At 47.6% G+C, this 288,358-nt stretch overlaps 1 protein-coding gene and 1 long non-coding RNA gene across 9 annotated transcripts; one reads left to right on the forward strand and one right to left on the reverse strand.

The window, feature by feature from the left end:
- Nucleotides 1–5,132: 5,132 nt before the first annotated feature.
- LOC138261513 (LITAF domain-containing protein-like) lies at nt 5,133–207,973 on the reverse strand. 7 transcript variants are annotated; one of them, XM_069210519.1, is made up of 7 exons: nt 207,833–207,960; nt 138,167–138,293; nt 137,987–138,048; nt 90,257–90,343; nt 35,171–35,327; nt 32,456–32,602; nt 5,133–5,621 (listed from the first exon to the last, which is right to left on the reverse strand). In XM_069210519.1, exons 3-6 carry the CDS (start codon nt 137,997–137,999, stop codon nt 32,494–32,496), a joined length of 366 nt encoding a protein of 121 aa, XP_069066620.1. In that variant the 5' UTR covers nt 138,000–138,048; nt 138,167–138,293; nt 207,833–207,960; the 3' UTR covers nt 5,133–5,621; nt 32,456–32,493. The 7 variants fall into 7 exon arrangements, 4 of the variants coding, with proteins under 4 accessions (XP_069066620.1, XP_069066617.1, XP_069066619.1 ...); XR_011199107.1 differs by lacking the exon at nt 137,987–138,048 and having other exon boundaries at nt 207,833–207,973; XR_011199106.1 differs by lacking the exons at nt 137,987–138,048; nt 138,167–138,293 and adding an exon at nt 150,854–150,924 and having other exon boundaries at nt 207,833–207,967.
- Nucleotides 207,974–222,565: 14,592 nt separating this feature from the next.
- On the forward strand, nt 222,566–280,044 carry LOC138260758 (uncharacterized). Of its 2 annotated transcripts, XR_011198968.1 has the most exons (3): nt 222,566–222,771; nt 231,978–232,054; nt 279,834–280,044. It is a non-coding gene; the product is annotated as an uncharacterized lncRNA (long non-coding RNA). The 2 variants fall into 2 exon arrangements; XR_011198967.1 differs by lacking the exon at nt 222,566–222,771 and having other exon boundaries at nt 231,830–232,054.
- Nucleotides 280,045–288,358: the final 8,314 nt, after the last annotated feature.

Raw genomic sequence — 288,358 nt, forward strand, 5'->3', positions numbered from 1 at the left:
GGCGGTGCATCACCATTGGCCACTGTAACCCATAGAGCCCAAAATTAACCAATGAGGAGTTGTACGGCGGTTCATGACCGCCTCCCGCCATGTGGCAACGTCAGCGGAATTACCTCACTTCCACCTGTCCCTCCACACAGGACAGTCAGACGCCATTTCATGGGTGGGGTGGCAGCCCTATGGATTCATGCTGCGTCACAGGAGAAATAGGCACATACTGGACAAATCACACAGACCCATTACAAGTTCACAGATTGCAAACTCCTGTTGTGGCTCCAATGTTCAGTTTGTGACAGCCTCCTCACTCTTGTGTCCCTTAGATACCTACCGCTGTGGATGAATAGGAGATGGAGACATAACCCGTGTACAGACCCCTAGTGGAATTGGCAACACTGGAGGATAGGCACATTATCCTCACCTATAGACTTGACAGGGCCACAATCACAGAGCTGTGTGCCCAATTGGAACCTGACCTGATATCTGCTATCCGTCACCCCACTGGGATCCCCCCTTTTGTGCAAGTGCTATCTGTACTCCATTTCCTGGCAACTGGTTCTTTCCTAGTGACAGTGGGCTTGGCAGCAGGAATGTCACAGCCAATGTTCTCAATAGTACTGACAAGCGTGTTGTCTGCACTGATAAAACACATGTGCAGCTACATTGTTTTCCACAGGTTGAGGATTTGGCACAGTGAAGGCCGAGTTTTATGCAATGGGACATATCCCCAACATTACTGGGGCTATTGAGGGTACACATATTGCATTTGTCCCCCGCCCCCCCAGAAGAAAGAACAGGTGTTCAGGAATTGTAAGAGTTTCCAACCCATGAATGTTCAGATGGTGTGCTTGGCAGACCAGTACATCTCCCATGTCAATGCTAAGTATCCTGGGTCGGTGCATGATGCCTTTGTCCTGAGGAATAGCAGCATCACAAATGTGATGGCCCAACTACAGAGGCACAAGGTGTGGCTAATAGGTGAGCCCTGTTTCCCACCCACTATATATTGATGTATGGCTATGGTGTGGGCTATATAGGATAGTGTATGACTAAATGTTGATCCTCAATATTTGGAGGTGAGTCTGGTTACCCAAACCTATCATGGCTGCTGACCCCTGTGAGGAATGCCAGAACAAGGGCAGAAGAACATTATAATGAGGCACATGGGTGATCCAGAAGGATCATTGAAAGGACCGTTGGCCTCCTGAAGGCCAGGTTCCGGTGCCTCCATCTAACAGGTGGATCCCTGTGCTACTCACCCAAGAAGGTCTGCCAGATAGTAGTGGCATGCTGCATGTTGAACAACCTGGCCCTCAGACGACATGTCCCTTTTCTGCAGGAGGAGGAGACTGGAGATGCCCGTGTGACAGTAGTAGACCCTGTGGACAGTGACGATGAGGAGGCAGAGGATGAGGACAACAGAACATCAGTTATACAATACTTCCAATGACACACAGGTAGGACAGTGTAACTTTACATTTCAATGACTTTGGTTGTAATTTGTGTAGCAATGGCATGCTGATATTTCCCCCTTTTGTTACCTCTGGCAATTAATTTTGCAGATGTTGGTGAATTGACATATACTCCTGGTGTGATCACTACAGCCAGCTACAGGTCATTAATCTATGTTTATTCTATGTACAGTTAATTTGTAATGTGTGTACCTGTTTCAAAGAATACATATTTGATAAACATGACATACTCCAAATGTTTTATTTTCCAAAGGTGTTTATTGAAGTGGTAACATATAGGGGGAAAGTGCAATGGGATGGTGTGATGATAGCGGAAAGTCCAGAGCATTGTTCCATTCTGTTTGTAGCACAGGTGCATTGTCCAAGGGGACATAGGAAGGAGAGCAATGGCAGTTCAAGGTGGACGGGGTGACTGAGTGGGACACAAGGGTGACAATCAGGAGAGACTCATTTCCTGCCAAGGGTCATGGTAAGTGTCTCTTGCTTCTGTCTGGATCGCAGGGAACGTTTGCGGGGTGGTTCACCTTCTGCAGGGGGAGGGGTGCTGGTGGCCTGTGAATCATGTGGCGGGCCTCCTGGCCATTGGTAGCCTCAGAAGTGGAAGGCTGTTCAGATGTTTGGCTAGTGACAGGGGCTCGCTGGTGTGAGACTGCCTCCCTCATAATGTTGGCCATGTCTGCCAGCACCCCTGCTATGGAGATCAGGGTGTTGTTGATGACCTGCAAGTCATCCCTGATCCCCTGGTACTGTCCCTCCTGCAGCCGCCTGTTTTCCTGCACATTGTCCAAGATCTGGCCCATCATGTCCTGGGAATGTTGATAGGCTCCCAGGAGCTCGGACAGTGCCTCCTGGAGATTCAGTTCCCTGGTACTGTCCTCCCCATGGTGCACAGCACCCCTCCCAGTTTCCCTGTTGGCCTGTGCCTCTGTCCCCTGAACGGTGTGCCCACTGCCACTGACCCCAGGTCCCGGATTGTCTTGGGGACAAGGTGTGGCCTGGGGTCCCTCTAGAGGTGGGCACACTGCTGATTGACATGTCCTGGGGACAGAGGTGTGGGTATGCTGGGTGGGTGCTGTGGTGGTGTTTCCAGATGGGGAGGCTCTGTGGTTGTGTGTGACTGGGCTTGGGTAACCGGTGGCCAGTGGTCCCTGATGGGCTAGGTAGATCGGCCAGATCCTGAAGACTAGAGTTACTGTCATCACTGTGGGCCTCTTCTGTTGGGGGACTGGATAGTGCTGGCACCTCCTCTCCGCTGACATTGGCTGGGGTACCTGTGGGGATGTAAATTATGTGTTATGGTTTATGTGTCTGACATATTGTACATCCATGGCTTCCCCTCTAAGGTTGGATTTGCCCTGCCAGCTTTCACTTGTATATGTTAGTGTAGGGCTGGGAGGGGTGTCCATGCATTGGTACAGCATGCAGGGCTTGGCATTGGGATAAGTGAGATGTGATGGTGGAGTGTGGGGGATGTGGTGGAGTGATTGGAGGGAGGGTATGTGATAGCATGCAGGTAGGGGGGTGATAATAGTGTTGACTTACCAGAGTCCACTCCTCCTACGACTCCAGCCATGCCCTCAGGATAGAGTATTATCAAGACTTGCTCCTCCCATGCTGTGAGTTGTGGGGGAGGAGGTGGGGGGGCACCGCCAGTTCTCTGGATGGCGAGCTGGTGTCTTGCTGCTATGGAACGTACCTTCCCCTGTAGGTCGTTAGACCTCTTTCTGATGTCATCCCTAGTTCTGGGGTGCTGTCTCACAGCGTTGACCCTGTCCACGATTCTCCGCCAAAGCTCCATCTTCCTAGCTATTGATATCTGCTGCACCTGTGCTCCAAATAACTGTGGCTCTACCCTGACAATTTCCTTCATCATGACCCTTAGCGCCTCCTCAGTAAAACGGGGGTGTCTTTGTGGTGCCATGGGTGTTATTTGAGGTGTGTTGGTGAGGGTGTGTTGGGTAATGTGTTAGGGTGTGTGATGTGGAGTGCTTGAGTGGTGTATAGGTGTGAGTAGTGTGTGGCTCTAGTTGTGTCAGTGGTCTTGGTGTCTTTCTGGTGGCAATGCTTTGTAGTCGTAAAGATTTGTGGGTAATGTGGGTGGGTGTTTTATAGTGGTGTGGGTGTGGTATGTGTATTGGTATCAGGTGTGTGTTGTTTGAATTGTCCAATGTGGTGTTGTTTTGTCTGTGGGTGTCCATTGTGAGCGCTGCGGTATGTATCGCCAATGGTTTATCGCCATTGAATGCCCACTGTGGTGATTCGTGGGTCATAATGTGATTGGCGTTGTTCTGTTGGCTTAACGGTGTGGGTTTTGAGACCACCAGTTTATCACTGACCTTTGGTCTGGTGGATTTGTGTATGTGGCTGTATTCTGTTGGATTGGAGTGTGTGTGTCATAATATGTTGAACGGATATCCGCCACCGCGGCAGTAAGTAGGCGGCCATCAGCGTGGCTGTAAGTTGGATTTACTGCCAATGTCATAATGAGCACCTTTGTGTTTACAGTGGGTTTTGTTTACAATCAGGAATTAACAATCTCAATTTAATCAACGGGCGGTTCTCTGCCAGTCACAATGTAGTATATAGAAATAATAGTCTCAGGGCAACATCTTCTCTACAAATGTTTCACAGTGCACCATCTGATGATGCAAAGACCATGCGAAGTGCGACACTCATACAAACCAGCTAATAACAGCACAGAACCTGATGATTTGGGTTGCAGCACCTTGCAGTGGCTCTCCCTACAGGTTTTTGTGTGAGCTGAACTTTACGAAGACACCAAAGTAACAAATAATTCTGGTCTGTGCCACTAAAGAATTATGAGTTACCACTCACTAAAGGCGATATACAGCAAATAATGCTTTTCAATGTTATCACACATGCATATGAAATCTCATACAGCAGAAATCACCCTGACTAGTGTAGCTTCTCTTCTGCGCAATACAATCTACCAACACCAAACATGATTAGTACACTCACAATAATCAGTTACAGCTCCGTTTCTCAAATGTGTTCCTCATGGTACATCATAGCCCAACACCACAAACCTTAATAGACAAGACAAACTACAATATACTTATTATCTATCCCAGAATCTTGGACTGCGATGAGTCTGATAACAACTTCAACTTCAAATTCTCAACCACAAGCGCTTACACATTTACATAAATAGTGATATAGATAAATGCACATTGGGTCTTCCATTCAGCTTCACAGCCTTATCAGACTTATAATAGAAAATACACTGTGAGACACAAAATGTCAGCACAAACAACGCAAGCTGGACATACACAGTTTGCTACGTGCAGCTCAACTTATACTCACTCCTTGAACACCACACTCTCCTTCAGAACCATTAAACCCAACAGATTCTCCAAATTGGGCTACAGACTTTAGGGACATGACCAGGACTTAGGCAAGTTAGGCAAGTTCTAAATCTTTTAGCTCCCAACACTTCAGTGACAAACCACACTTGATCTCTACCAATTTATCCAGCTGACTTTACTATATCTAAAGGTTTTAGTATGGAATCGTACAGGAGTCTAAACTGGCCTTATGAGACTTTTATTGTCAATTGGAAGAATAGGAAAGGAGCGCATTAGCAATACATTACAATTTCAATGAAACCAATCTGGCTTCACAAAAATGACAGAGACAATGGTGTATAAACCATTAAGGCTTTATTGGCAAAATTGTCAAAGGTTCAAATCAATTGATTAGTTTATCAGTTATGCATATATATCTATTCGGTGAAGCAGTCTAAATGTGTACATTATAAAGAAAAATACATAAAATATAATGAAATAAGGAGCACAGAACAAGAAATAAATTGGGTCAATAAAGGAACTTTTTTAATCCAAATAAAGCATCAAAAGTGACAAGGGTAAATTCTCAAGAGAAAGGTGTCAGCATCAGGTGCTCAAGCATAAAGCTCAACATCTGAGGGGAAAATCAGCAGAGAATGAGAAAGGGCTTCTCTCAGACATATCAGGACAGGATCTGCTAAACTACTCTGAGGAACATACAATTAATACAAGAAAGAAAATTCTGGAAGCTTCTTTCGACCAATTTTGTCTAGATTGTCCAATCAGAAGCCGAAGTTCTCTGGGAGTAGGTAGACTGCTCAGGTTGACCGCATCCTCAATAAGGCACCTGGGGAGGCAAGAAGAAGGTAAAACTCATAATGCATTTTACAAAGAAACAATTTGAGTGGCTTATTCATGGCCACAGTCAGGCCAAAGTTAAGAGAGAAAATTGCAGCCAAATGAATATGGGTTACACATTGATTATAGTTTGGCTATATGAAGGTGGTTATTACTATAGATGAAAACAGCCACCTACTAACACTTTTGATTAATATAGTGTACACAGAAAATATGGTCATCACATGGTGAATATAATAGGTATATTAATGCATGGAGCACAAAGTTATGCAGCTGCACCTGGAAGCCCAGTTTGAGCATGGCTGCCTGTGCTGTTGCAAGGGCACTGCCTTTTCTGTCCAAAAGGTGTCAGTAGAACACTCGGCTAAACTGAAGATGAACATCTCTTGAGTCTGGTGCCTTAAATCACTTGCCATCCATGACAGCAGTTGCTGTGAATATGACTGGGTCCTCAGCCTAACCTTTCTGATATTGTCAATTTTAATGTTCATATTATTGAAATGCCAAACCAGAAGGACTGGTAATTCTATAAATGCCCAGAGATATTCCAAGCCACCAACTCTAGCTTGCTCCCCAAAACTAAATTGTGGTCCTGCTCACCAGGATCCCTCAGCAATCCTGAAACCCCAATATCCAAATTGGACAATCCATTGACAACTCTAGAATAAATGGTAACCATGGCTGGGCCCTCCAAAGAGGAATCACAGTTGTCACCCAGATTGAACGTTTGTGAACATGAGAATTCTCACCTGGGGATCCTGAGGAAAGGTGGAAAAGCATAAAGATTTTCTAAAGACCAGTCCTGCAGAAATGTATCCATAGACAACAGTTCTGGATAAGGACTTATCTGTTATGTTTGATCACCTGAATTGTCAGTCTTGATGCAAAAAGATCTGTATCTAAGGGTCCCCACAATTTCAAACTTGTGCAACTGCTGGTTGCTACTGTCATACAAAATCCTCGAATGCCAGTCTGCCACTGTGTAGGATGGTCCCCAAAGATATTCCAAGAAATCCACTGCCAAATACGAACTCCCACAGCGATCTGGGCAACTCTGACAAAATCCTTGGCCTTGTCCTGCCTAGCTTGTTTAAATATCTGAACACCTCAGATTGTCCATATGTAGTAGTACTGCACATCTTACCCTGTCCTTCATTAGAATTTAATTGTAAAGTAGCCTGCAATAAGATATGAACAATTTATGTACATTCATTACTCCTTCCTGGACCATCTTCTTCCAGTCAAGAAGAGGCCACATCTTGCACCCAGACAACATACACTTGCATCTGACTCTAATACCAGATCTGGGGATATAGGAGAAATGGCTCTTTTGTTCCACAAACTTATATGGTTTAACCATGTATCTCATCCCAAAAGAACTATCCCCCCATATGGCAGACCCATCCTCAGATGTATTTTTTCTCTAAAGCATCTTATAGTAGACAGGGACTGGGACAGTCACATGAACTGAAGATGAGAGAAGCCTTACTAACCTTGTCAACTTTGCAGAGAGAAAGTGTTTGCTGGATTGGGTCATCCTGAACTCTGTCTTGTTTGACTTCAATTTCACCTCTGGGAGTACCAGAATCTGCTTCTCTGGGCTCATTGGGGAAACCACAAAACTCCAACTGTCTTGAAGAAATAATACCTAACGTCTCCTTGTTGGCTACAAACACCAAATCCTGACTCAGATCCACCGATACCCGCTTCAACAATGGAGATTAACACTAACCCAGGAAAATCATATTGTCTAGATAAATAATCATCTTCTGTCCCTGCACCTGAGAGTTGCTGCCACTGGATTTAGAAGCTTGGTGAAACATCCTGTGTCACACTAAAGATTTTTGGGGCCCCGGGCAAGACAATCTTTGGGGGCCCCTGTTCGCAAAAATGTTTTATTGTTTTTATCCATTTTCTGCTACTTCAACTAGGCATGATACAGAACATACTTTCAGAGACACACTTAAATAAAAACAATTGAACTATGTCTATCTAGTGGCTCCATAAATCCTTAACATGACACTGGCAATGAGTGAGAAAGTCAGAGAGGTGATATGTAGGCAAAGTTTATTTTTCCAGCGGGCCCCTGTTCGCAAAAATGTTTAATTGTTTTTATCCATTTTCTGCTACTTCAACTAGGCATGATACAGAACGTACTTTCAGAGACACACTTAAATAAAAACAATTGAACTATGTCTATCTAGTGGCTCCATAAATCCTTAACATGACACTGGCAAAGAGTGAGAAAGTCAGAGAGGTGATATGTAGGCAAAGTTTATTTTTCCAGCGGGCCCCTTTGAAGGTGGGGCACTGGGCATAAAACGACTTGGAAAACATAATGCTGTAGAGGACAGGCTTTAAGGAAGGTAAGGGAACATGAAAGTATGACCCTGCCACAGGAGCTGCAGCTACGTTCTGTTGTGCTATAATATTGGAACTGTCAAGTAAGCATCTATTAAATGCAGATAAACAATTCAATCTGCTGGAAGCAAAGTGTCCCTGAGAATGACCACTGTCTCCAGCTTAAAATGCTGGTAAAGAACATACAGATACTGTTTTTTAGGTATATTTCCTCTCTGAAATTTGCATTCTTTTTCTGCACCAGGAAAATATTGCTGATAAAGCTCCCTGGGTGCAGTACATAGGACTCTATTGCCTGTTTCCACAACAACTCCTGAACCTCACCTGCATCCAAATCCATGCCCTCTTGACAAAACTAGCTAGGCATTGGGTCTGTTGCCAGCACCCCTGGGCACCCCTGTAGTACAAACATGTTTCGGAAAAACTGTCTAACATACCCATGGATTGCTTTAAATCACATCCCAACAATGAACTGTACCAATTGCCCTAATACTTTTATATGGGGAGAATGCTTACGTTGAATTCCCATTCATGTGGAGAAGTGTGGCTCAATGGTTAGAGTGGCAGACCCTGAAGGAGAGATCTGGCTCAAGACCAGGGTTCAAGTCCCGCTTCGGCAGGTCTTGGGCTCAATTCCCCTTGACCAGATAATTCTCGCCTCGGTGCCTAATCTAATTCATGGGTCCCACTCTGCAACTCTGGGCAATAGCTTGCTTAATCTCCACAACGGCCCCAACAGCGCTTGGATGCCTGGCTTCACAGGGAAAAGCCAGGAGGGGTTCCATAGCGGTATGAGTACAGCGCCTTGAGACCCTAACGGGTGAGTAGTGCGCTATACAAGTGCTAATTTACTATTCCACTGCCTGACCTCAGCTGACAAAGAAGCCTCCTCCCTTTGTAGTTTGCAGGAAGAATGAGGGCCTAGAGTACTTGAACTGTTGTCTGGATGAGAAGGATCTGGATAGGGCTGCCTGCTGGCAAAACAACTACCAAATCTTCTAGTCCTGGGAGATATTTAGACCAAACTTCTAGCAAGAGAAGTATGGGCCTTGTCCAAAGATGTGAAAGTTTGAACATGCATCTAATTTCTTTTATGAGCTCTTACTCAAAGAGCTGGTTGTTGCTTAACAAATGAGAAATCATCAAATCCCCTAGATCCGCATTGAGGTTCACAGCCTCACCAGAAGTTTTTGCTAGCTCTTCTAAGTATAGCATGTTGCCAACAGAACCTAAAGCATCCAGTTCCTTGTCCTGGCATGAAGCCCATGCCTTGTCTACCCCTTTTCTGAGGTTCTTACTTCTCCCGCTTAGGTTCTAAAATTGACACTATGGCCCCCTTATCTGAAATCACCATTATGGGACATCCCAACCTCAATTTTGTCTTGCTGGTCTATCAAAAGAATCCTTAATATTGGTACTAATATATTCAGTCAAACCTGGAGGGGGATTCTCTATAATTCTATGAGGAATTTGGGTGTTGAATAAGTCCAAGCACAAACATGGGGGAGTCCCCAGTGCCAAAGCACAATTTAGAAATAGATCTTGATTGCAGAATCGTTCTTTGAGCATGAATTTGTGAATCAGGTGTAGGAAAGTACCATCTTGCCTGGCATGTAACCCCCATATTCACTGTATGCATGTTTGTTTTGCCTATGTGTCACTGGGATCCTGCCAGGCAAGACCCCAGTGCTCATAATGTATGCCCTGTATGTGTTCCCTGTGTAGTGCCTAACTGTATCACTGAGGTTCTGCTAACCAGAACCTCAGTGTTCATGCTCTCTCTGCTTTCACAATTGTCACGGCAGGCTAGTGACTATCTTCACCAATTCTCATTGGCATACTGGAACACCCTTATAATTCCCTTGTATATGGTACCTAGGTACCCAGGGTATTGGGGTTCCAGGAGATCCCTATGGGCTGCAGCATTTCTTTTGCAACCCATAGGGAGCTCAGATAATTCTTACACAGGACTGCCACTGCAGCCTGAGTGAAATAACGTCCACGTTATTTCACAGCCATTTCTCACTGCACATAAGTAACTTATGAGTCACCTATATGTCTAACCCTCACTTGGTGAAGGTTAGGTGCCAAGTTACTTAGTGTGTGGGCACCCTGGCACTAGCCAAGGTGCCCCCACATTGTTCAGGGCAAATTCCCCGAACTTTGTGAATGCTGGGACACCATTACACTTGTGCACTACATATAGGTCACTACCTATATATAGCATCACAATGGTAACTCCGAACATGGCCATGTAACAAGTCTAGGATCATGGATTGTCACCCCAATACCATTCTGGTATTGGGGGGACAATTCCATGCATCCCCAGGTCTCTAGCACAGAACCTGGGTACTGCCAAACTGCCTTTCCGGGGTCTCCACTGTAGCTGCTGCTGCTGCCAACCCCTCAGACAGGATTCTGCACCCCTGGGGCCTGGGCAGCCTGGTCCCAGAAAGGCAGAACAAAGGATTTCCTCTGAGAGAGGGTGTAACACCCTCTCCCTTTAGAAATAGGTGTGAAGGGCTGGGGAGGAGTAGCCTCCCCCAGCCTCTGGAAATGCTTTGATGGGCACAAGCCAGTCTAGACCGGTTCAGGGATCCCCCAGCCCTGCTCTGGCGCGAAACTGGACAAAGGAAAGGGGAGTGAGCACTCCCCTGACCTGCACCTCCCAGGGGAGGTTCCCAGAGCTCCTCCAGTGTGTCCCAGACCTCTGCCATCTTGAATTTAGACGTGTTGGGGCACAATGGACAGCTCTGAGTGGCCAGTGCCAGCAGGTGACGTCAGAGACCCCTCCTGATAGGTGCTTACCTCTTTCAGTAGCCAAGCCTCCTTTCTCAGTAGCCAATCCTCCTTTTCTGACTATTTAGGGTCTCTCCTCTGGGATATTCCCCAGATAACCAATGCAAGAGCTCACAAGAGTTCCTCTGCACTTCCCTCTTCAACTTCTGCCAAGGATCGACCGCTGACTGCTCCAGGACGCCTGCAAAACCGCAACAAAGTAGCAAGACGACTACCAGCAACCTTGTAGCGCCTCATCCTGCCAGCTTTTTCGACTGTTTTCTGGTGGCTGTCTGCCTTCACCCTGCACTGGAAGCCAAGAAGAAATCTCCAGTGGGTCGACGGAATCCTCCCCCTGCTAACTCAGGCACCAAATTTCTGCATCACCGGTCCACTGGGTCCCCTCTCATCCTGACGTGCGTGGTCCCTGGAACACAGGAGCTGTGTCCAAGTGTCTCCCACAGTCCAGTGGCCCTTCCGTCCAAATTTGGTGGAGGTAAGTCCTTGCCTCCCCACGCCAGACAGCAATCCTGTGTACTGCATGATCTGCAGCTGCTCTGGCTTCTGTGCACTTTTCCAAGGATTCCTTTGTGCACAGCCTAGCCTGGGTCCACAGCACTCCGTCCTGCATTGCCCAACAAACTGAGTTGGACTCCGACATCCTGGGACTCTCCTTTGTGACTCTGAGTTGACCGCTGTCCTCAGATCGTCTAAGTGCCAGTTCCAGTACTTCTGCGGGTGCTGCTGATTCTGCGTGGGCTCTCTGAGTTGCTGAGTGCCCCCTTTGTCTCCTCCTCCAAGAGGAGACATTCTGGTTCTTCCTGTCCCCAGCAGCACCCAAAAACCTTAACCGCGTCTCTTGCAGCTAGCAAGGCTTGTTTGCGGTATTTCTGAGTGAAAACACTTCTGCAACCTCCAGCACACTGTGGGACATCTTCCATCTAAATGAGAAGTTCCTGGCCCCTTTTGTTGTTGCAGAATCTTTGGCTTCTTCCACCCAGAGGCAGCCCTTTTGCACCTTCCTCTGGGGTTTAGTGGGTTCCTGCCCCCCCTGGACACTTTCGTGACTCTTGGACTTGGTCCCCTTCCTTCACAGGTCCTCACGTCCAAGGAATCTGTCTTCAGTGTTTTGCTGGTGCTTGTGGTTCTTGCAGAATCCCCCATTACAACTATTCTGTCTTTCTGGGGTGGTAGGGTAACTTTACTTCTACTTTTCAGGGTCTTGGGGTGGGGTATCTTGGACACCCTTACTGTTTTCCTCCAGTCCCAGTGACCCTCTACAACCTACCATAGGCCTGGGTTCCATTTGTGATTCGCATTCCACTTTTGGAGTATATGGTTTGTGTTGCCCCAGGCCTATTTCTACCTATTGCATTCTATTGTGATTCTACATTGTTTGCACCACTTTTCTTACTGTTACTTACCTGTTTTGGATTTGTGTAAATATAATTTGTGTATATTACTTACCTCCTAAGTGAGGGTATCCTCTGAGATACTTTTGGCATATTGTCACTAAAATAAAGTACCTTTATTTTTAGTAACTCTGAGTATTGTGTTTTCTTATGATATTGTGCTATATGATATAAGTGGTATAGTAGGAGCTTTGCATGTCTCCTAGTTCAGCCTAAGCTGCTCAGCTTTAGCTACCTCTATCGGCCTAAGCTGCTAGAAACACCTCTATTCTACAAATAAGGGATAACTGGACCTGGCACAAGGTGTAAGTACCGCAAGGTACCCACTATAAGCCAGGCTAGCCTCCTACATCAGGTGAATGGCATCTCTAGCTCATCAGTTCTAGCAATGTCTAACACGTTATCTCTAAACATGGACAGATAGACTCTTCTTCATCAAAGGAATTTTATCAGACAGTTCAGTTCACACAAAGAGAATACTAAGAATTAACTAGCAATATGTAACAGCGTATCCTGGTACAACAGGATAGACTACTGGAAAAATAGCATACTTTACACTGTGGTCCAACGCTGAGTAGTATCTTCCAGCCTGAGACTGGAACATTGTGATATCCTCCCTATGACTCTTATAGCACACAAAGTCGAGCTTTGCAAAATACCATCTGCATCTCTGCTTGTTAATTCCAAAGCACATTTATATACTGTGGTAATTTTGGCCTATATGCTCACAAGTCCCTCCTCTTGGCATCCGTCTAATGTCATTCAAATGGCAGGCCTCTTTCTCCTGTTCACACTCCCTATCTTTCTCTTCCCCGTGTCTCCTAACTCGTAGCCTTTCCTCACACTTCTTGGAGTGCCTATTGCTGCTCCTTAATTTCAAACACATCAAACATGGGTTTGGTTTAACCACTTTTCAACAGTGTCTTAGAAACTCGAAATACTCATGTCATCCTCTTCTTGTGAGACTTAGAAATGTCAAATATAAAGTCCTGCACCTTGCTTGTACTGGCTGGAATTTCAATACAGCACGGCCTACGTATTAACCATACGCAACCTTCTTTTGCAAAGATGAGCTCCAGAGTCACCTTCTCTATGAGATTGGAAAGGTACCGGCTTCTCAATTAACTGAGCCTACTTTCTTATCTTTGTATTGGTCAGAGTAACTCATATTTTCATGTTATATCTACATTGGGTCACCAGGGCCACAATAGATTTCTCAATACTTATTCTGGTAGTGTGTGTGCATTTCATATTTCTCAGCCTCCTTTATCTTGAGGATGATCTCCGGGGTGGTGGACCTCCCGTTACCTAAAGGAAAAATCACTGGAAACAGCAGAGCCTGGAACTCTCTGAGCAAGTAGGCATCAAATGCAGCTTCAATAATGACTAAGGTCGATCATTGTTCTTTGCATTTTATTCTTTCTCCTTTGCCAGGGCTGCAGTGCTGATTGTGAGTGTCTTCTCCTTAGTGAGTTTGGGTGACTCATCTGTCCCTTCTGGCCTATTGCCTGTGGAATCTTCTTTCACCCTAACTGAAGTACTTTTTTGTCAGTGGGCAGTGTTTCTCTTTTCCCTTTCTCTGGTGCTCTCACCTTTTTGGTGTGTGAAACATGCAGCCAAGCAGCCAAACCTTCATTTCTTTACAGAAGTGTCTGTAACCAGAAGAAGCATTTATGGTCATTTCCACAAATGCGGTAGCCACTTCTTTTACATATGGTTCTTCTTGAGAAGCCAGTCCCCTGGCTCCAAACAGTGACATGAGGCATTGAATGGACTGGGGCAGCTTGTTGTGCCTGGCAGGAAATCGACCTCATCACATTTGTATTTGCAGTAGTCCATAATCAGGTCATCAGATATAGCAGTAAAAATAAACCCAGTTACTCTTATTGGCAGAGCTTGAAGCAAGTCAGACACTGGAACAAGTCCGGATGGGTGCTCCTGGAAATGCCATGATCCCATTTCTGGAACCACAACTAGCCATAACTCTAAATCTGCCAAACAAGTATCCTTAGTCAGTGCAAATAATGACACAATTATCCTTTGCCAGGAAAAAGGCCCTTGAGAAAACTGTACATTTGTTGTAGATACAACGTTTCAAAGCATACATATAGCAGCCTTCAATCGTCCAGCTATGTCTCTTTAGTTCTCTATTTTTCATCTGCCATCCTTATCCACCTTTCCTCGTAAAAATGCCACTCGGTTAAGAGAGGTTACCAAAACATAACTAAGCCAGGCCTTGGCCTTTCCAGACATTAGTTGAACTACAGCAGGCAGGTCAGAAGAACTTACACTTGATACGCTAGAAGGTCGAGGCAGCTTAGAAAATTGCCTTCTAAAAAAGCCATTTGCCAGTGGTTGTTTTTTTGGGGAACAGTTAGAGAAGGTACTAAAAATGTAATTTAAAAGCCAAAAACATATTTAACCTTTCCACCACAGGCGGCAAGAAAAAAAGACTGGCTGTTACAGGAGGAAGAGAACAGACTTTCATCAGGAGAGAAAAGATAGCCAGTTTTGAGCCTAAGGTTTCCCAATGAGGCAAATCATCTTGCTAATCTTGTGGTAAAGGGGGTTTACAAATGAACTCCTGGCCAAGCTTGGACTATTTCTAATCCTGGGGGAGTTTCAGTACACTTGGAAGGAATGGATATCCAACAAGTAAGTTCTGTGAATTGTTATCCAAGGCATTGTTATACATGTTTCATCAGAGTTTCAGGATCCACACTTTACACAAATACCTTGGCCTTCAGGGACGACAAAAAGCGTTGCAAGGCAGAATTTCTTTATGTTTGGACAAAAGAGCCATAATCAAAGTCCCTTTCAGGACAGAAGTTACAGTTGCTATTCAAAAGTATTCCTCATCAAGAAGGTCTTTGGCGAGTAACGGATTGTAACAGAATTCAGGTTTTTGAACCACTGACTCACACGCATGCATTTCAAGATGAATACACTTCAACAGGTGATTCTACTAATTTCCTCTAGAGATTTTCTGACAAAGGTCTGCCTACAGGATGCATACCAACATGTTCCTGCAGCTTCTGTTTTTCAGGAATTCCTCAAGGTTGCCTTAGGAAACCACCAAGGCAGTTCCGGGTGCTCCCTTTAAAATTAAAGGCTTCTGATGGAATCTTCAGAAACATCCTAGCTTTGGTACTAGGTCTCCACCATTCTTGACGAAAAATAGTCCATCCCTATCTGGACGACCTGCTAACCTGGACTCCCTCTCAAGAAAGCCCTTAGAGGACTTAGGGGCTTACTTACAAGCCCCCGTGGCACAGGACGGCGCAGCAAGAGTCTTGCTGCGCCACCGGGAAAGGGAAGAAATGTGCTGTATCTACAAGATATGGTGCATTGCTGTCCCCTCCCTGTGCACTGGCACTAGAATCAGCTGCCTAGAGCCAACGCAGTTTGAGAAAGTAGCCTCTTTCTAGCATGGTTACCCCCATTTTTGGCCTGTTTGTGAGTGTTTGTCAGTGTGTTTTTACTGTCTCACTGGGATCCTTCTAGCCAGGACCCCAGTGCTCATAGTTTTAAACCTATTTGTCAGTGTTATTTGCCTGTCTCACTGGGATTCTGCTAGCCAGGACCCCAGTGCCCATAGTTTGTGGCCTATGTGTGTTGTCAGTATGCTTGACTGTGTCACTGAAGTTCTGCTAACCAGAACTTCAGTGCTTATGCTCTATCTACTTACCAAATGTATCACTAAAGGTTAGTGACTACATATTCCAATTCTGATTGGCACACTGGACCCCCCTTATAAGTCCCTAGTATATGGTACCTATGTATCCTGGGCATTGCGGTTCCAGGAGACCATTATGGGCTGCAGCATTTCTTTTGCCACCCATAAGGAGCTCCTACAAACCTCTCTTCAGTACTGCCACTGCAGCCTGAGTGAAATAGTGAACACACTATTTCACAGCCATTTTTCACTTCACTAAGTAACCTATAAGTCACCTACATGTCTAACCTTCATTTACTGAAAGCTAGGTGCATATTTACTGTGTGTGAGGGCACCCTTGCACTAGCAAAGGTGCCCCCACGTCATCCAGGGCCAATTCCTTGCACTTTGTGAGTGCAGGGATACCATTATATGCATGCACTACATACATGTCAAAACATAGATGTAACTTCACAAAGGTAACTCCGAATATGGCCATGTGAGGTGTCTACGATCATGGAATGGACTCCCCAATCCAAATCTGGTATTGGGGGCCAATCCCATACACCCTTGGGGCTCCACCATGGACCCCCAGTACTGCCAAACCAGCACTCTGGGGTTTCCACTGCAGCCCCAGCTGCTGCCACCTCACAGGCAGGTTTCTGCCCTCCTGGGGATTGAGCAGCTCAATCCCAGGAAGGCATAACAATGCATTTCCTTTAGGAGAGGGGAGTTATACCCTCTCCCACTGGAAATAGGTTTTACAGGCATCAGGGGGTATCCTCGCAGAGCCTCTGGAAATGCTTTAAATGGTACAAACAGTGCCCTCCTTGCATAATCCAGTCTACACTGGTTCAGGGACCCCCAGTCCCCGCTCTGACGCGAAACTGGACAAAGGAAAGTGGAGTGACCACTCCTCTGCTCATCACCACCCCAGGGGTGGTGCCCAGAGCTCCTCCAGAGTGTCTCTGGCATTAGCCATCTTGAATTCCAAGGTGTGTGGACCCTCTGGAGACGTCTGAGTGGCCAATGCCAGCAGGTGACGTCAGAGACCCCTCCTGAAAGGTGCATACCTGGGTAGGTAGCCAATCCCCCTCTCAGGGCTATTTAGGGTCTCTCCTCTGGGTGTTTCCTCAGATTTAGTTTGCATGATTCCTCCAGGACTCCTCTGCATACTCTTCTTCAGCTTCTGACAGTCAGATGAACCGCAGACTGCTCCAGGAACTGCTGTAACTGCAACAAAGTATCCAGAATGACTCCTGTGACCTGCAACTTCAGCTCTAGTCAGCATTTGCAACAGTTTCCAAGGTGCGCACGCTCTGAGGACTGCCTGTCTGCACCCTGCACCAGAAGAACCGAAGGAATCTCCCGTGGAGTAACAGAGTCACTTCCCTGCTTCAGCAGGCACTCTTCTGCAAAGACAACTGGTACTCTTGGACTCCTCTCCCGACGACCAGCATGCTCCCTAGAACACAGGTGGTGAACCAAAGTGACCCAGGCTGTCCAAAGGTCCAGCTATCCACGTTTGGTGGAGGTAAGAGCTTGCCTCCCCGTGCTGTGAGAGTATGCCTGTGCACTGCATCTTCTGCAGCTCCATGGGCTTCTGTGCACTTCTTCCAAAAGTTCTTCGTGCACAGCATAGCCCAGGTCCCCAGCAATCAATCCTGCAAGGCACAGCTCTCTGAGTTGTTCTCCAGTGGTGTGAGTCCCTCCAGTGTAGTGCTGCGATGACCGCACTTTGCATCTTCTTTGTCCCCATGTTCTGGGAGTCCCGTGGGTGCTGCCTGGTCTTCTGAGGGCTCTCTGAAGTGCTGAGAGCCCCCTCTGTCTCCTAAGTCTGGGGTGTGACTCCCAGGTCCCTCCTGGGTCCAGGCAGCTCCTCTTTGACACTAACCACGTACTTGCTTGAGTCAAGGCTTGTTGGCAGAATCCAGTGATGCAAACAACCTGCATCCAACAACTCGACGTGGGAAATCACCTGCACCAAGCAGAAACCCGCAGCCATCTTTTTTGGTGCTCTTCTGTACTTTTCTTCTCACGGAGAATCCACTTTTGCACCAACTTCTAGGATGGCAGGGGCTCCTGTTCTTCCTGGACTCTTCTTCGACTTCTGGACTTGGTCTCCTCTCTCCATAGGTCTTCAGGTCCAGGAATCCATTGTTTGTTGCTTGCAGTCTTGCTTGGTTCTCGCATAATCCTTTACCAGGACTTGTAGTGTGTCCTGAGGAAACTTGCTGTACTTTATGCCTGCATTCCTGGCCTCTGGGGTACTTTACTTACCTTTGGTGTTTTCTTACACTCCCCGCGCCCCCCTACATACTACACTTGCCTAGGGGGGAATTCGACATTCGCATTCCACTATTTTAGTATATGGTTTGTGTTGCCCCTAGGCCCATTGCAATCTATTGTATTTTCCAGTGTTTGCACTATTCTATGACTGTTTACTTACCTAATTTTGGTTGCTAGTGTATATATTGGGGCATATTTATACTCCGTTTGCGCCGGAATTGCGTCGTTTTTTTTTACGCAATTCCGACGCAAAACTAACTCCATATTTATACTTTGGCGTTAGACGCGTCTAGCGCCAAAGTCCATGGAGTTTGCGTCATTTTTTAGCGTGGACACCTACTTTGCGTTAATGATATGCAAGGTAGGCGTTCACGTCTAAAAAATTGACTCCGAGGCATGTACGCCGTATTTACACTCCCGGGCAAATTTCACGCCCGGGAGTGGGCGGGTCAAAAAAAATGACGTACGGCCGCTTTTGCGCCGTTTTTTAGCGCCTGGAAAAGGCAGGCGTTAAGGGACCTGTGGGCTCTGAAGGAGCCCAGAGGTGCCCTCCCATGCCCCCAGGGACACCCCCTGTCACCCTTGCCCACCCCAGGAGGACACCCAAGGCTGGAGGGACCCATCCCAGGGACATTAAGGTAAGTTCAGGTAAGTCATTTTTTAAAAAAAAATTTGTGGCATAGGGGGGCCTGATTTGTCCCCTGGGCATGGCCATTGGGCAAGGGGGCATGACTTCTGTCTTTGCTAAGACAGGAGTCATTTCTATGGGGGTTGGGAGTCGAAAAAAATGGCGCAAATCGGGTTGAGGCGAACAATTTGCCTCAACCTGACTTGCCCCATTTTTTGACGCCCAAGCCCCATATCCACCTACGCCGGCGCTGCCTGGTGTACGTCGTTTTTTTCCACGCACACCAGGCAGCGCCGGCGGCTAACGCCGGCTAACGTCATTGATTAAATACGGCGCCCGCATGGCGTTAGCGCAGTTTTGCGTCAAAAAGTATAAATATGGCCCATTGTGTATAATACTTACCTCAAGAAGGAGTATTCCCTCTAAGATATTTTGGCCTTGTGTTACTAAAATAAAGTACCTTTATTTTTGGTAACACTGAGTATTGTCTTTTATTGTGTATAGGTACTGTGTAACATTAGTGGTATTGCAGGAGCTGTGCATGTCTCCTAGTTTAGCCTAAGCTGCTCTGCTACAGCTACCCCTAGACATCCTAAGATGCTAGAACACTGCCTACATTTCACTAAAAAGGGATAACTGGACCTGGTATAAAGTGTAAGTACCATAGGTACTCAGTACAACCAGGCCAGCCTCCTACACGCAGGCAGCCTTGCACCACAATGCAAGGGTGCCTGTGTTGCAAGAAATGATTGTTTATGTGCAGCAAGGTGTCCCTTCCTGCACATAAACAATCATTAATGGCGTTTTGCTTTGTTAGACCTGACAGCCTTATGGTGTTCAGCCCTAACTTTTTGCCTACCTCCCTCCACTTTTTGGACACTGTTTTTGCTGGTTTTAGGACTCTGAGCACTCTACCACTGCTGACCAGTGCTAAAGTGCATATGTTCTCTCCCTTAAAAAATGTTGACATTGGTTTATACCCAATTGGCTTATTTAATCTACTTATAAGACCCCAGTAAAGTGCACTACATGTGCGCAGGGCCTGTAGATTCAATGCTACTAGTGGGCCTGCAGCACTGATTGTGCCACCCACTTAAGTAGCCCTTTATCCTTGTCTCAGGCCTGCCATTGCAAGACATATGTGTGCAGTTTCACTGCCAAATTCGACTTGGCATTTAAAAGTACTTGCCAAGCCCAAAACTCCCCTTTGTCTACACATCAGTCACCCCTAAGGTTGGCCGTAGGTAACGAATAGGGCAGGGTGCTGTGTAGACAAAAGGCAGGACATGTACCTGTGTAGTTTACATGTCCTGGTAGTGTAAAACTCCTAAGTTCATTTTACACTACTGGGAGGGCTGCTCCTTTCATAGGCTAACATTAGGGCTACCCTCACATACAGTTTGAGTGGTAGCTTCTAATCTGAAAGGAGTAACCAGGTCATTTTAGTATAGCCAGAATGGTGATATAAAATCCTGCTGACTGGTGAAGTTGGATTTAATATTACTACTTTAGAAATGCCCCTTTTAGAAAGTGGGCATTTCTCTGCACTTAAATCCTTCTGTGCCTTACAATCCACGTCTGGCTAGGTTTATTTGACAGCTCCCTTGTGCATTCACTCAGACAACCCCAAACACAGGATGCTCATTCACACTTGCATACATCTGCATATTGAATGGGTCTTCCTGGGCTGGGAGGGTGGAGGGCCTGACACTTACATGTTAAAGGACAGTATCCTGCACTCACACAAAGGACAGCCACACCCCCTACTAGGACCCTGGCAGAGAAGCGGAAACTGAAAGGGGACCTTGTGCACTTCTAAGCCACTCTTTGAAGTCTCCCCCACTTCAAAGGCACATTTGGGAATTTAAGCAGGGTCTCTGACCGTACCAACTCCAACACTTCTGGACAAGATAGCAGTGGAGAAGAATCCCTGAACCAGAACCTGCCAAGGGGAACTGCCTGGCTGCCCAAAGGACTCAACTGACTGCTTTTCTGCAAAGGACTGCTGCCCTGCTGTTCCCCTGCTGCCTTGCTGCCCTCTGGCTCTGCTGAGAAGTGCTCTCCAAGGGCTTGGACACAGCTTGCCTCCTGTTCCCTGAAGTCTCAGGTCCAAAAAGACAGCTTGCAAGAAACGACGCACATCCTGCATCGCAGTGAAAAAATCATTGCATGCCAAACCGGAATAACGCAGCCCGGCTCCCAAAAGTGGAGAACGACGCAGTGCCAGTGTTGCAACTGGAACTTAGGCGCACGGCCCACGGAATCGACGCAAAGCTGAGACAGAATGACGCAGCCCGAATTCCTGAGAGGAATTGACACAAGCGCCAGCCGTGCGGCAGAAATTTCCATGCAACGCCCACCGGATCGACGCAGCTCCTATGACTTCGTCCTGCATGCCCAGGATTTTAGCTCATCGTCCCTGGGGCGTCCAAAAAACGCACAACCCTAAGAGGATTCCAGTCTACGCGCAGGAAATTGACACAAAGCCTGCCCTCCGTGAAAACTCGACGACAAATTGTCTGTGTGCTCTGGAAAAATCGACGCATACCTCACAGTTTTCCACACATCTCCTCCTCTGCTGCCTTTTGCAGAGAATTTGAACACAAACAGGTACTTTGTGCTTGCAAGAGACACTTGTTGCTTTTTAAAAGACTAAAGAAACTTTATATCATTTTTACCGTGATATTTCAACATATAGTTATTGCATCTTGATAATTTTTTACCTTCATCTTACCAGATCAATATTATATATTTTTCTAAACACTGGGTGGTGTATTGTTGTGGTGATCTACTGTGTCATTGCATGATTTATTGCACAAGTACTTTACACATTGCCTTCTAAGTTAATCCTGACTGCTCAGTGCCAAGCTACCAGAGGGAGGGCACAGGATAATTTGTATTGTGTGTGACTTACCCTGACTAGAGTGAGGGTCCTTTCTTAGACAGGGGGTAACCTGACTGCCAACCAAAGACCCCATTTCTAACATTGGTAATCAGCGGTGAGGATAGGACTTGTATTTGTGCAGTGACATACAATACCTAAGTGTTCACTACCTACCCACAGTTGAAGGTCAACTTGATTTTTTATCTTTTTCTGCAATTTTGTTTTCTGCCTGACATTTTTAACTAAAATCCTCATTCAACATGCCTCTGGCTGGGCCTCAAGCAGGAGCTGAAGATTTTGACCTAGCAAAGCTGGAGACATACACTGTTAAGCAGCTGAAAGGGTTCTGCAAAGAGATGGGAGTACACACCAAGGGTGCCTGCAGAAAGGAGGAATACCAAAAGGCGCCGAGGGCCTGGGCAAAAGCCCATTCTGATGAGGATGTTGAGGAGGAGGGTCCAGAGGATGACCCCTCAGAAGATTTTTTGCCAGTAGTGGGGGATGTTACCCCTGGAATTGTGCCCCCTGCTAAAACAGGAAGCATTGTCTCTAGCCATGGCCTGACCACAGAGGAAAGGAGGGAGGAGAGAGAATTTCAACAGCAAGTGGCAAAGTTAAACGTGGAAGAAGAGACGAGGAAGCAGAAAGAGAAGCAAAACAAGCTGAGGCTGAAAGGGCTTTGGCTGAGAAGAAGATTCTTCTGGCTCATGAACTGAGTCTCAAAGAGATGGATATCAAGGCGAGACAGTCTGAGTCCAGCAGTGATGGTGGCAGCATACATGTTCGTATACCCAAAAGTGTAGTGCCAAGTTATGTGGTGGGAGATGACATTGAAAAGTTGTTGGCTGCTTATGAAGTTGCACTAAGGGCTCATGGGATCTCTGAGGAGCAATGGGGGGCGGCCTTGTGGTTTTATGTACCAGTAGTGAGGAGGGACACATTCCTTACACTAGATCCAAAAGATCAAATTGTATATGCACCCATGAAAGAGGCTTTACTTGCCAAGTTTGGGCTGACTCCTGAGAAATACCGTCAGAGGTTCAGGGACAGGACCAAACTCTCCACACAAACTTGGGTACACTGTTTGGATTTCTCCAATCATGCACTGAATTGATGAATACAGGGCAGCAAAGTAAATGATTACACAGGATTATATGATTTGATTCTGAGAGAGGATATGCTCAGTATTTGTTTTACAGAGTTGCGCCAGCACTTAGTAGACAGTAAGCTGACTGATCCTAGGAAGCTGCTGAGGAGGCAGACTTCTGGGTTAGCACCAGAGTGGCCAAAAAGGTAACTGGGGGGGACACCCACAAAGGTGGTCAGGGTTCCCAACAGATGAAAGGGGGGGGACTTAAACATAAGGAGTTCTCCAAAGGTCCCCAAAACAATTCCCGGGGGGTGGTGGTACCCAGCCCCAACCTGCATTTGAGAAAAAGCCAGAATACTTGACAAAAAGCAAGGGAAATGTATCCCCAAATGCTTAGAGTGCTTCAAGCATGGACACTCTAAGGGAGACTCCCAGTGTCCTGAGAGGGCACAGCCCCCCACTGGAGGGCAGACACCCAGGTTGTCTAGTGTAGCGCTTGGGGGGAAGACAGTCCCAGTTAGCTTTGGGGAGCAGATAGAGGTGTCACTAGTATCCCTGGGAGATAAGGAAATGGTGCCAAAAGCCCACATGCCTACCAATATTTCCAGGTATAGGCAGTGGGTCACCATTGATGGGCAAAGGGTGGAGGCTCTGCGTGACACACGAGCCAGTACTACTACTGTCAAGGGTCAGCTGGTGTCAGCAGAGCAAATCATTCCTAATACATTCCACCAGGTCATAGACGCTGACAATCGCGAGAGTCACCACCGGTGGCTCTGGTTCCCTTTGAGTGGGGGGGGGTCTCTGGTACTCTAAAGGTAGCTGTGAGTCCTGCCATTCCTGCAGATTGCCTGTTAGGCAATGATCTTGAGCATACTGCCTGGAAGGAGGTATAGCTCAGATCCCGCCTGGAGATGTTAGGTTTGCCTGAGTGGGTCTGCATGACCACAAGGTCCATTGCTGCCCAGGAAGGGAGTTAAGGGCGTCTGGAGCCTGGAACAATGGCCCAGACAGCTGCACAGAGGAAGGGCAAGGGGTGCAGGAAACCCACCCCAGATATTCCCGCGGTGGTTGATGGGGTCCCAGAAGAGGAGGCCCCTGAGCCAACTGGGGAAGATATTCCCGACCTGGGTAACCTACCTGAACTTGCTGGCTGGTAAGTGGAAGGCGGGCTAACCAGGGAGGAATTCTGCAAAGAGTAGAAGGCGTGCCCCACTCTTGAGGGTCTGAGGCAACAGGCCTCAGCCCAAGCAGCAAGTGAAGTCTCTGGAGATCACCATCTATACTGGGAGAATGATCTCCTCTACAGTGAGCCTAAGGCTCCGGCCATTTGGGCAGCACGTATGCTAGTGGTCCCCCAGTGTTACCGGGCCTTTCTACAGGGCCTGGCTCACGACATCCCCCTATCAGGACATTTGGGTCAAGAGAAGACCTTTGTCAGGCTTGTCACCCACTTCCATTGGCTCTGCTGAGAAGAGCTCTCCAAGGGCTTGGATAGAGCTTACCTCCTGTTCCTTGAGGACCAAAAAGACTTCATCCTGCAAAAGACCTCCTTGTGTGGCAAAGATTCAAAGCACAGCTGTGGGAGGCTGGCCTGGCTGATAGTGGGTACCTGATGGTACTTACACCTTGTGCCAGGTCCAGTTATCCCTTAGGCTGATAGAGGTAGCTATAGCAGAGCAGCTTAGGCTGAACTAGGAGACATGAAAAACTCCTACCATACCACTTATATCATATAGGTACCATATCATAAGAAAGACAATACTCAGAGTTAATAAAAATAAAGGTACTTTATTTTAGGGACAATGTGCCAAAAATATCTTAGAGGATATACTCCATTAGGAGGTAAGTAAAATACACAAAATATACACACAAACCAAAATCAGGTAAGTAACACAGTCAGAAAGTAGTGCACTACTTGTGGAATACAATAGGATGCAATAGGTCTAGGGTCAACACAAACCATATACAAAGAAAGTGGAATGCGAACCACGAATGGACCCCCATGCTAGCGTAGTGTGTAGAGGGTCGCTGGGAGTGTAGGAAAACACTAAGGGTGTCCAAGATACCCCACCCCAAGACCCTGGAATGTAGGAGTAAAATACTTCTATTTCCCCAGAAACACACTAAAGCCGTGATAGAGGATTTTGCAAAGACCACAACAGACTGCATAGCACTGAAGATGGATTCCTGGACCTGAGTACCTCCAAAGGAAGGGGACCAAGTCCAAGAGTCGTGAAAGTGTCCAGGGGGGGCAGGAGCCCATTAAACCCTGGATGAAGGTGCAAAATGGCTGCCTCCGGATGGAAGAAGCTGGAGATTCTGCAACAACGAAAGATGCTAGGAACTTCTCCTTCTTGAAGAATATGTGGAACTGAATGTTGCAGGATGCAAAGTTATTTCCTAGGCAAAATAGCACAAACAAGCTTTTCTAGCTGCAAGAGTTCTGGTTGAAGAAAAAGGGTGCTGCCTGGTCCCAGGAAGGACCAGGATGTCGCCACGTGGGAGAGGAGACAGAGGAGGCCCTCAGCAATGTATAGAGTCCACGCACAAGAAGGTAGCACCTGCAGAAGTCCTTGAACACGGGTTCAAGAAGTCTGAACACGGTGGTTGTCTCAACACTGCAAAAGAGGGTCCCACGAATATGTGACAGAACAACTAGGTCCTAAACAACTATAGCCTAAACCACTACTGCTAAACAACTAAAAAGTCTCTACAACTAAGTACTGAACAACTACTGTCTGAACAACTATTGTGTCTGAATAACAATTGCCTGAACAACTAATATATATATATATATTCTAAACAACTAATAAACCATAAAAACCAAAAGGAAAACCTTACCTTAAAATTAGTTGTTCAGGCAATTGTTATTCAGGCACAATTGTTGTTTAGACAGTAGTTGTTCAGTACTTAGTTGTAGAGACTTTTAAGTTGTTTAGCAGTAGTGGTTCAGGCAAGTAGTGGTTTAGACCTAGTTGTTCAGGATGTTTCCCGGGTCCCACGACACCGGAGATCAACTCAGGGAGCTGCGCATCGCAGGACAGAGTGCTGGGGACCAAGGCTTGGCTGTGCATGAAGGAGTTTGTGGAAATGTGCACAGAAGCCCTTGTAGCTGCAGTTCACGTGGTGCACAGGATTACTGTCTGGGGAGGGGAGGCAAGGACTTACCTCTTCCAAATTTGGACAGTTGAACCACTGGACAGTCTGGGTCACTTGGGTCCACCACCTGTGTTCCAGGGGCCATGCTCGTCAGGATGAGAGGGGTCCCAGAATACAGGTGATGCAGAAGTTTGGTGCCTGCTGGAGCAGGGGGAAGATTACGTTGATCCATGGAAGATTTCTTTGTGGCTTCCAGTGCAGGTTGAAGGCAGGCAGCCCCCAAAGCATGCACTACCAGGAAACAGTCGAGAAAGCCGTCAGGATTAGGCGCTACAATGTCGCTGGTAGTCTTCTTGCTACTTTGTTGCAGTTTTGCAGGCGTCCAGGAGCAGCCAGCGGTCGATCCTTGGCAGAAGTCGAAGAGAGAGGTGCAGAGGAACTCTGGTGAATTTTTGCAAGTCGTTATCTGAGGAAAAGCCCACAGGAGAGACCCTAAATAGCCCTCAGAGGAGGACTGGCCACCTAGTCAGGTTAGCACCTATCAGGGGGGGTCTCTGACGTCACCTGCTGGCACTGGCCACTCAGAGACCTCCAGAGAGCCCTCACACCTCTGGATACAAGATGGCAGAGGTCTGAGACACACTGGAGGAGCTCTGGGCACCACCCCTGGGGTGGTGATGAACAGGGGAGTGGTCACTCCCCTCTCCTTTGTCCAGTTTTGCACCAGAGCAGGGGCTGGGGGTTCCCTAAACCGGTGTAGACTGTTTATGCAAGGAGGGCGCCATCTGTGCCCATCAAAGCATTTCCAGAGGCTGGGAGAGGCTACCCCTCCCCAGCCTTTAACACCTATTTCCAAAGGGAGAGAGTGTAACACCCTCTCTCAGAGTAAATTCTTTGTTCTGCCTTCCTGGGACTGGGCTGCCCAGACCCCAGGAGGGAGAGGAGAGGAGGGCAGAACCCTGTCTGTGGGGTGGCAGTAGCGGTAGCTGCAGAGAAAAGCCCAGAGAGCTGGTTTGGCTGTACCCGGAGTCCATACTGGAGGCCCGGGGATGCATGGAATTGGCTCCCCAATACCAGATTTGAATTGGGGGGGACAATTCCATGATCTTAGACATGTAACATGGCCATGCTCTGAGTTACCACTGTGAAGCTACAATGGTGTCCCCGCACTCACAAAATCCGGGACAATGGCCCTGAATTATGTGGGGGCACCTTTGCTAGTGCAAGGGTGCCCTCACACTCAGTAACTTTTCACATAACCTTCAGTAAGTGAAGGTTAGGCATATAGGTGACTTGTAAGTTACTTAAGTGCAGTGAAAATGGCTGTGAAATAACGTGCGTTATTTCACTCAGGCTGCAATGGCAGTCCTGTGTAAAGGTTTGTCTGAGCCCCTATGGGTGGCAAAATAAATGCTACAGCCCGTATGGATCTCCTGGAACCCCAATACGCTGGGTAACTAGGTACCATATACAAGGGAATTATAAGGGTGTTCCAGTATGCCAATTTAAATTGGTAAAAGTGGTCACTAGCCTAGTGACAAATTTAAAGGCAGACAGAGCATAAGCACTGAGGTTCTGATCAGCAAAGCCTCAGTGACACAGTTAGGCACTACACAGGTATACACATTCAGGTCACAATCGATGAGCACTGGGGTCCTGGCTAGCAGGATCCCAGTGAGACAGGTAAAACACACTGACAAATAGGGTTTTCACTATGATCACTGGGGTCCTGGCTAGTAGGATCCCAGTGAGACAGTGAAAACACACTGGCATATAGGGTTTTCACTATGAGCACTGGGGTCCTGGCTAGCATGATCCCAGTGAGACAGTAAAAACACACTGACATGTACTCACAAACAGGTTAAAAAGTGGGGGTAACAATCCGAGAAAGAGGCTACCTTCTCACAACAGCCTGCAAGAAACGAAGCACAGCCTGCATCGCGGTGAGAAAATCACTGCACGCCAAACCAGAATAACGCAGCCCCGCTGCCTAAAGTGGAGATCACTCAGTGCCAGCGTTGTAACCGGAACTTTGACGCACGGCCCACGGAATCGATGCAAAGCTGAGCCGGAACGACGCAGCCCGACTTCCTGAGAGAAATTGACGCAAGCGCCAGCAGTGTGGCAGAAATTTCCACATATCGACGCAGCTCCTGTGACTTCGTCCTGCACACCCAGGATTTCAACGCATCGTCCCCGGGGTGTCCAAAAATCCCACAACCCTAAGGGGATCCCAGTCTACGTGCAGGGAATCGACACAAAGCCTGCCCTGCAATAAAACTCAACAACGCATCGTCAGTGTGCACCAGAAAATTGACGCACCCCTCCCTGTTTTCCACGCATCTCCTCCTCTGTGGTCCTTTGCGGAGAATTTGAATGCAAACCAGGTACTTTTTGCTTGCAAGAGACACTTGTTGCTTTTTAAAAGACTAAAGACACTTTGGCCCATATTTATACTTTTTGATGCAAAACTGCGCTAACGCAGTTTTGCGTCAAAAAAATTTGCGCCGGCTAACGCCATTCTGAAGCACCATGCGGGCACCGTATTTATTGAATGGCGTTAGCCGACCAGCGCTGCCTGGTGTGCGTGAAAAAAAACCACGTACACCAGGCAGCGCCGGCGTAGGGAAAAATGGCGTTTGGGCGTCCAAAAATGGGGCAAGTCAGGCTGAGGCAAAAAAAACGTCTTAACCCGATTTGCGCCATTTTTTTTTTTTGTGGTGCCCAGACGCCATTAACATGACTCCTGTCTTAGCAAAGACAGGAGTCATGCCCCCTTGCCCAATGGCCATGCCCAGGGGACTTATGTCCCCTGGGCATGGTCATTGGGCATAGTGGCATGTAGGGGGGCACAAATCAGGTCCCCCTATGCCACAACATTTTTTTACAAAAATACTTACCACAACTTACCTTTTCTTCCCTGGGATGGGTCCCTCCATCCTTGGGTGTCCTCCTGGGGTGGGCAAGGGTGGCAGGGGGTGTCCCTGGGGGCAGGGGAGGGCACCTCTGGGCTCATTCTGAGCCCACAGGTCCCTTAACGCCTGCCCTGACCCAGGCGCTAAAATCCGGCGCTAATGCGGGTTTTTTAGACTCGCCCACTCCCGGGCGTCATTTTTGCCCGGGAGTATAAATCCGACGCATATGCATCGGAGTCATTTTTTAAGACGGGAACGCCTACCTTGCATATCATTAACGCAAGGAAGGTGTTCACGCAAAAAAATGACGCTAACTCCATGAACTTTGGCGCTAGACGCGTCTAACACCAAAGTATAAATATGGAGTTAGTTTTGCGTCGAATTTGCGTTGAAAAAAACGACGCAAATTCGGCGCAAACGGAGTATAAATATGCCCCTTTATATCATTTTTACTGTGATATTTCAACATATACTTATTACATTTTGATCATTTTTGATCATTATCTTACCAGATAAATATTAATATTTTTCTAAACACTGTGTGGTTTATTTTTGTGGTGATCTACTGTGTTATTGCATGATTTATTGCACAAATACTTTACGCATTGCCTTCTAAGTTAAGCCTGACTGCTCAGTGCCAAGCTACCAGAGGGTGGGCACAGGATAATTTGGATTGTGTGTGACTTACCTTGACCAGAGTGAGGGTCCTTGCTTGGACAAGGGGTAACCTTTCTGCCAACCAAAGACCACATTTCTAACATCCTCTATCTATGTGTGCTGCATGGGATAAGGTTCCAATGGAAGGAGTTTATCCTTTAGGCATATTTTTAAACAAGATCTTGAAATTCTTAATGTTTGTTACAAGCACTGTTGAAACACCTGAGTTATGTCTGCTCATCATAGATTGGAATCTGATTGGAGCATGCATGGTGAAATTTCTGAAAAATCTCGAACTTGCTATGTTTTGGGGCCTTTAATAACAGCTGGTGCTGAAAAGATGTGAAAGACCTGAAATTTTGAGCCTTTTTTATGTAATAGTTAGCAAAAGATTACAGTAGTCAATTTTGGTTCCAGTAACATAGCTCTCTAACTCTAACACTATGTGATGGTAAGAGGAAAATTTGAACCCTTTTTAGAAACTGGAATACTCATTCATCTAGATACTGGAATAAAATGTTGCACCTTTTGTCTTCACTTTCTTAGCATGTAAAATAGTGAAGCTGCCAAGGGGTAATGGAGGAAAATTCCCCTTTTTTGAGTGGTCACCCCTATTTTGTGTTAGATTTGTTTGTTGTTCTTTTGACTCTGCACACAAGGGCACTGCTCACCTGTGCCCAGGGGATGTGATCTGACTCCTAAAAACATGTCAAATGGGTTACCTTTCTGACTGGCATGTTAAACATACCTAGTATATTGTACCAAACTGTACACAGAGCATGTATGATTAATACTACTAATGGACTGCAACACATATTGTGCCGCCATTAAAGTGACAATTCAAAGCATTCCTCCAGGCCTGCCTGTTCCGCTTGGATGGGCAGTTTTAAAACTGCCCATTGGACTTGGGAAAATAAACCTTTGCCAGGTCTAAAACCCTCTTTTTAAATTGAAGTAAGTCATCCCTACTTTAGGCTTTACTCGCCCTAAGGCAGAGTGCATAGTATTTAAATGTAGGTCATATGTATTTAATGTTTATAAAAGTCCTTACATTGAAAAATGCCCAAAACCCATTTTCACTGTAGAAAGGCTGGCTGTGCTATAGAAAACAATTGATTATTGTATTACACGTAATAAAGTTAACTTTAGATTGTCACTAGCTAGAATAATATTTCAAACACCAATTTTCATAGTTATAAAACATCTAACAATGCTGATGTTGAATTTTGTATCACTATTTCAGAAATCGTGACTTTAGAAAATCACGGTTTTTCTGCCTAAGACCCCTAGTAGCTTTTCTCATAGTTAATCTCCAACTGTCACTAGGGGACCTGCCGGCTGCCTACAAGGAGGTGTGAATTGCTCCTACGAAATTGAACAAAGAGGCCTTGGGTGGGAAAGGAGTGACCTCCACCTGACAGGATGGCTTTGGGGATGTGCCCACCAAATGCACAAGCTTCAAAGGGGCACCCCTGTCAAAGGAAGAAGTAACTCACACCTATGCTTGCACTTTCACTGTTCAGGTATTTAGAATGGCATCAATCCCAGAGACGAGGGGCTATTTTAGAACTGGTTTGCAAGGGGAGATTCACATTAGCCCAGACAAACATCGGGGTATGCCCAGCGCTCTGCAAAGGGGTAAAAGGTTCTGCCATGTTGTAGTTTGGCAGATTAGTGTGCATTGGAATTGTTTTGAGCCAAATCCCCAGGAAAATATGTTAATGTGGATTGGGTTGCTGCTATGAACATTTTCCCTATTTGGTAGGGAGTCTCCCCTCCAACCACAAGCTAGCATAAATGTGGTACCTCTTGACACCCTACTCAGAAAACATTTGGACATGTGGAAAACAGAGGAAGGACTGCACTTGCTGGTGAATGTGTAGATAGAAACCCTAAGGACTGGACCCATTACCACTTGTGACCAGGACCAAGAAGTGGACTCCATGACGCAGTTGGCTGAACTCCTGTTAAGCTACAGGGCCACAAAAAAATGCAAGAATCCTACTTTTTCCAACAGCCCAGCTGACCTTTTCCAACTGGATTTGCCTTGGACCCTGCTAAGGGCTTCTGGGAGAGTGATTCATTATCCTAAAGTGATGCCCACAAGGTTTGGGTTCCTTGGTTTTAAAGTGAACTCCTCTGATCCTTAAACCTGCAAAACTTGACACAGAAACTTTTTCAGAACTTTTCGTCTAGCAAATCAGTGGACATCAGGACTGACACCGAAGCCACAGTTGTCAACGTTGAATCACTTGCTGGATTTAAATCGCTGGTTTCATGCTTTGACTTCCAGAAAAGTTTCAAAGTCCGAACATAAAGGCACTTCACTGGGGCTGACGTCAAACAACATCCGACCACCAACAAGACCTTCTTGAGTACAGAGTCCAGACTTCTGCTCTGAACTTTCCCACCGATGACACAGACATGAAAAACATAGAATATAATGATAAACTGCCAAAATATTGACCTTACACAAATTGCTCACTAAAAAAATTTAAACTGTTTTATATTCCTAAATCCATCAAACTCACCTCCCCAAGATTGTAAAACAGTTCTGCTTTCCTATTTTTACGTCGGATTTAGCATATTTAAGAGCAAGTGCTTGATAATGGATTTAAGTGCAAGATGTCTATCAAAATACGATATTTCAGGAGTATATATTTGGCGTAGATGTTTAATTTAAATTAAGCTATTTTTTCTCAAACACACCCAATATATTTTTTGGGATAGCTACACTGCCCACGAGATAGCCCCATTAATAAGAACAGTGGAAAGCGAGCAAATGCAAAGGCAGCCAATAGGGTGTAAACATTTTTTTTTCTCCAAAATGGGCATCTGAAGCTGAGGAACACAGGAGAATGCAAACAGATATCTTCGCATTTTGACCGAACTCCTGTTACTGTCCTCCTCTATGTCATCCCCTTGTCCTTACATGCAATGAGGTTCTGACCTGCTGCAAGGGTCTAGTGACTCGACGATATGAGAGGGTGGGGGAACATCGCAGTTCTCCGACATTTCTCATGCTTACGTAAAGGAAACGCGGTTATTTTACCTTTCACGCCTGACGTCTGCTTGTTGATCTCTTGTTGATCAGAGCCGTTTATGTCTGCCCACCAGGTGATTACAGTTTGGACAAAAGTGGTTGACATCCTGGAGACTATCAACACAAAAAGGAATAAGACAGCAACCCAGCCAACATCTAAAACAGGAAGAAAATTAAGGTCAGGATGTACATCAGCTCGTTATATCTAATCTTAAGGCTTAGATTCACTGATAGGCTCTATGTTGGATTAACATGCGTTCAAGTTCTCATTTTTTATAAAAACGCTTCGGCCAATGTCACTTTTGGTGCATCAGAAAAATAAAAACACAATTATACAGAGAAATCATAAAACACGACTGTCACTCAACAAAGACTGTAAAGTATGAACACATAATTAAAAACGACTGGGCAGGATTGGGATATGCTCTTCTAAGTGCTCAGTTTTGAGTGAAAAGCAAGAGTGTGATTTGTCAAATTCTACACTGGGCGGGAGTAAGGCATCCTAAAAATATAGGGTAAGTGAAGGGAAAAGAAAAGGGAGTAATAATGTTTTTTTAAAACGTTTTATTAGTTGACAAGTGAACTTGTTCATCCTCCAGTTATATTATAAAGGCATACAACAGTAGATTTGCATTATCCTTGTAACAAGTCACAAACATCCCTCAAGCTCCCTGCTGCTCTAACTTCCGAATTAATTTTATTCTGAAGGCATATTCCACATGGTGAGTTGGAAGCTGTTTGAGGTCTGTTAGATTCTTGCACACCAGGGCCTTTTAACCACTAGCCTGCGGGTAGTCGAGGTGCTCCCCGCAAAATCAATTTTACTGGACGCACCCAGTCAAAGGTATGCGTTATAAGGCCCAAGTTTCCATCCACCCCAACTTCCCAAGTCCCCCTACCCTTTAGAGTCTCCAGAAAAGGTCCTACACAGTACACCCTCCCTTCTCACCCCTCATCCCCCGAGTCCTCAGGCTGAGTCTTTAAATCAGTCAGCATCTGCTCCCACGCAACCAAATCATCTGCAAGTTTCTCATCCTTCCGTATCTGTTTCATCCTCAGCTCTTCTGCCACTGCCCACTCCAACATGTCGTGGAGCCTTTCATCTATCTAGTAGCTCCGTACCCAGCCATTTAATAGGAATTTGACATTTCGCCAATAAGAGTCCCAAGAATACAAATATACGACTGAGTTTCTTCCCTCTAGGCACAGGGACTAGCACTAGCACTAGCAGGAGGGTTTGAGGTGTAGGTGTTGTTCTCCAACCTGTGGCTCTATCGAGGTTCAGTACTATCTCACTCCAGAACGGAGTTAGAAATGGCCAGTGCCATACCATGGGTGTAAAGTCTGCTGTTGGGTTGCTACAGCAGGGGCAACAGATTGACCTGGTGAGATAGATGGTATACTTATTGTGCAAAGTTATATTTGGATAAGTTTAAAACGTGCGTTAGAGCTCACTGCATTAGCCCCATCATTTATTCTCTCCCATTTTCCCACAGTCAACCTATACCCCAGTGACTCCTTCCACTTATCTACACCTTTGGTAAAAGCTTGAGGAGGTATTCTTGTACTGCCCTATATATATGAGAGATCAGTCTGCGTCCCCCGGTCATGTCCAGAAGAGTCATCAGGGTACTGGAGATCGGAGGCTCCTCTGAAAAGCAGGGCCACAGTGTTCTTAACGTTGCTGATAATTTAGCATCCTGTAAATATTGTACTGTGTCGAACCCAAAAGAATCAGTAACGTCCTTCTCAGTGGTGAACTGAGGGAGTAATGATGTATAGTATTGTAAGGGTCGTAGTGTGAGCGTCGCCCAAAAGCGTGGGTGTAATGGTTTATGGATGGTCATATGGCAAAAACATGATATATAATCACCAAAACTTAGTTTTCCTGAAGTAAGATTTTCTCCAAACATCATATAATTACAGAAATGCTGGATGAGGAAATACAGTACTAATTAAAAGAGGTTGGAAACTCTAAACATTGACAAAATGGACTTACTAACTGGAGGAGACTGGCCTGGTTTGTAGTGGGTACCTCAGGTACTTACACATTATACCAGATCCAGTTATCCCTTATTAGTGATATGTAGGCAGTGTTAAAGCAGTTTAGGGTGTCTAGAGGTATCTGAAGCAGAGCAGCTTAGGCTGAACTAGGAGGCTTGCAAAGCTCCTGCAATACCACTATAGCTACACAATACTTATACACAATAAGAGACAATACTCATTGTTACCAAAAGAAAGGGTACTTTATTTTAGTGACACAAGGCCAAAAATATCTTACAGGCAATACTTCTTCTGGAGGTAAGTATTATACACAATATATACACTAGTAACCAAAATCAGGTAAATAAACAGTCATAGAATAGTGCAAACAGTAGAAAATACAATAGATTGCAATGGGCCTAGGGGCAACACAAACCATATACTAAAATAGTGGAATGTGAATCACAAATTCCCCCCTAGGCAAGTGTAGTGTGTAGAGGGGCGCTAGGAGTGGTGTTCAAGAGCAGATCACGCCCCGAAAAATCAAAAACACTGTGGATAAAGCCCTATTTTATGGCCTACAGAGATGGTGATTCATACTTTTGAACGACAAAAACAATGAATGTGGATGGAACGATGGAGGGCAGCGAACCGCCCAACACTCACTTGTACTACATAGTCACTTGAAAGGTGAAATACGGAAGCATAAAGGAGGCTATTAACGAATAAAAAAACACATACCCGAATAAAATGAACCCTCCAAACAGTAACCATGTCAGCAGACCGGGAGTGGGGCGGGTGCTGGTGACGATTTGCTGATGGCAGGCAGGGCAGGTCGTTCTCACTGGTGTGTCTCCGCATGGGGCCGGAACAACAATGACAGGCGGCGATGCCACAACTAATACATGAGAAAAAAGAAAAGCAGCATTAAATGGAATCCTTTTTAGTGAGCTGTTATTTTATGTGACCTTTATTTTTGTAGCAAAGTAAGTGATTCCAACCCATTCTAATAAGGAGCCAGTGGGCATTGTTCCCAGAGGAAAAAAGTTTCAGAATGATGCATTTTACGGCATAATTTGAAAATAATTTGACCAAAACAGCAGATTTACCAGCGTTGACTTCTTTCTTTGGTTTATTCTTCCCTTTTTTTCACTTGATCTTTCTTTCCTAGTTTCTATTTAATTCTTTATTCCCTTTTCATTCTCCTCATTCTGTTTTGTTCTGTCCATTTTTCTTTCAAGTGTCTTATGAGCTCTCTGTCCTTATCTACATGTATGTTTAATTTTTCTTCCTACTTTCTATTTTTAGGTTTTGCCTGCATATGCACTTGTACGCTCCTGGCCAAATCTATAGTGAATAAAAAAAAAAAAAAAACTTTAAAGCGTCTTAGAACCAGCCCCTTACTTACCTGAACTTACCATTGGCTTATTCCAACGTCGCTTGAATCTCCTTGCTCCTGATTGGTCAGTACATCATCTGCTTTCACTTCCGTCTCTCTGCTACTTAGCTGTGCTCCCATTGTGTTGCCTTGAGACGAAGTACTCCTCCCGCTCACTGGCATTGAATAATGGTCAGTGTCGTTCCACAGCCCATATGTTTCCAAAGTACTTTTTTTGTTTATTTCCAGAGTGTACGGAGCTGTATGAAGTATATACTGGAGCTGCTTGGTGAAGCTACATCAATTCCTCCCTCCCACCACCAGGCCTCCCCCTGCTATAGTGTACACAGTGCATTAAATGGGCCCGTACCACCCGGTAATGAGTACCTGTACTTTTTAGGTTGAGCGTAGCGTTCGACGTGTTGTATACTTTTCAAGTATACTTATACTATGGGTTTCAGTGATTTCATTTGTTGGTTCCACTATCATTCAAAAATCCTTGCTTGCTAGTGGTTAGTTCTGCCTCTTTGTCCTACCTTTTTCTCTTTGGAAGCTCCATAAACTACTGTATAATTACGCTATCTCCTGTTTATCTCTTCTGAAAGGGACTTTTTCTTTCAGTATTGGCCTATTTGTCTTACACTGTGGGTGGATAACCAGCCCCTCCTCCCCACCAGCTCCCTCTGTAAACATAAACCAACAGCAGTGGGGGGGGGGGGCTTTTCCAGGGCCAGCTCACTCTCGCTCTCTTCCTCTTGTTATTTTCAGTCTGTGTGGCAAGAAAAGTCCAGTCAGTAATTTACAACGCTAAGAGCTCTAACTCAAGCAAACACAAGACTATTGCTTTTCCAAATGCTTGTTTTTTTATTGTGCCCTCTCCGTGTCATGCCCACGTAGTCTCCTCCTCCTCTGCATTTGCCATGTGCTGGCGGAAGGAGGGAGAGGCAGCGTTGCCATGTGTGGGCAGTGCCTCTCTCCGCACACGCCTTGCAGCAGCAGCAAACAGACAGGTGGGGCCCAGCAGCAGCGGCAGCAGCAGAAGCAGGCCGCAATCTCATTGTTTGTGTGTGTCAGGGCTTCTCCCACCCCACGTCCAGGCGGGAGCGTCCCCGCCCTCCTTCACTATCTGAAGACAGCATACAGGCAGCTGCCCGCGAGGAGACGGGGACCAGCTGAGGAAGCTGAAGATGCAGCAGCCCTGAGAAGAAGAAGAGCCTCAGAGAAAGGAGGAGGGGGAGAAGCAGCATGGCGGGCGGCTGCAGCAGGGCAGCTCCCGCCACGGCCACGCAGCCACCAACCTCCTGCTGCTGGGCGCCCTCAAGCTCCTACACGGACTCCGCCAAACTGGGACGCAGCAGAAAGGTCAGAGCGCGGGGACAGGGGGGGGACTCTTTCACTATGGGCCTGATTCTAACTTTGGAGGACGGTGTTAAACCGTCCCAAAAGTGGCGGATATACCACCTACCGTATTACGAGTCCATTATATCCTATGGAACTCGTAATACGGTAGGTGGTATATCCGCCACTTTTGGGACGGTTTAACACCGTCCTCCAAAGTTAGAATCAGGCCCTATGTGTATTAAGCAAACATAGAGACTGGCTTAACAAAGAGCTTGTTGCGATCAGAGAACGTGCAGGGGTTCCGGGGCACAAAAGTCCGGGAGGGAAGTGGGGGTTCTAAAGGAATTTGGGGCGAGAGAAATATGCAGCCTGTTTCACTCTCATGGCAGCAGGGCACACAGTGAATTGTGGGTTGTTGGAGGGAGAGGAGCGCCGCTGGTTTATATGTATGTGAGTGGGTGTGCTCTGGAGTGAAGCTAGAACAACGCAGTGAGCTAGGGCACCAACGTCCTCGTGCTCGTGTTTTCAGCCCATGTGCTACTTCTGGGCACCCAGTGTGCGCCTGCGTTCTTTGGAGAAGCCAGGAGGCAGAGACAATGGGTGCCCGCCTTTAGCCATTGTTCTACCCCTACTCAGTGTGTCTAGCAGCGCATGTTATTGTGCCCCTTTCACAAGGTGTCTGGTTCCCCCATTGTCCTTCCTCCGTGTACATGGTGTCCAACTATCTGTGGGATATGCAATGCTACTTGCAGCATTTTTTAAATCTCTGTTTGGCGTGTGCACTACTAGGTTACTTGGTATTAGCTATCTTTTCAGGGTTCAAAGCTGCCCACATGCAAGAAGTCCGGTTACACATGTTTTTAATGGCTCTTCCTGTGATGTTTTCTAGTGCATATTCTTTGTTACTATTCATGAGCAGGTTGTCCAGCTACCAGCATTGCTCCATTTTACACCCTACACGGTTTTACTGTCATTTTATACCAACTGTCATTGATGTAGCTACCTCGCATCTCATCATCCACTTTTGCAAAGCACTTAGCAGTCTCTGTCACATTGTCTTCACCTGTTTGCGTTGTGTTTCCACCTTGTGCAGGACTCGCAGTTGCTTGCTTTGCATTGCCACATGTGAAGTGCAATTTTGCTGCCTGCTTTGTTTTGACTCACTGTACTAGGTGCCTTCATTACATTCCATCTTGGTACATATTGACCAGACCCCTCAGTAGTTATTTCGTATGCAAGTGCAGATACCTCTCCACAGTACTCCCTCCTTGTGGTGGGTACCCTTTCATCTTCGTTATATTGACCAGTGTCTGTATTCCTTTTTTGTGAGGCCTAGCAGTAATCAAGAACTTCTGATTTTAATATTGATATAATGTACTTGGGCAGCTTCAGCCAGGAAGAAGTTGTGGGTTTTGTTACTACAAATAAATGTATATTCTTGCAGTCAGCCATCTTCGCCCATTGGTCTGCCCAGTAGTGCATATAGCTTGGGGCAAAAAGCAGCATTCTGCTCCTTCACAAAGAACACATCCACACCTAAAGAAACTTGTTTCAGTGCCAGGAACTACTATGGCGATATGTGCTTTTTGAGGTTTTAACTAGTTTTTAATTTATGTTGGTGATGGCCTGGCAGCTGCTGTACTAATAAAGTTTTACAAAAACAGTGAATTAACCTAAGCATTGACAAACTGAAATGGCTTGCAGCCAACGCCAGACCTATAGGCCTTGCCAGTGCTTGTCTGTTTATGTAGGGTGCTTAACCGCTAGCTCTGTGTTCGCTATACAGGGTACTTTTTTGCTTGCTTAATCAAGTTACATACGTGTACCAATACCTTCTTTTACATGCTGCTGTTTGCATGCTTTAAGGGGGCTCTAAACACAAAACGTTCATTTCACACACAGAAGAAACACCATTGTAGGAAAGTAGCCTTTTTCTAGCATGGTTACCCCCACTTTTGGCCTGTTTGTGACTGTGTGTCAGTGTGTTTTTACTGTGTCACTGGGAACCTGCTAGCCAGGACCCCAGTGCTCATAGATAAAAACCTATATGTTGGTGTGTTTTGCCTGTCTCACTGGGATCCTGCTATCCAGGACCCCAGTGCTTATAGTTTGTGGCCTAATGTGTATGCCTGTGTAGAGCCTAACTGTGTCACTGAGGCTCTCCTAATCAGAACCTCAGTGCCTATGGTCTCTCTGATTTAAAAATTGTCATTGTAGGCCAGTGACTTAATTTACCAATTTCAATTGGCATACCGGACCCCCCTTCTAAGTCCCTAGTATATGGTATCTAGGTACCCAGGGCATTGGGGTTCCAGGAGATCCATATGGGTTGCAGCATTTCTTTTGCCACCCATAGGGAGCTCAGACAAACCCTTACACAGGACTGCCATTGCAGCCTGCATGAAATTTCAAAAAGGTGAGGGTGTAACACCCTCCTCCCTAAGGAAATGCTTTGTTCTGCCTTCCTGGGACTGAGCTGCTCAGACCCCAGGACGGCAGAACCCTGTCTGTGAGGTGGCAGCAGCTGTAGATGCAGTGCAAGCCTCAGAGAGCTGGTTTGGCAGTACTGGGGGTCCATGTTGGAGCCCCCAGGATGCATGGGATTGCTCCCCAATACCAGATTTGGAATGGGGGGACACTTCCATGATCTTAGACACCTTACATGGCCATATTCGAGTTACCATTGTGAAGCTACATATAGGTATTGACCTATATGTAGTGCACACTTGTAATGGTATCCCTGGGTTTCCTGGAGATCCCTATGGGCTGCAGCATTTCTTTTGCCACCCATAGGGTTGCTCAGACAATTCTTACACAGGACTGCCATTGCAGCCTGAGTGAAATCATGTCCACGTTATTTCACAACCATTTTACACTGCACTTAAGGAACTTATAAGTCACCTATATGTCTAACCCTCACTTATTGAAGGTTAGGTGCAAAGTTACTAAGTGTGAGGGCACCCTGGCACTAGCCAAGGTGCCCCACATTGTTCAGGGCAAATTCCCTCGACTTTGTGAGTGCGGGGACACCATTACACTCGTGAAATACATATAGATCAGAGGAGCACACTGACAATCCTGAGGAGGATCCTTCCACAGATTTATCTGCTAACAAGCCCCTTAGTACAACTGGGAGTGGGAAGGGTTCACACACTAGTAGGGCTCCCTTCAGCCCTCGAGGCCAGGTCACTAGGGTGGCCCCTGTTAGAGATAGCACATTCAAATGTTATCTCTATTTCAGAGCCATCCCATACATCTAACCCTGAGGACCAGTCCCTAGATAGAGAACTTAGAAACCTGAGGTTAGAGGAGGCCAGGCTGAGGCTAATGCAGCAACAGTTGGCCTTAGACAGGGAATCCCTGACTTTGGAAAAGGCAAGACAGGGTTTGGGGTTAGTTCGCCATGGTGGCAGCAGCAGTTTCAGAAATTCAAATGTTAGGGAACCTTCATTTGACTCTCGAAATCTGCATAAAGTTGTCCCTCGTTACAAGGATGATGATGACATCTATAAGTTGTTTGCTTCACTTGAGAGGGCCTGTAAAGTTCAGAGGGTCCCTCATGTACAGTGCATTGTTATCCTGTGGCTATTCTTCTCTGGTAAGGGGAGACACACACTTCTTATTGTCAGAGAGGATGATGCAGATAATTAGCAAAATCTTAAAAGTGCACTCTTAGATGGTCTGAGATTAACCACTGAGCAACACAGGATAAAGTTCAGAGAGACCAGAAAGGAGTCATCACAGGACTGGACAGACTTTGTAGACTCTTCTGTGAAGGCCCTGCAAGGGTGGTTAAATGGCAGTAAGGTGAAAGACTATGAAAGCCTATATAACTTGATTCTGAGAGTGCATATTATAAATAATTGGTGTCTGACTTGTTGTATAAGTATCTTGTGGACTCAGATCTGACCTCTCCGCAACAATTGGGAAAGAAGGCAGACAAATGGGTCAGAACAAGGGTGAGCAGAAAAGCTCATTCAGGGGGTGACAAAGAAAAGAAGAAAGATGGTGAAAAATCTCTAGATAAGTATGGGGATAAAAACAAACATAAATATCCTTCTTTAGGTCCACAACCCTCCTCTGGGGGTGGGGATACATCATCTTCCTCTTCTCCTCACACTACACACAATAAAAAGCCCTGGTGCTATGTGTGCAGAGGTAAAGGCCATAGGCCAGGGGACAAGTCCTGCCCAGGTAAAGCCCCTGAGCCTACCACCACTAATACATCCACTTCAAACTCTAGTGCCCCTAGCAGTAGTAGTAATATTGATGGGACCACTGGCAATAGTCAAACAAAAGGTGTTGTTGAGTTCACTTTTGGGTCCATTACAGAAACTGGGGTAGTTATATAACCTCCCCGGACAGTTTCTGTCACACCTGGTGGCATTGGCCTTGTCACCCTAGCTGCTTTTTCCCTTAGTATGGATAAGTACAAGCAGCACATTCAGATAAATGGTGTTGAGGCCCACGCCTACAGGGAGACAGGTGCCAGTATCACTATAGTTACTGAAAGCTTGGTGTCACCTGCACAAGACCTACTTGGTCACTAGCACCAAGTCACTGATGTTAACAACTCCACTCAATCCCTCCCGTAAGCTGTAGTACAACTTATCTGAGGTGGAGATACTGGCCCTAAACAGGTGGTAGTTTCACCTACCTTACCTGTTGAGTGTCTCTTAGAAAATGACTGTTAGAAATGGGGTCTTTAGTTGGAAGTCAGGTTACCCCCTGTCCAAGCAAGGACCCTCACTCTAGTCAGGGTAAAAGAGAATCACTCTCAGCTAACCCCTGCTTACCCCTTGGTAGCTTGGCACAAGCAGTAGGCTTAACTTCAGAGTGCTAGGTGTAACATATGTGTACCAAAACACACAGTAACTTAAGGAAAACACCACAAAATGACACAACACATGTTTAGAAAAATAGAAAATATTTATCTAAACAAAACAAGACCAAAACGACTAAAATCCATGATACACAAGTCAAGTTATCAATTAAAAAGCAAAAAGGGTCTTCATGTAGTTTTAAACACACACTAACACTGTTAGCGTGAAAATGTACCTTGAGCTCGTCAAAAATAACCCTTCACGGGTGAGTGTGTGCCAAAAAGGGCTTGCGATGCGTCGATTTCACTCACAAGGGAGACCTTGCGGCGTTTCTCCTTTTGTCGGGTCGGGGCACGTTGTTTCTTCTCTCCGCAGAAGAGCGATGCGTCGATCCGGTCAGCACTCTCGGGTACAGGCAGGCGTTACGTTGTTTTTTCATGCGCAGTAGTGTTTACGTTGGAAATCCAGCTGCACAATGATCCGAAAACCATGCAGCGCAGGTTGCGATCTCACCAGCCTCCGTCAGTGATGCTGCGCGTCATTTCTCCAGCTCCGTGCGTTGATTCTTCGGTCGCATTGCAGGCAAGCTCTAAATCAAGCCCTTGGACATCTTCACAAGATGGAAGGCACACAATGTCCACTGTTTGCCCTCTTACTCTGGCAGAAGCAGCAACTGCAGGATAGCTCAACAAAGCACAGTCACAGGCAGGGCAGCTCTTCTTCCTCAGCTCTTCAGCTCTTCTCCAGGCAGAGGTTCCTCTTGGTTTCTAGAAGTGTTCTAAAGTCTGTGGTTTTGGGTGCCCTTCTTATACCCAATTTCTCCTTTGAAGTAGGCCTACTTAAAAGTAAAGTCTCTTTTGAACGTGAAATCCTGCCCAGGCCCCAGATACTCACCAGGGATTTGGAGACTGCATTGTGTGAGGACAGACACAGCCCTTCCATTTGTAACTGACCACTCCTCCCCTCCCTCCTAGCACAGATGGCTCATCAGGAAATGCAGACTACACCCCAGCTCCCTTTGTTTCACTGTCTAGTGTGAGGTGCAACCAGCCCAACTGTCAAACTGACCCAGGCAGGGAATCCACAAACAGGCAGAGTCACTGAAATGGTATAAGCAAGAAAATGCTCACTTTCTAAAAGTGGCATTTTCAAACACACAAGCTTAAAATCAACTTTACTAAAAGATGTATTTTTAAATTGTGAGTTCAGAGACCCCAAACTCCAAATGTCTAACCGCTCCCAAAGGATATCTACACTTTAATCATATTTAAAGGTAGCCCCCATGTTAACCTATGAGAGGGACAGGCCTTGCAACAGTGAAAAACAAATTTTGCAAAATGTCATTGTCAGGACATTTAAAACACATTATTATATGTTCTACATTAGCCATTCACTGCACCCTGCCACTGGAGATACCTAGGGCCTACCTTAGGGGTAACTTACATGTAAGAAAAGGGAAGGTTTAGCCCTGGCAAGTGGGTACACTTGCCAAGTCGAATTTACAGTTAAAAACTGTACACACAGACACTGCAGTGGCAGGTCTGAGACACGATTACAGAGCTACTTATGTGGGTGGCACAACCAGTGCTGCAGGCCCACTAGTAGCATTTGATTTACGTGCCCTGGGCACCTCTCGTACACTGTACTAGGGACTTACTAACAAATCAAATATGCCAATCATGGATAAACCAAATACATATAATTTTGTAAAGGAGCACTTGCACTTTAGCACTGGTTAGCAGTGGTAAAGTGCCCAGAGTAACAAAAACAGCAAAATCAGAGTCCAGCACACATCAACAACCTGGGGAACAGAGGCAAAAAGTTAAGGGAGACCACACCAAGGATGAAAAGTCCAACACGTGCCCCCCAGCTCAAAGTGGGGAGAAACTACCCAACCTCATGGGAATTCTCATCACTAAGGTGGAAGAATGTGGACAGACCATCAGCATTGGCATGTTCTGTACCAGGACGGTGTTCCACCATAAAGTCCATCCCCTGTAGGGAAATGGACCACCTCAACAGTTTTGGATTCTCACCCCTCATCTGCATTAACCATCTGAGGGGCCTGTGGTCGGTCTGAACTCAGAAGTGAGCCCCAAACAAGCAGGGTCTTAGCTTCTTCAGTGCCCAGACCACACCAAACGCTTCACGTTCTATGGCACTTCAACTACGTTCCCTGGGTAGTAACCTGCTAATCAAGGCTACGGGTTGATCTAGGCCCTCTTCATTAAGCTGTGAGGGAACTGCTCCAATACCATGCTCTGAGGCTTCTGTTTGCACAACAAACTCCTTGGAGTAGTCAGGTGCCTTCAGCACAGGTGCTGTGCACATGGCAGCTTTCAGGGCATCAAAAGCGTTCTGGCAAGCCTCTGTCCAGATCACTTTCCTGGGTTGCTTCTTCTAAGTCAATTCAGTTAAGGGGTAACAAGGGTACCATATCCCTTAACAAACCTCCTGTAGTATCCTGTAAGACCTAAAGAGGCTCTCACTTAAGTCTGGGTCTTTGGAGGCTCCCAAGCCAGAATTGTGTAAATCTTAGGCTGTAGGAGTGCCACCTGGCCACTCCCTACCTTGTGTCCCAAGTACACCAAAGAACCCTGCCCTATTTGGCACTTGCTCGCCTTAATAGTGAGGCCTGCCTTCTGCAGAGCCTCTCACACTCTCCAGAGGTGTTGCAGGTGTTCCTCCCATGTGGAACTGAAAATAGCAATCTCATCCAGGTAGGCGGCACTGAACTCATCCAGCCCAGCCAACACCTGGTTGACCCACCTCTGAAAGGTGGCAGGGGCATTCTTCATCCCAAATGGCATCACTTTAAATTGAAAGTGCCCGTCTGGGGTAGAAAATGCTGACCTCTCCTTGACCCCATAAGTTAAGGCAATCTGCCAGTACCCAGATGTTAAGTCAATCGTACGGAGGCACTTGGCAGCTCTTAACCGGTCAATGAGCTCATGAGCTCGGGGGATGGGGTGTGCGTCAGTCTTGCTGACCGCATTGAGTCCCCGGTAGTCCACACAGAACATGAGTTCTGGAGTGGCACCAGGTGACTGGAATCAAGCTAGCCTGGCTGAAGAAGGGTGATACCCTGAAACCGGTCCCAGGATGCTTGTTTACGGTCCAGGGAGGACCTGGCCTGGCAGTTCGGGCTGGACTGTTCCCATGAGGAACAGGGTCAAGACTGATTTGCATATGGCTGGGTTCGAACTGGGGTGGCATGGTGAGCAAAAGAACGATGGATTAAACCCAGATCTGTGACTGGGGGTGAGTGTTTGCATTGTCAGCACTCCGTCCATCATCCTTTTGTGTTACTAATGTTGCCCTAAGTGGGAAGGGTATGCCCAGACGTGGGTCCCTTGCTCACTGTGCCAGTGGAATCAAGCTAGCCTGGCTGAAGAAGGGTGCTACCCTGAAACCGGTCCCAGGATGTTTGTTTCCGGTCCAGGGAGGACCTGGCCTGGCAGTTCGGGCTGGACTGTTCCCATGAGGAACGGGGTCAAGACTGATTTGCATATGGCTGGGTTCGAACTGGGGTGGCATGGTGAGCAAAAGAACGATGGATTAAACCCAGATCTGTGACTGGGGGTGAGTGTTTGCATTGTCAGCACTCCGTCCATCATCCTTTTGTGTTACTAATGTTGCCCTAAGTGGGAAGGGTATGCCCAGACGTGGGTCCCTTGCTCACTGTGCCACTGGAATCAAGCTAGCCTGGCTGAAGAAGGGTGATACCCTGAAACCGGTCCCAGGATGCTTGTTTCCGGTCCAGGGAAGACCTGGCCTGGCAGTTCGGGCTGGACTGTTCCCATGAGGAACAGGGTCAAGACTGATTTGCATATGGCTGGGTTCGAACTGGGGTGGCATGGTGAGCAAAAGAACGATGGATTAAACCCAGATCTGTGACTGGGGGTGAGTGTTTGCATTGTCAGCACTCCGTCCATCATCCTTTTGTGTTACTAATGTTGCCCTAAGTGGGAAGGGTATGCCCAGACGTGGGTCCCTTGCTCACTGTGCCACTGGAATCAAGCTAGCCTGGCTGAAGAAGGGTGATTCCCTGAAACCGGTCCCAGGATGCTTGTTTCCGGTCCAGGGAGGACCTGGCCTGGCAGTTCGGGCTGGACTGTTCCCACGAGGAACAGGGTCAAGACTGATTTGCATATGGCTGGGTTCTAACTGGGGTGGCATGGTGAGCAAAAGAACAATGGATTAAACCCAGATCTGTGACTGGGGGTGAGTGTTTGCATTGTTAGCACTCCGTCCATCATCCTTTTGTGTTACTAATGTTGCCCTAAGTGGGAAGGGTATGCCCAGACGTGGGTCCCTTGCTCACTGTGCCACTGGAATCAAGCTAGCCTGGCTGAAGAAGGGTGATACCCTGAAACTAGTGCCAGGATGCTTGTTTCCGGTCCAGGGAGGACCTGGCCTGGCAGTTCGGGCTGGACTGTTCCCATGAGGAACAGGGTCAAGACTGATTTGCATATGGCTGGGTTCGAACTGGGGTGGCATGGTGAGCAAAAGAACGATGGATTAAACCCAGATCTTTGTGTTACTAATGTTGCCCTAGGTGGGAAGGGTATGCCCAGACGTGTGTCCCTTGCTCACTGTGCCACTGGAATCAAGCTAGCCTGGCTGAAGAAGGGTGATACCCTGAAACCGGTCCTAGGATGCTTGTTTCCGGTCCAGGGAGGACCTGGCCTGGCAGTTCGGGCTGGACTGTTCCCATGAGGAACAGGGTCAAGACTGATTTGCATATGGCTGGGTTCGAACTGGGGTGGCAGGGTGAGCAAAAGAACGATGGATTAAACCCAGATCTGTGACTGGGTGTGAGTGTTTGCATTGTCAGCACTCCGTCCATCATCCTTTTGTGTTACTAATGTTGCCCTAAATGGGAAGGGTATGCCCAGACGTGGGTCCCTTGCTCACTGTGCCACTGGAATCAAGCTAGCCTGGCTGAAGAAGGGTGATACCCTAAAACCGGTCCCAGGATGCTTGTTTCCGGTCCAGGGAGGACCTGGCCTGGCAGTTCGGGCTGGACTGTTCCCATGAGGAACAGAGTAAAGACTGATTTGCATATGGCTGGGTTCTAACTGGGGTGGCATGGTGAGCAAAAGAACAATGGATTAAACCCAGATCTGTGACTGGGGGTGAGTGTTTGCATTGTCAGCACTCCGGCCATCATCCTTTTGTGTTACTAATGTTGCCCTAAGTGGGAAGGGTATGCCCAGACGTGGGTCCCTTGCTCACTGTGCCACTGGAATCAAGCTAGCCTGGCTGAAGAAGGGTGATACCCTGAAACCGGTCCCAGGATGCTTGTTTCCGGTCCAGGGAGGACCTGGCTTGGCAGTTTGGGCTGGACTGTTCCCATGAGGAACAGGGTCAAGACTGATTTGCATATGGGTGGGTTCGAACTGGGGTGGCATGGTGAGCAAAAGAACGATGGATTAAACCCAGATCTGTGACTGGGGGTGAGTGTTTGCATTGTCAGCACTCCGTCCATCATCCTTTTGTGTTACTAATGTTGCCCTAAGTGGGAAGGGTATGCCCAGACGTGGGTCCCTTGCTCACTGTGCCACTGGAATCAAGCTAGCCTGGCTGAAGAAGGGTGATACCCTGAAACCGGGCCCAGGATGCTTGTTTCCGGTCCAGGGAGGACCTGGCCTGGCAGTTCGGGCTGGACTGTTCCCATGAGGAACAGGGTCAAGACTGATTTGCATATGGCTGGGTTCGAACTGGGGTGGCATGGTGAGCAAAAGAACAATGGATTAAACCCAGATCTGTGACTGGGGGTGAGTGTTTGCATTGTCAGCACTCCGTCCATCATCCTTTTGTGTTACTAATGTTGCCCTAAGTGGGAAGGGTATGCCCAGACGTGGGTCCCTTGCTCACTGTGCCACTGGAATCAAGCTAGCCTGGCTGAAGAAGGGTGATACCCTGAAACCGGTCCCAGGATGCTTGGTTCCGGTCCAGGGAGGACCTGGCCTGGCAGTTCGGGCTGGACTGTTCCCATGAGGAACAGGGTCAAGACTGATTTGCATATGGCTGGGTTCGAACTGGGGTGGCATGGTGAGCAAAAGAACGATGGATTAAACCCAGATCTGTGACTGGGGGTGAGTGTTTGCATTGTCAGCACTCCGTCCATCATCCTTTTGTGTTACTAATGTTGCCCTAAGTGGGAAGGGTATGCCCAGACGTGGGTCCCTTGCTCACTGTGCCACTGGAATCAAGCTAGCCTGGCTGAAGAAGGGTGATACCCTGAAACCGGTCCCAGGATGCTTGTTTCCGGTCCAGGGAGGACCTGGCCTGGCAGTTCGGGCTGGACTGTTCCCTTGAGGAACAGGGTCAAGACTGATTTGCATATGGGTGGGTTCGAACTGGGGTGGCATGGTGAGCAAAAGAACGATGGATTAAACCCAGATCTGTGACTGGGGGTGAGTGTTTGCATTGTCAGCACTACGTCCATCATCCTTTTGTGTTACTAATGTTGCCCTAAGTGGGAAGGGTATGCCCAGACGTGGGTCCCTTGCTCACTGTGCCACTGGAATCAAGCTAGCCTGGCTGAAGAAGGGTGATACCCTGAAACCGGTCCCAGGATGCTTGTTTCCGGTCCAGGGAGGACCTGGCCTGGCAGTTCGGGCTGGACTGTTCCCACGAGGAACAGGGTCAAGACTGATTTGCATATGGCTGGGTTCTAACTGGGGTGGCATGGTGAGCAAAAGAACAATGGATTAAACCCAGATCTGTGACTGGGGGTGAGTGTTTGCATTGTTAGCACTCCGTCCATCATCCTTTTGTGTTACTAATGTTGCCCTAAGTGGGAAGGGTATGCCCAGACGTGGGTCCCTTGCTCACTGTGCCACTGGAATCAAGCTAGCCTGGCTGAAGAAGGGTGATACCCTGAAACTAGTGCCAGGATGCTTGTTTCCAGTCCAGGGAGGACCTGGCCTGGCAGTTCGGGCTGGACTGTTCCCATGAGGAACAGGGTCAAGACTGATTTGCATATGGCTGGGTTCGAACTGGGGTGGCATGGTGAGCAAAAGAACGATGGATTAAACCCAGATCTGTGACTGGGGGTGAGTGTTTGCATTGTCAGAACTCCGTCCATCATCCTTTTGTGTTACTAATGTTGCCCTAGGTGGGAAGGGTATGCCCAGACGTGTGTCCCTTGCTCACTGTGCCACTGGAATCAAGCTAGCCTGGCTGAAGAAGGGTGATACCCTGAAACCGGTCCCAGGATGCTTGTTTCCGGTCCAGGGAGGACCTGGCCTGGCAGTTCGGGCTGGACTGTTCCCATGAGGAACAGGGTCAAGACTGATTTGCATATGGCTGGGTTTGAACTGGGGTGGCAGGGTGAGCAAAAGAACGATGGATTAAACCCAGATCTGTGACTGGGTGTGAGTGTTTGCATTGTCAGCACTCCGTCCATCATCCTTTTGTGTTACTAATGTTGCCCTAAGTGGGAAGGGTATGCCCAGACGTGGGTCCCTTGCTCACTGTGCCACTGGAATCAAGCTAGCCTGGCTGAAGAAGGGTGATACCCTGAAACTAGTGCCAGGATGCTTGTTTCCGGTCCAGGGAGGACCTGGCCTGGCAGTTCGGGCTGGACTGTTCCCATGAGGAACAGGGTCAAGACTGATTTGCATATGGCTGGGTTCGAACTGGGGTGGCATGGTGAGCAAAAGAACGATGGATTAAACCCAGATCTGTGACTGGGGGTGAGTGTTTGCATTGTCAGAACTCCGTCCATCATCCTTTTGTGTTACTAATGTTGCCCTAGGTGGGAAGGGTATGCCCAGACGTGTGTCCCTTGCTCACTGTGCCACTGGAATCAAGCTAGCCTGGCTGAAGAAGGGTGATACCCTGAAACCGGTCCCAGGATGCTTGTTTCCGGTCCAGGGAGGACCTGGCCTGGCAGTTCGGGCTGGACTGTTCCCATGAGGAACAGGGTCAAGACTGATTTGCATATGGCTGGGTTTGAACTGGGGTGGCAGGGTGAGCAAAAGAACGATGGATTAAACCCAGATCTGTGACTGGGTGTGAGTGTTTGCATTGTCAGCACTCCGTCCATCATCCTTTTGTGTTACTAATGTTGCCCTAAATGGGAAGGGTATGCCCAGACGTGGGTCCCTTGCTCACTGTGCCACTGGAATCAAGCTAGCCTGGCTGAAGAAGGGTGATACCCTGAAACCGGTCCCAGGATGCTTGTTTCCGGTCCAGGGAGGACCTGGCCTGGCAGTTCGGGCTGGACTGTTCCCATGAGGAACAGGGTCAAGACTGATTTGCATATGGCTGGGTTCTAACTGGGGTGGCATGGTGAGCAAAAGAACAATGGATTAAACCCAGATCTGTGACTGGGGGTGAGTGTTTGCATTGTCAGCACTCCGTCCATCATCCTTTTGTGTTACTAATGTTGCCCTAAGTGGGAAGGGTATGCCCAGACGTGGGTCCCTTGCTCACTGTGCCACTGGAATCAAGCTAGCCTGGCTGAAGAAGGGTGATACCCTGAAACCGGTCCCAGGATGCTTGTTTCCGGTCCAGGGAGGACCTGGCCTGGCAGTTCGGGCTGGACTGTTCCCATGAGGAACAGGGTCAAGACTGATTTGCATATGGCTGGGTTCGAACTGGGGTGGCATGGTGAGCAAAAGAACGATGGATTAAACCCAGATCTGTGACTGGGGGTGAGTGTTTGCATTGTCAGCACTCCGTCCATCATCCTTTTGTGTTACTAATGTTGCCCTAAGTGGGAAGGGTATGCCCAGACGTGGGTCCCTTGCTCACTGTGCCACTGGAATCAAGCTAGCCTGGCTGAAGAAGGGTGATTCCCTGAAACCGGTCCCAGGATGCTTGTTTCCGGTCCAGGGAGGACCTGGCCTGGCAGTTCGGGCTGGACTGTTCCCACGAGGAACAGGGTCAAGACTGATTTGCATATGGCTGGGTTCTAACTGGGGTGGCATGGTGAGCAAAAGAACAATGGATTAAACCCAGATCTGTGACTGGGGGTGAGTGTTTGCATTGTTAGCACTCCGTCCATCATCCTTTTGTGTTACTAATGTTGCCCTAAGTGGGAAGGGTATGCCCAGACGTGGGTCCCTTGCTCACTGTGCCACTGGAATCAAGCTAGCCTGGCTGAAGAAGGGTGATACCCTGAAACTAGTGCCAGGATGCTTGTTTCCGGTCCAGGGAGGACCTGGCCTGGCAGTTCGGGCTGGACTGTTCCCATGAGGAACAGGGTCAAGACTGATTTGCATATGGCTGGGTTCGAACTGGGGTGGCATGGTGAGCAAAAGAACGATGGATTAAACCCAGATCTTTGTGTTACTAATGTTGCCCTAGGTGGGAAGGGTATGCCCAGACGTGTGTCCCTTGCTCACTGTGCCACTGGAATCAAGCTAGCCTGGCTGAAGAAGGGTGATACCCTGAAACCGGTCCTAGGATGCTTGTTTCCGGTCCAGGGAGGACCTGGCCTGGCAGTTCGGGCTGGACTGTTCCCATGAGGAACAGGGTCAAGACTGATTTGCATATGGCTGGGTTCGAACTGGGGTGGCAGGGTGAGCAAAAGAACGATGGATTAAACCCAGATCTGTGACTGGGTGTGAGTGTTTGCATTGTCAGCACTCCGTCCATCATCCTTTTGTGTTACTAATGTTGCCCTAAATGGGAAGGGTATGCCCAGACGTGGGTCCCTTGCTCACTGTGCCACTGGAATCAAGCTAGCCTGGCTGAAGAAGGGTGATACCCTGAAACCGGTCCCAGGATGCTTGTTTCCGGTCCAGGGAGGACCTGGCCTGGCAGTTCGGGCTGGACTGTTCCCATGAGGAACAGGGTAAAGACTGATTTGCATATGGCTGGGTTCTAACTGGGGTGGCATGGTGAGCAAAAGAACAATGGATTAAACCCAGATCTGTGACTGGGGGTGAGTGTTTGCATTGTCAGCACTCCGGCCATCATCCTTTTGTGTTACTAATGTTGCCCTAAGTGGGAAGGGTATGCCCAGACGTGGGTCCCTTGCTCACTGTGCCACTGGAATCAAGCTAGCCTGGCTGAAGAAGGGTGATACCCTGAAACCGGTCCCAGGATGCTTGTTTCCGGTCCAGGGAGGACCTGGCTTGGCAGTTTGGGCTGGACTGTTCCCATGAGGAACAGGGTCAAGACTGATTTGCATATGGGTGGGTTCGAACTGGGGTGGCATGGTGAGCAAAAGAACGATGGATTAAACCCAGATCTGTGACTGGGGGTGAGTGTTTGCATTGTCAGCACTCCGTCCATCATCCTTTTGTGTTACTAATGTTGCCCTAAGTGGGAAGGGTATGCCCAGACGTGGGTCCCTTGCTCACTGTGCCACTGGAATCAAGCTAGCCTGGCTGAAGAAGGGTGATACCCTGAAACCGGGCCCAGGATGCTTGTTTCCGGTCCAGGGAGGACCTGGCCTGGCAGTTCGGGCTGGACTGTTCCCATGAGGAACAGGGTCAAGACTGATTTGCATATGGCTGGGTTCGAACTGGGGTGGCATGGTGAGCAAAAGAACAATGGATTAAACCCAGATCTGTGACTGGGGGTGAGTGTTTGCATTGTCAGCACTCCGTCCATCATCCTTTTGTGTTACTAATGTTGCCCTAAGTGGGAAGGGTATGCCCAGACGTGGGTCCCTTGCTCACTGTGCCACTGGAATCAAGCTAGCCTGGCTGAAGAAGGGTGATACCCTGAAACCGGTCCCAGGATGCTTGGTTCCGGTCCAGGGAGGACCTGGCCTGGCAGTTCGGGCTGGACTGTTCCCATGAGGAACAGGGTCAAGACTGATTTGCATATGGCTGGGTTCGAACTGGGGTGGCATGGTGAGCAAAAGAACGATGGATTAAACCCAGATCTGTGACTGGGGGTGAGTGTTTGCATTGTCAGCACTCCGTCCATCATCCTTTTGTGTTACTAATGTTGCCCTAAGTGGGAAGGGTATGCCCAGACGTGGGTCCCTTGCTCACTGTGCCACTGGAATCAAGCTAGCCTGGCTGAAGAAGGGTGATACCCTGAAACCGGTCCCAGGATGCTTGTTTCCGGTCCAGGGAGGACCTGGCCTGGCAGTTCGGGCTGGACTGTTCCCTTGAGGAACAGGGTCAAGACTGATTTGCATATGGGTGGGTTCGAACTGGGGTGGCATGGTGAGCAAAAGAACGATGGATTAAACCCAGATCTGTGACTGGGGGTGAGTGTTTGCATTGTCAGCACTACGTCCATCATCCTTTTGTGTTACTAATGTTGCCCTAAGTGGGAAGGGTATGCCCAGACGTGGGTCCCTTGCTCACTGTGCCACTGGAATCAAGCTAGCCTGGCTGAAGAAGGGTGATACCCTGAAACCGGTCCCAGGATGCTTGTTTCCGGTCCAGGGAGGACCTGGCCTGGCAGTTCGGGCTGGACTGTTCCCACGAGGAACAGGGTCAAGACTGATTTGCATATGGCTGGGTTCTAACTGGGGTGGCATGGTGAGCAAAAGAACAATGGATTAAACCCAGATCTGTGACTGGGGGTGAGTGTTTGCATTGTTAGCACTCCGTCCATCATCCTTTTGTGTTACTAATGTTGCCCTAAGTGGGAAGGGTATGCCCAGACGTGGGTCCCTTGCTCACTGTGCCACTGGAATCAAGCTAGCCTGGCTGAAGAAGGGTGATACCCTGAAACTAGTGCCAGGATGCTTGTTTCCAGTCCAGGGAGGACCTGGCCTGGCAGTTCGGGCTGGACTGTTCCCATGAGGAACAGGGTCAAGACTGATTTGCATATGGCTGGGTTCGAACTGGGGTGGCATGGTGAGCAAAAGAACGATGGATTAAACCCAGATCTGTGACTGGGGGTGAGTGTTTGCATTGTCAGAACTCCGTCCATCATCCTTTTGTGTTACTAATGTTGCCCTAGGTGGGAAGGGTATGCCCAGACGTGTGTCCCTTGCTCACTGTGCCACTGGAATCAAGCTAGCCTGGCTGAAGAAGGGTGATACCCTGAAACCGGTCCCAGGATGCTTGTTTCCGGTCCAGGGAGGACCTGGCCTGGCAGTTCGGGCTGGACTGTTCCCATGAGGAACAGGGTCAAGACTGATTTGCATATGGCTGGGTTTGAACTGGGGTGGCAGGGTGAGCAAAAGAACGATGGATTAAACCCAGATCTGTGACTGGGTGTGAGTGTTTGCATTGTCAGCACTCCGTCCATCATCCTTTTGTGTTACTAATGTTGCCCTAAGTGGGAAGGGTATGCCCAGACGTGGGTCCCTTGCTCACTGTGCCACTGGAATCAAGCTAGCCTGGCTGAAGAAGGGTGATACCCTGAAACTAGTGCCAGGATGCTTGTTTCCGGTCCAGGGAGGACCTGGCCTGGCAGTTCGGGCTGGACTGTTCCCATGAGGAACAGGGTCAAGACTGATTTGCATATGGCTGGGTTCGAACTGGGGTGGCATGGTGAGCAAAAGAACGATGGATTAAACCCAGATCTGTGACTGGGGGTGAGTGTTTGCATTGTCAGAACTCCGTCCATCATCCTTTTGTGTTACTAATGTTGCCCTAGGTGGGAAGGGTATGCCCAGACGTGTGTCCCTTGCTCACTGTGCCACTGGAATCAAGCTAGCCTGGCTGAAGAAGGGTGATACCCTGAAACCGGTCCCAGGATGCTTGTTTCCGGTCCAGGGAGGACCTGGCCTGGCAGTTCGGGCTGGACTGTTCCCATGAGGAACAGGGTCAAGACTGATTTGCATATGGCTGGGTTTGAACTGGGGTGGCAGGGTGAGCAAAAGAACGATGGATTAAACCCAGATCTGTGACTGGGTGTGAGTGTTTGCATTGTCAGCACTCCGTCCATCATCCTTTTGTGTTACTAATGTTGCCCTAAATGGGAAGGGTATGCCCAGACGTGGGTCCCTTGCTCACTGTGCCACTGGAATCAAGCTAGCCTGGCTGAAGAAGGGTGATACCCTGAAACCGGTCCCAGGATGCTTGTTTCCGGTCCAGGGAGGACCTGGCCTGGCAGTTCGGGCTGGACTGTTCCCATGAGGAACAGGGTCAAGACTGATTTGCATATGGCTGGGTTCTAACTGGGGTGGCATGGTGAGCAAAAGAACAATGGATTAAACCCAGATCTGTGACTGGGGGTGAGTGTTTGCATTGTCAGCACTCCGTCCATCATCCTTTTGTGTTACTAATGTTGCCCTAAGTGGGAAGGGTATGCCCAGACGTGGGTCCCTTGCTCACTGTGCCACTGGAATCAAGCTAGCCTGGCTGAAGAAGGGTGATACCCTGAAACCGGTCCCAGGATGCTTGTTTCCGGTCCAGGGAGGACCTGGCCTGGCAGTTCGGGCTGGACTGTTCCCATGAGGAACAGGGTCAAGACTGATTTGCATATGGCTGGGTTCGAACTGGGGTGGCATGGTGAGCAAAAGAACGATGGATTAAACCCAGATCTGTGACTGGGGGTGAGTGTTTGCATTGTCAGCACTCCGTCCATCATCCTTTTGTGTTGCTAATGTTGCCCTAAGTGGGAAGGGTATGCCCAGACGTGGGTCCCTTGCTCACTGTGCCACTGGAATCAAGCTAGCCTGGCTGAAGAAGGGTGATACCCTGAAACCGGACCCAGGATGCTTGTTTCCGGTCCAGGGAGGACCTGGCCTGGCAGTTCGGGCTGGACTGTTCCCATGAGGAACAGGGTCAAGACTGATTTGCATATGGCTGGGTTCGAACTGGGGTGGCCTGGTGAGCAAAAGAACGATGGATTAAACCCAGATCTGTGACTGGGGGTGAGTGTTTGCATTGTCAGCACTCCGTCCATCATCCTTTTGTGTTACTAGTGGCACCAGGTGCAGCAGCTTTTGAGACCAATACCACTGGGCTGGCCCAAGGACTGCTGGAGTGCTCAATAACCCCTAGGGTAAGCATCTTGGATACCTCATCCTTAATGCATGCCCTGACCCTGTCACTCACCATGTAAACTTTCTGTTTAATAGGTGTACTGTCCCCAGTGTCCACATCATGTGTGCACAAGTGTGTGACTCCTGGGATCAGGGAAAACAGTGAGGCAAACTGTCCCAACATGTGGCAACAGTCACCTTGCTGCTCCTCAGTCAGGGAGGGGGAGAGGATCACTCCCTTCACTGGCCCATCTTTTTCTCCTGCAGACAGGAGGTCAGGAAGAGGCTCACTCTCCTCCTCCACCCGTCATCTGTCGCAAGGAGCATGGACAGTTCAGTCTGTTCAAAGTGAGGTTTGAGGCGGTTGACATGCACGACCCTTAAAGGGTTCCTTGGAGACCGCAAGTCCATCAGGTAGGTGACTTCACTCTTGCGCTCCACCACCTCAAATGGCCCACTCCACTTATCCTGGCGCGCCCTAAGCTCCACATGCGCCATCACCCACACTTTCTGACCAGGTTGAAACTCGACCAGAGTGGCATTCCAGTCATATCACCGTTTCATATCCTCCTGGCTTTCTTCCAGGTTCTCCTGAGCGAGACTCCTGAAGCAAGCAGTCTGGTTTCTCAAAGCCAGCATGTAGCTAAATACATCCAAGGGGGTTTACTAGGAGCTTTCTCCAAAGCCTCCTTCACCAGACTCAAAGGTCCCCTCACAGGGTGGCCATAGATGAGCTCAAAGGGACTAAACCCAAGTCCCTTTTGAGGCAACTCCCTGTAAGCGAACAGAAGGCATGGCAATAGGTGTCCCACTTCCGCCTCAAGGGCTCTGACCGGCCCTGAATCATACCGTTCAAGGTGCGGTTGATTCTCTCAACCAGACCATTACTTTGGGGGTGGTAAGGTGTGGTGAACCTTTAGGTTACCCCACACACTTTCCACAGAGACTTCATTTACATGGATATAAAGTTAGTACCCCTATCAGATACCACTTCCTTGGGGAACCCCATGCAGGTAAAACCCCCATCAGTGCACTACCCACCACAGGGGAAGTGACTGACCTCAGAGAATTGGCTTCTGGGTACTGTGTAGCATAGTCCACCAAGACCAGGATAAAGCTGTTGCCCAAGGCTTTCTTGTGGTCCAGAGGCCCCACAATGTCAATACCTACCCTCTCAAAGGGAGTACTAACCACAGGTAAAGGTTGGAGAGGAGCCTTACATTTCCCCCCACTCTTGCCACTTGCCTGGCTAGTCTGACAAGACCTGCAACATGCATCTGAGTCCCTGCGCATTAGGGGCCAGTAAAAGTGTGTGACAAGCCTCTCAAAGGTCTTGTCCTGCCCCAAATGTCCAGCTAAAGGCACATCATGAGCCAACCCCAGTAGGAAGGCCCTGAAGCACTGGGGTACCACCAGCACATGGGCTGACCCAGGCTCAGGAACCTTAGGCTCACTATACAGGAGGTCAACCTTGTAGGATAGTAATATCTTCCTTGGCATTCTATCCCCATTTTTTACATGTATGTCAGTATGATTTTGCCTGTCTCACTGGGATCCTGCTGGTCAGGACCCCAGTGCTCATAGTTTGTGGCCTAATGTATATGCCTGTGTAGTGCCTAACTGTGTCACTGAGGCTCTGCTTACCAGAACTTCAATGCTTTTGCTCACTCTGCTTTTAAATTTGTCACTGTAGGCCAGTGACTTCATTTACTAATTTCAATTGGCAGACTAGACCCCACTTATAAGTCCCTAGTATATTGTACCTAGGTACCCAGGGCATTGGGGTTCCAGGAGATCCATGTGGGCTGCAGCATTTATTTTGTCATCCATAGGGAGCTCAGACAAACCCTTACACAGGACTGCCACTGCAGCCTGCGTGAAATAGTGCACACAATATTTCACAGCCATTTTCACTGCACTTAAGTAACTTATAAGTCACCTATATGTCTAACCTTCACTTGCTGAAGGTTATGTACAAAGTTACTAAGTGTGAGGGCACCCTTGCACTAGCAAAGGTGCCCCCACATAGTTCAGGACCATTTCCCAGGACTTTGTGAGTGCGGGGACGCCATTACATGCATGCACTACATGTAGGTCAATACATATATGTAGCTTCATAATGGTAACTCCGAATATGGCCACGTAACATGTCTAAGATTGTGGAATTGTCCTCTCATTCCAAATCTGGTATTGGGGAGCCAATTCCATGCATCCTGGGGGCTCCACCAGGGACCCCCAGTACTGCCAAACCAGCTCTCTGAGGCTTGCACTGCAGCTACAGCTGCTGCCACATCACAGACAGGGTTCTGCCCTCCTGGGGTCTGGGCAGTCCAGTCCCAGGAAGGCAGACCAAAGCATTTCATCTGAGATCAAGGTGTTACACCATCTCCCTTTGGAGATAGGTGTTACGGGCTGGGGAGGGGTAAACTCCCCCAGCTTCTGGAAATGCTTTGAAGGGCACAGAGGGAGCCCTCCTTGCATAAACCAGTCTACACCAGTTCAGGGACCCTTTCGCCCCTGCTCTGGCAGGAAACTGGACAAAGGAAAGGGGAGTGACCACTCCCCTGTCCATTACCACCCCAGAGGTGGTGCCCAGAGCTCCTCCAGTGTGTCCTAGACTTCAGCTATCCTGCTTTTCAAGGTGTGGGGCCCACTCTGGAGAGCTCTGAGTGGCCAGTGCCAGCAGGTGACGTCAGAAACCCCTCCTGATAGGACAATACCTGATAAGGTAACCAATCCCCCTCTCAGGGCTATTTAGGGCATCTCCTGTGGGTTCTCTTCAGATTTGCTTGCAAGTTTCCTTCAAGAATCCTCTGCAACAACTTCAGACTCTTCTAAACTCGGATCAACCGCAGCCTGCTCCAAGAAACACTGTAACTGCAACTAAGGGCCTCATTCTCACCCTGGCGGTAATTACCGCCAGGGCGGAGGTCGGCGGTAGCACCGCCAACAGGCTGGCGGTGCTCCGCCGGGCATTCTGACCGCGGCGGTACAGCCGCGGCCAGAAGCGGAAAGCCGGCGGGCTACCGCCGACTTTCCGCTGCCCGTCTGAATCCTCCATGGCGGCGGAGCGCGCTCCGCCGCCATGGGGATTCAGACACCCCCTACCGCCATCCTGTTCATGGCGGCTCTCCCGCCATGAACAGGATGGCGGTAGGGGGTGCCGCGGGGCCCCTGGGGGCCCCTGCCGTGCCCATGCCAATGGCATGGGCACGGCAGGGGCCCCCGTAAGAGGGCCCCAAAAAGTATTTCAGTGTCTGCTTTGCAGACACTGAAATACGCGACGGGTGCAACTGCACCCGTCGCACCTTCCCACTCCGCCGGCTCAATTCTGAGCCGGCATCCTAGTGGGAAGGTTGATTTGCCCTGGGCTGGCGGGCGGCCTTTTGGCGGCCGCCCGCCAGCCCAGGGCAAATGTCAGAATCACCGCCGCGGTCTTTCGACCGCGGTGCGGTGTTCTGACGGCGGTACCTTGGCGGACGGCCTCCGCCGTCCGCCAAGGTCAGAATGACCACCTAAGTGTCTGCAAGAGACTCTTTTCTTCAGCAACCTCAGCTCCAAGTCAGCAACTGCAACAGTTTCCACGGTATACACGCTCTGGGGACTCCCTGTCTTTATCCTGCACTAGAAGACCCGAAGAAATCTCCAGTGGAGTGACTGAATCACTACCCTGCTCCAAGCAGGCATCTTCCAAGGAGACGACTGGTACCCTGGGACTCCTCTCACAGTGACAAGCTTTCTCCTAAGGACACAGAGGGTGGACATCATCTATATAGACTGTTCTGAAGTCCTGCTGACGCAATTTGGAGGAGGTAAGACCTTGCCTTCTCCGAGAACGACGGTACCCCTGTGTATTGTATCTTTTTCACCTCCTGAGGCCTCTGTGCACTCTTTGCAAAATTTCTTCATGCACAACCTGGCCCAGGTCCCCAGCACTCCACACTGCACTGCTCCACTCACTAAATTGTTCTCCGACGGCGCGGGACCTTCTTTTGTTGTGCTGCATCAAATGCATTTTGCACCTCTTTTGAATCCGGATCCTGTGGCTTCTGGGGGTGCTGGCTGGTATCCTGAGGGCTCTCTAAAGTGCTGAGATCCCCCCTCTTCCTCCTCACATAGAGTTGAGGCCTCCAGGTCCCTCCTGGATCCATCCAGCGCCATTTTGATGAAAAAAGCACTTTTGCCGTAGCCAAGGCTTTTTGGTGCCTTCCAACACAAAATCTCATCTGCAACAATCTTCACACCGTGGGTCATCTTTTGCATCATGCAGGAACCCTCTGGCATCTTCCTAGGGTGCATTTCTGCAGTCTTTGACTAAGCATGGACTCTTCCTTTGCACCCTCTTCTGGATTGGTAGGGGCTCCTGTCCTTCCTGGAACTTCTTTCGACTTCTGGAATTGGTCCCCTGACTTTGTAGGTCTTCAGGTCCAATAATCCAGCAGTTGTTCTTTGCAGACTTGGTAGGCTGCTGCAAAATCCCAAAAACGATGTGTAGTGTGTCCTAAAGAAACTTGCAGTACTTTATTCCTGCTTTTCTGGGCTCTGGGGTGGGGTAATTTACTTGCCTTTACTGCATTCTTACTCTCCCAGCGATTCTGCACACACAACACTTGTCTAGGGGGGAATTTGTGATTCACATTCCACTTTTTTGGTATATGGTTTGTGTTGGCCCTAGGCCTATTTTCTCCCATTTCATTGTATAGGATTTCCTGCTGTTTGCATTGTTCTTTAACTATTTACTTGTCTAATTTTTGTGCCTAGTGTATATATTGTGTATAACACTTACCTCCAGAAGGAGTATTGTCTCTAAGATATTTTTGACACTGTGTCACTCAAATAAATACCTTTATTTTTGGTAACACAGAATATTGTCCTTACTTGTGTGTAAGTACTGTGTAACTATAAGTGGTATTGCATGAACTTTGCATGTCTCCTAGATCAGCCTAAGCTGCTCTGCTATAGCTACCTCTATCACCCTAAGCTGCTAGAACACTACTATAGTCACTAACAAGTGATAACTGGACCTGGTGTAAGGTGTAAGTACCCAAGGTACCCACTACAAACCACAACAGCCTCCTACATTGGTGGTGGGATAAGTACTTGCAATTGCTTTACCACTTTGTTACCTGTGCTTTTCACAAGAAAAGCTTTCTCCAATACTTAAAGCATATATAATATATACCTATAAACCATTTTCTAACTTTCTTAAAAGTTCTGTTTCACTTTGCAAACGTTTTTCAAAGTTCTGAAAACTTTTCTTCTTTTCTCTAAAAAGTTAGCTCTGTTATTCTACTAACTTTTTACTCACTTTCCCAAAACGTTTTTTTCTTTCAATATGTCTTCTGTAGATGCTACCCCTAGAGTTGAGAAAACAACATATGAGAATCTAAACTTTACAAGTTTGAGGAGTCTCTGTATTGAAATACGTTCAGGGATTGGGAACAAACCCAATAAGGAGTTCCTCTTAAATCTTCTCCTCCAAGATGACCAGGGACTCAGCACTAGTCCAGATCAGACAGGGGAAGAGGTACAGGATAATTCCAACCAGGAAGGCTCAGAGGAGCATGATGACAATCCTGGGGAGGGTCCTTCCACAGACCTATCTGCAACAAGCCCCCTTCTATAACTGGGAGTGGGAAGGGTTCACACACAAGTAGGACTCCCTTCACCCCTAGAGGCCAGGTCACTAGACTGGTCCCTGTTAGAGATAGGTCTGGCTCTGCACACTCTCATGTTACCTCTGTTTCAGAGGCTTCACATAATTCTAACCCTGAGGACCAGTCCCAGATAGGGAACTCAGAAAGCTGAGGTTATAGGAGGCCAAACTGAAGCTAATGCAGCAGTAGTTGGCCTTAGACAGGGAATCCTTGGCTGTGGAGAAAGAGAGGCAGGGTTTGGGGTTAGTTCCCCATTGTGGCAGCAGCAGTTTTAGAAATACAAATGTTAGGGAACTTTCATTTGATTCTAGGAATCTGCACAAAGTTGTCCCTCCTTACAAGGATGGTGATGACATCAACAAGTGGTTTGCTGCACTTCAGAGGGCCTGTAAAGTTCAGAGGGTCCCTCATGTACAGTGGGCTGCTATCCTTTGGTTATCCTTGTCTGGCAAAGGTAGAGACAGACTTCTGATTGTCAGAGAATGATGCAGATAATTACCAGGTTCTTAAAAATGCATTCTTAGATGGTCTAGGCTTAGCCACTGAACAGTACAGACTTAAGTTCAGACAGACCAGAAAGGAGTCATCACAGGACTGGACAGACTTTGTGGACTGTTCTGTGAAGCCCCTAGAAGGTTAGTTACATGGCAGTAAGGTGACTGATTATGAAAGCCTATATAACTTGATTCTGAGAGAGCATATCTTGAATAACTGTGTGTCTGACTTGTTGCATCAATATCTTGTGGACTCAGACCTGACCTCTCTCCAAGAATTGGGAAAGAAGGCAGGCAAATGGTTCAAAACAAGGGTGAGCAGAAAAGCTCATACAGAGGGTGACAAGGATGGCAAGAAGAAGGATGGTAAGTCACATGACAAGGGAGGGGACAAAGATAAAAAAATCATCGGAGTCTTCATCAGGCCCACAAAAATCCTCTGGGGGTGGTGAGTCCAAATCCTCTTCTCACAAAGATAAGAAACCTTGGTGTTATATGTATAAAGCCAAAGGGCATTGGGAAACTGATCCTCACTGTCCAAAGAAAAACACCAAAACTCCCACCACCACAACCCCAACTGCAACCACTAGTGACCCTGATAATAGCAGTGGTGGTGGATAAACACTACTAATAGCCAGTCAAAGGGTGTAGCTAGGCTCACCATTGGTAATGTTGTTGGGGTTGGTCTAGTTAGGGAGATCACTGAGGGTGTTTTAGTCTCTGATGGTGGCATTGACCTAGCCACTTTAGTTGCTTGTCCCCTTAATATGGATAAGTACAAGCTGCTACCCTTGATTAATGGTGAAAGTACCATCTTTCTTGGCATGTTACCCCCAATTTTACATGTATGTCAGTATGTTTTTGCCTGTCTCACTGGGATCCTGCTAGCCAGGACCCCATTGCTTATAGTTTGTGGCCTAAATGTGCATGCCTGTGTAGTACTTAACTGTGTCTCTGAGGCTCTACTGATCAGAACCTAAGTGCTCATGCTCTCTCTGCCTTTAAATTTGTAACTACAGGCTAGTGACTACATTCACCAATTTCAATTAACATACTGGACCCCCGTTATAAGTCCCTAGTATATGGTACCTTGGTACCCAGGGCATTGGGGTTCCAGGAGATCCATATGGGCTGCAGCATTTCTTTTGCCACCCACAGGGATCTCAGACAAACTCTTACACATGACTGTCATTGCAGCCTGCGTGCAATAACGCACACGTTATTTCACAGCCATTTTCACTGCACTTAAGTAACTTATAAGTCACCTATATGTCTAACCTTCATTTGCTGAAGGTTAGGTGCAAAGTTACTAAGTGTGAGGGCACCCTTGCAAGCAAGGACCCTCACTCTAGTCAGGGTAAAAGAGAATCACCCTCAGCTAACCCTGCTTACCCCCTTGGTAGCTTGGCACGAGCAGTAGGCTTAACTTCAGAATGCTAGGTGTAAAGTATTTGTAGCAACACACACAGTAACTTAAGGAAAACACTACAAAATGACACAACACAGGTTTAGAAAAATAGAGAATATTTATCTAAACAAAACAAGACCAAAACGATAAAAATCCACAATACATAAGTCAAGTTATCTGTTAAAAAGCAAAAAGAGTCTTCATGTAGTTTTAAACACACACTAACACTGTTAGCGCGGAAATGTCCCTTGGGCGCATCAATAATAACTACGCACGGGCGAGTGTGCGTCAAAAAGGGTTTGCGATGCGTCAATTTTACTCATGAGTGAGACCTTGTGTCATTTCTCCTTTTGTCGGGTCAGGGCACGTCGTTTCTTCCCTACGCAGGAGAGCGATGCGTCGATCCGGTCAGCACTCTCGGATCCGGGCAGGCCTTGAGTTGTTTTTACATGCCCAATGGTGTTTACGTTGGAAATTCAGCCGCACAATGATCCGAAAACCACGCAGCGCGGGTTGCTATCTCACCCGCCTCCGTCAGCGATGCTGCGTGTCATTTTTCGAGCTCCGTGCGTTGAGTCTTCGGTCGCGTTGCAGGCGAGCATCGATTTTCAGCCGCGAAGCCGGTGGCGCGTTGATTTTTCAGCCGCAGATCGGCGTTGCGTCAATCTTTTCCCCGCACGGCATTCTGTGCATGGATTTCTTCCAGCTTCTCCTTTCAGGGCCCCAGGAACTGTATGGGCACTGGATGGCAGAGTAGGAGTTTCTCCAGAGACTCCAGGTGCTGGCAGAGAGAAGTCTTTGCCGTCCCTGAGACTTCAAACAACAGGAGGCAAGTTCTAAATCAAGCCCTTGGAGATCTTCACAAGATGGAAGGCACACAAAGTCCAGTCTTTGCCCTCTTACTCTGGCAGAAGCAGCAACTGCAGGATAGATCCACAAAGCACAATCACAGACAGGGGAGCTCTTCTCCAGGCAGAGGTTCCTCTTGGTTTCCAGAAGTGTTCTAAAGTCTGTGGTTTTGGGTGCCCTTCTTATACCCAATTTCTCCTTTGAAATAGGCCTACTTCAAAGTGAAGTCTCTCTTGAATGTGAAATCCTGCCTTGCCCAGGCAAGGCCCAGGCACTCACCAGGGGGTTGATGACCACTCATCCCCTCCCTCCTAGCACAGATGGCTCCTCATCAGGTAATGCTGACTACACCCCAGCTCCCTTTGTGTCACTGTCTAGTGTGAGGTGCAACCAGCCCAAGCAAGAAAATGCTCACTTTCTAAAAGACACAATCTTAAAATCAACTTTACTAAAAGATGTATTTTTAAATTGTGAGCTCAGAGACCAGAGACTCCACATGTCTATCCGTTCCCAAAGGGAATCTACACTTTAATCAGATTTAAAGGTAGCCTCCCTGTTAACTTAACCTCAGGGTGGAACCTGTACCACATGAGCCAAAAGCTACCACAGCTGGTCTCCCAGAGGTAAAAGTACCTCTCTGTGAGAAACCTAAGACAGTACAGCAACTTTGCCCTGTCTTACAAAACTTGGAGCAACCCTCCAGTCCTCACAGGGAAACTTTAGTGCTGCACCCCTGCACTACCTTTAACACAGTATAGTTGACAGTATATTATAGACCAGTTATATACTTATGATGTCAGGCTACTACCTTTAAGTACTCAATTGCAAATAGAGTGATCCTATTGCATAATTAATACAAACTTATTTTACAAATACAGACGTTTTATTGTTCAAAAATAGTACAATCATAATAAATATATACAATAAATAAAAAGAGTGAAGAAGACATACAGAGTACCTAAGTCAAACGTACCACATATACACTAAATTTTACAAATAAGAAAACGTGTCTTATTTACAGGTGAGTCATCACATCAAAAAACTAATCTAAATAATAAGATAAAGACAATTTAGAATGATGAGAATATACAGATATAGATAGTTCTGGTATATTAGTATTAATAGTTAATACACAGCCAAAGAAACAATATTAACATGGTTCTATCCAAGTGGTACAGTAGGGACCGAAGGCCAGTATATAACTGGTCTATAATATACTGTCAATGCCATTCTAGATCATAGTATTGGTATGTGAAGATGATGGTATCTTCATGGCTATCTCAGTAGCTCTCCTAGTAGCTTTTCTCTACACTAGGATCCTGCTAGCCAGGACCCCAGTGCTCATATATAAAAACCTATATGTCAGTATGTTTTGCCTATCTCACTGGGATCCTGCTAGCCAGGACCCCAGTGCTCATAGTTTGTGGCCTAATATGTATGCCTGTGTAGTGCTTAACTGTGTCACTGAGGCTCTGCTAATCAGAACCTCAGTGCTTATGCTCTCTCTGCTTTTAGATGTGTCACTGTGGGCCAGTGACTTAATTTAGCAATTTCAATGGGCACACTGGACCCCCCTTATAAGTCCCTAGTATATGGTACCTAGGTACCCAGGGAATTGGTGTTCCAGGAGATCCATATGGGCTGCAGAAATTATTTTGCCACCCATAGGGAGCTCAGACAAACCCTTATACAGGAATGCCATTGCAGCCTGCGTGAAATAGTGCACACACTACTTCACAGCCATTTTCATTGCATTTAAGTAACTTATAAATCACCTATATCTCTAACCTTCACTAGCTGAAGGCTAGGTGCTACGTTACTAAGTGTGAGGGCACCCTTGCACTAGCAAAGGTGCCCCCACATAGTTCAGGGCCATTTCCTCTGACTTTGTCAATGATGTCCACCCTCTGTGTCCTTAGGAGCACGTTCGTCACTGTGGGAGGAGTCCAAGCGTACTGGTCGTTGTCTTGGAAGGTGCCTGCGTGAGCAGGGGAGTCACATGGGAGATTTCTTCATCCCTTCTGGTGCAGGATGAAGACGGGGAGTCCACAGAGCATGCACACCGTGGAAACTGTTGCAGTTGCTGACTTGGAGGTGAGGTTGCTGAAGAAAAGTGTCTCTTGTAGAGACTTTGTCGCAGTTACAGCGTTTCTTGGAGCAGGCTGCGGTTGATCCGAGGTCAGAGGATGCTGAAGTTGTTGCAGAGGATTTCTGAAGGAAACTTGCAAGCAGAATCTGAAGAGAACCCACAGAAAAGACTACAAATAGCCCTGAGAGGGGGATTGGCTACCTTATCAGGTATCAGCAGGGGTCTCTGACGTCACCTGCTGGCACTGGCCACTCAGAGCCCTCCAGAGTGCCCCCACACCTTACAAAGCAAGATGGCTGAAGTCTGGGACACACTGGAGGAGCTCTGGGCACCTCCCCTGGGAGGTGCTGGTCAGGGAATTGGTCACTCCCGGGTTAAAGAGAAACTCTTTTGTTGGATTCTTACCTATGCTCTATCCAGGCAGAGACCCCTCAAACGTTTGTAGTTTAAACTATCATAAGTTGCTTGAACTATTTTGGGAGTGGGCTCTACTGAAGACATGATAGAAAAGGGTTTAAGGATAGTGAGAGAAAAAGTTTTAGAACTTTAGAAAGCACAGAGAAAAACTTTTTCAAACTTTTGGAAAACTTTTAAAAGTTTTCAGAACTTTTCAGAAACTTAGTAGAAAGTTTTAAAGCAGAAAAGTAAACTGTTTTGGTTCAATGTACATATACTGAACTATTTGGTATATGATTTTCTTATGAAAAGCACCAGATGACAAAGTGGTAGAGCAGTTACTTATCCCACCGCTGCACCACCAATGTAGGAAGCTGGCCTGGTTTATAGTGGGTACCTTGTGGTACTTACACCTTGTGCCAGGTCCAATGATCCCTTATTAGTAGAATAGAGGTGTTTCTAGCAGCTTAGGCTGATAGAGGTAGCTATAGCAGAGCAGCTTAGGCTGAACTAGGAGACATGCAAAGCTCCTACTAAACCACTTATATCATATAGCACAATATCATAGGAAAACACAATACTCAGAGTTACAAAAAATAAAGGTGCTTTATTTTAGTGACAATATGCCAAAAGTATCTCAGAGGATACCCTCACTTAGAAGGTAAGTAATATACACAAATTATATGCACACAAACCCAAAACAGGTAAGTAACAGTAAGAAAAGTAGTGCAAACAATGTAGAATCACAATAGAATGCAATAGGTAGAAATAGGCCGAGGGGCAACACAAACCATATACTCCAAAAGTGAAATGCGAACCACGAGTGGACCCCAGGCCTAGTGTAGGTTGTAGAGGGTTGCTGGGACTGTAAGAAACAGTAAGGGTGTCCAAGATACCCCATCCCAAGACCCTGAAAAGTAGGAGTAAAGTTACCCTACTACCCCAGAAAGACAGAATAGTTGTGATAGGGGTTTCGGCAAGAACCACAAACACCAGCAAAACACTGAAGATGGATTCCTGGACCTGATGACCTGTAAAGGAAGGGGACCAAGTCCAAGAGTCACGCAAGTGTCCAGGGGGGGCAGGAGCCCACTAAACCCCGCATGAAGGTGCAAAAGGGCTGCCTCTTGGTGGAAGAAGCCAAAAATTCTGCAACAACAAAGGGTGCCAGGAAGTTCCCCTTTGGTGAGAAGATGTGCCACGGCGTGCTGGAGGTTGCAGAAGTGTTTCCATGCAGAAAGACGGCAAACAAGCCTTGCTAGATGCAAGAGTAGCAGTTGAGGATTTTGGGTGCTGCTGGGGACCAGGAAGGAGCAGGATGTCGTCCCTTGGAAGAGGAGACAGAGGGGGCACTCAGCAACTCAGAAAGCCCATGCAGAAGCAGGCAGCACCCGCAGAAGTACTGGAACAGGCACTTAGAAGATCTGAGGACGGCAGTCAACTCAGAGTCACAAAGGAGGGTCCCACGATGTCGGAGTCCAACTCAGCGAGTTGGCCAATGCTCAGTAGCCAAACCTCCTTTTTTGGCTATTTAGAGTCTGTCCTCTGGCCTATTCCTCAGCTAACGAATGCAAGAGCTCACCAGAGTTCCTCTGCACTTCCATCTTCAACTTCTGCCAAGGATCGACCGCTGACTGCTCCAGGACGCCTGCAAACCCGCAACAAAGTAGCAAGAAGACTACCAGCAACATTGTAGTGCCTCATCCTGCTGGCTTTCTCAACTGTTTCCTGGTGGTGCATGCTCTGAGGGCTGTCTGCCTTCACCCTGCACTAGAAGCCAAGAAGAAATCTCCAGTGGATCGACGGAATCTTCCCCCTGCCAACGCGGGCACCAAACCTATGCATCACAGGTCCTCTGGGTCCCCTCTCATCTTGACAAGCGAGGTCCCTGGAACAGAGGAGCTGGATCCAAGTGTCCCCGACAGTCCAGTGGCCCTTGTGTCCACATTTGGTGGAGGTAAGTCCTTGCCTCCCCACACCAGACAGTAATCCTTTGTACTGCGTGAACTGCAGCTGCTAAGGCTTCTGTGCACTTTTGCAAGACTTCCTTCGTGGACAGCACAGCCCAGGTCCCCAGCACTCCATCCTGCATTGCCCAACTCGCTGAGTTGACCTCCGACTTCGTGGGACTCCCTTTATTGTGCTGAGACGACCGCTGTGCTCAGATATTCTGAAGATCTGTTCAGGTGCTTCTGCGGGTGCTTCCTGCTTCTGCATGGGCTCTCTCTGTTGCGGAGCGCCCCCTCTGTCTCCTCCTCCAAGGGGCGACCTCCTGGTCCTTCCTTGGCACTGGCAGCACCCAAAACCTTCAACCATGACTCTTGCAGTTAGCAAGGCTTGTTTGCGGTCTTTCTGCGTGGAAACAATTCTGCATCCTCCAGCACGCCGTTGGACATCTTCTGACCAAAGGAGAAGTTCCTGGCACCTTCTGTTGTTGCAGAATCTTTGGCTTCTTCCACCTGGAGACAGACCTTTTGCACATTCATCCGAGGTTTAGTGGGCTCCTGCCCCCACCCTGACACTTGCGTGACTTTTGGACTTGGTCCCCTTCCTTACAGGTCCTCAGGTCCAGGAATCTGTCTTCAGTGCTTTGCAGTCCGTTGTTGTCCTTGCAGGATCCCCTATCTCGACTTTGCTGTCTTTCTGGGGTAGTAGGGTTAATTTACTCCTACTTTTCAGGGTCTTGGGGTGGGGTATCTTGGACACCCTTCGTGTTTTCTTACACTCCCAGTGACCCTCTACACACTACACTAGGCCGAGGGTCCATTCGTGGTTCGCATTCCACTTTTGGAGTATATGGTTTGTGTTGCCCCAGGCCTATTTTTCCCTATTGGATTCTATTGTGTTCTACAGTGTTTGCACTACTTTTCTAACTGTTTACTTACCTGATTTTGGTTTGTGTGTATATTTTGTGTATATTACTTACCTCCTAAGAGAGTATATCCGCTGAGATACTTTTGGTATATTGTCACTAAAATAAAGTACCTTTATTTTTAGTAACTCTGAGTATTGTGCTTCTTATGATGTAGTGCTATATGATATAAGTGGTATTGCATGAGCTTTGCATGTCTCCTGGGTCAGCCTAAGCTGCTCTGCTATAGCTACCTCTATCAGTCTAAACTGCTAGAACACTTCTAATCTACTAATAAGGGATAACAGGACCTGGCACAAGGTGTAAGTACTATCAGGTACCCACTATAAGCCAGGCCATCCTCCTTCATTGGTGGTGCAGCGGTGGGATAAGTACTTGTAACTGCTTTACCACTTTGTCATTGGTGCTTTTCATAAGAAAAACATATACCAAATACTTCAGAATATACACAGTAACCTAAACAGTTAAACTTTCCTTCTCTAAAACATTCTAAAAAGTTTCTGAAAAGTTTCTGAAAACTTTTAATAGTTTTCAAACGTTTGAAAAAGTTTTCCTCTGTTCTTTCAAAAGTTCCAAAAACGTTTTTCTCTCTCTGTCCTAAACCTTTTCTATCATTTCTACAGTAGAGCTTACTCCCACAGTTGTCCAGGCAACATATGGGAATCTAAACTTTAAAAGATTGAGGGGTCTCTACATAGAAAGAGGTTTAGCAATTGGTAAGAATCCTACAAAAGTTCTTCTCCTTAGCCTTCTCATAGAAAGTGACCAGAACCAGTCTGGCCCATCCCCGGATCAGGAGGTAGAGGAGGAGGTACCCAGACAGACTCAGAGGAGTCCCCTGAGAAGGCTGGGGAGGGTTCTTCCAAGGACCTGCCAGCTAACAGGCCACCTAGTGAAACTGGTAGTGGGAGGGAGTCACACACTTGTAGGGCACCTTTCACTCCTAAAGGCCAGGTTACTAGGGTCCAGCCAGTTAGGGACAGGTCCAACTCTGCCAATTCCCACATTTCTTCTGTGTCTCACAATTTCCAAGTCTCCCACCCTGAGGATAACTTAATGGAAAGGGAACTCAGAAAGCTGAGGTTGGAATAGGCCATGCTGAAGCTTAAAGAGCAGCAGCTGGCCTTAGAGAGGGGATCTCTGGATGTGGAAAGGGAAAGGCAGAGGTTGGGGTTAGTTACCCAATGGTGGCAGCAGCAGTGTTTTTGATAGCAATCCTGTAGAGAGCAAGATTCCAAAAACCTGCATTAGATAGTCCCCCCTTACAAGGAGGGGGATGACATTAACAAGTGGTTTGCTGCACTTGAGAGGGCCTGTATGGGACAGTTGGTCCCTCAAAGGCAGTGGGCTGCTACCTTGTGGCTATCTTTCACTGGTAAGGGTAGGCATAGGCTCCTTACTGTCAGAGAAAGTGATGCTAACAATTACAAAGTTTTGAAGGATGCACTCTTGGATGCTTTGGCTTAACCACTGAACAAAACAGGATTAAGTTCAGAGACACCAGAAAAGAGTCCTCTCAAGACTGGAGAGACTTTGTAGAGTGTTCAGTGAAGGCCTTGGAGGGTTGGGTACATGACAGTAAGGTGACTGACTATGAAAGCCTGTATAATCTAATCCTGAGATAGCATATTTTAAACAATTGTGTGTCTGATTTGTTGCACCAGTACTTGGTAGACTCAGATCTGACCTCTCCCCAATAATTGGGAAGGAAGGCAGACAAATGGGTCAGAACAAGAGTGAACAGAAAAGTTCATACAAGAGGTGACAAGGATGGCAAGAAGAAAGATGGTGAGAAATCTCAGGATAAGCATGGGGCTGAAGGTAGTTCTTTAATTCCTAAACACTCTTCAGTGGGTGGGGATAAATCATTCTTCCTCTTCTTCACAACCCACACACATTAAAAATCCTTGGTGCTATGTGTGTAAAAATAAAGGCCATAGGCCAGGGGATATGTCCTGCCCAGGTAAATCCCCTGAGCCTACCACCACTAATACATCAAACTCTAGTGCCCCTAGCAGTAGTGGTAATAGTGGTGGGACTGCTGGCAACAGTCAAAATAAGGCTGTAGTTGGGTTAACTTTTGGGTCCATCATAGAAACTGGGGTAGTCAGTCCCAAGACAGTTTCTGTCACACCTGGTGTCATTGGCCTTGCCACACTGGCTGCTTGTCCCCTTACACTGAATAAGTACAGGCAGACAGTTTCAATACATGGTGTTGAGGCTCAGGCCTACCGGGACACAGGTGCTGTATCACTTTGGTGACTGAAAACCTAGTGTCTCCTGCACAACACATCATTGGACAACAAATCAAGATTATTGATGTCCATAACTCCACTAAGTTCCTTCCCTTAGCCATAATTCAGTTTAGTTGGGGTGGAGTTACTGGCACTAAGCAGGTGGTAGTATCACCTAGCTTACCTGTAGACAGTCTCTTAGGTAATGACCAAGAGGCCTCAGGTTGGGCTGAGTTAGAATATAACACCCATGCAGTCATGCTGGGTATCTCTGAGGATTTTCTGCCTCTCATTTCAGCTGAAATGAAAAAGCAAAGGAGAGAAAAAGGCCTGAAAACTCAGGATCCTTCTCCAACAACAGGTAAAAAGGGCATCAAAGTATCCCCTACCCACCCTGCCATTCAGGATACTATTCCTGTGGTGGGAGAAACCTCTCCTGGGGTGGCACGTGTACCAAGGAATTAATCAGCTAACACAGCTGTACTCCCTGAGGTAGAAGTACCTCTCTGTAGGATAACTAATATTGGTGAGAAAAAGTGCACCATTTTAGTTAACATGGAGCATCCCTCCAACCCTCCCAGAGAAACCTTAGTGCAGAAACCCTGCACTGCCTCACAACACTTAGGACAGCAACCCTGCCCTAGTGTGGAGCTTATAGGACAGCATCCCTGCCCTGCTCCAACTCAAGAGAAACAGCATCCCTGTTCTCTCTCTCAGCCATATGGACAACGTTTTTGCCCAGCTATAGCTTTACTGAGACAGCATCCCTGTCTGGCATTCTCATCATTTGATATTGGTCCAGTGGACAATTCCCACTGCTCTAAACTTAAAAATACTAATAGGAACTCTGAGAATATAACTTCACATTGTTGGCTAGCTAAAAAACTTCAAACAGGGTGGTTCACATCCCCACAGGGAAGTAACCATACAGTGGATGATAAAGGGAGTAACCAATCTATTGCAGAGTTACTCTCCACTGATCACCACTTAGACAATAGAGACTCAACTGACCAAGGTTAGCCTTATTGTCCTTCGTTTGGGGGGGGTTGTGTAGGAAGCTAGCCTCGTTCTAGCCTTGTTACCCTCACTTTTGGCCTGTTTGTGAGTATATGTCAGGGTGTTTTTACTGTCTCACTGGGATCCTGCTAGCCAGGGCCCAGTACTCATAGTGGAAACCCTATGTTGTCAGTGTGTTTGATATGTGTCACTGGGATCCTGCTAGCCAGGACCCCAGTGCTCATAAGTTTGTGGCCTATATGTGTTCCCTGTGTGGTGCCTAACTGTATCACTGAGGCTCTGCTAACCAGAACATCAGTGTTTATGCTTTCTATGCTTTTAAAATTGTCACTGCAGGCTAGTGACTAATTGTACCTATTCTTATTGGCACACTGGAACACCCTTATAATTCCCTAGTATATGGTACCTAGGTACCCAGGGTATTGGGGTTCCAGGAGAACCCTATGGGCTGCAGCATTTCTTTTGCCACCCATAGGGAGCTCAGACAATTCTTACACAAGACTGCCACTGCAGCCTGAGTGAAATTACGTCCACGTTATTTCACAGCCATTTTACACTGCACTTAAGTAACTTATAAGTCACCTATATGTCTAACCCTCACTTAGTGAAGGTTAGGTGCAAAGTTACTTAGTGTGAGGGCACCCTGGCACTAGCCAAGGTGCCCCCACATTGTTCAAGACAAATTCCCCGGACTTTGTGAGTGCGGGGACACCATTACACGAGTGAACTACATATAGGGCAATACCTATATGTAGCGTCACCATGGTAACTCTGAACATTGCCATGTAACATGTCTAGGATCATGGAATTGTCCCCCCAATACGATTCTGGTATTCTGGGACAATCCCATGCATCCCGGGGCTCCAGCATAGAGCCTGGGTACTGCCAAACTAACTCTCTAGGGTTTTCTCTGCAGCTACCGCTGCTGCCAACTCTCAGACAGGTTTCTGCCTCCCTGGGTGGGGTCTAGGCAGCTAAGTACCAGGAAGGCAGAACAAAGGATTTCCTCTGAGAGGGGGTGTTACACCCTCTCCCTTTGGAAATAGGTGTTAAGGGCCTGAGAGGAGTAGCCTCTCCTGGCCTCTGGAATTGCTTTGAAGGGCACATGGTGCCCTCCTTGTATAAGCCAGTCTACACCGGTTCAGGGATCCCCCAGCCCCTGTTCTGGCGAAACTGGAAAAAGGAAAGGGGAGTGAGCACTCCCCTGTCCATCACCACCCCAGTGGTGGTGCCCAGAGTGTCCGGTGTGTCCCAGACCTCTGCCATCTTGAACGTAGAGGTGTGAAGGCACAATGGAGACCTCTGTGTGGCTAGTGCCAGCAGGTGACATCAGAGACCCCTCCTGATAGGCTCTGACCTGGTTAGGTAGCCAATCCTCCTCTGAGGGCTATTTAGGGTCTCTCCTGTGGGATCCTCTTGAGATAACGAATGAAAGAGCTCACCAGAGTTCCTCTGCACTTCCATCTTCAACTTCTGCCAAGGATCGACCGCTGACTGCTCCAGGACGCCTGCAAAACCGCAACAAAGTAGCAAGAAGACTACCAGCAACATTGTAGTGCCTCATCCTGCTGGCTTTCTCAACTGTTTCCTGGTGGTGCATGCTCTGAGGGCTGTCTGCCTTCACCCTGCACTGGAAGCCAAGAAGAAATCTCCAGTGGGTCGACGGAATCTTCCCCCTGCCAATCCAGGCACCAAACTTATGCATCACAGGTCCTCTGGGTCCCCTCTCATCTTGACAAGCGAGGTCCCTGGAACAGAGGAGCTGGATCCAAGTGTCCCCGACAGTCCAGTGGCCCTTGTGGCCACATTTGGTGGAGGTAAGTCCTTGCCTCCCCACACCAGACAGTAATCCTTTGTACTGCGTGAACTGCAGCTGCTAAGGCTTCTGTGCACTTTTGCAAGACTTCCTTCGTGGACAGCACAGCCCAGGTCCCCAGCACTCCATCCTGCATTGCCCAACTCGCTGAGTTGACCTCCGACTTCGTGGGACTCCCTTTTATTGTGCTGAGACGACCGCTGTGCTCAGATATTCTGAACATCTGTTCAGGTGCTTCTGCGGGTGCTGCCTGCTTCTGCATGGGCTCTCTCTGTTGTGGAGCGCCCCCACTGTCTCCTCCTCCAAGAGGCGACCTCCTGGTCCTTCCTTGGCACTGGCAGCACCCAAAACCTTCAACCATGACTCTTGCAGCTAGCAAGGCTTGTTTGCGGTCTTTCTGAGTGGAAACAATTCTGCATCCTCCAGCACGCCGTTGGACATCTTCTGACCAAAGGAGAAGTTCCTGGCACCTTCCGTTGTTGCAGAATCTTCGGCTTCTTCCACCTGGAGACAGACCTTTTGCACATTCATCTGAGGTTTAGTGGGCTCCTGCCCCCACCCTGACACTTGCGTGACTTTTGGACTTGGTCCCCTTCCTTACAGGTCCTCAGGTCCAGGAATCTGTCTTCAGTGCTTTGCAGTCAGTTGTTGTCCTTGCAGGATCCCCTATCTCGACTTTGCTGTCTTTCTGGGGTAGTAGGGTTAATTTACTCCTACTTTTCAGGGTCTTGGGGTGGGGTATCTTGGACACCCTTAGTGTTTTCTTACACTCCAAGTGACCCTCTACACACTACACTAGGCCTAGGGTCCATTCGTGGTTCGCATTCCACTTTTGGAGTATATGGTTTGTGTTGCCCCAGGCCTATTTTTCCCTATTGCATTCTATTGTGTTCTACAGTGTTTGCACTACTTTTCTAACTGTTTACTTACCTGATTTTGGTTTGTGTGTATATTTTGTGTATATTACTCACCTCCTAAGAGAGTATATCCGCTGAGATACTTTTGGTATATTGTCACTAAAATAAAGTACCTTTATTTTTAGTAACTCTGAGTATTGTGCTTCTTATGATGTAGTGCTATATGATATAAGTGGTATTGCATGAGCTTTGCATGTCTCCTGGGTCAGCCTAAGCTGCTCTGCTATAGCTACCTCTATCAGTGTAAACTGCTAGAACACTTCTAATCTACTAATAAGGTATAACAGGACCTGGCACAAGGTGTAAGTACTATCAGGTACCCACTATAAGCCAGGCCAGCCTCCTTCATTGGTGGTGCAGCGGTGGGATAAGTACTTGCAACTGCTTTACCACTTTGTCATTGGTGCTTTTCATAAGAAAAACATATACCAAATACTTCAGAATATACACAGTAGCCTAAACAGTTAAACTTTCCTTCTCTAAAACTTTCTAAAAAGTTTCTGAAAACTTTTAATAGTTTTCAAACGTTTGAAAAAGTTTTCCTCTGTTCTTTCAAAAGTTCCAAAAACTTTTTTCTCTCTCTGTCCTAAAGCTTTTCTATCATGTCTACAGTAGAGCTTACTCCCACAGTTGTCCAGGCAACATATGGGAATCTAAACTTTAAAAGCTTGAGGGGTCTCTGCATAGAAAGAGGTTTAGCAATTGGTAAGAATCCTACAAAAGATCTTTTCCTTAGCCTTCTCATAGAAAGTGACCAGAACCAGTCTGGCCCATCCCCGGATCAGGAGGTAGAGGAGGAGGTACCCAGACAGACTCAGAGGAGTCCACTGAGAAGGCTGGGGAGGGTTCTTCCAAGGACCTGCCAGCTAACAGGCCACCTAGTGAAACTGGTAGTGGGAGGGAGTCACACACTTGTAGGGCACCTTTCACTCCTAAAGGCCAGGTTACTAGGGTCCAGCAAGTTAGGGACAGGTCCAACTCTGCCAATTCCCACATTTCTTCTGTGACTCACAATTCCCAAGCCTCCCACCCTGAGGATAACTTAATGGAAAGGAAACTCAGAAAGCTGAGGTTGGAATAGGCCATGCTGAAGCTTAAAGAGCAGCAGCTGGCCTTAGAGAGGGAATCTCTGGATGTGGAAAGGGAAAGGCAGAGGTTGGGGTTAGTTACCCAATGGTGGCAGCAGCAGTGTTTTTGATAGCAATCCTGTTAGAGAGCAAGATTCCAAAAACCTGCATTAGATAGTCCCCCCTTACAAGGAGGGGGATGACATTAACAAGTGGTTTGCTGCACTTGAGAGGGCCTGTATGGGACAGTTGGTCCCTCAAAGGCAGTGGGCTGCTACCTTGTGGCTATCTTTCACTGGTAAGGGTAGGCATAGGCTCCTTACTGTCAGAGAAAGTGGTGCTAACAATTACAAAGTTTTGAAGGATGCACTCTTGGATGGTTTGGCTTAACCACTGAACAATACAGGATTAAGTTCAGAGACACCAGAAAAGAGTCCTCTCAAGACTGGAGAGACTTTGTAGAGTGTTCAGTGAAGGCCTTGGAGGGTTGGGTACATGACAGTAAGGTGACTGACTATGAAAGCCTGTATAATCTAATCCTGAGATAGCATATTTTAAACAATTGTGTGTCTGATTTGTTGCACCAGTACTTGGTAGACTCAGATCTGACCTCTCCCCAATAATTGGGAAAGAAGGCAGACAAATGGGTCAGAACAAGAGTGAACAGAAAAGTTCATACAAGAGGTGACAAGGATGGCAAGAAGAAAGATGGTGAGAAATCTCAGGATAAGCATGGGGCTGAAGGTAGTTCTTTAATTCCTAAACACTCTTCAGGGGGTGGGGATAAATCATTCTTCCTCTTCTTCACAACCCACACACATTAAAAATCCTTGGTGCTATGTGTGTAAAAATAGAGGCCATAGGCCAGGGGATATGTCCTGCCCAGGTAAATCCCCTGAGCCTTCCACCACTAATACATCAAACTCTAGTGCCCCTAGCAGTAGTAGTAATAGTGGTGGGACTGCTGGCAACAGTCAAAATAAGGGTGTAGTTGGGTTCACTTTTGGGTCCATCATAGAAACTGGGGTAGTCAGTCCCAAGACAGTTTCTGTCACACCTGGTGTCATTGGCCTTGCCACACTGGCTGCTTGTCCCCTTACACTGAATAAGTACAGGCAGACAGTTTCAATACATGGTGTTGAGGCTCAGGCCTACCGGGACACAGGTGCTGTATCACTTTGGTGACTGAAAACCTAGTGTCTCCTGCACAACACATCGTTGGACAACAAATCAAGATTATTGATGTCCATAACTCCACTAAGTTCCTTCCCTTAGCCATAATTCAGTTTAGTTGGGGTGGAGTTACTGGCCCTAAGCAGGTGGTAGTATCACCTAGCTTACCTGTAGACAGTCTCTTAGGTAATGACCAAGAGGCCTCAGGTTGGGCTGAATTAGAATTTAACACCCATGCAGCCATGCTGGGTATCCCTGAGGATTTGCTGCCTCTCATTTCAGCTGAAATGAAAAAGCAAAGGAGAGAAAAAGGCCTGAAAACTCAGGATCCTTCTCCAACAACAGGTAAAAAGGGCATCAAAGTATCCCCTACCCACCCTGCCATTCAGGATACTATTCCTGTGGTGGGAGAAACCTCTCCTGGGGTGGCACGTGTACCAAGGAATTCATCAGCTAACACAGCTGTACTCCCTGAGGTAGAAGTACCTCTCTGTAGGATAACTAATATTGGTGAGAAAAAGTGCACCATTTTAGTTAACATGGAGCATCCCTCCAACCCTCCCAGAGAAACCTTAGTGCAGAAACCCTGCACTGCCTCACAACACTTAGGACAGCAACCCTGCCCTAGTGTGGAGCTTATAGGACAGCATCCCTGCCCTGCTCCAACTCAAGAGAAACAGCATCCCTGTTCTCTCTCTCAGCCATATGGACAACATTTTTGCCCAGCTATAGCTTTACTGAGACAGCATCCCTGTCTGGCATTCTCATCATTTGATATTGGTCCAGTGGACAATTCCCACTGCTCTAAACTTAAAAATACTAATAGGAACTCTGAGAATATAACTTCACATTGTTGGCTAGCTAAAAAACTTCAAACAGGGTGGTTCACATCCCCACAGGGAAGTAACCATACAGTGGATGATAAAGGGAGTAACCAATCTATTGCAGAGTTACTCTCCACTGATCACCACTTAGACAATAGAGACTCAAATGACCAAGATTAGCCTTATTGTCCTTCGTTTGGGGGGGGTTGTGTAGGAAGCTAGCCTCGTTCTAGCCTTGTTACCCTCACTTTTGGCCTGTTTGTGAGTATATGTCAGGGTGTTTTTACTGTCTCACTGGGATCCTGCTAGCCAGGGCCCAGTGCTCATAGTGGAAACCCTATGTTGTCAGTGTGTTTGATATGTGTCACTGGGATCCTGCTAGCCAGGACCCCAGTGCTCATAAGTTTGTGGCCTATATGTGTTCCCTGTGTGGTGCCTAACTGTATCACTGTGGCTCTGCTAACCAGAACATAAGTGTTTATGCGCTCTCTGCTTTTAACATTGTCACTGCAGGCTAGTGACTAATTGTACCTATTCTTATTGGCACACTGGAACACCCTTATAATTCCCTAGTATATGGTACCTAGGTACCCAGGGTATTGGGGTTCCAGGAGATCCATATGGGCTGCAGCATTTCTTTTGCCACCCATAGGGAGCTCAGACAATTCTTACACAGGACTACCACTGCAGCCTGAGTGAAATAACGTCCACGTTATTTCACAGCCATTTTACACTGCACCTAATTAACTTATAAGTCACCTATATGTCTAACCCTCACTTAGTGATGGTTAGGTGCAAAGTTACTTAGTATGAGGGCACCCTGGCACTAGCCAAGGTGCCCCCACATTCTTCAGGGCAAATTCCCCCGACTTTGTGAGTGCGGAGACACCAATACACGTGTGAACTACATATCGGTCAATACCTATATGTAGCGTTACCATGGTAACTCCGAACATGGCCATGTAACATATCTAGGATCATGGAATTGTCACCCCAATACCATTCTGATATTGGGGGGACAATTCTATGCATCCCCGGGGCTCCAGCTTAGAGCCCGGGTACTGCCAAACTAACTCTCTAGGGTTTTCTCTGCAGCTACCGCTGCTGCCAACCTTCAGACAGTTTTCTGCCCCCATGGGGCCTGGGCAGCCCAGTCCCAGGAAGGCAGAACAAAGGATTTCCTCTGAGAGAGGGTGTTACACCCTCTCCCTTTGGAAATAGGTGTTTAGGGCCTGAGAGAAGTAGCCTCTCCTGGCCTCTGAAAATGCTTTGAAGGGCACAGATGGTGCTCTCCTTGCATAAGCCAGTCTACACCGGTTCAGGGATCCCCACAGCCCTGCTCTGGCACAAAACTGGACAAAGGAAAGGGGAGAGACCACTACCCTGACAGCACCTCACAAGGGGAGGTGCCCAGAGCTCCTCCAGTGTGTCCCAGACCTCTACCATCTTGAATGCAAAGGTGTGAGGGCACAATGGAGACCTCTGAGTGGCCAGTGCCAGGAGGTGACGTCAGAGACCCCTCCTGATAGGTGCTTAGCTCTCTCTGTAGCCAATCCTCCTCTGAGGGCTATTTAGGGTGTCTCCTGTGAGTTTCTCATCAGATAACGAATGCAAGAGCTCACCAGAGTTCCTCTGCACTTCTCTCTTTGACTTCTGCCAAGGATTGGCCGCTATCTGCTTCAGGACACCAGCAAAACCGCAACAAAGTAGCAAGAAGACTACCAGCAGCATTGTAGCGCCTCATCCTGCCGGCTTCCTCAACTGTTTCCTGGTGGTGCATGCTGTAGGTCTGTCTGCCTTCACCCTGCACTGGAAGCCAAGAAGAAATCTCCCGTGGGTCGAAGGAATCTTCCCCCTGCCAACGCAGGCACCAAACTTCTGCATCACTGGTCCGCTGGGTCCCCTCTCATCTTTACGAGCGTGGTCCCTGCAACACAGGAGTTGGATCCAAGTGTCCCCGACGGTCCAGTGGCCCTTGTGTCTAAATTTGGTGGAGGTACGTCTTTGCCTCCCCACACCAGACAGTAATCCTGTGTACTGCATGAACTGCAGCTGCTAGGGCTTCTCTGCACTTTTGCAAGACTTCCTTCGTGCACAGCAGAGCCCAGGTCGCCAGCACTCCATCCTGCATTGCCCAACTCACTGAGTTGACCTCCGACTTCGTGGGACTCCCTTTTGTTGTGCTGAGACAACCGCGGTGCTCAGGTCTTCTGAACACCTGTTAAGGTGCTTCTGCAGGTGCTGCCTGCTTCTGCGTGGGCTCTATCTGTTGCGGAGCGCCCCCTCTGTCTCCTCCTCCCAGGGGCGACTTCCTGGTCCTTTCTGGGCCCTGGCAGCACCCAAAACCTTCAATTGCGACTCTTGCAGCTAGAAAGGCTTGTTTGTGGTCTTTCTGCATGGAAACAACTCTGCATCCTTCAGCACGCTGTGGGACATCTTCTGACCAAAGAAGAAGTTCCTGGCGCCTTCCGTTGTTGCAGAATCTTTGGCTTTTTCCACCAGGAGGCAGCCATTTTGCACCTTTATCTAGGGTTTAGTGGGCTCCTGCCCCCCCAGATACTTGTGTGACTCTTGGACTTGGTCCCCTTCCTTTACAGGTCCTCAGGTCCAGGAATCCATCTTCAATGCTTTGCAGTCAGTTGTTGTCCTTGCAGGATCCCCTATCTCGACTTTGCTGTCTTTCTGGGGTAGTAGGGTTACTTTACTCCCACTTTTCAGGGTCTTGGGGTGGGGTATTTTGGACACCCTTAGTGTTTTCTTACACTCCCAGCGACCCTCTACACACTACACTATGCCTGGGGTCCATTTGTGGTTTGCATTCCACTTTTGGAGTATATAGTTTGTGTTGCCCCTAGGCATATTTTTCCCTATTGCATTCTATTGTGTTCTACAGTGTTTGCACTACTTTTCTAACTATTTACTTACCTGATTTTGGATTGTGTGTATATTTTGTGTATATTACTTACCTCCTAAGGGAGTATATCCGCTGATATACTTTTGGCACATTGTCACTAAAATAAAGTACCTTTATTTTTGGTAACTCTGAGTATTGTGTTTCTTATGATATATTGCTATATGATATAAGTGGTATAGTAGGAGCTTTGCATGTCTCCTAGTTCAGCCTAAGCTGATCTGCTATAGCTGCCTCTATCAGCCTAAGCTGCTAGAACACTTCTAATCTACTAATAAGGGATAACTGGACCTGGCACAGGCTGTAAGTACCACTAGGTACCCACTATAAGCCAGGCCAACCTCCTACAATCAGACAGAGGTATATTTGCCTACCAAAAAAGTGCAAACTGAATCTTTGCAAATGTGTCATGACCCCCCTATTGCTGGACATCTTGGAATTAAGAACACCCAGGAACTGCTCCTCCGCTCCTTTTGGTGGCCCACGTTAAAATCTGATGCTGAAAAATATGTAAGATCTTGCCCAATATGTGCTCAAACAAAGACACCTCGGACTGAGCCAGCAGGTATATTGATGCCTTTGCCTGTGCCATCTATTCCATGGCATACTATAACCACAGATTTTATTTGTTCTTTGCCATCCTCTGCGGGTTATCAGGTCATAATGGTAACGATTGACTCTTTTACTAAGATGGCTCATTTTTCTGCCCTAAAGAAATTACCCACCACTAAGGAGATGAGTCAGATCTTTCTATGAGATATATTTTGCTTGCGTGGCTTCCCTCAAGTAATAATTTCCGATCGAGGCCCTCAATATGTGTCCTGTTTTTGGAGAACATTTTGTAAGTTTCTGCATATTGCGGTAGCTCTATCATCGGGGTTCCATCCTCAGACTAATGGTCAAACAGAACTGCTAAATCAAGGATTACAACAAATGCTACTTTTTATTTTGGGCAAAGGTTCAGGTCAGTCCACATCTTGCCACTTTAGCTCAATGCCATGTGGCCAGCTATAGTCCATTTAACAAATATGTACAACATTGACTTTATTTTTTCTCATATTACATCCTTTCTTCATGCATGCTTTCTACGTCTAGCCACTAAAGTTCACAACCCTTGAAATATTTGTGCTTACATGCACCCTTATGCTATTTTTATGTCAATTATGTGCCAGCTGAAGGGCTGAGACCCACGGAGAATGCCAAGCCTGTCTTCTATCACCTTCAGTGACCTTTGCTTCAGCCCCAGTAATAAGTCCAACACAGTAAATGAAAACATTAAATCTGGTCAGTTTGTTCACTTATCTAACCCCACCTTATTAATATGTTATACTGCAGGACTCCATGCAAAATACCTGAATATGGATTTATCATGCTCTTGAGCAACATCAGTCCCACAGTGTTCAAGGCATTCTACTGAATAATCAAAACTCATTGAATTCGGAACCCCTATGACCTGATAAGATAACATTTAGCACAACGTATCTATTGAAATACATAAACAAGCCATATGTGGAGAAGAAAACGTATATGCTGGAAACAAATCCACACACAAGTAGTACAATTGAGAACTAGTTGAGTTGAATCAAATCTGTTGCAACTAGAAATGTTATTCAATGAAGAGGACAAGATTTGTTGTAAGAACCAGTAGGGCTGAAAAAGGCCCATCTTGCGAAATGTAGGGGTAAGTCTACAAACCAAGTATGGACATGTTTAATACATATCAAGAGCCATTTAAACCAAGTGTGTTAGAAGCAATTCATGTGTCCTGGCAGACCTTGCAAACTTTTTGAGTTGAAACTTACAACAAAACAAATCTGTTTTCTATCCTTATAAACCCTACTTGGTTATTTCACTATGAACTTCACTCCACTTCTGATGCTCCTGGTATTTATCACACACAAACAACTGAAACAAAATTGGCAAAGCCAATAGGTCTGCCATTGGCCGCCAACCTTTTGCCAATTCCTATTTAATTTTTTCATGCTTTTTGAAAAACGTTATTGTTCAAGAAGATGCTGAACCCTCATCAATCCAAAAAATATTGGCTAAAGGCAAACATAGTCTAAAAAAGCAGATTGTACAATCAATCAATTAATGAGGATTTATAAAGTGTGGATAATCACCCAAAAGGGTATCCAGACACCTTGCATGCCCTGGAGACTTGTTCGAACAGCCAGGTCTTGAGGGCCATTCAGAATCCCGGAATTGAGGTGATAGTTCAGAGGTGCATGGAGAGGCTGTTCCGGGTTTTGCTGCGATGTGAGAGAAAGAGCGTCCCCAACTTCTGCTTTGGTAGATGCTGGAGTATAAGCAAGGGAAAGCGAAGCAGAGCGTAGTCTTTTAGACAGTTGGTAGAAGTTCAGGCAGTGGTTAATATATGCAGATCCTTGGTTGTGTTAAGCCTTGTCTGCGTGGGTCAGCAGCTTGAATTGGTGCCTCTTCTGTACGGGGAGCCAGTGGAGTTGCCTGAGGTGGGGTGTGATGTGGGTTTGTTGGGGAAGGCCAAGGATGAATCTGGCTGTGGTTTTATGCGTGGTCTGAAGTCTCTGTAGGAGGTGTGTGGCAATTCCTACGTAGACGGTGTAGCCGTAGTGCAGTCAGCTGGTTCTGAGGGCCTATGTTATGGTGCATCTCGTGTGTAGGAGTAGCCACTTGAAGATCTTATGTAGCATGCACAAAGTGAGGAAGGAGGTGGAGGAGACAGCGTTGATCATGGTGAGCTTGTTGAAAGTGATAATTCTGAGGTTTCTGGTGTGGTTGGAGGAAGTGGATGCAGGTCCTAGGTCTGATGGCCAACAGGAGTCATCCCATTTGTTACTGTTGCTGCTGTTGCTAAAGTTCAGTACTTCCGTCTTGTCTGTGTTCAGGTGCAAGCAGTTGTTCTTCATCCAGTCAGCAACGCTTGGCATGCATCTCTAGAAGTGGGATCAGGTGGTGGAGGGGTCGTCAGTGAGTAAGAGGAGGAGTTGGGTATTGTCTGCATAGGAAATTATGTTGAGACCATGGGATCTGACGATGTTTGCCAGAGGGGTCAAATATGCATTGAAGAGCATGGGGGGGAGGGATGAGCCCGAGGGACACTGCAGGTGATCTCCTTGAGTTCTGAGGTGAAAGGTGGGAGGCAGATTCTCTAGGTTCTTCTGTTGAGGAAAGCGGTGATCCATCTGAGTGCGTCCCCTTGGATGCTAACATGGTGGAGTCTTTCAATCAGCATGTGGGTGCGATACGTTGTTGAAGGCTGCCAAAAGGTTGAGGAGGATCAAAGCTGATGTTTCTCCTCAACCAATAAGGGTTCAGATGTCATTGGTGGCTGCAATCAGGGTAGTTTTGGTGGTGTGATTGCTGTGGAAGCCAGATAGGAAGGCATTCTTCTCCAGGTATGTCATGAGTTGCTTGTTGATGATCTTTTCAGCACCTTCTCTGGGAATGGGAGCAGAGAGATTGGCCAGTAGTTTTGGGGTTTGATGGGGTCTGAAGAGGGTTTTTTGAGTAATGGTCTGACTTCAGCATGTTTCCAGTCATATCGAAATGTTGTGGTGGTGATAGCAGTGTTGAGCAGAATGGTGAGTTCCTGGCCGATCCTTTGGTTTTCAAGTTTGATGATGTGGTGTGGACATGGGTCTTTGCAAAGACATTAACAAAGAACTCCCTGGAACTTTGAGTGTGGCTGTGTTTCTTGTGAAATGGCAGAATGCCATAAGTCATAGTGAAATAGGCCAATGGCTGAAGTGGGTTGACACATTGTCCTTTGATGCATGCTGGAAAGGGTGGAAGAAAAATGTTAATGACATAACCACAGACCAATGGGTGATGTCTGGCTGAAACCTTCTATTAGTAAGTATGCCGTGCACATAATGTAAGCAAAATCAAAAGCTAACAACCCCTAAAATGCCACTTGGTTTGGCATTAAGAAAGAAAGAAAGAAAGAAAGAAAGAAAGAAAGAAAGAAAGAAAGAAAAAGAAAGAAAAACAGAAAAAAGAAAGAAAGAAAGAAAGAAAGAAAGAAAGAAAGAAAGAAAGAAAGAAAAAGAAAGAAAGAAAGAAAACTAAATGAAAGGGAGGGGGGGAGAGAAAAAGGAAAGACAAAGGAAAGGGAAAACAGACAGAAAACAGGAAAGAATGAAAGAGAGAACAAATGAAAGAAAGAAAGAAAGAAAGAAAGAAAGAAAGAAAGAAAGAAAGAACGAAAGAAAGAAATAAAGAAAGAAAGAAAGAAGTCAGAAGGGACGGAAAAAAGATAGGAAAAGAAAGAAAAAGAATGAAGGAACTCAAGAAAGAAGGGAACTAGACATAAGAAAGAAAAAAGAGGTAAAAAGAAAGAAAGGAGGCAAGGAGGAAAGAGGGAAGAAAGAAAGGAAGTAAAAGAGAGAAGGCAAAAGAGAAAGATAGAAAGTTATGGTTGGCAGCGTTGATGGAGCACCCAAGCCCTCTGGCACTGTGCGCACATCAGTCTCTAAACACAAAGACAACAGTAACGTAATTATAAAGTGAACCCCAAAACACTGGCCCTGAAGAGAAGCACCTTGTATCAGGTGCTCTCCTTGTGAAAGAGCAAAATGCAGTCACTCAAAGTGAAGTTCACCATTGGCTTAAGTAGGCTCACTCATTGCCCCATGATGTATGCTGTAGTGGGTCGAAGCAAAATGTGAATGACACAACAACAATCCAAATGATGAAGCGAGGTAGCTGAAAGAACCCCTAAGTAAGTGTATTGTAAGAATAATTTTATTAAAGCTAAGAGTTCTTGGCTAACACCAGACGTAAATAGGGGAGATTCAGAGTCTGGACTAAGAATAAACATATCTAACAATGATGCAGTTACCCCCACTTTTGGCCTGTTTGTGAGTGTGTGTCAGTGTGTTTTGCCTGTCTCACTGGGATCCTGCTGGTCAGGACCCCAGTGCTCAAAACGTATGGCCTAATGTGTATGCCTGTGTAGTGCCTAACTGTGTCACTGAGGATCTGCTAACCAGAACCTCAGTGCTTATGCTCTCTCTGCTTTTAAATTTGTCACTGTAGGCCAGGTCTACATTTACCAATTTCAATTGGCATACTGAACCCCCTATATAAGTCCCTAGTATATGGTACCAGGGTACCCAGGGCATTGGGGTTCCAGGAGATCCATATGTGCTGCAGCATTTCTTTAGCCACCCATAGGGAGCTCAGACAAACCATTTTCACTGCACTTAAGTAACTTATAAGTCACCTATATGTCTAACCTTCACTTACTGAAGGTTAGGTGCAACGTTACTAAGTGTGAGGGCACCCTTGCACTAGCAAAGGTGCCCCCACATAGTTCAGGGCCATTTCCCAGGACTTTGTGAGTGCGGGGACACCATTACACGCGTGCACTACATGTAGGTCAATACCTATATGTAGCTTCACAACGGTAACTCCGAATATGGCCATGTAACATGTCTAAGATCATGGAATTGTCCCCCCCATTCCAAATCTGGTATTGGGGAGCCAATTTCATGCATCTTGGGGCTCCACCAGGGACCCCCAGTACTGCGAAACCAGCTCTCTGAGGTTTGCACTGCAGCTACAGCTGCTGCCACCTCACAGACAGGGTTCTGCCCTCCTGGGGTCTGGGCAGCCCAGTCTCAGGAAGGCAGAACAAAGCATTTCCTCTGAGAGCAGGGTTTTACACCCTCTCCCTTTTGAAATAGGTGTTACAGGCTGGGGCGGAGTAGCCTCACCCAGCCTCTGGAAATGCTTTGAAGGGCACAGATGGTGCCCTCCTTGCATAAACCAGTCTACACTGGTTCAGGGACCCCTTCTCCCCTGCTCTGGCGGGAAACTGGTTGAAAGAAAAGGGAGTGACCACTCCCTGTGTCCATCACCACCCCAAAGGTGGTGCCCAGCGCTCCTCCAGGATGTCCCAGACTTCAGCCAGGTTGCTTTGCAAGGCGTGGGGGCACTCTTGAGGGCTCTGAGTGGCCAGTGCCAGCAGGTGATGTCAGAGACCCCTCCTGATAGGTCAATACCTGACAAGTTGATAAGGTAGCCAATCCCCCTCTCAGGGCTATTTAGGGTCTCTCCTGTGGGTTCTCTGCAGATCCTGCTTGCAAGTTTCCTTCAGGAATCCTCTGTAACAACTTCAGACTCTTCTGACCTCGGATGAACCGCCACCTGCTCCAAGAAACGCTGTAACTGCAACAAAGTGTCTACAAGAGACACTTTTCTTCAGCAACCTCAGCTCCAAGTCAGCAACTGCAACAGTTTCTACAGTGATCATGCTCTGGGGACTCCCTGTCTTCACCCTGCAGCAGAAGGACTGAATAAATCTCCAGTGCAGTAACAGTCACTCCCCTGCTCCAAGCAGGCACCTTCCAAGGCGACGACTGGTACCCTGGTACTCCTCTCACAGTGATGAGCGTGCTCCTAAGGACACAGAGGGTAGACATCATCAACATAGACTGTCCTTAGGTTCTGCTGACGCAATTTGGAGGAGATAAGACCTTGCCTTCTCCAAGAGTAAGGGTACCCCTGTGTACTGCATCTTCCTCTCCTCCTGAGGCCTCTGTGCACCACTTGCAAAATTCCTTCATGCACAGCCTGGCCCAGGTCCCCAGCACTCCATCCTGTGACGCTCAACTCGCTGAGTTGTTCTCCGGCGGTGTGGGACCTTCTTTTGTTGTGCTGCATCAACCGAATTTTGTACCTCCTATGAACCCAGATCCTGTGGCTTCTGGGTGGGCTGGCTGGCATCCTGAGGGCTCTCTAAAGTTCTAAGAGCCCCCTCATCCTCCCCACACAGAGTTGAGGCCTCCAGGTCCCTCCTGGGTCCATCCAGCACCATTTTGGCACAAAACGCACTTTTGTCATAGCCAAGGCTTGTTGGCACCTTCCAACATGAAATCTCACCTGTAATGATCTTCATGGCGTGGGGCATCTTTTGCATTATGCAGGAACCTGCTGGCATCTTCCTAGGGTGCATTTCTGCAGTCTTCGACTAACCAGGGACTCTTCTTTTGCACCCTCTTCTGGGTTCGCAGGTTCTCCTGTCCTTCCTGGAACTTCTGGACTTGGTCTCCTTCCTTTTCAGGTCTTCATGTCCAATAATCCAGCAGTTGTTCTTTGCAGACTTGGTTGTCTGCTGCAAAATCCCCAAAACGAGGTGTAGTGTGTCCTAAGGACACTTGCAGTACTTTACTCCTGCTTTTCTGGGGTGGGGTAATTTACTTACCTTTACTGTTTTCTTACTCTCCCAGCGATTATGCACATACTACACTTGTCTAGGGGGGAATTTGTGATTCACATTCCAGTATATGGTTTGTGTTGCCCCTAGACCCATTTTCTCCCATTGCATTCTACAGGATTACCTACTGTTTGCATTGTTCTATGACCATTTACTTGTGTAAGTTTGGTGTCTAGTGTATATATTTTGTATAATACTTACCTCCAGAAGGAGTATTGCCTCTAAGATATTTTTGGTACTGTGTCACCCAGATAAATACCTTTATTTTTGGTAACACTGAGTATTGTCTTTACTTTTGTATAAGTACTGTGTAACTATAAGTGGTATTGCATGAGCTTTGCATGTCTCCTAGTTCAACCTAAGCTGCTCTGCTATAGCTACCTCTATCAGCCTAAGCTACTAGAACACTACTACTTCACTAATAAGGGATAACTGGACCTGGTATAAGCTGTAAATACCCAAGATACCAACTACATACCAGGCCAGCCTCCTACAGCGTGTTTGTTCTTCATATAATAGTAGTCTTGGTGCTCTAAATCCCTGCAAAAACAGAAGCAGAGGGAATATATTCAAAAGAGGTTGCTCAAGAGCACTCAGCTTGGTGGCATTGAGAGGCTGGGATTAAAAATCATATTTTACGGTTCCACAGTTTCGAACTTGATCACTTCACCACAAATGAGCTTCTGTTAGCAAAGCCCAGTAACTGCCCCAAAAAATACGACTGTTTCAAGATCACTCCCCTAGAAATACCACTGTCCTGTCTAGATTTTTAATAAAGTGCTTATTACCACCATATGTTGGTAAAGTGAGCATTAAATGTTAAGAATCGGTGTTCCTTGGCTAAAATGTACCTATTTGTCTAGTTGTGTGAGTGGTGCTGCCTACCCACTCAACTGAAGTGCCTCTTTTGTTGGGATGACCTTTTAAAGTTCTTTTTTATATCTCTTACCGCTTGAATTGTGCCAATTTCTGATTGCCTGTTTGTTTTCAAACCAGGGAACAATGATAGATGAAATTGTGAAGCCTTTTCTGTGGGTTATAGGACCCTAGAAGAAAGGTAGTTGGTCAGTATCCTGAATATTGTTGATTAGCATTTATTTCACAGGGCCTAAGATACTATTAAATACCAATTTAATAACCGTCAGTCTCATTGCACACTTATGTCTTTAAGAGTGGAGATGCTGAGCGCTCAAAGCTAATCCAGAAGATGGTAAAGGGATTACAATTCAAAAGCTGTGGTGCACGGTAATAACTCAAATGTTTGGTCAGATCCATATCTTTTAGAGGGTAGGGTGCTGATTTGAGGAGGGTAACTCCTGCCCAATAATAAACTTCTCCATTCGCAAAGTTTATCATTCATGCAAAGTGCCCTGTGAAGTGAAATTTGAAAACTAGACTGCATCATGTAGATCTACTTCATACGACAATTATTTTACTTTGTTCTTCAAAACTTTTGATTGTCTTAATTGGAGTAGTTAAGAAGAAAGTCTTGCCTGGTTGTCCATACATTGCTGCCGCTGGTCTTGCTCCTTTTACAGTGTGATTGAGGAACAAGCTGGATGTAAGTTGGCTAAAGACACCTGTTGAAAAAGAATCATAAATGAAATATTTCAAAGATTTTCCTAATAGGGTAAACAGACAATGTACGTTTGACCTTGCTATTACAGATCCTTGACAATGCTTCCAGTTCGGGAGATAATAAAGTCTGGGCGAAATTAAAGTTATACCAGCAAACATTGCGAAATTCAGTAACTTTTAGTTGCGTAAAGTTTCTTAGCTTTAACACTAGGCACTTTTTTGGGTAAATATTGTCCACAAGAACTAAATAATAAATAATTCTTCTGGACAATGTAGCACTCAGGAGACGTTTCGTGCTTAAATCATTATCCTGCTGGTAAATTTTATGAGGTGACTTTCACTAGAAATACTGCCAAAACACATTTTGCATAATTTAGCATAATGTTCCTGGAATTTCACAAACAAATATGGAATTTCACAGACATCTTTAGGTTATTGGCGTCTGTTTCAAAATGGTTTAAAAGATTATTCAGTTTGGCTGCTGAGATTCCACTGATGCCACTTGACTTTAGGTCTGAGCAATGGAGAGAAGGTTATCCGAGATATTTTTTAGTGACCGAATTGGCTAACAGAGTTGGTTAGTTATGACCAGATCCTATTATTTTATCTTCATGTTCATATTGAGACCAGCTCCCATATGAAAGGAATCTTGCTATGGTTAAAAAAATTGTAAATTCATTGTAGAATTTTGTTGCTCGATATGGAATGCAGCAAATGATAAAAGCATCATCAGAAATGTAGGACAAACGAATTCCATACTGTATTACATTATTCGCAGAATAACAAGTAATAAAATATGTTCCTTCCACTTATGAAATGTAAAATATGTGACTATTTTTGAAGCAAATTAGGTTTGTGTTTTTTATTACAAAAGTAGCTCACGTAGTGCAAAATCTAATCAAAATCTAATTCAATTTCAAAATCTATGACTATTCTAATTCATTCCTTGTAACATATGTATGTTATGTTGTTTCACAAATTGTTGTCTCTATTTTTACTCTGGTACAAAATGTCAGCAATATAGACTGGAGCAAAATGTGTTTGCCATAATTGCTTCCTACAGAAGCTACAGAAATGGTGAGTGTTAGACCTGACAGCCTAAGGGTGGTCGCCCCTAACTTTTTGCCTGCCTCCCTCCACTTTTTTGGACACTGTTTTTGATGGCTTTAGGACTCTGCGCGCTTTACAACTGCTAACCAGTGCTAAAGTGCATATGTCCTCTCCCTTAAAACATGGTGACATTGGTTCATACCCAATTGACTTATTTAATCTATTTGTAAGCTACCAGTAAAGTACACTACATGTGCCCAGGGCCTGTAGATTAAATGCTACTAGTGGGCCTGCAGCACTGATTGTGCCACCCACGTAAGTAGCCCCTTAACCATGCCTTAGGCCTGCTATTGCAAGGCCTGTGCGTGCAGTTTCACTGCCACTTCGACTTGGCATTTAAAAATACTTGCCAAGCCTTAAAACTCCCCTTTTTCTACATATAAGTCACCCCTAAGGTAGGCCCTAGGTAACCCATAGGGCAGGATGCTATGAGGTTAAAAGCCAGGACATATAACTGTGTAGTTTATGTGTCCTGGTTGTGTAGAACCCCTAAATTCATTTTACACAGCTGTGAGGCCTGCTCCTTTCATAGGCTGACATTAGGGCTACCCTCATATACTGTTCTGAAAGGAGTAACAAGGTCATATTTAGTATGACCAGAATGGTCATACAAAATCCTGCTAACTGGTGAAGTTGGATTTAATATTACTGTTTAAGAAATGCCACTTTGAGAAAGTGAGCATTTTTCTATACTTAAATCCTTCTGTGCCTAACAATCCATGTCAGGCTAGGTTTAGTTGACGGCTCCCTTGTGCATTTACTCAGACAAACCCTAAACACAGGATGCTCAGTCACACTTGCACACATCTGCATATTGAATGCGTCTTCCTGGGCTGGGAGGGTGGAGGGCCTGACACTTACATGTCAAGTCAAAGGACAGTAGCCTGACCTCACACAAAGGACTGCCACACCCCCTACTGGGCCCTGGCAGACAGGATGGAACTGAAAGGGGACCTTGTGCACTTTTAAGCCGCTCTTTGAATTCTCCCCACTTTAAAGGCACATTTGGGTATTTAAGCAGGGTCTCTGACCCTACCAACTCAGAAACTTCCGGAGAAGATACCACTGGAGAGGAAACCCAGAACCAGAACCTACAACCTGCCAAGAGGAACTGCCTGGCTGCCCAAAGGATTCACCTGACTGTTTTTCTGCAAAGTACTGCTGCCCTGCTGTTGCCCTGCTGCCTTGCTGTCCTCTGGCTCTGCTGAGAAGTGCTCTCCAAGGGCTTGGATAGAGCTTGCCTCCTGTTACTTGAAGTCTCAGGACCAAAAATACTTCATCTCTGTAAAAGAACTCCTTGTGTGGTGAAAATCGATACACAACCTGCAAGAAACAACGCACAGCCTGCATCGCGGTGAGAAAATCACCGCATGCTGAACTGGAATGACGCAGCCTGGCTCCCCGAGAGGAGATCGACCCAGCGCCAGCGTTGCGACTGGAACTTCAACACATGGCCCACTGGATCGACGGAAAGCCGAACCGGAACGACACAGCCTGACTTCCTGCGTGAAGAATTGACGAAGAGCCTCCCGTGCAACCAAAATTTCCACACATCGCCCACCGGATTGACGCAGCCCATGTGACTTAATTTGAATGCAAGCCAGTTACTTTGTACTTGCAAGAGACATTTGTTGCTTTTAAGACTAAAGACTCCTTTTATCATTTTCTACAGTGATAATTCAAAGTGTACTTATCAAATCTTAATCGTTTTGACCAGCATTTATTCAGATAAATATTATATATTTTTCTAAACACTGTGTGGTATATTTTTGTGGTGTTATACTGTGTTATTGCATGATTTATTGCACAAATACTTTACACAGTGCCTTCTAAGTTAAGCCTGACTGTTCAGTGTCGAGCTACCTGAGGGTGGGCACAGGATAATTTGGATTGTGTGTGACTTACCCTGACTAGAGTGAGGGTCCTTGCTTGGACAGGGGGTAACCTGACTGCCAACCAAAGACCCAATTTCTAACAGTGAGAGTGATTTATTTTGTTACGCCAAGTAAGCACCCATTCACACTAACAAGATGATAATACTGTGAAGTTGCAGAGATGACTTTATAAGAACTTGTTTAGCTTCACAATATGTGAAGCTAGGAGTGTTTTTAAAGGGCAAGGGTAGCCTTCAAGTCCACTAATTTATTTTTATGTAGTAATTACGCACTTTCTATTCAGGAGGGTTGATAGATGGAGTATCTTAAAATGAGGGAGTCTTTAAGGATTTTCTGAAAGGCAACAAATAATGGCATTTCATTCGTTGATCACAAAGGCTACCCATTTTATTCATGCAAACCTTGCTTCCTTATCTTGCGCCCTGTGATTCCTTTTCTTGCAGAATCAGCTTGTCACAGGAATGCAAGCTGAAGTTTCTAGCAAGAATATATGATTGGAGGTGATTCTTTAGATAGGACCAGCACTATGATAGCTGACAGGGTTGTATGCCCAGGCCTGCTCTTTATAGGACCCCACACTTCCTCTGGTAAATGTATTTTCATCTCACAAAGCAGAATTTCTGCTTGTGTGATGTATTCAAGATTTGGCACGTAATGTCAGTCGCCCCTATGTGACGCCATACACCTGTAAATTACCTGACCCACAAATCTTTCAGAAAGCCATTCCTTTAGATGTTTCCGAGCCGACTTATGCACCAACGTCAGTGGCTTGAGTTCAATTCCATCTTCCACCATCAAGCTCCTTGTATGTCTGTGTGTATATATGTAGGTGATATTTGTATAGTGCACACCTACCCAAAAACAGCACTTTACAGGGTTAAAGACAGGGATACAGGCTAGAAGTTATTTGACAGGTAACTGGTTGTTGGGCTACTACTGTACTATGATATACTGTTCTTGAAAGAGGTGTGTCTTCAACTCTTTTCTGAATTGGAGAAGAGTTGGGCAGGCCCTGATGAATACAGGCATGTTATTCCAGATTCTGGATGCAGAAATGTAAAAGGCCTGCTGCCTTGTTTTTTTCTTTTTTACACTTCTTACTCTCCATGCTGAGTGTGTCCTAGCTGCATGTGTGTGAAGGCCACAAGAGGTGGAGGCTTGTCAGAAAGATAGGCAGGGGTGCAGGCTTTGACTCTGTAAATGATAGCAGTGGTTTTTGAAGATGGTGCCAACCAGCAAACTGAGTCCATAGAGTTCCATCAAGATGGAGTAATGTGACCTTATTTCTTCCAGGACTGGATGTGACATGCTTTATCCTGTGAGGTGCCCTTATGGCCAGTGTGGTGTCTGGGAGGTTATGGAGCAGGTTATTTCCACCATCCAGTTATGAGAGTATGTAGGCTTCAACAGCAGTTCTGAAGTCACTCCCTGTAATGATCAGATTCACTTTCTTCAGCAGAGACAGTTGATAGAAAATCGTCTTTCTTTTCTTAGCACTGGATGAAAGTTAGGTTTTAAAGTCATCATGGTTCATGCCATTAAACAGGATTGTACACTCTCGTGCTTGTTGTTCTTGGCACATAACAATAATCTTGTCTTCACATGGTTGAACTTCAAATAGGTGTTGGACATGCAGGTTTAAATGAGGTGCTGTCAGGTTTTAACGTATTGGAAGCTTGGAGTGAAAGAGATTTTCCAGTAGTGCTTTGTATTACAGGCATCTTGGTGAATTTTGATGTGGTTAAAAGTAGGTAGATCCTGAAAGGGCTCCCTACTTGTACTGCTTGAGTATGAAATGGGACAGTATGGATCCCCAGGAGGATTCCATGGGTGATTGGGATTTTCTTGGATCTGGAGAGCCCTTGTGAATAAAACTGTATCCTTTGGAAGAGCAGTAGAAGAACCATTGAAGAAGTGAATCCCATTTGAGAATTCAGGTTTTGGATGAGGGTGGGATGGTAGATTTTGTCAGGTGCAGCTAAGAGGTCTAGCAATATCAAGAGATGGGGTCATCTTCATCTGTGGTCAGGAGAATGTCTACAATGTGTAAGGTAGATGTTTTTGTGCTGCACCGTGATCTGACTAGATTGGTAGTCACATCAATGAAGGGTAGGTGATTAATGCATGATCTTCAAGGCTTAGTGTAAGTTGCTTTAAGAGGATGGATCTGGTTTTTCTTAAGAGTTTCTAGTGAGATGCCTTAAGTGAGGAGGCACTGCAAGGGGTGAGAGACTTTTTCTAGAAGGACAAATTAATACATAATTTCTTTTTAATTTTAATTTATTAATTTTTCAGATGTAGAAAAACAACATAGCATTCATGTGACGTGAAAACAGAATCTCAACATGTGGGGTCATCAAATTTTGATGTTTAGAAATGTATCAACAATTGTCACAAATTGCTCCCCAAATGGCCTCAAATCTAAGCACACCACCTAGATGTTGAGCATACAGTTGTCCTCTCCGACGTACAACGTTCATTTTGGCTTCGCAGGCAAAATAAGATGGAGGTACAGGTGACTTCCAAGCTTGCAGAATCTAAGATTTGGCAATGAGGGATGCAATAAACAAAATTTGTTTCAAGGGGATTGACAGTCCAGGATGGCTAGATACACCAAACAATGCTCTAGCCGAATCAGGAGTAAGAGAAGCCAAAACTGCAGAACGTATCCACTAAAAAAGTTTGTCCCAGTATTCTGTCAAGTATGAGCAAGTAAAGCTTAAGTGGAGCCAATCACTGTGGCTCGTCTCACAGCACAGACAAGCACTTGATACAGATGGAATCACGTCCCTTAATTGAGCTGGGGTGTAATAGAGCATCCATTTTGAAAGAAAAACAATGTTTTAAAAATTGGCCCCTCGAATTGCTTTATGTGATAGAGTATTATAATTTCTCCATAGCTGTAAGTCAAACTTGCATCCAGTTGAACTCTCGACCCTCGTCAAGAACCGACATACAATTCCAGATAAGAACCAAGAGTTAAAGATCCGATACCAGCTCCCTATGCCTCGAAGATTCCCATAAAAGGCCAGGAACACCAAGTTGCTGGATGCATCAGCAGTTCTCTTGACAACATGAAGAAAATGCTGGATTTGAGAAAAGGAAAACCTGAGAATGTCTGGGACAGGAGTTCTTTCTGATTGCCATTGATTCCATGACTTCACTTGGTCACCTATTAAAAAATCAGAGAATCTGGCAAAGCCAACCTGTTCCCACTTTCGAACGTAAACCTGACTTAAGTCTAGGACTAGCATCCAAGAAACATGGAGCATAAATGCTGGATGGAAGTTAGGAATTAACTACTTCTCCTGTATTGACAAACTTCTGACTCGAACAATTGACGGCAGCTTATACCTCGTACATTTGGGCATTCGTGGGATTTTGAGAAAAAGAGGAATCTGAGTGCTGCTTTCTGTTATCATGTTTTTAAGATAGAAATTGAGGTTGGCCGATGATGCAGCTCTCATTGCCCAATCTATAAAAGAAGCCTCATAGTATTTCCTAAAATCAGGAAGAGCTAACCACCCCCATCCTCGACCGTCATGGTTAGCTTTTCCAACTGTATTCGAGGTTTCTTATTGGCCCATATGAATTGTTGGATCATTAAATCTCTGTCTTTAAACCAATTTTGAGGGATTTTGAGGATCAAGCTGGCAAAAATGAACAAAAAGGGGGGAAGGATCATCATTTTAACAAGACCCACGAGCCCAATGATCGTCAACCAAGAGGCTTGTCATTTTTGGAGAAGGCCTGGAGCTTTCTTAAGAAGTGATACATAGTTAAGCTGAAAGAGATCTGAAAAATTATTTGTGACATAAACCTCTAAATACCTTATGTGGTTAGCTATTTGGGATTGCACTCATATTCCAGCTGGAAGGATTGAATCCTTAGAATTGAACAAAAGCGATTCGGACTTCGATTGATTAATCCTATAACCACCAAGATCTGAAAAAACCTTTATCTTTGCAAATGCCCTGTAAATATTGAGATGGTCAGCATGAAGATAGAGAATAATATAGTCGGCGAACAGTTTAAGTTTAGGTGCTTGAGGGAAAGGAGGATGGAGGGAAAGGAGGATGGATAGAATTATCTTGCCAAAGAGTGGTCACAAGAAGTTTGAGAAAGAGACCGAAAAGCACCAGGGAAAGGGGACAGTCCTGCCGTGTGCACTGCAAAACTTGTATAGTCCCTATCATTTGGGCATTTATAAGGATCCTGGCTTGTGCCTTGTGATACAAGTTACGGAGGACTTGAATAAACTTCTTAGGGAACCTGAACTTATCTAAAATCAAAAACAGGACCTCCCATTGAAAAAGATCTAAAGCTTTCTCAGCTTTGAGCATTATAACAGCAGCAGGATAGTTGTTTTGATAGAAATAATCAATTGCCTGGACTAAAAAATTGGTGTTAGTCATAAGAGCCTGCCTGAAAGAAAGCCACATTGATCTGCATGAATAAGCCCTTGGACTACTAGTACCATTCTAGCTGCTAATATTTTTGTAAAAAGTTTATAATCATAATTCAGTAAGCTGATGGGGTAATACGAGTCAGGCTGTTCTTATGGCTTATCCTGTTTTAAAAAACCAACAACAGTGGCCCTAGTGAAAGAGGAAGGGATCTCCGCCCCTTTTAGTATTTAATTAAAAAGGCACACCAGAGCCTCATCTAACTGACCAAATAGAGCTTTGTAGACCTCCACCTGGAGGCCATCTTCACCGGGAGCTTTACCGTCAGGTGAAGTACGAATTGCATTTGTCACTTCTGCGAGTGTAATAGGGGCTGATAATATCGCCTGGGGTTTTTCGCCTAACACTGGTAGCTCCAGTGTGTTCAAGTACTGATTAATCTGTCGGGTATATACTTGGGACGTAGCAGAATAAAGATTTATATAGTGAGAGAGGAATACCTTCTCAAAATCTTTAGGATGGTTAACAACTGAGCCTCGGTGCTCATCAAATATCGATTTAATAAAGTTGTTATTTGATTTTCTCTTTAGGGGCTAGGCCAGAAATTTGCCCAAATGTTTGTTTTCCTCATACTGTCGCTGAAAACTTGTATGTCGATTAAGTATTACGCAGAACAAATAAAGATCTCGCAGGCTAGACTGTGTCTTTTTTAATCTAAGGGCCGTCTCATGATTATGAATTATCTGGTGGTTCCTCAATACTTGATCAAGATCCTGTTGTAGTTTGAAGGCTTTCTCTTTGGCTATCTTCGCTGTGTGAGATTTAAATGATAAAGCTTCACCTCTTATATGGGCTGTGCAGGCTTCCCAAATATTGAATAAGGAGGCTGAGCCTTTGTTGATGCTCAAAAGGTTTGTGACTGGTGCTTTAAGGGTCGTAATCTAGCCCTCATCTGTTAAGAGGGACTTATCAAAACTCCATTGAAGATGGCTCTCCTGATTGCTTATCATATTGATGCTGACTAGGGGGATAGAATGGTCAGAAAAAGGATTAGCAAGAATTGCAGAGCCACACCTTACCAAGGAAAGGAGACTAAAATAAAATTGATCCTAGAAGTTGCATTGTATTTTGTTTAGAGAAACAAGTAAACTCCCTCCCCTGGAGATGATCTGCCCTACAAGCATCTACCAGCGCCAGGTCTGAGACCATTTTAGACAGAGGATAAGATGCTCTGGGTTTATTCTGGTTATTATTCCTTCTTGAAGTGTTGATCTGTGTATTATTAGGGATAATATTAAAATCTCCCCAAATAATAAAAAAAGCCCAAAAGCAAGATTAAATGGTCATAAAGAGCCGTCAAATAGCTTGTTTCATCTTCGATGGGGCCATAAAAGCTCAAAAAATGAATATGGGTGCTTGCGATTAATGTGCTATTATCCATCTTGCCTGTGGATCCTATAGACCTGATCTTTCTGGCCAGGGAAATCCTGCATGATGAGAAGGTACCTAATATGATTAGGCCGATCTGCCCCGGGGGGGGAGGGCAGAAAACCCTAGACACCAGGGATCATTTGTTTTCTTTTATGTGTGGGGAGGGACCCCTTAGGCAAGGGTCTCTTCCTGGGGGGGCAAATTGCTTTTAGGCCATTTCTGCCCCAGAGGGCAGATCAGCCTAATATAATTAGGCCGATCTGCCCCCAGGGGGGGCAGAAACCACTAGACACCAGGGATTTTTTTTTTTATACGTACGTATAAGGGGAGCAGCCCCTTTGGCAAGGGCCGCACCTCGGCTATTTTTGTTAGGCCAATCTGCCCCCAAGGGGGGCAGAAACCAGTAGACACCAGGGATTGGTGTGTGTATTTTGTTTGGGGGAGGGCTGCCCCTTGGGCAAGGGTTGCTCCCCATGGGGGCACATTACTGTTGGCCATATCTGCCCCCTTTGGGGGCAGATTGGTCTATTTTAGGAAAGCCCATCTGCCCCCCAAAGGGGGCAGAAATCCCACCAGATATCAAGGAAGAATATTTTTTCAAAATAAGACTGTGGGGGTATTAAAAAAAATAGTGGGGTGGTGGTTACCAACCAGTATGGGCCTGGGTATGCTCCCACCCCAACTGAAGGGGGTAACAGTCTTTCAGCTCTCCCCTGCACACTAAAACATCTTATCCCATGGCAAGTAAGAGGACATTTGATTATTTTGGGGTTTGGTTTTACATTTGGGCCATGAGAGCTTGGCTAACTCTCAAAATCGTCCCACTGGGATGGTGAGGGCTGCACTTTTTGGACTTTGGGACGTTGTCATGTAAAACAAGACCTAGACACATCTGAAAACTAAACATCTGGGTGATTCCAGGGTGGTGTGCTTCACATGCACCCGCACCATTTTCTTACCCACAATGCCCTGCAAACCTCCAACTTTGCTGGAAATTTTTCCCACATTTTCGTGCTGGAACCGTCCGGAATCTGCAAGAATCCACAAATTCCTACCACCCAACATTGTCTCATCTATACCGATAAAAATTCTGCTGCACTTGTCAGCCTAAAAGTGTTTTTTTTCAAACTGCACTTTTGGACCCCCTCAATTTCAACATATTTTTGGCTCTTCCCTGTCACAGGCACTTGGCCCACCTACACAAGTGAGGTGTCATTTTTACCGGGAGACTGAGGGGAACATTGGGTGGATAGGAAATTTGTCCTGATGCAGTAATTCTACATAGAAATGTGGGAAAATGTGATTTTGTAGCTAAATGTGAGATTTGCTGAGGATTCTGGGTAAGAAAACTTTGGGGGATCCACGCAAGTCACACCTCTCTTGACTCCCTCGGGTTTCTAGTTTTCAGAAATGTCTGGGTTTTGTAGGTTTCTCTAGATGGCCGCTGAGCCCAGGACACAAAACGCAGGTGCCACCCCCCACAAAAACAGGTAGTTTTGTATTTGATAATTTTGATGTGTCCAGGTTGTGTTTTGGGGCATTTCCTTTCATGAGCACTAGGCCTACCCACACAAGTGAGGTACCATTTTTATCGGGAGACTTGGGGTAATGCTGGATGGATGGAAATTTGTGTCTCCTCTCAGATTACAGAACTTTCTATCGCCAAAATGAGAGGAAAAAGTGTTTTTGTGGCCACATTGTGTGATTTGCAAAGGATTCTGGGTAACAGAACCTGAGGAGAGCCCCACAAGTCACCCCATCTTGGATTCCACTAGGTGTCTATTTTTAAAAAATGCACATGTTTGGTAGGTTTCCCTAGGTGCCAGCTGAGCTAGAGGCCAAAATCCACAGCTAGGCACTTTCCAAAAAACAGTTCTGTTTTCTTTGGGAAAATGTGATGTGTCCATGTTGTGTTTTGGGGCATTTCCTGTCACGGGCGGTAGGCCTACCCATACAAGTGAGATACCATTTTTTTCTGGAGACTTGGGGGAATGCTGGGTGGAAGGAAATTTGTGGCTTCTCTCAGATTCCAGAACTTTCTGTCATCGAAATTTGAGGAAAAAGTGTTTTTTAGCCAATTTTGAGGTTTGCAAAGGATTCTGGGTAACAGAACCTGGACAGAGACCCCCATCTTGAATTTCCCTAGGTGTCTAGTTTACAAAATGTGCAGGTTTGCTAGGTTTCCTTAGGTGCCGGCTTAGCTAGTCAATTAACTTAAAGACCTCAATCTGGCAAAAATGTGTCAACGCGTTTCGGCCTCTTCAGTCAGGGCCTCATCAGGACTATCAGGGGGCAATGACGCCTTTACAAAAGTTAACACAAAGAATAAAATCACTTGATTGACTATACAAGTCCTTACGGTATCAAAGCAACAAGAAAGCATTCGCTCTGTGTGTCAGTGTCAGCCGAAACCATCTCTGTCCCAACAATATCACTTCCTGTGAGTCATTTATAAATGTTACACAAGTGTATCACCGTGTAAGAAGGGTGATATTAGAAAATCATGTTAAAGGAGTTAAAAGCAATTAGCGTGCTCTATGTTGTTAGTGAGCAAACATTTTCATAGTACAGCAAATAAAGGCAGGGAATTGTAGGCCATACTTTTTTTCTGTTGGAATTATTAATACTTGAGAGTCACCACATATATTATCATGTCGAAACCTAGCCAATCCAAAAGAATCCAGCTCACTCATATATTTAAGCAGAGAACATACAGAAAAGAATATCTATACCGTCTATTTACACTATAAAATTTGAGTAATAGTTGGGCGAAAGCCTTACTTTATTATTTCAAGAGAGCAAACAGACTCGTTACCGGAACCTCGGTAGGGGGCGGCTGCACTTAATCGCTGTGCCGACAGGGCTGTCAGGGAAAAGTACAGACAGGCTCCAGTTATTCTCTACCATAGAGAATAAAGAGTCGATTCTCAGCCTCTAAAAATTGCATGTCACTTACTGGTAGCAGTTTGCAGCGTCCGGGTAACTCGGGGAAACAAATTCCGTTTTTTGAACAGCAGCTGCCTCTCAGTTCCTCGTGTCTATACTGAACCGATGTTGGTTCGTATAGCACGCGCCTTTCTCATGAGACACGAGACAAGTGAGTGGCTAGACTAGCTCGCTCTCACTATGCATAGGTCAACCGGAACAAACGGGCGGCCATCTTGGGCGAACCTACTTCCCATTTTACTAGTATCATATATGGCCTGACCTAAACAGCTATAGTTTAGTCAAAGGTAGAGGTGCAATAGACAATGGATCTAAATCCCTAATTAGTGTTATACATAAATATATTTGCACAGCATCTCATAATTGAAAAAGCCCTCTTTTGTTTTTGCATGTTGTAGCACCCAGGTCAGGTACAGTTATAGGGTTCCCCCTTTTGTAGTACAAGACCACCATCAGGCCTATCCTCCTGCAGAAAAGGCACCTGGCGTCGTAAAGCCAGGTTGTTCAACATGGAGCAGGCCACGATGATCTGGCACCCCTTCTTTGGTGAGTAGTATAGGGAGCCATCTGTCAGATGGAGGCACCGGAATCTGGCCTTCAGGAGGACGAAGGTGCGCACTATTATCCTCCTAATTAGCCCATGTGCCTCACTGTAGCGTTCCTCAGGCCTTGTCCTGGGATTCCTCGCCATGACAGGTTGGGGTAACCAGAGTCACCTGCAAATATTGAGGGACAACAGTTTAGACATCCTCCAAACATTAGGGAATCTCCCATACCCAGACAGCAAATGAAACTGTGTGGGGACTTAAGGCTCACCAATTAGCCACACACGGTGCCTCTGGGGTTGCCCCATCACATAAGGGATGGTGCTATTCCTCAAAATGTAAGCGTCATGCACTGAGCCAGAATACTTGGCATTCACATGGGAGATGTACTGGTCTGCCAAACACACCATCTGCACATTCATTGAATGGTAGCTTTTCCGGTATCTGTACACTTGTTCATTCCTGCGGGGGGGACAAATGCCACATGTGTGCCATCAATGGCACCAATGATGTTGGGGACATGTCCCAGGGCATAGAATTCACCTTTCTCTGTGGGCAAATCCTCCACCTGAGGGAAAACGATGTAGCTGCGCATGTGTTTCAGCAGGGCAGATAACACTCTGGACAACACGTTAGAGAACATTGGCTGGGACATCCCTGATGCCATGGCTACTGTTGTTTGAAAAGACCCACTGGCCAGGAAATGGAGTACAGACAGGACCTGCACTAGAGGGGGTATTCCTGTGGGATGGTGGATAGCTGACATCAAGTCAAGCTCCAACTGGGCACACAGTTCCTAGATTGTTGGACGATCAAGTCTGAAAGTGACAATTATGTGTCTGTCTTCCATTGTCGACAGGACCACCAGAGGCCTGTACAGCGGAGGATGCTGCCATCTCATCACCTGCCCCAGCGGACGTGCCCTATGGAGGAGAAGGGTGAGCAGAGGGTCATACAACACTTAGGTTTCACAAGGCTGTTTAGCACAAACGTAAAGATTTCTCTATGTGCCTTTGTCTGTCCGTATTTCTGGCCTAAATAGGTGTGACACAGTTATTTGGCCTGCCATGTGGCCCCTGAAATGTCGGCTGCCTGACCTGTAAGGTGGGACAAGGGGAAATGAGGTAACTGCGCTGGCATTGTACACTGTGGCGGTAGGCAGTCGAAGACCGCGGAGCAATTCAGTATTGGTTATGTCTGAGCCCTATGGGTTGCAGGAGCCAATGACGATGTACGCCGGTGGTGACAGTACGCACGTGACCGCCATTTTCTATCAGTTCCCTCACTTGATACCTGACCTTCAAGAGGAGAGGACCTACACTGCAAGTGCTGCTGTGACCTGTGTCTGGAAGCGACAATGGCTACAGTGTCTGGGGAAAGGGCCCATGCCTTCACTACGGAGGAGTTGGAGAAACTGGTGGATAGGGTCCTCCCCCAGTACACGCAACTGTACGGTCCTCCAGACAAACAGGTGAGGCAACTGTGTGCATGGTGGATGGCACATGATTGTATGGAGTGTCGTGGATGGAAGAGTCGGGGGAACAGGCCAGCATGTGAGGATGGTGTGTGTATGTGTGTCTGGGCCATGGTGGGAGGTTTGTGGGCAATGTGTGAGAAGAACTGTAAGGGAGAGTAACATCCATTATAACTTCACTTTTCCTCTATGTCAGCGCCCACCAAAAGAAGGGGATTTGGCGTGCCATTGCCAAGGAAGTGCGGACCCTGGGGCTCTACCAAAGATGGAGCATCCACTGCCAGAAAAGATGGGAGGACCTGCGCAGCTGGAGCAAGAAGATGGCGGAGGCCCAGGTGGGGATGGCTTCCCAGCGCGGAAGGGGTGCCCATCACCCCATGACCCCCCTGATGTACCGGATCCTGGGGTGGCATATCCGGAGTTGGATGGGCACTTGAGGGCATCACAGCAGCCACAAGGGGGTGAGTACACTCTTCTTCATCTGACTCTGCGCGCATTATGAGGTGTCTGGGTGGGGAAGGTGGGCTTTGGGTTCCCCTAGGCCAGGGCAGACGCCAAAGGTAAATGCATTGATTTGCAGCCTCATTGCCTGTCCAACCCCAAAGGTGGTATTTGCCCTCTACACCTAGTCAGGCTCCTATGGCTTCCAGCTGTTCATAATATGGTTCTCGACAGAGTCCCCTATGGGCATGTGCTATTCCCCTGCCCTGTCAGTGCAATGTAATGAGGGCCATAATGTACAAGTTCTAATTGATTCAGGGGCAACAGGAAATTTTGTGGACCAACAAACTGCACTAAAATGCATATACCAAGTGTCAAGAAAAAGGTTCCAGAAGTTGTGTATGCAGTTGATGGTAGTGAGTTTGCAGGAGGCCCGTTACTAAACAAACCTCACGAATATAATTGATTTACAAAGATGATGAGAATCAGAACCACTCTGAGATAATTCGCTTTGATATAATCCAAGCACCTCAATATGGTTTTATCTTAGTGGTTAATGTTACATAATCCATGCATAGACTGGCGCAACCAGGTTTTGCGTTTTTCTTCTTCTTCTTGTGCTAAGAAATGTTTTCAGTCAAGACAAAACAAAGAAGGAAATCTTCAACACTCCATTGCTACTGCAGTTGAGAAGGAAATTGATTTGCCATCACAGTATTTAGAATATACTGATGTTTTCAGTGAAAAGAAAGCAAGCTCATTACCACCCCACAGGCCGTACGATTGTGAAATCGATCTTGTACCTGGTGCCAATATGCCAAATTGTAGGATCTATGCACTATCAGAGAAAGAAAATCAAGTCCTAGGAGAATACCTTGATCAATGTTTAGCCAACAAGCTAATTCGGCCATCACGATCTTCAGCGGCTTCTCCACTGTTTTTCGTACCTTGTTAGACCAGGTAAAATCCGCTGTTATTTATACCAAACTTGACTTACGAGGTGCTTATCACCTAGTTCGAATTCGAGAGGGAGATAAGTGGAAAACGGCTTTGAAGACTCGTTATGGCCTCTTTGAGTATCTAGTGATGCCATTCGGCATGTGTAGTGCCACAGCAGCCTTTCAATATTTCCTAAACCATGTTCTGAGAGAATATCTAGACATCGTTGTCATCGTTTATATTGATGATATATTGATTTATTAAAACTCTGAATATATACATGAAGAACATGTTAAAAAAGCATTAAAAACTCTACAAAAACATAATTTGTTTTGTAAGCTAAGTAAATGCGAATTCCATACCAAAGAAGTTGAATTTCTAGGAGTCATTTTAACACCTGATGGCATGCAAATGACTGAAAGAAAAATTCAAGCTGTATCCAAATGGCCCACACCAAAATCAGTACGTGATATTCAATGTTTTTTGTGTTTTGCGAATTTTTATCGACGCTTCATCCATCACTTCTCCCAAAAGGTGGCATCAATCACCAAATTGCTAAGAAAAAAGGCCGTCTTCAACTGGTCCCAAGAGACTGTCAACATCCGGTCAATGCGCGTTTCACGGGCGACGGAATGCAAGAAGCCAATCCTTATGTGAAGTAATAATTCATGCATTGTGTGTTAATGCAGTATGTTAACCTTTTGCATTGCAGAGAATTATCCTGAAATGTCTTTAATACTGTTTGCAATGTATTGTTCACTTTCAAGGCTTTGCTGCTGGACTGCAGGGTGTGGTCCTTATTCTGAGTCCTTCTAGAATCCCTTCCTGAAGTCAGACTGGGTGTGGCACGTGGGCGGGGCTTGGGTCGATTTAAGGGACCCAGCCCAGCTCCACTTGCTCACTATTCAGAGGTCCCGGTGCAGAGGAGCAGCATTTTCCTGCGCTCCTGTGCTAAAGTCCTACCTTACCTTTCCAGGCCCTGTCTTCATTAGCTTGGTGATCCTCCAGCAGGGCAGTAGAACAGAGGTCGGGGTAGGCCCTCGACTCCGTTTCCAGGCATCTTCGAGTTTTGTGCCTTTTGGGTTGATCGCGTTTGCGATCCATTTCTGGCATTTAACTCTTGCAGTTCAGATTGGCAAAACGTTTTATCGTAATTTATGGCATTCAGGTGGTCATTACAACCCTGGCGGACGGTGTTAAAGCTGCGGTAATACCGCAAACAGGCCGGCGGAATAAAAATGGGAATTATGACCGTGGCGGAAACCGCCAACATAGACAGCCACTTTAACACTCCGACCGCCACGGCGGTACAGACAAGCAGCGCAGCGGTCACAGCCAACAGACAGGCGGAAGACAAAGTACCGCCCACAGTATCACAACCCGCCAATCCGCCACCTTTTCCGGGGCGGATTCACCGTGGATAAAAACACGGCGGAAACAGCTTTTGCAATGGGAAAACGCTCACCTTAACACACTCCACGAGGAAGGAGGCCACCATGGAGCCCGAACTACAAATACTCCCTGCGCTTGTCTTTCTGCTCCTCTACGATCACCATCTACGTAGGCGCCGAAGACAACGGTGAGTACTGCACCTATGACATAGGGGAGGGGGGAGGCAAAAGTCAGGGGGACACACACGCAACACCCCCACCCCCACCCCCAACCCGACCCTCACCCACTACAACACACACACTAATGCATTTCCAAACAGCACAGTAACAACCCCCCCCCGGGAGAATGCAAAGACAAAAGGAAATCAGGTCAAACATTGTACTGTATCTAAATACAGTAAGCTAATATATACAGATATATTTACACATTCCAGAATTGATACATGACGATTAGTAGTGCAGGTATGCACATATCAATGTCCGTGCACCACTGGGCCCAAAATGCATGGGCGAGGCCCACACTAGATACCTGTCCACAAACGGAGAGAACACTGCAGGGGCATCAGATAGAAATACAACAGGCACCTCAGGGGGAAGGGAAGGGGGGGCACCTCAGCCAGATTACAGCACCACGCCAGATCCACGACGGGGCTCCATGCCCATTGATGTATTCTGGGGAGTGCAAAGCCTCAGTCTCTCAAGTCTCTACAGTGGGTGGGTTGCCCACTGTACCATCCTGTGGAGTGCAAAGCCACAGTCTCTCAAGTCTCTACAGTGGGTGGGTTGCCCACTGCCATATCCTGGGGAGTGCAAAGCCACAGTCTCTCAAGTCTCTACAGTGGGTGGGTTGCCCACTGTTCAATCCTGGGGAGTGCAAAGCCACGGTCTCTCACGTCTCTACAGTGGGTGGGTTGCCCACTGGACCATCCTGGGGAGTGCAAAGCCACAGTCTCTCAAGTCTCTACAGTGGGTGGGTTGCCCACTGGACCATCCTGGGGAGTGCAAAGCCACAGTCTCTCAAGTGGATATCAGTCTCCACTGGTTCTGGAGGGGGACTGGTGCCCAGACTGCATCAGGCTCCCCGTGACGGTTCCTGTTCCGTCACTGTCCCAGCTGTACATGGGCTAACGATGCTTGATTTGGCGGTCTTTTCCCTGTTCAGCGGTGCTTTGCCATGGCGGTCTTTTCCCTGTTCAGCGGTGCTTTGCCATGGCGGTCTGTGCCCTGTTCAGCGGTGCTTTGCCATGGCGGTCTGTGCCGTGTTCAGCGGTGCTTGACTTTGCAGTTTCTGACCTGTTCAGCGGTGCTTTGCCCTGTTCAGCGGTCTTCACCATGGCGGTCTTTTCCCTGTTCAGCGGTGCTTTGCCATGGCGGTCTGTGCCCTGTTCAGCAGTGCTTTGCCATGGCGGTCTGTGCCCTGCTCAGCGGTGCTCGACTTTGCAGTTTCTGACCTGTTCAGCGGTGCATTGCCCTGTTCAGCGATCTTCACCATGGCGGTCTTTTCCCTGTTCAGCGGTGCTTTGCCATGTCGGTCTGTGCCCTGTTCAGCGGTGCTTTGCCATGGCGGTCTGTGCCCTGTTCAGCGGTGCTTGACTTTGCAGTTTCTGACCTGTTCAGCGGTGCTTTGCCCTGTTCAGCGGTCTTCACCATGGCGGTCTTTTCCCTGTTCAGCGGTGCTTTGCCATGGCGGTCTGTGCCCTGTTCAGCGGTGCTTGACTTTGCAGTTTCTGAACTGTTCAGCGGTGCTTTGCCCTGTTCAGCGGTCTTCACCATGGCGGTCTTTTCCCTCTTCAGCGGTGCTTTGCCATTGCGGTCTGTGCCCTGTTCAGCGGTGCTTGACTTTGCAGTTTCTGACCTGTTCAGTGGTGCTTTGCCCTGTTCAGCGGTCTTCACCATGGCGGTCTTTTCCCTGTTCAGCGGTGCTTTGCCATGGTGGTCTGTGCCCTGTTCAGCGGTGCTTGACTTTGCTGTCTGACCTGTGCATTGGTGTGTGGCATGACGGTCCCTCATTGCCCAGCGGGGCTGTGGCTGCCGGGGCCCTCCAGGGCACTGACGCTGGCGGTGCTCTCCAGACCAGTGACTACAGTGCTGCCCTCCAGGGCACTGACGCTGGCGGTGCTCTCCGGACCAGTGCCGATTGTGCTGCCCTCCTGGGCAATGACTCCGGCGGTGGTCTCCTGACCAGTGACGATTGTGCTGCCCTCCTGGGCAATGACTCCGGCGGTGGTCTCCTGACCAGTGATGATTGTGCTGCCCTCCTGGGCAATGACTCCGGCGGTGGTCTCTGGTCTCCTGACCAGTGACGATAGTGCTAGCGGTGGCGTCCCGGCCGCCGGGGAGGATGGCGCCCTTCTCCGCCCTGCTGCTCTTCCCAGACTATGCAGACGTCTTCTGGCCCTTGACCACCTTTGGAGGAGTCACAGCTGACTCGGCACTCCCCCTGGGACCCTTGTGAGCAGTTTTGCCACCAGGAGTCTTCACCCTGTCCCGTCGGCCACTTTCCAACTTAAGGTGCTTTACAGGGGGTGGACTGGCAGTGCTTTGGCTCCGTGTCACACTGGCTGCCCTGGTGGCCGGTGCACTCCACACACCTTTAACACGCACCACTGGTACTGGACTTTTTTTGGTTGAGGTGCTACTACGGGACCTATGAATTGGAGGGGTGGGGGTGGTGGCAAAGAGGTCAACGTTGCTGAGGAAGACTTGCTGACGAAGACTGGGATGGGTAGCTGGAGGGGGTCTGGGAGTGGAGGAAGAGGAGGTGGTTGTAGGAGGTGTAACTTTAGGTGATTTGTGTGCAGGTGCAGGTACTGGAGGCTGTCGTGAGGTGGATGGATGTTGGGTGTGTGGGTGCCCGCGTTTGTGTACTTTGGGAGGGAGCATCACAGACACACTGGGAGTGGACACAGGGGACGTGTAAATGGTAGTGGAGGTGGTGAGTGCAGGTGAGCAGGGTGTGGTGCTGGGTGTTCTGGTGCGAGTCCTAGTGCCTGTAGATGTAGTGCATGCAGGTGAGAGTGTAGACGACACTGGGAGGGATGAAGGAGACGACGAGGAGGGGGACACAGTGGAGGCAGTGGATGTTGTTGTGTCTGTATGTGGGTGATGCTTGTTTGAGTGCCTGTGGGTTGTGTGGTGCTTATGTTTGCCTGAGCTACTTTTGTGTGTTGAGGTGTATGCATGCTTGTCTGATGTTGTGCTTGGGGTAGGCTGGGGTACAGGGGACTGGGTCTGGGTGGAGGAAGTTGGAGGGGGGAGGCTAGACACAGGGACAATGGCTGCCATCAGTGCTGAGGTCAGAGATTGCAGGGTTCGATGAAGGGCAGCCTGACCAGAATGAATGCCCTCCAGGAATGCATTACTGTGTTGCAACTCCCTTTCTACACCCTGGATGGCATTCACAATAGTAGACTGCCCAACAGTGAGTGACCTGAGGAGGTCAATGGCCTCCTCACTGAGGGCAGCAGGGGTGACAGGGGCAGGGGCTGAGGTGCCTGGGGCGAAGGTGATGCCCACCCTCCTGGGTGAGCGGGCACAGGGTTAAGGCTGAGGGGCTGCTGGGAGGGCGGTGCTGGTAGGGGAGGTGGCGGCTGTACCTGTAGAAGTGGGGGCACAGATGGTGCCGCCACCACAAGGGAGCTCCCATCGGCGGACGAGTCCGTGTCGCTGTTTGGTGATCCGGTGACCGACTTGAAGCTCCCCTCGCCCTCCGTCCCACTGGTGAATTCAGAGTCTGTGGTGTGGCCCTCCATGGCCATGTGGGATCCAGCTCCCTCGTGCTCTGGTGCCACTGTACCTCCGCCTGATGATGCTGATGCACACAAGAACAGGGAGAGCACAAAAAGGGGGGGGGGACGACAGAAGAAAGACAGGTTGAGTGCATGGCTTACCACTACCGTTGGCGGACAATACAGACACAGCAGCCCCCTGCACTACGCCGTGCTCTTGGCCTTTACAGATGCAATTCCTGGGATGTGGCCTACATGGCTATGGTGGTCATCTGCACACATAGATGACACAGGGGCATGTATACCTGTACTTGGCACTCTACAGAGGTGGGGTGGAGTGGCACATGGCCTGCATTACGGAGGGGCCTAGCCTACGGAAGTCGCCAAGGCCTAGGGAAACCCACAGCCCTCCTCCCCCACCCAGACCCCTCCACTGCGCGCAAAGTCCGCAGAATGAGAGTGTACTCACCCCTTGTGTCTGCTGTGATGCCCTCAAGCGCCCATCCAACTCAGGGTAGGCCACCGCCAGGATCCTGAACATCAGGGGGGTCATGGTGCGACGGGCACCCCTCCCACGTTGGGAGGCCATCCCCAGCTGAGCCTCCGCCATCTTCTTGCTCCAGCGGCGAATGTCCTCCCATCTTTTCCGGCAGTGGGTGCCCCGTCTCTGGTGGACCCCTAGGGTCCGGACGTCCTTGGCGATGGCACGCCAAATGTCCTTCTTCTGGTGGGCGCTGACCTACATGACATGTACAGGGGAAGAAGAGAAGTCATTAACAACAGCACCGTCGAAATGGGTGGCCCCCATCCCTACCCTTGCCATGTGGCACATCCATTCACAGTCCCTCATGTTCCCTGAACTCTGCCCCCTTCCTACTGACATCCAGCCCTCTCCACCCAGGTATAGCCCATACAACGTGCTCCCTGTGTACTTACCTGTTGGTCTGGAGGACCATAGAGTAGCGTGTACTGGGGGAGGACCCCGTCCACGAGCTTCTCCAACTCCTGAGCAGTGAAGGCAGGGGCCCTTTCCCCAGACGCAGCAGCCATTGTCTCTTCCTGACCAAGGTCACAGCAGCACGTGCAGTGTAGTTCCTCTCCTGTCGAATATCAGGTATCGAGTGATTCAACAGATAGAAAATGGCAGTCATGTCCGCGGCGGTAACTTCCGCGGTGGTGTGTATCATCACCGCCGGCGCACTTCATCATTGGCTCCTGGGACCCATAGGGTCCAATGTTAACCAATGCAGCATTGCGCCGCGGTCTACGACCGCCTACCGCGACGGTGTACAATGCCAGCGCAGATACCTAACATCCCATTGTCCCACTTTAGAGGTCAGGCAGCCGCCATTTCAGGGTCCCACATGGCTTCATTTAGTACTGCATCACACATACCTAGGCCTACACTCAACACACATACAGGAAGAGTTTTGTATTTGGTGTTGTGTTCTGTGTAGCTGTGGGTACATACCTGGGAATTTGTTGACTCTGTGGTCGCTGTTGTCCTTCCTAGGCACCGTCAGCTGGGACATGTGAGGAGATGGGGGAATGCTCCGGTGTGCCGACCGCTGGTGGACCTGTTGACAATGGGGGAGAGACATTTAATCATCACCTACAGGTTTGACCGTGCCACAATCCAGGAACTGTGTACCTAGTTGGAGCCAGACCTGATGTCACCAATCCGCCATCCCACAGGAATGCCCCCTGAAGTGCAGGTGCTATCAGTGCTCCATTTCCTTGAAAGTGGGTCATTTCAAACAACAGTGGCCATGGCATCAGGGATGTCCCAGCCTATGTTTTCCAACGTGTTGTCCAGAGTGTTGTCTGCCCTGCTGAAACACGTAAGGAGCTACATCGTTTTCCCTCAGGTGGAGGATTTGGCTACAGTGAAAGGTGACTTCTATGCCCTTGGACATATCCCCAACATCATAGGTGCTATTGATGGGACCCATGTAGCTCTGGTCCCCCCGCAGGAGCGAACAGGTGTACAGGAACCGGAAGAGTTATCATTCGATGAATGTACAGATGCCTAAGGGCCTGTAATGGTCGAACTCCTTCTGATTTAAACTTGGCACCGACATTCCTACGAGGTTCTGTGGCCAGCGTAATTGATTATTTTCTGGTGGATGTGCGTCTTTGGCCATTGCTGCTAGATATGAGGGTAGATTCAAGATGTGAGAGTGATCACTTTCCATTGTTGCTCACCCTTGCTGGGAATATCTTTGGTAGAACCTTGAATATGCAAACATCAATGGCCCCTCCCCCTATTTTAAACAATGCTTATACAAAGGTGAAGTGGCCAAAAGTCATGTCAAACCCCTATTTGCTATGTAAGATCTACCAAGTGTTCTTAGATAATCTGTCAGCCTATGAAGACTTCGAACCAGAAGCCATTCCACTTCTTGATATTCACGAAGATATGACGGTTAAACTTCAAAGTGTCTTTTATAAAAAGGTAGCCACGGCAAACCGGCAATATGGGGGTTCACCTAACAGCAGTTGGTTTAATGATGCATGCATGAGGGCTAAGACTGAGTTAAGGAAGGCTATACTGGCCGGGTATACGGGGGCAATCAAACAAGCAAGATTCACGTATAAAAAGATAATCCTACAATCAAAGAAAGCTTGGGAAGATGCTATTTGGCAGGACTTGCTAGATGCTACTAAAACAAACAACAATACGCTTTTTTGGGAACTGCTGACTAAGCACGAGAGAGGGGGTAGGTTTATTCAAAGGAACCATATTCAACCTGGTACCTGGGTGGATCATTTCTCTCTCTTGTACGAAGGAACTGCCTCCACTGGGACTGTCGATTGTGAGAAAGTGGGACTATACCCCCCAATTTCACCCAATGCTAACCTTGCCACTTCTCCGTCCAGTGGGAATCTATTTAACTCTGAAAGCTATATTTGCTTTTCTCTAGAAGAAACTGCAGATGCCATTAAATCTCTAAAGACAGGTAAAGCCCCAGGCCCTGATAAAATTCCAGGTGACCTTTATAAATCAGAGTTACCCATCTGGACCTGGTATATTAATATGCTGTCAAACAAAATCGCAAAAGGAGGACAGATCCCTGAGACGTGGAAGGGTGCAGAAATTATTCCAATATATAAAAAGGGCAACGTAAATCTTCCAATTAACTACAGACCGGTCAGTTTAATTGACAACCTACAAAAAATGTTTGCAAAACAATTGTTAGTTAGACTGACGAGTTGGGTGACGGAGCAGCAGATCCTATCACCACTTCAGGCAGGGTTCCGCTCTAGAGTTAGCACGGTTGACCAGGTATTTAGGTTGACCGTGCTACACTGGAAATATGTAGTCTTGGCAAAGCAAACACTATATGTCACTTTTGTAGACCTGCGCTCTGCCTTTGACCTGGTCCATAGAGACAAGCTTTGGGGAGTGCTACACAAAAGAGGGGCACCATCTGATATCATTCATTTATTAACACGTATGCATGAAGGCACATACGCTCAAGTAAGATGGGGTAACCAAGGCGAACTGACTAACAAGTTTCCCATTAAAAGAGGTGTTCGTCAGGGATGTGTCCTAGCGCCACTTTTGTTTTCTTTATTCATTAACGAGGTGGTCCAAGAACTCATGACATGCCAGAATGATGCTCCCAGCTTAGGCAATCAGAAAATCCCAATTCTTCTTTTTGCGGATGACTCTCTATTGATCTCAAAGACCCCTATGGGGCTGCAAATTCTTGTGGATAGATTTAAATCATTCTGCTGGAATTTTGGTTTAGAGCTGAACTCGAAGAAAACAAAATTGATGGTGCTTCGCTCTGGCTCTCGTAAGAAGTGTTCGATCAGGTTAGATGGAGCTATTTTAGACCAGGTTAGCTCTATCGACTACTTGGGTGTGAGGCTTACAGACTCACTCCTCTGGGACGAACAAGTCGGTAAGAGTGGCGGGCTTTTGCAACATCGGGCAGCATCCATATTACGCCTTTACAGGAATACGATCGCTAAAGTTGTGTCTCCAGCAGTAAAGATCTATGTGGCCAAGGCACAGGGTGCTGCTGTTTATGGTGCAGAGATTTGGGGCATGACAGATAGCAGTAGGATAACTAAAATTGAGAATAGCTTTGCTCGGGCTCTATGTGCTTGTCCCACTAGCACCCCATTAACCCCCCTTTTTTTAGATCTAGGGCTTAAACGTATAGCCGATTTGATTATCTTACGGCCCCTACTATATTGGGTGAGGCTTTGGGTAGTTCCTGAACTGGCTATATATAAGTCTTCCCTATTAGAATTGTTAAAAACCTCTAACTCCATGTCCATACCATGGATCAAACACGTATCTAGTTGGTTTTGCATGCTAGGACTGAGGAACTTCTGGGAGAATCCCCAGCAACTTGTGAAGCCCCATGTAAAAGTATTGAAGAGAGCTTACTGGTCCCACATATGTAATAATTACATTTCTCAGAAATCGAATGGTCATTTAACTAACTCGTTTTATTGATTTTAAATGGTACCCTGTGTTTGAACCATACTTAGATACAATACCTGATTTGTTAGGCAAAAGTTTGTATGCCAGATTTCGATTTGGAACACTACCCCTGAAGGCCTTAACGAGCAGATGGGGACCTAAGTCAAGCTCTGATACCTGTCCTGTATGTGGCATTCCTTCCGAAACAGTAGAACATTTTATGTTTTTTTGTCCCGCCTATTCAATCCCAAGGTTTAAATGGATATATAAAATCTGTAGGGAATTGAATTTAAGGAAATGTTTTTTAGCTTTGCGGATCTTAAAAAGCCACAATTCAAATGTGACAATTTACGCAGTAAGTAAGTTTTTAGCAACAGCATGGCGCATACGCACTTTTTATTTACAATGAGTTGAAATTGTTTTAAGACGGGCAAACATGGATCATTCTTTTTTAAAAAATTTCTATGACATTATGGTTTATATTATTATATTATATTGTATTGTATTGTATTGCTTTGATGGTCTGTTGGCCGAATAAAGCTTATGTGAAACACAGATGGTATGTTTGGCAGAACAGTACATCTCCCAGGTTAATGCTATGTTCCCTGGCTCAGTGCATGATGCCTACATCCTGCGGAAAAGCAGTATTCCGTATGTGATGGGTCAACTCCAGAGGCACCGTGTGTGGCTATTAGGGAACTCTGGTTACCCCAACCTGTCCTGGCTATTGACCCCAGTGAGGAATCCCAGGACCAGGGCAGAGGAACGCTACAATGAGGCCCATGGGCGGACTAGGAGGGTGATCGAACGCACCTTCGGCCTCCTGAAGGCCAGGTTCAGGTGCCTCCATATGACAGGTGGTTCCCTATTCTACTCGCCAAAGAAGGTGTGCCAGATCATCATCGGCTGCTCCATGCTTCACAATCTTGCTTTGCGACGCCAGGTGCATTTTCTGCAGGAGGATGTTCCAGATGGCGGTGTTGTGGCAGCTGTAGAGCCTGTGGAGCCTGTGGACAGTGATGAAGAGGAAGCTGAGGAAGAAGACATAGACAACAGGGAGTCAGTCATACAGCAATATTTCAAGTGACACACAGGTGAGAATATTTTGTTTAACTATTACATTCACTTTCACACTTCTACCTCTATCCTGTCTGTCATTTAGTAGCATTATATGGTAACTGAGTTGTCCCTTTCCATTACGGTTTCACAGGTGTGGTTACCAACGTGTGTCATCTGCTTGCATCCTTCATGGACTTGTGATGTGTGACATAGGTATGTTGACATTACAATTGAAAATGCATTTTGACACTGTCATTGATAATACAAATTTACCAAATCAGACTGACTCCAGATTGTTTTGTGCTTCAAGAGTGTTTATTTAAGTGCTCAAAAATGGAGGGGGGTTGTAAAATGGTGATGGGTGATGGTGTAGGAATGTCCAGTCTATTCGTCTCACAGGTGCTTTGCGCATATGGGCATAGGAAGTGGAGCTGGGGCAGTTGCAACATGGACAGGGGTACAAAGTGGGACAGTGGGAGGACAATCAGGGTGGTCTCATTTCCTGGCGGGGGTCTTGCCATCTTGCTCTGTCCTGTTACTGGATCTCAGGGACTGCTTGCGGTGGTTGTCCATCTGCAGGGGGTGGGGTACTGGTGTGGTGGTCCTGTGGCGGGCGTCCTGTCCGCTAGCGCCGGCAGAGGTGGTGGGCAGTTCATCGTCCATGCTAGTGTCAGGGACCCCTTGGAGTGCCACGGTGACCCTCATGGTCTTTTGTATATCCTTCAGCACCCCTACGATGGTGCCCAGAGCAGAGCTGATGGTTCTGAGCTCCTCCCTGAACCCCAAATACTGCTCCTCCTGCAGGCGCTGGGTCTCCTGAAACTTGGCCAGGACCGTCGCCATCGTCTCCTGGGAGTGGTGGTATGCTCCCATGATGGAGGAGAGGGCCTCGTGGAGAGTGGGTTCCCTTGGCCTGTCCGCCCCCTGTCGCACAGCACACCCTCTCAGTTCTCCTGTGTTCCTGTGCCTCCGTCCCCTGGACCGTGTGCCACTACCACTGCCCCCAGGTCCCTGTTGTTGTTGGGGTGGTGGGTTATCCTGGGTTCCCTGTAGTGGTGGACACACCGCTGATTGACGTGTCCTGGGTACGGATGTATGGGCCCGGTGGGTGGGTGCTGTGCTGGTGTTACCAGAGGGTGGAAGGTCAGTGTTGGGCTGTGCCTGGGCAAGGGGAACCGACTGTCCCGAGGCCCACGATGGTCCGGGCTGGTCATCTGGATCCAGTTGGCCAGAGCTGCTGTCGTCACTGTGGGCCTCTTCTGTGGGTGGAGTGGAGATGTCTGGACCCTCCTGTGTGGTGACGTTCCGTAGTGGTCCTGCATGGGTATAAGAGCAGGATTATTGCATGTGTGTGTGTCATGGTGTGCAATAGGAGGGTGTGCGTGTACCCCAGTGCAAGCATTCCTGTGTGGGGGTTTGTGTGATGATGGTTTAGGGGGTTGTTATGGGTATGTGCAGTGAGCATGCTTTAGTGAGGGGTGACCATGCTTACTTGTGTCATGCAGGGCTTGGTGTTGGGATGGGTGGTTTGTGTTATTAGTACACTAGTGATGAGTTGGAGTGATAGGGGAGGGGGTGAAGGTGGGGGTGTGTGATAGCATGCAGGTAGGGTGGGGGATATGATAGTTAAGATTTGACTAACCAGTGTCCATTCCTCCACCGACTCCTCTGAGGCCCTCTGGATGCATGATGGTCAAGACTTGCTCCTCCCATGTTGTTAGTTGTGGGGGAGGAGGTGGGGGTCCGCCGCCAGTCCGCTGTACCGCAATGTTGTGCCTGGAGACCACAGAACGCACCTTCCCCCGTAGGTCATTCCACCTCTTCCTGATGTCCTCCCGATTTCTTGGATGCTGTCCCACAGCGTTGACCCTATCCACGATTCTGCCCCATAGATCCATCTTCCTGGCTATGGAGGTGTGCTGCACCTGTGAGCCAAATAGCTGTGGCTCTACCCGTAGGATTTCCTCCACCATGACCCTGAGCTCCTCCTCGGAAAACCTGGGGTGTGTTTGGCGTGACATGGGGTGGTGTGGGTGATGTGTCGGGTGGTGTATGTGTTGATGTGTGTGGTGATGTGTAGTGGTGTGTGGTGTTTTGTGCGTGGAATGTTGTATGGGTGATGATGTTGTGTGCCTCTGTGTGGTGAGGTCTATGCTGTGCAGTCTCTCTGGCCTTCGTCTTCAGTTTTTGGTCGTAGGGGCTTGTGGGTGATGTGGGTGTGTGTTTTATATTGTGTTGGGTGTGTGGGAGTGGTGTTTGTATGTGTATCAGGTGTGTGTATTTGGAATTGTCCAATGTGGCGGTGTTTTGGAGATGTGTGTGTATTTTGAGTGCGGCGGTGTGTACCGCCAATGGGATACCGCGGTTGAAAGACCGCCGCGTGGATCCGTGGGTCGTGATAGCATGAGTGTGTTTCTGTTGGCGTGACGGTGGAGGAATTGTTGCGCGATTCATTTATGGCATTTAACTCTTGCAGTTCGGATCGGCAAAACGCGCAATCATAATCTTGGCATTTAAAACTTTGACGTTCGAATCGGCAGCAGGGTGCGCAATTCATTCCTGGCATTTAACTCTTGCAGATCAGATCGGCAAAACGTGCGGTCGTATTTTGACTTTTAAAACTTTGATGTTCGAATCGGCAGCAGTGTGCGATTCATTCGTGGCATTTAACTCTTGCAGTTCAGATCGGCAGAACGCGCAATCGTAATTTTGCCATTTGAAAGTTGATGTGCGAATCGGCAACAGAGTGCGCGATTCATTCATGGTATTTAACTCCTGCAGTTTAGATTGTCAGTGTGTGTGATCATTTCAACACATTGAAAACGTGATGCATAATTTTGTAATACAGTGATTGTTGATTTCTTGTTAAAAGAATCCTGACATTCTGGACAGAGTGTGATCTTGCAGTATTAATTCATGAATCCATCGCAGTTCATTTATGACAACTAATGTAATCATTGATGTTGATTATAATGTGATCTTCTTTCCAAGAACAAACTTGAGACAGTTGAATGTTTAAAGCACAATATGATATTCTAAGAACTCTACCATGAAAGTTTGCATAATCCTTCTTTATTCTTCAGGTATTTAGAGCTATTAATGTCATGTTATAGAAAGACTCCTGATCATTCATGTTATTCGTACATAAAGACTAAGAACAGAGTTTATGAAAGTTGATGTGCATATTCTTGCTATTGTGTCTTAACTCTTGCTTCCACAGGTCTCCTTCCCCGCTGTTCCCAACCTAAAACCTTTTCCCCCACTTGGCCATTCTTTAACTCTGTGCTATAGCAGCTAGTAGAGTTTGGAGCTGCCAAGAGGTGGACACATTGAGAAGAGGCGCAAGCCCCGAGGATCAGGTCTCTCTGACAGAGACAGAGAAAGCATTTCAAGATTTAAAAAAGGCTTTTACTACCGCTCCCATTCTAGCTCACCCTAATGTGGAGGAACCATTCATCGTGGAAGCTGATGCATCTGATCTTGCTGTTGGGGCCATCCTGTCTCAAAGTCATTGAGAAACTGGACCATTGCACCCCATAGCTTATGCGTCAAGAAAATTGAATGAAGCAGAACATAATTACACCATACCAGAAAAAGAATTACTAGCAATTCGTAATGCTTTTAAAGAATGGAGACATTATCTATTGGGAGCGAAACACACCATAACTATATATTCTGATCATAGAAATTTACAATTTATGAGTTCTGCCAGACTACTAACTCATAGACAATTAAGATGGATGCTATTCTTTGCAGAATTTGATTTCATAGTGACTTTTAGATCAGGGATAGATAATCATAAGGCCGATGCATTATCTAGACAAGATTCTTCAATCACACCTACTGAACAAAAACCCATGTGTATTATAAAGTCTTCAAAAATGTTATGTTTAGTAGCTGCCGAGAAATCTTTTGATCTCATTCGTAATCATTTTCACATCACTAAGTGGCAAGAGTAGTTACAACAAGACACCAAGGGCTCTAATCAACAAGGCTTATCTCTACATGAATCTCGAGTATTCCTGCCTACTGAGGAGTTAAGAGAGACAGCTTTTCATTGGCTGCACAGTCATCCTCTGGCAGGTCACCCAGGTCCTCAAAAAACAATAGAACTCATGAAAAGGTATTTTTGGTGGCCTACATTCGTTCACGACCTTAAGCAAATGCTACAATCATGTGAAGTATGTGCAAGATGCAAAAGTGAACATAGCAAGCCAAAAGGACTATTGATACCTCTACTCGTTCCCATTCATGCATGGGAACATATCTCTATGGATTTTATTACTGGTCTTCCTCAAATAAAACAATTTACAACCATTCTAGTGGTAGTAGACAGTCTTACCAAGTATGCTCATTTCATTGCCTGTAAAGGGCTACCAACTTCCGACACCTTAGTGACTATCATCTTAGAAAATATAGTTTGTCTTCATGGACTTCCAAGAGTTATCATCTCTGATAGAGCAACACAATTTTCTGCAAATTTTTTGCAACAATGGTGCAAGGCCCTATAAATTGATTTGACTTTATCTACTAGTTATCACCCACAAACGGATGGTCAAACAGACAGACTAAACTAAACTCTGAAACAATATTTCCAATCTTATGCAACAAAGTCTCCTAAAACCTGTCTGGATCTTTTGTGGCTTGAAGAGCTGGCTTATAATAACTCTTCACTAAACTCAACTCCTTTCTATGGTTTAAATGGGTGTCATCTGTACATTTTGCAAGTTACGTTACCTGCCTCTACTCAAACCACTCCAGCAGTCAAGGACATGCTAACACACATGAAAAAGGTACATTCACAATTACAAACAAATCTTCATCAAGCACAGAAAAAATATAAAATGCAATATGACAAAAAACACCAGCTTGGTCGTCAGTATACAAACAAAGATAGAGTTTGGTTATCCACAAAAAACATTGTATTAAAAAATTAAAATATGTTTCATCCAAAATTCATAGGGCCATATGAAGTACTACAACAAGTAAACCCAGTAACATATAAGCTAAAATTACCATTGCCTTTGAAAATTCATCCGGTGTTTCACACTTCGCTTCTAAAACTTGCTTCGACCTCAAGCGTCACACAGCCTGCTCCTCTATTAGTCCAAGGTCATTGGGAGTATGAGGTGCGATCTATTCTAGACTCTAAATATAGGGGGTCTTCCCTTTGGTACTTGGTGTCCTGGAAAAGATATGGACCGGAAAATGACTCTTGGGAACCTGTAAGACATGTTCATGCACCACGTTTGGTGCGACGATTTCACCTCCTCCATCCTGATAAACCAGGACTGCGCTTGGAAGAGGGGTGTAATGTCAGGAAAAAGGCCATGCGCAGTCCAGGTCTCACCCGAAACCCCGCTGCGCGGCTCTGCTGCGCTTTATGCGCACCACTTGTCATCCCCTCTTGTTCCAAAAGTGGCCATTAGCGTTGTCTCACCTGTGACAAAGCTCATAAAGCTGCCGAATCAGGACATTGATGGACAAGATGCACTTATCAGTGCTATTCCATGAAGGGACTACAATTCACATGTTTTTAGAGGCAGCAGCCATCTTGGGGTGTGGCAGGCCTATAAAACCCAGCCACACCCAAGCACGTTGCTCACGATTTTGAAGACTTTGATGTTGTCGGACCTCGTGGGGGTTTCTCGGAAGAAGAGCAGAGTTCCTGCATGGCAGAGTGACATCCAACCAAAGTATCCTTGTTTCCATGGTGCATTAAAAAACAAGTAGGTTGTACTCGTAGCGGTAAAGCCTTGATGAACCCAATTTTGGAGGAAGTCGTTACTTCCAGAAGTAAAGCACCCCTTAGCACAACGAGCAAAGCGTTTTCAGTTTCCAGAGTACAGCTGCCTTGGCGCGATGATCAAAGGCGTTTCAGAGCACAGATGTAAGGCGCTCTTTGCACAGCAATTCAAGCGTTTCGGTTCACAGGTGTAAAGTGCTCTTGGCACGACAATTCAAGCGCTTCAATTCACAGATGTAAAGCGCTCTAGGCGCGAAAATTCAAGTGCTTCAGTTCACAGATGTAAAGTGCTCTTGGCACGACAATTCGAACGCTTCAGTTCACAGATGTAAAGCGCTCTTGGCACGGCAATTCAAGCGCTTCAGTTCACAGATGTAAAGCGCTCTTGGCACGGCAATTCAAGCGCTTCAGTCCACAGGTGTAAAGCACTCTTGGCTCGACAATTCAAGCGCTTCAGTCCACGGGTGTAAAACGCTCTTGGCACGACAATCAAAGCGCTTCAATTCACGGGAGTAAAAGGTTCTTGGCACAACAATCAGAGTGAATCAGGCCACATGAGTAAAATCTCCCCCTTTGGCATAATGAGCGTAGCGCTTTAAGGCAAGATAAGTAAAAGCGCTTCCTGGTATTATAAGTAACGCGCTTCAAGTTCAATGAGTAAAAACTTTTCGGTCCTTATAGTTGTTAATGTGAAAGTATTTTTGGAGATAAACAAATCATAGTTTTCTTTGTTCTTTGGAAAGTTTAATATGTTATGAATGCATAGATGCAGGATTGATATTCTGAGTATAATGTCCGGGTCTGGTGGCTTAGTGGACTAATGCGTCCACTGTAGAAGCCTGTGTTTGACATCATGGTCACAGGTTCAAATCCTGGCAGGTTCACTCAGCCTTTCATCCAAAATTCTGAGGTCGATAAAATGAGTACCATTGAGTTGGGTAACAATAAACATCTGTTATTCAGTGCCAAGATGCCTACGGGTGAACGTGCGCTTTACAAATACACATGTTATGTTATAATCATAGTCCAAAACTCTTCCCATCTCTTGGTTCTGAGGTCCTAGTTTATTCTTGTTCCATGTTTCAAAGAAGGGGCTTTGCCCTCATTTCAAAAGGGGTCGCCATCTAATATCTCGGAGACGCATTTAGTTAAGAGTCTATTGATGAGTTATATTTCTATGAATGAGTAAATGCATATTTGTTCTAATCTTTTCTTTTCAGATCTCTCTCCCTGCTGTTTTCTACCCTAATTTCCTTCCCCCGACTGGCTTCATCATAACTCTGTGCTATAATAGCTTTCTGAGTTGGTGACGCCGGAAGGTGGGTCTTTTGTTCAGTGACGTGCAGATCCGGAGGAAAGGACACTGTGACAGCCCGTTGCCATTAGTGATGAAAAAATATCCACAGGTGATGACATTCTTGAAGTCAAAATGTCAGCCAAAGATATTGATTGGATTAAAATTGACAGAATGACTCAGGACCCTAAGGAGACAATTCATTCTTGCTTTGAGAGATTGTTACAGGCTTTCAAGCAGTAGAGTGAAATGGAAGCGCTTGAACCAAAAGATATAGGGCATTTCGTTTTGAGGTTGTGACAGGATTGAGAACTGAAATTAGAATGATGATCCAATGGCATTTGATTTGTTGCAGAAATCCTGAGATATGCAAAGTACTGCAGTGATAACATAGAGATGAAACAGAAGAAGTTGAAGGGGAAGTTAATGTTCGCCCAGTTGAAAGCTGCTCAGAGAAGTTTTCAGGTCCACCCTTATGTAGGGAATGTTGGTAATATGTAAGGCATGTATCAGCAGGGAGTTGCTGTGATGCAGAGTAGAAGTTAAGCTTTCTCATTTGATCCTATTACAGGAATATATGTGGGTAGTCTGAAGAAGACAGCCCCTTGTCATTGTTGCAACCAGTTAGGGTATTGGAAGCAGAAATGCCGTCTCAACCCAGCCAATCAGCTGCAGATTCAAGATTTGTACACCTTAGAATAATAACCCCATACAGATGCAAAATGTACAGAGACAGAGATGACAGAATTTTAATGTACCACAAGCTCAAGTGATGCAGGTTCCACAACTGCTGATGCCACCACAAAATGTGAATGGTCCCAGATTGAATTGTAATCAAGGTTCGAACATGAATTTGAATGCATTTCAAGACAATAATCCCTTCCAACAGTTTCCTATATTTTAGACATCTGAGAACTATGGCTCCGATCAGTCAGCCTGATGGTGCCTAAGTGGAGAGAAAGAATGCGTACTTGGTGTAGGGTTAGAGATAGACCAAAGTGGTCCATTCATATTTGGTGAGGTAAATGGCCACTCCTGTCATTTTTGGTTGATAATGGTGCTATCCCAATCCAGCTGTGATTTTGTTTCAAATTCCATGTGAGGCAAAGTGGTTCCCGGTTATTGATTTGTGCCAGGCTTTCTCTTTGATACTGTTGCATGAGGGCAGTCAGTTCCTCTTTGCATTCCGGTTCAGCAGTCATGTTTTGGCGGAATAGCAAGTCCCACAAGTGTATACTGAGAGCCCCTCCATTTCCAATCAGATTCTCAAGAAGAATCTGAAGTCCTTGCTTATGCCCTGTAACTCAGTTCTGGTCCAATATATTGATGACCTTCTTGTGGGGTTGAACAAAAAAGAAGCCTGAAAACAAGATGCCTTTGTGTTGTTGAACCACTTAGCAGAAAATGGACATAAAGTGTCCCCAGGCAAGTTGAAAAGCTGTGAGAATAAGGTCCAGTATTCTGGACATCAAATTGAGAAAGGAGCAAGGAAAGTGGCACAACAAAGGATTTCGGCAGTTGTGAAAAAGAATCCGCCAACTACCCAGAGAGAAGTCACAATGTTTTTGGGAGTGGTGGGCTACTGTTGTCAATATATATTCAACTTTTCCCTGATGACTAAGCCTTTACAGAGTGTTGGAAATGGCCCTTTCTGCAGGGTTATCCCCCAAATGTTTTTGCCTTTTTACTCCTAATCTTCTGGCCCTCTCTTTGTTGGCTCTATGGCTCTGGGCACTTTACCACTGCTGATCAGTGCTAAAGTGCTTGTGCTTTCTCCTCTAAAACTTTGTATGATTAGCTTACACCTGTTTGGCATATTTAATTTGTCTGTAGGTCCCTTGTAAAGTGGTATACCATGCACCCAGGGCCAGCAAATTAAATTCTACTAGTGAGCCCGCAGTGCTGATTGCGCCACCCACAATAGTAACCTTTCAAACTTGTCTCAGGCCTGCCACTGCGGTGCCTGCATGTGCAGTTTACTGACACATTGATTTGGCAAATCAAACTACTTGCCAAGGCCTAAGCTCCCTTTTTAATGCACCGAAGTCACTCTAAGGTAGGCCCTAGATAGCCCACGGTGCTGTTTATGTGAAAGGTAGGACAAGTACTTATATGTTTTACATGTCCTAGAAGTGAAAAACAGACTATTTCATTTTTTACTACTGTGAGGGTTGCTCCTCTCATTGGCAAACATTGGAAATTCCCGTATATCTATAAGTGGTAATTTCTGATCTGTGAGGAGTAGCGTGAGCATTTTTGGAATGGTACTGAGAAATCCAGCTAAATGATGGAGTTGGATTTTACATTACTATTTTAGAAATGCCACTTTTTAGAAAGTGGGTATTTCTCTGTGCCTTTACCGCTAGTGTTTTGCAGCCTGTTTCCAATCCACATACCTTCCATACAGCCACAACACAGGAGGGGTTGGGTGTGACAGAAGAGGCGTCTGCATCCATGTACATATTGAATGTCATCCTGGGCTGTTGAGAGGAAGGGTCATTCATACCTTAGATGTCAATAGACTGAGGCCTGCCCTCACACAATGGCCTGATTACCCTCTACTGATGTCATCTAGCTAGGGTGGCCTGCCTGTCCCTGGTGTGACCCCTTGAGTGCCACCTATGGCGCACAATGCAGGGAGAATGCTGATTTTCTGCTCCTTGGCTTCTTCCAAAAACTAACATATGGGGAGTGCTATATTCCCCTCTACATGAGGAGCATCATAATTTTTTTGAATTACCTTAGAGCATGGTGAGCGCTTCATTCTGCATTTCCCCTCTGCTTACAGTGTGGAGAGTGCTGTATCCTTCTCTTAGGGTGTGAGGAATATTTACTTTTATTGACCTTAGTGCCTGGGGTGTACCTCCCACCAACATGCACGGGAGGAGCCTCCTGTAGGCACAGAGAGGAGAATTTATTTTTATTGACCTTAGCCCCTGGGGAGCACTTCCCACCAACATGCACACAAGGTACCTTCTGTAGGCACAGAGAGGAAGGGTGTCATTACCCAACAGTGCTCTGCGTTGCCACAGTGAAGGCTCTGCACCCCTGGTGTGTCACACTCTGCTGGTGGAGGAGGAGGGTGGGAGCTTGGACTTCCGAGGACCTGGGGGAGCCTCCCCAGCCTCCTTCTGTGTTGAGCGTATGGCCCAACAGCGCTTTGTGCTGCAACAGTGACGGCTCTGTGGCCCTGGAGCATTGTACTCTGCTGGTGAAGGAGGAGGGCGGGAGCCCAGATCTTCGAGGTTATGTGGAAGCCTGTTAGAAATAGGGGTTCTGGTTGGCTGGAGTAGGCACCTCACCCAAGCAGAATTCACCCACTCTAGTCAAGGTAAGCCAAAAACACAACCTAAATTAACCTGTGCTCACCCTCTGGTCGCTTGGCGCAGAGCAGGCAGGCTTAACTTAGAAGGCAGAGTGTAAGGTATTTATGCAATTCACCACCACAGTGACCCAATATAAGCACCACACAAACGACTCCACATGTTGTAATAAAAAAATAATCCAAATCTTTATATTCTTAGGTATATTAAAAACAATATTAATCCATTTAGTAGTATCTCAATGTGATAATAATTTAAATATTAGTGCTTCAGGGTATGCACCGCAATGAGGCTTTCCTTATTCGAGTGTCCAGCACAGTCATGGGGATTTGAAAGTAAAATGTGAAGGTGTTTCACCTCCAGGTAATGCAGTATTTTATCGTTCGTGCTCTCCTTCCTTACACGGCTGAGAAATAGTGTTGTTTGGAAAAATCTGGCTACCTCGTCCGGGTGGCGGGAAGAAATGCTGTTGAGGGCAAAGATGGAGGAGGACAGGCAGCAACAAAGGCTCCTTTGAACTAGCTTGGTGTGATGCTATTAATTGTGTTTGACCAATGACTTTGTGTTTCACCACTGCACATATTAGTTGCTCAATGTTCACCAGTAGCACATTATGGCCCTCATTCCAACCCTGGCGGTCTCTGACCGCCAGGGCGGAGGGCAGCGGAAGCACCGCCAACAGGCTGGCGGTGCTTCCAGGGCTATTCTGACTGCGGCGGTAAAGCTGCGGTCAGAAAAGGGGAACCGGCGGTTTCCCGCCGGTTTTCCCCTGGCCCAGGGAATCCTCCATGGCGGCGCTGCTTGCAGCGCTGCCATGGGGATTCCGACCCCCTTCCCGCCAGCCTGTTTCTGGCGGTTTTCACTACCAGAACCAGGATTGCGGGAACGGGTGTCGTGGGGCCCCCTAACAGGGCCCCATACAGATTTTCACTGTCTGCTTTGCAGACAGTGAAAATCGCAACGGGTGGCACTGCACCCATCGCACCCCTGCAACACCGCCGCCTCCATTCGGAGCCGGCCTCTGTGTTGCAGGGCCATTCCCGCTGGGCCGGCGGGCGCTTCTTTGGCGGGCGCCCGCCGGCCCAGCGGGAAAGCCAGAATGACCGCCTATATGTTTTGTTCAGTTTAGCTGCCTATTGGCTTTAACATGGAGTCAGCCATTTCATTCTGTGTTCAGTTTAGCCGCCTATTGGCTTTGACATGGCATTAGACATTACATTTGTTATTTACATTAGCTGCCTATTGGCTTTAACGTGAGGTTAGACATTGCAGTTGAGACATTGCAGTTGAGCTGTGTTTTTCCAAGCTGTGTTTTTCCACATGGTAGACCAAGCAGTGTTTTTCACACCAGACCTTAGATGATAGTCGCAATCCAGTCTGAGAACAAGTGAGCTCGGGAGAATTGGCCACTCTCCAAGTTTCTTCGGTTCTCACACTGAGTTTGCTTTTAAGGATGAATCTGGGCTACAGCAGGGTTAGATTGAATCTGCTTGACTTCAGACAGGAACGGAGACGTCAGTTGCCTGTCTCCCGTTTGGGTATAAAATCTCTTTCTTGCAGATGACCGGAATCATCAACGTGCAGACCCCAGAAAGATGAAGCTGGGCTATAGGCCCTACGGTGATGAATTTTGAATTTTATGCTTTGCTTTGAAGTTATGCTATAATATAATCACATATATTTGCTGTGTACATTGCAACTGAGAGGTACTTTGATATATTTAGCTTTCATTGCTGCGACTACTTTTGAACGTGTGCCTCCAATCTACTAATTTTGTCTCTCAAGAACATTGCCGTAAAGTAATAAGAACAATAAATGTCTTCTTTAAACTCAGAATTGCATTCCAGAGAGGTTCTGTAAGCTCGGCAATGAGATAAGAGCAGGAAATCAGAACATTTTGTCGTTGTCGGCAGTCGGGGAGTCAAATTGGACTTTGAAGTGCACGATTTAAAAGTGCAATTGTTTTTTTTGTTATTTAGAGAATTAAAGAAGCACGGCAGACCATGTTTGAAAATGCATGTGAAGTTAAACTGCCTTATGGTGATGTGAGAAACATGTTATCTTGTTTATCAGGACTGTGTGAGTCTTGTGTGAGTGCTGTGATAAAGCATATTTAGAAAATGTGCCTTTTGAAAGAAACGATGTTTCTTTTGTTCTTGACAGAAGGGTTTGGATACTTTTATCTGCTTACAGAAAAATGCAGGAGAGATGTAGGCAGTTAGAACATGAAGATAAGAATTTACGTGAGCAAATTAGCCAGAACACATTAATGCAAGATAATGCTGAAATCTATAAAACTGCTGTTTTAGAAGAATCTGGCTTTTCCAATTCCAGTAATGAGGGGGTTAAGACAGCTGTGGGCCAGTCTGAGCCTCCGTGTGAGCAAAACACCTCTCAGTTTTTGGTAGTTGAAGAGCATTCCTTAACTGATAATACTGAGAACAGAGCTCAGAATGTTATTTACAGACTGCTTCTGCAAAGAAAAATTAATTCGGACATGGCAGAAGTACCGTCGCAAAATGTGCAGTTACTGGCACAAGTAAAACAAAAGATTTTAGAGTTTCTTACTGTTTACACTAAGCAAAAGACACTGAGTTTCATGAGCTTGTTTGGTTTTTGGAAACAGTATAGCCCTCATCTGAGTGAAATCTTAACACCTTGGTATAAAGTAACTAGAAAAAAACATGGGCAGCTGCACGGTTTTAATTTGGCAAATGAAATAATTCAGAGTTTAGGTTTCTGCGCAGTGCAAGAGGGAAACACTGATTTACATGTAAATCAGGAACAGGGGAGGACAAGAGTGCCCCTGGAACTTTGGAGTATGAAACCTGAAATATCAAGCATGCAGTGGGTGATGAATTCACCTAAATCTCACAGTTTAGGACAGGCACAGGAAGCTAGTATCATACACTGGATGCAAGACATGGCTAGAGTCACTGCAGCCCTACATGAACAGGTGTCACAAGCCCCTTTACAGGATGTGGAGAGGGTGCAGGGAGTACCACAGGTAAAAGGATGACCAATGAAATTGAGTGCACCATTTGAATTCGTGTCCCCTGAGGATAAAAAGCGTGTGTGTTTGACTAATGATTACAATCCAGTTACTGAAAAGTTGTTGTCTAGCACAGGAGAAGGAACAGTGTTGTACAATGTGTGTCAGACTTTAAAGCAAGAGCTGCTTGAGAATTGTCATTATTACATTGATTCTAGGTTCACTGCCAATGGTTTAGCCATTTGGTTTTCCACATGCCTTGTACATAACTGTTTCAATTCCCTTGCAGATGTTAAAGAGAATTCTGACTTAGTGGGGATGGCTAAGTGGGTGCACCAGAAATGTGGACATCTGGGAGAAAAAGCCACTTACAGGTGGGCAGAGATTAGAGAGATGCACATTCCCCTAGATTTTATAAAAACTGTGATTCAGTACGCACAACAGCAATCTTTCCCACAAACAGTCAAAGATCAGTTGGAGAGAGGAAAGTTACCAGGACAGATATGGCAAATTGATCAGGTTTTAGGGGGGGGTGATTGCTGCAGATTACCAAGGAGAAATCAAAATTATGCTGATAACCAGAAAATAATCTGATTCATTCATACAAATTGGAGACAGAATGGCCCAACTTGTCAAAAATGCAGTGAATGGAGGTTTGGTAAAGAAAGAGTCTGCCCCAGCCCTTCTGACAGTGCAAGGAAAGGGAAGCTGTGGTGCAGCAGATATAAACCTCAGTGCTGAGGTGTGGGTTGAATCCCCAAATGACCCTCCAGAACCTGCAGAAATCATAACAAAGGGTCCCGAAAACGTCCTACTGATTATAAAACAGGGAAAGGAAGAGGAAGGGCACATTTCAGATGACAAATGTTATTTGCAAGAAATTTCATACTTTTTTCTTTTGCAGATCCTACCACATTTCGCCACTGACCATGAGTGTGCTGTGTGGTCTCCCTTCGGGTGTGTGCGTGTGGGGTCGGGGGAGGGACCGAACCCCCAACCTGAACCTGATTCAGTAAAGTACAAGCACCTTGAATCCATTTTGCTCAAATGGCGCCTTCAGTTCAAGATCAACTTGTTTGATTACATTCTTCCACTGGAATTAAGCAACCTTAACAGTTAACTGTCTGTGTTTTTTCGTATGGAACTCTGACTTTCGCTTACATTCCAGCAAACCTTTCAGGTGGACCGTGTTCCTTTACATGAGTAGAACTCATGCTACATCGAATTGCTGTTTTAGAGTCACTGTTATCCCAATCAGAGTATATAAGTTTCAGTCTTTTCTGTGTAGATGTATCTGAAGTGAAAGGTTATGAGATCAATATGTTAATCCACTTCCATTGCTTTACATTGATTGCTTTTATCATTCAAATCTTATTTGCTTATAATGTTTTTTTGTGTTGATATTTTTGTTTTCTGTTTTTGTTTGAAATAAGAGGTATGTAAACAAAAATTCATTGGTCATAGGGTGGAATGTGATGCTATTAATTGTGTTTGACCAATGACTTTGTGTTTCACCACTGCACATATTAGTTGCTCAATGTTCACCAGTAGCACATTATGGGGGTCATTACAACATTGGCGGTATAAGGCGCTTACCGCCGTGCAGAAGACCGCCAATACACCGCCGTGGCCGCGGTAGACCGCCACAGCTATTATGACACACATCACGGAATCTGCCGAAATTCAGACACCCACACAATACCGCCACACCAAAGGTCAGCGAGAAACTGGCGGAAACACATCCTCCACCTCCACACCAACAGAAACACGCCCATGACATTAGGACCCACGAATCCACGCAGCGGTCTTTCAACCGCGGTATTCCATTGGCGGTACACACCGCCGCGCTCAAAATACACACACATCTCCAAAACACCGCCACATTGGACAATTTTAAATACACACACCTGACACACATACAAACAACACTCCCACACACCCAATACTATATAAAACACACACCCACATCACCCACAAACCCCTACTACCAAAAATTCAGAGTGAAGGCTAGAGAGACAGCACAGAACAGACAACCCCATCACACAGAGGCACACAACACCATCATCCACGCAACATCCAAGCACAAAACACCACATACCACTACACTCACACACTCATCAACACATACACCACCCCACACATCACCTACACCACCCCATGTCACGCCAAAGACACCCCTGCTTCTCCGAGGAGGAGCTCAGGGTCATGGTGGAGGAAATCATCCGGGTAGAGCCACAGCTATTTGGCTCACAGGTACAGCACACATCCATAGCCAGGAAGATGGAGCTATGGCAAAGAATAGTGGACAGAGTCAACGCTGTGGGACAGCACCCAAGAAATAGGGAGGACATCAGGAAGAGGTGGAACGACCTACGGGGGAAGGTGCGTTCCACGGTATCCAGGCACCACATCGCGGTACAGCGGACTGGCGGCGGACCCCCACCTCCTCCCCCACAACTAACAACATGGGAGGAGCAAGTCTTGTCCATCTTGCATCCTGAGGGCCTCGGAGGAGTCGTTGGAGGAACGGACACAGGTAAGTCTAATCTTAACCATCATACCCCCCACCCTACCTGCATGATATCACACACCCCCACCATCACACCCTCCCCTATCACCCCAAATCCTCACCTATCTACCCATGACACCAACCACCCATCCCAACCCCAAGACCTGCATGACATAACTAAGCATGGACACCCATCACCAAAGCATGCCCACTGCAAAGACCCACAACACCCCCCAACCATCAGCACACAAGCCCCCACACAGGAATGCCTGCACTGGGGTTCACGAACACCCAACCGTTGCACTCCATGAAACACACACATGCAATAATCATGTACTTATACCCCTGCAGGAACCCGAAGGAACGTCACCTCACCAGAGGGTCCTGAAAATACCACTCCACCCCCAGAAGAGGCCCACAGTGACGACAGCAGCTCTGCCCCACTGGATCTTGATGACCAGCCCGGACCCTCGTGGGCCTCAGGACAGTCGGTTCCCCTTGCCCAGCCACAGCCCAACACCGAGCTTACACCCTCTGGTAACACCAGCACAGCACCCACCCAGCGGGCCCAAACTTCCCTACCCAGGACAGGTCAATCAGCAGCGTGTGTCCACCACTACAGGGCACCCAGGCGAACCCACCACCCCAACAACAACAGGGACCTGGGGGCAGTGGTAGTGGGCACACGGTCCAGGGGACGGAGGCACAGGAACACAGGGGAACTGGGAGGGCTGCTGTGCGACAGAGGGAGGACAGGCCAAGGGAACCAACTCTCAACGAGGCCCTCTCCTCCATCGTGGGAGCATACCACCACTCCCAGGAGACGATGGCCACGGTCCTGGACAAGTTGCAGGAGACCCTGCGCCTGCAGGAGGAACAATATTTGGGGTTCAGGGAGGAGCTCAGGACCATCGGCTCCGCCCTGGGCACCATCGTAGGGGTGCTGACAGACATTCAAAAGACCTTGAGGGACACCGTGGCACTCCAAGGGGCCCCTGACACTAGCCATGACAATGAAATGCCCACCACCTCTGCGGGCGCTAGTGGACAGGACGCCCCGCCACAGGACCAACACACCAGCACCCCACCCCCTGCAGACAGACAACCACCACGCAAGCGGGCCCTGAGATCCAGGAACAGGAAAGAGCAAGATGGCAAGACCCTGCCAGGAAATAAGACCACCCTGATTGTCCCCCCACTGTCCCACTTTGTTACCCTGTCCAAATACGAACTGACCTAGCTCCACTTCCAATGCCCAGATGTGCAATGTACCTGTGAGACTAATAGACTGGACTCTGCCATGGACATTCCTCCACCATCACCCATCACCAGTTTACAACCCCCCATCATTTTTTGAGCACTTAAATAAACACCCTTGAAACACTAAAAACAAATGGAGTCAGTCTATGATTTGTAAATCTGTATTATCAATTACAGTTTCATAATGGGTTACCCATTGGAAGTCTAACATACCTATGTCACACATCACAAGCCCTTCAAGGATGCAAACAGTTGACACGTAGGTTACCACATTTGTGAAACTGAAATGGAAGGGGACAACTCAGTTAACAAATAGTGAGTGAAATGTCGGTACAGGATAGAGGTAGATGTGTGAAAGTTAATGTAATGGTAAAAATGAAAATGTTCTCACCTGTGTCTCACTGGAAATATTGCTGTATGACTGACTCCCTGTTGTCGTTTTCGTCTTCCTCAGCTTCATCCTCATCACTGTCCACAGGCTCCACAGGCTCCACAGCTGCCACAACACCGTCATCTGGATCATCCTCCTGCAGAAAAGGCACCTGGCGTCGCAAAGCCAAGTTATGGAGCATGGAGCAGGCGATGATGATGTTGCACACCTTCTTCGGTGAGTAGAATAGGGACCCACCTGTCATATGGAGGCACGGGAACCTGGCCTTAAGGAGGCCGAAGGTGCGTTCGATAACCCTCCTAGTCCGCCCATGGGCCTCATTGTAGCGTTCCTCTGCCCTGGTCCTGGGATTCCTCACTGGGGTCAATAGCCAGGAAAGGTTGGGGTAACCAGAGTCCCCCAATAGCCATACACGGTGCCTCTGGAGTTCACCCATCATATCAGGGATGCTGCTATTCCGCAGGATGTAGGCGTCATGCACTGAGCCAGGGAACATAGCATTTACCTGCGAGTTGTACTGGTCTGCCAAACAGACCATCTGAACATTCATGGAATGATAACTCTTCCTGTTCCTGTACACCTGTTCACTCCTGCGGGGGGGAACCAGAGCTACATGGGTCCCATCAATGGCACCTATGACGCTGGGGATATGTCCAAGGGCATAGAAGTCATCTTTCACTGTAGGCAAATCCTCCACCTCAGGGAATATGATGTATCTCCTTACGTGTTTCAGCAGGGCAGACAACACTCTGGACAACACGTTGGAAAACATAGGCTGTGACATCCCTGATGCCATGGCCGCTGTTGTTTGAAATGACCCACTTGCAAGGAAATGGAGCACTGACAGCACCTGCACGTCAGGGGGGATTCCAGTCGGATGGCGGATTGGTGACATCAGGTCTGGCTCCAACTGGCTACATAGTTCCTGGATTGTAGCACGGTCAAACCAGTAGGTCACGATTAAATGTCTCTCTTCCATTGTCAACAGGTCCACCAGCGGTCGGTACACCGGAGGATTCCGCCATCTTCTCATATGTCCCAGCTCACGGTGCCTAAGAAGGACAACAGCGAAGAACCAGTCACTATTCCTCCAGGTATGTACCCACAGTTACACACAAGACTACAGCAGACACAAAACCCTTCTGGTATGTGTGTTGAGTGTAGGCCTCAGTATGTGTGACGCAGTTGAAAATGAATCCATGTGGGCCCCTGAAATGGCGGCTGCCTGACCTCTAAACTGGGACAATGGGATTGTGGGGTAACAGCGCTGGCTTTGCACACCGTCGCGGTAGGCGGTCGTAGACTGCGGCGCAATGCTGCATTGGTTAACATTGGACCCTATGGGTCCCAGGAGCCAATGAACAGGTGCGCCGGCGGTGATTAGGCGCCCCGCCGCGGACGTCACCACCATTTTCTATCTGTTCAATCACTACATACCTGACCTTCGACAGGAGAGGACCTGCACTGCTAGTGCTGCTGTAACCTCGGTCTGGAAGTGACGATGGCTGCTGCGTCTGGGGAAAGGGCCCCTGCCTTCACTGCACAAGAGTTGGAGAAACTTGTGGATGGGGTCCTCCCCCAGTACATGCTACTCTTCGGTCTTCCAGACCAACAGGTTAGTACACAGGGAGCACGTTGTAGGGGCTAGGCCTGGGTGAACAGGGCTGGATGGAAGAGGGAAGGGGGCAGAAGTCATACTACAGTAAAGCATGGGAATAAATTGGCCACATGGTCAGAGTAGGGAGGGGGCCACTCACATTGATGGTGCAGTTGGTAATGACTGTTCCTCTTTCCTTGGGCATGTCATGTAGGTCAGCGCCCACCAGAAGAGGGACATTTGGCATGCCATCGCCAAGGAGGTCCGGACCCAGGGGGCCCACCAGAGACGGGGCACCCACTGCCATAAGAGATGGGAGGACATTCGCCGCTGCAGCAAGAAGACGGCGGAGGCTCAGCTGGGGATGGCCTCCGAACGTGGGAGGGGTGCCCGTCGTACCATGACCCCCCTGATGTTCCGGATCCTGGCGGTGGCCTACCCGGAGTTGGATGGGCGCTTAAGGACATCACAGCAGACACAAGGGGGTGAGTACACTCTCATTCTGCGGACTTTGCGTGCAGTGGAGGTGTCTGGGTGGGGGAGGTGGGCTCTGGGTGTCCCTAGGCCAGGGCGAGTTAGGTAGGCAAGGCCCCTCCGTAATGTAGGCCATGTGGCACTCTACCCCACCTCAGTAAATTATCAAGTTGAGGTATAGTTGCCCCTGTGGCATCCATGTGCGCAGATTTCCACCAATTCTATTTAGGCCATATCCCAAAAATTGCATGTGCAGAGGGCAGGAGCGCAGCGTTGTGCATGGGGCTGCTGCGTCTGTCTTGTCCGCCAACGTTAGTGATATACCATGCACTAAAACTCTCTTTGTTCTGTCTCCCCCCCTTTTCCTGCTCTCCCTGTCCTTTTGTACATCAGCATCAACGGGTGGAGGTACAGTGGCACCGGAGCACGAGGGAGCTGCATCCCACATGGCCATGGAGGGCCACACCACAGACTCTGAATACACCAGTGGGACGGAGGGCGAGGGGAGCTTCACGTCGGCCACCGGATCACCAGCCAGCGACACAGACTCGTCTGCCGATGTGAGCACCCCTGTGGTGGCGGCACCATCTGTGCGCCCCACTTCTACAGGTACAGCCGCCACCCCCCCTACTAGCACCGCCCTCCCAGCAGCCCCTCAGCGTTCGCCCCGTGCCCGCTCACCCAGGAGGGTGGGCATCACCTTCGCCCCAGGCACCTCAGGCCCTGCCCCAGTCACCGCTGCTGCCCTCAGTGAGGAGGCCATTGACCTCCTCAGATCACTCACTGTTGGGCAGTCTACCATTGTGAATGCCATCCAGGGTGTAGAAAGGGTGTTGCAACACGGTAATGCATTCCTGGAGGGCATTCATTCTGGTCAGGCTGTCCTTCAGCGAACCCTGCAATCTCTGGCCTCAGCACTGATGGCAGCAATTGTCCCTGTGTCCAGCCTCCCCCTCCAACTTCCTCCACCCAGACCCAATCCCCTGTACCCCAGCCCATCCCAAGCACACCTACAGCCCAGCATGCACACAAGTCAACACACAAAAGTAGCTCAGGCAAACATAGGCACCACACATCCCATAGGCACTCACACAAGCATCACACCCATACAGACACAGTAACATCCACTGTCTCCACTGTGTCCCCCTCCTCCTCTTCTCCCTCCTCCCTCCCAGTCTCGTCTACACACACACCTGCATGCACCACATCTACAGGCACTAGGACGATAGCAGCTCTGCCCTACTGGAGCCTGATGACCAGCCCGGACCTCGGGACAGTCGGTTCCCCTTGCACATCCCAACACTGACCTTCCACCCTCTGGTAACACCAGCACAGCACCCACCCAGCGGGCCCAAACCTCCGTACCCAGGACAGGTCAATCAGCGGTGTGTCCACCACTACAGGGAACCCAGGGTAACCCACCACCCCAACAACAACAGGGACCTGAGGGCAGTGGTAGTGGGCACACGGTCCAGGGGACGGAGGCACAGGAACACAGGGGAAATGGGAGGGCTGCTGTGCGACATTGTGCGGACAGGCCAAGGGAACCCACTCTCCACAAGGCCCTATCCTCCATCAATGGAGCATACCACCACTCCCAGGAGACGATGGCGACGGTCCTAGTCAAGTTTCAGGAGACCCAGCGCCTGCAGGAGGACCAGTATTTGGGGTTCAGGGAGGAGCTCAGGACCATCAGCTCCGCCTTGGGCACCATCGTAGGGGTGCTAAAGTACATACAGCAGACCCTGAGGGACACCGTGGCACTCCAAGGGGCCCCTGACACTAGCCAGGATGATGAACTGCCCACCACCTATGCCGGCACTAGTGGACAGGACGCCCCGCCACAGGACCACCACACCAGCACCCCACCCCCTGCAGACGGACAACCACCACGCAAGCGGTCCCTGAGAGCCAGGAACAGGACAGAGCAAGATGGCAAGACCCCCGCCAGGAAAAGAGACCACCCTGATTGTCCTCCCGCTGTCCCACTTAGTTACCCTGTCCATACTTGAACTGCCCCAGCTCCACTTCCTATGCCCATATGGGCAGTGCACCTGTGAGACTAATAGACTGGACTCTGCCATGGACATTCCTCCGCCATCACCCATCACCATTTTACAACCCCCTCCCATTTTTGAGCACTTCAATAAACACCCTTGAAACACAAAACAATCTGGAGTCAGTCTATGATTTGTTAAAATGTAATATCTATGACAGTGTCAAAATACGTTGTGAGATGTAAAGGCAACATACCAATGTCACACATCACAAGTCCTTGAAGGATGCAAGTAGATGACACACGTTGGTAACCACACCTGTGAAACCGTAATGGAAAGAAACAACTCAATTACCAAATAATCCCATGAATTAACACACAGAATAGAGGAGGACGTGTGCCAGTGAATGTAATGGTAAAAATGAAAATGTTCTCACCTGTGTGTCACTGGAAATATTGCTGTATGACTGACTCCCTATTGTCATTGTCTTCTTCCTCAAATTCTTCCTCATCACTGTCCACAGGCTCCTCAGCTGCCACAACACCGTCATCTAGACCATCCTCCTGCAGAAAAGGCACATGGCGTCGCAAAGTCAAATTATGAAGCATCGAGCAGGCGATGATGATCTGGCACACTTTCTTCGGTGAGTAGAATAGGGAACCATCCACCTCACAACAGCCTCCAGTACCTGCACCTGCACCCAAAACACCTAAAGTGACACCTCCTACAACAACCTCCTCTTCCTCCACTCCCAGGCCCCCTCCAACTACCCATCCCAGTGTTCGTCAGAAACTGTCCCTCTGTAAAGTTGACCTTTTTGCCCCCACGCCCCCTCCAATTCATCAGTCCCGTCGTAGCGCCTCAGCCAAAAAAGCCTCCAATACCAGTGGTGCCTGTTCAAGGTGTGTGGAGTGCACTGGCCACCAGGGCAGGCAGTATGACCCGGAGCCAAGGCACTGGCAGCCCACCCCCTGTAAAGGCTCTGAAATTGGAAAGTGGACGACGGGACCCTGTGAAGACTCCTGGAGGGAAAACAACTCACAGGGGTCCCAAGGGAATTGCAGAGTCAGCTGTGACTCCACCAAAGGTGGGGAAGGGCCAGAGGAAGTCTGCACAGCCTGTTGTGAGCTGCCTGAACCGTCGTCACTGGTCCGGAGACCACCGCCAGAGTCATTGCCAAGGAGGGCCCAAGTATCATCACTGGTCAGGAGACCACCGCCGGAGTCATTGCCCAGGAGGGCCCAAGTATCGTCACTGGTCAGGAGACCACCGCCGGAGTCAGTGCCCAGGAGGGCCCAAGTATCGTCACTGGTCAGGAGACCACCGCCACCGCCGGAGTCAGTGCCCAGGAAGGCCCCGGCTGCCACAGCCCCAGTGGGCTATGAGGAACGTCATACCACACACCAATGCCCAGTCTAGGGAATGTCATGCCACACACCAATGCCCAGTCCAGGGAACGTCATGCCACACACCAATGCCCCTTCCAGAACCGCCATGGCAAAGCACTGCTGAACAGTCCAGAGACCGCCATGGCAAAGCACAGCTGAACAGTCCAGAGACCTCCATGGCAAAGCACCGCTGAACAGGCCAGAGACCGCCATGGCAAAGCACAGCTGAACAGTCCAGAGACCGCCATGGCAAAGCACCGCTGAACAGGCCAGAGACCGCCATGGCAAAGCACCGCTGAACAATCCAGAGACCGCCATGGCAAAGTACCGCTGAACAGTCCAGAGACCGCCATGGCAAAGCACCGCTGAACAGTCCAGAACCGCCAGGGCAAAGAACCGCTGAACAGTCCAGAACCGCCATGGCAAAGCACCGCTGAACAGGGCATGCACCGGGGAAGAATGAAAAGACCGCCACATCAAGCATCATTATCCCATGTGCAGCTGGGGCAGTGACGGGACAGGAACTTTCACGAGGAGACTAATCCAGTCTGGGTACCAGTCCCCCTCCAGAGCCAGTGGCGGCTGTTATCTACTTGTGAAATTGTGGCTTTGCACTCTCCAGGATGGTACAGTGGGCAACCCACCCACTTGTGAGACTTGAGAGACTGTGGCTTTGCACTCCCCAGGATGGAACAGTGGGCAACCCACCCACTGTAGAGACTTGAGAGACAGTGGCTTTGCACTCCCCAGGATGGAACAGTGGGCAACCCACCCACTGTAGAGACTTGAGAGACTGTGGCTTTGCAGTCCCCAGGATGGTCCAGTGGGCAACCCACCCACTGTAGAGACTTGAGAGACTATGGCTTTGCACTCCCCAGGATGGTCCAGTGGGCAACCCACCCACTGTAGAGACGTGAGAGACAGTGGCTTTGCACTCCCCAGGATGGAACAGTGGGCAACCCACCGACTGTAGAGACTTGAGAGACAATGGCTTTGCACTCCTCAGGATACATCAATGGGCATGGAGCCCCGTCGTGGATCTGGCTTTGCAGTCATCCGGCTGAGGTGCCCCCCCTTGCCTTCCCCCTGAGGTGCCTGTAGTATTTCTATCTGATGCCCCGGCAGTGTTCTCTCTGATTGTGGACAGGTATCTACTGTGGGCCTCGCCCATGCATTCTTGGACTAGTGGTGCACGGACATTGATATGTGCATATCTGCACTACTTCTCGTAATGTATATATTTCTGGCTGATTTTATTATATATCTGTATATTTTTGACAGACATGTATATTGATACATTACAATGTTTGAACTGATTTCGTTTTGTCTTTGCATTCTTCCAGGGGGATTGTGGGTTGTTACTGAGATTTTTGTACATGCATTGGTGTGTGTGTTGTAATATGCGAGGATGGGGGTGGGGGTGTTTCGTGTGTGTCCCCCTAACTTTTACCTCCCCCCTCCCCTATGTCGTAGGTGCAGTACCCACCGTTGTCTTCGGCCGTGCCGGCGTTGGTCTTTGTAGATGAGTAGGAATACAAGGGCCAGTAGAATGTGTAATTCGGGCTCCATGGAGTCCTCCTTCCTCGTGGGATGTGTTCAGGTGAGCGTTTTCCCATTGCAGTAACTGTTTCCGCCGTGTTTTTATCCACGGTGAATCCGCCCCGGAAAAGGTGGCGGATTGGCCTGTTGTAATACTGTGGTCGGTACATTGTCTTCCGCCTGTCTGTTGGCGGTGACCGCTGCGCTGCTTGTCTGTACCGCCGTGGCGGGCGGTGTGTTAAAGTGGCTGTCTTTGTTGGCGGTTTCCGACAGGGTCATAATTCCCTTTTTTTGTCCGCCGGCCTGTTTGCGGTATTGCCGCACCTTTAACACCGTCCGCCAGGGTTGTAATGACCCCCCACATTTGTTATTTACGTTAGCTGCCTATTGGCTTTAACGTGGGGTTAGACATTGCAGTTGAGACATTGCAGATGAGCTGTGTTTTTCCAAGCCGTGTTTTTCCACATGGTAGACCAAGCAGTGTTTTTCACACCAGACCTTAGCTGATTAGAGCACATAGATTTTGTGTTTCCCTCGCAATCCAGTCTGAGAACGAGTGAGCTCGGGAGAAATGGCCACTCTCCAAGTTTCTTCAGTTCTCACACTGAGTTTTCTTTTAAGGATGACTCTGGGCTACAGCAGGGTTAGATTGAATCTGCTTGACTTCAGACAGGAAGGGAGACGTCAGTTGCCTGTCTCCCGTTTGGGTAGAAAATCTCTTTCTCTCAGTTGACCGGAGTCATCAACTTGCAGACCCCAGAAAGATGAAGCTGAGCTATAGGCCTACGGTGATGAATGTTGACTTTTAATGCTTTGCTTTGAAGTTATGCTATAATATAATCACATATATTTGCTGTGTACATTGCAACTGAGAAGTACTTTGATATATTTTGCTTTTATTGCTGCGACTACTTTTGAACGTGTGCTTCCAATCTACTAATTTCGTCTCTCGAGAACCTTCTGGTGAAGTAATAATAACAATAAATGTCTTCTTTAAACTCAGAAGTGCATTCCAGAGAGGTTCTGTAAGCTCGGTTATGAGATAAGAGCAGGAAAGCAGAACACTTGGCTCCCCCAGATGCACCAGTCTAGATGAGTGATGGGCAGTGAGGGGTGTTACTGCCACAGAGTCCACTTATGAGGGAGGACAGGAGCAGCTTCCCCAGTGTAGGTGGGCCCAGGTGCACCATGCTATCCAGCTGGAGCATGAGGGCACTCCCACTAGCAGGAGAGGTCACACCTTGTGGGGCTTGAAGTTGCACAGCAGCTACTCCGGTAGCAACTGGGGTCCATGACAGTGTCCTTGCAGTCTCCTGGTGGCCAACACGCAACGCCGCAGTATTCTTGTGCCCTCTGGGCCGGGGGTGATCTCAGTGGGAGTTACTCTGGTTACCCCGTCAGCAGGAATGGGGCCACAATGGAGGGGGGTGGTTTTCTGTCAAGAACAACAGCTTCTTAGATAGGGCAGACAGTGGAAGATAAGATGAATATGCCGATCAGTGGGGTTAGCCTCAGCGGTCCCAGGAAACAGCCAGACAAACTGGTCGGTCCTTTGCAGAGCGCAGTTCTTGGTGGGGCAGGACACGCCACAAAGCCCTGGAGTGACTCTTGCGGGATGTGGAACCTTGAATGTGCCAGGCAGAGGTCAGCAGTCCACAGGACAGCTCAGAGCGACAGGGCAGCAATTCTTGGAAATAGTCAGCACAGCGCAGGGTAAACCTTTAAATGCAGCAGCCTGTACCCCTGGCAGGGTCTCTTCTGAGTCTAGTAGGGTCAGGTGTTCCAATATTATACAGAAAAGTGCCTTTGAAGTGAAGGATGACCAACAAAGATACTTGTGAAGTGCACAGGTCCCGCTCTCTAGTTAGTCTCGACTCCTGACAGTCAGCAGGAGGTACTCATCTGTCTCGTGTGGACCCAGACCTTACCCTTTGAGATGTAAGTGTGAGATCCTCCCTACTCCTTCCCCAGGAAGACCCATCAGTATGAAGATGAATTAAGATATAGCTGAGTATCCTGTGTTGTGGGTGTCTGAAGGGGATGAACAAGGGAAACTGTCACAACACCCAAGCCAGACGTGTTTGGTCGAGAGGCTACAGTCTCACAGGGCAGGGAGTGCAGAGAAATGTCCACTTTCAAAAAGTGACATTTCTAGACTGGTAGTAATAAGTCTAACCTTTCCAGTGAAGAGGATGTATTATTACCATTTTAATGGTACTAAACATGACCCAGCTACTCCTCTCAGGTCAGAAATGTCAACGTTAATATATTATAAAGAATTCCTAATGCTGGCCTATGAGAGGGATGACCTCAAAGTGATACAAAATGATTTAGGGGTTTATCATTGCCAGGACATGGAAACTGGAAGTATATATCCTGCATTTTTATTTACATGGCACCCTGTCCTATGGGCTCCCCAGGGCCTGCTTGAGTGGTGGCTTAAATGTTGGAAAGGGGAGTGTAGGGCTTGGCAAGGGGTTTTAAAAGGCAAATTGGGTCATGTCCACAGGGCTACTTAGTGGGTGGCACAATCAATGCTGCAGCATTTAATTTACAAGCCCTGGGCATATGATGCACCACATCACAAGGGACTTACAGGTAAATTAAATATGCTAATTGTGGATACACCAATGTTAGCATGGTTTTAGGCGAGAAGCACATGCAATTTTGCACTGGTTAGCAGTGGTAAAGGTGCTCAGAGTCCAAGGACATAAAGATACAGCAATAAAACAGGAGGGAGAGGCATAAAGTTTGGGGTAAGACCACCCTAGGGATGCCAGGTCTAACAGAGCCTCCTTAATCTCCTTCAAAGATAGGCTCAGTGCAGAGCCTCCACATTCCTCCCTAGCGGGGTTTCCCCGGACACTCCTAAGGTGTGTGCCCCCAACCCTTGCAGTGGAAGTACATGGGTGCACTTGTTTTTGAGGATCCTTGTTCTACTGAGTGGTCCCCAGTCGGAGGCCCCAGGGAAGCTGTTGTTTGGGATCATGGAGTAAGGAGGGGGACACCTCCCTCCCCTCAGGATCACACAGTGACTCCTGAGCCTGCAGTTGGGTTACAACACAGATTCTGAAACATGACACTTCGGTTGTCGATTCTGATCAAGAATCATGGTGGTGAATTATGGTATATTTTCTGGTAGGTGCGCAGATGCCCAGTGCCCTACTGCCACATGCTATAGGTATTGTGATATCCTCTTTAGCCTGGCATTACCGTAAAGCGTCTAATGGGAGGAATGCCTTTCCTTTCAGTGTAGTAAGGAATCAATGCATCCTAATGGCTAACAGGAAAAGTAACCATGTGATTCCTGTGTTGTTACTAAGCCAGTCTGCATTCCTTGCAGATCCCTAATGGCTTGCCTCTACACTAAGTCACATTACTTGCAATAAAGTGGCAATTCATGTGTTTCATTTTCAGAATTTGATTTGCATGACATGCCCTAAATGTTCACTAATATATGTCACTTTTGCCTTGCATTGTTCAATATAGTGAATATTATATAAATGACTGCATAACATACCCAAGATTTAGGATACGTCATGTTGGTCTATGTTGTAAGCACAATATTGAGTATATATATTTTATATAACCTTGTGTGGAGTCTCCTTTGTGGTGTACTTATTGTGTCACTGGTGTAAGGGTGTTTCCCAAATGCTTTACACATGGCCTCTGGAGAGAAGCCTTACTGCTCTGTACCAAGCTCCAAGTGGGTGAGCACAGGTTATCTTTGGTATGTAACTTACTTGCCCTGACTAGAGTGGTGGGTTCCGTCTGGCTTAGGTGCATACCCTATCCAACCATAAACCCCATTTTTAATACAGAGGCTGACACACAAGGATGTGTCTGATCCTGTACCCTTGGGATAACAGTTAGTTGATTGCCTTCCTAGATCTGAAAGAAAGTATCTGTCATGACCCAGCACTGAGAATGCCTGATTAAATTAAATCATATGCACTTTTCTGCAGTGAGAGGGAGGCCTTAGCTCTCTCTGTGCTTACACAGTTACACCTAAATACCAGAAGGTCTGTGGCCTACTTCTTGCTAATCTAGATCCTGTAGGTTCTGCACTGCCTTGTTGCCTTAAAGCAGTGGCAGACGTCAGTGTCAGCATAGAAAGGTGTGAAAACATTGTTCTGGGTCACCTATTGACTGTGAGGGTTCCCCATTCTGTGGAGTGACTGCTGACAGCGACTAGATGCCAGCATTTGACAAGTAGCAACCTTACTAAGTATGAAGAAATCATAATTGTGGCAGAAAATGTGACTGTCAAATGCTGTGCTGTAGGAAATCCTGCTACACGGTTCTGGATATTATACAATGAAGTTAATTATTGTGAGGCAGATCATGACTGTTTCAATGTCACTGAACTATGCACCAAGCTGAGACCAGATATGCAAGATGAGCCACTACCCGATCTGATGCTGAGTCCGGTTTTCTGCTGTATGTTGATGGCTCATGTTTATGAAACAATGGATGACATCTGAGAGCTACCTATGCACTCTGTACAATTTCAGAAGTTGTTGAAGCTTCGTGGCTTCAAGTGATATTCTCTGCACAAGTGGCTGAATTGATTGCTCTCACTGGAGCATGCTCTGTTTCAGACCAGTTGAAGGTGACAATGTTTACCAGTAGCCACCATGGCTTTGGTGCTGTTCATGACTTTGACAGTCATGGTCTCAGAAGGAGTTTATGAACTCATCTGGATCTCCAATCTGAAATGGACAACTGATGAATCTGCTCAAAAATTTACAGATGTGTAAACAGGCTGCAATGGTCTAGGGCCCTGAGCACTGTAGTGGAAATAATCATATAACTTTGGGCAACAATTATCCTGATGAGATCGCAAAGTGCTGTGCTCAAAATTTTTGTATCTCTAATGGAGAATATACTAATGAGGGAATGAATGAGACCAACTACAACATTTTGTCAACAACTGTAGACACAAGGAAGATGTAAATAGGGTTCAGGAAGAGGTGTCAGAGGAAGAAAAGCAGGGTTGGGTCAGACCTTGATAGGGAATTAGGAAGAGCACCAAGGCCCAAGGCATAGGTAAAGGAACATGGGGTTTACCTCACCAGAACAAATGATAATCTCACCGCAGCAAAACTGTTGTTAAGAGAACTTATACTAAGGTTTGGCTTTCTGACTTCTCTGGAATCACATCACAGGATTCCTTTTAATAAGGAGGTCCTGAGATAGATGTGTGCAGCGTTGCATGTGGGACAGAGACCACATTGTAGCTACAGACCTGAGGCTTCAGGTCTTGTTAAATAGATGGATGGGATGCTTAAATCCAAACTGGCAAAAGTGTGTACTATGACATTCTTGAAATGGCCTAATCCTTTGCCTCTTATGTTGTTGAGTCTTCGCAGTGTACCTGACCAGAGGGAAGGACAGTCACCCCATGAGATAATTATGAACAGAGCTGTGAGATTGCCAGCTATACCTGTGAATGCACTTGTGAACATTACAGATTATATGATCCTTGATTACTGCAAAGGGCTGGCTGATGTGGTGAGTTCTGTGTCTCATCAGGTCGGAGCAGCCACAGCCCCTCTGTATCAGGAACATTGCCCTGACCTTAGTCCAAATGACTGGGTCTTGGTACACGTGAGGAAAACATGCTTGGAGCCTTGTTGCCATGAGTCATTTCAAGTCATCTTGGTGACAATGACTGGAGTTGGATACACATTTCTCATACTCACAGAGTTGAGTGTCCACTTGATGAGAAAGCACCTGTTCCAGACGTACCAGTAAAGAGACAACTGGTGCAGGTTAGTCAAGCTATTGGGGATCAAACAGAGCCAGAAATACTACATGTTCTGTCTGAGGGTGGTCTGGAGACATCCACAGTTGAAACAGAGAAAGGAGAATTGTGTCCTGTAGTGGTGAATGAGTCGAATTCAGATTCAGACCCTGACCAAGGACCTAGTGCTGTGACAAAGAGAGTGGAATCTGGATACTGCTGGCCCAGATACAAGGGAAAGACTGAACTGGCCTAAAGAGCATCTCCCTCAAACAATTCAAGAAGACAGTGAGAACTCTGATGTCAGTGAAAGTGAAAACAAAGGATTGGCACCAAGGAGATCAAAGAGAACAACAGTGCCCTGTTGGAGGTACTCTTCACCCGAATGGACATACATTGCTGCAGATGACGAAGAGAGAACGTTTTGGGATAATGCTGTAGATCCAACTGAACCTCCTTGAACTGAGCATTGTGTTTGAGTTTCATCTTGAGTTTCCTGTGCTATTGGACAGATTGACACATTTCATTTTGGATGTGATTATTAGTGAGTTTGAACTGTGCATTTATCAGAGACATTTGCATTGACCTTGATAGGGAATTAGGAAGAGCACCAAGGCCCAAGGCATAGGTGAAGTAACATAGAGTTTTCCTTTAGAAGAACATGAAGTAGGGCTAACGAAGACTCACAAGGACCTTGTAAATAAATATATTGCTATTCATTATTTGAAATGTGTTTTGCCACTTTAAAAAGGTGGAATTTGACGGAGAAATGGATTTGCTGCAGTAGGCAGATGGTTTGGAAACTTGGGAAATGGAGTACATTTTATTTTGAAGCTGTTGGATATTACCATTTGTGCAATAGTTATGGTTGTGAACTTCACAATTTGTCAGTGAATGAAGATTGACTAGGCAAAGAAGATAATGAGCACGGATGGTGAGCTAGAGGAAAATCATTGTAAATAATATGCTGACCTGAAGCATGTAGAAGTCTAGATGGAAACTGATGAAAACTACAAGGTTTAGTCAAGCAATAAAAATAGTTTGTCATGATTGTGATGACTTAATTTGTCATCGGGAGGATCTGTTAACACACAAGTTTGTCTGTGCTATTATGCGTCAGAAGAGTGTCATGATGATGTAATTGACAATACATACATTGTGTGCTTAAACATTACTAATGTAAAGTGAAACACCCAAATCATATTTCTAAAAGGTGCATTCAGTGTAGAAGACTAGAAGTACACACACATATATATATATGTATATATATATATATATATATATATATATATATATATATATATATATATTAAATATATGTGTACATATGTGTTTTAATGTTTGACTAAAACATGCTGAAATGTAGTTCCCATGTATAGTTTTATTTATGTATCTCTGATTATGGAATTATGGTGCATCTGCACATAATCAGGTTTACTCATTATCATGTTGCAATTGTAATTGAAGATGCACCTATAATCATGTTTTTCGAATATCCATTGAAAAGTTATATTAAGTTAGCATAACTAAAGGCCTTAACATTTGATTTTCTATGTTTAACCTTCAACGTGAAGTTTTGCTTGCCTTGCACTGTTTCTCTTGCAGTTGCATTCCTGTGAGTCTATAGTTAATAAAAGGCATAATGTTTATCTGAGGTAGTGAAGTATGAGAGGATACTTTGGCAAGGACCTGGGAGCGCTAATGAACTGAGAAGAAAGACTCTTGTCTGTCTACCAAGCTCCCTCAGACACTCAAGGTTGTCTTGATGTTCGATTCATGGAAAGGGAACTTGAGGGAAATTGCCCTTTCAACTGTGCACATAAGATGGAAAACAACTAGTGTGTCTGATGTGTATTTCCAGAAGGTTCTGTAGGTTCAATTGGTATTCCCTTAGTTAGACGAGGCTAGAGATTTGGAGAGGTCAGGCCTCTCTATTCTTTTTCCTTTGTGTGGCTTCATGTTATGCATCACCTGTCCATTAGAACTTCTACTGAGGTTTCTGTTATGCTGACATTTTTCTATGATTTTCTATATTCCCCAAAGCTTAATTAGGACGTCCTTTAGCTTAGTTATGGTATTTAGATTAAGTTAACTTTTGAATGCTTAGGCAAGAGGAATATTATTTATATACAGGTCACCAAATCGTATTTCTTTCCTTTTCTATTGCTTCAACTGAAATACTTATTTGTCTTATGCTAATGCAATTCAAGTTTGTTTCAACGCTTTACTTTACCCTTGGTGATTTTGTACTTAAATAGCAGGTTTTTGAGATTCATTTACATAAGTTTGGCTCTCAGTTTGTAACAAATCCTTTAAACATATACTTTGTCTCTGGGACTTAATGTGCGACCAAATAGGTTGCACTGTTAGTTGATATATAGTGTTGATTTAGCTCCTCTTTACCTCTGGAGACTCCTAAAATGGTCCACCAGAGAAAAGAAGTCAGAAAATGGGTCATCAGCATTATCAATCATGATGAGCCTAAGACTTAGGGCCTGATTTAGATTCTGACAGATGGGTTACTCCGTCATAGTGGTGACATATATCCCATCTGCCGAAAAATAAATTCCATAGGAAATAATGGGATTTATATTTTAGCGGACAAGATATCCGTCACCATTGTGACGGAGTAAACCATTCACCGAAATCTAAATCAGGCCCTTAGATCTGGACTACTTGTGCCCAGTAGTGCTGTACCTACTGAATGATGGACAATCGTACTCACAAAAAAGCATGTCTCTCCTTTGTATCCTCTAGGTCTCCTTCACCTAAGAAATTCAGAAATGGCAGAAGGAAGGATGATGAGACAATTAGGTTTCTAATGTTCAAGACTTTTGCTCCTCTACACAAAATAATTCTTGATGTTTCCACCATGAAAGTTCTATAAGATGCTGACTATTTTGAATATTCTGATGGATCTGGCTCCAGTGAAAATTATGACATGGTTCTTCCCAGAAAACTGAAAGGGAAATATGGCACCAAGATCTTTTGCCAGAAATCCTTTCATACGTAATAAATTTGAGATTTTCAGTGTCTGATTTTCAGTGTTGCAGGAACCACATAAGAGACTCTGCTCCGCCAGTTGCAGAGAGCTCCGATTTTGGGTCTTCCTATGAATCCCTATTTGCGTGAAGTCAGCCTCATCAGAATGGATAGTTCCTAGCAGGATAAATATGCCAAGATATGTGACTTTTCTTTATCCTTTACAGGACAGGACAGGAAGGGTACTCAATAATAATACAAAAATATATTTCAAAATACAATTTCAACAAGCAAAGTTTCATCACACAATCACATATCTATTCATAAAATTGGCTTTAAAAGCTCACTCATTAATGTATTAGGTATAAGAGAATGCATTGCATAAAACTTCAATATAAAACCACATATTAATCCTTGGTAACTTTCAAATGCATGATAAAAATATTAGAAACCTTCAAAAATGACAATATAAAAAAACGCTTGTAACAACTGTCCCCAAACAGATAGTATTTAGAAAGTATCAATGTGCACTCAAATGCACAGTACACCCCATTCTATAAACAAGTTATTGATAGTTTGTAACTCGCAAGGTGTACTTAAAGCATAATATTAACCTGCCACAGTACAAAATGTCCTCATATCACCTGCCATCCAACAAGTGTTATTTACAACAGTAACATCACACTAACCAGATTCATTGATTAGACAATCACCACAGTAGCATATTTGCAGCTATATAAATGACATAATAAACTTTTTAGCGTACAGCAAAGTTTTAAAGAGGGAGGATTCATCATAAGAAGTAAAGCTTCCTCATATGTTGTGCGTACACATTTTAGCCATATTGAGGCAATATGTTTGCTTCTCAGTTCTCTAAACCTGGACAAAAAAAACTGCGGACTATGGCCTGCACAATAGCATTACAGAACTGACATCTCTACAGACATTGCAGTGCTAAAACATTTGCCCATGAATTAACACAGCAAACAAATTTAAACTTCATATAAATGTTCCAAACACAGAATTCTAAATTTGCACTCAAATAAAATTGCACTGCACAGTGTCTAATGAATAAACAGTTAATTTGCATTATATAAATTCACCAACAATTTTCAAAATTGCTTTGATAGCTTTTTTACTTCATTCTTTGAGCTTCAAAGCCAGAAATTTGATCATATTGTTTCCAAGGATTTCCTTTTTCCAAGGGTTTAACTAGGCAGTCGAATATAAGAATAGTTTTGTAAGGGTAGAGTCTTTTGAGAATCATTTGAAAGTGCCCTCTAAATATGTTTTTAAGGGGTGTTTGTTTTGAGGGCTAGCAAAAAGTCTTAAAGACACACCGTAAGTTTGACAATATTCTCTCAAATTGATACTTGTTAAGGCCAGCTCTAAGTGAATCATCTCAACTGAAGATGATAGCCCCAAGCCTAGGTAAGATTTTCACAATGTAGATTCAATAGTAACATACCTCTTCAGGGCAGTGACTGAATGAGATTCAGCAGCAGATAGCTCCACAGATAAGAGTTTTGCGACATGTGCCTAAAGTAGAGAAGAAATATCTCCATTACTCACAGAAGTGAAACACTTCTTGAGACCTAGGGAGATTTGCGGTGCTTTGGTAATCAGACCCATAACGTGATTCATTCAAGTTATTTGAGATAGTCTTCCCTAAATAATTACAAGCTTTTACGATTTCTAATTGAGAACCATTATAGAACCACTGATTTCCAGATTTAAAACCTAATGTCCCCATAATAATTATTTTTATCTTTCTCTTGTTCCCTGTTAAATTATGAATTTCTGAATAGCCTGCTAAAGCCTTTAGCTGTCTTTAGAGGCCAATTGGGCTAAGGGACATCAGGATTAGATCATCAGTATACATTAATAGTGTTATTAGCCTGAAGCACAACTTCGAAGGATAGCCATCAACCTTATTAATCCTTAGGGGAAACTCAGCCAAATATAAGGAGAATGCCAGAGGAAATAAAATGCATCTCTGTTCTCAACCTTTTAAGACAATAACACTACAGGTGTATTCTGACCCTGAGCCTAATAAAACTGTTAGCCAATTTTCAGAGTACAGATTAATCAGTGGGCTCAATAAAAACCTAAGGATGTCACATTTTATTATTTTTTACCAGAGTAAAGGCCTTCAGTGTTGTCAAAGGCATTACTAAACTCAATAAATGTGCACATATAACTTTAACTTCTTTACCTTCACATAATATTCCTCAGTCATCATTTAAACTAAGATATTATCCACTGTTGGACAACCTTCCCTGAAACCACACTGTTCAATCGGGAGGAGATGTTTTAGATTTCGGATGATAACTTATAGGGTAATTTCTGTCACCTTGTTGTTAACAAATTGGGGTGATATTGTTCCCCATCCAAGTATTATGAATTGAACTGGATTCTAAGCCACAATCAAATACTTTTAAGATATAATGCCCAAGAACAAGGGCCTTTTTTAAATATATCCACAACAATTTCATGTGGGCCTCCAGCCTCTGAATTTTTAAGGTACATGATTACTTTATTAATTTATTCCATTGATAAACTTTCCCTGAGAATAGATGCTGAAAACATTGGTTCTATCAAAGGGTACTGTTTGCCGGTGGCTCCCTACAGTTTCTCTGAGTGTGCCAACAAGCACTTGTCATCAACTGGAATAGGCTTGTTGAAATGATCTTTGCCCATACAGTTTATAATGATACAACAGAATTTACTGGTATTTCTAGAATTAATGGTACCTTATAAAGAACACCATAGTTTTGCAGCAGTAGCCCTTCTTTGTTGCTTTTCAACACTGTTAGAAAGGGGAGTTACCTTACATGACTTGGGATTAAATGTAGACATTGAAGGAATAGATTATATTAGTAACTTCCAAATATGAGAAACTAAGATTTCATAAGAAATATATTTATAGCAAGTTGTATTTGTACCCTTGTTGATTCATCTTTTCCATTTGAGTAGATCCTACTTCAGCAGGATCTTAAAATCCCATATAATTAGAACTTTCTTTCAGTAGTTGACCTGGTAAAAGGAGAGTAATAATTACTGATGATGAGTCAGTTTAGTGCATAAAAGCATAATCTAGCAACAACTTCAAACTTCTCCTTTGCCATGAACATTCAGTGACATGATGGTCATTAAACCTACTGTTAATTAATGTCACATTCAGAAAAGTTGACCCAGTAATGAAGAAAGTGTTTTCAAGCTCTGTCCTTGCTTTAAGAGAGAAGAGTATATGGAAAATATATGTCACCATAGCTTATTGAACTTTTCAAGAAACTATGCAAGGCATCTAAAAAACACATTAAATGCTGACTGTTACTGGAAGAAATGGAGCATCAGAAAGAGTTACTTTATGGTGTATCCTTCGACATTGCAAGAGTTTCAGTTATGGCAAGTGAAGCCTCTGTAGCAAGGTGTCAGAATTACTGGCTCGGTCATACCATTTGATGGTACTCACCTGTTTGGTATATATTCTGAGGATAAGCTAAATTGTCTGTTCTGAGAGAAAGCACTCATATTCATTCAGATGTCCTCATCTGAATCCTCTAAATACATGTTGTGTCGCCAGCAACTACTGAGAAGGAAGCAGTTTACAGGGAAAGGTTTTGCTGGCTAACATTCCCATAAACAGATGCAGAGTTCTCCTGCATAGATTCTTCAGTCCTAACTATGCTGAGTCTCAGTCAGGTACTGACCCAAACTTTATAGTTGGACGATTTATTTTAACTTTTCTGGAATAGTAGAGAAACACAAGTTCAGATGCCTGAGTGTTGAAGATAGTTTCAATAGGGTGCGAGATGCCCCAGTGGCAAAGCAAGCTGTGGTTTCCATACTAATTGCAGAGGGAGGTAAGGGAGCCTCATAATGGTCTTTCTAGTTCACAAAGTGGCTGGTAGATTCTGGGTGGTTATAGATCTAAGGAAAATCAACAAGTTGAATGATGAACATTCCATTCAAGATGGAAACATGTTCATTCCAATTCTTAGCGTATGGTAGTATAAATGCAAATCAAGAGACAACTAGTGATACAGGCATCAAGTTCCTTATTTTGATAGAATAGCAACTGAATTACATGTTAAAACTGTCAAAGGTTCTTGTACAAAAGAGAAAAGTAATCTGTATTCATTAAACTTATGCATAAAAACAGTTAGCTTGACTCCTGATACCATAGTATTATTAATTTACAAATTAGGCAAAAAACCCTGTTTTCACATTGAACTGTTGTTTTCCATAAGATGTTTTTCTGTGAGGCTGCAGATGCTGTAACTTTCCAGAAGCCTTCTGTTAGCTAGGGAACAGGCATTTGTTATGTATTAGGCAACTGATAGTGAGGTTCTCATCAGAAGGAGAGGAGATGGCAGGAATTGAGACTTGTAAGAATTGTCTAAACCGCAAGATGTGAACCATATCATCTTAAGGATGTGATTCTATATTCTGTTGTGAAAACGTTAGAAACTTGGAGTTTACCTGCTGCCAGAGTTTGCTGAACACTGATCGGATGTTGGGTATAGAGAATGCATCACTCGTTGCAAATTACATTTTAGCAGATTTTTATTAGTGTGTATTCCTAGAGCAGAGTAGCAGAATTAGGGATTTCTTTCACGAGAGACCTCATCTAAGCCTTTCCCGTCTCTCACTCAGGGGATAGGTAAGACTGCTGATTTATAGTTGAGAATACTTTTTCATCTTTTGTGATCTCTCTTGCTTAAATGCTAAGGCTTCAAGTCTATAGATTTTTATTCTCTCATCAGAACTCCTCAATTGGGTTTTGGAACTGACACCTTTCTTTGTTTATTGAAGTAAATTGTCATTCTTATGGCTACATTCTATTAATTTAAATTCCTTTATGGAACACTCTCAGTGTATTTTCTCAATTTTATTTGCAATACTCACTAATATGTTATTCTTTCTTGTACTGTGGTAACGATGAATGTTTTATCTTAATTGACAATTACGGTGACTACATTTTAATACTGACTGAATAAAATAATTCAAACTCATTGAATTTGTTAATAAAACCCCTTAATTCACACCATCTATCTTTTGTACTTCTTGTGATGCCCCAAATGGACCACTATTAAAGGTATTTAATGTAGAAGATTGTTCCTTCTCAATTTTCCTTGTCTATGAACAAAGGCCCATAGGATCAATGCCGGGGGTATTTAATGATTACAGGCGAAGACACAAGAATCTCCGCTTCAGCATACGTTATGGCATTTAGGGGCAGATTTAAGAAGCCCTTAGCGCCACCTTGCGCCACATTAGCATCAAATTCTTTCTTGCTAATATGGCATTAGGTTGGCAGAAACACTGCACCATATTTCAAAGTGGCACAGTGGGGCACCAAAAAAGTGGCACATCATGACATGATGGGCCGCTTTTCTTAAATTTGCCCCTTAGTTTTGTTAGATCATGGGCCGCACACTGTTGGGTTTGGCCCTCTATGCAGGGTCATCCCCCAACTTTCTGCCTTCCGCCTTCCTGGGTTCTGATCCCACATGTGTTGGCTTTTAGGAATATGTGAACTTTACCATTGCTGACTAGTATTAAATGCTCCCTACTTTAAGCATGGTAAAATTGGCTTACAACCAGTAGGCACATTTAATCTACTAGTAAGATTGTACGATGTGTCTCCAGGGTCTGTATATTAAATGCTACCAGTGGGCCTGAAGCACTCATTTTGACACCCACTACAGTAGCTTTGTAAAAACATATCTCAGGCCTGCCATTGCAGAATGTGTGCAGTTTTAAAGTGCCATTTTGAACTGGCAAAATAAACCTTTTGCCAGGCTGAAACCTTCCTTTTTAATACATAAGTCACTCCTGGGGTAGGCTTTAATCAGCCCAACAGGCAACGTGGAGTGTATTTAAAAAGTGAGGCATGTGTTTTTACGTTCTACATGACCTGGTGGTGAAAAACTCCTAAATTTGTTTTTCACAACTCGAAGACCTACCTCTCCCATAGGATAACCTAGGTTGACCTTATTACATTTCATATGTGATCACTTTCAATTGGGAACAGGTAGGAATATCATTTTTACACTCAAATGAATTGCAATTTAAAACCCTCTTTAATGGTCAGATTTCAAGTCACAATTCTGAAAATGCTACTTTTAGAAAGTTGTCATTTACTTGTCCTAACCATTTGTGCCTACAGCTCGTATTCTGAATCACATCGCTAGGTGTAGTTGGCAGTTGGCAGTTGGCCTTTGTGTATTCCTCCCACACGGTATCACAAATTGGGACTGGGTATTGGCAGGATGGGTCATCCTGACCAGATCGGAGTGGTAGAGTTGTCACCTGCTACAATTGCACTTCAAAGGAGCTGCCTTAGCATACACACAAAGAACTTTACACCAGCCTTTTATGACTCCAGACATCCTGGAACCAGATTACAGGTAGAAATGAAATTCCAGAACTAGCTGTGGGGGGAAGTCTAGAAGTTTCTCTCACTTCAAAGATGGAACCTGGTAGAAATATTGGGTCCTCGGACCAACTCTTCAGTTCACTCCTGTACCTGTGGATCCTACAAAAGAAGGAATGCCCTGCTGTCAGAGGACTGCCTGACTGCATGAGACTGACCTGATCCCTTCATTCCAGGCTCCCTGAAGTGACTGTAAGGGTCAACTGACTGACCTCCTGTTACAAACACAGCAACAGGGACATACCATGCCCTAAAGGCCTACCTCCAACTGCCAGGTTGACCTGTTGCAACTGGACCTGCCTGGACCTGCAATGGGAACTGCCTGAGTTCAGGTGGCCTCTGCAAGAGTAAGTCCTGGATCCCCGAGAGGCACCTCCCCAAGCCCTGGTCCCATGGTTGGCATCAGAGTGCACTCCTCTGAATACAAAGGAGAAAGCCTCAAGCTTTATGCTCTTCACGACTTGGAATGGGCCAGTTCACACCAAGATCTTGCTACCTGTACTGCCTGCTAATGTGAAGCTCCAGTGAATTTGCCTGTTCATTCTGCAACAACCACCAGAGACATCTGACAACACAAGGTCTCATTTTATGCAACAGTATCGAGAGTCCATGGTGACCGCCAATGTGAAGCTCCAGCAATGACAGTCCTCACACTTAACAGGATCTTCGCACAACAGCGATGACCACCCATGATGACCATCCTGCTCTTTGCGCTACAGTGACAACCATCTGCTATGCTCTCCCTGCCCTTCGTGGCCTCCTCCCCCGCAAACTGGACTTTTCATGCCAGACTTTGAGAAGGTAACTTTTTCAGAGGGTCTTACCTGGTCCCTGTATCTGGCCCACCCTCCATTGCAGTGGGCTTGATCTTGTGACTTGCTCCCGGTCAAGCATGATCAGATGACTGGTTTGTGCTTTTAGGTTCTATACTTCTCTAAATCTTTGAAACTGAATATCTCCAATTCTATTAACTGGATTTCTTTTGTTTTTGTAGCAAATAATGTATTATTTTTTTCTATTTTTCTAAATTGGTGGGGTATCTTTCTAGTGCTGTATTTTTACTTTATTACAGTTTGTGTGCTACATAAATACTTTACCCATTGCCTCTAATTTAAGACGGACTGCTTATGTGCCAAGCAACCATAGGGTTAAGCCCAGGTTAATTTAGTGATTTTGGTGGTTCATCCTGACAATGACTGTGGCTGTTACTTGAGAAGTTTTCCATAAAATGTACTAAAGAGTCTAAAATAGTTTGAAGCTATTGGCTATAAGTGGCAACAAAAACGAATCATCAGCATAGAGAAAAACAGGAAGTAATCCTGCCCCCCTAGACCTAAAAAAACATTCAAGTTCATTAACATACAAGGTAATTAGAAAAGGGATCAGGACACCACCCTAGCACACTATCCTGATGAACTTTTATTATTTAGTACATTTGCCATGTCTACCATAACTGATGTAAGCAGTCATATCAGTATGTAACTGTGTCAAAAAGTAAACAAATGGGGGATTGTAGGAAAGTACCCTATTTTTGCCATGCTTACCCCCATTTTCTGCCTGATGTTGGTGTGCTTGACTGTGTTTACTTGGATCCTGCTAACCCCAGTGACCCCAGTGATTATGCTCTCTCTCCTCTAAATTTGGTTGCTGTATACTGGTAACCCAGTATTTCACCCACAATTGGTATACTGGTGCCCCCTTATAAGTCCCTAGTATATAGTACCTAGGTAACCAGGGCATTGGAGTTCCAGGGGATCCCTGAGGGCTGCAGCATATCTTTCGCCACCCATAGGGAGCCCATGCAAACACTTCTGCAGGACTGCCATGTACACTGCACCAGGACACTCATAAGTCACCCCTATGGCAAGCCTTCTAGCCCTGAGGGCAGGGTGCAGAATACTTGTGTGCGTGTGAGGGCACCCTTGCACTACCAGAGGTGCCCCCATGAACTCCAGGACCATTTTCCCAGACTTCGTGAGTGCGGGATGCCATTTTATGCGTGTACTAGACATAGGTCACTACCTACTACGTCTAGCTACATAATGATCCGAACATACAAATGTTTGGTATCAAACACGTTGGAATCATACCCCAAGGCTTTTGCAAGCATTGGTTGCATGATTCCATGCACTCTGGAGGCTACTTAGAGGACCCCCAGTATTGCCATTTCAGCCTTCTGATGGTTTCCAGGCAGCCCAAGCTGCTGCCACCTCCCAGACAGGTTTCTGCCCTCCTGTAGCTTAAAAGCCTCACGCCTAGGTAGACAGAACAAAGGATTTCCTTTGGGAGAAGGTTGTTACACCCTCTCCCTTTGGAAATAGGTGTTACAGGCTTGGGAGGGGTAGTCTCCTCAAGCCACTGGAAATGCCTTGAAGGGCACATTTGGTGCCCTTCATGCATAATCCAGACTACACTGGTTCAAGGACCACCAGTCCCTGTTCTGGCGCAAAACTGGGCAAAGGAAAGGGAAGTGACCACTCCCTTGTCCATCACCACCCAGGGGAGGTGCTCAGAGCTCCTCCAGAGGGTCCCTGGGTTCGGCCATCTTGTTTCCAAAGTTGGCAGGGAACTATGGGAGCATCTGAGTAGCCAGTGCCAGCAGGTGACATCAGAGCCCTCCCCTGATAGGTGCTTACCTGTGTAGCTGACCAATCCCCCTTTCAGAGCTATTTAGGGTCTCTCCTTTGGGTGGTCCTTCGGATTTGGATTGCAAGACTCCAGCAGGACTCCTCTGCATCCTCCACTTCATCTTCTCAACGAAGAAACTGTCACTGGACCTTCCAGGAACTCTACAAACTGCAACAAAGAAGCAAAGACAAATTCTGCAACATTGTATCTTCAGCAACTGCAACTGTTTCCCAGTCGTGCATCCTCAGAGGAAAGCCTGTCTTCAGCCTTCACCAGAAGAGCGAAGGAATCTCCCTAGGGGTGAAGGCATCACTCCCCTGCTTGAGCGGGCATCCACTGCATCGATGACCGGTGGCTTTGATCTCCTCTACCGCTGAGCTACGTAGATCCAACAACATGGTTGGTAGACTGAAGTGGTCCCAACAGTCCTGACGTCCCACTGTCCAACTTTGGTGAAGGTAACAGCTCCCCTTCACATGCAAGACAGTACCCCTGTGCACCTCGTGTTTTGCAGCTGCCTAGGCTTGCTGGCATCCCCCCACGAAGTTCTTCATGCACCATGCAGCTCCGGTCCACACCACTCCATCGTGCAATGCACAGCTTCCTGAGTAGTTCCCCGGCGGCGTGGGAGCCTTTGTCATAGTGCTGCATGGGCCTACATTTTCACCTTCCTTGTCCCCATCCTGTGGGACTTCTGGTCACGCTGCCTGGTCTTCTGTGGGCTCTCTGAGTTGCTGAGAGCTCTCTCTGACTCTGCCTCCTGGGTAGAGTCGACCTGGTCCTTCCTTGTCCCGGGCAGCACCATTTTGTGCCAAGCGCGAGCTTTACATTTACCAAGGCTCATTGGCGGACTTCAACAACACTAACCAGACTGCAATCTTCCATCCGGTGTGGGACATCATCTGCACCAACCAGGAACCGACATCCGTCTTCTTGGGTGCAGTACTGACGGTTGTTCTTTACCGGTGGTTCTTCTTTTTCACTGCCATCCGGGTTAGCAGAGGCTACTGTTCTTCCTGGACTCTTCTGTGCTTCTTGGACGTAGACCCCTTCTTCTACATGTCTTCAGGTCCAGGAATCCAATGTTGGTGTCTTGCAGTCTCTTCTGATTCTTGCATAATCTTCTTTCTCGTTTTCTTGTGTGTACTAGGAAACTTACTGTGACTTACTCCTACTTTTCTGGCTCTGGGGTAAGTTCGATTACTTACCTTTGGTGTTTTCTAATACTCCCAGCACCCCTCTACACACTACATTTGCCTAGGTGGGAAACCGATATTCACTTTCCACTTTCTTAGTATATTGTTTGTGTTCCCCCAGATCCATTTCTAACTATTGTGATTTTCACTAAATGCACTGTTTTATTGCCTACTTTTGAATGCTAGTGTATATAATTTGTGTATTACTTACCTCCTATGGGAGTATAGTCTCCATGGTAATTTTGGTATTTGTGTCACTAAAATAAAGTGCTTTTATTTTTGTAACTGAGTATTTTCTTTCATGTGTATGAGTACTGTGTGACTGTACTGATATTTCATGAGCTTTGTATGTCTCCTAGTTAGGCCTTGGCTGCTCATGCATACTACCCCTAGAGAGCCTGGCTTCTAGACACTGTCTACATTTCACTAATAAGTGATAACTGGACCTGGTATAAGGTGTAAGTACCACAGGTACCCACCACAAACCAGTCCAGCTTCCTACTGGGATCTACCTCATATCAATCATTTTTTTGCCATCATTTGGAGAGATTGACAAAGTTAAATGCACTTGTCAGATTCATGATTGACAGGTGCAATTCACTAGCTTCAGCAACTTTGGGCCTGATTCACAAAGGGCTTACAAAGGGCTTCCGCACCCATGGCAGAGGGCGCACAGTCTTTGGGGAATCTCCGCACTCGGAGTGGAATCTCTGCAATGAGAATCCTCAATGCAGAGGTTCCGCCCTGACCACAGCAAGTCCCCCACGACAATTCTAATCACTGCTCCGTAGTTCAGAGTTCCAGACGAAACCCATATTGGACTTCAGACAGAATATTTTTGAGCCTGTGTTTCCAATTTTACCAGCAAAACCCTGCCTGCCACTTTCGCAGTAGAACCCAAAGAGTTATTGATCCGTAACCAGTAGAGGTGGGTAAATGGGCATCTGATACTTGCAGAAGTCCAAACTAAATAGAGGTTATACTTAATTAGTAAACTATTGGATATACTTGCAAGCCAACATGTGTGTCTTAATAATGACAATTCTTGTGTAAAGCTCTTTGAGGCACTGGCTAAATACTGAACAAACAAACTAGTTATGTCTAGTACTAAATACTATTATAGAAATTAACCATCCATATCTTATCAGAACCAACGTTATTCAAACAAGCTGGTAAGATGAAGAGTCAAATATATGCCACAATACCCAGCCAGCTAGTGTCACTGAAATGACAAAAAGCCATACCACCCATAGCTCTTCCAGCACTAGAAGATAAAACTGGAATACAAATGGTAATAACCCCCCACCATTGTTTGTAATATTAATATGTGGTTCTAATGGTCAATCATGTCCTTCCAAAAACTGGGAAGGGGAGGGAGTGAATTAATTTCTGACTGGGACGTTAAAAAGAGGGCAAGAATCCAATGATTTGTTATGCAGGGAAAGACGGTGGCGTAACCTATTGTTCGGTGATCTATAGAAACACCCCAGTGGGAGCTCTTTAACCTGACCCTTCTTCCAAGGTAGATTTGATAAAGTAGTGTAGCTAAAAATAGAAAGGTCTTTACAGTTAACTACTGTAAGAAGGTAGCCTCTTTCTAGCCTTGTTACCCCCACATTTGGCCTGTTTCTGAGTATATGTCAGTGTGTTTGATATGTGTCACTGGGATCCTGCTAGCCAGGACCCCAGTGCTCATGTGTTTGTGGCCTATAAGTGTTCCCTGTGTGATGCCTAACTGTATCACTGCGGCTCTGATAACCAGAACCTCAGTGTTTATGCTCTCTCTGCTTTTAAAATTGTCACTGCAGGCTAGTGACTTATTTTACCAATTCTGATTGGCACACTGGAACACCCTTATAATTCCCTAGTATGTGGTACCTAGGTACCCAGGGTATTGGGGTTCCAGGAGATCCTTATGGGCTTCAGCATTTCTTTTGCCCCCCCATAGGGAGCTCAGACAATTCTTACACAGGACTGCCACTGCAGCCTGAGTGAAATAACATCCAAGTTATTTCACAGCCATTTAACACTGCACTTAAGTAACTTATAAGTCACCTATGTGTCTAACCCTCACTTAGTGAAGGTTAGGTTTAAAGTTACTTATTGTGATGGCACCCTGGTACTAGCCAAGGTGCCCCCACATTGTTCAGGGCAAATTCCCCAGACTTTGTGATTGCAGGAACACCATTACATGTGTGAACTACATTTAGGTCAATACCTATGTGTAGCTTCACAATGGACCTCCGAACATGGCCATGTAACATGTCTAGAATCATGGGATTGTCACCCCAATACCATTCCGGTATTGGGGGGACAATCCCATGCATCACCGGGGCTCCAGCATGAAACCCGGGTACTGCCAAACTAGCTCTCTTAGGTTTTCTCTGCAGCTACCGCTGCTGCCAACCCTCAGACAGGTTTCTGCCCCCGCCACCTTGGCAGCCCTGCCCCAGGAAGGTAGAACAAAGGATCTCCTCTGAGAGAGGGTGTTACACCCTCTCCCTTTGGAAATAGGTGTTAAGGGCCTGAGAGGAGTAGCCTCTCCTGGCCTCTGGAAATGCTTTGTAGAGCACAGATGGTGCCCTCCTTGCATAAATCAGTCTACACCAGTTCAGGGATCACCCAGCCCCTGCTCTGGTGCGAAACTGGACAAAGGAAAGGGGAGTGACCACTCCCCTAACCAGTACCTCCCAAGGGAGGTGCCCAGAGCTCCTCCAGTGTGTCCCAGACCTCTGCCATCTTGGATTCAGAGGTGTTGGGGCACAATGGACTGCTCTGAGTGGCCAGTGCCAGCAGGGGATGTCAGAGACCCCTCCTGATAGGCTCTTATCTGGTTAGGTAGCCAATCCTCCTCTGAGGGCTATTTAAGGTCTCTCCTGCGGGTTTCTCTTCAGATAATGAATGCAAAAGCTCACCAGAGTTCCTCTGCACCTTCCTCTTTGACTTCTGCCAAGGATCGACCGCTGACAGCTCCAGGACGCCTGCAAAACCGCAACAAAGTAGCAAGAAGACTACCAGCAACATTGTAGCGCCTCATCCTGCCGGCTTTCTCAACTGTTTCCTGGTGGTGCATGCTCTGAGGGCTATCTGCCTTCACCCTGCACTGGAAGCCAAGAAGAAATCTCCTGTGGGTCGATGGAATCTTCCCCCTGATAACGCAGGCACCAAACGTCTGCATCACCGGTCCCCTGGGTTCCCTCTCATCTTGACAAGCGTGGTCCCTAGAACACAGGAGCTGGATCCAAGTGACCCCTACAGTCCAGTGGTCCTTCTATCCAAATTTGGTCGAGGTAAGTCCTTGCCTCCCCATGCCAGACAGTAATCCTGTGTACTGCGTGAACTGCAGCTGCCAGGGCTCTGTGCAAGCCTTCCTTCGTGCACAGCACAGCTCAGGTTCCCAGCACTCCGTCCTGCATTGCCCAACTTGCTTAGTTGACATCCGACTTCGTGGGACCCTCTTTTGTTGTGCTGAGATGACCGCCATGCTCAGATTTTCTGAACGCCTGTTCAGGTGCTTCTTCGGGTGCTGTCTGCTTCTGCATGGGCTTTCTGTGTTGCTGAGCACCCCCTCTATTTCCTCCTCCAAAGGGCGACCTCCTGGTCCTTCCTGGGCCCTGGCAGCACCCAAAATCCTTAACCGCAACTCTTGCAGCTGGCAAGGCTTGTTTGCGGTCTTTCTGCGTGGAAACAACTCTGCATCCTCCAGCACGCCATGGGATGTCTTCTGACCAAAGGAGAAGTTCCTGGCACATTCTGTTGTTGCAGAATCTTTGGCTTCTTCCACCCAGAGGCAGCCCTTTTTCACCTTCATCCGGGGTTTAGTGGGCTCCTGCCCCCCCTTGACACTTGCGTGACTCTTGGACTTGGTCCCCTTCCTTTGCAGGTCCTCAGGTCCAGGAATCCATCTTCAGTGCTTTGCAGTCAGTTGTTTTCTTTGCAGAATCCCCTATCTTGACTTTACTGTCTTTCTGAGGTAGTACAGTAACTTTACTCCTACTTTTCAGGGTCTTGGGGTGGGGTATCTTGGACACCCTTAGTGTTCTCTTACACTCCCAGCGACCCTTTACACACTACACTAGGCCTGGGGTCTATTCGTGGTTCGCATTGCACTTTTGAAGTATATGGTTTGTGTTGCCCCAGGCCTATTTTCTCCTATTGCATTCTATTGCGTTCTACAGTGTATGCACTACTTTTCTAAGTGTTTTACTTACCTGATTTTGGTTTGTGTGTATATTTTGTGTATTTTACTTACCTCCTAAGGGAGTATATCCTCTGAGATACTTTTTGCATATTGTTGCTAAAATAAAGTACCTTTATTTTTAGTAACTCTGAGTATTGTGTTTTCTTGTGATATAGTGCTATATGATATAAGTGGTATAGTAGGAGCTTTGCATGTCTCCTATTTCAGCCTAAGCTGCTCTGCTATAGCTACCTCTATCAGCCTAAGCTGCTAGAACACTACTAATCTACTAATAAGGGGTGATTGTACCTGGCACAAGGTCTAAGTACCACAAGGTACCCACTATAAGCCAGGCCAGCCTCCTACAACTACCACACAGTCCCTGTGGAATCTTTAGTTGCAGTACGCACCTAGGGCACTCATGTGTCCATTATAGTATCATTAAACCCACAGAAACCCTTCCCTACATCGTTTCTAATTGTCATGACTCAATCTTGTGCTCTATGTGCAGAGGAAATTACTTGTCGGCCTCTTGTCATTCCTTCCCCTGTGGCACCTTTCTGCCTCAAATTGCCCCTTCAGTTCCTATGCAGGTTTAGGCAAGTAGCACCTGCAGATGCCATGTGCCTGTTTAAAATAATCATGTGTCCACTGTGAACCACTGGGTTGTACCATCTTGCACTTGGGTTCTGTTGAACTTGTTGTTGTCAACCTTTTGCACCCGCTGCCTGTTAAGTTATATTTGTTTCTATGTAACATGAAACGTTCTCCAGATTCCTTTGGAAGCCTCCCTCCTGGACCACTCTTGGCTGCTTGTATAAGTAGCCCCTCTGAAATTGCATCAGGGCCTAGTCTCTTACCTCCATCTGTACCTGCACTAGCTCCTATCAAGCCCTACACAAGCAACTTCCCTGCACTCACCTTTTGAATTGCCTGGATCTTCATGTGTTCCTGCCAATTGCAAACTTCACCCCTTCACTCATCTCCTGAGTCACCTGAACATTCCTCTCTTCAGTCCTGTGCAATCTTGCCCCTGCATTAATCTCCTGAATCATCTGGAAACCTTCCCGTGCTCTAGTCATCCAAGTCTCTTCCGAAGACTCTGAGATCCAGATTTCTGCGATGCCTCCAGTATCTCCCTTCATGAGCTATGATTCCACCTCTTCTCAAACCTCTTCCAATGACCCACCTGCCTCCTCAAACTCCAGCTCAGATGCTAGTCCATGCTACGTACTTGCATCCCAGGATAGTGTGCACTAATCCTTAGTAGTGTTTGCAGGCCTGTCTGTTAAATCCTCGCTCATCCTGGTTCTGGACCCTCTTTCCAAGTCTTGGCTTTTGAACTGTGTTGTTCATGGACTAGAAACTGTCTCCTGAACCAGCTTCATATATGTGACTTATGTACTGAGAATAATCATGTTTTCTGGCATACCTTGGGAACACACTCAACTCCAACCTTGTACCAAGTGTAACCGCGTTTTCTAGCATATCTTGGGAGTACCCACAACTCCAAGCTATATATTGAATGTAACCTTGTTTCTAGCATACCTTTGTAGTGTCTCTTAACTCCAATCCATGTTTCAAGCACAGTCTTGAAAGTGTCCGTAACTCCAACCTTGTGCCTTGAAGTAACCTTGTTTCATGTATTGACTTGCTTCTGTGTTTAGTCAATGTACAGAGTACAACCTTGGGAGTGTCTGTAACTCCAACTTTGTGCCCAAAATAATCTTGTTTCGTATGTAGTCTCATTCCTGAGTTTAGCCCATGTATTGTGTACTACCTGGAGATGTGTCAGTAACTCCAACCTTGTGCCATGTATAGTCTTGTTCCAAGTTTACCTAGTTCAGACTGTAACCCATTTCCAAGAGTAACCTGGTCGCTAACATACCTTGAGAGTTTGTGTAACTTCCAACCTATGTGCCTAGAGCAACCTGGTTTCCTAATTCCGATTCTACTCTAGGTACCGAGTACAATTGTGAGAGTATCGTTAACTCCAACCTATGTTCTGAGTTTACCCGTGGAGGGCCTTTAACTCTACCCAATACTTCAAGTTTTTCTTCAAGATTTCCAGAAGATTCCATTTGAGTATCTGGTCGATCTGCTCTCATGTTATGATTATTAAGAAATTTGTAAATGTGAAATACTGAAGCATTGTATTGTAACCTGTGGAGAGGATTTGATGCACTGATGGTAATATCCCTCTTCTTGTTGTTTCCATTGTATTGTGTTTTCATGACAACCAAAAGTGCTGTCTTAAAACCATCCACCTTCTCCTAAATCAGAAGGTCCCAGAAGTGATGAGCCTGTTAAGCAGAGTAGCACCGTCTGTGAGTACAACCAGTACTGCACGTGTTCTTTTATTATTTTGTCCCTGCCCCCCTTCCCTCTCGGGAAGTTGCCCGGAACTAGGAGTACTGTCCCTTTGTCCAGCTTCTTCCTGATTGGGATTGGGGTCCAGTCTCAGCTCCAGTGCTTTTGTTGTGGTTTCAACCTAGGTTGGTGTGTGACACTTATCCAGTGAAAAGCCTTATTTTGTAGGTCTAACCAATGGGAATTGGGACATGCTTTACCATACAAGGTCGCATCTGGAGGGAGTTGCAGACAGAATGGCCCTTCATCAGTTATGGAAAATAAACAAACAAGCCTACACAGGTGGAATACAATTTCACTTGATCCTCTATTCTGACAACGTCTCATTAAATTACCAAATCCCTATTTATCATTGTGGTATTTCTACTGAAGCCACCCTTCTTTGTGAAGTTAGATTTTAATTTCAAAACATTCTTTTGTACCTAACTGCACAAATCATAATTCTCCTTCTGGATATCCCTTCTCATCTGTGCTAATTATTTAACCTTAACCAGTAGCATTACAACATCTTTTTATCTGGTAAATTTAGATTCAAACAGATTTTGAACTGAAAGCTCCATGTTATTCAGAAAGTTAGGCACCAAAGGCCAGATGTATCAAAGGTTTTTGCATTCGCAAACGGAGCGAATCGCAAAATTCCACTGTTTGCCAATGCAGAAACGCCTTTCAAGATTTATGAAAGGCATTTGCAGTGCAATTTGAAGAAATCGCTAAAATAGCGATTCCCCAAAATTGCGACTCCATTTAGAGAATTGCAAATTGCGATTCTCTAAATAGGAAATCTCAAATAGGGAATTCTTATTTGCGATTTCCAAAGCACATGTGTCCTAAATGTGAATTGGGCATTTAGGAAATGCAATTACCACCAAATCCAATTTGGTGGTAACCATGTGCAATTTTAAAAATGTATTAAAAATGCATTTTTTTAAATGACATGCAGCGCACATGTGCCCCTATCGCATGTGTGCACTTCACATGTCCACTGATATTTTTTGGGGGTGCATCAAAGGGGGCCTCAGGCCCCCAGCACCCTGGGATTTCCATAACCTAATTTGCGAATTCCTAACAGGAATTCGCAAATTCAGAAATGCAAAACCATTTGCACCTATGGGCCTACAGGCCCATAGGGATGAATGGAGTCCCATTCCCTAAATGTGAACATTGGTCTGTTAAAGCATCATCATGTGTGTCTGGTAGTATTGCCCTCATTCCCCTGCCTTTTTAGGACAGTCTTCAAGAAGTCATCCGCTTTTGGGTTTTTGTGGGAAACATTATTTTCTTTCTTTACTGGAGGAGGATTTGAGATCAATTGGTCCAGGGTGGAATCAATTCACAAGATACCACCAAAAAACATCATTGTTCACCTGGATTTCAGCAGCTTTATCTCCTTTTGGAATAATAGATGTAGCTAGACCAGGGATGGTCAGTTCTAAGAGAGAAGGGTTCACTGCTTCCAGTCTTTCTTCAGCCATGTGTATCTCATCATTCAAAATTCCTATGACACTAGTGAGAAAGTAGATGATGGAGCAGAGATGAACGTAGTAACAGAAAGGGCAGATGCTTTCTGTGAGACCTGGCAATCTTGGTGTGGTTTGCCCACTAAATTGTTGTCTCCAACCCTCCTGTTTTGTGAAATGTATTTTTGCTGGCTTGAGGACTCTGTGCACTTTACCACCACTAACCAGTACTTGTGCTCTCTACTTAGAACATGGCAGAATTGGCTTAAAACCAATTTGGCATATTTATTTGTCTGTAAGTCCCTAGTAAAGTGGTACTACCTGTTCCCAATGCCTCAACATTAAATTTTACTAGTGAGCCACCAGCATTGATTGTGCCACCCACCTCAGTAGCACTTTAAACGTGGCTCAGGTCTGCCAATGCAGCAGGTGTACGCAGTTTTTAAGCTGCTATGCCAACCTGCAAAATAAACCTTTTGCCATGCCCAAACATTTCTTTTTAATACATAAAAGTCAATGCTACGGTAGGCCTTGGACAGCCTAGAGTGAAGGATGCAGTACATTTTAAAAGTTGAACATTTACTGTTAAGTTTTACATGTATTGTGTGTTTTTCACTACTGCAAGGCCTGCCTCTCCCGCAGGATAACACTGAAGTTACATTTAATAGTGATAGTTTTCTAATGGGAGCAGGTAACGAGTTCATGATGGAATTGCAGTAAAGTTATATTTTAAATTACAATTTTAAAAATACCGCTTTTAGAAAGTTGCAAAAGGTACAGATGAAGGACGGAATGCTGAAAAATGTCAATCATTCACCCCAGTCACAGATCTGGACCTAAATCCATTGTTTTTTTGCTTGCCACGCCTTTCCAGTTTGCAAATCAGTCTTAACCCTGCTTCCCATAGGAACAGTACAGCCCGAACTGCCAGGCCAGGTCCTAACAGGACCAGAAACAAGCACCTGGGACCAGTTTTGAAATATCACCACTCATTAGCCACGCCAGCCTGAATCCCGTGGCATAGCGCACACAGGACCCACATTTGGGCATACCCTCCCAATTTATGGTATAAATTAAAAAAGAACAGATGATGGATGGAATGCTAAACAATGTCAAACATTCACTCCCTGTCACCGATCTGGCCGTAATCCATTGTTTTATTGCTTGCCACGCCATTCCAGTTAGGACCAAGCCATATGCAAATCCTTCTTGACCCTGAAACCTTGTTGTTTTTGCATTTGTCGCACTAAGTGCACTGGGTGTGCCCAGCCGTGTGTGTTAGCCTCACTGTGAACTGGACTCAAGCTAACCTAGCTACTTGGTGATACACAGAAACTGGTCCCAGGATGTTTGTTTCTGGTCCAGGGAGGACCTGGCCTGGCAACTCAGGCTGGACTGTTCCCATGGGAGCAGGGACAAGGCTAATTTGCATATGGCTGGGTCCAAACTGGGAGGCATGGTGGGCCAAAAACAATGAATTGGGATGTGGGCCGAGCGATTGCCAGCGGCTGAGATTAATTCAAACATTCCATCCATCACCTTGTTGTTTTTACTTTTATAAAGTTGGCATTAACCTGTCTTAGCCATTTAGTGCCTGCAGTCTGCCTCTGGGTCACTTGAATGGGTGTAGCGGACAGTTGGGCCTTGTGTATTCCTCCTAGAAAGCCAGACACTGGGACTGGGTGACAGAATCATTGGAAGGGGATGTGGGAAATTCCACAGAGTTGACATCGAGCCTTGCCCTCTTAGGTGTGTAGCCATCTATAGACCTCCCCACAGATCAAAAAATACTAGTGAATCTAGGCGTCTTAGTGGCCAAAAGAGACATTGCCCAGAACTGGGGAAGTGAAGTGCCACCCTCATTCCGGCAATGGGAGGAAGAGATGAATTGCTGTAATAATATGGAACTCAAGGTATACAAAGGCAGAGGGTGTGAAAAGAAGTTCACTAAGATCTGCGGCACATGGGACCTGGGGGTATAGACACAAATACCTGACAACTAGATGCTGGATTATTGACAGTAGCACAGCTGAATGACGGGGTGAAGGTGGTGGGTGCGGCATGTGTTAAAGCTGGTAATCATGGTGGTTGGGAAATACTATGATTGTATTGGTGCAATGTTTACCTGTCATTACTGATTTCATAAATGCAATAAAAAAAATTGTAAAATTAGAAAGTCACACACAATAGAGAACTTAGGTTTGCCTCTATCAGCCATCACTGGCAAGATGGGAGAGTAGAGCCGAGCATAGCCCACTTATACTTGCATAGGCTGTGTTCTGCCTCCACAGAAAGGGTTGCATACCTCCTGTAGTTAGTCTGGAGCCTAGACAGGGAAGGTGGGATGCCTGGGGACTTTGAAAGGAAATCTCTAGAAGTGTCTCCCTCCTCAAAGGAAGGCCTAAGCATAAATTCTGGACTTTAGACAAGAACTCTTTAGTACATTTCTGCACCTGGGGACACTCTGGACGAAAGAAGGTCTGCTGTGCTGCTGAAATGACTGCTACTATGTTGGACGGCTTCTCTGAAGAACTGCTGCTCCGAAGGACTGCTGTCCTGCTGACCTGCTGCCCGCTTGCCCAGGTGACAAGTACAGGACCTCCATCTGCTGAACCCAGGATCCCATTGAGATTTCAAGAGCTTGTTGGCTGGACTCCTGACTCAAGTCTCAGGGACGGAAGACTCCAGGAACCTTGAACCCAGCACCTGGACTCTGCCTTCTCGGAGTCCTTTTGTGCAAAGTGGTGTCACTCCAGTCCTGAACCCTTGGAAGTGGGCCTGAAGGTGCTCTGCCAGCCCATCTGTGGACCCATCGGAACTGGCTCATCTCTGCTGAGCAACACAATCTCGAGCAGAACCAAAGCATCGCCTCTATTGTGAGGGTTCTACGCAAGGACTCTGCATCGACCACACAGTCCGCATCAGGACTGCCGGCTGTGTGAAGCTTTCCCAATGCAGGTACTTGCATCCCAAATCCTCATCGATTAGGACCTCAATGACAATGCAGGTTCTCACTTTGCAGCCTCCCAGTGTTTCGGAATCGAGGCTTTGCATCGACTGCACAACATATCCTCAATGCTGGACAGAGGGGATCTTTTGCTTTCAAAGTCTTTGTATTCAGTACCCTGACCAACAACAAGAGCTGTGTGGAATGGAAAGAACTGAAGGCAGAAAGGAGATAGAATTAGAGAAAGGACTGTAGGAGGCTGGACTGGCTTGTAGTGAGTACCAAGGGGTACTTACACCTTGCACCAGGCCCAGGTATCCCTTATTAGTGTATAGGGTGTCTAGCAGCTTAGGCTGATAGATAATGGTAGCTTAGCAGAGCAGCTTAGGCTGAACTAGGAGACGAGTGAAGCTCCTACAGTACCACTAGTGTCATATGCACAATATCATAAGAAAACACAATACACAGATATACTAAAAATAAAGGTACTTTATTTTTATGACAATATGCCAAAGTATCTCAGTGAGTACCCTCAGTATGAGAATAGCAAATATACACAAGATATATGTACACAATACCAAATATATGCAGTATCGTATTAGAAAACAGTGCAAACAATGTATAGTTACAATAGGATGCAATGGGGGCACATAGGGATAGGGGCAACACAAACCATATACTCCAAAAGTGGTATGCGAACCACGAATGGACCCCAAACCTATGTGACCTTGTAGAGGGTCGCTGGGACTGTAAGAAAACAGTGAGGGTTAGAAAAATAGCCCACCCCAAGACCCTGAAAAGTGAGTGCAAAGTGCACTAAAGTTCCCCAAAGAGCACAGAAGTCGTGATAGGGGAATTCTGCAGGAAAGACCAAAACCAGCAATGCAACAACGATGGATTTCCAGACGAGGGAACCTGTGGAACAAGGGGACCAAGTCCAAAAGTCACGATCAAGTCGAGAGTGGGCAGATGCCCAGGAAATGCCAGCTGTGGGTGAAAAGAAGCTGCTACTGGACAGTAGAAGCTGAGGATTCTGCAAGAACGACAAGGGCTAGAAACTTCCCCTTTGGAGGATGGATGTCCCACGCCGTGGAGAGTCGTGCAGAAGTGTTTTCCTGTGGAAAGACCGTAAACGAGCCTTGCTAGCTGCAAAGCTCGCGGTTGGGGTTTTTGGGTGCTGCTGTGGCCCAGGAGGGACCAGGATGTCGCCAATTGCATCAGGGGACAGAGGGGGCGCCAAGCAAGTCAAGGAGCCCTCTCAGAAGCAGGCAGCACCCATAGAAGTGCCTGAACAGGCACTACAAAGTGGAGTGAAACGGTGCTCACCCGAAGTTGCACAAAGGAGTCCCACGCCGCCGGAGGACAACTCAGGAGGTCGTGCAATGCAGGTTAGAGTGCTGTGGACCCAGGCTTGGCTGTGCACAAAGGATTCCCTCGGAAAGTGCACAGGAGCCGGAGTAGCTGCAAAACACACGGTTCCCAGCAATGCAGTCTGGCGTGGGGAGGCAAGGACTTACCTCCACCAAACTTGGACAGAGTTGCTGGATTCAAGGGACCTCGCTCGTCGTGCTGAGAGGAGACCCAGAGAACCAGTGATGCAGTTCTTTGGTGCCTGAGGTTGCAGGGGGAAGATTCCGTCGACCCACGGGAGATTTCTTCGGAGCTTCTAGTGCAGAGAGGAGGCAGACTACCCCCACAGCATGCACCACCAGGAAAACAGTCGAGAAGGCGGCAGGATCAGCGTTACAGAGTTGCAGTAGTCGTCTTAGCTACTTTGTTGCAGTTTTGCAGGCTTCCAGCGCGGTCAGCAGTCGATTCCTTGGCAGAAGGTGAAGAGAGAGATGCAGAGGAACTCGGATGAGCTCTTGCATTCGTTATCTAAGGAAATCCCCAAAGCAGAGACCCTAAATAGCCAGAAAAGAGGGTTTGGCTACTTAGGAGAGAAGATAGGCTAGCAACACCTGAAGGAGCCTATCAGAAGGAGTCTCTGACGTCACCTGCTGGCCTTGGCCACTCAGAGCAGTCCAGTGTGCCAGCAGCACCTCTGTTTCCAAGATGGCAGAGGTCTGGAGCACACTGGAGGAGCTCTGGGCACCTCCCAGGGGAGGTGCAGGTCAGGGGAGTGGTCACTCCCCTTTCCTTTGTCCAGTATCGTGCCAGAGCAGGGCTGAGGGGTCCCTGAACCGGTGTAGACTGGCTTATGCAGAAATGGGCACCATCTGTGCCCATGAAAGCATTTCCAGAGGCTGGGGGAGGCTACTCCTCCCCTGCCTTAACACCTTTTTCCAAAGGGAGAGGGTGTAACACCCTCTCTCTGAGGAAGTTCTTTGTTCTGCCATCCTGGGCCAAGCCTGGCTGGACCCCAGGAGGGCAGAAACCTGTCTGAGGGGTTGGCAGCAGCATCAGCTGCAGTGAAACCCCTGAGAAGGCAGTTTGGCAGTACCCGGGTCTGTGCTACAGACCCGTGGGATCATGGGATTGAGCCAACAATGCCAGGATGGCATAGAGGGGGCAATTCCATGATCATAGACATGTTACATGGCCATATTCGGAGCTACCATTGTGAAGCTACACATAGGTATTGACCTATGTGTAGTGCATGCGTGTAATGGTGTCCCGCACTCACAAAGTCCGGGGAATTTGCCCTGAACAATGTGGGGGCACCTTGGCTAGTGCCAGGGTGCCCACACACTAAGTAACTTAGCACCCAACCTTTACCAGGTAAAGGTTAGACATATAGGTGACTTATAAGTTACTTAAGTGCAGAGGTAAATGGCTGTGAAATAACGTGGACGTTATTTCACTCAGGCTGCAGTGGCAGGCCTGTGTAAGAATTGTCAGAGCTCCCTATGGGTGGCAAAAGAAATGCTGAAGCCCATACGGATCTCCTGGAACCCCAATACCCTGGGTACCTCAGTACCATATACTAGGGAATTATAAGGGTGTTCCAGTATGCCAATGTAAATTGGTGAAATTGGTCACTAGCCTGTTAGTAACTATTTGGAAAGAAATGAGAGAGCATAACCACTGAGGTTCTGGATAGCAGAGCCTCAGTGAGACAGTTAGTCATAACACAGGTAACACATTCAGGGCACACTTACGAGCACTGGGGCCCTGGCTGGCAGGGTCCCAGTGACACATACAACTAAAACAACATATATACAGTGAAAAATGGGGGTAACATGCCAGGCAAGATTGTACTTTCCTACACAACCCCCCCCCCCCCAAACGAAGGACAATAAGACTATTCATTACCTGATGGGTCTTCATTGTCTAAGTGGAAATATCTGGAGAGTCCATCTACATTGGAGTGGGTACTCCAAGGTCTATGTTCCACTGTATAGTCCATTCCCTGTAGGGATATGGACCACCTCAACAATTTAGGATTTTCACCTTTCATTTGTTTTAGCCAAAGTAGAGGTTTGTGGTCTGTCTGAACAATGAAGTGAGTGCCAAACAGGTATGGCCTCAACTTCTTCAGTGCCCAGACCACAGCAAAGGCCTCCCTCTCTATGGCAGACCAACACTTTTCTCTAGGGGTCAACCTCCTGCTGATAAAAGCAACAGGTTGATCCTGGCCCTCAGAATTAAGTTGTGATAAGACTGCCCCTACCCCTAATTCAGATGCATCAGTTTGGACAATGAATTTATTGGAGTAACAGGGGATTTTTAGGACAGGTGCAGAGCACATGGCCTGCTTCAGCTCCTCAAAAGCTTTCTCACAGCTAGCTGTCCACAATACCTTTTTAGGCATTTTCTTGTGAGGTCATTAAGAGGGGCTGCAATGGAGCCATAGTTCTTTATGAACCTCCTGTAATACCCAGTGAGGCCTAAGAAGGCTCTCACCTGGGTCTGAGTTGTAGGGGAACCCAATCTATAATAGTTTGGATTTTCCCCTGAAGTGGTGCAATCTGTTCTCCACCTACCAGGTGTCCCAGATAAACCACCTTACCCTGCCCTATCTGGCACTTTGAAGCCTTGATAGTGAGGCCTGCCTTTTGCAGGGCCTCTAAAACTTTCCATAGGTGGACCAGGTGATCATCCCAGCTGGAGCTAAAGACAGCTATATCATCTAGATATGCTGCACTAAAAGTTTCCAGCCCTTGCAGGACTGTATTCACCAACCTCTGAAAAGTGGCAGGTGCATTTTTCAATCCAAAAGGCATTACTGTCAATTGGTAATTGCCTCCAATGGTTGAAAATTCCGTTTTTGCTTTTGCATCTTCTGATAATTTGATCTGCCAATACCCTGCAGTCAAATCAAAAGTGCTTAGATACTTGGCAGATGCCAGTGTATCTATGAGCTCATCTGCCCTGGGTATAGGGTGAGCATCAGTTTTGGTTACCTGGTTGAGACCTCTATAGTCTACACAAAACCGCATTTCCTTCTTTCCATCCTTGGAATGAGGTTTTGGTACAAGTACCACAGGAGAGGCCCATGGACTTTCAGAGTGCTCAACCACTCCTAGTTCAAGCATTTTCTGCACTTCTTGTTTTATGCAGTCTCTGACATGGTCAGGCTGCCTACAGATCTTATATTTGACAGGCAAGCTGTCTCCAGTATCTATAGTGTGCTCACACCCAGAAGTGGTGCCTGGCACAGTAGAGAAGAGTTCAGAAAACTGACCCAGGAGATTTATGCAGTGGTCTTTCTGCTCAGCAGTAAGACAATCTGCCAGTACTACACCTTCCACCAGAGCATCTTGTTCTGTGGAAGAGAAGAGATCAGGGAGAGGGTCACTCTCTTCTTCCTGTCCCTCATCTGTTGCCATGAGCAGGGTGAGATCAGCCCTGTCATAGTAGGGTTTCAGGCGATTGACATGGAGCACCCTAAGGGGACTCCTGGCAGTGCCTAAGTCAACTAAGTAGGTGACTTCACCCTTCTTCTCAACAATTGTGTGGGGTCCACTCCATTTATCTTGGAGTGCTCTTGGGGCCACAGGCTCCAAGACCCACACTTTCTGCCCTGGTTGGTACTGAACCAAAACAGCCTTCTGGTCATGCCATTGCTTTTGGAGCTCTTGGCTGGCCTGAAGGTTTTTACTGGCCTTTTTCATGTACTCAGCCATCCTAGATCTGAGGCCAAGTACATAGTCCACTATGTCTTGCTTTGGAGCTTTTAAAGGTTGTTCCCAACCCTCCTTAACAAGTGTTAGAGGACCTCTCACAGGGTGTCCAAATAGGAGTTCAAAGGGGCTGAAGCCTCCTTTTTGGGGTACCTCCCTGTAAGCAAAAAGGAGGCAAGATAACAGGATATCCCATCTCCTGTGGAGTTTTTCAGGGAGTCCCATAATCATGCCTTTGAGAGTTTTGTTAAATCTCTCCACCAGTCCATTTGTTTGTGGATGATAGGGTGTAGTGAACTTGTATGTAACACCACACTCCTTCCACATGGCCTTTAAGTAAGCAGACATGAAATTGCTTCCCCTGTCTGATACCACCTCTTTTGGGAAGCCAACCCTGGAAAAGATTCCCAGGAGGGCCTTTGCCACTGCAGGAGCTGTAGTGGTCCTTAGAGGAATTGCTTCCGGATATCGGGTGGCATGGTCCACTACCACCAAGATAAACCTATTGCCTGAAGCAGTAGGAGGGTAGAGGGGGCCATCTATGTCAACCCCTACCCTTTCAAAGGGAACCCCAACCACAGGCAGTGGAATAAGGGGTGCATTTGGAGTGCCACCTGTCTTGCCACTGGCTTGACAGGTTTCACAGGACTTACAAAATTCCTTTGTGTCCTCTGACATTCTAGGCCAATGAAACAAGGGGACAAGCCTGTCCCAAGTTTTCATTTGCCCCAAATGCTAAGGGAATGTCGTGGGCTAGAGTTAGGAGGAACTTTCTGTACTCCTGAGGAATCACCAATCTCCTGGCAGCTCCAGGTTTTGGATCCCTTGCTTCAGTGTACAAGAGGTTGTCCTCCCAGTAAACTCTGTGAGAGTCACCGACATCCCCATTGGCTTGTTTGACAGCTTGCTGCCTTAGACCCTCTAGTGTGGGACAGGTATGCTGTGCCACACTCAGTTCCTCCCTGGCAGGCCCCCCTTCACCCAAAAGCTCAGCAGTGTCTGCTTCCAGCTCCTCTGGTGTAGGTTCTGCACAGGGTGGAAATTCTTCTTCCTCAGAATTAGAATCCACTGTAGAGGGAGGGATAGTAGGTAGTGCTTTACTTCTACTAGCCCTAGCTTTAGGGAACACTTGGTCCATTCTTCCAGGATCCAAGTCACCCTGTCCTTTTTGCTTTTTGACCTGAGCCCTGGTTAAACCAAAAATATGCCCTGGAATGCCCAGCATTGCTGCATGGGCCTCCAACTTCACATCTGACCAAGCTGATGTCTCTAAATCATTCCCTAGTAGACAGTCTACAGGTAAATCTGAGGCAACCACAACTTTCTTTGGACTAGTAACCCCCCCCAGTTGAGATTTACAACAGCCATGGGGTGGCTAAGTGTGTTGTTGTGAGCATCGGTTACTTGGTACTGGTGACCAAGTAGGTGTTGTTCAGGGTGGACCAGTTTCTCTATTACCATTGTAACACTGGCACCTGTGTCCCTGTAGGCCTGAACCTCAACACCATTTATTAGGGGTAGTTGCTTGTACTTATCCATGTTAAGGGGACAAGCAACTAAGGTGGCTAAATCAATAGCCCCCTCAGAGACTAACACAGCCTCTGTGGTCTCCCTAACAAGACCAACCCCAACTAAGTTACCAAAAGTGAGCCCAGCTACTCCCTTGGATTGGCTATTAGTAGGTTTGCTCCCATCACCACTGCTATTACTAGGGGCACTAGGTGTAGCAGCAGGGGTTGTAGTGGTAGGAGGCTTGGTGCTTTTCTTTGGACAACTGGGATCTGTTGTCCAATGGCCTTTTATTTTACATAAATAGCACCATGGTTTCTTTTCTTTGTTTTGATTTGAAGAGGATTTGGACCCACCACCCCCAGAGTGTTTTTGTGGGCCTGATGAAAACTCATTTTTAGATTTGTCCCCACCCTTGTCAGAAGACTTACCATCCTTCTTCTTGCCATCTTTGTCACCCCCTGTATGAACTTTTCTGTTCACCCTTGTTCTGACCCATTTGTCTGCCTTCTTTCCCAATTCTTGGGGAGAGGTCAGATCAGAGTCCACCAGGTACTGGTGCAACAAATCAGACACACAATTATTAAGAATATGCTCTCTCAGGATTAAGTTATACAGGCTTTCATAATCAGTAACTTTACTGCCATGTAACCACCCCTCCAAGGCATTCACTGAATGGTCAACAAAGTCTACCCAGTCTTGTGAAGACTCCTTTTTGGTTTCTCTGAACTTCATCCTGTACTGTTCAGTGGTTAAGCTATAACCATCTAGTAGTACATTCTTAAGAACTTTGAAATCATTGGCTTCACTTTCTTTCACAGTAAGGAGCCTATCCCTACCCTTTCCACTAAATGATAGCCATAGGATAGCAGCCCACTGCCTTTGAGGGACATCCTGCACAACACAGGCCCTCTCAAGTGCAGCAAACCACTTGTTAATGTCATCCCCCTCCTTATAAGGGGAACTATCTTGTGCAGATTCCTAGAATCATGCTCTTTTGCAGGATGACTATGGGGAATACTGCTGCTGCCACCATGGGTTTGTAAACCCAATTTCTGTCTTTCTCTTTCCACTTCTAAGGACTGCCTATCCAAATCCAGCTGTTGCTTCTTGAGCTTCAGCCTGGTTTGTTCCACTCTCAATCTATTGAGCTCCCTTTCTAACACTCTGTCATCAGGGTGGGTGGGTGGGACATGCCTTGAAACAGAAGTATGGTGAGAATGAACAGGAGACCTGCCCCTAACAGATGGCACCCTAACAGCTTGGCTAACAGAAACATCACTTCTACTATGATGAGAAGGAATACTCTTACTGTGATGTGAGACAACACTATCAGTATGGTGTGACTCTACATGAGTACCAGCTATGCTAGGTTGTCTGATAATGGGCAGGCTAGGAAGTTTCCTTTCTAAATCTTTTGCTAGGGGTGCCCCAGGGTCAGATTGGGAACCATCAGCTAATTTCTCAACAGTAGTGGCACCTCTGGCCTTATCCTGTTCAACAAGCATATTAACCAACAGTTCTCTAGAGGGATTCTTCCCTACACTTAAACCTCTTTCTATGCAGAGACTCCTTGCTCCTTTCCAGCTAAGGTGATCCTAAGCAAGTTTGGACAGATCAACAGTTTGGCCTGTGCCAGACATTTTAGAAAGTGTTTAAGTGATAGAAAAAGTGAGAAAAAGTTTTTCAGAACTTTTGGAAAGACAGAAAAAAAAAACTTTAAAAACTTTTTAAGAACTTTTTAGAAAGTTTAGAGGTACTTTTCAGCACTTTAGAAAAGAAGTGAGAGAAGAAAAGCAAAATTTTTTGGTTAGGTGTACATACACTGAACTTGTTTTGCATATTTTTCTCTTATGAAAAGTACAATGACAAAAGTGGTAAGTAGTTGCAAAGTACTTATCCCACCGCTGCCACCAATGTAGGAGGCTGGACTGGCTTGTAGTGAGTACCAAGGGGTACTTACACCTTGCACCAGGCCCAGGTATCCCTTATTAGTGTATAGGGTGTCTAGCAGCTTAGGCTGATAGATAATGGTAGCTTAGCAGAGCAGCTTAGGCTGAACTAGGAGACGAGTGAACTCCTACAGTACCACTAGTGTCATATGCACAATATCATAAGAAAACACAATACACAGATATACTAAAAATAAAGGTACTTTATTTTTATGACAATATGCCAAAGTATCTCAGTGAGTACCCTCAGTATGAGAATAGCAAATATACACAAGATATATGTACACAATACCAAAAATATGCAGTATAGTATTAGAAAACAGTGCAAACAATGTATAGTTACAATAGGATGCAATGGGGGCACGTAGGGATAGGGGCAACACAAACCATATACTCCAAAAGTGGAATGCGAACCACGAATGGACCCCAAACCTATGTGACCTTGTAGAGGGTCGCTGGGACTGTAAGAAAACAGTGTGGGTTAGAAAAATAGCCCACCCCAAGACCCTGAAAAATGAGTGCAAAGTGCACTAAAGTTCCCCAAAGAGCACAGAAGTCGTGATAGGGGAATTCTGCAGGAAATACCAAAACCAGCAATCCAACAACGATGGATTTCCAGATGAGGGAACCTGTGGAACAAGGGGACCAAGTCCAAAAGTCACGATCAAGTCGAGAGTGGGCAGATGCCCAGGAAATGCCAGCTGTGGGTGCAAAGAAGCTGCTACTGGACAGTAGAAGCTGAGGATTCTGCAAGAACGACAAGGGCTAGAAACTTACCCTTTGGAGGATGGATGTCCCACGCCGTGGAGAGTCGTGCAGAAGTGTTTTCCTGCAGAAAGACCGTAAACAAGCCTTGCTAGCTGAAAAGCTCGCGGTTGCGGTTTTTGGGTGCTGCTGTGGCCCAGGAGGGACCAGGAGGGACCAGGATGTCGCCAATGTCAACTTCCATCTGGAACAAAACAACGACCCCAACACCACCACCCTGCTCGACAACCTCGCCAACCTCGGCCTCAAACAACTGGTGAACACCGCCACCCACATCGCCGGACACACGCTCAACCCTATCTTCTCCGCCAGCAAACACGTCTTCTTCAGCCACACCTCTGCCCTACACTGGACCGACCACAGCTGCGTCCACTTCACATTCCGACGCAAGACCTCCCACCTCCGCACTCAACCCATCCCTCGTCGACAGTGGAACAAGATCCCTGAAGAGCAACTCTTCTCCGCTCTCGCCGCCAACCAACCCACCCTCACCACCGACCCCAACGACGCAGCTCTCAACCTCACAAACTGGATCTCCAACTGCGCTGACAACCTTGCTCCCCTCAAACGCACGCATCGACAGACCAACACCAAAAAACCTCTCTGGTTCTCTGACACCCTCAAAGAATCAAAGAAAACTTGTCGTGCCCTTGAGAAGGCCTGGCGCAAGGACCACACCGCTGACAACATGACCGCCCTCAAGAACGCTACACGCGAACACCACCACCTGATCCGCACTGCCAAAAGGAACTTTTTCACCGACAGACTAGACAAAAACAGCCACAACAGCAGAGAACTCTTCAGCATCGTCAAAGAGTTCTCCAACCCCAGCGCCAGCGCCAACGCCGTCACGCCCTCACAGGATTTGTGCGAATCCCTCGCCACTTTCTTCCATCGCAAGATCAGCGACCTCCACGACAGCTTCGGACACCAGACCCAACCATACACCACTGAACCCGCTTCCCCGGACATCACCCTCAACAACTGGACCCACATCAACACGGAAGAAACCAAATCCATCATGAACTCTATCCACTCCGGCGCCCCTTCGGACCCCTGCCCGCACTTCATCTTTAACAAAGCCGACGACATCATCGCCCCGCACCTCCAGACCGTCATCAACTCTTCTTTTTCTTCTGCTACCTTCCCCGAATGCTGGAAGCACGCTGAAGTCAACGCCCTACTAAAGAAACCTACGGCTGACCCAAGCGACCTGAAAAACTTCCGCCCCATCTCTCTTCTACCTTTCCCAGCCAAGGTAATAGAAAAGACCGTCAACAAACAGCTGACCACCTTCCTGGAAGACAACAACCTGCTCGACCCTTCACAAACCGGATTCCGAACCAACCACAGCACGGAAACCGCCCTCATCTCAGTCACAGACGACATCAGAACCCTGATGGACAACGGTGAAACAGTCGCCCTCATTCTCCTCGACCTCTCGGCTGCCTTGGCACCGTCTGTCACCGCACCCTAATCACCCGCCTACGCTCCACCGGGATCCAAGGCCAGGCCCTGGACTGGATCGCCTCCTTCCTCGCTAACCGCTCCCAAAGAGTTTACCTCCCTCCGTTTCGCTCAGAACCCACCAAGATCATCTGCGGCGTACCTCAAGGCTCATCGCTCAGCCCGACACTCTTCAATGTCTACATGAGCCCCCTCGCCGACATCGTACGCAAGCACGACATCATCATCACCTCCTACGCCGACGACACCCAACTTGTACTCTCCCTCACCAAGGACCCCGCCAGCGCCAAGACCAACCTACAAGAGGGTATGAAGGACGTCGCAGATTGGATGAGGCTCAGCCGCCTAAAGCTGAACTCTGAAAAAACGGAAGTCCTCATCCTCGGCAACACCCCGTCCGCCTGGGACGACTCCTGGTGGCCCACGGCCCTCGGCACCGCACCGACACCCGCAGACCACGCCCGCAACCTCGGATTCATCTTGGACCCTCTTCTCACCATGACCAAGCAAGTCAACGCCGTGTCCTCCGCCTGCTTCCTCACTCTCCGCATGCTCCGCAAGATCTTCCGCTGGATCCCCGCCGACACCAGAAAAACCGTGACCCACGCCCTTGTCACGAGTCGCCTGGACTACGGCAACACCCTCTACGCCGGGACCACCGCCAAACTCCAAAACCGCCTGCAACGCATCCAAAACGCCTCGGCCCGCCTCATCCTCGACGTACCCCGCAACAGCCACATCTCCGCACACCTGAGACACCTGCATTGGCTCCCAGTCAGCAAAAGGATCACCTTCCGTCTTCTCACCCACGCACACAAAGCCCTCCACAACAAGGGACCGGAATACCTCAACAGACGCCTCAGCTTCTACGTCCCCACCCGCCCCCTCCGCTCCGCTGGCCTCGCACTTGCTGCCGTCCCTCGCACCCGCCGCTCCACGGCGGGTGGGAGATCTTTCTCCTTCCTGGCGGCCAAGACCTGGAACTCCCTCCCCACCAGCCTCAGGACCACCCAGGACCACTCCGCTTTCCGGAGACTCCTAAAGACTTGGCTGTTCGAGCAGCGATAACCCCCCCTTTCCCCCCTAGCGCCTTGAGACCCGCACGGGTGAGTAGCGCGCTTTATAAATGTTAATGATTTGATTTGATTTGATTTGAATTGCGTCAGGGGACAGAGGGGGCACCCAGCAAGTCAAGGAGCCCTCTCAGAAGCAGGCAGCACCCGCAGAAGTGCCGGAACAGGCACTACAAAGTGGAGTGAAACAGTGCTCACCCGAAGTTGCACAAAGGAGTCCCACGCCGCCGGAGGACAACTCAGGAGGTCGTGCAATGCAGGTTAGAGTGCCGTGGACCCAGGCTTGGCTGTGCACAAAGGATTCCCTCGGAAAGTGCACAGGAGCCGGAGTAGCTTCAAAACACGTGTTTCCCAGCAATGCAGTCTGGCGTGGGGAGGCAAGGACTTACCTCCACCAAACTTGGACTGAAGAGTCACTGGACTGTGGGAGTCACTTGGACAGAGTTGCTGGATTCAAGGGACCTCGCTCGTCGTGCCGAGAGGAGTCCCAGAGGGCCGGTGATGCAGTTCTTTGGTGCCTGCGGTTGCAGGGGGAAGATTCCGTCGACCCACGGGAGATTTCTTCGGAGCTTCTAGTGCAGAGAGGAGGCAGACTACCCCCACAGCATGCACCACCAGGAAAACAGTCGAAAAGGCGGCAGGATCAGCGTTACAGAGTTGCAGTAGTCGTCTTCGCTACTTTGTTGCAGTTTTGCAGGCTTCCAGCGCGGTCAGCAGTCGATTCCTTGGCAGAAGGTGAAGAGAGAGATGCAGAGGAACTCGGATGAGCTCTTGCATTCGTTATCTAAGGAAATCCCCAAAGCAGAGTCCCTAAATAGCCAGAAAAGAGGGTTTGGCTACTTAGGAGAGAAGATAGGCTAGCAACACCTGAAGGAGCCTATCAGAAGGAGTCTCTGACGTCACCTGCTGGCACTGGACACTCAGAGCAGTCCAGTGTGCCAGCAGCACCTCTGTTTCCAAGATGGCAGAGGTCTGGAGCACACTGGAGGAGCTCTGGGCACCTCCCAGGGGAGGTGCAGGTCAGGGGAGTGGCCACTCCCCTTTCCTTTGTCCAGTTTCGCGCCAGAGCAGGGCTGAGGGGTCCCTGAACCGGTGTAGGCTGGCTTATGCAGAAATGGGCACCATCTGTACCCATGAAAGCATTTCCAGAGGCTGGGGGAGGCTACTCCTCCCCTGCCTTAACACCTTTTTCCAAAGGGAGAGGGTGTAACACCCTCTCTCTGAGGAAGTTCTTTGTTCTGCCATCCTGGGCCAAGCCTGGCTGGACCCCAGGAGGGCAGAAACCTGTCTGAGGGGTTGGCAGCAGCAGCAGCTGCAGTGAAACCCCTGAGAAGGCAGTTTGGCAGTACCCGGGTCTGTGCTACAGACCCGTGGGATCATGGGATTGTGCCAACAATGCCAGGATGGCATAGAGGGGGCAATTCCATGATCATAGACATGTTACATGGCCATGTTCGGAGCTACCATTGTGAAGCTACACATAGGTATTGACCTATGTGTAGTGCACGCGTGTAATGGTGTCCCCGCACTCACAAAGTCCGGGGAATTCGCCCTGAACAATGTGGGGGCACCTTGGCTAGTGCCAGGGTGCCCACACACTAAGTAACTTAGCACCCAACCTTTACCAGGTAAAGGTTAGACATATAGGTGACTTATAAGTTACTTAAGTGCAGTGGTAAATGGCTGTGAAATAACGTGGACGTTATTTCACTCAGGCTGCAGTGGCAGGCCTGTGTAAGAATTGTCAGAGCTCCCTATGGGTGGCAAAAGAAATGCTGCAGCCCATAGGGATCTCCTGGAACCCCAATACCATGGGTACCTCAGTACCATATACTAGGGAATTATAAGGGTGTTCCAGTATGCCAATGTAAATTGGTGAAATTGGTCACTAGCCTGTTAGTGACAATTTGGAAAGAAATGAGAGAGCATAACCATTGAGGTTCTGGATAGCAGAGCCTCAGTGAGACAGTTAGTCATAACACAGGATACACATTCAGGGCACACTTATGAGCACTGGGGCCCTGGCTGGCAGGGTCCCAGTGACACATACAACTAAAACAACATATATACAGTGAAAAATGGGGGTAACATGCCAGGCAAGATGGTACTTTCCTACAAGGACCCAAGGAGGAAGAGTAGCCAGAGACAAATGCAGAGAAAACCAGTGGTCACTCCCCTTTCCTTTGTCCAGTTTCATGCCAGAGCAGGGCTGGGGGATCCCTGAACCGATGTAGACTGGCTTATGCAGAGATGGGCACCATCTGTGCCCATCAAAGCATTTCCAGAGGCTGCGGGAGGCTACTCCTCCACAGGCTTCACATCTATTTCTAAAGGGAGAGGGTGTTACACCCTCTCTCAGAGGAAATCCTTTTGTTCTGCCTTCCTGGGCCAGGGCTGCCTGGACCCCAGGAGGGCAGAAACCTGTCCTCATTCTCGGACCCACCCCGTCAGCCTGGGATGACTCTTGGTGGCCCACGTCACTAGGCACAGCCCCGGAACCCACAGACCACGCACGCAACCTTGGGGGTCATCCTCGACTCCACTCTCTCCATGACCAGTCAAGTCAACGCCGTCTCCGCGTCCTGCTTCAACACCCTCCGTATGCTCCGCAGGATCTTCAAATGGATCCCCCTCGACACGAGAAAAACCGTTACCCAGGCCCTCATCACCAACAGACTCGACTACGGGAACGCCCTCTTCTCAGGAACTACAAACAAGCTCCTGAGACGTCTCCAACGCATCCAGAACGCCTCGGCCCGACTCATCCTCGATGTCCCCCACCGCAGCCACATCACACTCCACCTGAGAGGCCTGCACTGGCTCCCCGTTAACAAAAGGATCACCTTCAAGCTCCTGATCCACGCACACAAAGCACTGCACAACACCGGACCCACCTACCTCAACAACCGACTCAGCTTCCACACCCCCACCCGAAGCCTCCGCTCAGCCAACCTCGCCCTCGCCACAGTCCCCCGCATCCGAAAAACCACCTCCGGCGGCAGATCCTTCTCCTACCTCGCCGCCAAGACCTGGAACACTCTCCCACCATCCTACGACAGACCCAGGACCTGCTGGCCTTCAGAAGACTCCTCAAGACCTGGCTCTTCGACCAGTAGCACCCCCCCTCCCCAGCGCCTTGAGACCCTCGCGGGTATGTAGCGCGCTTTACAAATGCAGTGACTGATTGATTGATTGATTGATTGAGGGGTTGGCAGCAGCAGCAGCTGCAGTGGAGACCCCGGAAGGGCAGTTTGGCAGTACCCGGGTTCTGTGCTAGAGACCCGGGGGATCATGGAATTGTCTCCCCAATGCCAGAATGTCATGATCTTAGACATGTTACATGGCCATGTTCGGAGTTACCATTGTGATGCTGTACATAGGTAGTGACCTATGTACAGTGCACGCATGTAATGGTGTTACCGCACTCACAAAGTCCGGGGGATTTGCCCTCAACGATGTGGGGGCACCTTGGCTAGTGCCAGGGTTACCACACACTAAGTAACTTTGCACCCAACCTTCACCAGGGGAAGGTAAGACATATAGGTGACTTATAAGTTACTTAAGTGCAGTGGTAACTGGCTGTGAAATAACGTGGATGTTATTTCACGTAGGCTGCACTGGCAGGCCTGTGTAAGAATTGTCAGAGCTCCCTATGGGTGGCAAAAGAAATGCTGCAGCCCATAGGGATCTCCAGGAACCCCAATAGCCTGGGTACCTCAGTACCATATACTAGGGAATTATATGAGTGTACCAGTATGCCAATGTGAATTGGTAAATTTAGTCACTAGCCTGCAGTGACAAATTTGGAAAGCAGAGAGAGCATAACCACTGAGGTTCTGGTTAGCAGAGCCTCAGTGAGACAGTTAGGCATCACACAGGGAACACATACAGGGCACATACTTATGAGCACTGGGGCCCTGCCTGGCAGGGTCCCAGTGACACATAGACTAAAACAACATATATACAGTGAAATATGGGGGGAACATGCCAGGCAAGATGGTACTTTCCTACATCAGTGTTACCAAAACTAAAGGAATTTAGTTGGATGACACAGTACCAAAAATATCTTAGAGACAATACTCCTTCTGGAGGTAAGTATTATACACAATATATACACTAGACACCAAAATTGGACAAGTAAGTAGTCATAGAACAATGCACCATCTGTGCCCTTCAAAGCATTTCAAAAGGCTGGGGGAGGCTACCCCTCCCTAGTCTGTAACACCTATTTCCAAAGGGTGAGGGTGTAACACCCTGCTCTCAGACTAAATGCTTTGTTCTGCCTTCCTGGGACTGCCCTGCCCAGACCCCAGGAGGGCAGAACCATGTCTGTGAGGTGGCAGCAGCTGTAGCTGCAGTGCCAGCCTCAGAGAGCTGGTTTGGCAGTACTCGGGGTCTATGGTGGAGCCCGCAGGATGCATGTAATTGGCTCCCCATACCAGATTTGGAATGGGGGGACAATTCCATGATCTTAGACTTGTTACATGGCCACATTCGGAGTTACCATTGTGAAGCTACATATAGGTATTGACTTATATGCAGTGCACACGTGTAACGGCGTCCCAGCACTCACAAAGTCTGGGGAGATGGCCCTGAACTATGTGGGGGCGCCTTTGCTAGTGCAAGGGCGGCCTCACACTTAGTCACTTTGCACCTAACCTTCAGCAAGTGAAGGTTAGACACATAGGTGACTTATAAGTTACTTATGTGCAGTGAAAATGGCTGTGAAATAATGTGTGCATTATTTCACGCAGGCTGCAATGGCAGTCCTGTGTAAGGGTTTGTCTGATTTCCCTATGGGTGTCAAAAGAAATGCTGCAGCCCATATGGATCTCCTGGAACCCAAATGCCCTGGGTACCTAGGCAATACATCCTAGGGAATTATAAGGGGGGGTCCAGTGTGCCAATTGAAATTGGTAAATGAAGTCACTGGCCTAAACTGACAAATTTAGAAGCAGAGAGAGCATAAGCACTGAGGTTCTGGTTAGCAGAGCCTCAGTGACACAGTCAAGCATCACTATCAACACATACATTAGGCCACATACTACGAGCACTGGGGTCCTGGCTAGGAGGATCCCAGTGAGACAGGCAAAAACATACTGACATACAGGTAAAAATGGGGGTAACATGCCAAAGAAGATGGTACTTTCCTACACCACCCCAGGAGAGGTTTCTCCCACCACAGGAATGGTATCCTTAGTGGCAGGGTGGGGAAGGGATACTTTGATACCCTTCTTACCTGTTGGTAGGGAGGGATCCTGAGATTTCAGGCCTTTTTCTCTCCTTTGCTTTTTTATTTCACCAGAAATGAGAGGAAGCAATTCCTCAGGGATACCCAGCATGGATGCATGGGTACTAAACTCTACCTAAGCCCACCCCGAGGCCTCTAGGTCATATCCTAAGAGACAATCTACAGGTAAGCTAGGTGATACCACCACCTGCTTAGGGTCAGTAACTCCACCCCAACTAAGTTGAACTATAGCTAAGGGGAGAGAATGAGTGGAGCTATTGACATCAGTAACTTGGTACTTCTGCCCAAGGAGGTGTTGTGCAGGTGACACTAGGTTTTCAGTCATCAAAGTGATACTGACACCTGTGTCCCTATAGGCCTAGGCCTCAATACCATTTATTAAGATTGACTGCATGTACTTATCCATGTTAAGGGGACAAGTAGCCAATGTGGCAAGGCCACTGCTACCATGTGTGACAGAAACATTCTTGGGACTGTCTACCCCAGTTTCTATTATGGTCCCAAAAGTTAACCCAACTGCATCTTTAGTTTGACTATTGCCAGTAGTCCCACTACTATTACCACTACTGCTAGGGGCACTAGAGTTTGCTGTATTAGAGGTGGTAGGCTCAGGGTCTTTACCTGTGTAGGACCTATCCCCTGGCCAATGGCCTTTATTTCTACACACATAGCACCAAGGCTTTTTCTTATTGAGTCAAGAGTTTGAGAAGATGAAGAAGTGTTATCCCTACCCCCAGAGGAGTGCTTTGGACCTGAAGAAGGATCTTTGTGTTTACTTTTATCCCCATTCTTGTCCTGAGATGTTTCACCATCTTTTTTTTCCTGTCCTTGTCACCCCCTGTATGCTCACCCTTGTTCTGACCCATTTGTCTGCCTTCTTTCCCAATTCTCGGGAAGAGGTCAGATCTGAGTCCACAAGATACTGATGTAACAAGTCAGACACACAATTATTCAAGATATGCTCTCTCAAAATCAAGTTATATAAGCTTTCATAATCAGTTACCTTACTGCCATGTAACCAAGCGTCTAGGGCCTTCACAGAGCAGTCTACAAAGTCTGTCCAGTCCTGTGATGACTCCTTTCTGGCCTCTCTGAACTTAAGTCTATACTGTTCAAGTGGTTAAGCCCAGACCATCCAAGAGTGCATTTTTAATAATTTGGTAAATATCTGCATCATCCTCTCTGACAATCAGACGTCTGTCTCTCCCCTTGCCAGACAAGGATAACCAAAGGATAGCAGCCCACTGTACATGAGGGACCCTCTGAACTTTATAGGCCCTCTCAAGTGCAGCAAGCCACTTGTTGATGTCATCACCATCTTTGTAAGGAGGGACAACTTTGTGCAGATTCCTAGAATCAAATGAAGGTTCCCTAACATTTGTATTTCTAAAACTGCTGCTGCCACCATGGGGACCTAACCCCAAACCCTGTCTCTCTTTCTCCACAGCCAGGGATTCCCTGCATTAGCCTCAGTCTGGCCTCCTCTAACCTCAGCTTTCTGAGTTCCCTGTCTAGGGACTGGTCCTCAGGGTTAGAATTATGTGAAGCCTCTGAGAGTATGTAGAGGCAGACCTATCTCTAACAGGGGCCACTCTAGTGACCTGGCCTCTAGGGCTGAAGGGAGCCCTACTTGTGTGTGAACCCTTCCCACTACCAGTTATACTAGGGGGCCTGTTGACAGATAGGTCTGTGAAAGTGTTGTGTAGCCATTTTAGTTATTGCTCCATGCACGTCATCTTAACACACTAGGCCGCTGTGCACCTTAACCTAGATATATTTTATTCGGCTCCGCATTGTTATTTTTACAATAACCATTTTTACGGTCCTGTTTTAATTTCATCTATCTAACTGTTTTTGCTTAGCCTAGCACTGTGTTCTCAAACAAACCATTCTTGATCACTCTATGCTTCATTCAAGGCTACAGTTTGGTACATTGCCGGTGAACGTGGTAGAAGTTTAGTCTCCAACATTCTAAGAAGATACACATCCTTACGTAGGGACATTTTCTCAGAACATCAGCTGTGTTATTATCAAAACACTTCCTAGTCCATTACATGTTAAGAGGAAGATTCCAGCCAGGGAACCACTACTGTATGCTGATTGCCGAATGCTTCACTACAGATGCTAACGCAAACTACAGGCCTTTGCTCAGGTATGAGGGTTGATGTCTTCCCGGGAGAACCTGAAAGGCAGAATTAGAGTTTAACATGCTGTGCTCAGATTATGATTTAGATAGGAAATAATCCATCGTTCATAGTGACAATATGATAGCGTTATTCTTATGCTTCAGTCTTCTCATCACCATTTTAATACTGTCATGTTGTGTCGTCCTGATTATTACAGCTCATGCTTTGCTAAGATGCAGTTAATTTATTAAACTAATCATTGAAACATATACTGCTTCTGTTTGTCATTTATATATGAGACTGAATCGTAACTGAGAGAACCGGATGCAACCTGAGTGACCAAAACTTCCCTGAGAAGCCTAATATGTCATGCGCTCGGCTGCCCAATCAGCACTATCCTCCAGTAGAGATGAGGCACTGCTAGTTGGCCGGAGCAAAATCCGGATTTAGAGCGACAGGTGTCACCCTCAGTGGGTTAGACTCAGTCTCCCACACCGTGGACGATCCTGCTGCTCAAAATCCAGTAGTCTCATTAGAATAATGAGAGCCTACGTGACATGGCGTCACCAACGTTTGGTCAGGCTCTAATTTTCGGGTCCGCCGGAGCATCTCTGTCTCATTATTATATATAATAATGACACCTCAATACCGTCCGTGGTGCTGAGGACTTCCACCACAGCTGCGTAGGTTATCCTACTGCAGCTGGAGGTTGTTCAAGCTTGAACTCTAAAAGGAAAACCCTATTTGGTGTGCCTTCTGTGAACTCATAGTGACACTATTATGGCAAATTCACAACAGGGACAAATAGCGGTTAATATGAGACAACCTCTAACTGCACATTTAATAGCGAGGCCCGGGGGGTCCAGTTACATTTGTGGTGGACGCCCATGCAGCTTATAGAACAGAACTTTTTTACTCTTGGGTCACATTTCCAGCAGTTGATGGGAACATGAGTACATTTCACCAATATACACCTGCGAATGCACCTGGACAATACAGAGTATACGCATATTTAGAGATACCTCTATCTTAGCAAGAACATAATAATTGGCTTGATGGCACCCTACCCCACACAATATTACCAGTAAGGTTAGGTCCACTAAGTAATGACGGTCCTTCCTGGCTTTATTGGCCACCTATACACCACATCCTGCCGTTGCAAATCTAGCAGTAGCTGAGGTTCGTACTTTATATATTGAATTAATAGCAATATATTTACGATTAGTACAATTTGTGATGCAAACACTAAATACAAACCCAGCACGTGCTGCTCCAGCGCATCCACATGCAGCAACTCCAGGTATAAATTCTGAGACTACATTCGATTATGGGTAAAGTACCCGCCAAAACGAGAGGAAACTCCGTTTTGGTTAGCACAGAAAATGAATACGCTGGTGACAGTATTTCCCCATAGGGGACCTCAGGATAAACATTGAATATTAACAATGTGCTTGCCTTTTGGGATGGTCCCCACATTAGAAAACTGTAATACCTGGGACACGGTATTTGCCGAGCTCTATACAACCGCACACGGTACACCGACACTTGTCAATTTACCGGAGGTGTTGAAACAAATTCAAGATGAAGACGGGGCTGCCCCGGCCCTAGATTTGGGGATGCAATTGATGGGCAATTTTTCCACGGTATCCTCAATCATTTTAAGCAATCTTAAAGGGGAGGCAGTGGCGCTTTCGGGGCGCATGCAGCTCCGTGACGTTCCACAACAGGATCAGGAACGAGAGCTGCCTAAAATAATAGCAGAGACCTATTCAAGTATTGGTCAAGATAGCTTAGGGGCCAGACCAAAGAAACAACAATTTTAAGGTAAATCGAACAAAGATACCCCCAAGCAAGCACCTGAGGGTAATAAGAAACGCTGGGATAAAAAGCAACAAACTCCTAAAAAAGAGAGGAGAGAATCTCCGCGTATTGTGACCACACAGAATAGGTATAATCTCAGAAATAGAGATAATTTAAAAACGCCTGATAGATATCAATATCTGATACACGCCAATCTTGTTCCTTTCAGGACTTATCGAAAAAAGAAATGAGAGAGGTGGGCGATCAGAACGAAGGACAGAGTACAAGAAACCGAGACAGGAATCACAAAGCTCATCTGAGATTTCTGTTAAAAAGGAAGAGAAACCCGCCCAACAAAAATCACAATTTAAAAAGAAAAAAAGTGGCATCTGTTGTAGTCCGACATGCCGCTCAGGAAGAGGGTCCTCTTGAAGAACAAGAATTGGGCTCTAGCATTGCTAGACAGACTTTATACAGGTAGAGACTACGGACATGCGTGTCTCCACGCCTGATAGGGTGTACAAAGTAACATTACAGTTAGAAGGAGACATTGAACGCATAATAGACACAATCTTTTGGGATCGCCTAGTGAAAGTACATGATGTCTTGTTGGCCGAACAAGATTGGCCACCTGACTTTGTCCGTACCTGCCCATATGGAGAAGAAGTCATTAAGCCTTCTTTCTCGCCCCTTGTTCCAGAGGAACTTGCTGAATCCTATTCCATTGAATGGGCTTTAGCACAAGCACCTGCATTATACAGAAATCACGTAGGATGGGATAAACAATCCCCCTACCATGTAATTCCAATTAAAAGTGAACCTCAGCCACAACCGCAGTATGCTATAAAGCATGAAGCGAAAGCATCAGTGAGAGAAATACTCACGCAATTAGAGTACCAGGGTGTGATTGTACCTTGTGTCTCGCCAATGAATAACCCATTATTCCCCGTAGCTAAACCAGACCATTCATATAGAATAGTCTTAGACTACAGACACTTAAACAGTCATACACGTACCTATGCTATCCAAAACTCGCACAGCACAGCGATAATGAGCAACATAGTGCTTAAAAAATACAAAACAACACTGGACATTTCCAATGGTTTTTTCTGCCAGAATATAGCGCCTGAGAGTAGAGACTTAACACGTTTCAGTGCACTAGGCTCCCAGAAAAAAATCTGTTGTTTACCTCAGGGGTATAAGAACAGCCCAGGACTGTTCGCAGCTCGTGTCACTGCAATCTTGCACGAGATTGACCCTGACGCATTGTCTTCTGTAGATGATATCTATCTCACGGATGATGAATTACTACAGCATTTAAGAAGGGTAGCCCGCATTGTTGTAGGATTTGCTGAATTTGGCTACAAATTCAACTTCAAAAAAACAAAAGTAGCCTTCCTCAGCGTCCTGTTCCTGGGATATGAGCTGTCAAGTGAAGGGAAGAGCCTAGCGCCACAATTTTTAGAGAAATGCGCACAGTTGCAACCACCAAATACGATTAAAAAACTCCAATCACTATTGGGTTTCCTAAATTTTGGCAGAACTTACATTCCAGATTATGCTGCAGGCATGAAACCTTTATATGACTTAATACGTCCCGATTTTTTAAGTGAATTCTGGACAATTGAACATTCACGTATTCTTCGAGAATTGCAGACAGATATGCTTGCAGCTCAACACTTACATACGAGGGACAACAAAACACATTTGGTCATCAGTAATAGCTGGGGCCATCGGTTTCACCTATGTGACATTTAATGAAGGTGAGACAGTCCCGATTGTGTACAAATCGCACTTGTACTCAGCTGCAGAACAACGCGTTGCTCCCACTGAGAAAATTCTCACTGCTGTACAGATGGCTGTCATTAAAGAAAAACCTCTTGCCCAAGGAAAACGCATTATTGTTGCTTTTTCCAATCCCAGCCCTACAGGCTGTTACAAAAGCTAGCGTTCCAAATGCAAAAGCATTACATCCACATTGAATACAATGGGCTACGTCTCTGACAGCCACTGATGTAGACTACATTTTTGACCCAAAGATACAAACTCAAGAATTTTTACAATATGAAGTAGAATACCAAGTTCCAGCAAATACATTGCCTATTGAGCAATATCATAGAGTCATGTACATCGATGGCTCAGCACAACCTGCAATTGGAACTAAACATCAATACCCTGCTGCTTGCGCAGTCGTAAGTGGCTACATGGAGGGTGATACATTTTGTCCTCTACATACCTTTACACAAACCTTAGGGGATTGCACAGAACAATTGGCAGAGCTAAAAGCTCTGCTGATGGCACTGGAACACACGGACCCTGCACAGCCTATGCTGATTGTTTGTGATTCGTACTACTGTGTCCAGTCTTTTAATGAATACCTGCATTACTGGCGCCAGAATTGGTTCAGAGATTCCAAAGGCAACACCATTAAACACAGACTACTGTGGGGGAAAGTAGCTGACCTGAAAGAGATGCTTCCAAATGTCCACGTTGTACACACACTTGGACACCAGTGCGTTGGAATACATGTTGCTGGAAATACACTGGCTGATGAAGCCGCAAAGTCAGCAGTGGCAGTAGCCACTGTAGTAGCAGTGACTCGCTCGAGTTCCAAACCGGACGCAGACATTTGGGCTGCCGTGAGAGCTACAGCAGATGGTAAGCCCTATCCTAAAGGATTTCCAAATAAATATACCTATCGAATGGGGGATCGCCTGAACATTGAAGTTAGAATACCTGGTGTAGGCGTAAGGGACATCCCCAATAAAGAAATAAGACGAGGATTGATTACAGTAGCGCATGAGGGGGAAGCATCTGCCCATGCTGGTGTGGTGGCTACGATTTCAATATTGCAGGCCCGTTACTGGTGGCCAGGTCTCTACAAAGAGACTACGCAGTATGTCCTTTGTTGCAACATCTGTCAACAAATTAAAGATTCCACTGCCGAACGCCCGCCACAAACACCCCTCCTAATTTCTAACAAACCATTACAATGTGTGTACTTGGACCACTGTGGTCCCCTAACACTGGATAGTGCATACAAATATATTTTAGTCGCTGTTGATTCATGCTCCAGATTTTTAAGGGTGTGGCTACAACGCTCGGCTGATGCTCAGACTGTTATGAAAGATTTGCAAGTCTTTATCGGTACATATGCAGTTGCGGCTTTCCATTCGGCCCAGGGCACTGCTTTTGCCTCAAGGGCATTCGGGGACGCCATGGCTTCGTTGGGGGTCCAGCTCCAATACTCGTCTCCATTTCATCCTGAGGGAAATAGTGTTGTGGAGCAATTAAACTGTGATTTAAAGCAATCCTTAACAGCCAGAGTCTTAGGTACTGGTCATAGTTGGCTTACCCACCTGAATGGAGTCCAGAGAGCACTGAATAATCTGGCTAGAAGGTCCCTGGGGGGGTCGTACTTCATATGAGTGCCTGTTCGGAACTTGAATGTATGTTCCGGATCTTGATGGTTCTGGCGTGGAGGCAGCAGAAACACCTTTTGACAGAAATAAACGTGTCACTGTCCTACAGGAATTGCAAAAGTTCCATGAGGATAATTCTTCTAACAGTGCCGCCTCCACAGGAATTAAGGATGTGCCTGTAACATCTACCGGCTGGATTCCCAGAATTGGGGATCTTGTACGTGAGAAGGTCACTGTGAAAAAGGAATTTGGCCCTTCTTATCGAGCACCAGTCCCTGTACTAGGGATACACAGTACCAGAACTGTTATTCTACCACCGTTGGCGGGTGTCAAAGAAAATCGTTTTGTCTCCATCGAGAATGTCAAACTACACCATGTGGCTGATCCTGCACAGCCAACCAAGAGGAACATACAGTAGTTCCCGAATCCCTCTCACTACTGGTGAAGAAGTTCCTCTACAAGTTGTTTACACCAACACTTCTCCGAGCTTGGGGAGGGTGGAAGATGATCTTGCATTAGTTCCACTAACGTCAACTAATTTAGAAACATTTGACCAAGTCAGCTCAACTCCAACACAAATGGATGGTGCTATCTATAGTGTGCCACCGCAGAAACACCAACTCCACCACTGACAACGGCTCCACCATTTCCACGTACTACCTCTGGTTATTTTGCCGACTTCAATGATGATTTCTCAGACTCGTTGCCTCTTCGACAGCTGAATTGTCAAGTACACGTAAGCTAACATATTGGCTTAAAGAAACTTATTTTATCTTTCCATGGAACTATCTATGGCTTTCTTTGACTGTCTTATCCTTTCTACTTTGGATTGGTTTTGGCATCACCTTTTTCTTATTAATACATGGCCATTTTCTTCCTGAAAGATCAACAGTTAAACTGGTGGAGGAGGTTTTGAAACCGCATTTTTCATCACTTAAAGTCGAAGAGACTTATCCTTCGTGAACATTTCCGCAGTGCCAATTCCTGATGGTATTGTGTGGGAAAAAGTAATGTTTGATATATATGGTCCCACTGAAGTTATTCAAATACCGTATGTGTTCAAATTATCAATGAATGATATAGTAATACCAGGCATTGTTTCTGATGGTTGGGATGTGAGAACACTTAATTCTATGATGACTGAATTGCAATACTATACTGTCTTTGAGAACAAAGATGTTTACCAATTTAAAGAGTATTGTGGTGATATGTTTTGCTATAATTACTATGGGCACCATTTAATACATAGAGCGAGCAGTCCCAGAACTGTTTTTAATTACACGCAATGGGAACATTGCCCGACTCCGCCACAGGGGAGTTCCAAAACATACTCTGAAAAGTTTGCATATTTTTTTGGGCATAATCAAAAGAATGCTGAGTCATATTACTTTAAAGTACCACCTACAAAGGATATACGTATGTTAATGACCAATACGAAATTCGTATATTCGGATTCCTTTGTTTCCCGGTTATCGATAGAAGGCTATGAATATTGGCTTAAATCAATTAATCTGAAAAGTGTGTGGGGAACCAGAAATTGGAAAATTAAGGGAAAGGAAGCATTGTTTAGAGCATGCCTTATTCCTGTGCAAATGTTTTTTTTTAAACAAAACAGTACAACAGACAAGCTGTTTGGGCTTAGCTAAAATTAGAGAATTAAGAATGCCCAGTATACCTGCCCCTGCAAAGTTTTATAAATGGCACAAATATACAAATCCAACTGAAATTGAGCTCTGTGAGTGGGTCCGGAATGGTACATTTAATGCATCACTGACACGTCCTGGCGGGTGGTTATTGTGGCCAATAGATACAAATAGGTGTCATCAACATTTTATTTACTCCTATAGGGGGGTTTTAAGACGAGTAGGCCAGACCCTCGCTATATATCATGAGAACATGCTGGTATAATTACAACATATAGTGTGGGAAAATTATGCCAGCAGTGGCTAAAATCATCCTCACTAGACGTGGTTAGAGAACACCTCAGTCTTCTGTCTAACTCCACTGACTTAGAAGATTTCTGGTCATGCCCCAGAACACCACGTACAAAGTGTTTCTTATATGCAGTATACAATGAAATTTGGAAACTTTCCCAACAAGATGCTGCTGCACAGTTAAGGAAAATAGATCAGGAAAATCTAAAAAAGGCATTAGGTGTTGTGAATAATGGGATTAACATCTTGTCTGACCGGATATACACCATAAATAATATTGTCTCTTCTGCTATAGACATCATACAATCAGATATGTCTTCTTTACACCATGGACAGAGTCAGATCAGGTCCATTATGCAGTTGGGTTGGACGCTTCAAACATTGAAGGCGGGTTGCGTCCCATGACAGCACGTCAGTGCAAGGGAGATATTTTCTTCTTTTAATCTAACTCAACAACAACAACTAATGGCTAAGAAGGAAGCGACTTATGTCATGCTTAACATCGAGAACTTAGAAACTTTGCCTTTTACTGTGGCCGAAATATCATTGGCTGAGTGGTTAATACATGGGGTTATTTATCTGCCTATTTCCACACTACAATTCACCTCCTGTTTAAAACACATTCCGGTAGGCAGACATGAAAAACTGGGAGATAATTTCATTCATGAGGTGTGGGAGCTTCCCTTGTCGTACAAAATGCTTCAGTGGCATGAAAGAGGTCTTTCTTAGCGGTGGTGAATGCAAGACTTCATTCAGCCATTCGATGGTTTGTAAACAGCTGTCCTTGTATGGGTCGTCTAACTCCTCAGCTGCAAACTTGGCTTGTTATCTAAACGGAGACCCAGTCTCCTTGATTAGACCTACGTTCCAGGTGCTTTCAAACGGCAGCTACGTCCTCCTCAATGGTGAAGGCTGTTGTGGCATGCGGCCCGGAATAGTTTACGCTGTTTCGGTCTATAAGGTCGTTACATGCTGCAGGAACGTGCTGTTTCCCCCCACTAAATTTAAGGAGGTAGTTGATATTTGGCCTCACATTGCTATTTCAAACGTGAATTTTGACAAGTTAAGCAGACTCAAGGCTTTATTGTTTCAAAAGCATGTTGCCCTTACATCTGTGCATGAGACCTATGCACTTCAAGTGGCAAGGACATCAGCAGAAATACAGTCCCTGTTAAATATAAACTTTCCGAGACACTTTGGTGAACTTGTGGGATGAATATTTAATGCGTCCAATACAACTGGAATCGCACAGTTTTTCAAAGCTGTTGGTTCTGGTTTCGTTCACACCTTCTCCTCCACATTCGGTTTGACACCTTCAGCTATCCACTCAATTTTCAGTAGTATTTTTTGGGGATTTCGGATAACTTTGGCTTTATTAGCTGGCATCCTGCTGTTGCTGTTGTTTATGCGCAATGGCTGTCCTGCCACAACGAGGAGAAATGACAGCGCTCCCATCAGCGCAGCTGTGTCATGAGCGTATGATGCAGTATTTTGGAGCAACACTCCTGGAGCAATTGGAGTGTGACTGGTCTTTGTCATTCAGACCGGTTTTGTATTGTGTGCAGCCCGTGTTTCGGTGCCTCTGGTGCTCTTTCGAACATGCACTGGAAGTCTGTCTTTCACAGCAGCGCTTGCCTGCAGTGGATGCTGATCTGTTGATGTTCTCGCTTAGGGTTCATTACCAGACATGCGCATTGAGGTTGCGTTTGCTGCGTGAAGCTAATTATGAGTTACCCTTCCTGGAGGAAGATGTCGACAACTCATCAATGGGCACTCCACAGGATGCCGCCTTGGTTGATACTGGGGCTATGGAACACACCTGCTCCTTGATCCTTTTTGGCGAGGACTTTCAGGCATTCACATCTGCCGAAGTGGAAGATCTGCTGTTCTCCATGACTCGGACCTAGTTTGGAACCTTTCTAAATTGACATGTCTTTTTAATTTGATTATAAATCACATGCTCATGTTTTAAATTGCCACGTAGTATGCTTGTGTGTCCCTTTAACTTGTCTAAATTGACCTGTTTTTTTTATATATCTTAGGTTGAGCTTTTAGTAATGACATTTTAGTTTTGGCTTTGACCCACTTTCAACCGACAAGGGGAGGATGTTGTGTAGCCATTTTAGTTATAGCTCCATGCACGTTATTTTAACACACTAGGCCACTGTGCACCTTAACCTAGATATATTATATTCAGCTTCGCATTGTTATTTTTACAATAACCATTTTTACGGTCCTGTTTTAATTTCATCTATCTAACTGTTTTTGCTTAGCCTAGCACTGTGTTCTCAAACAAGACATTCTTGATCACTCTGTGCTTCATTCAAGGCTACAGTTTGGAACATTGCCGGTGAACGTGGTAGAAGTTTAATCTCCAACATTCGTAGAAAATACACATCCTTACGTAGGGAAACTTTCTCAGAACATCAGCTGTGTTATTATAAAAACACTTCCTAGTCCCATTACAGGTTAAGAGGGAGATTCCAGTCAGGGAACCACTACTGTATGCTGATTGCTGAATGCTTCCCTACAGATGCTAACTCAGACTACAGGCCTTTGCTCAGGTATGAGGTATGATGTCTTCCGTGGGATCCTGGAAGGCAGAATTAGATCTTAACATGATGTGCTCAGATTATGATTTAGACAGGAAATAATCCATCGATCACAGTGACAATATGATAGCGTTATTCTTATGCTTCACTCTTCTCGTCACCATTTTAATAATGTCATGTTGTGTCGTCCTGGTTATTGCAGCTCACGCTTTGCTATGTAAGATGCAGTCCTTTTATTAAACTAATCATTGAAACAGATACCGCTTCTGTTTGTCATTAATATATGAGACTGAATCGTAAATGAGAGAACCGGATGCAACCTGAGTGACCACGACTTCCCTGCGAAGCCTAATTTGTCATGCGCTCGGCTGCCCAATCATCACTATCATCCGGTAGAGATGAGGCACTGCTAGTTTGCTGGAGCAAAACCTGGATTTAGAGCGACAGGTGTCACCTGCAGAGGATTAGACTCAGTCTCCCACACCGTGGACGATCCTGCTGCTCAAAATCCATTAGTCTCATTAGAATAATGAGAGCCTATGTGACAGAAGGACCTTCTCCAGGATTGTCATTTTGCTCCTCTGAGCCTTCCTGTTTGGAGTCATCCTCTACCTCTTCCCCTGTCTGATGTGGACCAGTGCTGAGTCCCTGGTCATCTTGGAGGAGAAAATTTAAGAGGAACTCCTTTTTGGGTTTCTTCCCAATCCCTAAACTTCTTTCAATACAGAGACCCCTCAAACTTTTAAAGTTTAGACTCTCATAAGTAGTCTTGACAACTCTAGGGATAGCGTCTACAGAAGACATATTGAAAGAAAAAATGTTTAGGAAAGTGAGTAAAAAGTTAGTAGAATAACAGAGCTACCTTTTTAGAGAAAAGAAGAAAACTTTTAAGAACTTTGTAAAACGTTTTGCAAAGTTTAAAGAACTTTTAAGAAAGTTAGAAAATTGTTTCTAGGTATATATTATATATGCTCTAAGTATTGGAGCAAGTCTTTCTTCTGAAGAGCACAGGTAACAAAGTAGTAAAGCAGTTGCAAGTACTTATCCCACTGCTGCACCACCAATGTAGGAGGCTGGACTGGTTTGTAGTGGGTACCTTGGGTACTTACACCTTATACCAGGTCCAGTTATCCCTTATTAGTGAAATGAAGTAGTGTTCTAGCAGCTTAGACTGATATAGGTAGGTATAGCAGAGCAGCTTAGGCTGAACTAGGAGACATGCAAAGCTCATGCAATACCACCTATAGTTACACAGTACTTATACACAAGTAAAGATAATACTCAGTGTTACCAAAAATAAAGGTATTTATTTGGGTGACACAGTACCAAAAATATCTTAGAGAGAATAATCCTTCTGGAGGTAAGTATTATACACAATAAATACACTAGACTCCAAAATTAGACAAGTAAATATTCATAGAGCAATGCAAACAATAGGATATATAGTATAGAATGCAATGGGAGAAAATAGGTCCGGGCAACAGAAACCATGTACTAAGAAAGTGGAATGCAAACTACGAGTTCTCCGCTAGACAGATGTGGTGTGTGAAGAATCACTGGGAGAGTAAGAATACAGTAAAGGTAAGTAAATTACCCCGCCCCACAACCCAAAAAAGCAGGAGTAAATTGCTGCAAGTTTCCTTAGGACAAACTACACCTCGTGATTGGGATTTTGCAGCAGCTAACCAAGTCTGCAAACAACAACTGCTGGATTATTGGACCTGAAGACCTGCAAAAGAAGGGGACCAAGTCCAGAAGTCGAAAGAAGTTTCAGGAAAGACAGGAGCCCCTGCCAACCCAGAAGAGGGTGCAAAAGAAGAGTCCCCAGTTAGTTGAAGACTGCAGGATTGCACCCTAGGATGATGCCAGCGGGTTCCTGCATAATGCAAAAGATGTCAAAATTGTTGCAGATGTGATTTCATGTTGGAAGTCACCAACAAGCCTTGGCTACGACAAAAGTGCATCATTTTGGTGAAAATGGAGCTGATGGACCCAGGAGGGACCTGGGGCCTCAACTCTATGTGAGGAGGAAGAGGGGGCTCTCAGCACTTTAGAGAGCCTTCAGGATGCCAGCCAGCACCCCCAGGAGTTGCAGGGTCCGGGCACAAAGGAGGTGCAAAACGCAGTTGATGCAGCACAACAAAAGAAGGTCCCACGCCGCTGGATAACAGCTCAGCGAGTTGAGCGTCACAGGATGGAGTGCTGGGGGCGTGGGCCAGGCTCTGCATGAAGGAATTTTGCAAATAGTGCACAGAGACCTCAGGAGGTGAAGAAGACACAGTGCACAGGAGTACTGTCACTCTCTGGGAAGGCAAGGTCTTACCTACTCCAAATTGCATCAGCAGGACCTCAGGGCAGTCTATGTCAATGATGTCTGCCATCTGTGTCCTTAGGAGCATGCTCGTCACTGTGAGAGGAGTCCAAGGGTACCAGTCGTCGTCTTGGAAGGCGCCTGCTGGAGCAGGGGAGTGACTCTGTCACCCCACAGGAGATTTCTTCAGCCCTTCTGGTGCAGGATGAAGACAGGGAGTCCTCAGAGCGTGCACACCATGGAAACTTGCAGTTGCCATCTAGGAGCTGAGGTTGCAGAAGAAAAGTATCTCTTGTGGATACTTTGTTGCAGTTACAGCGTTTCTTGGAGCAAGATACGGTTGATCCGAGGTCAGGGGATGCTGAAGTAGTTGCAGAGGATTCCTGAAGGAAACTTGCAAGCAGATTCTGAAGAGAACCCACAGGAGAAACCCTAAATAGCCCTGAGAGGGGAATTGGCTTCCTTATCAGGTATAGACCTATCAGGAGGGGTCTCTGACGTCACTTGCTGGCCATGGCCACTCAGAGCCCTCCAAAGTGCCCCTACACCTTGGAAAGCCATATGGCTGAAGTCTGGGACACACTGGAGGAGCTCTGGGCTCCACACCTAGGGTAGTGATGGACAGGGGAGTGGTTACTCCCCTTTCCTTTGTCCATTTTCGTGCCAGAGCAGAGGACAAGGGTTCCCTGAACCGGTGTAGACTGGCTTATGAAAGGAGGGCACCATCTGTGCCCTTCAAAGCATTTCCAGAGGCTGGGGGAGGCTACCCCTCTCCAACCCGTAACACTGATTTCCAAAGGGAGAGGCTGTAACACCCTGCTCTCAGAGGAAATGCTTTGTTTTGCCTTCCTGGGACTGAGCTACTCAGACCCCAGGAGGGCAGAACTCTGACTGTGAGGTGGCAGTAGCTGTAACTGCAGTGCAAGCCTCAGAGAGCTGGTTTGGCAGTACTGGGGGTCCATGGTGGAGCCTCCAGAATGCATAGAATTGGCTCCCCAATACTATATTTAGAATGTGGGGACAATTTCATGATCTTAGACATGTTACATGGCTATACTCGGAGTTACCATTATGAAACTACATATAGGTATTGACCTATATGTAGTGCTCGCTTGTAATGGCGTCCCCCACTCACACATTCCCGGGAAATGGCCCTGAACTATGAGGGGGGCACCTTTGCTAGTGCAAGGGTTCCCTCACACTTAGTAACTTTGCACCTAACCTTCAGCAAGTGAAGGTTAGACATATAGGTGACTTATAAGTTACTTAAATGCAGTGAAAATAGCTCTGAAATAACGTGTGCATTATTTCACGCAGGCTTCAATGGCAGTCCTGTGCAAGGGTTTGTCTGAGCTCCCTATGGGTGGCAAAAGAAATGCTGCAGCCCATGTGGATCTCCTGGAACCCCAATGCTCTGGGTACCGAGGTACCATATACTAGGGACTTATAAGTGGGGTCCAGTGTGCCAATTGAAATTGGTATATGAAGTCACTAGCCTACAGTGACAAATGTAAAAGCAGAAAGAGCATAAGCATTGAGGTTCTGGTTAGCAGAGCCTCAGTGACAATGTCAAGCACTACTGACAACACACACATTAGGCCACAAACTATGAGTACTGGGGTCCTGGCTAGCAGGATCCCAGTGAGACAGGCAAAACAGACTGACATATAGGTTTATATCTATGAGCACTGGTGTCCTGGCTAGTAGGATCGCAGTGACAAAGTAAAGAAACACTGACACACACTCACAAACAGGCCAAAAGTGGTGGTAACCATGATAGAAAGAGGCTACTTTCTTACAGCCTGTAAAGCCACTAACACCGGCATGTTTGCTGGCCGGTCACAACCATCCTGCCACTACCAGACAAGATTCTGGAACCCTGGGGTGAGAGCTCCTGCTCTCTGTGCCCCAGAATAAATCCCTTTCTGGGGTGGCGGTGTCACACCTCCTCCTCATGAATGTGCACTGCCTTGCTAGCTAGCTTCAAAGGGCTTATTGCCTTTAAACTCTACTCTCAGGCCTGCTGCTAGGAGCAGATGGCCACCCCCATTGCAAACCCCCACTGGGTTAATGTGACCCAGGGCTTTCGAAACTGACTCATTCTGCCCAATGAGCTGTGTGGTGCACCTCTAACGCCACTGACACATCAAAGAAAAATTAAGCAGCACTGGTGCAAAGTGCTTCTAAATGAGGCCCTCACTTTAACTGAAAGTCTTTAGTATTCACCATTGTTGATGCAGCCAGTTCTGTGTATCTCTAGACATATGTCTCAGGATATTCATCCTTAAATAGGGAGTAACACTTTTACCTAGTAAGGACCATTTTTGATTGCAGATGTAACATCCAGGGCCATGTTTAGTTGGAGAACCTAGCATGCTGATTTTTAGAGTGCCTGGTGGCCTTTTCAGGTGCATGTCTGGAGAAAAATCTGATTGAGGCATTGCCAGCTAGCCACTATTGGTGAACATCCACTTTGGGTTCAGCCTCAGTGAAGCAAAGCCATTGTGCCCTGCTTGTGAAGCAAGCTCAAGAGGTAGAGCACCTTCAGTAGTGTAATGGATTTCATGCCTCAGATTTAAAAAAACAGGCAGGAAAAGGTAGAAATAGGAAAAACGTACAGCTGTCCTCAAAGTATAACGAAAACGTATTTTTCCCTTAAAGCCTTATTATGTAGACTACTGGAAGTAGGGATCTGCAATACAACCACATTTCTTAATGTTCTTAATATGTCTAACGCACAATTCCGTGACACAAATAAACAGTGTGTGAACCCAGACAAACCCCTTCGCACGATAATACACATTTTCACACTCCAAGGACTATTCGATTATACTTTGTCATACTGAGGGTAGACAGCAATGCTAGTTTTGGCATTCTAAGGAGCATGAGTTTGGTGTGTGTAGGTATGTGTCAAATGTAGATGGAACCATTCTGGTACATTGTCTTGCAAACTGTAAAATTCACTATAAAATAAAGGGTTTTTATATTCTTTAAATTCTGAAATATGAAATATTGTTCAGGTGGTCACGAGGTGATTAGAAAGAAGGCTTAAAAAGGTATTTATCTTTTTTTTTAAATGTGAGTTGAGCAAATCTGCAATTACTCATCCCTAACTAATCCCTTTTGGACACGATGTACTTTGGAGCCTGTCGAAGTAGGCCAAAATATATTTTTCACACCCACAAATGTTGAAAGAATTAAGCAATTGCAGTTACACCCTACTGTTTCCAGTTTCCTTCTGGTAAGGCCAATTACGTTGTTACGCAAGCCACTCAGTGTAAAGGGGAGGCTGCTCCTGCACAAGTTGGTTACCATCTCCGACACAAAATTATACACCCAAAAACATTGTTACTAGGCTTGGGTGAATCATTACAACAAAAAACATGTGAAATCCACCAGTGGTGGAATTTCATAGAGAATGATCCACCGGATGTTTAGTAAACATGTTGCTCCTCATGAAAATCTATAGAATTATGCTGTTTCACTATTTCAGGAAAGATTCTCCAAAGTCTCGATAATTCGCGGTGGTTTATGTGCTTCCTCCACAAGAAGCATAAACTTTAATAAAATGTGGTTCGCAAACCACCGCTAAACTTTGAAGCGTTCTTTAAATATTGTGGATTGCGGCTTGCCTTTGTTCCTCTTTCACAGAGTTCTGGGGCATATCGAGCTGTTAGTTTTGTTTCTCGAAATACTGAGCAAGTAATATTTCGCCCTAGCACCCGTGACATCAAACACGATACATACAGCACAACATCGACTGTCATATCAAAATAGTAAGTATGCCTTCCGATTTACTAAAACGTGAACTTGCCCTAGCCCCTCTGCTGTCTAAAGTAGATATCTATAGCCTCCCAAAATGTTCAGGTGCAACGCCACCAGATACCACAATCATATACATATTTTGTTTAATAGCATCACACAACACATACTGCATGCTCTCACTCAAAGACCCATTTGTTTCAACATGACACCCATCTGTTGCAAAATTCCTCTCTAGCAGCATATCCACTTGGCAGTAGCATGGTAAACATTTTCAGGTTTGCCTAATCACTGCTGTGATCTCCGAACGCAGTTTGTTTGTATTTTTAACTCACGTGCTCAGCTGTTCCACTTGTGATGTATATATAAATCCTAATTTCCATGCGTGGCAGTACCAACCAGGATACTCACATATTTTCTCAGTATTTCAAAGCCTACATTTTTGTAAAAACGTACTTGATCTCACAAGTCTTGTCTGCACGGGCAGTATCATCTGTTACTATTTCAATCCCATAACGCTACCATTTGTGTTAAAAAACTATACATTATCTCAGAGTATGTTTTATGCTTTTTGCATTTATGGTCACTGGGGGCAGTTGGACCTTTTGTCACTGGAGCCTGAGATGTATAGGCTTATTGATTTATGATTTTAATAAACTTGTTCATACTTCTAATAAGCACTTTTCTTCAACTGCCCTCCAGGTACTGGTGGAATAACAACTGACCAAAACACAGGCATTTTCCTGCCCTCCACAAATGCAAACATTGTGTCCACTCAGTCTCTAGAAATGCGCCACCTCGCAACCAGCTATTATTCCCTAGTTCTGACTCATGAATCAACTTTTAAGGCTTAAAATAGACTTAGAGACTTGTTCAAAAATTGTGTGGTAATGGAAATTTTGTAAGGTAAGGTAAATCCTCCATTGGAGGACTATCCTCCCAAGCAAGACACCTTGGCGGAAATACCTCGGCCATACTAGCCCTATGTGGAAGTGTGCCTCTGACCGGACTCTCTCTCAGAGAAGAAACCTCCCTCAAATGGAGCAAGAATCACATGGCCCACAATGATTCAGCTTCACAGTTACTACGAGCTCCAAATCAAGCCCAGTGTGTGCGAAATATCTCGAGTTGCAAGCTGCATGCACTGGATTCTACTGAATTAGAACTTAGGGGGCAGGTTACAAAATTCACCTTTTGTAGTTCTGTGTTGCACTAACATTTACACCAAGCAGGGGGTGCATAAATATATTTTGCTTCAACAAACCTATAGAAAATTCAATGTGTGTGCTACTACGTCAGTTAAATGTTGCTGCATTATACTGGTCATTCGGTGCAAAAGTTGGTGCAAACATTTCCCTGCACCAATGGAAATGTATTGGTTCCTGTCAGTATAAATAAGAAGTCCCTTCATTCAATGCACCCAGTTGAAGTGCTATCACAATATACTAATCTTAAAGGACAGCGGAGTTCAGATGTCCACTAAAGTGTCTGGGGAATTCCAGAGAGATCAAGGAACGTATGCATTGGTTTATGAAATAAAGGATGTGGATGCCTCTCTTACTAAACGATTCGCATGGAATCATTTGCCTAATCAATTCTTCCTCACTCCACATATTTTTCTAGTGCAGGAGAGAATAAATGTTGCGATAATTAGTAAGCAGAGGTAACACTTGAGTGTCTGACTTTATCAATACACTGACACAAAGGAATAACTGTGTAACTCTGCTAAGACTGAAAATGTATATACTGCTACTTGTATAGTGTACAAGAATCGGCTACTGGGGGATAGTAGAACGTTGTGAACATTTAACTTTGGACTTGCACTATGATATTCCTATTCTCCAAAAATACTGGATTTTCACTCATATTTATAATTTTGGGCCCAGAAAAATTAATTGATTTCCTCAGAATCCTAAGATTGTCAGTCAGCTATGAGAGCTGGTGGCCCAGGTTTTAAACATAGCACCTTAGGTACTCTACCATATCTCCTCGTGGTAGGGTGATATCACGAAAAAACATAGAATCCAGATCACCGAGACTAGCTAATAAGCAAACAAATGAGATGAATATGCAATGTGTGAGTCTTATGCAGAAGGTTGATGAGCAAAGTATTTACTTATGTTACACTTCTCAAAAATATTAATAAACCGAGCATTTAAAGGTATATAATAGCTATGGCGTATCCGTTATCATGCCACGTTTATCTCATTAATTAATATATTCAAATAGTTTCCTACCAGATAGTTTTCATAAACGTCCCGGAAGCGAGTTTCGTAGTTTCAAATCCAAGCCGCAGAGTACTCAAGAAGGAAGAGGTTTATAAAATATATAACTCTAGGAAGACAGGGCGTATTCCGCTGGGAAACTGCATCAAGGCATGCCCACGCCTTCATTAGTGGAGAACAATAACAATACGGTGAGGAGGAGGATGTGTGATGAGTCAATAAGGTGAAATCACAGTGTTGCAGCCTTGCAGGAAGTATATTATCACTAGTGTGCCTGTATTTTATGCACTGGTAAAACAAACGATCCATGGGTGACCCTGTCTGCCTTTACTATGGGGCGAAGATTCCATGTTAGCGGCAACAAACAGGAGCAGGCAGAGCGTTTAGGGAGGGTAAGAATGCTGACCTTACCTACTGCACCCAGCAGCTAGGATTTGTTGGCGTTTTACGCAGATGCGTCACCAATTGGAACAAACAATAGCCAATTCCACCCTCATGCTAGCAGTTTTGCTGCAATAACACCTTCAAGAGCCAGTATACCAGCCATCTCCTTTATCCTTCCGAATGATTTAAAAAAGTGTTAATGAGTGGGTGATGTGTGCTTCATCTCCTAGGAGCGAATACTCACTCGAGGACATGACTTAACCCCTAAGTACACAAACAGTGCCTATACTTCATTATATGTGTGATAAGGGAACTCCTGCCACGCATTATGAGGATGTTAATAGTACGGCACTGAGGTGTTCTGTGATGATATAGCGAAATGAGGCCAAAAGCCAAAGTTTGGAGGTATCTATGTAATATAATTATGTAGCTCGAATCTAGGCAAAAGGCAGAAAAGTGCTGTACTGCGTCAAAGGTATGCATAAAATCAACAAGTGATAGGAAAGGTAGCTGGTTTGTCAACTGTTAATACATTGTCATGTAGTGTTCTTTAGAGACTTGTGTCTTCAACTCTATCACATTGGAGAAGTGTTGGGGTGGTCCTAATGAATACAGAGATGATATTCCCGGTCTCGGGTACAAAAATGGAAAAGGCCTGTTGCCTTGTTAGGTCGAGTATTCGAGGCCTCTTGTATATACTTTAGTATATACTTCTACTATACTTCTTTGTGGGGTCTCTGCTTTTTCACTGGTTTGTTTCAGTGCCCTTAAAAAATCCTTGCTTGCTAGTGGTCAATCCTTGCTCTTTGTCCCACCTTTTCCACAGTTGTACACTCCCCTGGAGCATGGCCCTAGTACTTGTACCCTTCCACTTGTGCCAATGTAGCATGTGCTTGGGGACTACTTTTTCTGAGGCTAATAGCATTTGACCAGAGCGCTGGATGTTTTCAGTGGCTCCAGTCTGTTTTTGTTAACAGGGCTATGAATCATGTTCTTCTCAGGTTACATGTGCTGTGCATTTAAAAACCGAGGGCAAAAGTTAGAGGCTGTTTTATGAGGGTGCCTATTTCTGTCCCCTGCCTCCCTCGTGCAAAGACAATTGATTTTCTTACGCACTGCCGATGCGTAGAGAAAATCACTACCGGTGTTCTGTCTTTTTCCGATTCCCGTCCGAATCGGGTCTACTTGACGATATGCGCATGCGCAGAGCTTTGCGCATGCGCAATAATGATTTTGGCAATTTCTTTGATTTTAACTGCTCCCCCTCACAGCGTCGGCTCAATGCGCTGGGCTTGTTGCGATCTCAGCGGCGCTACCAGTCAGTACTCGGGCCTATTATTACGACTTTCCTTTTTACCGGTGAGTTTCTCTTGCACCTTTGTCCTCCTACTTGTTGCATTTTCCCATTTTTCGCGTATTTTAACGGTTGTCTTTGCCAGCTCCCCTCACTGCGGTCTCGTTTCGGTCGCAGCGGCGCTATCTCCACCTTCTTTAAGGTCAGAACTCGTGCTTATTATTTATTCTCTCTCTATATACATATAATACTTTCCTTTTTAACGGTGTTTCTTTTGTGTCTCTGCTCTCCTGCATATTAACGTTCCCGTATTTCGTCTCCGTACCCCGTTGCGCTTTTAGAAGCAGCTAGGGCAGTGGTCTCCAAACTTTTTAATGCCCCCACACCCCCTTTGAAAAATAAAAATCATTGGGCCCTCCCTCTGAATTTTCACAATTATTTTAGAAAATGTGGCAATGTTTAAATATGTCTACCCATATTTAAACATTGCAGTTAAGTACTGTTACCTTTTTAAAAGTGCAATAACATGTTTCTGCTTAAAACAAAACACTGTTATATGTGTAATGCTTCTTTTGGCCAGAGCCTGGTGAGCCCCCTCCCCGGGACTACTTCATGCCCCTTCCCAGTTTGAAGACCACTGAGCTAGGGACTTTTCACGCATTTTCAGAGAAGTAAATAAATGGCAATGCGATTATGATGATAAAATGAGTGCCTTTGCTTAGGTGGCGCGCAGGCATACAGCTATGAATGAATGTTATTGCTACCCGTGTGATCATTATACAGGGCAGGCCATTATCTTTACAAGTGTGTACTTTCAGGCCTGCCCTGCCTAACGATCATGGGGACAGCAAGACGCTCGCTTATTATTGCTATGTGTGACATTTGTATAATTTAATTCTATGGGTGACTTTTTAATGGCTACACTTTATCTGTATTAAAATCCAGCTATCTGAAATGTTGGCATCTATGTAGCATGCACCATGGGGCAAGAGCCTGACGCACGTTGGTTGTCCACGCCACAGCCTATTTTCTCCTCACTCAGCAGTAACTGAGGGTCTTGTTGTCTGGATCCTTAGGCAGGGCATGTCTGAAAGTATGCAGTTGTAAAATATTCAGTGTATTTATGAGTGCCTTTTTTTGGGGGGGGGGGAGAAAATATTGAACAATGAAACCAATGAAAAATATACATTTAAAAATTTTATGGCATGCAAGTATGAATGTGATATTTGGCTGTGGATTTTTGTGAATGTACGAATTTACTGTTCATTTAAATACAGGTGGTGTTTGAGGTGTTACACTCCCCTCATAAATGTAACAGTTTTGTTTAGGTGATTTCACCAGCACTTTTGTCACACAGACAACAATGCACACACATTATCCCTCCTTGTTTTGCAAGTAGTCGAAACGTTTTATTTTTACAAAATATTGTTTTCTCTCCCACCAATGTGTATTCCTCTCCCCTTCCACTGCCACATACGCCACTCTCATGCACCCTGCTTCTTCTATAATATATTTAAATATTATGGGCCTCATTCCAGCCTCGCTGTGGTGGTCCTTCCGCACTGGAGCCACTACATTAAGTTGTGGGGCTTGGTAGACGCCTTATGTGCCAGCCTGATTGTCAGAGAAGTGCAAAGGTGATTACTCCATTCCGCACGCCTGCCAGAGTTGAGATGCCTATGGTCCCAACTACAAAACCCCTTCAGAGATAACAACTTTGGGAGCCTATAGCCCTCCCATAAGTGTTCTCTCGATCCATTGAGAACACTTAGCCATTTAAAAAAAATGTATCTTCCTCCAAGTCCTATCCACCAAATCCTTGCCTGGACAGCCTGTCAATTCCAGTTTACACCTGTACAGCCAAAGTAGGGTAGCTTTATTTAGCCATATATTGGTGGTCAGCCCAAAATGGTGGCCTTTCCACTTGGGCATATGCACATTGAATAACTACACAAACCTGTCTAGCCTCATAATACTTGTGAATGTTTTGCAGCTCTATCCGCCTTTATATTTAGACTCCCGGAGAAAACACAGACCTACCATGGCTTCCAACCCATGCATAACAGGGTGCACACCTGCGCTTCAACCCATATAAGGAATGTGTCTGTTATATATAGGATGTGTTTGGAGGAATGTAGAGAAAGCACAGGGCTCTAATAATCTACTCTACCACTCGCTATGGTGAGTTTTATCTGATGCGTTTGATCTATGTTTTGATTACACTTGTCCATTCTAGCGAGTGGACAAATTAGAGGTGTTCTGTCCAATCAGAAACTGAATTAGCAATTAGGATGCCTTCAAATCTTATTATTGTCACATTTTCTCTGTGTTCAGAGACAGAGTTCAAAAGTCAGTTTGTCTTCTTGGAGTGCAAATAATTTTCCTTGTGACTGCAGAGTTCCTGTATTTTGTAAGGTAAACTGTCTGACCAAAGTGAAATGAGAGGCTTTTGTTATCTGTTTTTTCTTAACACATTTATTTAACTAAGTCAACTTCACAAACATTTCAAAATATATTTCGGTAGCTGTGAAAGGCCCTTTTTTGTACTTCTGTGTGAATTAAAAAAATATATATTTTATTAGTATTAAAAACAAGTCATAACACTGTACGTGGTGATGTGCAAATGAAAAATGTTTTCTGAAATCCAATTTTCACAGAATTTTGTTCATACACTACATAGTATTATCATTAAAGTTGTAGGTTAATGAGCAGCTTTTGGGACATTTCTGGGAAATGTACTGTCTGTAAATGACAGTGTGCTACCACATCATGCTCTGGTAATATATTTATTTACAGTGAAGGTTTACACATAAACTGAGAAACACTCCTGCCCTGATGGCCAAGCTATTATTAAACTGAGGCAAGTCATGCATGGATCATGTGTTCCTATATGTGGGTTATATTTATTATACATGGAGCAAACATTTAGTGTATTGAATCAAACAAAAGAGGATTTTTCTTTTTTACAGCAGAACTGCTGAACTCGCATATTTGAAGGTGCACTCATATCTGAGAATGAACAAAAAGGCGGTTGTAAAATTCAATATTTGCCTAGAAACCCACAATATGAGATCCATTTGCAGTTCAAGTATATTCCAGTTTGGTCGAGTAGATTATTCAAGCTACTTGACTTGCGTCTAGTAACATTTTTATGTTTTTTCGATGCCTGAAGCAGGTTAGTGCTCGCATTTTAAAATATGCCACACTTACCTGCGGAGAAATTGACATTGACTGCCATTGCCTTACATTCTTGTCAAAGTGGGCTAGCAGAGGGACCAAATTATCTCCCCCCGATATTTAAATTTAGTCATCTCCGCTGTAAGGGCTAAAGCCAATTGTTGATCAAGTACCTTGTCTATTGTGAGCAATAAACATTTGTCCCAAATATCATTAAATCCAGAGACCTTTACAAAGACCTGAAAGATCTCTTGCAACCTCTTTAGTGTTCCAGTCACTTGCGTCTAGTAATAGAAAAATAAAACATAAGCAGCATTCTGGGGAAATTACCCCCCACCCCGTGCATCTTGTCCACCTTCAAATCTGCACACCCACCCGTATCCATTTGATAACACCCTCTACCACCAGCCCAAATATCATCGGCATGAAAGGGCAGCCCTTTACTGCTGGAATTCACAGGAGGTGTGCCTGTTAATTCTTATTCTTGCACAGGGTCTGTTGTACAACAACCTACCATCTCCGGTACTTTGGGCCAAAACTACTTCTCTCCATGGTTCCCAAATGAAATAGCCACTCTTCAGAGAATGTATATGATTGTGTATTGTCTTACATCTGCCCCATTAATGTTTGTTTTATGGAAAGAAGAGTGATCTTCATGTGCATTACGGACATTTGTGGTATGTAGGTGAACCTCCCTACATAAGTGTGAGGTACTGGTTAGTTGAGGTACATCATCATACTTAGTATAACTCACATATAGTAGGGCTCCCCTGATAATATAGTTGATGTACAGTTAGCAGCTGAACTTAATAATGCATATATGTATTGTTTATGTGTGTATGGGCAGTCAATCTCTTCTTTCAGTTAATTGGTTAGTCCAGTCTACTGGTATTTTTGTACGAGCATCTATCCTATCTGCTCTTTTTTTTTTTTTTTTTTCTGCGGGACATATTGTTACAGTGGTTCAAAAATGAGAATCAAATACAATATCTGTATGTATTTTGTGTTTGCTTATTGTCAAATGTCCTTCTCTTAAGGTTCACCCCCAAATTTTGGCCTTCCTTCTTTCTAAGACTTTTTCTTGTTGTCGGGCCTCTGAGCACTTTACCACTGCTAAAGTGTATGTGCTCTTGCATTAAAATATGGTTATGTATGCTTACCCACAGTTGGCATATTTAATTTACTTATGAGTCCCTTAAAAAATTGTACTTACCTATGCCCTGGATTTGTAAATTAAAGGCTACTAGTGTGCCCACAGTAATGATTGTGCATCCTAATTAAGTAGTACGTCAACATGACTTGCTTGTCATTCCAGATCCTGTGTGTGCAGTTCTAAACTTCCATTTTGATCTGTCAAGTTAAGTCTTTCCAGGTTCAAACCTTTATTTTTAAAACACATGTAACCCCTTTAGTGGGCCTGGTACAGATCAAAGGGCAGGGGCAAGTTGGATGTGTATTTGTAATTTTAACCTGCTGTGGTAATATAAAAAATATAAAAACGATTACACTTGTCTTTCACCACCGCAAGGCCTAACTTGCACTTAAGCTAACATCCGGGTTACCGTGAAGCAGCCTGTCTAACTTCCAATTGAAAAAACAAAATTTGGACTTTGGTGTCTATGGACTCGCAATTCAAAATCACAGCTTATGGTCAAGTCTAACGTTCATTTGTGTGGCTGAAAATGTCATATTAAGAAATTTGCTGTTTTATTTTCTTAAATATTTACTGCCTACTGGCTGCCCCAGAAGAATACATGTTTGTGTGGGTGGCGCATCACCTCTTGTGCATTCCCTCCAGACAGGCACACACCAAGGGAGCTCAGGTGTGACTGATGGATCATAAATATCCTGATGGCCCACCCTTGGCAGGATGAAATGGTGCAGCTGGCACATCTAAATGGGCTGGCTATTCTTCCCACACACATGGAAACATAATCCCCCTTAGCGTGTCTGCAACTAGTCACTGCACTTCCTGTCCTATTTGCACTTTCTTCAAAGGCCTCTTTTTTAAGTCTTCCCCCATTTCAGAGGCACCACTGGGCATAATAATTGGACCTTTTTTTCCCTTTCACTTGCTGCTTTTCTGTCCTTTTCTCTTTTTCTCCCTCTTGTGTTTACCCCGCACTGCTGGTGTCCCAGCATCCCCACCCGCCCCATGCAAAGCGCTTCTCCCACCTCCTTATCGCTGGACCACCGCCTCCATACCTCTCTTCCTTAATGACGGCCACCACGCTAGTGCGCCACAGGGAAGCCTGTTTGTGCATGGACTCCACCCAGCACCAGGGACCCTGGTTCTCACCCCTTCTGCTGGTTTAACGCAAACACTCTACGTGCCCTGAACCCCATAAGATCATCAGCATGCCACCAAGCTGACCACATGTACAAACATGGATCATTTTCTTGCTGCGCCTGCTCCAGCATACTCCCACGTACCACCCCATGATTCCTCACTGCTCCTCAACACATGCTCCCCCGTCAAGCATGCACTACAAGTCTGAGACCTCGACTCAACAGCTCTGGACGTCACCATCTCGCTATGAGTTGGATCACCCCTGCAGCTACCACGGACATTGCCACGGCCATTACGCACAACTACAAAATCATACACAAGGACAGAGCCAACCTTCCTGGAGGTGTTATTGCCATAATCTACTAGAACAACCTCCGCCTTTCATCATCTAGTCACATTCTGTCAACGCATGAGCATCTACATTTCCACATCCTGACCAACCGAAACACCTTCCTACGTGGCACCCTCCTCTACAGGCCACCTGCACCTCAACCCCAGTCTTTACAAGACATTGTCAACCTCATTGCCTCTCCAAGCACTCACTTCCTCCTATTACATCCCACTCTGTCATCTCGATTTACAGCTTGATACCCTCAATGACCCCCAATTCATCAAACATCCTGTACGACCCCACAATTCTCGGCGTCAAACAACTAGTCATCGTCCCTACCCACAAACCCCTTCACATCCTCTACGCCATTCTCTCAGCAGGGGACAACCTCACCTTCATCCACACCTCCAAACACTGTTGGTTTGACCAAGTGCATCTACTTAACCTACTCAAACACTGCACGCCACCACATTCCCTAACCCCCAAACATTGGGGTATAATCACGGAAGCACAGATCACCAAACGCTGTCAACCACTCCAATGAATCCGCAGGCAAACTAAAGCGCTGACTCTGAATGTGCAGCCAATGTAGCCCCCCTAAGGAAATTGGCATGGAATCTACATAGCAAAACTCCCAAGTGGTTTACGCAAGACCTACATCAATCCAAGCACGCCTGCAGACGATTGTAATGCAAATGGAGCCTCCGCAAATCCACCAAACCGCACTGCCTACAAAAATACTGACACAATGTACCACCATAACATACGAGCCACCCAAAAAGCTGCATTTCAAGCATGCCTCAACACCAGCACTCGCAATATCAAAGAGCTCTTCATCCTTGACAAAGAGTTCACGAACCGCAGGGCAGAAACCTCATCCATCCCTCCCTCCCAAGACCTCCGCAACGATCTTCCCCACCTTCTTTCACTGTAAGATCTGGGACATCTACAAAGGCTTCAGCATACAGAGCCCGCCTTCACTGCTCAGCACCATGGACCTTGCTCCCCCACCAGATATGAACTGCTGAACCACCATTACTGTAGAGGACACCCAAAGAATAATGAACTCCATCCACTTGGGAGCACCCTCCGATCCATGCCTTCATCACATCCTCAAGCTTGTCATTCCCATCATTTCACCAGAGCTTTGCTGAACCATCAACCTATCGTTTAAGACTGCCACATTCCCCTCAGACTGTAAACACGCAGAAATCCGCCCGCTACTCAAGAAACCCAAAGCCGACCCTAGGGAGATGAAGAATTACTGACCCATGTCTCTGCTCACTTTCCCAGCCAAGGTAACGGAAAAAGCCATCAACTAGGAACTCATAGAGTTCCTCGAGGGACACCGTATCCTCGAACTTTCCCATTTCCGATCTGGAAGCAATCACAGCACCGAAACTGCACTTTTAGCCACCACCAACAACATACGCATCATACTGCACAGCGTAGGTACTGCCGCACTCAACCTTCTAGACCTCTCTACTGCATTTTAGACAGTCTCCCACTTCAGCCTCTGTGACAGGCTGCTCGACGCCGGCATCTGAGACAAAGCCCTGAGCTGGATCTGGTCCTTCCTCACCAGAAGAACACAGAGGGTCAGACTACCACCATTCACATCAGAACTTAGACACTTGCTGCAGAGTGGCCCAAGGATCCACACACTGCCAGAAGCTTTTTAACCTCTACATGGCTCGCTCACTAAGATCATCAAACACGAGGTAAAGATAGTCTCCTACGACAATGACACCCAACTGATCATCTCCATGTCGGACGACTCTGCTCAAGCCAAGATGCATTTTCCCAATGGGAGGAGAGCAGTCTGCCCTTGGATGGACGTCAGCTGCCTCAAGCTCAACTCAGACAAGAAATGCTTGTGATTGCCTACACCCCATTCTGCCTGGAACGACTCCTGGTGGCCCCCACACTCATGTTAATGCCCCCGCCCACATTAACCAATTGCGTAACCTGGCCTTTACCCTTGGCTTCTCTATCAATAACACAACAAATTAACGCTGTCTCCTCAACAAGCTTACACACCCTCTGTAGGAAAATGCCTCCTTTTTGCAGTCCACAACCCCCACCTACCCCAAACACGTTTTTCCTCCTATTGATGCTGACTCTACTGAGTACTGAAGTGTGTTGAGATCCTGCTAACCAGGCCCCACCACCAGTGTTCTTTCAGTTAAAATGTACCATTATTTCCACAATTGGGACACCCCTCGCACACAGATAAGTCCCTGGTACCGACCTCCAGGACCAAGAGCCCCCTTCAGTGACACCATTTCCGACCTCGCAAGCACCTACGCCCTCGCCTCAACGGACTACATCCTCCTGGGAGATCTCAACTTCCACCTGGAGAACAACAACGACGCCAACACTTACCACCAACCTCGGACTCAGACAACTGGTCAACACACCCACCCACATCGCCGGTCACACCCTAGACCCACTCTTCACTGCAAGCAACCACATCTCATTCAGCCACACCTCCGAACTCCACTGGACCGACCACCACTGCCTCCACTTCACATTCAAGAAAAACACCGAAGACCACCGCACCCCACTACCGGCACACCGCCGCTGGGGAAAAGTCACTGAAGACCAACTAACCAGCACCCTCGCCAAGAACCCAGCGTCCGACCCCACCGACCCGGACTACGCCGCCATCAACCTCCAACAGTAGATCCTCAACTGCGCCAACACCCTCGCACCACTCAAGAGGCCCACCGTCAACCAAGAAAAGAAAAAGCAGCCTGGTTCACAGACGAACTGATCACCTCCAAACGCACCTGCCAGAAACTCAAGAAAAAATGGCTTCTCGAGCGCACACCCGACAGCCTCGCAACCCACAAGGAAGCCACCCGCAAGCACCACCAACTTATCCGACTCGCCAAAACGCTCCCACTTCACAGAACGCCTAAACAACAACGCACACGACAGCAAGGAACTCTTCTGCATCGTGAAGGAGCTCTCCAACCCCAACGCCAGCGTCAACGACGTCCCACCATCCCAGAAACTCTGCGACGCACTCTCCACCTTTTTCTACCAGAAAATCGCCGCCATCCACGACAGCCTCAACACCACACCTCCGCCAGACCCCACCCCGACAACTCCTCCCACGCCGACCGCCTCACCACCTGGACCCCACGTAGATGACGCCGAAACCTGAAAGACCATGAACTCCATCCACTCAGGATCCCCCTCAGACCCCTGCCCACACCACGTCTACAACAAAGCCGACTCCACCATCGCCCCCCAACTTCGCAAGATCATCAACCTATCCTTCGACACCGCAACCTTTCCGGACAGCTGGAAGCACGCCGATATCCAAGCTCTCCTCAAGAAACCCAAGGCCGACCTCCAAAACCTCCGCCCGATCTCCCTTCTCCCCTTCCCAGCGAAGGTCATCGAGAAGATCGTCCACGCATAGCTCACCCACTACCTCGAAGACAACTCCACCCTAGACCCCTCCCAATCCGGATTCAGACGCAATCACGGCACAGAGACTGCACTCCTCGCCGCCACAGACGACATCAGACAGCAAATAGACAACGGCGAAACTTCAGCCCTCATCCTCCTAGACCTATCCGCCGCCTTCGATACAGTCTGCCACCGCACCCTACTAACTCGTCTCCACGAAGCCGGAATCCAAGACAAAGCCCTCAACTGAATCTCTTCTTTTCTCTCCGGCAGAACCCAGAGAGTCCGACTCTCACCCTTCCGCTCCAAAGCCACCAACCTCATCTGCGGCGTCCCCCAAGGCTCTTCGCTAAGCCCAACGCTGTTCAACGTATACATGGCACCCCTCGCACAGCTGGCCCGTCAGCATAACCTCAGCATCCTCTCCTACGCCAACACCCAGCTCATCCTCTCCCTTACTAAAGATCCACACACCGCCAAAGCCAACCTCCACGAGGGACTGAAATCCATCACCGAATGGATGAGAAACAGCCGCCTGAAATTAAACTCCGATAAGATGGAAGTCCTCATCCTCGGTCGCTCTCCCTCGGCCTGGGACGACTCCTGGTGGCCCACCGCACTGGGTCCCCCACCTACTCCTGCCAACCACGCACGCAACCTAGGCTTCATCCTCGACTCCGCTCTCACCATGTCCAAACCGGTCAACGCAGTCTCCTCCTCCTGCTTCAACACCCTCTGCATGCTCCGCAGAATCTACAAGTGGATCCCGACGGAAACCAGAAAAACGGTGACCCAGGCCCTCGTCAGTAGCAGACTTTACTACGGCAACACACTCTACACAGGCATCCCAGCAAAAGACATCAAACGACTCCAACGCATCCAGAACGCATCCGCCCGCTTGATCCTCGACATACCCCGCCGATGCCACATCTCCCACCACCTGAAGGACCTCCACTGGCTCCCCGTGGACAAGAGGATCACCTTTAAACTCCTCACCCACGCGCACAAAGCACTACACGACGCCGGACCCGCCTACCTGAACAACAGACTCAACTTCTACGTCCCCTCCCGCCAACTCCGCTCTGCCAACCTCTCCCTCGCCATCGCTCCCCGAATTCAATGCAAGACCTCCGGCGGCAGATCCTTCTCCTACCTCGCCGCCAAGACCTGGAACTCACTCCCGACCTCCCTGCGCCAGACCCAGGACCTCCTCACCTTCAGGAGACTCCTCAAGACATGGCTCTTCGACCGATAGCAGCTGTAGCCCCCCTAGGCGCCTTGAAACCCTAACGGGTACATAGCGCGCTTTATAAATTTAATGATTGATTAATGATTGATTGGCAAAAGGTACCAGTGGTACCAAGGGCCCTGTGACCAGGGAAGGTCCCTAAGGGCTGCAGCATGTGTTGTGCCAACCTAAGGGATCCCTCACCTAACACAGGCACACTGCCATTGCAGTTGGTGTGTGTTGGTGGGGATAAAAAGGCAAAGTCGACATGGCATCCCCTTCAGGATGGCATGCACACCAAATACTGCCTTGGCATACGTAAGTCACCCCTCTAGCAGGCCTTAATGTACCCTGCCTTAGGGCTTTATTCCACAGGTGAGGGCATAGCTGCATGAGCAATATGCCCCTACAGTGTCAAAGTCCATTCTTAGACATTGTAAATATAGTGTGTCCATATTAAGAACATGGTCTGTGGGTTTGTCAAAACGAACTCCACAGCTCCATAATAGCTACACTGAGCACTGTGAAGTTTGATATCAAAGTTATCCAAATAAGAAACCCACACTGATGCTGGATTTATTACAAAATGCACTCAAAGGGCATCTTAGAAATGCCCCCTGTATTTTACCCAATCCTTCAATGCAAGACTGACTGGTCTGTGCCAGCCTGCCACAGAGGGACTAGTTTCTGACCTCCTGGCGTGAGAGCCTTTGTGCTCTCTGAGGCCAGAAACCAAGCCTGCACTGGGTGGAGGTGCTTCACACCTCCCCCTGCAGGAACTTTAACACCCAGCAGTGAGCCACAAAGGCTCAGGCTTCGTGTTACACTGCCACAGGGCACTCTGGCTAGTGGAGATGCCCGCCCCCTGGACACAGCCCCAACTCTGGGCGGAAAGTCCGGCGGAGATAATGAGAAAAACAAGGAGGTGTCACCCCCTCAGCCAGTTCCACCCCTTAGTTGACCAGAGCTGTAGTGACCCTCTCCCCCTCCTTGGAAAATCCTCCATCTTGTTTCGGAGGATTTACGCAATAAGGATAGGGATGTGCCCCCCTCCCCAAAGAGAGGCACAAGGAGGGTGTAGCCATCCTCAAGGTCAGTAGCCATTGGCTACTGCCCTCCAGCCCTAACACCCTCCTACACTCAGTATTTATGGGCGACCTTGAACCCAGGATTTCAGATTTCCTGAAAACCTAAAGGACTGCTAACCTCAAAACACCCGTGGAGAAGATGGAGACAACAACTGACTTGGCCCCAGCCCTACCTGCCTGTCTCCAGACTCAAAGAACCTGCAACAGCGACGCATCCTGCGGGACCAGCGACCTCTGCCGACTCGGGGGACTGCCCTTCAACCCAAAGGACCAAAAAACTCTAGTGGATATGGCCTCTGTCAAACAACAAGGAAGAAACCATCTTTAAAGGGACACCCACCTCACTCCTGAAGCGTGAGTCCCCACCACTCTGCACCAACGCCCCCAGCTTGTGTCCAGAGAAACCAACACTGCAGCGTGGACCCCCAGGTGACTCCAACGACGTGGCCACCCTGAGACAATCTCCCTGCATCCCCACGGTGAAGCCTGCAGAGAGAATCCAGAGGCTCCCCCTCACCGCAACTTCCTGGTAACAGAGACCCCAACGCCTGGAAGAAGCACTGCCCCTGCAGCCCCCAGGCCCGAGAGGAACCAACTACCGGTCCAGGAGTGACCAGCAGGCGTCCCTCATCCTAGCCCAGTCGGTGGCTGGCCCAAGAAGAACCCCATGCCCTGCCTGCATCACCAGAGTGACCCCTGGGTCCCTCCATTGATTTCTATTCAAAACCTGACAACTACTTTGCACACTGCACCTGGCTGGCCCTGTGTGCCTGTTTGGGACACCCCCCAACCCAGTGCTCTACAAAACTCCCCGGGTCTGCTCCCAGAGGACGCAGGTAAGTTACCTGCTAGCAGAGTGGAATCGGAGCACCCCTTTTTTCCATAAGCGCCTATGCTACTTTGACCTCTGCACTTGACCGGCCCTGTGTTGCTGGTGCTGGGTGTTTGTGGTTGACTTGAACCCCGAACAGTCGCCAGTCTATGCCCTGGAGACTGAACTTGTAAGTGCTTTACTTACCTGCTAAATTAACTTCTACTTACCTCCTACAGGAACTGTTGAATTTTGCAGTGTCCTCTTTTAAAATAGGTTATTTGCATATTTGCCAGAACTGTGTACCTTACTGTTTTCATTCCAAGTTCTATATTTGCTTATGCCAAGTACCTTACAATTTATGTACTTACTTGAATTCAGAATATTGTGGATCTAAAATAAATTAAGAGAAGAATATTTTTCTATATAAAAAACCTATTGGTCTGGGGTTAAGCATTGAGTGTGTGTTCATATTTACTGCCCGTGTGTGTACAACAAATGTTCCATTTAATACTTGTCTTTCAATTAAACATCACACGCAAGATAGAACATAGTGTGGCAAAATAATAGTCTTTCTTAGAACTGTAGTCTTCAACTGTTTGTGTGGGCTCTTTGTCTCTTACCCACTATTATTCCTCAGTCTAGTGTGGTGACATACATCCTGCTAGTCAATATGAGTCTTTAAAGTCCCAACATAATCTGGCTGAGGTCTATGCGTTTTTGTGCCCTCTGTTATAAAGTTTCAGTTTTAGACACCCACAGGCTCTGCACCAGAAAGTTCAAGCTTGTACACACCATGGAAGATCCACAGGCAGCTATCAAAATGTTCTGCGCTTGTGTGACTAACGCCGCAACATTTGGTGCTGGCAAGGAAGAGCAGACTATTTGGGATCGGCTCTGGATGTGGATCTTCGCAGACTTGACGGTAAAGTGCCTTTGGCTTGGTATTTTTTATTTTTTCAGTTCCAAGGTTTGTGCTGACTAACAGAAATGTGAGGGAGTCATTGGGAGGAATGGAGATGGCAAAAGCAACAGCAGTGGTCATCTACGTTTAGAAACCTGCAAAGCTCATGACCTGTTGCTATGTTCATTCAGTGTCTGATGGAGAGCTAATCTTCCTTGCTCCAGCGGGTGTTTCCATCTCTCTTCTGCACAAGCGCAGAGTAGGTTGTCCTACCTCCAGAGATAGGTTGTGGTTCTTTTTCTTTTTCATTTCTTTGTGCACAAAAAAAACTAAAAGGTCCTTTTTTTTTTTTGTGGTCAGTCAACAGCTACCTCCACAAAGACAATTTCTAAATGCACACCCTGGCTGAGGTGTTGTCAGTGCTCAAACAGGATACTTTATAGTAGTGTTGGACCTTCACAATGCTTATTCACACACCCGCATCCTGAATTTTTCACACATGTTAACTGTGTTTCAAAGTGAGCAAGTAGCTTTTTAAGTTTACTGTGATCGTCTTTCGTGTCTTCACAAAACTGATGATGGTGGTGTCAGCTCATTGGCGTGGGACTATCGTCATCTTTGAGCACAAACAAAGGTTATCTTTCAGTGTTTCCAGCCTGTTTGCGGGTGCCTGACCGATCTTCCATGTTAGTCACCAGCTGTCGATAGTGTTTCAAGCAGCTTGTTTCACTAGCAGCCTAAACATGTTTTTTTAGAGCACACTGAAATCTTACATTTGTTTTTGGAGATTTTCTCGTGAACTCCATTTGAGCCTAATCACTATGGCCCTCATTACAACATTGGCGGTAACACCAAAGGTCAGTGATAAACTTGCGATAACACACCGCCGCGCTCAAAATACACTCTCTTACAAAACACAACCACATTGGACAATTCCAAATACACGCACCTTATACACATACACACACCACTCCCACATCACCCACAAACCCTTACTACCTAAAATATTGACGAAGGCCAGAGAGACAGCAAAGCAAAGATGACAACACCATACAGAGGCACAAAACACCATCACACACACATCCACGCACAAAACACCACACACCCCTAAACATCACCTCAGACATCACCCACACCACCCCATGTTCACCGCAAAGACACCCCAGGTTTTCTGAGGAGGAGCTCAGGGTCGTGGTGGAGGAAATCATCCGGGTAGAGCCACAGCTATTCGGATCACAAGTGCAGCACACCACCATAGCTAGGAAGATGGAGCTATTGCGCAGAATCGTGGACAGGGTCAGCGCAGTGGGACAGCACCCAAGAACACGGGATAACATCAGTAAGAGGTGGAATGGCCCACGGGGGAAGGTGTGTTCCGTGGTCTCAAGACACCACATCGCGGTTCAGAGAACTGGCGGACCCCTACCTCCTCCCCCACAACTAACATGGGGGGAGCAGGTCTTGGCTATACTGCATCCTGAGGGCCTCACAGGAGTAGCTGGAGGAATTGGTAAGTCAAAGCTTTCACTACTTCATCCCCCACCCTACTTGCATGCAATCACATACCCTCACACTCACCCCCCCATCACTCCAACTCCTCACAGATGTCCCACTATCACAAACCACACATCCCAACACCAGGCCCTGCATGCAACAACAAAGCATGGGTACCCATCATAAATGCATGTCCACTGCACATACCCACACAGACACCTAAACATCAAGCACGCAAGCTCCTACACAGGAATGCAACCACTGGGGTACAGGGTCACCCACCCATTGCACACCGTGGAACACACAGATAAACTATGCCTTTAAACCCCCTGCAGGACCCCTAACCAACGTCACCGGACAAGATGTTCCAGACATGTCCACTCCACCCACAGAAGAGGCCCACATTGATGACAGCAGCTCTGTCCAACTGGATCTAGATGACCAGCCCGGCCCATCTGGGACCTCAGGACAGTCGGTTCCCCTCACACTGGCAGAAGCCACAACAGAGCCTCCCCCCTCTGGAAACACCAGCACCCACCGGACCTATACCTCTGTCCCCATGACACGTCAAGCAGCAGTGTGTCCACCACTACAGGGAACTCAGGCTAACCCACCACCCCAAGAACAGCAGGGACCTGGGGGCATTGGCAGTGGGCACACAGTTCAGGGGACAGAGGCCCAGGAACACAGGGGAACTGGGAGGGCTGCTGGGCGACAGGGGGAGGACAGGCCTAGGGAACCCACTCTCCATGAGGCCCTCCAACATCATGGGAGCCTACCACTATTCCCAGGAGACGATGGCAACAGTACTGTCCATGTTTCAGGAGATCCAGCGGCTGCAGGAGGAACAGTATTTGGGGTTCAGGGAGGAACTCTGATCCATCAATACCACCCTGGGCACCATTGTAGGGGTGCTGAAGGAACTCGTGAACACCAGGAGGGACACTGTGGCACAACAAGGGGCCCCTGACACTAGCCTGGACGATGAACTGCCCACCGCCGGCGCTAGTAGACAGGAGGCACCGCCACAAGACCTCAACACCAGCCCCCCACCCCCTGCAGATGGAGAACCACCCCGCAAGCGGTCCCTGAGATCTAGGACAAAGACAGAGCACGATGCCAAGACCCCCGTCAAGAAATGAGACCACCCTGATTGTCATCCTTCTGTCCCACTTTGTCACACTGTCCATCCACCAACTGCCCCAGCTCCACTTCCTATGCCCCTTTGGACAATGCACCTGTGAAACAAATAGACTGGACTCTGCCATGGACATTCCTCCACCATCACCCCTGACCATTTTACAACCCCCTCCACTATTTAGCACTTAAATAAACACACTTAAATCACAAAACAATCTGGAGTCAGTCTGTGCTTTCACAAATGTGTATTTGCAATAACTGAGGAAAATAGCAATATCCATTGTATTGTCAGCATACCTATGTCACGCAGCTCTAGTCCATGAGGAAACATAGCAGAGGTCACACAGTGGGACCCACATCTGTGAAATCGAAAGGGAAAGTGACCAATCAGGGTCCATACACTGGGTGAAAGTGACAGACAGATGAGAGGTAGAAAAATTGTATCAGATGTAGCAGGCAGTGATGTCGTCTTACCTGTGTCTCACTGGAAGTATTGATGAATCACCTTGTTTCTGTTGTCGATTTCCTGTTCTTCTTCCTCGTCTTCACTATCCACAGGCTCCACAGCTGCCACAAGACCTCCTTCAGGACCATCCTCCTGCAGAAAAGGCAGCTGTCATCGCAAAGCCAAGTTGTGCAGCATACAGCAGGCCACGATGATCTGGCACACCTTCTTTGGTGCGTAGAATAGGGAAACACCCGTCATGTAGGCACCTAAACCTGGCCTTCAGTAGGCCGAAGGTCCTCTCTATAACCCTCCTAGTTCGCCCATGTGCCTCATTGTAGCGGTCCTCTGCCCTTGTCCTAGGATTCCTCACTGGGGTCAGTAGCCATGACAGGTTGGGGTATCCAGAGTCATCTGCAAATGTTGTTACAACTGTTAGACACACACTTACCCTTAGGGGCAACCCCATTCCCAGACACCTAGTCACACTGTATAGGGTCCATGTCCTCACCTAATAGCCACACACAGTGCCTCAGGAGTTGCCACATCACATAAGGGATGCTGCTATTCCTCAGAATGTAAGCGTCATGCACTGATCCAGGAAACTTGGCATTCACATGGGAGATGTACTGGTCGGCCTAACACACCATCTGCACATTCATTGAATGGTAGCTCTTCCGGTTTCTGTACACCTGTTCACTCCTGCGGGGGGGGCTAAGGCCACATGTGTCCCATCAATGGCACCTATGATGTTGGGGATATGTCCCAGGGCATAGAAGTCACCTTTCACTGTAGGCAAATCCTCCATCTGAGGGAACACGATGTAGCTGTGCATGTGTTTCAGCAGGGCAGACAACACTCTGGACAACACGTTGGAGAACATAGGCTGGGACATCCCAGAGGCTATGGCCACTGTCGTCTGAAAAGATCCACTTGCCAGGAAATGGAGTACTGACAGCACCAGCACTATAGGGGGGGATACCTGTGGGATGGCGGATAGCTGACATCAGGTCTGGCTCCAACTGGGCACACAGTTCATGGATTGTGGCACGGTCCAGTCTGTAGGTGACAATTACATGTCGCTCTTCCATTGTCAACAGGTCCACCAGCGGTCTGTACACCGGAGGATGCCGCCATCTCCTCACCTGCCCCAGCGGACGTACTCTGTGGAGGAGAACAGCGAGCAGAGGGTCAGCCAACACTGATGTACGAAAACACAACTTTATTGCACATATTTTTAAATCCGATATGTGCCTGTCTTAGTGTGTATGCAAGGCCTAGGTATGTGTGACGCATTTAAACATAATGTCATGTGGCCCCCTGAAATGGCGGCTGCCTGACCTGTAAGGTGGGACAATGGGATATGAGGTAACTGTGCTGGCGTTGTACACTGCCGCAGTAGGCGGTCGAAGACCGCGGCGCAATCCTGCATTGGTTAACATTGGGCCCTCTGGGTCCCAGGAGTCAATGACGATGTACGCTGGCGGTGACGGTACACACCCCAGCGGACGTGACCGCCATTTTCTATCTGTTCACTCACTTGATACCTGATGTTCAACAGGAGATGACCTACACTGCAAGTGCTGCTGTGACCTCAGTCTGGAAGAGCCAATAGCTCATGTGACTGGGGAAAGGGCCCCTGCCTTCACCACGGAGGAGTTTGAGAAACTAGTGGATGGGGTCCCCCCCACCCCCCTTACACGCTGCTCTACGTTCCTCCAGACAAACAGGTAAGTACACTGTGATCATGCTGTATGGGCAATGCCTGTGTGGATGGAAGATGGAAGGGGAGAATTAGGCGTGCATGAAACGACGGTGAGTGTATGTGTGTCATGGCAAGGGTAGGAATGCGGGCCAATGACTGTGACGGTGCGGACGGTTATATCTTCTCCTTTTCCCCTGTCCTATTCCTGTAGGTCAGCGCCCACCAGAAGAAGGATATTTGGCGTGCCATCGCCAAGGAAGTCAGGACCCTGGGTGTCCACCACAGACGTAGCACCCACTGCCGGAAAAGATGGGAGGACATTCGGCGCTTGAGCAAGAAGACAGCGGAGGCCCCGCTGGGGATGGCCTCCCAAGGTGGGGGGGGGGTGAGGAGGGGTGCCCTTCGCACCATCACACCCCTGATGTTCCAGATCCTGGCGGTGGCGTACCCGGAGTTGGATGGGCGCTTGAGAGCATCACAGCAGCCACAAGGGGGTGAGTACACTCTCATTCAGCTGATTCAGCGCACATTGGAGGTGTCTGGTTGGGGGCGGTGGGCTATGGGTACCCCTTGGCCAGGACGAGTTTTGTAGGCATGTTCCCTCCGTAAGGCAGGCTATGTGGCACCCCACCAGTGTTAAGAGCCATCTACACCTAGTCAGGCTCCTGTGACTCATGTGTGCAGCAGTCGGGCATAGGCCTTGTACCCCATGTCCCTATGATTAATTAGGGAACTCTAAGTGCATGGCGTAGTGCAGAGGGCTGCTGTGTCTGTAGTGTCCGCCAACTGTAGCGGTATTGCATGCACTGAACATGTCTTTCTTCTGTCTTCCCCACCTTTTTGTGGTCTACCTGTTCTTGTGTGCATTAGCATCATCAGGCAGAGGAGCAGTGGCACCGGAGCAGGCGGGAGCTGCATCCCACATGGCCCTGGAGGGCAAAACAGCTGAGTCTGAAGGCACCAGTGGGACGGCAGGTGAGGGGAGTTCCACGGTGGGGACAGGAGCTGAGACCAGCGACACGGACTCCTCCTCTGATGGGAGCTCCCTTGCAGTGGCGGGCCCCTCTGTGCCCCCTGCATCTACAGGTACAGCCGCCACCCAACCCCCCCCCCCACCAGCACCACCCTCACAGCAGCACCTCAGCCCTGCTGCCCTCAGTGAGGAGGCCATTGACCTCCTCAGATCCCTCACTGTTGGGCAGTCTACCATTCTGGATGCTATACAGGTTGTAGAGAGGCAGTTGCAACAGACAAATGCATACCTGGAGGGCATTCATTCTGGTCAGGCAGCCCAACAGTCAGCTTTTCATACGCTGGCCTCAGCACTGATGGCAGCCATTGTCCCTGTGTCCAGCCTCCCCCCTCCAACTTCCTCCACCCAGACCTAATCCCCTGTACCTCAGCCTATCCTAAGCACACCATCAGACCAGCATGCACACACCTCAACACACAAGGGTAGCTCTGGCGAACATAAGCACCACACATCCCACAGGCACTCACACAAGCATCATACCCATGCAGACATACCAACATCCACTTCCTCCACTGTGTCCCCCTCCTCCTCGTCTCCCTCATCCCTCCCGGTCACGTCTCCACTCACACCTGCATGCACTACATCTTCAGCCACTACGTCCATCACCACACACCGCTCATGTGCACTCACCACACCACTACCAGTCACACATCCCCCAGTTTCCTCTCCCAGTGTGTCTGTGAGCCCTCCTCCCAAAGTACACAAACGCAGGCACCCACCTCACAACAGCCTCCAGCCCATGCACCTTCACCCAAATTCAGCAGATGTACACCTCCTACAACCACTACCTCTTCCTCCACTCCCAAACCCCCTCCATCTACCCTTCCCAGTGTGTCTAAAACTTTTCCTGTCAAACCTTGACCTCTTCCCTCTCACCTCCCCCACCCCTTCTGTCCCCTATGGCACGGCTTGTCAGGTCACAACCCAGCACCTCAGCCACCACATCAACGGGAACAGTGGTGCCAGCAGTAACCGGCTTCTGGAGTGCGCCAAGCAGCAGGGCAGCCAGTGTGTCAAGGAGCCAGACCACAGACAGTCCCCCCACCTCAGAAACATAAGAAGTTGGCCACAGCCTGGAGGGAGAAGGGCAAAACACCTGCCACAAAGGGCTCTCCCAGGACTACAGTTGGTTGTGTGAAGACAGCTGCGCCACCATCCAAGGTGGGGAAGGGGCACAGAAAGAAAGGGAAGTCGCCGCCAACCTGCACGGCGGACAAGACCGCTTCCCAGGACACCGCCGCCACCAGCACTGCTTCCCAGGACACCGCCGCCACCAGCACTGCTTCCCAGGACACCGCCGCCACCAGCACCGCTTCCCAGGACACCGCCGCTACCATCACCGCATCCCAGGACACCGCCGCCACCAGCACGCTCACTGAGCCACCCACCAGCACTGCAGGCCAATGAGCGCCGCAAGCACCGCCGCTACTGAGGCTGCCACAATCACCACCAGTGGACACGCCACATATGCCAGTGGCACCACCGCAGATATGGCTGCCATCCTCCGTGGTCAGTCGTACGAAGCTGGTGGTCAGTTTCAGGGGCCTGGACGGCTTCCATGGCCCACCGTGAGTGGAGATTCACATCCACTACCTCTGTCCTTGGCAGGATGAAGCACTCTGGGCACCAAGCCCCCTCCAGAACCAGTGGAGATTCACATCCACTACCTCAGTCCTTGGCAGGATGAAGCACGCTGGGCACAAAGCCCCCTCCAGAACCAGTGGAGAAAAGCATCCACTACCTCAGACCTTGGCAGAATGAAGCACTCTGGGCACAAACCCCCCTCCAGAACCAGTGGAGACTGTTATTCACTTGTGAGACTGTGGCTTTGCACTCCCCAGGATGCAGCAGTGGGCAAACCACCCACTGAAAAGACTTGTGAGACTGTGGTGTTGCACTCCCCAGGATACATCAATGGGCATTGAGCCCTGTGCACTCATCCGGCTGAGGTGCCCCCCCTTCCCTTCCCCCTGAGGTGCCTGTTGCATTTCGATCTGATGCCCCTGCAGTTTTCGCTCCGTTTTGATTGGATATCTTGTGTGGGCCTCGCCCATGCATTTTGGGCCCAGTGGTCCACGGACTATGTATGTGCAGCACATGGACTTTAATTCTTGGTGTATATATTTGTTAATAGTGTGTATATATATTTATGAGTACTGGATTTTTATTGATCAGAATCGTTACAATCATTTCCATTGTCCTTGCATTCTTCCGGGGGCCTTGGGGGGTGTAACTGTAATGTATCAACATGTATTTATGTGTGTGTGTGTTGTAGTTGGTGAGGGTGGGGGTGTTGCGTGTGTGTGTCACTCTTTTCCCTCCCCCCTCCCCTGTGTCGTAGGTGCAGTACTCACTGTGGTCTTCGCCACTGGCGTTCGTGCTCCTGGTAGAGGAGCAGGAAGACAATGGCTGGTAGAATATGGAGTTCCGGCTCCATGGCATCCTGGTTCCTCGTATGGTGTGTAGAGGTGAGCATTTTTCCTTCCAAGTTCTTTTTCCGCCGTGTTTTTGTTCGTGTTGAATCCGCCCCTGAAAAGGTGGCGGATTGGCCTCTCATGATACTGTGGGCGGTCTTCCGCCTGTCTGTTGGTGGTGACCGCCGCGCTGTTTGTTTGTACCCCCATGGCGGTCGGAGTGTTAAAGTGGCTGTCTATGTTGGCGGTTTGCGCCACGGTTGTGATTAAATTTTTTTTACCGCCGGCCTGTTGGCTGTTTTACCGCCGCTTTAACACCGACCGCCAGGGTTGTAATGAGGACCTATAGGTTTGTTGACGATACAATATTCTTTTTTTCCCGTAATTACTTCTTACATAAGGGTTAACGAGCATCTAACCCTCTCTGTAGCCACACATTTTAACTACCATCTATTGAGGCAAGCTGGTTCTCTTTTTCCAAAAGTGTTCACTCTCTCACGTTGGTCTAAATATTGTCCTGACGACTTTTTCTCTACCTCCTCATTCTTACATATATTTGACCCACAGCGGTCCTTCATTGTACTAAACAACGCTAAATGGATGATCAGCTTTTTATTGGCTTAATTGCTGTGAAAATTAGGCAAGCTGATGAGAGAAGAGGACCATCTCCAACTATCTTTTTCTTCCTATTGAAAGGTGCAATGCCTTGGCAAAGAAGCAGACTTCTGATGGCTTATGTGCTCCTCCCACCAGAGCGGAGGCAGCTACTGTGGAGAGATATTCTTATGGTATCCATTCTCAAAAAACAAATGTGTGGGTGCAAATTGTCAATCGGAGGAACACATTATTTACCTTTGTTAACGTATATTCATCCATGTGATTTTATTTTTTTACTATTACGATGTTTAGATTTTCTTCAGTTTATATTTATTTTGTTATTGTAAAGAACAATGGATGCTACAAAGTACAACCAGATTCTGAATTTTATATACGCAGTAATGTGTACCCTGATGATTTCAGTAAAATAATGAAGCATGGATTACGGAGACTTTCCCAAAAAATCACCATTGATGGTAAGTTATTTTTCAAATTACTTTGGAATTGGAAAATTGTTATACATTCATACAATGTACTGTACTTGTTTGAATGAAGCTTCATGAATTGGTGATCCTTTCAATTATATTGATCTACCTACTTATGTGTTAACAAATATTGTTTAGTCTGATTCATTTCATTATATTTTATTTTTTTAAATGATTGTTAGCGTGTGTGTGTATGTTTGTGTATATATACATATATATTACGTGCTTATAATGTATCTCTCGTGCAACATCTGCAGTAAATAGAAATCGTCCTTTAAACGTTCTCATGTTTTTTTGGCAAATTAGGTGAAAAGGTGTTCTTTGTAGGAAAGGGGAAGAAGGCACAAGTTATCGTTGGTGAAGAATTGGCAAAACACATTTTTAATAAGTTACATTCTTCACTAATTGGAGGTCACTCTGGAACTAACAAAACTAAAAAGAGTATTGGCAGCCATTTCTAGTGACCAAACATGACTGATATTGAACAGTGGGTGAGTTATGTGTTGCTAATCTTTCAAAATATCTTCTAGGTAAAACAATTATTTTCTTTTATGTTTTTATTGAGACATACTTGTAAAGCTATTGTTAGGCAAGTTTTAAATTCCTAATAAAGGTATTTTTGCACACATCAGTCATTTGAGCAATCAGACGCTTTTAAAGGGCGGCTTATCACCCATGGAGGCTCAAATAGCTGTTGCGGACATGCTGCACACTCTGCGATCCATGTCTTTAGATCCTTTGTGAGCTGGTTCAGTGAGTCTGCATGTCTGAGTGGAAGCGTGTTTGACTGGGCTACAAGGTAAGAAAAGCATCTGCCTTCAGATGTGCTCTTCCTGATTCTGTGGATGGCAGCAAGGGTGGGTTTGGAGGATAAGATCGGCCTGGTGTTCTTTCCCTAACCGGTACCCACAATTGGCACGGCCCTGGCACACAGATATGTCCATTGTAAATGGTACACCTGGTACCAAGGGCCTGTTGCCAAGGAAGGTTTCTAAGGGCTGCAGCATGCCGTATGACCCCTCACTCAGCACAGACACACTGCTTGCCAGCTTGTGTGTGCTGGTTGGGAGAAAATGACTAAGTCGACATGGCACTCCCCTCAGGGTGCCATGCCAACCTCACACTGCCTATGGCATAGATAAGTCACCCCTCTAGCAGGCCTTACAGCCCTAAGGCAGGGTGTACTATGCCACAGGTGAGGGAATAGCTGCATGAGCACTATGCCCCTACGGTGTCTTAGCAAAACCTTGGACATTGTAATTGCAGGTTAGCCATAAGAGTATAAGGTCTGGGGGTTTAACAAGCACGAACTCCACAGTTCCATAATGGCTAAACTGAAATATGAGAAGTTTGGTATCCAACTTCTCAGCACAATAAATGCACACTGATGCCAGTGTGGTATTTGTTTTAAAATACACCCAGAGGGCATCTTAGAGAAGGACCCGGAATACCAGTCCGACTCCTAGTGCTAGGCTGACCAGTTTCTGCCAGTCTGACACAACCAGACGAGTTTCTGGCAACATGGTGAGAGTACCTTTGTCAATCTGTGGCCAGGAACAAAGACTGTACTGGGTGGATATGCTTCTCACCTCCCCCTGCAGGAACTGTAACACCTGGCGGGGAGCCTCAAAGGCTCATGCCTTTTGTTACAACACCCCAGGGCATCCCAGCTAGTGGAGATGGACTCCCCCCCCCCCAACTTTAGGCAACAAGGTTGGAGGAGATGATGAGGGAAACCAGGAGGAGCCACCCACCAGTCAGGACAGCCCCTAAGGTGCCCTGAGGTGACTCTTAACTTTTATAATTCCTCCATCTTGAGATTGGAAGATGCCCCCAAAAGCAATATGGATGTGCCCCCATCACCTCAGGGTGGAGGCACCAAGAGGGTGTAGCCACCCGCAAGGGCAGTAGCCATTGGCTACTGCCCCAAGACCTAAACACACCCCTAAATTGAGTATTTAGGGGCTAACCTGAACCCAGGAAATCAGATTCCTGCAACCTGCACAAATAAGTTCTGCTGACCTGAAAGCCCCGCAGAGATGACGGAAACACCAACTGACTTGGCTCCAGCCCTACCGGCCTGTCCCCAGACTCAAACTGCACAGCGACGCATCTGTCGGGGAACAGCGACCTCTGAGGACACTGCAACATTTTTGCAAGTTTTGAAAGAACTCTCCCTTCCCGCCGGAAGCGTGAGACTTCTCACTCTGCATCCAATGCCCCCACCTCGAGCTCCAGAAAACAAATACCGCAGAGGGGACTCCCAGGCGACTGCGATAACGTGAGTAACCTGAGTTGAATCTTGTGGTTCTAAAATAAATTTAAAAATATTTCTGATGGATACAACTACCTGTGGATTCCTCACCTTATGAATTGGATCCTTGCGCCAGCATCCGACAGAAAGTCTTCTTCCTAGCTGTCTACGTCGACGAGGACGTCATAATGGCATGGCTCCACGTGACTCCGTCTGACAACAACGTGCCAATAATAGGTCCTTGTCGGCGTACTGACATCAGTTTTCCTTTTTTCCGTGCCTTCGACGCCAATGGTTTTTCTTCCTGGCTCGTCGTTAACTGTAACGATTTTTGGTGGTTTCAATGTCGCCTCCGAAGAAGTCCGGTTTCAAGCTGTGTAGAGAATGCGGGGGTCGGATGTCAGTGACCGACCCCCACTCGGACTGTATTTGGTGCCTTAGTTCAGAGCATGATGTGGAAGGTTGCTCTTCGTGTCAGAGCATGAATCCAAAAGCTCTGAAGGAGCGCGAGGCGAAGCTCTTCTTAGCCAAAGCAAAGAAGGGCCATAAAAAGGATTCCTTCCATGTTTCTCCCAAAAAGCATAAGAAGCAGCGTCATCATGACTCTCGGCGCCGAGCGGAGCCGATCGAGGTCGAGGTCTCGATCTTCACAATGCCAGAAGACATGGGAGATGAGTCCTACTGTCACGCCTCAGCAGGAGAGTCCGGAGTTGTCACTGGTCCCTTCAGTTTTTGAGGTCGCTCAAAGTAGCCTTCACTTTTCGCTGGCGCCGAGGGATCCTGATGTTCTGCAGGCAAACTATTGGACTTGGGTTAAGTCTTTTGAGTGTGTGTGTTCCTCATTTATTGCCTGTGTGTGTACAACAAATGTTTAACACTACCCTCTGACAAGCCTATTGCTCAACTACCCCACCAAAAAATAGAGCATTCAAATTATCAAATTTTCCCACTATCAAGCTCTAATGGGAGCCTTTAGACTCTGTGCACACTATCTCTCACTTTGAGATAGTATATTCAGAGCCAACTTCCTACATACATCAAAATAGAACCTCATATATTGTAAATGTGAGAGTGTCACACATATTATTTCCATGAATAGTAGTGAGCTGCTCCCGTGTTACAATAATGGAAAGACCTCCCTATCCCTGAAAATGAGATGTTAAAACTTTTAGAATGTAGACCAGTGTGCCAGTGACCTGGCCAAAGAGCAAAAGGCAGAATGGGAAGGGGAACAGGGTCATAGAGAAGCAATCACCAGGAGAAAGTAGAGAAGAAAATGAACCTGCAAGGATAAAATAAGGATAAAGGAAGAGTAGGACGGTAGAAGAAAATGGGATAAGGTGAAACCAAGTAAGTCTTGGTTGCCTTGGAACTGAGCAGCCCTATATTTAACAACTTAGGCCAAGGTCATAATACATTCAATGGCAAGATTTTTTTGGCACCACGTGCCATACTCACAAATTCATCTCAACTCCCAGCCCGTCCTCCTTGTGTAACATTGCAACCAATTAACGAACATCACAAAAAAGTCATACTCACACTTGTACTTAGCTGTCCGTCCCTTGCCCCCTCCCAACTTGTTGCCAAGTTTTGATGCAGCTTTAACTGAAGTTCACTGGCTTCCTGGTAAGCTGGTCCCCAGTGCCAGTCTTTCCCCAAAACAAGACACCTGATCCCTTGATCCCAAGTGATAAGGCTCTGTAGCACCCTTCTAAGTCCCATAGTAAGTGTTACCTAGAGTGCCTCTGTACTGCAGAGGGTCGCTAAGAGCTGTAGCAGAACTTGTTCTTCTCCAAGGGACCCAGCACTGACCTCATGCAGACTGCTTGACAAGGTGCCCCCTAAAAGTGAAAATGCAACATAAATTATGGACTGTGTGCCATGTCCCCAAAACACTGCATCTAATATTTGTAAGTCACCCCTATAGCAGGCCTTATAGCCCTAAGGCAGGGTGCATATTATTATATGCGTGGTCATATCTGCAAGAGAAGATATGCCCCTGCTAGGTCTGTCGTTTCTTAGATATATTAGGTGAACAGGGAATCCATTTTAAATAGATGTGTTGGCCACTCATTAATACGAGTTGCCCAGCTCCATGATGTCTTAAATGAAAATAGGGATGTTGAACCTCTCATGTTTTATAAGCCCTGGCGATGGATTTATTAATGCACGCATCCAGAGTGTACCTTACAGTTTCCTCCTGAAAACATAACAACTGCTTCTGAGCTAACTGACCAGTTTGCCACCAACAGACTAGAGTGAGATCCAGGGGTGAGATCCTTTGCTCTTTGGAGGTCAGACACAAAGCTTCTCGGGGTGAGGTGTTGGACACCCCTTCCCATAGCATGATCTGCATTCCAAGACAGATCTAGTCTCTGAGAGGGAGATGCCCACCCCCAGACCCCATCTGGCACCTGGATATTCAGGAACATTAGCTATGTAGGAGGCATTTTGCATTTCGAGGCTGGACACACCCCTAGGGTGACCAGCCCAAAATGGACACAGCCTAGGATATTCTACTTGTGTCTGGTGGAATTTAGGACCTCTGGACATGGTGTTGCCCACTCCCCACAGAAAGTGGTCATCTACAGGGTGTTGTGACTCCAGGGTATGTAGCTGTAGCAAAGTACCCTTATTGTGGCATGGTTAACCCCACTTTTTGCTTGTCAGTATGCTAACCAGGACCCCAGTTACTGTGCACTCCCCCTGTACATTTGTTTGCTATGACTTCATACCTCCCACATTTGCATACTGGTGCCCCCATGTAAGTCCCTAGTATATGGTGCCCAGGGCGGGGAGACACCAGGGGTTCCCCATGGGCTGCAGCATGTTATGCCACCCATGGGGACCTATGTAAAATGTGTTTGCAGGGCTGGCATTGCAGCCTGCATGCAAAGGTGCATGCACCCTTTCACTGAAGATCACTGCACCAGGTCCCTGTAAGTCACTCCTAAGGCAGGGCCTCCTAGCCCAGAGGGCCTGCTGCAAGTACCGATGTCAGAGGGCACCCCTGCATGAGCAGAGATTCCCCCACAGACTCATCTCCATTTTCCTGGACTTCATTAGTGCGGGGATGCCATTTCACGCGTGTACTGGACATAGGTCACTACCTTTGCCAGCTACATAAGGGTAACTCTGAACATGGGCATGTTTGTTATCAGACGTTTCTGACTTGTAGTCCAGGAAGGCAGAACAAAAGAATTTCCTTTAGGTGACGGAGGCAACACCCTTTGCCTTTGTGTAGAAAAAAGGTGTTAAATGACTTGGGAGGGGTAGCCTCGCCAAGCCACTGGTATGCTTTGATGGCCACCATTGGTGCCATCCTTTCATAAAACCAATCTGCGCCAGTTGAGGGACCCCTAATCCCTGCTCTGTCCTGGAACTGAACAATGGGAATGACCACTCCCCTGTCTATCACCACCCCAGGGTTGGTGCCCAGAGCTCCTCCAGATGGCCCTTTGATTCTGCCATCTTGACCTTAGGGTGGGCAGAGGCCTCTGGGGGCATCTTACTGGCCATGTGGTTAGGTGACCAGTTCCCCTTCCAGGGCTATTTAGGGTCTTCCTCATGGGTGGGTTCCCAGATTCGACATGCAAGACTCCAGCAGGAATCATCTGCATCATTTACTGAAACTTCTGGCCTCTCGAACCGCAGCTGGACTCCACAGGGACCTACAGTCCGCATCTACAGCTACGCCTCTGCTCTCCAACATTGTTTCTCTGGCTTCTTCTAGCAACTGCAACATTTCCCCGGCTGTGCATCATATGAGGGTGGCGAGTCTTCAGTCTGCCCTAAGAAGCAAACTTCCCGTGGAATGAAAGTCGCTCCTGTGCATCTGCAGGCATGCTGCTGCAATGATGACCGGCTGCATGGATCTCCTCTTCTATGGAACTGTGTGGATCCTGCATCACAGTTGGTGGTCCTTTGCGTCCTCCCTACCAGCTGTCCAACTTGGGTGAAGGTAGGACCTTCCCTTCTCCATGCATAGTGTCTCTTGCAACTGACAAGGCTTGATGGCACCGCCTCCAGGGGAACTTCAGTCTTTGTGTTGCTCCTGTCCACATCACTCTTCCCTGTGATGCTCAGCCCTTTGCATGGTTATTCAGCGACGTGGCACTCCTTTTTAAGTGTCCTGCATGGGCCTCACCGTGACTCCTGTGCTCCTTGCCTGCGAGTCATCTGTGTGGGCTGCATCTTCTTCTTTGGACTCTCCGCACTGCCGAGGGTCGCTACGGACATCCCCTGTGGGTTTAGTTCCCTCTCCCCCTCACTTGGCCTTCCTGGACCCCAACAGCTCCACTGCTAGCAACTTTGATATTTTCCTTTTTCAGGTCTTGTATGTATTTTTTTTTCACTCCACAGACTGACTGCAATCCTTCATCCAGCGTGGGACGTCGACAGCCTCAGCCAGGAACTCTTCACCTGCCCCAGTGTTGACCGTCTTCTTTCCACCGTCGACCAACTCCTGCATCCACCTAACAACAACACCACCCCACCCCCACTCCCCCAGTCTAGAGTTTTGTCTGCTGTTTTTCAGTGTTTTCAATTGCTTTTTAAGCCTATTCCTGATTGTTACTGTACATGTGTAGTATGTTTACTTACCTACAATTAGAGTATTGCCTAACTAGTGTTTGTATTACTCTAATAAAGAGCCTCTATTTTCGTAGTACTGAGTGCCTTCTTTCATTTGTGTAAGTGCTGTATGACTACAGTGGTATTGCATGAGAGCTTTGCATGTCTCCTAAATAAGCCTTGGCTACTTATCCACAGCTACCTTTAGAGAGCCCGGCTTCCTTGACACTGACTCCACTTCACTCATAAGGGATACATGGACCTTGTATAAGGTGATCATACCATAGGTAGTTAGCACACACCAGGCCAGATTCCTACAGAACTCCAGTGATTACTAGCCTTCACTCTCAATACCGGTTCCCCTAAATTGACTATTTAGGGGAACCACTGATACAAGATTGTAGGAAGATGGCTCTGGATATGCTATATCAAATTGAGATATAGGGGGTGATTCTGACCTCGGCGGTAAAATGCCCTTACCGCCGGTCAGAAGACCACCATAACACCGCCGCAGCCGCGGTCAACCGCCACGGTCATTCTGACCCACAACGGCCAAACCTCCAAAAATCCGTCCTCCACTGCAGCCCGCCACATCGGCGGGCAGCGATAAACTGGAGATGACCAAACCTCCACCGTCACGCCAACAGAAATACGCCCATGCCATTACGACCCACGAATCCACACGGCGGTCATTCAAACGCGGTATTCCATTGGCGCTACACACCGCCGTGGTCAGAATACACACACATCACCAAAACACAGCCACATTGGACAATTTGAAAAACACACACCTGATACACATACACACACCACTCCCACACAATCAACCAACTATAAAACACACACCCACATCACCCACAAACCCCTGCGACCCCAATTACTGAGAGAAGGAGAGAGAGACACAGCAGACAATCCAAAGCAAGACACACTGAGGCACACTACACCATCACACACACCACATAGTAGCACAAAGCACCACTCACCAACACACTCCTCATCACATACACCACCCCACACCTCACCCACACCACCCCAAAGGCATCCACGATTTTTGGACCAAGAACTCCGGGTCATGGTGGAGGAAATCCTAAGAGTGGAACCCCAGCTCTTCGGCTCGCAGGTGCAGCACACCAGTATAGCCAGGAAGGCGGAGCTATGGCAGCGGATCGTGGACAGGGTCAACGCGGTGGGACAGCATCCCAGGAATAGGGAGGACATCCGCAAAAGATGGAACGACCTACGGGGGAAGGTCCGATCGATGGTCTCCAGGCACAACATTGCGGTCCAGAAGACTGGCGGCGGACCCCCACCCACCCCTCCCGAATTTACATCGTGGGAGCAAGAGGTCTTGACCATCCTGCATCCTCAGGGCCTCGCAGGAGTAGCCGGAGGAATGGACTCTGGTAAGTCCCATCTCAACTACTATATCCCCCCCACCCCACCAGCATGCCAACCCACACCCCCACCCTCACCCCCAACCCCCCAGCACACATCCTTCCTGACAATGTCTCACCAGCACAACCCACCCATCCCAACACCAACTCCTGCATGCCAACACAAACCATGGGCACCCATCACCTAAGCATGACCACTGCACTAACCCCTCCCCCCCACTAAATACCCTCACAACACCTCCCTCCAGGGAATGCCTGCACTGGGGGACAAGGGCACCCACAACACGCATGCTATTGCACACACAGAAACAATAACCAAACTCTCTTACCCCATGCAGGACCCGAACGACAACACACCAGCCAGGAGGGTCCAGAAGTGTCCATCCCACCACCGGAACAGGCCCACACTGAGGATAGCAGCTCTGTCGACAGTGAACCTGATGACCAGCCCGGACCATCGGGGACCTCTGGGCAGTCGGTTCCCCTCACCCAGACACAGGCCACACCAGACCCGACCCCCTCTGCCGACACCAGCACAGCTCCCACCCAGCGGGCCCATGCCTCTGTCTCTAGGACAGCTCAATCAGCGGTGTGTCTGCCACTACAGGGCACCCAGGCTAACCCGACACCCCAACAACAACAGGGACCTGGGGGCAGTGGGAGCGGGCACACCGGCCAGGGGACAGAGGCCGGGGGAAACCGGGCAGCTCGGAGGGCTGCTGTGCGACAGGGGGGGGAGGAGAGGCCCAGGGAACCCACTCTCCAAGAGGCCCTCACCACCATCATGGGGGCATACCACCACTCCCAAGAAACAATGGCGACGGTACTGGCCAGGTTCACTGAGATCCAGGCACAGCAGGAAGAACGCTACATGGGGTTCAGGGAGGAGCTGAGAATCATCGGGACCGCAATGGGGACCATCGTCCTGGCCCTCTACAGGATAGAGGACGCGTTGCGGGACCATGGTGCACCACACAGGGCCCCTGTCACTAGGCCGGACCAGGAACAGCCTACCACCTCCGCCGGCGCTAGTGGACAGGAGGTCCCAACACCTCGACAGCCCCCCAGAACCCCACCTCCTGCTGAAGAACAACCACCCCGTAAGAGGAGCCTGAGACCAAAGAAAAAGACAGAGTAGGATGTCAAGACCCCCGCCAGCAGGACATACCCCCTCAAGTCTTCCCACTGTCCCACATTGCCACCCTGTCCAACCATGAACTGCCTATGCTCCATCCTTCCACAGGCAAAAGAACAATGCACCTGTGAGACTGAGAACTGGACTCTGCCATGGATATTCCTCCACCCCCACCCATCACCCTTAGAATCACATGTACCGATATCTAGCACTGTAAATAAATCACATTTTGCACACAAACCTGTTTTGAGTCATGCTGTATTATTAACAAATGGATAACATATTACTGTTCAATTTCTGTTCTGTCAATTAGTCATGACAACATACCAATGTCAATACGCTGTATTTCATGGGCGAACCAAGCAGAAGTCAGGTACTGAGTCAGACAGCACTGAGAAGGGAAGGGAAAGGCATAAATTAATAAAAAACATCTGTGGGGAACTACAGAAAGTACAGATGCAGGAGGCTAGAAGCAATTGTGAAATGGCGTGGGTGATTCTTACCTGGGTGTTACTGGAAATACTGTTGTATCACTCTGTCCCTATTGTCTGTGTCGTCCTCAGAGTCTTCCTCCTCTTCACTCTCCACAGGCTCCACGGCTTCTACAACACCACCATCTGGACCATCCTCCTGCAGGAAAGGCACCTGGCGTCGCAAAGCCAGGTTGTGAAGCATACAGCACGCCACGATGATATGGCACACCTTCTTTGGTGAGTACATTAGGGATCCACCAGTCATATGCAGGCATCTAAACCTGGCCTTCAGGAGGCCAAAGGTTCGCTCAATCACCCTCCTTGTACGCCCATGGGCCTCATTGTAGCGTTCCTCTGCCCTTGTCCGGGGATTCCTTACTGGGGTCAGTAGCCACGGCAGGTTGGGGTAACCAGAGTCACCTATTAGCCACACACGTTGTCTCTGTAGCTGCTCCATCACATAGGGGATGCTGCTATTTCGCATCACATACGCGTCATGCACTGACCCTGGGAACTTGGCATTTACATGGGAGATGTACTGGTCAGCCAAACAGACCACCTGGACATTCATCGAATGATAATTTTTTCTGTTTCGGTACACCTGCTCATCGTCTTTTGGGGGTACCAAAGCCACATGGGTCCCATCAATGGCACCAATGATGTTGGGGATATGTCCAAGGGCATAGAAATCACCCTTCACTGTGGGCAAGTCACCCTCCTCGGGGAAAATGATGTAGCTCCGCATGAGTTTCATCAGGGCAGACAACACTCTGCTCAAAATCTTAGAAAACATAGGCTGAGACATTCCAGATGACATGGCCACTGTGGTCTGGAATGACCCACTGGCCAAAAAATGGAGGACTGACAAAACCTGCACCAGAGGGGGAATCCCTGTGGGTTGGCGGATGGGGGACATCAGGGCTGGCTCCAGCTGGGCACACAGTTCATGGATAGTGGCACGGTCAAGTCGGTATCGAAGTATTATATGGCGTTCTTCCATTGTCGACAGGTCCACCAGCGGTCGGTACACGCGAGGATTCCTCCTTCTCATCCCAAGTCCCAGCGGACGGTGCCTAGGAAGGACAACATGGAGCACAGAGTCAGCCAAACCACAGGTACGTACAGACAGCTTGCACAGTTAAAGAATGGCAATGGGTTGAAAGGCGTGTATGTGTGGCAATGCAAGGCCTAGGCCTGTGTGTCGCAGTCAAAATTAAGCCATGTGGGCCCTTGAAATGGCGGCTGCCTGACCTGTGAAGTGGGACAATGGGATGTGAGGTCACTGCGCTGGCGGGGCACACCGTGGCGGTAGGCGGTCGAAGACCGCGGCGCAAAGCCGCATTGGTTAACATTGAAGCCTATGGGTTTCAGGAGCCAATAACGAAGTGCGCCGGCGGTCGCGGTACGCACCGCCGCGGTACGCACCGCCGCGGACGTGACCGCCATTTTCTATCTGCTTAATCACTCGAGACCTGATCATCCACAGGAGAGGACCTATACTGCAAGTGCTGCTGTGACCTCGGTCTGGAAGATACAATGGCTGCTGCGACTGGGGAAAGGGCCCCTGCCTTCACGTCTGAAGAATTGGACAAGCTCGTGGATGGGGTCCTCCCCCAGTATGCGCTACTCTACGGTCCTCCAGACCAACAAGTGAGTACACCGGGTGCTAATGGAATGGGCTATGCCTGTGTGGATTGGGGTGAATGTAAGTTGGTGGGGTGGGGGGCGAATGAGGAGTGCAACGCCCGACAGATGAGAGCATGTGCCATATGGCAAAGTGGGTGGGGGGGGGCCAATTACATCTAACATGCAGGCCATTGATGATTTCCTCCTTTCCACCCTGTACATGTCTAATAGGTCAGCGCCCATCAGAAGATCGAGATTTGGCGTGCCATCGCCAAGGAAGTCCGGACCTTGGGGGTCCACAACAGACGGGGCACCCACTGCCGCAAGAGGTGGGAGGACATCCGCCGCGGAACAAGGAAGACCGCAGAAACACTGCTGGGGATGGCCTCCCAACCTAGGAGGGGTGCCAGTCGCACCATGACCCCCCCGATGTCCCGGATCCTGGCGGTGGCCTACCCTGAATTGGATGGGCGCTTTAAGACATCACAGCAGACACAAGGGGGTGAGTATCAGCACATTCTCCTATCTTTCTGCGCAGTGGAGGCGTCTGGGTGGGGGAGGAGGGCTGTGGGTGACATTAGGCCAGGGCGCTTTCTGTAGTGTAGTCCTCTCCCTTAGGCATGGCCCTGTGCCCCCGGCCCCCACCTCGGTAGGGTGACAAGTACAGCCATTGAAGGTCCAGCATCTCCCATGTGCGCGTTTGACGTCTCTTGGCCTGTTGTCTTAGTCAGTAGTACTGAGTAGTGTACCCCGAATGCGCGGCTTAGTGCATTAGGCACCTGTGTCTGTCCTCTCCGCCAACGGTGTTGACATTGCATGCACTCAACCTGGTCTTCTTTTTTCTCCCCCCACCCTTTCTCTCCATCTTCTTGTGCATGTGTGCATTAGCATCATCAGGCGGAGGAGATTTGGCATCGGAGCACGAGGGAGCTGCAGGACACAAGGCCCCGGTGGGCCCAGGAACAGACACCGAGGGCACCAGTGATCCGGAGGGCGAGGGGAGCACCACGACGGGGACCGCTGGTGAGAGCAGCGAAAGCGACACGTCCTCGGATGGGAGCTCCCTAGGGGTGGCGGCAACATCCGTGCCCCCCGCCTCTACAGGTACAGCCGCCACCCAGCGCACCAGCCCCGCCCTCCCAGCAGCCCCTCAGTCTTCGCTCCGTGCCGGTTCGCCCAGGAAGGCGCGCGTCTCCTTCGCCCCAGGCACCTCAGCCCCTGCCCCTGTTGCCCCTGCTGCCCTCAGTGCGGAGCTCATTGACCTGGTAAGGACGCTCATTGTTGGGCAGACGACCCTTTTGAATGCCATCCAGGGTGTGCAAAGGGAGGTGCAACAGAGCAATGCGTACCTGGAGGGCATTCATTCGGGTCAGGCTGCCCATCAACGAGCGTTCACTGCTCTGGCCTCAGCACTGACGGCAGCCATTGTCCCTGTTTCCAGCCTCCCTCTTCTGACTGCCTCCAGCCTGTCTCTGTCTCCTGTTCCTCAGCCTATTCCATCCACACCATCAGACCAGCCTGCACACACCTCAACACCCAAGAGCAGCTCATCCAAACACAAGCACCACAGATCCCGCAAACACTCACCCGAGCAACACCCAGATGCAGACATGCCAACAGCCACTGCCACCCCTGTGTCCCCCTCCTCCTCGTCTCCCTCCTCCCTCCCTGTGACGTCTACACTCACACCTGCATGCACCCCAACATCAGCCAGTGCTTCCATCACCACCTCACCCTCCAGTACAGTCCACACTCGTGCAGTCACCACCCCCACTGCCATGTACACATCCCCTGTGTCCTCTCCCACTGTGTCTGTCACCCCCTCTTCCAAGACACACAAACGCAGGCAGCCACCCACCCAACAGCCATCCACCTCACGACAGCCTACAGCACCAGCACCTTCACCCAATGACAGCACACCTGACTCTCCTACAACCACCTCCTCTACCTCCACTTCCATCTCCACTTCTCCTACCCTTTACCTTGGCCCTAAAAAACTTTTCCTGGCTAACCTTAACCTCTTTCCCCCCGATGACCTCCCCCATCCATCTTCAAAGAGTCCCAAGAGCACCGCAGCCACCACCAGCCCAGCTTCGGGTGTCACTGTTGTGCCTGGGTTCTGGAGCCCACCCTTTGCCAGCAGTGACACATCGATCAGCAGCAAGGACACGTCCAGCCCCCCCCCCCCCGGCAAGAGGACCCGCCAAAACAAGGACCGCCGTGCGAGGACCGACAGGGCTGCCCCCAAGGAGCAATGTGCGGCCACTTCACCACCCACACCATCTAGGGGAGGCAAGGGCCCGAGAGCCCCATCAAAGGAGCGGAAGGGCAGCAGGAGCGCGGAGAATGTGGACCCCACATGCCACATCCCAGCTGGGAAGGAGGACACTAAGGAGGCCAGGAGTCCGTCCCCGAAGGGTCCAGAAACGTCACGGTCCCAGGGCGACTGAACAGGGAGTCCAGGCCAGGTCTGGCTCCCTTGACCTGCTGGATGAGCACCGCTGAACAGGGCCCGCGGTGCAGAAGAGTACCGCTGAACAGGGCCCCGCCGTGGAGATAGGCACCGCTGAACAGGGCCCGCGGTGCAGAAGAGCACCGCTGAACAGGGCCCCGCCGTGGAGATAGGCACCGCTGAACAGGGCCCGCGGTGCAGAAGAGCACCGCTGAACAGGGCCCCGCCGTGGAGATAGGCACCGCTGAACAGGGCCCGCGGTGCAGAAGAGCACCGCTGAACAGGGCCCCGCCGTGGAGATAGGCACCGCTGAACAGGGCCCGCGGTGCAGAAGAGCACCGCTGAACAGGGCCCCGCCGTGGAGATAGGCACCGCTGAACAGGGCCCGCGGTGCAGAAGAGTACCGCTGAACAGGGCCCCGCCGTGGAGATAGGCACCGCGGCGCTGAACAGGGCCCGCGGTGCAGAAGAGTACCGCTGAACAGGGCCCCGCCGTGGAGATAGGCACCGCTGAACAGGGCCCGCGGTGCAGAAGAGCACCGCTGAACAGGGCCCCGCCGTGGAGATAGGCACCGCTGAACAGGGCCCCGCCGTCTCAAGCACCGCTCCGCTGGGCCCCGCCGTCTCCAGCACCGCTCCGCTGGGCCCTTCCTGTCAAGCACCGCTCCGCTGGGCCCTTCCTCTCAAGCACCGCTCCGCTGGGCACCGCCGTCTCAAGCACCGCTCCGCTGGGCCCTTCCTCTCAAGCACCGCTCCGCTGGGCCCTTCCTGTCAAGCACCGCTCCGCTGGGCCCCACCGTCTCAAGCACCGCTCCGCTGGGCCCTTCCTGTCAAGCACCGCTCCGCTGGGCCCTTCCTCTCAAGCACCGCTCCGCTGGGCACCGCCGTCTCAAGCACCGCTCCGCTGGGCCCTTCCTCTCAAGCACCTCTCCGCTGGGCCCTTCCTGTCAAGCACCGCTCCGCTGGGCCCCGCCGTCTCAAGCACCGCTCCGCTGGGCCCTTCCTGTCAAGCACCGCTCCGCTGGGCCCTTCCTCTCAAGCACCGCTCCGCTGGGCACCGCCGTCTCAAGCACCGCTCCGCTGGGCCCTTCCTGTCAAGCACCGCTCCGCTGGGCCCCGCCGTCTCAAGCACCGCTCCGCTGGGCCCTTCCTGTCAAGAACCGCTCCGCTGGGCCCTTCCTGTCAAGCACCGCTCCGCTGGGCCCCGCCGTCTCAAGCACCGCTCCGCTGGGCCCTTCCTGTCAAGCACCGCTCCGCTGGGCCCTTCCTCTCAAGCACCGCTCCGCTGGGCACCGCCGTCTCAAGCACCGCTCCGCTGGGCCCTTCCTCTCAAGCACCGCTCCGCTGGGCCCTTCCTGTCAAGCACCGCTCCGCTGGGTCCCGCTGTCTCAAGCAACGCTCCGCTGGGCCCTTCCTGTCAAGCACCGCTCCGCTGGGCCCTTCCTCTCAAGCACCGCTCCGCTGGGCACCGCCGTCTCAAGCACCGCTCCGCTGGGCCCCGCCGTCTCAAGCACCGCTGAACAGGGCACCGCCGTCTCAAGCACCGTTGATGGTTCACTGTGCCCACCATGCCTCCTCCTTGACCAGTGGAGACTGTCATCCACCTGATGGACTGTGGCTTTGCACTCCCCAGGATGGTCCAGTGGGCAGCCCACCCACTGTAGAGACATTGAGAGACTGTGGCTTTGTACTCCCCAGGATGGTCCAGTGGGCAGCCCACCCACTGTAGAGACATTGAGAGACTGTGGCTTTGCACTCCCCAGGATGGTCCAGTGGGCATGGTGGCTCCTCGTGGATCTGGTGTCGTGGACTCATGTGGCTGTGGTGCCCCCCCCCTCCCTTCCCCCTGAGGTGCCTGTAGTTTTTACATCTGATGCCCCTGCAGTGTTCTCTCCAAAGGACTCAGGTCTCCTGTGTGGGCTTTGCCCTTGTTTCTCAAGACTCTGGCCCACGGACATGCTGAATTCGTAGGATGTGCAGGACTTGGTACTTCAGTTATACACTGATGTGTATGTCATTTGTTTTGTTGTGGATATCTTTCATGGTTGTACTCTAATTTTCTGGAGCTTTTTGGTACATAAATATTTATTCCAAATATGATTATGTCCTAGCATTTTTCAGGGGTGTTTGGGTGGTGTCACTGTGACTTGGTGCTCTGCATTGGTGAGTACATAGTTGGGGGGGGGGGGGGTCGCATATGTGTGTGCCCGTAACCTTTCGTCCTCCCCCTCCCGTGTGTCGTAGGTGCAGTACTCACCGTTGTCGTCTGCGCCGGACTTCGTACCCGTGGTAGATGAGAAGGTAGACGAGAGCAGGTAGGATGTTTAATTCGGGTTCCATGCTGTCCTCCGTACTCGTGGAGTGTGTTTTGGTGAGCGTTTTCCCGTTCGTAGTCTGTTTCCGCCGTGTTTTTATCGGCGGTGCTCCCGCCCCGGAAAAGGTGGCGGATTGGTGAGTTATGATAGTGTGGGCGGTACATTGTCTGCCGCCTGCCTGTTGGCGGTGACCGCCGCGCTGTTTGTCTGTACCGCCGCGGCGGTCGGAGTGTTAAGTTGGCGGGCTGTGTTGGCGGTTCCCGCCAGGGTCAGAATTCCATTTTTTGGACCGCCAGCCTGTTGGCGGGTTGGCCGCCGCTTTAACACCGACCGCCAGGGTTAGAATCACCCCCATAATCTGTACAGGGATTCACCAGAGTTTAGAGGCAACAAATATGATACTAATGCTGTTTTGTTGTACTGTGGTCGAGCAGTTAGGCTTATCAGAGGGTAGTGCAAAGCATTTTTTGTACACACAGGTAATAAATGAAGCATGCTCTCAAAGCCCTAATTTCAGGGCAATTCTTTTTAGATACCAAAACTTGTTTTTGTCCATTTATTTCTAGAACCACAAGATTCAATTTGCAAGGAAAGCACATTTACAAGTAAGTATCCAAAATATGTATCAATACCTATTTGTTTTAATTTGGCAATATAAATGGCTTATGTGAATATAGCAAATATGTTTTAAAAGTTGACACACTGCAATTTTCAGGAACAGTTCCGTAGGGAATAAAAGAAAGTACAGTTATGGCGGTAAGTACCAGACCTACAGTTCCATTCTCTGGGGGTTATAATACCATGGGTCTGAGTTTGAGTTAGTGCCAAACACCCTCTACCAGCCACACGGGGTTGGCTTTATGCAGAGGTCAACGTTGCTGCCGGGTTTTACAGTGGGAACCTATGGCGACTGGGGGCACTCAGAATCAGGCCTGCTTCTAGGTAAGAAGCCTGATCATTTGAGGCTCACCACCAGGTGTTAGAATTCCTGCAGGGTGGAGGTGTGAAGCACGGACACAGTGTCGGCTTTGTTTCTGGCCTACGAGAGCACAAAAGCTCTCCCCCCATGGAATCAGAAACTTGTCTGTTCGTGGTAGGCTGGCGCAGACCCGTCAGTCCTGCATTAAAGGAATGGGTAAATACAGGGAGCATCTCTAAGATGCCCTCTGGGTGCATGTTTCAATAAAACCAGCACTGGCATCAGTTTGGGTTTATTGTGCTGACAAGTTTGATACCAAACATTCTAGACTTTAGTTTATGGATCTGTGGAATTCATAATGACAAACTCCCAGCCCATATACTTAATATGGCCCCACTAGACTTACAATGTCTAAGAATGGACTTAGACACTTAGGGGCATATTGTTCATGCAGGTATGCCCTCACCTATGGTATAGTGCACCCTCCCTTAGGGCTGTAAAGCCTGCTTGAGTGTTGACTTACGTATACCATCGGCAGTGGTTTGTGGTGTGGCACACTGAGAGGTGCAATGTCGAATTTGCCTTTTTCTCAGCACCAGCGCGCACAAGCTGCAATGGCAATGTGGATGTGCTAGGTGAGTGGTCCCCAGGGTGGCATAAGTCATGCTGCAGCACTTGGGGACTTTCCAGTTAACAGGGCCCTTGGTACCGTGGGTACTTTTTACAAGGGACTTAACTGTGTACCAAGGGTGTGCTGTTGTGTGGACACAATGCTACAGTTTTGGGAAAGCACACTAGTGCTGGGGCCTGGTTAGTAGGATCCCATCACGCTCTGTCAAGTTATCACCAATATCAGACAAAAAGTGGGGGGCAACCATGCCAACAAGGGCACTTTCCTACACAGATTCTCTGACTTTCTTCCATGACACAAAAGGAGTATGCAACAAGACTGCAAAACCATAGACCTAAGAAGCACGACTGACGTGGTGCCAAGCCTGCTGCGCCTGGCCCTTGAGGAGCATCTGACCTGTCCTGCCACTGCAGGTTCCAAAAATCAGGGAGCGCTGTCCATGCTTCACAAATCACCAAGAACTCTTTTGGATTACAGGAGCTGCTGCCCTGCATCTGCAGGCACCCAAGGAAGAACCATGAGGACCTTGACTGCCAAAAACCCAACACTGGGCAACATCACTGCAGCTGAGCTGCCTAGCCCGAGTTGAAGTGGTCCAGTGGTGTCACCATGGTCCCCAGGCCGTTCAGACACAGCCTACCCAGAGCTTGCCCTATGTGGACTTCCTGACAGCGTTTGCAGCCTGATTCTGCAGACCCCTAGCAACAGTGAGTGACAAAGACCCCATGTCTCAGGACACCTCTGCACCCGTCTGCCCTGGGCCTAGGAGAAGAGGACCAAGGCTGTCCCCACATCTCTCTGCCTCGTGAGACCGGAGGCCACTTGTTGGCTTGTTCAGACTAAACCCCAAGTTGATGCCTATAGACTGTTTCTGCGGGGCTCCTTACAACCACAAGGAACTCCAGCACCAGACCTGATGCGATAAAACACCACTGCACCTGCACCCCACAGCCTGAGGTGAAGTGGATCGGTGGTGTCCCTACGTGCCTAAGGGTCTCAAGGTTCGAAACCCACGTGGGTTCCTCTGATGTGGACTCCCAATCCATCCCTCAAGCAACTTTGTGACCAAACCGGTCCCCATAGACTTACATGGGGCACTTGACGCTGAGCTGTACCCATGCACCCTGCTGCCTGAGGTGAATGGTCCGTGTGGCCGAAGTCCAGGAGATTGATCACATAAGTCGCTTTACTATACCTGTATGCAGTGCTAGTTCTTCCTTCATAGGATAACTTTACCACAGGCACACTATGCAGTGGGTCCAGGCGACCACACTTTGGTTTCCATGAGCAAAAATTAGACCACTTAATGCTACAATTGTTAAGGTAGCTGGTCGAGCAGTTAGGCTAATCCAGGAGATGTACTAAGCATTTGTTGTGCTCACAAAACCAATCATGCAGCACATGCACTCAATAAATAACTCGAGACCAGAGTTTATAAAAATACTTCAGTTTTATTTAATTTTTAAGACCAAGATCTTTCAAATACTTTTTTAGATATTAGTTTTAAAAGTTGTAATAAAGTTAGTCTTTCTGCCCATAATTACGCATCATTGGAATCAATGTACAGTTACCATTCAAAATCGTACAATTAAGTTACCAGTCTCTTGTTTTTTTTGTTTTTTTCATTTTTTTTGCAGTGTGGTCGCAGCAGTCAGTAGGCACCTTGCACCAGCCGGAGAGCCTCTTGCGGCTCCCGTTTCCGGCGGGAGCAGTGTAGGAAACGCTTTTGGCACAGGGCCACCTGTAGGGGCCACTTGGAAAAGATGGTTTCTGGGGGTCCCCTTGGGCTGTCGAGGTCTCAAGGGTTTGGGGATCAGTGGAGCACAGCTGGTTCCTTGTTGCGGGCGCAGAGCGGCCGGATGCGGGGTGAGATCCAGAGCTGTGAGCAACTGAGTCCTTTTGGAGGTGAGTCTCTCTGGCTGCTTACAGGACACTGAGCATTCTGGTGGTAGGTCCCAGGGTGTTATTAAAGTCCCTCTACAGGAGCTTCCTCCTGATCCTTTCAGCTCTTGGGGAGCTGGTTTGAGGTTGTCCCAGGGAATTGGCGTAACTCGGCCCCTGGAGGGCACAGTGCCACCAATCTTGGCACACTTGTAGGTCACGTCGGGGACGGTAGTTAGTGTCGTGGGGTCCGGCTGCAAATTCCGGTGGTGGACATATCGGCCAGCCAGTGAAGCGACCTTCACTGGCTTATTGGATCTTGCTTGGTTTTTGAGTGGTGCCTCCACTCAAAAGGGATATCTGGGGTGATTCTTTAAGCCTGGATATTACCTGGGTTTCTTGGGCTCAGTCCAGTGTCCAGCTCCTCCACAGCAGCAATTTGCAGGTCCTGGGTGCAGCAGGCAGGGTTTGGCGCCTTTTCTTGTGCAACAGGTCTGTAGTTCTTTTGCTTTGGATCTTCTTTGGTGCAGGTCTTCTTTGTATTTTGAAATCTGATTTCTTGTTCTAGGGATGTCCAATAAATACAGAATTTAGTGGGCGTTCTAGGGGAAACCTGGTAATGTCCAATGGGACACTTACCTATGGGTGGCTCCACCCACTTTAGTGTCCACTTCCTTTGGGAAGGGTGACTTCCCTAAACTTGATTGGCTAGTTTCCTTCATTTCAAGATGGAGGAAACTGAATTTGAGGGTCCACTTCGCAGACAACACCTTAGAGGTGGTGCATGCTAGGCCGCCACTCCTAATCTTTGTGTGGTTTCCCACCTTTGCTCACTCAAAAAGTGGGTGTTTTGCAAAGTGGCAACCCCTCAGATGCTAGCATCAGGCCTGGAGGCTCGAGTTTCAGGGGCTGTAGCCCTTTGAAGCTCACTACCGGGGTTTTGCACGTTCCTGGGGGAGTGGATGATTAGCTCCTCCACCAAGGGAGGGCATTGGTTTATGAACCAGGGAGACTGGGCTCTCCACCAAGGTTTGTATATGGACTGTGTGGGTGTGGCAGGCTGGATGAAACCAGTCAGAAAATATGCCAGGATAGTTGGCTTTTGCAGGGGACACCTCTAAGGTGATCCCTGGGTACATTTTATTATAAATCCAGTACTGGTACCAGTTTGAATTTATCATTTGGAGTGGTTTGATACCAAACAACCCAGGGTTCAGAGTAGCCATTATTTTTCTGGGAATCTCGTGTTGGCCAGTGTCCAGCACATACATTAAATTGGCAGCTCTATTCACTCACTATATCCCAGGTTTGCCAGGGACACGGTGGGAACATACTGCTCATTCAGCTGTGCCCTCACATATAGTATGGAGTATCCTGCCTTAGGTCTGTAAGGCCTGCTATAGGGGTGTCTTACCCATAGTTAATGCAGTGTACGGTGGACCGGGCACACAGGTAGTGTGCCAAGTAGAGTTTGTATTTTAGGTTTGCAGCAGGAAACTGTCTGCTATGGCAGTGCTGTGCACATCTTGATGCATGTCCCTTGAGGTTGTCACAATCAGTGCCACTGCCACCAGGGGCTTATCCAAAGTACTGCATGCCCTGGGTACCTAAGTACCTTTTTACTAGGGCCTTGTAGTGATAGCTAAAGATGTATCCAATCACTTTTAAAATGTTTTAGGGAAAGAACACTGGTACTGGGAACCTAGTTAGCAGGATCCCAGTGCACTCCAGTCCAAGTTGCATTCAGAAACCAGGCAAAAATGTGGGGGAGTACTGCAATAAGGTGCCAGTCTCTCACAGTGCGGTTATATTCATCCAGTGCTTTCGCGTTCAGGGGTCGGGGTCCTCGGTCTTCCCTCTGCAGGCATCTTTGTGGGGGGGTCGAAAGGTCAACCCAGGGTAGGCACTTGCTCACAATCACCTGATGATTCTTTAGCTGGTTGGGCCACGTGGTCACCGTCCGTAGGGTGTCTGGTGCAGGGTGGTCAGGACTCGCGTGTCTGGAGGTGTGCCAGAGTCCCTGGATGTTTCCTTCTTGGACAGGGCCACTGTCCACTGCAGTTCTTGGTCCTTTTGGGTGCAAGACAGACTACTATAACTTGGTCGAGGTGGCTGGCCCCGCTGGATGCCTCACTGTTTTTGTGCAGGTTTTTTGAGGCCGTCAGTTGTTGTCGTCTTCTCTGCTGGGGGTTCAGCTCAGCAGTCCTTCTTTCTTGTCAGGTCAGCCTGAATCTCATGAGCTGGGTTCAGGTAAGCCCTTAAATCCTGTATTTAGGGGGGTTACAGGGGTCAGAGGGCAGTAGCCAATGGCTACTGTCCCAGAGGGTGGCTACACCCCGTTCTTGTGTCCACTCCCTTTGGGGAGGGGGACGCAAACCTAACCCTATTGGTTTCTGTTCTCCAAACTAAGATGGATGATTCTGCAGGAAGGGGGGGGCAACCTCCGCTCTGGACACCCTAGGGATGGCCCTAGCTTTAGATGGCAGGGGGAGGGGTGAGTTTTGGGGGGGTCACTCCTTCCTGCTTTCCATAATTTTCCTGATCACCTTGCTGCCAAAAGTGGGGCTTTGTCCGTGTGCGGACAACTCCACTAGCTGGAGTGCCCCATGGCACTGTAACAAGAGGCTTCAGCCTTTGAGGCTCACCATCAGCTCCTGCAGGTGTGATATTGGAAATGGCCCTTTTTGCAGGGTTATGCCCAAACGTTTTGCTGCCTTCCTACAATATTTTTCTGGTCCGTTTTTGATGGTTTATTGTCTGTGCACTTCACCACTTCTAATCAGTGCGCAAGTGCTCCCTATAGAGCTTGTACCGTTTGGTTTATCCATGAGTGACATATTTGATTTACTGGTAAGTCCCTAGTAAAGTGCACTAGAGTTGCCCAGGGACTGTAAATCAAATGCTACTAGTGGGCCTGCAGCACATTAGTAACCCTGTAACCATGGCTCGGACCTGCCACTACAGTGTCAGTGTGTGCAGTTTTAAACTGCCAATTCGACTTGGCAAGCTTACCCACTTGCCAGGCCTAAACCTTCCCTTTTTACTACTTGTCAGGCACCCCGAAGGTAGGCCCTTGGTAGCCTCATGGGCAGGTTGCAGTGTATGTTTAAGGGAGTACATATATGTAGGACCTTGACTCTGTATATACTATTTCAAATTGAGAAGTAGTGTGCACAGAGTGCAAGGGTTCCCCTTAGAGGTAAGATAGTGGCAAAAAGAGATCATTCTAATGCTCTATTTTGTAGTAGTGTGGTCGAGCAAGGCTTATCAGAGGGTAGTGTTAAGCATTTGTTGTACACACACAGGCAATAAATGAGGAACACACACTCAAAGACTTACTCCAGGCCAATAGGTTTTTATATTGAAAAATAACTTTTGTTAGTTTATTTTAAGAACCACAGGTTCAAGATTTACATCACACTTTAAATGCAAGGTACTTCACATAGATACTTTAGGAACTTTGAATAAACACAATATCATGTACAGTCTTTGTAGAAATGGCAATAAGCTATTTTAAGGGGACACAGTGCAAAAATCAACAGTTCCTGGGGGAGGTAAGTAAAGGTTAGTTTTGGAGATAAGACAGACACTTACAAGTCTCAAGTTTGGGGCATAGGCAGCCCACCATTGGGGTTTCAAGGCAACCCCAAAGTTACCACACCAGCAGCTCAGGGCTAGTCACGTGCACAGGAAAGAGGTATCCAAAACACATAGGCGTCTATGGGGAACAGGGGTGCTCCGGTTCCAGTCTGCCAGCAGGTAAGTACCTGCGTCCTCTGGGGGGGCAGACCACGGGGTTTTGTAGAGCACCGGGGGGGGGGGGGACACGAGAAGGCACACAAGGTACACCCTCAGCGGCACAGGGGCGGCCGGGTGCAGTGAGTAAAGCAGGCATCGGGTTTTAGGTTGAAAACAATGGAGGAACCGGGGGGGGGAGGGGGGTCACTCTAGCGTTGCAGGCAGGCACAGCGGGGGCTTCTCGGGACAGCCACCACCTGGGTGGGCTCGGCAGAGGGTCACCTGGGAGTCGCTCCTGCACTGAGGTTAGATTCCTTCAGGTCCTGGGGGCTGCGCGTGCAGTGTTGGTTCCAGGCATCTGGTCCCTTGTTACAGGCAGTCGTGGTCAGAGGGAGCCTCTGTATTCTCTCTGCAGGGGTCACTATGGGGGCCCAGGGGGGTCGTCTCTGGCTACTCACAGGCTTGCAGTCACCGGGGAGTCCTCTCTGTGGTGTTGGTTCTCTGCATCTCGAGCCGGGGACGTCTGGTGCAGAGTGTAGTGTCTCACGCTTCCGGCAGGAAATGTGCAATCTTTGGAAGTTGTTTCTTTGTTGCAAATAAGTAGCTGGTTTTGAACAGGGCTCCTGTTCACAGGAGGTTCTTGGTCCTTAGGTTCAGGGCAGTCCTCTGAGGCTTCAGAGGTCGCTGGTCCCTGTCGGATGCGTCGCTGTTGCAGTTTTCTTTGAGTCCGGCGACAGGACGGTACGGCTGGGTCGAACGCAGTTGTCGTCTCCGTCTTGTCTGCAGGGCTTCAGGTCAGCAGTCCTTCTTGGTTTAGGTTGCAGGAATCTAGTTTCCCAGGATCTGGGGAGCCCCTAAATACTGAATTTAGGGGTGTGTTTAGGTCTGGGAGGGCAGTAGCCAATGGCTACTGTCCTGGAGGGTGGCTACACCCTCTTTGTGCCTCCTCGCAGTGGGGAGGAGGGCACATCCCTAATCCTATTGGGGAATCCTCCAAACTCAAGATGGAAGATTTCTAAAGGCAGGGGTCACCTCAGCTCAGGACACCTTAGGGGCTGTCCTGACTGGTGGGTGGCTCCTCCTTGTTTTCCTCATTATCTCCTCCAGCCTGGCCGCCAAAAGTAGGGGCAGTGGCCGGAGGGGCGGGCATCTCCACTAGTTGGGATGCCCTGTGGTGCTGTAACAAAAGGGGTGAGCCTTTGAGGCTCACCTCCAGGTGTTAACAGTTCCTGCAGGGGGAGGTGAGAAGCACTTCCACCCAGTACAGGCTTTGTTCCTGGCCAGCAACATGTCTGGTCTGTCGCAGGCTGGCAAAAACTAGTCCGCCTACACTAGAATTCTGGTTGGCATTCAGGGGGCATCTCTAAGATGCCCTCTGGGTGTATGTTACAATAAATTGCACACTGGCATCAGTGTGCATTTATTGTGCTGATAAGTTTGATACCAAACTTCCCAGATTTCAGTGTAACCATTATGGAACTGTGGAGTTCATGTTTGACCAACTCCCAGTCCATATACTCTTATGGCTACCCTGCACTTACAATGTCTAAGGTTTTGCTTGGCCACTGTATGGGCATAGTACTTATGCCCTCACCTGTGGTAGAGTGCACCCTGCCTTAGGGCTGTAAGGCCTGATAGAGGGGTGACTTACCTATGCCACAGGCAGTGGGAGGTAGGCATGGCACTCTGAGGGGAGTCCTATGTCGACTTAGTCATTTTCTCCCCACCAGCACACAAGCTGTGAAGCAATGGGCATTAGGGGCAATAGGATTAGGCATGTGCCCTCCTCCCACAGGGAAGAGGCACAAAGAGGGTGTAGCCACCCTCCAGGACAGTAGCCATCGGCTACTGCCCTCCCAGACCTAAACACACCCCTAAATTTAGTATTTAGGGGCAATCCAGAACCTAGGAAACTAGATTCCTGCAACCTGAAGAAACGAGGAGGACCGCTGACCTACAAGCCTGCAGAGAAGACTGGCGACCACAACTGCTTTATCCCCAGCCCTACCGGCCTGTCTCCAACTTCGAAAACCTACAACCAGCGGCGCATCCATCAGGGACCAGCGACCTCTGAAGCCTCAAAGGACTGCCCTGGATTAAAGGACCAAGAAACTCCCTTGAACAACGGCCCTGTTCAAAACCAGCTACTTCTTTGCAACAAAGAAGCAACTTTCAAAGACTTCACGTTTCCCGCCGGAAGTGTGAGACTTCACACTCTGCACCCGACGCCCCCGGCTCAAGATCCAGAGAACAAAAACTACAGGGAGGACTACCCGGTGTCTGCGAGCCAGTGAGTGACAAGAGACGACCCCTCCCTGAGCCCCCACAGCGATGCCTGCAGAGAATCCAGAAGCGCCCCCTGACCGCGACCTCCAACAAGGGTCCGGCGCCTGGAACCAACACTGCACCCTCAGCACCCAGGACCTGAAGGAACCAAACTTCAGCGCAGGAGTGACCCCCAGGTGACCCTCTCCCTTGTCCAGGTGGTGGCTGTCCCAAGAACCACCCCCTGTGCCTGCCTGCACCACTAGAGTGACCCCCAGGTCCCTCCATTGAAACCAGATGCCTGCTTTGCACACTGCACCCGGCTGGCCCTGTGCTGCAGAGGGTGTATTTTGTATGCCTACTTGTGCGCCCAATCCTCCCTCCATTCCACCCCTCCATCCCCCCCCAGTCTGCCCCTAAGGACGCAGGTACTAAGTTGCTGGCAGACTGGAACCGGAGCACCCCTGTTCTCCATAGGCACCTATGTGTTTTGGGCACCACTTTGACCTCTGCACCTGACTGGCCCTGAGCTGCTGGTGTGGTAACTTTGGGGTTGCCTTGAACCCCCCAACGGTGGGCTGCCTATGCCCCAGAACTGAGACTTGAAAGTGTTTTACTTTCCTCCTAATCTAACCTTTTCTTACCTCCCCCAGGAACTGTTGATTTTTGCACTGTCCATTTTGAAAATAGCTTATTGCCATTTTTGCAAACACTGTATATGATAGTGCTTTTATTCAAAGTTCCTAAAGTATCTAAGTGAAGTACCTTACATTTAAAGTGTTAACTGTAAATCTTGAACCTGTGGTTCTTAAAATAAACTATGAAAATATTTTTCAGTATAAAAACCTATTGGACTGGAGTAAGTCTTTGTTCCTCATTTATTGCCTGTGTGTGTACAACAAATACTTAAGAGTACTCTCTGATAAGCCTACTGCTCGACCACACTCCCACAAATAGTGCATTAGTATTATCTGATTTTGCCACCTTCTTACCTGTAAGGGGAAACCTTGGGATTTGTGCAGACTATTTCATACTTTGAAATAGTATACAAAGAGCCAACTTCCTATACATGGCCCCAGAGGTTCACACTCCTACTAAAGTCTTCTGCCCACCTCAAGGACCGATAGGTTTTGTGAATCCTAAGGACTTGCGGTTCTTACTCCCTATCAGTTGGTGGATACTGCTCAGAACTCCGAGGCTACAGCTCACTGTTAGGTGCCTCTGGATTCCAGCTTAACTTCTGATCACCTGATTTCATTGGAAGGACTGGATAAGAACCAGTTTTTTCATCCATACAATGTGAGTCATAAAACTTCTTGGTACTAGAAATTGTTTATCCTCCAAATCCAGAGGGTAAAGTACATTGCGTATTTTGTTCCTCATCAGACAACCACATGAAGTCTTGTGTTTTTCCTTCACTTTCTTTTGCCTGTTATGGAAAGTCTTACTGTTACAGAAGCGGCAGCCTCCACTTCATATGTTCTGGAGAACGTAGCAAGGGTGAAAAGGACACTTTGTGATTTCATACCTGAAACGCCCAAAAAAGGCTCAACCATGTTGTCCTTCTAAAGTCTGACCTAAGCAGGGGAAAAGGCTGTAGAGTGTTGTTTGCTGCCCCCAGTTCCCATCTCAACCAGACCTGTATTTTCCTACTTTTATCTTGTTGTATCATACAAAAGTGAAGTACTTCGAAATTGACTGAGGTTTACCTTCCATTAGAGAAACCTTTCAAAAGTCTGTGTATGGATACCTACCTTCCATAAGCCACTACTTTGCCATGCAATCATCCACAACATTTTAGTTCCACTACTTGAGGAAATCGGCGTAGTGACATCCGTTCTTTTCTGTGCCACACGCTGATGTGGAGAAGAGATACCCTGTTAATTTTTTAAGTGTATTGGACCCTTTTGTCTGTTTTTTGTGTTGACCCTTGGCGCCTCATGATGTCCCCGAAGAACGGGTTCAAGCCTTGCGAGGCCTGTCACCATATGATGTCGGGGACAGATCGGCATCCGGTCCGTTTGTGTTTGTAGTGCAACCCGAAGTTGTGCTTTGAGTGCCAGGCCATGCACCCGAAGGCTTTGAGGGAGCGGTCCCTAAAGCTCATGAAGGCCCGACGCTTGACTCTGCATCGTTCATGGTGTCACTCATGAGGAGTGTCTTGAGACTGTTCGCGGAGTCACCACCACTCATCATCATAATATTCGTGTCATTCAGGTCAGAGAAAGAAGTCGTCAAAGAAGGCAAGGCGTTTTCCAACTTCACCGCATCGCTCAGCCGATGCGACGTGGGAGGAGTGTCCTTGCTGTGCTCCGCACCTCCCCAGTTTTCCGTGAGCCAGGGCGACCCTTGCCAAACTCAATGTGTTTTGAGGCCATGCGCCTCATATTTGGTCATTCTGACCCTTCTGTGGCACCTTCGAGGCCTAGGGGTTCATATGAGGGCCCTTTTGGTTCCACGCCAGCGTCTTTGGGCTCTGCCCCCAGTGGTCCCTCCGGATCCTTGCTGACCCTGGTCGTGCCATCGCGACCTTCCCCGACACCAGCTAGGTCATCAGTGCTTCTGACATTGGTGGTGCACACGATCGACGTTGACCCAATTCTTACCCACGATGACCCGGAGAAAGAACGGCGCCTGCCGACGCTGCTTCTGACTTAGATGTGGTTCTCACCCCAGATTGGGTTTGGACCCTTATTACTATGGGTACAAATACAAGGAAGGATAGGAGGGGACGCTGGACCCTTTAGAATACCAGCTAGATAACCCTGATTTGGACTGGGCACAGGAATAGGGTGAAGCTAATGGTCTGGATACTTCTCCAGATGCTGGCATGCATTCTCCTCCTACCGTGGCTACGGCGGAGGGAACCTCTTATTCTGTTGTGGTCAGTAGGGTGGCTGAGGTCATTGACATGGAGCTGTCCACTGTTGCGGTCAGGACGAATCTCCTGACGGAGGTGCTTCAAGCTGGGGCTTCTACCGCCGAGCCTCCCCTTCAATGAAGCCCTTATTGATGTCCTTCCGGGTACTTGGTCCAGACCCAGAACATGGGCTCCTGTAAACAGTAGAATTGCTCGCCCCCATCAGCCTGCTCCAAACGACCCTAAATTCCTGGCCCAACACCCCTCACCTGAGAGCCTTTTCATCCAGGCATCATTGTCATCTGGTGCATTACTTTCCACTCCCCCGGATAGAGAATCAAAGACGAACTTGGTAAGAAGATGAGGTTTTCTTCCTCCAGTCTGGCCTTGCGGTCGGTGAGCACTGCATGCCTTTTGTGCTGCTTTAACCACTGCTTGTGGGATACGGTCGTGCAAGTTCTGCCGCAGATCCTGGAGAAGACCCAGGCTAACATCTCCCAAGCCTTTGCTGATGGGAGAGATGCAGCTAAGTTCACCATTCCCTGTGAAATGGACACAACCAATTCTACAGGTAAATGGGATGCGTTGACGGTGGCCTTGAGGAGCCATGCCTGGTTGAGGGCATCTGTTTTTCCAGGAAATGTCCAACAGACCCTCATGGACATGCCCTTTGATGGCACCTGTCTCTTTGGGGACAAGGTGGACTCAGCGCATGAGAGGTTTGAGTGCCGGGCTATGGCTCGATCCCTTGGCCTCTCTGTTTCACCTCACCACCAACAGTCCATATTTTGCCCCTTTCGTGGCAACGGAACGGGCTTCCTGTTGGGTCCCTTTTACAGCCACCGGGGATGCAGAATCCTGCAGGCCCATGGGACAGGAAAACACAGGTTTGCCCACTCCACCCTGGTGCAGCCTCCAAACCTTCCTAGTCAGTACCCACCCTCATATACCAGTTGGTGGCAGGATTCGCATTCACCTGCCCCACTAGGAGACCATCACGACAGACAGGTGGGTTTTGCATATCATACAAAGGGGGTAATCCCCACCGGCCATGCCTCCATCTTATGGCCCCTTACCAGATGATCATCTGGCAATTCTCTGCTAGAAAGTCACGGCTCTCTTCGCCAAAGGTGCCATAGAGAGTGTCCCTGTGCCAGAAGTAGGTTGTAGTTGTTATTCCTGCTACTTTCTGGTGCCCAAAAAAGGCAAAGACTTATGTCCTATCCTAGACCTTCGGGCCCTCATTCTGTTCTGCAAGAAGAAGTTCAAAATGATCACTCTGGCTCAAGTCTTGTCTGCCTTAGACCCAGGAGACTGGATGGTAGCGTTATACTTGCAGGGTGCTTGTTTCCATATTCCCATCCTGCCTGCCCACGGGTACTGTCTACGATTCCTAGTAGATCACGAGCACTTTCAATTTACTGTGATTCCTTTGGGCCTTACCAGCACCCCTCGGGTGTTGACGAAAGTGATGGCGGTGGTTGCAGCTCATCTGTGCAGGTTAGGGGTTTCGGTCTTCCCCTATCTCGATGACTGGCTGTTGAAGGCAGACACGCCCCAGAAAGTTGTCTCCCACCTTCAGACTAAGGCGAACCTCCTGCATACATTGAGGTTCACTATAAACATGCCAAAGTCTCGCCTGACTTCCTATCAGATGCTCCGTTTAATCGGGGCTGTTCTGGACACAGTGCAGTTTCGACCTATCCTCCCAAAAAGCGAATCAAGAATATTCATGCTATGATTCTGATGTTTCAGCCTCTATCCTGGCTTTCGGTGAAAACAACTCAGAGGCTGCAGGGCCTCATGGCGTCCTGCATCCTGCTAGTGACACATGCCAGATGGCATATGCGGGCTATTCAATGGGACTTAAGTTCCAGTGGGCACAGCATCAGTGTAATCTCTCCGACATGGTCTAGATCTCAGAGGGGACTGTGAAAGATCTGCTGTGGTGGCTTTGGAATCTGGATCTCTTGCTTCCCCAAACCAGATATCTCAGTAGTGACAGATGCCTCACTACTGGGATTGGGCGGCCACATAGAGGCGTAGATCATAGGCCTCTGGTCTCATGCGGATTCTGGGCCCAACATCAACCTTCTGGAGCTCCAGGGAATCACGCTTGCATTGAAATACTTCCCTCTACTCAAAGGGAAAGTAGAGGTAGTGTTCACAGATGGCACTACTGGCATGTGGTACTGCAACAAACAGGGTAGAGTAGGGTCCTGGACACTTTATAAAGAGGCTCTGTGATTCTGGACATGGCTGGCACATCAGGGCATATCGCTGGTGGTTCAACATCTGGTGTGATCCCCAAGCGTCAGAGCAGAACAAATGCAGTCATTGAGTCAGTCGATCTAGAATGGCGTCTACATCTAGAAAAGGTGCAAGGTGTCTTTCACAAATGGGGAGAGCTTTGGTAATCTGTTCGGCTCTGTAGAGAGCACTCAATGTCAGCTGTTTTGCATGTTGAAGTTTTCATGACTGCACTCGCTCTGCAACGCTTTTAGTCTTGAGTGGATCTCGGGCTTCCTTTACGCCTTCCTGCCAATACCACTTCTGGCCCAAGTAATGTTTGTGGATCCAGACTGGGCACGAGAGTATGGTATCCAGAGCTATTGAGCATGGCCACCGATCTTCCAGTCAGACTGCAAATTAGGGAGGCACTTCTGGTGCAGCAGCAAGGGATGGTTCTCCATCTGAAGCTGTCCAATCTTCGCTTTCCATGTGGCGATAGAGCGGCGGCAGTTGACGGCTTTTGACCTTCCACACGAAGTCTGTGAGTTTATCTTGGCAACCAGGAGTCCCTCCACCAAAATGGTATACGCTTGTCGGCATCAATTTGTGTCATGGTGTAGAAACAAGTCTCTTGATTTCCTCCACCGACCCTTTTTCTGTTACCTGTATCATTAGCTCTTCGGAAGGTATGTATTTCCAGGATGTCGGCTCCGAAAAAGTCGGGGTTCAATCCTTGCAGGGAATGTGGAGGTTGCATGTCTGTGACTGATCCGCACAACGATTGTCTTTGGTGCCTCAGTTCCGATCACGACTTCCAAGAAGGCGGATCCTGCCAAAAGATGAATACGAAGGCATTGAAGGAACGCGAGGCAAAAGCTTTTCTTGGCAAGGTCCAAGAAGGAGAGGAAGCGGCACCATCGGTCCTCTTCTGGAAGTCATCCCATAAGAAGTGACGTCATCGTGACTCCCGACGTCAGTCAGAAGTCAGTCGAGGTCTCCATCGTCCCGGCACCAAAGGTCTTGGGAAGTGAGTCCGACTGTGTCCCCCCTCAACCTGCGACGCCGCAAACGTCCCCGCCCCGTCAGTCTTTGAAGTTGTGGATCCTCAGTCATCTGGCTTCGCCGGTGCATCTGAACCTGAAGAGTCCAGCCCGGCACCGGCTCCACAGGCTTATCCTTCGTTCCCGGCTCCGGGGTACGGATCCTGCAGCATTCCTTAATGCCATGTTCCAGATTTTTCAAAATATGGCTCCGGGAGGTGGTGCGCCTGCTGCCCCACTGGTCCCCTGGCTTTCAATCTCGTTCCAGCTCCATATAAACCGACGCCGTTTATACCATTTTGTTTGGCTGGAGATTCAAGTCAGGCCCCTCTGCCGACAGTGCAGCCCTCGACGTCGAGGGAGAGACCTTTGATGCTGGTGTTGGAGGTGATGGGGTCGGATGTCGGCATCGGATGCGGGTGCCTTCTCCATGGCGCTGATGGATCCATCTGCGGCGTCGGTGGATCCGGAGAACCTGTCATGAGCCCTTCCCGGCGCCATTCACCGACGTTGCTCTGCTCCATGACTTAGACTTTTAGAGGAGAGGGAATATCAGCAGCAATTCCTCGAAGAAGGGGAGATCACTGACCCCCAGGGTGATTTCCCTGGGTTGGACACAGCAAGTGGTCTTGAAACCTCTCAAATATGATCTGCCATCCCTGATGAATATACAGAGGAGGCAGCTCTTACCAATCTTATTAGGAAGGCCGCAGCATTTCTGGATCTTCCTTTACCGACGGCGCAGGTGAAGACCAACCTTTCGACTGAGGATTTGCATTCTGCTACAGCCGTGGTGGATCCTCTTTTACCATTTAATGAAGCCCTTGATGGATCCGATCGAAGAGGTTTGGAAGAAGCCTGTTTTTTTCTTTGGCTGATAGTAGGTCGGTGGCCAGGCATTATAGATCTGCGCCTGGGGACCTGGAGTTTTTATCCAAACACCCTTCACCAGAGAGCTTGGTGGTGCAAGCATCCTGCTCTTTGAGGTCGGCCCCTGGTTCGTTTCCGGGAGTACCCTCGGACCGGGAATCCAAATGGATGGACCAATCGGCCAGGAAGGTGTGTTCTTTTTGCAGCATGGCTCTAAAATTGCCAATGCAACATGTATTCTGGGCAGGTATATCCATGCCATAATGGATGCGACGAAGACTGTACTTCCGGACATGTGCCAGGATTTGTGTAGTCTTCTTTCGCGACGCTCGTGGTGGCGGCTACACAGGTTATTCAGACAGGGCTGGATACCACGGACTCTATTGCAAGAGCCATGGGGACTTCCGTTGCCTCCAGACGGCATGCGTGGTTACGCACTTCGGATTTTCGACAGACGTCCAGACTATGTTGCTGGATCTGCCTTTGATGGGGCAAAACTGTTTGGTTCAAAAGCGGACTCTTCGCTAGAGCGCTTTAAAGAATGTAGGGCCACAGCTAGATCTTTGTGTCTGCAGGCTGCTGCTACCCCATTTCGATCTCTTAGACGGCTGCATGTTTTTGGAAGAGGTTCTTCCTTTCGTGGGAGATCGCAGCAGTCCTCCAGCCTCCCTTATCGCTCATACAGGGGGCGGGGTAGAGTCGGCACAAGAGGTGCCACCCAGCAGCAGCACCCTTCCTCTTCCGCTGGAGGGTTACCTCAAGGAAAGAAGCCCTAGTCCTCTCACCATTGTTTCTTATACCTCTCCGGTAGGGGGAGGCTTTCACTCTTTCTTCCCATATGGGAGTCTATAACAACAGACTTCATCAGTTTGGTGAGAAGAGGTTACGCCCCTTCCTTTCGGGAGATCCCGCCTCACTTCCCTCCCCGTCTTTCCTTTTTGTTCAGAAGATCATCTCTTGCTGTTACAACAGGAGGTTCTCTCCTATTATTGAAAGGTGCAGTGGGGTTGTTCCAGAGTAAGAAAGGGGTCAGGGGTGTTATTCCAGGTACTTCCTGATCCCCAAGAAGGATGGTCATCTGAGGCCTATTTTGGACCTGAGGATTTTGAATTGGTTCCTCAAACAGGAGAAATTAAAAATGCTGACTCTATCACAGGTGCTTTTGGTGTTGGACAAGGAGGATTGGATGGTGTCGGTCGGCTTGCAGGATGCTTATTTTCCCATTCCCATTCTCAAGTCGCACAGGAAGTATCTCCGGTTTGTGGTAGGATCGCAGCACTACCAGTTTGCGGTCCTCTCCTTTTGGTCTTACTTCCGCACCACGGGTCTTCACGAAGGTGATTGCAGTTGTTGCAGCACACCTCAGGAGAAAGGGAAGTAGCAGTATTCCCTTACCTGGACGATTGGTTGATCAAAGCTGAGTCTCCGGGGCTTTTGCTGCGTCATCTGCAGCTGACAACCAGTTGTTGTTCAGGCTGGGTTTTTCAATAAATGTGCCCAAGTCTCACCTAGAGCCCTCTCAACGTCTCCTGTTCATAGGGGCAGTACTGGACACAACATTGAATCGAGCCTTTCCTCCGCCACAGCGGATACAGGACATTCAGGCGCTGGTTCCAATGTTTCAAGAAGGAGCAGTAGTTCCGGTCCTCAAGGTCCTTTGTTTGCTCGGTCTGTTCGCTTCTTGCATTCTGTTGGTCACGCATGCACACTGGCATATGAGGGCTCTTCAGTGGTGCTTCCGCAAGCAGTGGCTTCAGCACAGAGGAGATCTCGGGGAATCGATGAGGGTCTCCAGAGACACTGCAGCGGATCTCCGATGGTGGGCTGTGGAAGGCAACCTTTCTCAAGAGAAGCCGTTCTCGCAGCCAACTCTGGTGGCCACAGTGATAACGGATGCCTCCACCGTTGGGTGGGGAGCTCATCTGGAGGATCTGGAGATCAAGGATCGTTGGTCTCCAGTAGAGGCAGAGGTTTCATATTAATCTGCTGGAACTGCGGGCGATTCGTTTGGCCCTCAAGGCCTTCCTCCCTTCCCTTTGCGGTCAGTCAGTTCAGATTCTGATGGACAACACAACTGCGATTTGGTATATCAACAAACAGGGGGGGTGTAGGGTAGTACTTCTTTGCAGAGAGGCTCTGCGACTCTGGTCCCGGGTGCGGGACCATCGGCTTTGTGTAGTGGCAAACCATTTGGCCGGGGTCCTAAACGTACATGCGGACAAGCTCAGTCGCTTCTTCTCGGACAACCACGAGTGGTGTCTGCATCCGGATCTAGTTCTTTACATCTTTCGGATGGTTTTTTTTTCCCTGAATAGACCTCTTTGCCACTCGAGAATGCGCATTGTCAGTCGTTATGCAGCCTCCAGTATCCGATGCAAGGAGCGTTGGGGTGCGCGTTTCAGATGTCCTGGTGCGACCAGTTGCTTTACGCGTTTCCTCCCATACCCCCTTGATTCCTCGGGTTTTGAGGAAGATTCGGCAAGACCGGGCCCAAGTCATTCTGAAAGCTCTGGATTGGCCATGAAGGGTGTGGTATGCAGACCTTCTCCGACTCACTGTACCCTCCGCTCCCTCCCTCTCAGGGCAGACCTCCTTTCGCAGGGGCAGGTTCGACACACCACCTCCAAAGCCTGCAGCTTCATGCCTGGCGATCGAACGGGGGCAACCGGAGTTCCTTTTCTCTCCACCGAAGGTGGTGGACGTTCTTTTATCAGCCAGACGACACTCCACCAAGTTGGTCTATGCAAGTAGGAGGGCTAATTTTGTTCGTTGGTGTGGGAGAAGATAAATGTATCCCTTAAGTGCCCATCTTTCTGATGTTTTGTTGTTCGCGTTGTCATTGGCTCAGCGTGGTTGTGCTTTGCCCACGGTTAAGGGCTATCTTTCGGCCCTTTCGACTTTTTTATATCTTCCAGATCAGCCCTCCCTATTCAGATCTCCTTTGGTTGTTCGATTTTTGAGGGGGCTTACTAATAAATTTCCTCCCAGGCCTTTTATTATGCGCAGTGGGACTTGAATTTGGTGTTGACTTCCTTGCTGCCCATTAGGATATTTGTTTTTTCAAACGGTGGCCATCACTTCGGCTAGACGTGTTAGCAAAACTGCAGGCTCTTTCTGCTCACCCGCCTTTCACCACTTTTTATAAGGATTAGGTTGGTTTTGAGGACCAGGGTGGCTTTCCTCCCCAAGGTGGTGTCTCCATTTCACTTGGGACAATCAATAACTCTCTTGACGTTCTACCCTCCTCCGCATCCATCTAAGGAGGAGGAAAGACTCCATCGTCTGGACCCTAAGAGGGCTCTCAGTTTTTATGTCGACAGGACAAGAGTGTTCCGGTTGGATGAACAACTCTTTATTGGATACGTGAGGAAGGGGAAAGGCCGTCCACAAGAGAGCGATCTCCAGGTGGGCCGTTCTTTGTATTAAAATATGTTACTCATTGGCAAAGAAGGATCCTCCTCGAGGGGATCAGGGCTCATTCCACCAGGGCCAAGTCAACCTCATCGGCTTTGGCCAGAGGTGTTCTGATGGTGGACATCTGCAAGGCTGTGACTTGGTCTTCCCTCTACACCTTTGTGAAGCATTTTTGTTTGGATGCAGAGGTGCGAATGGGATGGCAATTTTGCGCGGTCGGTGCTGCAGGATTTCCTGGTTTGACCAGACAGACACCCTCTGAGGTGGTACTGCTTTGGACTCTATTCATTAGGTGAGGAATCCACAGGTAGTTGTATCCATCAGAAGAGCAAGTTACTTACCTTCGGTAACGCTTTTTCTGGTGGATATATTAGCTACCTGTGGATTCCTCACGGTCCCTCCGCCTCCCCGTTGTCTGTCTGGTCATACCAGGATCGTCATGGGTGTGAAGAGACGAAGAAAGGAAGGCGGTGCAGAAGTGTAACATCTCACGATGGGTGCTTCTTTGCATCAAAAAGTGCTACGCTTTGGCTAAGAAGTTTTTTTTTAAAAAATACGTATTTATTTTTATTTATATTTTTGCCAACTTCATAGGGATTCGAGAGGTACCCATAGTTTGTGGGTTCCCCTGGAGGAGAACAAGAATTTATCCCAGACGACTCGGAGAGGCATCGGTCGACTGCACCATCGGCTTCAGTGGGGCCTATTCACCCAAGGTCTGATTCGGACACCTTTTTCCTATGGGGAGGAATTGGATGGATCCCTGGACCATTATGAATACCAGGATGACCATGCTGTGGACTGGGAACAGGATTTGGGTGAAGCCAGTGGTCTGGATACTTCTCCTGACGCTGGCATGCTGTCTCCTCCTAGTGTGGCTACGGCGGAGGAAGCAACTTACAGTATGGTGGTCAGTAGGGCAGCTGAGGTCCTCAGCCTTGAGCTACCTACTGTGGAAGTCAGGTCTAATCTCCTGACTGAGGTGCTTCAGCTGGGGCTTCTACTTCAGAACCCCTTCTCTCATTCAATGAGGCCCTCACCAATGTCCTTTTGGGTACATGGTCCAAACCCAACACAGGGGCTCCTGTGAACAGGACTATTGCTAGCCGCCATTGGCCTGCACCGACCGACCCAAAATTCCTGTCCCAACACCCACTCCTGAGAGTCGTGTTATCCAGGCTTCACTTCTTCAGGCGCATTCCCTTCCGTACCCCAGGATAGTGAATCCAAAAGGCTGGAACAATTTGCCAAGAAGTTGTTTTCTTCCTGCAGCCTCGCACTGCGGTCTGTGAACACTGCATGTTTTTTGTGACGTTATACCCACTCCCTGTGGGTTACAGTTGCGCAAGTCCCTGCCGCAGATACCGGAGGAGGCCCGTGCTATCGCCTCCAAGCAGTGAAAGATGGGAGAGATGCAGAAAAGTTCACTATCCGTTGTGGGCGGGATACGAGAGACTTTCTGGGCAGATCGGTTGCAACAACAGTGGTCTTACGGCGCCATGCCTGGTTACACACTTGTGGCTTCTCGGGGGATGTCAAACAGTCACTCATGGACATGCCCTTTGATGGCACCCGTCTCTTGGAGACAAAGCGGACTCTGCCTTGGAGAGATTCAATGATTCCCAGTCTACGGCTCGGACCCTTGGTCTTTCCTCCGCCACTCGCCCACCGCATTCAGCTTTTCATCCATTTCGTGGAACACGGAAGGGGCACCCTGTCATGTCCTCAACCCAGCCATCGTGCCACGCACGCTGGGCAGCCTATGCATGGCCGAGGTCGCGGAATTCCACGTGGCTGTGAGACAGGGAACCATAGGTCTGTCCACTCCACCTCTGTAACCCCCCCCTCCCCCCCCCACCCCCCCGGTGCAGTCTCCAAACCCTCCTAGTCCGTCCCGTCACTCCTACCCAGTTAGGGGCAGGATCCGCCATCACCTGCCCCTCTGGGAACTTATCACCACTGATGGGTGGGTTTTGCAGATCATTCGGAAGAGCTACTCCTCCCCACCCTCCTTTGGAATCTGCAGCACCACACATGCCACCATCCTTCCATCATCTTCCGGAGGATCATTTTGTGCTTCTCCACCAGGAAGTCATGGCTCTCTTGGCCAAGGGAGCTATAGAAAGAGTCCTCTGTGCCAGAAGTGGGTCGTGGTTGTTATTCCTGCTACTTTCTTATACCAACGAAGGACAAGGGCTTACATCCAATCCTAGACTTTCGGGTCCTGAACTACTTCCTCAAGAAGGAGAAATTAAAAAAGGTCACCCTGGCTCAGGTTCTTTCTGCCTTAGACCCATGAGACTGGATGGTAGCGTTGGACTTGCAGGACGCTTATTTTCACATCCCCATCCTGCCTGCCCACAGACGTTACCTACGATTCATGGTAGGTCACGAGCACTTTCAGTTTACCATGCTCCTTTTCGGCCTTACCACCGCCCCTCTGGTGTTCACAAAAATGATGGCGGTGGTTGCAGCTCATCTGTGCAGTTAGGGGTCTCAGTTTTCCCCTACCTCAATGACTGGCTGTTGAAGGCGCCTTCTCCCCAGACAGTCGTCTCTCACCTTCAGGACTATGGCGAACCTTCCTGCACAAGCTGGGGTTCACTATAAACGTGCCGAAGTCACACCTGACTCCCTCTCAGACGCTCACTTTCATTGGAGCTGTTCTGGATACAGTGCAATTTCTCGCTTATTCTCCAGACAAGCGAGTCCAAGACCTTCAGGCTATGATTCAGATCTTTCTTTCAGCCTCGGTCTTGGGTTTCGGTGAGTGTGAGCCTGCTGGGCCTCATGGCCTCCTGTCTCCTGCTAGTACACATGCCAGATGGCATATGCGCACTCTGCAGTGGGACCTAAAGTTCCAGTGGGCGCAAGCATCAGGGAAATCGCTCAGACATGGTCCATATCTCGGAGGGGACTGCGAAAGACCTGCAGTGGTGGCTTTAGAATCCAAATTGTGTCAACAGCAGATCCCTCTCCCTTCCCCAACCAGATCTCTCTATAGTGACAGATGCGTCACTTGTGGGTTGGTGTGGCCACATGGGAGAAGCAGAGATCAGAGGCCTCTGGTTTCCGGCGGAGTCGGGCTCCACATAAAAATGCTGGAGCTCCGGGCTCCGGGCAAGGCATACTAGGTCAAAAACATTCCTTCCCTCTCTAAGGGAAAGTGGTGCAGGTGTTCACAGACAACACTACCGCCATGTGGTACTCCAACAGACAACTCGGGGTAGGGTCCTGGACCCTTTGTCAGGAAGCACTACGCCTCTGGACATGGCTGGAATATCAGGGAGTTACGCTGATGGTTGAACATCTGGCAGGCTCTCAACGCCAGAGCAGACAAACTCAGCCGCCCGACGCACAGTCGATCACGAATGGCGTCTCTATCTGGAGGTGACGCAAGGTCTCAAGTGGGGAGAGCCTTGGTTAGATCTGTTTGCTCCGCAGAGAACACGCAATGTCAGCTGTTTTGCACGTTGGAATTTTCGAAGACGGCACTCGCTCGGAGACGCTTTTCATCTCGAGTGGAGCTCCAGCCTCCTGTACGCCTTCCCGTCTAGCCCTCTTCTACCCAGAGTTCTCAAGAAAATCAAGTACGACCGGGCCCAAGTTTTCTTGGTGGCTCCGGACTGGCTTGAAGAGTGTGGTATCCAGAGCTATTGAGCATGTCCAATCCATCCTCCACTCAGACTGCCTCTTTGGGCGGATTCTTCTGTCACAGCAGCAGGAGACGGTTCTCCACCGGCACCTGTCCAACCTCCACCTTCATGCGTGGAGATTGAGCTGCAACAGTTGAATGCATTTGCTCTTCCACCCAAAGTCTGCAATGTTTCTTGGCAGCCAGGCATCCATCGACTAAAACTGTATATGCCTGTCGTTGGAATAAATCTTGTGGCATGGTGTACCAACAAATCTGTTGATCACATTTGTGCCCCTCTGTCAGAGGTTCTTCTGTTCATTATTTAGCCCAGCAGGGCTCTGCTTTGGGAACCCTTAAAGGTTACCTGATCAGCCCTCACTCTTTAAATCTCCTATTGTCAGTAGGTTCTTAAAAGGGCTCACCCACTTATTATCTCCCACTCCATTTATTATGCCTCAGTGGGATCTTAATCTTGTACTTACTTATTTAATGTGTACCCCCTTTGAGCCAATGCATAATTGTCCCATGCGGATCCTCGCATTCAAACTGTCTTTCTTTGTCGCTATCACCTCTGCTTGCAGGGTGAGTGAGCTCCAGGTGCTTTCTTCAATGCCTCCAAACTTGTCTGTACACCCTGACAAAGTGGTGTTACGCATTAGAGCTTCATTCCTTCCTAAGGTATTTACACCATTTTATGTAGGCCAGTCCATCACTTTGCCTACCTTCTACACACTCCCACACCCTTCCCATGAGAAGGGGAGAGACTCCACTTTCTGGACCCAAAAAGAGTGTTGGTGTTCTACCTCCATTGTACTAAAGATTTCCAGGTGGACAATCAACTCTTTGGCTAGGTGGGTGCTAAGAAAGGGAAGGCGGTGCAAAAGCATATCATCTCTCGATGGGTGCTTCTTTGCATCAAAATGTGCTACACTTTGGCTAAAAAGCAACCTCCTGAAGGCTTGCGTGCTCATTCCAACAGAGAAATTGCGGCTTCCACGGCATTAGCACGCGGAGTTCCTGTCCTGGATATCTGTCGGGCAGCTACATGGGCATCCCTGCACACGTTTGATAAGCATTACTGCCTGGATAGTCAGGTCCGTTGAGGCGGCTACTTTGGTCGTTCAGTCCTGCAAGACTTTCTAGTATGATCTTTGTTCGCAGCCCACCACATAGGATGGCATTGCTTGGGTATCAATTCTAAGGTAAGGAATCTGCAACTAGAAGTCTCTATCAGATGTACAGGTTAGTTGCCTTCGGCATTTGAAATATCTGGTGGGAGACACATTCTAGTTGCAGCTTCCTTACCGCCCGCCCATCCTCCCCGCTTTGCGAAATTATTTCTGGGGACAGGTGTTCCACCCTTTCAGGTCCTTAGCTCTGTCACACCAATCTCAGTGTTTTTAGCGGCTCTGCGCTCTGGCGTGGAAAGTCGTTAAAAGAAACTGACATCACTGCGGGAGGGCGGCGTCAGTGTACTACTCCAGACGTCATCAAGGCATCAGTCGATGCCTGCGGAGTCGAACAACGCCACCTACAGACGCCCAAGGGTATTGCTCGAAGAAAAATCTCCAGATACAGTCTAACGCCTGGGGGGAAATTCTAAGGTAAGGAATCTGCAACTAGAGTATGTCTCTACCAGATATTTCATTACCGAAGGTAAGTAATTTGTACTTTAGGCCATTTGTGAGCTTGCATAAGGGGTCGCACCCCTTATCAGTATAAAGGTTTAAAAAAAATATTTAAAAAACCCTGGTTTCTAGTGACTTCTGCACCCCACCCCCTGCCAAAAGGGGCAGATCGGCCTAATTAATAAAGGCCAATCTGCCCACTGGGAGAGGGGGGGGGGCAGAAATGATCTTTTAAAAAAATAGCTTGAGGGGGGAACAACCCTTGCCTAAGGGGTCACTCCTGTTCTCCCTGGGGGCAGATCAGCCTATTTCTGATGGATACAACTACCTGTGGATTCCTCACCTAATGAATACTCCCATTGCGCCAGCGTTCGACGGAAATCTTCTTCCTAGCTTCTGCACGTCGAAGAGGACGTCACAGTTGCCCACGCGACGCTGTCTGACGTCATACAGGCAATAAGAGGTCCTCGCCGACGTCAGTTCACTTTTTTCCGTGCCATTCGAAACGGTTATCTTAGAGGGAGCTACTGTTGCTGTTCGACAGTTACAGTGTGTTTTTTGGATCTATTTTTTTCTTTGAGATTACAATGTCGCAAAGAAAGTCAGGATTCAAGCCCTGCCGTGAGTGTGGGGGCAAAATGTCGGTAACTAACTAAGACTGTTTGTGGTGTCTTAGTTCCGATCATGATGTTGACAAGTGCGATTCGTGTCAACATATGAATCCTAAGGCCCTGAAAGAGCGCGAGGCTAAGCTTTTTCTGGCGAAGTCGAAAAGGAAGGAAAAGAGATGTCATCGAAAATCCTCGTCACCGAAGTCTCATCGGCGTCATCGGGACTCCCGGCGCCGGTCGAGTAAAGAGAGGTCGAGGTCACTATCAACTCGACGTCGGAAGACTTGGGAGGTCAGTCCCACTGTCACTCCCCATCCGTCGACGCCGTTGCCTTCTCCAGCCTCACCGACTTCGCCCGGGTCATCGGGCCAACCACCTTCAGTGTTTGAGGTTCCGCAGCCTCAAATATTTTCTCCGTCGTTGCAGACGTCGAGGTCGGTGTCGCCTTCGAACCAGGCACCCCAGTACCCGGCTTTCCCGGCCCCTGGAGCTGATAGTACCGCATTTTTAAATGCAATGTTTTCCATCTTCCAGCAGATGGCTCCAGGTGGTGGACCGGCTGGTCCTTCGGGCCCTTTGGCCTTCAACATGGGTGCTCCGGCTCCGCTTCGACCGGCACCCTTTATGCCCTTTCTCCCCCTGGGGAACGTGGGCTCGCTGCCGGTATCGGCTCCGGTGGCTCCTGAGACTTCGGCTCCGGTGGCTTCGATGTTTCAACCAGTGCCGCCGTCTAGACCTCCTGCAACTCCAAAGCAGTCTTCTCTCCATGCGACTCCTTGATCGGCATCGTTCTTCAACATCAGCTGACGCCATGTCGACGCCGAGGATAGAGGAGAGGCTGCACTCGAGGAGGCTTGCTCTCCACCTCCTTGAAGAGCAGGAGTACCAGAGACAAAACATGGAGGAAGGAGAGCTTGAGGACTCTCGTGAGGGTCTCCATGGGCTGGACACTGCTAGTGGCCTAGATACTTACCCCGAGTGGGACTTGTCATCTCCTGGGGAGTATACAGAAGAGGCGGCCACTTTTTATTCTGTTATCAGGAAGGCAGCTAGCTTCTTGGATCTTCCTTTGCCGGTAACTGAAGCCAAGCAGAATTTGTTGACAGAGGTGTTGCACCCGGCCTCTACATCTGCAGAACCACTTTTGCCGTTCAATGAGGCTTTGCTGGACCCTGTTTTGGAAGTCTGGAAGAAGCTGGGGTCTTCTTCAGCTGTCAATAGATCTGTGGCTAGGAGGTATTGGGCTGCACCGGCTGACCCTGGTTTTCTTACCAGACATCCAACACCTGAAAGCTTGGTGGTCCAGGCTTCCTGCTCGGCAAGGTCTGCTCCTGGCTCTTTTCCATCTGTGCCCTCGGATAGAGACTCCAAGAAGATGGACATGGCATCCAAAAAGGTGTTCTCTTCATGTAGCATGGCATTGAAGTCCACCAATGCTACATGTATTTTAGGAAGATACATTTATGCCCTGATGGACGAGATTGCATCAACGCATACGGAGGTCCCTCAGGGGCTGTTAAATCTAGTATTGGACGCTCAGGCAGCTGCAACTCTGGTTATCCAATCTGGGTTGGATACAACTGACTCCATTGCTAGGGCAATGGGCACTGCTGTAGTTACGAGGAGGCAGGCTTGGCTTCGTAACTCATGATTTTCCTCTGATGTGCAGTCGACCCTACTGGACCTTCCTTTTGTTGGGAACAAGCTCTTTGGTGCCAAGGCGGATTCGGCCTTAGAGAGGTTCAAGGAGAGCAGGGCCACGGCCAAGTCGCTGGGCTTGCAAGCCACTTCTTCTGCCTCCTCCAGATTTTTTAGGAGGTTTCGAGGATTTGATTGTGGCTCCTCCTCCTCCTCCTTTCGAGGGAAATTCCAGAAGCCTACCTCTGCTCTCTCCTATAGATCTTTTAGAGGGAGGGGTAGGGTCCGTACCAGGGGAGCCTCTCAGCAGCACTCTGCCTTTTCCTCTTCCTCTGGAGGGGTGCAGCAGGGGAAGCAGCCTTAGGCTTCCACCAATTCCCACTCACTCCACTCCTGTAGGGGGGAGGTTACTGAATTTTCTCCACAAGTGGGAGATCATAACTTCAGACTCCTGGGTTACCAGCATTGTGAGAAAAGGCTACACCCTTCCCTTTTGGGACTTTCCGCCCCCCATCCCGCCCCGCCCATCTTCTTGTTCAGAAGAACACCTCCTGTTGTTGGAACAGGAGGTTCAAGTCCTCCTTTCAAAGGGCTCGGTGGAGTTGGTTCCAGAGCAGGAAAGGGGTCAAGGTTGTTATTCAAGGTACTTCCTGATTCCCAAGCAGGATGGTCGTTTGAGAACAATCCTGGACCTAAGGATCTTGAATTGGTTCCTCAAACAGGAAAAGTTCAAGATGCTGACCCTAGCTCAGGTGCTTTTGGCACTGAACAATGGAGATTGGATGGTGTCTGTCGACTTGCAGGATGCTTACTTTCATATCCCGATACTCAGGTCGCACAGGAAGTATCTCCGTTTTGTGGTGGGGTCGCAGCACTATCAGTTTGCGGTCCTCCCGTTTGGTCTTACTTCAGCACCTCGAGTCTTCACGAAGGTGATGTCGGTGGTTGCGGCAGAGCTCAGAAGGAATGGGATAGCAGTATTTCCTTATCTAGACGACTGGTTGATCAAAGCCAGGTCTCCGGAGCTCGTGTTGCATCACCTGCAGTCGACAACCCAGTTGTTGTTCGACCTGGGCTTTTGGGTGAACATGCCCAAATCTCACCTAGAGCCCTCTCAGCGCCCCCTGTTCATAGGGGCAGTACTGGATACAACATTGAACCGAGCCTTTCCTCCGCCTCAGCGGATTCAGGACATTCAGGCGTTGGTTCCAATGTTTCAAAGTGGAGCAGTCATTCCAGTCCTCAAGGTCCTACGTCTGCTCGGTCTGTTTGCTTCTTGCATACTGTTGGTCATGCATGCTCGCTGGCACATGAGGGCTCTTCAGTGGTGCCTCCGAAGGCAGTGATCTCAACACAAAGGGGATCTCGAAGGCTCGGTGAGAATCTCCAGAGATGCTGCCATGGATTTGAAATGGTGGATTGCGGACGGCAATCTTTCCAGAGGAAAGCCGTTCTCGCAAGCTACGCCTGTGGCCACAGTAATAACGGATGCTTCCACTCTAGGGTGGGGAGCTCATCTGTGGGACCTGGAGATCAAGGGACTTTGGTCTCCAGTAGAACAGGTGTTTCATATCAATCTGTTGGAGTTACGGGCTGTACGTCTGGCTCTCAAGGCCTTCCTCCCGTCCCTTCTTGGTCAGTCGGTTCAGGTCCTGACGGACAACACTACTGCAATGTGGTATATAAACAAACAGGGAGGGGTAGGGTCGTACCTTCTCTGCAGAGAAGCTCTACGGCTATGGTCCTGGGCAAAGGACCATCAGATTTGCTTGGTAGCAAATCATCTGGCCGGAGTCTTGAACGTACGTGCGGACAATCTCAGTCGCCATTTCTCAGCCGCTCACGAGTGGCGTCTCCATCCAGATCAAGTCCGGTTAATCTTCCAGATGTGGGGGTTTCCTCGGATAGATCTGTTTGCCACCCGGGAGAACTCGCACTGCCCGTTATTCTGCAGCCTCCAGTATCCGGTACAAGGAGCTTTGGGGGATGCGTTTCAGATGACCTGGTGCGACCAGTTGCTTTACGCGTTTCCCCCCATACCCTTGATTCCTTGTGTGTTGAGTAAAGTTTGCCAAGACCGGGCTCAAGTCATCTTAATTGCTCCGGATTGGCCAAGGAGGGTGTGGTACTCGGACCTTCTCCAACTCTCACTGTGCCCTCCGCTCCGTCTCCCTCTCAGGGCAGACCTCCTCTCGCAGTCGCAGGGGCAGGTTTTACACCCCCACCTCCAGAGCCTGCACCTTCATGCCTGGAGATTGAACGGGGCAACCTGAGTTCTTTCTCTCTCCTGCCTGATGTAGTGGATGTTATCTTATCGGCCAGGCGACACTCCACTAAATCTATCTACGCTAATAGGTGGTCTAAATTTGTGGTTTGGTGTGGAGAGAGGCAGATTGATCCCTTACGTGCTCATTTGTCAGATGTTTTATCTTTTGCTTTGTCTTTAGCACAGAGGGGTTGTGCAGTGGCTACTGTTAAGGGTTACTTGTCTGCCTTGTCAGCCTTTCTTTGTCTTCCAGACCAGCCTTCTTTATTTAAATCACCAATAGTACTTAGATTCTTGAAGGGCCTTATGAATAAAATCCCTCCAACTCCTTTCGTTATGGCTCAATGGGATTTGACTGTGGTTCTAACTTTCCTTATGGGGGTCCCCTTTTGAGCCTATGCATTCTTGCCCCATAAGATTATTGGTTCTTAAAACGGTTTTCCTGGTTGCAATTACCTCTGCAAGGAGAGTGAGTGAGTTGCAGGCTCTATCGGTAAAACCCCCTTATACATCTTTTTATGGGGATAAGGTGGTGTTGAGGACGAAGGCTGCTTTCCTTCCGAAGGTTGTTTCACCCTTTCATTTGGCCCAGACAATTACTCTATCCACGTTTTATCCTCCGCCTCATCCGTCAAAGGAAGAAGAGAGACTACACCGCTTGGACCCAAAGAGGGCACTAAGCTTTTATATAGACAGGACAAAGGATTTCAGGCTCGAGGATCAGCTTTTCATCGGATACGTGGGAAAGAGGAGAGGAAAGGCAGTCCACAAGAGAACACTCTCCAGGTGGGTTGCTCTTTGCATTAAAATGTGTTGCTCTTTAGCAAAGAAGGATCCTCCTGATGGTATAAGAGCTCATTCCACCAGAGCTAAGTCGGCCTCTTCGACCTTGGCTAGGGGTGTTCCTGTGGTCGACATCTGCAAGGCCGCAACTTGGTCATCCCTTCATACTTTTGCGAAGCATTACTGCTTGGACTCTGAGGTCAGAAGGGATGGCCATTTTGCACGGTCAGTGCTGCAGGATTTCTTGGTTTGACCATTCAGGCACCCACCACCGAGTGCGGTACTGCTTTGGGACTCTTCATTAGTTGAGGAATCCACAGGTAGTTGTATCCATCAGAAGAATGAGTTACTTACCTTCGGTAGCGACTTTTCTGGTGGATACATTAGCTACCTGTGGATTCCTCGCGGTCCCACCCGCTTCCCCGTTGCCTGTTTGGTCTAACCAAGTAATTCTTGAGTGTGCTCCTCTTGGTTTTGAGGATTTGTATATATTATGTATATATGTTTATATCTATATATATAGTTAATATATTTATTTACTTGTTTAAAAAAAAAATGGTAGGTTGAATTCTCAGAATGATGTGTTTGTTTGGAATATCATTAAATATTACTATTGTTCTTTGATCTCAATGGCCTATTCTCAGGCACGTAAAAAATGTTGGTACTGACGTCGGCACGTCGGCGAGGACCTCTTATTGCCTGTATGACGTCAGACGGCATCGCGTGGGCAACTGCTCGTCGACATGCAGAAGCTAGGAAGAAGATTTCCGTTGAATGCTGGCGCAATGGGAGTATTCATTAGGTGAGGAATCCACAGGAAGCTAATGTATCCACCAGAAAAGTCGCTACCGAAGGTAAGTAACTCGTTCTTTAATAGCATTATGTCCATGGCAGTGAAGGGGTTAAGGACATGAAGACAACACCCGCTTTAGCAAGAGGTTTCTGTTGACCCGGTGACAAAGTTGATGCAGGATACATTTGGGACTTTCCTATGGTAGTAGTATGACTATTTTGCCATTATCATGCTTTTGAATACTGTATTTGAGATTTAAGGTGACATTGCTATTTGCGTGCCCTCCACTTGAACGTCATATTGGTTCTGCATGGAATAGTTACAAGGTGTATTTTCTCTTCTAGGGAATGACGGCTCCAAACGGGAATGAACAAGAAGGAACTGACCATTTTTATCTCACGAAGAAAGAGGGGACATAAACATGGACTATGTTATGAATTTAGAGTTTGATAGGTTATGTGGAATACCCCTTCCCTAAGATTTCTGTGAAATAAAGGTTTTTTTTTCTAATTGTAAAGGCTGCTGATTAATAAAATGGACAAAGGAAATGCATAATCCATGGCTCCGGTCTTGAGATTGAATCATAGTTCATAATTTCAATAATTATCAAAAGTAAATGTGCTTTGCTAATGTGTCCCTCATTAGTGCTGACCTACCATTAGTATTTTTTAGTGAAAGCTAACTACCCAACTGCATCTCCAATAACTTTTTTTAACCAGTTTTAAATTGCATTTTCAATATCACAATCTTGAATAAATTACATCTATGAAAGTTACATTATCATTAGTAAAATCCGCAATCCAGCTACATCGTCATTAATAAAATAGTTTCACATCAGTATCAGCAGGAGTCCTTGGTTCAGTCCTTAAACAGCAACATTGGAAAAAACAAGTCATGTGTTGATGTTAACTCACATTCTGCCATTACCATAAGTGCTATTCAATCTTCCTATCTCAAGCAGGTACTGCAAACATTGAAAATCAACAGTGACATCCATGAAGCTATAATGGCCACTAGGAAGCTATTCGGGGACATCAAAGGGTGTAACAGAAGGGTGTTGTCACTCACCCATGGACAGGCTGGAAGGGGTTATGATGGAGGTGTGGGAATGTGGATAAAAGGGGATGGGGGAGGAGGGGGTTATGTCCCCGCCAGGGTAGGTTTAAGTACGGGCCACCAACTCTTGAATGTGTGCAAGTCAAGTAATAGTGCTTCCCATTCCACATTTCTGGGGTATTTGCGTAGTCCTCATATTTCTTGCCTCCTGAGCTCCTCTCCCTGTCCCCACTTCAGTATTGCCGCACACCAGTGGGCTATATCCAACAATACCTGGGCTTTCCAGTGCATGGCAATTAGTCTGCATGCTATCAGCAATGCTTGGTTTATAAACCGGTTCGCAGCTTTATCTGTTTTTGAGCACCTGAACAATCCCAACAGTGCAACTTCCATTGTGAACACATCCAGTCACCTCTCAGCAAGTTGGACACTGACACCCATAAGGTTACAGACTGAGCAACTCCAGAATACGTGCATCGTGTCAGCACCTGCATGTTGGCATCTCGGGCAAACAGAGGAGGACCCAAACATTTAGGACAGAGTTGCAGGAGGGAGGTAAGCTATATGAAATATATTATGCAGGATCTACTGAACTTGGTATTCTGCATCATCCTGGGGTATGTAAGTACTGTTTCCAGTATTTCCTTGTCGACTCGCCACCTAAGCCCCACTCCCTAAGGACTACATTTAACAGGTTGTGTGCGGTGTATGCTAGTGCACAAACAAACCAGGTGACAAGTCTACAGCCTCAACCCATTATATACAGTGTGTGTATGAGAGGGTGTTTATGGGGTTGCCATGGAGCCAAAGATGGCAGCCGTGGAGTAACTTTGCTCCAGGACCTGAATGCCGCAATCAACATTAATCCTGTCATTACACACACACACACACACACACAGAGACAGACACAGTGCTGCATCAGACTGTCGACTGGCCAGAACCAACCTTGCATACCATACCGGGCATGCCCGGCACAGGGGGAGGGGGAGGGGGAGGGTGTAGGGAGCTGGCTACTACAAAGACCACAGCTGACACTAGCAGACTTTTACCCCACGGAACATGATTTTAGTCATCCTGCATACAGTGATCCAGCAACGTATTGGCGCGGTAGACTGGGAACACACCATGGGTAAACCGAAATCACCAAAACCTCACCCCCGTCCACCCTATCCCACACTCCATCATGGGGAGGACCCTTGACATGGGCAAAGACCTCCAGCTCTCCACAGGACTTGGGTGAAAAACAGGCCACCATCCTACTTACCAATAAATCCTCTTGCTCATCAGTAGAAGCGCACATAAAGGAGATATGTGTGGAATTTGGTCTCCTTCAGAAGGACCTGCGAAAATTGACTTCCCGGTTCACCAACACAGAACGTAATATCACAGAGATGGTACCACAGCTGAAGACCCAAAAACAGACCACCCAAGACCTTCTGGACAAAGTGCACTTGTTAGGTACATGCTGAGTCATGCCAGGCTAACGCCAAGTGAAGCATGCCAATGAAACTCATGACCAGGTTGTGACCCTGCCATTAGCAGACTACCTGTAAAAACCAAAGACCACGGGCCAGCCCATCCACTTCTTTCTTCAACACTGTAGGCGGCTTTTTAATCAGTCTGCTCCACACTATTAACGAGGGCTTCCTGAGGCACCGTACTGCAGTATCTCTCGGATTGCCAGCCTAACTCTAGCAAATACACAGCTCGAATCCACTCATAAGGGGACAAACCTTGATAACTGCTGGTGTGGTGGTCCCCTACAAGAACAGAAATGACCCTGCCTACAAGCTGGATATTACAATTGCAATCTGCCATTCTTCAGTATGTATCACTCTGACCTACACAGCTAACTGGCCACCCCTATAATATCCGTCGCCTATTCAGTGTAATAGACCAGGCATCCCCACTATATACTAGATCAGCCTAATAGTCTGTATTGATTGACTCTTATGGAGCACCTGTTTGCGACCCTATCATCCTTCGTTCTAGGTCCATGCCTCCTAGCTTACAACAAACTACTAAACATAAACCTCTCTTCAAGGGTCCAAGAGGGCTGCCTAATATTGCCCCCCTTTCCTGTTGGTCGTGGTTAAACAGGGTTGTCCCATCTCCCCAATCCTGTTCTCCATATCCATGTAGCCAATGGCGCACTGCCTCAGTTGGAAGAGCCCCGTTTGTGGGGGGAGGGGAGGGAATACAGCTGCACGGAGGAACTTAGTGTTCCTTTACGCAAATTATGTTCTACTTTACATCTGAGATATGAAAATCGACACTTCCTGTTCGACATCTGCCTTTCAGGACTTTGAAGCGGTGACTGGGCTCCAAGTTAACTAGGGAAAATTCTATACTTGTTCCGAGGTGAAACCCCACACCACCAACATTGCCCCTACACTCTTAGCTTGGAAGTCCACAGCCTTCCGTTACCTGGGGTTCCACTTCACCACTTGCAGGAAGACAAATTTGAGGGCAACTCTGTCAGCAGCTCCCCAGAGCCCTCACCGGCAAGATTGCATTCTCAAAGATGATAATCCTTCCCCAGTTGCAGTATTTTGTCAACGTACCAGGCTTTCCACCATACCACTTCTGTGATCTAGATCATTTGATGGGGAATACAATTTGGAATGATGGGTTGATAGTGGTTCAGGGAGGTTTGAGGGGACCCATGTTTCGAGTCTTACTACCTGGTGGCACAGCTTGATTGGGTGGCTCGATGGCTGGTGGGCAAAAACACATTCAAGATCACCACTGATGATGCCCTGCTCCTTTCCTGGATGGTTGTCGTGGAAATGTCTAACCAGAAACTTTCGCCTAACAAACAAACCAGATTGTTCCATATGCCCCTAACATTGCAATACAGGGCCTCACCAGCGTGTAGGGCTCATTGACAAGAGAGCAGCTACCAGACTGGCAGGCACACTCATTTGACACAGTGGAAAACCTCTTCCGGGACGGCCAGCTTTTGACCAGGACTATGCCATCTCCCAGGACAATTCATCACATACTGATGCCTGCTACCTCAATGGACTCCCTATGGTAAATCCTTACAGAAAAAAATAGACACAAAGTTGTTTGTATAATATATCAAATGGTACACGGGTGACATCTTATCATTTGGCTTTGTAAAGCCATTGGAACACTTCGACATACCCCTGATGCAACTTAGGCAGTTCTGTACGGAGAACCACAGGAGGCATTATCATGATCATCAATATGCCAGGGCCCTGGAATCACATAAGATGGTAAGACATAAAGCATGCTACAAGAATAACCAATAAATGCTTCTACATAAGGGCTACCTCAACCCCTCCCCCCGCCCCCTTAACAGAATATTCCTAGTGGCACACCTCACCTGCCTGAGATGCTCTTTCCCAGTGGTGCACCTTCAACACATGCTCTAGTCCTGCTCCACATTGGCACACTTTTGGGACAAGCTGCATAGCACTTTGGCCACAGTCCCATAACTTAATGCCACCGCACTAGGATTATTCCCATTGATGGAACCAACACAAAGTACAAGCCAAATTTGCTAAGCTGGCCCTCTTATTGGCCAAATGCCTCCTCTCTTTGTATTGAAAGGCCCCGCAACCGCGTTGCAGGCCCATGGCAATTGGCAGTGTCCTGCTAGGATGAGGCAGATAGGCTTGCACTACACTGGTTGTAGGCCGGCTGTATCAGACAGTGCCCCATCGCAGCAGCATGGGATGTGATGTTGCTACAATATAAGGCCCTTACAGCAGGTGCTTCCCCTTGAAAAACCCATAACTCACTAAACCACAGCCTTACCCAATGACAAAGTGGAACCTTACCCATGCCAACGGGAGGCCCCATATTGATGAAGGCATCACGATTTCATCAGTTTACCCACACAACACCTCTCAATTCCCCAGTCAGATGAGAACTTCTCTTGCAATGCCCTTATGCAGGTGTACACATCACAAAGGAGAACTGCCACCTTTCTCCTCAATCCACCCATCCCCTCCTGTTAAAGCAACCTCTCATGTAACTACCCTTTATGTGCTCACTGTCACCAGGAACTTCATACAATTAAGAGGCCTGAAGGACAACCGACACATGGCCAAAGTTTGCCTTTCTGCTCCCAATTAGAGTTCAGCTCTTTTCAAAATAATTATTTGTTTATTTCCCAACACAGCACTTATTACATACAGCGTAACTCTGAGTGCTCCTGAATTCCTTGACCAGCAGCCTTCCACCATAGTTAGCCGCCCTCAAATTGCAAATAGTACCAGGCAATTTCCACTGCCCCAACCAGACAGCCCTCACAATGCAGTGCACATGATACCCCAAGCTGGAGTACGGCCACCCTCGAGTGACGTTCCCATGCACACGAGATTGCAAGGTACTTACATAGCTGATAGCTATGTATTGCATGATGTAATTCACTGCCAAATTTCCTTTTCCACTGTATAAACTATGTGTAATGTGTTGTTTGTCGCTGTACTGGCATATTGTCTGTGATGGCCCAGAGTATTTCTACGGTGGCCCAGCAAGCGCCCGTATGCCAAGAAATGACCTGCTGGAAGGGCATGTTCCTCCTGTAAGCATTTATAAGAAAATAATGTACCCCCCTGATACAAAGCAACTAGTGTACTTATGCCTGCCTCTACCCAGGCCCTCGTGCCCACGCTACCAAACATTTTGCTGAATGAGGTTATGTAGCTCAGTGGTATCTCAAGCAAAGAATCTGCATGATGTATCGCAAGCTCTGATTAAAACTCTCATGTGATCAGCAATAATCCATTAGCATCCTGTGAAACCTTGTCCTGGGGGAGGAAGATCCGCTAGACCACAAAGTGTGCTCGGGCTGCTGTGGGAGATTCAAGTTCTTCTGTGTGATGACCTGACAAACAACTTGCCGACAAATGCACCTGGGCCGCCAACTAGTAATGTTCCAAATCTGGAGCCCCAAATACCCCTTAGTCTAGGGACAACTGTAGTTTACGGAGTGCAATGTGGCAACTCCCCTTGTTTTGAATGAAACTCCTTATGGCCAAGTGTAATGGATGGGATGTGCCTCTGAGTGACAGACCAGGAGGTTATAGGAAAAGTAAAGTAGCAGAGGGAGCATTACCATCTTAAATAGGGACACTCTACCTTGCAAAGTGCTCCAAAAAGCCATGTGGGGATGTGGGTTGCTATGCTTCTTATAAGGTTGTCATCTATTAGATACTTTGTCTCGTGATAGATGTTTATGCCAAGGTATCAAAACGTGCGGGGCTCCTAACACAAAGGATTGGAATCCACAATGAAATGCTGCTGGGGACAGTTCGGGTGCAGCATAAACAGGCATGATTTGGCACAGGTCACCCCCAGGCCAGAAGCAACATGAAACTCCAGGGGTATGTCTTGGATATCAGCTATGCCCTACTGTATGTTTCGGATGTAGAATAATGCATCATCTGCATATAACAAGACTACATGGATCTCCCCAGACAATGGGATACTCCAGGAACGCCCCTGCTGTTGGAGCCTCAGGGATAAGGGCTCCATTGCGAGGCCAAAGATCAGAGGGGACAGCGGACAGACTTGCCACATTCCTCTGCTCACTCAGAAACAGGGGAAGATACACTGGCCAATATTCACCCGCACTGTGCGTTCAATGTATATGAGTAAAATTAACGCATCTAGTCATCCCTTGATGCCAAAAGTAGTCATGGTCAAAAACGGGCAATTTCAATCCACTATATCAAATGCTTCATGCAAGTCCAGCACCAAGCATGCAGCAAATGGCAACTGGACCAGAGGAAGCTTCATTACCCTGTGCAGAAGGTGTATATTTAAAGTGGTGGTGGACCTACCTGTGTGCACCAGACGTGGCATGTGTTCACACAGCCTGCCCGCTATAACCTTGTTCAGGATTTTATAATCAGACCTCAACATAGAATGCGGGTATTAAAAGGCAAGCTCCATGGGGTCTTTCACAGGCTTGGAAAAGGATACTAAGATTTGCGGAGGGTGGGCAGAAGTCAACCGTCCGTTTGGAACTCTTGTTAAGGTTTGAGGAGTTTCAGGGCTAAAAGGTGCTTCTAGGCTTTGTAGAATTAGATTTGGAATTCATACCCAGTGTTTTATGAGTTGCTGTGCCCCGCCTGACACCGTCTCTTTCTCTCATGAAAGGGGTGCGTTAAGATCTTCCCTATCTAGTGGACGACGGACTACTAAGTTGACAGACGCAAGAAAGTGACATATTGCAACCTGACTGTCCATGATAGAGGGTCATATGCGGTCTGATAATGCATAGTAAATGCCTTGTGAATCTGACTGATTTGTGACAATTGCTGGTGAATCCCTGATTATCGTGATCTGTGTGGGCAGGTTCATGCTGCACAGGAGCCAGGACAATAAACATCTGCATACTGCTTCGCATGGTACGCACGGATGTCGAGGTGTTGTAGTTGCTCACTCATTTGAACATGTCTATGCAGTGCCTTAATCATTGCACCCAGCATTGTACAGTCAGTTTGGGCCGTAGTTTGCAGTGCACCCAGGGATGTCTAAATACAGGACATGTCACTGTGTGGCCTGCCTTCACCCCTACAACCGTATGGATGCAGTGACCTCTGAGGATAACTTTCATCGCTTCCCAGTCAATTACCTTGGACACAGATGTTCCCCAGTTGTCGAATAGGCTATGGGAGAGTGTCTCTGCTGTTGTGTCACAGAATACCTTATCTCCAAGCATGGTGGGCTGTAAATGCCTAGTGGGAACCTGTGACTATGACACACCCCACTAAAACTGTACCTGGAGGGGATTAAGGTTGGAATAGGTCTTCCCCCAGATATTCTGCCCTTGATGCCAATAGCCTAGTAGCTGTGACACAGAGTATCCAATCGAATCAGATACGCAAAGCATGTGGTGGGGGGGGGCGGGAGAATTAAAGGAACATTCCCTAGAGTCTGAGTTCAGCAATCTCCTTCAGTCCAACAAAGTCCAGTGTTGAAGCCTACACCGGGGAGTATGGGAGTTGTAGGTGGGATCAATCACGCTGTGGGTCAACTAAACACCTAGAGTCAATGATACAGGGGATGTGGGCCCATCTAGTGAATATGGAGAACAAACGTGAGAAGTAGGCCTGCTATGTTGAATGGAGGGCCCTAAAAACAAGACCGTCCTCCCATCTAGTTGCCCCTCGACCAGCATGGGACCGCCCTTCAGGTCAATTTTGATTACTGTGAGCCTGAAGAGAACACCTGGTCTAAGCAAGATTATGGCTCTGCAAGCAAAGCCAGACTATGTGGTACAAAACATTTCCTTAAAGCATTTTTTAAAACGGGAACCCTCCCCTCCCATGATATGAGTCTCTTATAGCAGTGCAATTTGAACACCCCATCACCTAAGATACTGCTGAACCGCATGTCTGTTACGTGTGGAGCCCATACCATGGACATTCTACCAGATTATGCTAAGTTTAGACATGTCAGTATCCTAAGTGGGGAGAGTGTGGGCTCTGTAGCGGATCATAAGCCACATCATCACAGTTATACAAAACTGTAAAAAAAAAAATCCTACCGTGGACAGCCCTCAAACATTATGATCACCTAAACAGTAAAAAAAAAAAAAAAAGGCCCATGGCTGAAAAGGTCCTGCATGTTACCAGCATGCATCATGTTTGCTAGGCAAGGGGGGTAGCCAGGCTGTCTTCAGTTTCCACAGCGTGTAAGCAGTCTGCAGTTCTACTCTCTCTGGGTCAGTTGGGACGACCTGTTACTACAATCTGATGAATACAGATTACTTCACCTGAGGTTCTTGTTGTGATATAAGCTCCTCTGCTGTTTCCCTTGTCAGCTCCTG

This window comes from Pleurodeles waltl, chromosome 10, assembly GCF_031143425.1.
Source record: "Pleurodeles waltl isolate 20211129_DDA chromosome 10, aPleWal1.hap1.20221129, whole genome shotgun sequence".
NCBI classification, from domain to species: Eukaryota; Metazoa; Chordata; class Amphibia; order Caudata; family Salamandridae; genus Pleurodeles; species Pleurodeles waltl.

Excerpts from the sequence above, each read along its gene's own strand:
- LOC138261513 (XM_069210516.1), bottom strand. The coding sequence starts at position 112,179 with ATGTCCCAGCTGACGGTGCCTAGGAAGGACAACAGCGACCACAGAGTC. Across the intron at positions 90,344-112,118 it reads CAGAGTCAACAAATTCCCAG|GTGTCTTTAGCCAACTTACA; the intron begins GTATGTACCCAC and ends CTTTTTCAACAG. Across the intron at positions 35,328-90,256 it reads AGCAATGTATGGACAACCAG|TTGTGGCATCGCCGCCTGTC; the intron begins GCAAGACTTTCT and ends CTCATGTATTAG.